The sequence below is a fragment of the Polypterus senegalus genome, chromosome 3 (genome assembly GCF_016835505.1).
Source record: "Polypterus senegalus isolate Bchr_013 chromosome 3, ASM1683550v1, whole genome shotgun sequence".
NCBI lineage: Eukaryota > Metazoa > Chordata > Cladistia > Polypteriformes > Polypteridae > Polypterus > Polypterus senegalus.
The window spans coordinates 92111397-92355189 of NC_053156.1; the positions used below are offsets into that span (position 1 = coordinate 92111397).

The 243793-nt window shown below is 37.2% G+C and overlaps 2 protein-coding genes and 1 pseudogene across 2 annotated transcripts in view; 1 reads left to right on the plus strand and 2 right to left on the minus strand.

The window, feature by feature from the left end:
• Window positions 1-41243, minus strand: part of LOC120526580 (neuroendocrine convertase 1-like) — a 672113-nt gene extending 630870 nt beyond the window's left edge. Inside the window, exon 1 of the mRNA XM_039749744.1 lies at window positions 41160-41243. The gene's annotated coding sequence lies outside the window, so the exon portion shown is untranslated. The remainder of the gene's footprint in view (window positions 1-41159) is intronic.
• A 16561-nt stretch (window positions 41244-57804) lies between these two features.
• Window positions 57805-63956, minus strand: LOC120526581 (annotated as a pseudogene).
• A 30594-nt stretch (window positions 63957-94550) lies between these two features.
• Window positions 94551-242956, plus strand: mms22l (MMS22-like, DNA repair protein). The gene is made up of 25 exons (XM_039747602.1): window positions 94551-94610; window positions 96145-96330; window positions 102535-102660; window positions 107379-107431; window positions 110605-110692; window positions 114801-114978; window positions 119260-119353; window positions 125339-125469; window positions 127611-127724; window positions 128234-128410; window positions 130432-130491; window positions 134531-134650; window positions 137943-138163; window positions 145949-146458; window positions 198234-198427; window positions 201884-202034; window positions 203372-203502; window positions 208639-208781; window positions 212082-212241; window positions 218961-219130; window positions 230005-230216; window positions 233682-233848; window positions 235273-235369; window positions 242138-242305; window positions 242855-242956. Exons 2-25 carry the CDS (start codon window positions 96155-96157, stop codon window positions 242928-242930), a joined length of 3717 nt encoding a protein of 1238 aa, XP_039603536.1. The 5' UTR covers window positions 94551-94610; window positions 96145-96154; the 3' UTR covers window positions 242931-242956.
• The last annotated feature ends 837 nt before the right edge of the window (window positions 242957-243793 follow it).

Here is a 243793-nt window from a genome sequence, read left to right on the forward strand (position 1 = left end):
TAGCCACAATATGTATCAAAGGGGCATGGATGAGCATTTGAAATAATAACATATATACTACCAAAGTAGTATCCCCTGAGATGGAGGATTAAACTTTGACTGCAAAAGGCAAGGGATGGGGAATGGGGAAGGAAAAAAAAAACAGTACTTTTGAAACAAGTTGATTTTTTATATTTTCATTACAGATATTGTTATATTTTATGTTCATAGAGTTTTAGAAAATAAATAAATGCATAATGTTACTGACATAATATGTAGTTTTTTATTGTTTATACAGTATTGTTTAAAACTTTTAAGCCCTTCCATAAATGTGATAAAACATAAAAGGTCTACTTAGGTGAGACCAACAAACATAATACCCCAAAAACTATAAAGTATAGGCCCACTCTAGCCACCAACATAAGGTTCTACTGGTGGCCATCACTTCATATAAATGTCTGCTGTTAGCAGGCCAAGGTGGGCCACATTTTCAGCCCAAACTCGCCACACTATGGCACAGTGTGGACATGTTTGCTGTGACACTGCACTCCTGGGAATAATGGCACAAAAAAGCTTATTAGAAGCTGACTATGTAAAATACAAATCATTCCACAGCATCAATGCACAGATAATGAAAGTATTTTAAAATTACACTGTACATTTACAACCAAACTGGGAAATTCACATTTTTTATTTCAATAATTCCATTAACATTTAATTATGCAATGCACTAATTCAGAACTGTAATATACCAAGGCATTTAATCAGTCGGCTATGGATTGCCACACAGACTCTCTCACTTTCTTAACACATTTTCTTCTTGTGTTATTTTAAATCAAGTATTACTTCTTGTTCAGACTGCTGATGTATCTGTTATATATCACATAATACACAATTCACCAGCTTCTCACTTAAAATCACAGGTACCTAATCTATTGATGTTGCTCTCTCTTCTGTGATTTTTTTTTTTCTGAGCCATGATGGTTGTTCGACAATTTCTCAGAGCTGTTTACATATCCTGAATGCATGCATAACCACGGATTGCCTGATCTGATCTCTGATTTTCACATAGCTAACCTGAAAAAGTAGGCCTCATCCTTCCCAAGCAATCTAGCCCCAAACTCCAGCAGCAGGCCTTTGGTCAACACCAAAATTGGGGCAAAAGCATTAAAAGTTAAAAACAAACACAAAAGGGGGACCTCTGACTCAAGAACACTAAACAAATCTGTGAGTATTTCAAAATGTATTTTGATTTCAAAAAGGATTCCAACAATGTCAAGAACAAGAGAATGAGAACCAACTAAATAGCTTTGAGAGGAAAATAAAACTAAAATGCAAATAAATCAAATACAAAATGCAGAAACAGGACTTTAATTTATAAATAGGGGTCAAAATAAGGAAATCCAAAATGAAAAATTAAAAAGTTCCAAGCACAAGAAAGAAAACAAAAACCATCAGTGCTAAAGCAGCCATATTAATACTGCTGGGGACAATGCTCCAGCACCCCACTAGGTGGCCCCACATAAAGAGGAAAGGGCAGGGAACAAATACATACATTAACATAATTAATAAACATTATAATATCAAATACATAAAATGCAGAATGAATGAAATCAAAAACATAATACATTATGCAAATAATATTCAAAATATAACAAGTTTTTTTTGCAGATGGTAAGAATAGTTCCTATTGGAGGGCTGTGTCACACATGTGAGCCTTAAGGACAGCTTAAAGGCTCCAGTAGAGGTAATTTTTTCCCAATCTACACAGTGGCACTGTATATCAACACATCTTCTCTTCCTCCCTCTGCAGACCAGATGTCACTTCCGGTGTTGTGATGTGAAATTTTGCATACATGTTGTATGTCTTTATTTGTAACTTAGACAAATAATGTAATACTAGCAAAATACCCGCGCTTCGCAGTGGAGAAGTAGTGTGTTAAAGAAGTTATGAAAAAGAAAAGGAAACATTTTAAAAATAACCTGATTGTCAATGTAATTGTTTTGTGACTGTTATGAGTGTTACTTTCATCAAGGATTTGATTATCATTACAGTGGAACTGAAGCAATTTCTCCCATAGGATTGTATGTAAATACAATTAATCCGTTCCAGACCGTATGAACTGTATGTAAATATATATGTAAATATGTAAATATATGTAAAGATTAAGCACAAATATAGTTAATTACTCCATAGAATGCACAGTGTAATAATAAACTAATGTAAAAACATTGAATAACACTGACACAAAACACCCAGGCTCCCTGCTCAGCTACACGAGCAGGCTCTCTCTCTCTCTCAGCAGCATGTGCTCACTCGCTCTCTCTCTGTCTTTCTCAGAACAGAGAGGAACATTTGAACAAATCCGAACTTTAATTTAAAAACCAACCACAAGCAACCAAAAAAGTAACAGTGCAGGAGATCACGCTATTAGCCTTACAGCCCGATCGCTGTAAACACTTTTTTTAAAATGAGTTTTAAGCACAGCGGAAAAAAAGGAACATTTGAAAAAAGAGAAAAGTAATATTGCAACAATTCACGCTACTGAACTGAAAAATTAACTTTTGAAAAATTCGTAATACAAAAACCACCCCAAGAAAACTAAGCTTGCACGAGTCGAGTTCTGGCATGAAGTGAGGAGGAACTGGGTGGAGAGGAGGGAGAGTCTGGCTCGCAATGGAGGGATGTTTTTCTTCAGGTGTTTCTCTCTTGTGATTTCTTGTGTTTCTGGTGTTTTTAGCTCTTTAGCTGGTGGGAGCGGAAGCCTCATGCAGCCATTCCAAAAACAAAGTCCTTGTGACCCAACCCTTCGTGTTTGCCCTCCACATTACTGGCAGTCTGGCTTTGTTTACATTGTGCTCCTTGAAAGTACGAGGGTTCTCAAATTGGTAAATGAGTAAACTGGTAAACAGTTTTTCCACGTCTTCCAGCACTTGAAGCCTCTGCCTGGTAAACGCTGTAACTTCTTTTGCAATATCAGCTGCTTTAATAGATTCTTTCTGTTTTAGAATGGTCGAAATCGTAGATTTTGATTTCTTGTGCTTGGCGGCAAGATCAGTAACACGAATGCCACATTCAAACTTTTCAATAATTTCTTTCTTTACTTGATTTCAATTTTCTTCAAAACTTTCTTCTCACCACTCTTCACTTGCTTAGAAGCCATAGTTAATTGCAAAAGCACACAAAATACTGTAGAGCACAGGTAAAGCACGCATGTCTGACTGAGAATGATGAACAGGGAGCGGCTTTGCTTAAATGAACCAGCCAGGCAGGCACGCGCCACTCTCTCTCTCTCTCTCTCTCTGCTGTCCCCCTCTCAGCAGCAGGCAGGCAGGCACGTACGTGCACGCACCCCCCACCCAAGTAGCAGGCAGGCAAGCACGTGCAGCAACCTCCCCCTTCCACTCAGCAGGCAGGCATGTGGCTCTCTCTCTTCTCTTAGCAGCAGGCAGGCAGGTCTGACTGAGAACAATGCAACAAGTGCGGAAATCATCGGTGCACACAAACTGAAAGGGAAACTGGCTTGTTCGTATACCACGTGTGTGGTCATGAACTGAGGCAAAAGTTTGGCGAACTTTTTGGTCGTGAACCGAGTTGTACATGAACCAAGACGTCAGAGACCCAAGTTCCACTGTATTTCTTTCAATCAGGTTCGTATTTGGAGGACGTGTTTTTATGAAGTTACATTCCGTGTTTGTGAACCGATATAAAGATAACAGGTTTCATTCATCGAAGTGTTCACTATGCAAATCGCTACTCGTGAATGTAAGATGTTTAACAGGCATTCCCAGTATTAACTTGTGCTAAACGTACCATGGTGTGACGTAAGGGAGCTGACTGAAAAAAGGCAAGGAGGCGCGTATTTTGAACGAAAAGGGAGAAGACATCAAAGGAGCTGAAAAGTGAGAAAGAAAAGTTTTAACTAAAGAGCTAGGAAGGTGAATAGAAAGAAGCAGCCAGCGGTAAAGAAAGGAAGACTTCGTAATAAGGACAGTTCGGTGCACGTAGAAGGTGTAACAATAAGATTGTTAAGCCTTATGATAATGTTCTCGCATGGAGGATTTAGAGAGACGCACTGGGAGAAGTTTAATGTGAACCTCTCTACAGTTTTGTGCATTTTCGGGTTGTAATGTTCATCAAATTTACGTATCATCTGGTCCATTGGCGGACCATGCTTCTCACACCTAGGCCTTCAGTAGTGCTCCGCCTGAATCAACCTGCCCCTCAAAAACTAATTTATGGTTATAAAAACCATCTTAATATCCAGAAATATAGTATAAAGAGCGCTGCATCGCAGATAGAGAACTCCTGTAGCCACAATAAGTGCCTTTATTGAATAGACAAACCAGGGGTGAACAAGTTCCTTTCTACTGCAGCCACAGCCGTGACACACATAAAAACATCAATAATAACTCATAAACTTGCAATATTATTTAGGAAAATCGCAACATTTTACTCACCAAAAATTCGGATTATTTGTAAACAAAATCCATCCTCCTCTCTTTCCTCAAAAACAGTTCAATTACTCTGTCCTACGGATTATCCATGCGCTTTAGTTCCATCAAAAAGTCCCTTTCTATTGCCATCGAAGCTAATGCTGAAAGTCGAACCTGCCCTGTCGTATTTCTGGCATTAGTTTTAATTCGCTTTAGGGCTGAAAATGTCCGCTCAACAGAAGCATTGTACACGGGAATGGTCACCGCCAAATATACCAATGTGAACAGCTGTCCCATGCTCTCATTCAGATTTTTCTGATGAAGGAAGTCAAGGAGATCAGTGGGAGATTTTCCTGCAAAATCATCCATGGTATACATTACAGTCAGTTCTGTTTTTAGTCGAGACAGATCAAAAACCGCTCCGTGGTTCTTGTGTTAAACTGGAGAAGGCTGCATGCGGGAAATTTGTCTTGTATTCCCGACACTTCTGGGGCTAGAGTAGCGTGACAAACATCAGGTTTTCATGGTCTTGAAATCTGGTCTGTGTCTGGCAAATAATATTGTCTAGAATCCTGCCATGGAGTTGGCTGTAGTGCGCTCCGAGTGATTGCGGTGAGTTCAGTGGCCTTGTAGAGTTCCTCATATCGGTTTCTATCCAATCAATGGGTCTGAATACAGTGACGTTGCGTACACCTGATAGAGGGCCCTAGTGACACCAATTCAAAATCTGATTGGTTGAAGCAACAGGTTAATCGACATTTATTCTGTATTAGAGTGCCTGCACAATGGATTGTGAAGGCCTCTCTGCCTGGCAAAAAATGATGGCTGAAATGTGATTGGTTAAATGCATTAATACGAAAATACATGCCTGGAAGCAGCACAACCATTGGAAAAGCTATGAAAGGAAGCGGACAGACTATTTGGAATTAGTCATTCACCCGCGAATATTTACCTTATATGGGCAGGCACTCAATTACGTGGGAGGCGTGATGATGCGAGATGCAACTCTGCCTCCCACGGCGATCGAGCTGCAGTCTATTACAATATATGGACGAAAATAGGTTCCAGTTATGACCATTACGCATAGAATTTCGAAATGAAACCTGCTCAACTTTTGTAAGTAAGCTGTAAGAAATGAGCCTGCCAAATTTTAGCTTTCTACCTTCACGGGAAGTTGGAGAATTAGTGATGAGTCAGTCAATCAGTGAGTGAGTGAGTCAGTCAGTCAGTGAGGGCTTTGCCTTTTATTAGTATAGATTAGTGTTACATTATTGATAATAACAGCAATGGTTTAAGAACCCCTTTCCCCCCTTTAGGAATGAGTCTCTTTGTAATTTTTTTACGACAGGGTTGGGGGAAGTGCCTCAAATAAGTTTGGCCAATATTGCTCTGCTTAAGTCTCTCAGTCAACCCCCTCAGGAAAGCCAGGCTGCCTAACTGCCAAGCTTTACCTTAACATATGGTTTGGAGGGCAGGTGTGAAGGTATTCTGTCCCCCACATTGGTCTGAATTATGGCTGTTTGGAACTGGCTTGTATCAGAAGCCTTTAAGTACTACAATGTCCTATTGGCTCTAGGAGTTGGACAGAAAACCTATAAATTTGCTTGCTTTACCTCACTCTCTCTCTCACTTACCAAACTGATGAAAGACCATCTCTCACACCATGAACTGAAAAGGACAACACAATGAAGAGCACAGCTCTGCAGCCATATTGAAACAGGCATGTGGCCTGATCTGAAGAAAGCTGACCATAAAATGATGCCTTAACTACCGACATTTTAATTTTAACAAGCCTGTATGCCGCCTGAAACTACACATCACCATTTATCAGGTTGTATGGTTGCCAATATTCAAATGTACTTTGAATATTGTCATTATTTATGAATATTATCAATAATACATTGTTTAAATTGTAACTTAACTCCTGCTTGTCTTTTACTACACCTAATTACCTGAAGTTATAGATGTAGAAGGGAAGGTGGGGAGAAGTTATATGGTCCAATACCTTATAAACAGTGGTAAGTCTGTGAAATTTGAGGCATTCATTTGAGGCTACATATGGATAATACAAAAGGAGAAAGTAGAGTAATATATATAATACTATAATATTAAATATATAATAATATTATTATATATATAATATATTACTCTACCAAGACAAAACAAGTGCCCATCCACCTGGACCCACCTCTTCCTGACTGGCCTGTATTAACCAGAAGCGTTTCCAAATTGGAGAAGTCACTCTTGAGTCTCCTGTCTTTCAAGGCCTTTCCCTTCTTTTACAACAAGTTTACAATTTTGTGTTTTGTTTCAATTATACAGGATTTGCCTGTGGGTGCCCCAACTCTTTATGACTATTTGTGGTTTATCTTACAACTGATATATATTGTACAAACAAACAAAGAGTTGATTTTCAGCCCTGTCGTTAGCACCACAATTCCACCTTATGACTACTGTGAAGACATTTTTGGTGGAGGACTTATCCCAAAATTAGGTTTAACACAATAATATGATTATGTGCCATTATGTTTAGTTGTAAAGTTTTGTTTTTATAGTCCAAAATACACTTGCACAGGTTTTTTTATCTTGCACTACATTAACATGCTTCCATTTACTAAATCATCTAAACTGAAGTAGTAATTTGATCGTATAATTTAAATGCAAATCACTCAGACCAACTAACAAAAAAACTCCAGATGCACTTACATGATTTTTTTAATTCATTTAGATTTAACCATGTGCTACTGCCAAATATCTATTTATGGGGACCAAAAATATCATTGCCTTCAGAAAGATTTCCTATCATCTCATGCAATTGAAGTTAAAGGAATAATTTCAAAGGTAGTGGGCACATACCTTAAAAGCAGAACCCTTAGTTAAACAATGGACCAAATTGTTTTATTAGACTGAGAAACTGTTCCCCATATGGGATCATGTAAATGACCTGCCTAATAATGACATGCATTATACTTTAATGATAAAAGATCTCCAGATGTAAAAGAATATTTCAAAAGGTTCAATTTTGCATAAAGTTTTGCATATAATATTAGATAACTTTATCATACTTCTCTTAACTGCTAGTAAAGGCCAAATCCACATCATGTTAAACAGATGATAGTGATAGATATAAGAATTCGCTCACCAGAATTTTGTAACTTAATAGTATGTGCAAGAAATGAATGACAATTTGTGTGCCCACAATACTATATTGGAATAGCAGTTTAAATTTCTTTTAAATGTCATATATTTAAAAAGGAAATCTTTTCACCGACTCAATATTCTACAAACAACTCTCTTTATCGCAATGATTCTGAGATATTTTAAAGTATGTACATACTGAAGATGACTATATTAATATCCATTGCAGCTACAGCAATATGTTTACCTTTTAAACACTTTACCAAAGATGTGAGATGCCATCTGCTGCACAGTTTTAACTAAGACATGAAAAATGGGCAGGATATAAAAGTTAAGCTGCAGCAAATATTTGCATTCATGGAGGATATCTTCAGAAAGGTGGGACTTCATGTATTTATTGATTTCTAATAGTTTTAAAGATATCCTAGATTGTTTCAGCCATTATCAAAAATGAGATGGATAGGAGTAGTAGACTGTGATGTCTGGCAAATCACACGCTCTGGCTGGAGTCTAATAGGTGAACGTGAGTCTCTAATAATGGAGTGTGCACTATACAGTAATTAGACTATTATTAGAATAATGTTTATAATAAAAAGGTGCTACCACTGAGCTGTGGTGAACATAGTATTCATTTCCCATTTCTGCTTTCTCATAAGTGGGCTCTCTTCGATTTCCATAAAATCCCTTATACAGTATCTTACCACTAATGGAGGGGTGTTTTCTGTATGTACCTCTTACAAATATATATTCAATATACAATATTAGTTTTTACGACTCTGCTCCACTTATATTTTTCAATATAAACTTGACACAATATAAAGTTCATAAATACTATAGGGAAGACCTGGGCTACGTTCATATTACAAAGCTCATTGCTCTATTCAGATTATTTGCTCAGACTAGATTTGCCTATCTTAATGGTTAACATTCATAAGTACAAGAGATGCATAACTGTAATGTGAACACAACTGACCTCCGAAACAACATGCAGGTGCACACTGAAACATTAGTGCAAGTCATCTGCATCAGCAAGAATAAAATTGTGAGATAGCCTGTTATATTAAAACCGACAAAATTAACATGATAGTAGGTGGTATTTATTTAATATTTATTTTACTCTGGAGAACAGCAAACAGTTCGTCAGCTGTACATGATTAGGTGGAGAAGGTAAAAAAAAGTAAGACAGCTTTTGCTGTTTTCTCACTATTGCAGGCACTGCTGCACCAAGAGATTTGTGAATATGAGAATGAAGCCAGCAATGGTGAGACCATAACTGTTGCCACAGCTGTAGCTCTCCTCCATTGCTGATTAGTGGCAATGCTGGTACTGGCTGATGACAGCAGTGCTCAGCCTACGCACATAGGCAGAAAACAACATGAATACATATACGTTGGTTACGTATCCAATCCAGGACCACATATGAAAGTGACTCAAATCTGATTTGAAAGATCAGATTTGTATCACATCAAGGCAAAAATACAGATTTGAGTTACGCCAGCCTGGTAAAGTGAATTTAGCCTTAGTGACTTCTTTCATTTACATCAATCCCTCACTTTGACATTTTGTTCATTAGAAATATAACATTATTTAATGGGATCTTCAATTTGGTAGTGTGTAGGGCCAGAACCTATCCTAGCAGCATCAAACACAAGGAAGTAATCAACCCTGGATGGGCCCTGGGGTCTTTTACAGTGCCCCTCACACACACACACCCTTAACAGGGCCAATTAACCTATCTTGTAGCTGTGGGAGGAAATCTATGGAAAAGGGAAGAAAAGCCATGTAGACATAACAGAGTACAAACTCTGCATAGATGGTGACCAGCTGTGAATTCAAACATAAGAAGTGGCATCTGTATGGCATCAGCGATGACCACTGCGCCAGCCACCCTCAGTCAAAACATTTTATCATATTTGTGTAATATGTGTTATACAGTATAGTGTAATATAGCCCCCTGATCGCTTTGCTCTCCAACCCCCGGCGCTAGCCACTTCACAGATCTGCTGCTCGTAAATGGGGAAGTGGATGTACAATTTAAACCGACTGATATTTTCATGGGAATTGTTACATATGCATAATAGCACTAACTATTTTACATTACAGTGAGTAATTAATCATAGTAAAACGTAATAAATTGAAATGAAATTGTTTCATGTTGCATTAAAGGTATTCATTACATTATACATTTTCATTCTGTTTGGCTTTGAAATTAAAATACTTTTTAAAATTATACTTTTACTGGTGTTAAATTCTGGTCTGGTATGGTCAGTATAATATACAAACTCCAAGTAAATAGTGACTATATTTTTGCTTTTCTCTGGGTATTCTGGTTTTACTTCTACTTGCCAGAATTGGAATTTAGGTAAACTGTTGACCTTAAACTGTTGTGGTATGCATATGTGTGAATGTGCCCTGTAATGGACGGACACTCTGTCAAAGCCTGAATCCTGCCTTGTATTAGTGCTGCCTAGTAATGTGAATTACATTAATTGCTCTACACTGGCCAAGTGAGAGGGAGGCTATGCCCACACTACTATGTTTTCATTTACAAATGCAACACACCACTCTAAAACAACCATAAACACATACGACCTAGATTTTCACTTATACTGGTTCCTGTAAGCATCAAAGGTAGCTGAGTGTTGTTAAGAATGTTTGTATTCTTAATGCTGAGGTTGCCAAAGCAACATTTAAAAGCAAATGTAACAACAGATTCAATAAAAGATAATAAAAAGTGTCATCACGGTTTTACCCACTTTAAAACAATTGAATTTCCAAAGAAAGAATAGTGGCCTCTAACTCTTCTTATGAATTTGTTCAGTGCTGAGATCAAAGATGAATCATTTATTAATGACTAGCAAAATACCCACGCTTCGCAGTTGAGAAGTAGTGTGTTAAAGAAGTAATGAAAAAGAAAAGGAAATATTTTGAAAATAACATAACATGATTGTCAATGTAATTGTTTTGTCACTGTTATGAGTGTTGCTGTGATATATTTAATTATTTAGCACAAATATAGTTAATTACTCCATAGAATGCACAGTGTAATAATAAACTAATGTAAAAACATTGAATAACACTGACACAAAACACCCAGGCTCCCTGCTCAGCTACACGAGCAGGCTCTCTCTCTCTCTCAGCAGCATGTGCTCACTCGCTCTCTCTCTGTCTTTCTCAGAACAGAGAGGAACATTTGAACAAATCCGAACTTTAATTTAAAAACCAACCACAAGCAACCAAAAAAGTAACAGTGCAGGAGATCACGCTATTAGCCTTACAGCCCGATCGCTGTAAACACTTTTTTTAAAATGAGTTTTAAGCACAGCGGAAAAAAAGGAACATTTGAAAAAAGAGAAAAGTAATATTGCAACAATTCACGCTACTGAACTGAAAAATTAACTTTTGAAAAATTCGTAATACAAAAACCACCCCAAGAAAACTAAGCTTGCACGAGTCGAGTTCTGGCATGAAGTGAGGAGGAACTGGGTGGAGAGGAGGGAGAGTCTGGCTCCGCAATGGAGGGATGTTTTTCTTCAGGTGTTTTCTCTCTTGTGATTTCTTGTGTTTCTGGTGTTTTTAGCTCTTTAGCTGGTGGGAGCGGAAGCCTCATGCAGCCATTCCAAAAACAAAGTCCTTGTGACCCAACCCTTCGTGTTTGCCCTCCACATTACTGGCAGTCTGGCTTTGTTTACATTGTGCTCCTTGAAAGTACGAGGGTTCTCAAATTGGTAAATGAGTAAACTGGTAAACAGTTTTTCCACGTCTTCCAGCACTTGAAGCCTCTGCCTGGTAAACGCTGTAACTTCTTTTGCAATATCAGCTGCTTTAATAGATTCTTTCTGTTTTAGAATGGTCGAAATCGTAGATTTTGATTTCTTGTGCTTGGCGGCAAGATCAGTAACACGAATGCCACATTCAAACTTTTCAATAATTTCTTTCTTTACTTCGATTTCAATTTTCTTCAAAACTTTCTTCTCACCACTCTTCACTTGCTTAGAAGCCATAGTTAATTGCAAAAGCACACAAAATACTGTAGAGCACAGGTAAAGCACGCATGTCTGACTGAGAATGATGAACAGGGAGCGGCTTTGCTTAAATGAACCAGCCAGGCAGGCACGCCGCTCACTTTCTCTCTCTCTCTCTCTCTCTCTGCTGTCCCCCTCTCAGCAGCAGGCAGGCAGGCACGCACGCGCACGCACCCCCACCCAAGTAGCAGGCAGGCAAGCACGTGCAGCAACCTCCCCCTTCCACTCAGCAGGCAGGCATGTGGCTCTCTCTCCTCTTAGCAGCAGGCAGGCAGGTCTGACTGAGAACAATGCAACAAGTGCGGAAATCATCGGTGCACACAAACTGAAAGGGAAACTGGCTTGTTCGTATACCACGTGTGTGGTCATGAACTGAGGCAAAAGTTTGGCGAACTTTTTGGTCGTGAACCGAGTTGTACATGAACCAAGACGTTCGTAGACCCAAGTTCCACTGTATTTCTTTCAATCAGGTTCGTATTTGGAGGACGTGTTTTTATGAAGTTACATTCCGTGTTTGTGAACCGATATAAAGATAACAGGTTTCATTCATCGAAGTGTTCACTATGCAAATCGCTACTCGTGAATGTAAGATGTTTAACAGGCATTCCCAGTATTAACTTGTGCTAAACGTACCATGGTGTGACGTAAGGGAGCTGACTGAAAAAAGGCAAGGAGGCGTATTTTGAACGAAAAGGAGAAGACATCAAAGGAGCTGAAAAGTGAGAAAGAAAAGTTTTAACTAAAGAGCTAGGAAGGTGAATAGAAAGAAGCAGCCAGCGGTAAAGAAAGGAAGACTTCGTAATAAGGACAGTTCGGTGCACGTAGAAGGTGTAACAATAAGATTGTTAAGCCTTATGATAATGTTCTCGCATGGAGGATTTAGAGAGACGCACTGGGAGAAGTTTAATGTGAACCTCTCTACAGTTTTGTGCATTTTCGGGTTGTAATGTTCATCAAATTTACGTATCATCTGGTCCATTGGCGGACCATGCTTCTCACACCTAGGCCTTCAGTAGTGCTCCGCCTGAATCAACCTGCCCTCAAAACTAATTTATGGTTATAAAACCATCTTAATATCCAGAAATATAGTATAAAGAGCCGCTGCATCGCAGATAGAGAACTCCTGTAGCCACAATAAGTGCCTTTATTGAATAGACAAACCAGGGGTGAACAAGTTCCTTTCTACTGCAGCCACAGCCGTGACACACATAAAAACATCAATAATAACTCATAAACTTGCAATATTATTTAGGAAAATCGCAACATTTTACTCACCAAAAATTCGGATTATTTGTAAACAAAATCCATCCTCCTCTCTTTCCTCAAAAACAGTTCAATTACTCTGTCCTACGGATTATCCATGCGCTTTAGTTCCATCAAAAAGTCCCTTTCTATTGCCATCGAAGCTAATGCTGAAAGTCGAACCTGCCCTGTCGTATTTCTGGCATTAGTTTTAATTCGCTTTAGGGCTGAAAATGTCCGCTCAACAGAAGCATTGTACACGGGAATGGTCACCGCCAAATATACCAATGTGAACAGCTGTCCCATGCTCTCATTCAGATTTTTCTGATGAAGGAAGTCAAGGAGATCAGTGGGAGATTTTCCTGCAAAATCATCCATGGTATACATTACAGTCAGTTCTGTTTTTAGTCGAGACAGATCAAAAACCGCTCCGTGGTTCTTGTGTTAAACTGGAGAAGGCTGCATGCGGGAAATTTGTCTTGTATTCCCGACACTTCTGGGGCTAGAGTAGCGTGACAAACATCAGGTTTTCATGGTCTTGAAATCTGGTCTGTGTCTGGCAAATAATATTGTCTAGAATCCTGCCATGGAGTTGGCTGTAGTGCGCTCCGAGTGATTGCGGTGAGTTCAGTGGCCTTGTAGAGTTCCTCATATCGGTTTCTATCCAATCAATGGGTCTGAATACAGTGACGTTGCCGTACACCTGATAGAGGGCCCTAGTGACACCAATTCAAAATCTGATTGGTTGAAGCAACAGGTTAATCGACATTTATTCTGTATTAGAGTGCCTGCACAATGGATTGTGAAGGCCTCTCTGCCTGGCAAAAAATGATGGCTGAAATGTGATTGGTTAAATGCATTAATACGAAAATACATGCCTGGAAGCAGCACAACCATTGGAAAAGCTATGAAAGGAAGCGGACAGACTATTTGGAATTAGTCATTCACCCGAATATTTACCTTATATGGGCAGGCACTCAATTACGTGGGAGGCGTGATGATGCGAGATGCAACTCTGCCTCCCACGGCGATCGAGCTGCAGTCTATTACAATATATGGACGAAAATAGGTTCCAGTTATGACCATTACGCATAGAATTTCGAAATGAAACCTGCTCAACTTTTGTAAGTAAGCTGTAAGAAATGAGCCTGCCAAATTTTAGCTTTCTACCTTCACGGGAAGTTGGAGAATTAGTGATGAGTCAGTCAATCAGTGAGTGAGTGAGTCAGTCAGTCAGTGAGGGCTTTGCCTTTTATTAGTATAGATTAGTGTTACATTATTGATAATAACAGCAATGGTTTAAGAACCCCTTTCCCCCCTTTAGGAATGAGTCTCTTTGTAATTTTTTTACGACAGGGTTGGGGGAAGTGCCTCAAATAAGTTTGGCCAATATTGCTCTGCTTAAGTCTCTCAGTCAACCCCCTCAGGAAAGCCAGGCTGCCTAACTGCCAAGCTTTACCTTAACATATGGTTTGGAGGGCAGGTGTGAAGGTATTCTGTCCCCCACATTGGTCTGAATTATGGCTGTTTGGAACTGGCTTGTATCAGAAGCCTTTAAGTACTACAATGTCCTATTGGCTCTAGGAGTTGGACAGAAAACCTATAAATTTGCTTGCTTTACCTCACTCTCTCTCACTTACCAAACTGATGAAAGACCATCTCTCACACCATGAACTGAAAAGGACAACACAATGAAGAGCACAGCTCTGCAGCCATATTGAAACAGGCATGTGGCCTGATCTGAAGAAAGCTGACCATAAAATGATGCCTTAACTACCGACATTTTAATTTTAACAAGCCTGTATGCCGCCTGAAACTACACATCACCATTTATCAGGTTGTATGGTTGCCAATATTCAAATGTACTTTGAATATTGTCATTATTTATGAATATTATCAATAATACATTGTTTAAATTGTAACTTAACTCCTGCTTGTCTTTTACTACACCTAATTACCTGAAGTTATAGATGTAGAAGGGAAGGTGGGGAGAAGTTATATGGTCCAATACCTTATAAACAGTGGTAAGTCTGTGAAATTTGAGGCATTCATTTGAGGCTACATATGGATAATACAAAAGGAGAAAGTAGAGTAATATATATAATACTATAATATTAAATATATAATAATATTATTATATATATAATATATTACTCTACCAAGACAAAACAAGTGCCCATCCACCTGGACCCACCTCTTCCTGACTGGCCTGTATTAACCAGAAGCGTTTCCAAATTGGAGAAGTCACTCTTGAGTCTCCTGTCTTTCAAGGCCTTTCCTTCTTTTACAACAAGTTTACAATTTTGTGTTTTGTTTCAATTATACAGGATTTGCCTGTGGGTGCCCCAACTCTTTATGACTATTTGTGGTTTATCTTACAACTGATATATATTGTACAAACAAACAAAGAGTTGATTTTCAGCCCTGTCGTTAGCACCACAATTCCACCTTATGACTACTGTGAAGACATTTTTGGTGGAGGACTTATCCCAAAATTAGGTTTAACACAATAATATGATTATGTGCCATTATGTTTAGTTGTAAAGTTTTGTTTTATAGTCCAAAATACACTTGCACAGGTTTTTATCTTGCACTACATTAACATGCTTCCATTTACTAAATCATCTAAACTGAAGTAGTAATTTGATCGTATAATTTAAATGCAAATCACTCAGACCAACTAACAAAAAAACTCCAGATGCACTTACATGATTTTTTTAATTCATTTAGATTTAACCATGTGCTACTGCCAAATATCTATTTATGGGGACCAAAAATATCATTGCCTTCAGAAAGATTTCCTATCATCTCATGCAATTGAAGTTAAAGGAATAATTTCAAAGGTAGTGGGCACATACCTTAAAAGCAGAACCCTTAGTTAAACAATGGACCAAATTGTTTTATTAGACTGAGAAACTGTTCCCCATATGGGATCATGTAAATGACCTGCCTAATAATGACATGCATTATACTTTAATGATAAAAGATCTCCAGATGTAAAAGAATATTTCAAAAGGTTCAATTTTGCATAAAGTTTTGCATATAATATTAGATAACTTTATCATACTTCTCTTAACTGCTAGTAAAGGCCAAATCCACATCATGTTAAACAGATGATAGTGATAGATATAAGAATTCGCTCACCAGAATTTTGTAACTTAATAGTATGTGCAAGAAATGAATGACAATTTGTGTGCCCACAATACTATATTGGAATAGCAGTTTAAATTTCTTTTAAATGTCATATATTTAAAAAGGAAATCTTTTCACCGACTCAATATTCTACAAACAACTCTCTTTATCAATGATTCTGAGATATTTTAAAGTATGTACATACTGAAGATGACTATATTAATATCCATTGCAGCTACAGCAATATGTTTACCTTTTAAACACTTTACCAAAGATGTGAGATGCCATCTGCTGCACAGTTTTAACTAAGACATGAAAAATGGGCAGGATATAAAAGTTAAGCTGCAGCAAATATTTGCATTCATGGAGGATATCTTCAGAAAGGTGGGACTTCATGTATTTATTGATTTCTAATAGTTTTAAAGATATCCTAGATTGTTTCAGCCATTATCAAAAATGAGATGGATAGGAGTAGTAGACTGTGATGTCTGGCAAATCACACGCTCTGGCTGGAGTCTAATAGGTGAACGTGAGTCTCTAATAATGGAGTGTGCACTATACAGTAATTAGACTATTATTAGAATAATGTTTATAATAAAAAGGTGCTACCACTGAGCTGTGGTGAACATAGTATTCATTTCCCATTTCTGCTTTCTCATAAGTGGGCTCTCTTCGATTTCCATAAAATCCCTTATACAGTATCTTACCACTAATGGAGGGTGTTTTCTGTATGTACCTCTTACAAATATATATTCAATATACAATATTAGTTTTACGACTCTGCTCCACTTATATTTTCAATATAAACTTGACACAATATAAAGTTCATAAATACTATAGGGAAGACCTGGGCTACGTTCATATTACAAAGCTCATTGCTCTATTCAGATTATTTGCTCAGACTAGATTTGCCTATCTTAATGGTTAACATTCATAAGTACAAGAGATGCATAACTGTAATGTGAACACAACTGACCTCCGAAACAACATGCAGGTGCACACTGAAACATTAGTGCAAGTCATCTGCATCAGCAAGAATAAAATTGTGAGATAGCCTGTTATATTAAAACCGACAAAATTAACATGATAGTAGGTGGTATTTATTTAATATTTATTTTACTCTGGAGAACAGCAAACAGTTCGTCAGCTGTACATGATTAGGTGGAGAAGGTAAAAAAAAGTAAGACAGCTTTTGCTGTTTTCTCACTATTGCAGGCACTGCTGCACCAAGAGATTTGTGAATATGAGAATGAAGCCAGCAATGGTGAGACCATAACTGTTGCCACAGCTGTAGCTCTCCTCCATTGCTGATTAGTGGCAATGCTGGTACTGGCTGATGACAGCAGTGCTCAGCCTACGCACATAGGCAGAAAAACAACATGAATACGTATACGTTGGTTACGTATCCAATCCAGGACCACATATGAAAGTGACTCAAATCTGATTTGAAAGATCAGATTTGTATCACATCAAGGCAAAAATACAGATTTGAGTTACGTCAGCCTGGTAAAGTGAATTTAGCCTTAGTGACTTCTTTCATTTACATCAATCCCTCACTTTGACATTTTGTTCATTAGAAATATAACATTATTTAATGGGATCTTCAATTTGGTAGTGTGTAGGGCCAGAACCTATCCTAGCAGCATCAAACACAAGGAAGTAATCAACCCTGGATGGGCCCTGGGGTCTTTTACAGTGCCCCTCACACACACACACCCTTAACAGGGCCAATTAACCTATCTTGTAGCTGTGGGAGGAAATCTATGGAAAAGGGAAGAAAAGCCATGTAGACATAACAGAGTACAAACTCTGCATAGATGGTGACCAGCTGTGAATTCAAACATAAGAAGTGGCATCTGTATGGCATCAGCGATGACCACTGCGCCAGCCACCCTCAGTCAAAACATTTTATCATATTTGTGTAATATGTGTTATACAGTATAGTGTAATATAGCCCCCTGATCGCTTTGCTCTCCAACCCCCGGCGCTAGCCACTTCACAGATCTGCTGCTCGTAAATGGGGAAGTGGATGTACAATTTAAACCGACTGATATTTTCATGGGAATTGTTACATATGCATAATAGCACTAACTATTTTACATTACAGTGAGTAATTAATCATAGTAAAACGTAATAAATTGAAATGAAATTGTTTCATGTTGCATTAAAGGTATTCATTACATTATACATTTTCATTCTGTTTGGCTTTGAAATTAAAATACTTTTTAAAATTATACTTTTACTGGTGTTAAATTCTGGTCTGGTATGGTCAGTATAATATACAAACTCCAAGTAAATAGTGACTATATTTTTGCTTTTCTCTGGGTATTCTGGTTTTACTTCTACTTGCCAGAATTGGAATTTAGGTAAACTGTTGACCTTAAACTGTTGTGGTATGCATATGTGTGAATGTGCCCTGTAATGGACGGACACTCTGTCAAAGCCTGAATCCTGCCTTGTATTAGTGCTGCCTAGTAATGTGAATTACATTAATTGCTCTACACTGGCCAAGTGAGAGGGAGGCTATGCCCACACTACTATGTTTTCATTTACAAATGCAACACACCACTCTAAAACAACCATAAACACATACGACCTAGATTTTCACTTATACTGGTTCCTGTAAGCATCAAAGGTAGCTGAGTGTTGTTAAGAATGTTTGTATTCTTAATGCTGAGGTTGCCAAAGCAACATTTAAAAGCAAATGTAACAACAGATTCAATAAAAGATAATAAAAAGTGTCATCACGGTTTTACCCACTTTAAAACAATTGAATTTCCAAAGAAAGAATAGTGGCCTCTAACTCTTCTTATGAATTTGTTCAGTGCTGAGATCAAAGATGAATCATTTATTAATGACTAGCAAAATACCCACGCTTCGCAGTTGAGAAGTAGTGTGTTAAAGAAGTAATGAAAAAGAAAAGGAAATATTTTGAAAATAACATAACATGATTGTCAATGTAATTGTTTTGTCACTGTTATGAGTGTTGCTGTGATATATTTAATTATTTAGCACAAATATAGTTAATTACTCCATAGAATGCACAGTGTAATAATAAACTAATGTAAAAACATTGAATAACACTGACACAAAACACCCAGGCTCCCTGCTCAGCTACACGAGCAGGCTCTCTCTCTCTCTCAGCAGCATGTGCTCACTCGCTCTCTCTCTGTCTTTCTCAGAACAGAGAGGAACATTTGAACAAATCCGAACTTTAATTTAAAAACCAACCACAAGCAACCAAAAAAGTAACAGTGCAGGAGATCACGCTATTAGCCTTACAGCCCGATCGCTGTAAACACTTTTTTTAAAATGAGTTTTAAGCACAGCGGAAAAAAAGGAACATTAGAACAAATGCGAAATTTATTTAAAAACCAACCACAAGCAACCAAAAATGCAACAGTGCAGGAGATCACGCTATTAGCCTTACAGCCCGATCGCTGTAAACACTTTTTTTAATATGAGTTTTAAGCACAGCGGAAAAAAAGGAACATTTGAAAAAAGAGAAAAGTAATATTGCAACAATTCACGCTACGAACTGAAAAATTAACTTTTGAAAAATTCGTAATACAAAAACCACCCCAAGAAAACTAAGCTTGCACGAGTCGAGTTCTGGCATGAAGTGAGGAGGAACTGGGTGGAGAGGAGGGAGAGTCTGGCTCCGCAATGGAGGGATGTTTTTCTTCAGGTGTTTTCTCTCTTGTGATTTCTTGTGTTTCTGGTGTTTTAGCTCTTTAGCTGGTGGGAGCGGAAGCCTCATGCAGCCATTCCAAAAACAAAGTCCTTGTGACCCAACCCTTCGTGTTTGCCCTCCACATTACTGGCAGTCTGGCTTTGTTTACATTGTGCTCCTTGAAAGTACGAGGGTTCTCAAATTGGTAAATGAGTAAACTGGTAAACAGTTTTTCCACGTCTTCCAGCACTTGAAGCCTCTGCCTGGTAAACGCTGTAACTTCTTTTGCAATATCAGCTGCTTTAATAGATTCTTTCTGTTTTAGAATGGTCGAAATCGTAGATTTTGATTTCTTGTGCTTGGCGGCAAGATCAGTAACACGAATGCCACATTCAAACTTTTCAATAATTTCTTTCTTTACTTCGATTTCAATTTTCTTCAAAACTTTCTTCTCACCACTCTTCACTTGCTTAGAAGCCATAGTTAATTGCAAAAGCACACAAAATACTGTAGAGCACAGGTAAAGCACGCATGTCTGACTGAGAATGATGAACAGGGAGCGGCTTTGCTTAAATGAACCAGCCAGGCAGGCACGCCGCTCACTTTCTCTCTCTCTCTCTCTCTCTGCTGTCCCCCTCTCAGCAGCAGGCAGGCAGGCACGCGCACGCACCCCCACCCAAGTAGCAGGCAGGCAAGCACGTGCAGCAACCTCCCCCTTCCACTCAGCAGGCAGGCATGTGGCTCTCTCTCTTTCTCTTAGCAGCAGGCAGGCAGGTCTGACTGAGAACAATGCAACAAGTGCGGAAATCATCGGTGCACACAAACTGAAAGGGAAACTGGCTTGTTCGTATACCACGTGTGTGGTCATGAACTGAGGCAAAAGTTTGGCGAACTTTTTGGTCGTGAACCGAGTTGTACATGAACCAAGACGTTCGTAGACCCAAGTTCCACTGTATTTCTTTCAATCAGGTTCGTATTTGGAGGACGTGTTTTATGAAGTTACATTCCGTGTTTGTGAACCGATATAAAGATAACAGGTTTCATTCATCGAAGTGTTCACTATGCAAATCGCTACTCGTGAATGTAAGATGTTTAACAGGCATTCCCAGTATTAACTTGTGCTAAACGTACCATGGTGTGACGTAAGGGAGCTGACTGAAAAAAGGCAAGGAGGCGCGTATTTTGAACGAAAAGGGAGAAGACATCAAAGGAGCTGAAAAGTGAGAAAGAAAAGTTTTTAACTAAAGAGCTAGGAAGGTGAATAGAAAGAAGCAGCCAGCGGTAAAGAAAGGAAGACTTCGTAATAAGGACAGTTCGGTGCACGTAGAAGGTGTAACAATAAGATTGTTAAGCCTTATGATAATGTTCTCGCATGGAGGATTTAGAGAGACGCACTGGGAGAAGTTTAATGTGAACCTCTCTACAGTTTTGTGCATTTTCGGGTTGTAATGTTCATCAAATTTACGTATCATCTGGTCCATTGGCGGACCATGCTTCTCACACCTAGGCCTTCAGTAGTGCTCCGCCTGAATCAACCTGCCCCTCAAAAACTAATTTATGGTTATAAAAACCATCTTAATATCCAGAAATATAGTATAAAGAGCCGCTGCATCGCAGATAGAGAACTCCTGTAGCCACAATAAGTGCCTTTATTGAATAGACAAACCAGGGGTGAACAAGTTCCTTTCTACTGCAGCCACAGCCGTGACACACATAAAAACATCAATAATAACTCATAAACTTGCAATATTATTTAGGAAAATCGCAACATTTTACTCACCAAAAATTCGGATTATTTGTAAACAAAATCCATCCTCCTCTCTTTCCTCAAAAACAGTTCAATTACTCTGTCCTACGGATTATCCATGCGCTTTAGTTCCATCAAAAAGTCCCTTTCTATTGCCATCGAAGCTAATGCTGAAAGTCGAACCTGCCCTGTCGTATTTCTGGCATTAGTTTTAATTCGCTTTAGGGCTGAAAATGTCCGCTCAACAGAAGCATTGTACACGGGAATGGTCACCGCCAAATATACCAATGTGAACAGCTGTCCCATGCTCTCATTCAGATTTTTCTGATGAAGGAAGTCAAGGAGATCAGTGGGAGATTTTCCTGCAAAATCATCCATGGTATACATTACAGTCAGTTCTGTTTTCAGTCGAGACAGATCAAAAACCGCTCCGTGGTTCTTGTGTTAAACTGGAGAAGGCTGCATGCGGGAAATTTGTCTTGTATTCCCGACACTTCTGGGGCTAGAGTAGCGTGACAAACATCAGGTTTTCATGGTCTTGAAATCTGGTCTGTGTCTGGCAAATAATATTGTCTAGAATCCTGCCATGGAGTTGGCTGTAGTGCGCTCCGAGTGATTGCGGTGAGTTCAGTGGCCTTGTAGAGTTCCTCATATCGGTTTCTATCCAATCAATGGGTCTGAATACAGTGACGTTGCCGTACACCTGATAGAGGGCCCTAGTGACACCAATTCAAAATCTGATTGGTTGAAGCAACAGGTTAATCGACATTTATTCTGTATTAGAGTGCCTGCACAATGGATTGTGAAGGCCTCTCTGCCTGGCAAAAAATGATGGCTGAAATGTGATTGGTTAAATGCATTAATACGAAAATACATGCCTGGAAGCAGCACAACCATTGGAAAAGCTATGAAAGGAAGCGGACAGACTATTTGGAATTAGTCATTCACCCGAATATTTACCTTATATGGGCAGGCACTCAATTACGTGGGAGGCGTGATGATGCGAGATGCAACTCTGCCTCCCACGGCGATCGAGCTGCAGTCTATTACAATATATGGACGAAAATAGGTTCCAGTTATGACCATTACGCATAGAATTTCGAAATGAAACCTGCTCAACTTTTGTAAGTAAGCTGTAAGAAATGAGCCTGCCAAATTTTAGCTTTCTACCTTCACGGGAAGTTGGAGAATTAGTGATGAGTCAGTCAATCAGTGAGTGAGTGAGTCAGTCAGTCAGTGAGGGCTTTGCCTTTTATTAGTATAGATTAGTGTTACATTATTGATAATAACAGCAATGGTTTAAGAACCCCTTTCCCCCCTTTAGGAATGAGTCTCTTTGTAATTTTTACGACAGGGTTGGGGGAAGTGCCTCAAATAAGTTTGGCCAATATTGCTCTGCTTAAGTCTCTCAGTCAACCCCCTCAGGAAAGCCAGGCTGCCTAACTGCCAAGCTTTACCTTAACATATGGTTTGGAGGGCAGGTGTGAAGGTATTCTGTCCCCCACATTGGTCTGAATTATGGCTGTTTGGAACTGGCTTGTATCAGAAGCCTTTAAGTACTACAATGTCCTATTGGCTCTAGGAGTTGGACAGAAAACCTATAAATTTGCTTGCTTTACCTCACTCTCTCTCTCACTTACCAAACTGATGAAAGACCATCTCTCACACCATGAACTGAAAAGGACAACACAATGAAGAGCACAGCTCTGCAGCCATATTGAAACAGGCATGTGGCCTGATCTGAAGAAAGCTGACCATAAAATGATGCCTTAACTACCGACATTTTAATTTTAACAAGCCTGTATGCCGCCTGAAACTACACATCACCATTTATCAGGTTGTATGGTTGCCAATATTCAAATGTACTTTGAATATTGTCATTATTTATGAATATTATCAATAATACATTGTTTAAATTGTAACTTAACTCCTGCTTGTCTTTTACTACACCTAATTACCTGAAGTTATAGATGTAGAAGGGAAGGTGGGGAGAAGTTATATGGTCCAATACCTTATAAACAGTGGTAAGTCTGTGAAATTTGAGGCATTCATTTGAGGCTACATATGGATAATACAAAAGGAGAAAGTAGAGTAATATATATAATACTATAATATTAAATATATAATAATATTATTATATATATAATATATTACTCTACCAAGACAAAACAAGTGCCCATCCACCTGGACCCACCTCTTCCTGACTGGCCTGTATTAACCAGAAGCGTTTCCAAATTGGAGAAGTCACTCTTGAGTCTCCTGTCTTTCAAGGCCTTTCCCTTCTTTTACAACAAGTTTACAATTTTGTGTTTTGTTTCAATTATACAGGATTTGCCTGTGGGTGCCCCAACTCTTTATGACTATTTGTGGTTTATCTTACAACTGATATATATTGTACAAACAAACAAAGAGTTGATTTTCAGCCCTGTCGTTAGCACCACAATTCCACCTTATGACTACTGTGAAGACATTTTTGGTGGAGGACTTATCCCAAAATTAGGTTTAACACAATAATATGATTATGTGCCATTATGTTTAGTTGTAAAGTTTTGTTTTATAGTCCAAAATACACTTGCACAGGTTTTTTTATCTTGCACTACATTAACATGCTTCCATTTACTAAATCATCTAAACTGAAGTAGTAATTTGATCGTATAATTTAAATGCAAATCACTCAGACCAACTAACAAAAAAACTCCAGATGCACTTACATGATTTTTTTAATTCATTTAGATTTAACCATGTGCTACTGCCAAATATCTATTTATGGGGACCAAAAATATCATTGCCTTCAGAAAGATTTCCTATCATCTCATGCAATTGAAGTTAAAGGAATAATTTCAAAGGTAGTGGGCACATACCTTAAAAGCAGAACCCTTAGTTAAACAATGGACCAAATTGTTTTATTAGACTGAGAAACTGTTCCCCATATGGGATCATGTAAATGACCTGCCTAATAATGACATGCATTATACTTTAATGATAAAAGATCTCCAGATGTAAAAGAATATTTCAAAAGGTTCAATTTTGCATAAAGTTTTGCATATAATATTAGATAACTTTATCATACTTCTCTTAACTGCTAGTAAAGGCCAAATCCACATCATGTTAAACAGATGATAGTGATAGATATAAGAATTCGCTCACCAGAATTTTGTAACTTAATAGTATGTGCAAGAAATGAATGACAATTTGTGTGCCCACAATACTATATTGGAATAGCAGTTTAAATTTCTTTTAAATGTCATATATTTAAAAAGGAAATCTTTTCACCGACTCAATATTCTACAAACAACTCTCTTTATCGCAATGATTCTGAGATATTTTAAAGTATGTACATACTGAAGATGACTATATTAATATCCATTGCAGCTACAGCAATATGTTTACCTTTTAAACACTTTACCAAAGATGTGAGATGCCATCTGCTGCACAGTTTTAACTAAGACATGAAAAATGGGCAGGATATAAAAGTTAAGCTGCAGCAAATATTTGCATTCATGGAGGATATCTTCAGAAAGGTGGGACTTCATGTATTTATTGATTTCTAATAGTTTTAAAGATATCCTAGATTGTTTCAGCCATTATCAAAAATGAGATGGATAGGAGTAGTAGACTGTGATGTCTGGCAAATCACACGCTCTGGCTGGAGTCTAATAGGTGAACGTGAGTCTCTAATAATGGAGTGTGCACTATACAGTAATTAGACTATTATTAGAATAATGTTTATAATAAAAAGGTGCTACCACTGAGCTGTGGTGAACATAGTATTCATTTCCCATTTCTGCTTTCTCATAAGTGGGCTCTCTTCGATTTCCATAAAATCCCTTATACAGTATCTTACCACTAATGGAGGGGTGTTTTCTGTATGTACCTCTTACAAATATATATTCAATATACAATATTAGTTTTTACGACTCTGCTCCACTTATATTTTTCAATATAAACTTGACACAATATAAAGTTCATAAATACTATAGGGAAGACCTGGGCTACGTTCATATTACAAAGCTCATTGCTCTATTCAGATTATTTGCTCAGACTAGATTTGCCTATCTTAATGGTTAACATTCATAAGTACAAGAGATGCATAACTGTAATGTGAACACAACTGACCTCCGAAACAACATGCAGGTGCACACTGAAACATTAGTGCAAGTCATCTGCATCAGCAAGAATAAAATTGTGAGATAGCCTGTTATATTAAAACCGACAAAATTAACATGATAGTAGGTGGTATTTATTTAATATTTATTTTACTCTGGAGAACAGCAAACAGTTCGTCAGCTGTACATGATTAGGTGGAGAAGGTAAAAAAAAGTAAGACAGCTTTTGCTGTTTTCTCACTATTGCAGGCACTGCTGCACCAAGAGATTTGTGAATATGAGAATGAAGCCAGCAATGGTGAGACCATAACTGTTGCCACAGCTGTAGCTCTCCTCCATTGCTGATTAGTGGCAATGCTGGTACTGGCTGATGACAGCAGTGCTCAGCCTACGCACATAGGCAGAAAAACAACATGAATACGTATACGTTGGTTACGTATCCAATCCAGGACCACATATGAAAGTGACTCAAATCTGATTTGAAAGATCAGATTTGTATCACATCAAGGCAAAAATACAGATTTGAGTTACGTCAGCCTGGTAAAGTGAATTTAGCCTTAGTGACTTCTTTCATTTACATCAATCCCTCACTTTGACATTTTGTTCATTAGAAATATAACATTATTTAATGGGATCTTCAATTTGGTAGTGTGTAGGGCCAGAACCTATCCTAGCAGCATCAAACACAAGGAAGTAATCAACCCTGGATGGGCCCTGGGGTCTTTACAGTGCCCCTCACACACACACACCCTTAACAGGGCCAATTAACCTATCTTGTAGCTGTGGGAGGAAATCTATGGAAAAGGGAAGAAAAGCCATGTAGACATAACAGAGTACAAACTCTGCATAGATGGTGACCAGCTGTGAATTCAAACATAAGAAGTGGCATCTGTATGGCATCAGCGATGACCACTGCGCCAGCCACCCTCAGTCAAAACATTTTATCATATTTGTGTAATATGTGTTATACAGTATAGTGTAATATAGCCCCCTGATCGCTTTGCTCTCCAACCCCCGGCGCTAGCCACTTCACAGATCTGCTGCTCGTAAATGGGGAAGTGGATGTACAATTTAAACCGACTGATATTTTCATGGGAATTGTTACATATGCATAATAGCACTAACTATTTTACATTACAGTGAGTAATTAATCATAGTAAAACGTAATAAATTGAAATGAAATTGTTTCATGTTGCATTAAAGGTATTCATTACATTATACATTTTCATTCTGTTTGGCTTTGAAATTAAAATACTTTTTAAAATTATACTTTTACTGGTGTTAAATTCTGGTCTGGTATGGTCAGTATAATATACAAACTCCAAGTAAATAGTGACTATATTTTTGCTTTTCTCTGGGTATTCTGGTTTTACTTCTACTTGCCAGAATTGGAATTTAGGTAAACTGTTGACCTTAAACTGTTGTGGTATGCATATGTGTGAATGTGCCCTGTAATGGACGGACACTCTGTCAAAGCCTGAATCCTGCCTTGTATTAGTGCTGCCTAGTAATGTGAATTACATTAATTGCTCTACACTGGCCAAGTGAGAGGGAGGCTATGCCCACACTACTATGTTTTCATTTACAAATGCAACACACCACTCTAAAACAACCATAAACACATACGACCTAGATTTTCACTTATACTGGTTCCTGTAAGCATCAAAGGTAGCTGAGTGTTGTTAAGAATGTTTGTATTCTTAATGCTGAGGTTGCCAAAGCAACATTTAAAAGCAAATGTAACAACAGATTCAATAAAAGATAATAAAAAGTGTCATCACGGTTTTACCCACTTTAAAACAATTGAATTTCCAAAGAAAGAATAGTGGCCTCTAACTCTTCTTATGAATTTGTTCAGTGCTGAGATCAAAGATGAATCATTTATTAATGACTAGCAAAATACCCACGCTTCGCAGTTGAGAAGTAGTGTGTTAAAGAAGTAATGAAAAAGAAAAGGAAATATTTTGAAAATAACATAACATGATTGTCAATGTAATTGTTTTGTCACTGTTATGAGTGTTGCTGTGATATATTTAATTATTTATATATATATATTGTGATGGATGGCCGGACGTTTATCCCGGCCAATACCCCCAAGCTGCCAGATGGAGACCTCCTTGCAGTATGGAGGTCCCCAGAAAACCAGCAGGGCATCATGGACATTGTAGTTTTTATACACAGCCCTGCTGGATGCCATGGGGTCCACTAGGAGATGCTGCAGGGAGGAATAATGGGTATTTTCCCTACGCCCCGGAAGCACACGTGGACAAAGGGAATGACATGCTTCCGGGGTGAAAAAAAGGACTTGTACTTGACCCGGAAGTGATTGAGAGTCACATGGACTGGGGATTGAGAACACGTCCGGGTCAGGATATATAAAATGACTATGAGAGCTCCCAGACGGAGAGCTGAGCTGGGTGGAAGGGTGGCAACGCGTCTGGGAGTGGAGGATTGTTTATTTATATTATTGTGATTATTTATGAGTATAGTGGAGTAGAGGGTGCTTTGTGCACTGTGGCGATTTAATAAAGTCAACTATTGGACTTTTACCTGGTGTTTGGAGTCGTGGACAGGGGTTCAAGGGAGCGAGAGCACCCCCTATCTGTCACAATATATATACAGTAATCCCTCGCTATATCGCTTCGACTTTCGCGGCTTCACTCCATCGCGGATTTTAAATGTAAGCACATCTAAATATATATCATGGATTTTTGCTGGTTGCGCTTTCTGCGGACAATGGGTCTTTTAATTTAGGTTACATGCTTCCTCAGTTTGATTGCCCAGTTGATTTCATACAAGGGACGCTATTGGCGGATGGCTTAGAAGCTGCCCAATCAGAGCACGTATTACATATTAACTAAAACTCCTCAATGATATAAGATATGCTTCCCGCGCGGTGCTTGTTTGCTTCTCTCTATCTTTCTCACTCTCTCTGCCTGACGGAGGGGTTGTGAGCAGAGGGGCTGTTTGCACAGATGACACGGAGGCTCCTCTACAAAATACCGCTTTATCGCGGTGCTTCTGTATACTTAAAGCACGTATTGATTTTTTGATTGTTTGCTTTTCTTAGCGAGCGCTCTCTCTGACATTATCTGATCCTGACGGCGCTCTTTTGAAGATAAGATATGTTTGCATTCTTTTAATTGTGAGAAAGAACTGTCATCTCTGTCTTGTTATGGAGCACAGTTTAAACGTTTGACTAAAGGGTGTTATTTCATGTCTAGAGGGCTCTAATAATGTTAACAGGGTGGGAGAGTTTATAAGGGCTTAAAATATATAAAAATAACCATACAAACATATGGTTTCTACTTTGTGGATTTTCACCTATCGCGGGGGGGTTTGGAACGCAACCCCCCTGATCGAGGAGGGATTACTGTATATATATATATATCTCCATCCATCCATCCATTTTCCAACCCGCTGAATCCAAACACAGGGTTACGGGGGTCTGCTGGAGCCAATACCAGCTAACACAGGGCACAGGGCAGGAACCAATCCCGGGCAGGGTGCCAACCCACCGCAGGACACACACAAACACACCAACACACCAAGCACACACTAGGGACAATTTATAATCGCCAATCCACCTAGCCTGTATGTCTTTGGACTGTGGGAGGAAACCGTAGTGCCCAGAGGAAACCCACGCAGACACGGGAAGAACATGCAAACTCCACGCAGGGAGGACCTGGGAAGCGAACCCGGGTCTCCTAACTGTGAGGCAGCAGTGCTACCACTGCACCACTGTATATACAAAGTATCTATATATATATATATATATATATACATACATATACACACACACATATACACATATACACATATCTACATATATACGCACACACACACACACACACATATATATATATATATATATATATATATATATATATATATATATATATATATATATATATATACTCAGCAAAAAGAAACATCCCTTTTTCAGGACTGTGTATTTCAACAATAATGTTTTAAAAATCCAAATAACTTTACAGATCTTCATTGTAAAGGGTTTAAACAATGTTTTCCATGCATGTTCAATTAACCATAATCAATTAATTAACATGCACCTGTGGAATGGTCGTTAAGACCTTAACAGCTTACAGAAAGTAGGAATTTAAGGTTACAGTTCTAAAAACGCAGGACACTAAAGAGACTTGTCTACCGACTGTGAAAAACACCCAAAGAAAGATGCCCAGGGTCCCTGCTCATCTGCGTGAACGTGCATTAGGCATGCTGCAGGGAGGCATGAGGACTGCTGATGTGGCTAGGGCAATAAATTGCCATGTCCGCATTGTGAGACGCCTAAGACAGCGCTACAGGGAGACAGGAAGGACAGCTGATCATCCTCGCAGTGCAAGACCACGTGTAACAACACCTGCACAGGATCGGTACATCCGAATATCACACCTGCGTGACAGGTACAGGATGGCCACAACAACTGCCCGAGTCACACCAGGAACACACAATCCCTCCATCAGTGCTCAGACTGTCCGCAATAGGCTGAGAGAGGCTGGACTAAGGGCTTGTAGGCCTGTTGTAAGGCAGGTCCTTACCAGACATCACCAGCAACAACGCCGCCTATGGGCACAAACCCACCTTCGCTGGACCAGACAGGAGTGGCAAAAAGTGCTGTTCACTGATGAGTCACAGTTTTGTCTCACCAGGGGTGATGGACGGATTCGTGTTTATCGTCGAAGGAATTGAGCACGTCTGGGACCTGTTGGATCGCAGGGTGAGGGCATTCCCCCTAGAAATGTCCAGGAACTTGCAGGTGCCTTGGTGGAAGAGTGGGGTAACATCTCACAGCAAGAACTGACAAATCTGGTCCAGTTTTGATTTTGAGCCTCCCTTCATTCAGGGACACATTGTGAAACATTTTTAGTTTATGTCTTATGGTGTTGACTTTTTTTTAGCGTTCATACAAATATTTACACATTAAGTTTACTGAAAGTAAAAACAGTTGAAAGTCAGAGGACGTTTCTTTTTTGCTGAGTATATATATATATATATATACAGTATATATATATATATATATATATATATATATATATATATATATATATATATACCCTTTGGGGTGCGAGCAGCTGTTGCTGAGGGTGCCAGAATGAAAGGAAGAAAAATGAAAAACATTTGTTCAAAATCTTAATTTATCTATCCATTCCTGAATAATTAAATGGGCAGGCTATTTCGTATCAGTGCAATACGCTGCTTGTTAAAACGGATGACTTCTGCTCTTACGTGCACTTAGTGCTGCGTGGTTATTATGAAATATCGTATCTGTTCAAGTTCTATTTAAATTTTAAATATAAGTAACTAGCCAACCCGTGGCGTACCATACGCCGCATAATCAGGCCGGTTTTTTAATGATTTTTAGGCACAGGGAGAAAATTAACATTTGAAAAATTGGTAATGTAATAAATCAGCAAGAAAAGCAACATTGTAACAATGCATGGAACGAACCAACACACAATCGTCCGTAACTGAAAACTGGCGGACTGCCATCGCTCATGTGCCCACCTCCAACTCGTCACTTGAGTTGTTGTCGTCTTTGCACAGTCCAGATGCACCTGTGACTCACGTAGACTTTCCATGTTCCTGCAGGAGCATCTAAGAAGACGCATGTTTGTCGCGGATGGGAATTGCTGTATGTAGCATGTAAAACAGTTTGCTATGGTGCACGCGGTCGTGCGTCGTAACCGAAAACTCCGTTTTTAAAGACTGCTTACTTCATTGTGTTTTAACTTCAGTTGTAAAGGACTGTTTTAAGGATCCCATGGGATACCCCTTGCAAACCGTTTTACACGCTGCATACGGCGATTCACCTCCGGCGTGGCTTCTTCCTGCGTGCGCCATAGGTGTCACTTGTCGGCGGCGTTGTGAATTCACGCCCCTTCCGGCGTGATTTCCATGGATGTATTGCCTTAGTGAATTATATATGTAGATTTTTATTTAGTCGACAGAAATATGTTTGGTAGGAATGTAAGTTAAATTTAGTCATCACTGCATACATTTTTCTTCACCATAGAAATTTAAAGACTAAATTCAACTCACATTACTACCAAAAATATTTCTGTCGACTAAATAGAACCTACTTATATCCAAATAGAACTTGAAAAGATATATTTTTTCAAATCTGATTGTGTATTTTTGATCGACTTGACGCGCACTACATTGAGCTTGCGAGCTATTGAGCTGTCGCCTGCCTGCCTCAATAAGTGACCCTTGGTTCGCTCTTATTTTTTTACCGTTCATTTAATCATGGCTAGTCGTGAAAAAATTAGAAAATGGAAGGAGGATTACACTGAGTATGGCTTTACCAAAACAATTATTAATGGCGAATAAAGTATCCATTATTCATAAAGCTTCAATTGGTGATCTGTTTTTCTGCTTTAACATCATATTTTTTCATACTTCTTCTCAAACCAAGGGGGTGCGAGGGTAAAATGAATCGGGAAGCGCTGATATATATATATTGAAATAGTTTTACTGTCAAATAATGCAAACAGTACACAGCACATGTTTCGCCCTAATTCTGGGCTCATCAGGCGTACACACTCACTGCACCCCCTCTCGGGAATCGAACCTCGGACGTCAGTGCTAGAGGCGAAGCCTCTCGTGTTGCGCCACAGCGTGTGGTTCTTTTTTTTGACAGTATGTAGATCAGGGTATATATACAGTATATATATAAGATAAGATAAGATAACTCCTGCAGCCACAGCTGTGACACACATAAAAAACATCAATAATAACTTATAACCTTGCAATATTATTTAGGAAAATCGGAACATTTTACTCACCAGAAATTCGGATTATTTGTAAACAATATCCATCCTCCTCTCTTTCCTCAAAAACAGTTCAATTACTCTGACGTATGGATTATCCGTGTGCTTCAGTTCCATCAAAATGTCCCTTTCTATCGCCATCGAAGTTAATGCTGAAAAGCGAACCTGCCCTATGGTATTTCTGGCATAAGTTTGAATTTGCTTTAGGCCTGAAAATACTGTTCGACAGAAGCAGTGTACACGGGAATGCTCACTGCCAAATATACCAATGTGAACAGCTGCCCCATACTCTCATTCAGATTTTTGTGATGAAGGAAGTCAAGGAGATCAGTGGGAGATTTTCCTGCAAAATCATCCATGGCATACATTACAGTCAGTTCTGTTTTTAGCCGAGACAGATCAAAAACCGCTCCATGGCTCTTGTGTTAAACTGGAGTAGGCTGCATACGTGAAATTTTTCGAGTAGCGTGACAAACATCAGGTTTACATGGTCTTGAAATCTGGTCTGTGTCTGGCAAATAATATTGTCTAGAATCCTGCCATGGAGTTGGCTGTAGTGCGCTCCGAGCGATTGCGGTGCGCTCAGTGGCCTCGTAGAGTTCCTCATATCGGCTTCTATCCAATCAATGGGTCTGAATACAGTGACGTTGCCGTACGCCTGCTAGAGGGCCCTACTGACACCAACTCAAAATCTGATTGGTTGAAGCAACAGGTTAATCGACATTTATTCTGTGTTAGAGTGCCTTTTGTGATTGTGAAAGCCTCTCTGCCTGGCAACAAATGATGGCTGAAATGTGATTGGTTAAATGCTTTAATACAAAACTCCGCCTCCCATGGCTATCGAGCTGCAGTCTATTACAGTTAATGGACGAAAATCCGTTCCTGTTATAACCATTATGCACAGAATTTCGAAATGAAACCTGCCCAACTTTTGTAAGTAAGCTGTAAGGAATGAGCCTGCCAAATTTCAGCCTTCTACCTACACGGGAAGTTGGAGAATTAGAGATGAGTGAGTGAGTGAGTGAGTGAGTGAGTGAGTGAGTGAGTCAGTCAGTCAGTGAGGGCTTTGCCTTTTATTAGTATAGATTATCCCTAGATATCTGCATTTCTCCAAAACATCCACCACAGTCTCACCTTTTATTATAGTTAAGAGATTGGGAGGAGGGAGCATCTAAAATTTACAGCCATTTCTTTGGTATTAAGAGATATTTAGCAGTAAAAAGGAATGACTACACAATTGAACAAAAACATCAACAAAAAGTCCAAGGCTGTCTTCCATACATTGTAGAAAGCTCACAATGACAGAGTTGTTTGCCAATTTCAGAATATATCTGTCCTTATGTGAACTCCTTCAGTCACTTGTGTATAAATAAACAGATGAGGGGACAGATAGTAACCTTGGGAAGATCTGAGGACAAGTTAAAAATATCAGAAAAACAGCCATTAACACTCATGCTTTGTGTCATGTTACTTAAAAAGTCCAATGGAAAGTCTACATCCCATGATCAACACTAAATTCACATCCAAATGGTTCAGATGAAAGTGTTCTGAACCAAATTCAGGTGCATCTAACCAAAAATGATCAGGAAGACTGAGCCAAGATTCCTTTAGCCAATAAGAAGCAATAGAGGAGTAAAAAGCCTCTGCAACAAGGTAAGCTCTTGCTCAACTGTCAGGCAACCACATAGTGCAACCCAGTGTCGCCTTTTTTGTTTTAGCACCAAAAATCAGCAAGAGTTTCTTTCTATTTTCTCTGGAAAGGTACTGTATCTGATATGAATACAAAGTACTACTGTACAGTATATCTTGCTGATCTGTAATGTATGCAGTTGTGAGCAGAGAGGTGCATGCTGCATGGCTGAGAGAAAAACCACTGTTGCACAAGAATCAACAGTATTGATAGACAGATAGAACTTTATTTGTCCCCAGGGGAAATCTGGCTTTTTACACAAGCTCTTCAAATAAATACATACATAAATAGCTCATTTGCCTCATCTTGCTGAGAAGGACAGCTTGTAATCCCAATGTCTCAAGTTTATGATTCACCTCTGCCATCTCAAATGGGTTAGAAAGAGAAATATTGAGCAAATCTTTCAGCAGACACAGCAGTTTTATAAAACTTTGGAATGATTATAAACAACATGGACATAATCTGTTACTTCAGATATGCTCCACTGCAAAAATCAAATGTTGAAGAGAGCATATGGCATTCAGGTAGTCACTGCCATAATACAAAACACCTATATAACCTTTGTCATAGACTGAATATTTCAAACACTCATAAATTGGACATCTGCAAGTCATAATTACCGCACAAGACATGATGGGGAAACAAGCTTCTCATGTCCTTAGATATTAGACACGGAACTACATGAATATAAACCATGACTTGCACTGCAACTGTTTTCTACCCAAGAACACCAAAGACAAATAAATCTCCATCTGGTAGACGAAATTGTGAAGCTCAGGGTCCACAGTGTAATAACATGACATGCAAATGATAAATTAAAAACAGAATTAAAATTTTAAAATTTTAAATTGAAAATTAAAACACAAACAAAACAAGACATTGTGCAAAGATAGGACAAAGAAGTAGCAGCAATATTGATGTGTAAGATATGTAATATAATAAATAAATAATAAATAATAGATATAGATAATGCAGAAATTATCAGTGTATTATAATAGTTGTTTAAGATGTGTGTGAACAATGACAGGTCAGAATGTTTCACAGCGGAAGGATAAAGAGTGACAAAATCCTTAAAGGTCAGTATGAGGTTTTCAGTTCTTTTCTACAAGCACTGTCATCTTTGCAGGATAGTGGTTTTCATGTATAAAGGTTCTGTTTTTAGAGGTGGTTGAGGCTGTGTGGAAAGTCCCAGGGGGCAGCCTGGTGTTAAGGAGTCTAACAGCTTGGGGATAAAAACTCTCCTGCAGCCTAGCAGATCTGGCTTTGATGCTGCAATATCTTCTCTTGGATGGCAGATGTGTGAAAAGTCCATGTGAGGGGTGTAAGGAGTCCTGCACAATGCTGCAGGCCTTGCGGACACTGCGTTTGTAAAATATGTCCTGTAGTGAAGGGAGAGGCACCCCAGTAATGTTCTCTGCTGTCTTCACTATCCTTTACAGGCACTTGCGATCGGATATGTTGCAGTTGCCATACCAGACAGTAATGCAGCTGGTCAGAACACTCTCAATGGTGCGTCTGTGTAGAACATGGTGAGGATGGAAGGGGGAAGACGTGCTTGCTTCAGCCGCCTCAGGAAGTGTAGTCTCTGCTGGGCTTTCTTGATTAGTGATGAGGTGTTATGTGTCCGTTTATGCTGGGTGGGATGTGGGCAGGACGTGATTTTCTGAAGTCCACGATTATCTCTTTTGTCTTGTCAATTAATAGATTAGCTCTGCTTATTAATCCTGCTCCCTTCTCTCTCTCTATGCACTATCTGTGTGTCACTGTGAGGTTTGCTTTTAATGGAAGACTAAGAAGCTTTATAAAGGAGAGCAAAATGAAGCAGTACACCGGGGACAAGACACTGTCCTGAGCATTTATGCTGATTTATATAATTTTGCCAGAAATGCCTATTTGCATATGCTTCTTTATCCTAAAGATCTGTTAAGCTGACTGGTGACTCTAAATTGGTTGAACATAACTGAGTGTAGCTATGTATGAGCATGCCCTGTAATAGAAAACTTTAATTAATATCACTTCTCTTTAAAGACTTGCTGGTTTGATTCAAAGATTATCTCTTCATTTGAGCAAAGCTCAGAGCACATATAGTATTAATGGGGCTTACATTCTTTTATGCATAAAATCTTCAATCTTTATTTTTAGTCATATCGTTTACAGTAATTCCAGAGTCCAATACTTTTGTGGATAATGAAGACCTGCTCCCTGGTGAGCATTACTACCATTTAGTGAAAAGTGGATTACTGTTTCTCTGGTAAATCGTTTTTAAGAAATGATGCTATGTGGCACATAATCTTCTGTCAGTGATCTTTATGTATGGTAATGGCTAAGAGCTTATAGATAGCTCAGATCTATACAGCCCTTGAGATTGTTTGGGGTTTCTACCTAAAAATAGGTGGTAGGAAAGGCCAAGTAAAAGTATTATTGTCTTCTTTTATCTTTAAACAACCTTATTATCTAATCAGGTCTATATCGCAGGATCTATATTTACTCTACAATGCCATACATGATAATTTAAGTTATGTTATTAAGTCTCAGATATTTTGCTATTACCTGATAGTTCATTTTACAACTTTTTCATATTTGTGAAGTCTTCTCTTTACACTGAAATGACTTCAAGCTGCATTCTCATTTGATTTTCAATTTAGTGTTAGAACATTGGTTGCAGGAAGGACACTTGCAAGCAGAAGCTTGAAGGAAAAAAAAATGTGAATCTTCTTTCAAGATGTAAAAGGTCTATTTGTCTTTGTGCTGCATTGTGTTCTAGGAGTGGTCTTTAATGCCTGTGCCACTGCACACATAAATTAGACACTGAACCTTCAGCCTTGTGTATAATGCATCATATACAAAGCAGATGAAATATCAAGGTTTACTAGAGAACACTTGTTATATTACACTGTATAAAATGCATTAAACGGCTTTGCTCTGTGGTATATTAAGTGCACCTTTTATGTATTTTGCTTCAAAGTTATGGATAGCATACATAACTAACAAGGTGAACAATATTAATGTATCTCACATCTTTTCAATGCAGTAGAAACTACATACTTTTATTTAAAAGCTTTTCATACAGTGAGAGGAAAAGAGGTACATAGGTTTTTAAATGTGACCATCCACCTAATGACACAGCTCTAAACTATTTGGCCTGGCTAGGACTAATGCATTGTGTGATCAAATTGACCTAGAAAATAAGAACTGCATTAAATGGGTTAATCTGTAATGTTTTTGGAATTGCTTATTCAACCATTTTAATGATCTGGTTAATCCAATTTTGGGTCATGCTGACACACTTTACAATCTTCTTCTCCAGTTTTAATAAAATGTACTGAACACTGGCATTGTGGATAGTGCTACAGCTTCACAGCTCACTGCTCCAGGAGACTGAGCTTATCCACCCATGGTCACCATCTGAAGAACATTTGTTCTCTCTGTGTTTCCTTGTACACAAGTGTTCCACACACATGTTATTTATAAAACATTATAAAATGTTATTTTATGTTACATTCAGTATGTTTTACATAGCAGACTTTAATACCTAAGTTCAACACTGGTTTTATTTGCCTGACAACTTTTAAAATATTAATGCTGTCATATAATTCACATCCATTTCCATGCAGTCTATACATGGGTCATTTGAGTTAATCAGCGAAACTGGTCAAAGTAAAATATTTCTCATAGCGATAATGTTGTGCCCTTGGTGACTTTATTCACTAAAAACTAGCCCAGGAAATGTGCTGTGGGGCCAGCTTAGACAAACATAGCCCAAAACACCCCAAGAGACATTGGGAGGTCTGCGTGACATCAGAGCTGCAGCAGCCAATGAATACTTACGACTGATCGTTGCGATGGACAAAAAACAAAAAAAGGAAAAATGTACAGCACTTCCAAATACATTAAAACACAACAGAAACTGGAAATGTGTCAGTGTATTGGTGTCTTAAAGGACATGTCTTTTTTTGTAAGGACTTGTATGTGACCCAGGTGTAATAGGAGAGCCTACCCCTTTAATAGTACTGTATTTCTCATGATGCTGTGCAGTTTGATGCAAACAGAGTTGCACTTATTTGGTAGCAACAGCATTAAAAGAGCAAAATCATCAGAGAATATTACAAAACCAAAAACTTGGTTAAAGGGAGGTGAGAACCTGTAATCGAATGCATGGGCCCCAATCTATAGTGCATTCATGCTTTGTGTCTGTAAGAAGTATCAGAACAGAAATGTAATTTTATCTTAAGGAGACAGGGCAGTTAGCACTGCTGCCTCACAGCTTGGATCACAATTTTGGCCACAATCAAAGCAGCATAATTGGGATAAATTGCCCTAGCCATCAGGGCCACTTAGCAGACCATTACATTCCCCATTGACTTCAATGCATTTCATAGAGTTGGGGAAGTTCCCAAACATCTCTGCAATGTCACCACACTTGAGGAAAGCGAATTCAGCTGGGTTTACTAATTGCTAGTTATTAATAACACAATGAATAACCACTATGTAGGGAGATGGCCAAAAACACAGTAAAAATAATCAATACCGATCTGCTATTTGGTCTCCTGTTTCGGCATATTCATGACTTCTGCTCACCAAATTGAAAGGTTGTGGCTATTTTCAGTAATGTTATTTTGGATTCACCTCAAAGTCTTAAAGCACCTTGAAAAGTTCTAGCCATATAAAATTCATACCTAACAAATCTGACACTGATTTCTACATTAAACATGTATACTAAAATTATCTATGTAAACTTTTTCAGAAAAAAAAAACTGCTTTAAACAGAATTTCGGGGGGCACGGTGGCACAGTGGGTAGCGCTGCTGCCTCGCAGTTAGGAGACCGGGGTCCTCCCTGCGCGGAGTTTGCATGTTCTCCCCGTGTCTGTGTGGGTTTCCTCCGGTTACTCTGGTCTCCTCCCACAGTCCAAAGACATGCAGGTTAGGTGTATTGGCGATTCTAAATTGTCCCTAGTGTGTGCTTGGTGTGTGGCTAGCACCCTGTCCGGGGTTTGTTTCCTGCCCAGCAGCCTGTGCTGGCTGGGATTGGCTCCAGCAGACCCCCGTGACACCTGTAGTTAGGATATAGCGGATTGGATAATGGATTGATGGATGAACAGCATTTCATTTAAAAAAAAAAACTCAAAATGAAGCAAAGTCCTGGACTTTAATAAATCACACAATTTTAATAAGCATGATAAACAATTGTAGTAGAATTAGGTGTAATTCCCCAGTTCACACAACACAGATCATTTTTGTGTGTTTATTATTGAGAAATTGTCAGGGATGGCAGGGGCAACGACCCAGCCGGGACGCCGTGTGGGACCGGAAGAGGGTCAAGGCCCACCCTGGATCACGTGGGGGCCACCTTCCTGGTTGTTCTGGGGGCGACGGGTTCAGGGCATGGAAGCTCCACCCTGTAGGGGCCCGTGGTCACTGTCAGGAGGCGCCCCAATGCCTTGGGGAAGATTTAGGACGATACCCAGAGAGCTGCCGGGAGGACAGCCGGCACTTCCGCCATGCTGGGGCGCGGCCAAGGGAGGAATGCTGGGAACACCTGGTGCTTAACTGGATAATAGGGGCCGTCTCCATTCATTCAGGGCTGGAGTCGGGTGGAAGCAGGACAAGGCACGAGAGAGGTGTGGAGGCGGCCCGAAGAAAGGCATTGTGAGGCCAGGACTGTGGATTAGGGCTTGTTGTGCACTTTATACTGAGTCTGAGTGACTTTAAATTGCGCATATTGTATATAATAAACGTGTGGTGGTGACAAACAACATGTCCGCCTGTCTTTGTCTGGGTTGGCTCCACAATATGAATGGTAACATTGAGTTAAGTGCTTAAAAAAATTCTATACATTTTAGGTTCCTGAACTCAATTTGACCTCATTTGAAGGGTGTAATGATGTGGGTCAGCTGTACGCTCCTACTTCGGCTTTGGGGACCTCTTGAACCCCGCACCGCTGATAGTCATGACTGGATGAGCCAGCGGATGTGAATAAACACACAATGTATTGCAAGTGGTAGGTGCAAAAGTGAACTGTGCTTTTATTTACAGTCAAACAGCGTCCCTAAGTGCAGTGCATCAAATGTTCAATAAATCCAAGAAATAAAAGGTGCTGGTGGAAGTTAAAAACAGATCAATAAATAATCCATTGAAAACGGTGAGGTTAAAATCCAGAAGTAGTCCGTAAAAACAGTGAGCCCCAGTGCTTTCCTTTAAATCTGGCGTCTCCTCCCCTTCCTCCTCCCCTTTTGCTGTTTGGACCTTGCAGATGGAGACGCCCGCCGACAGGTGCAGCCATCCTTCATATCGGGGCTCCGTTCCCTGCCATCCTTCTATCGGTATATGCAGGGCAACCTGTCGAGCACCACACGTCTCTCTTACCACTCACCTTCAGCCCTCGCAGGGAAACAGTGTCAATCCTACTCCCAAGAAAGAGCACATTCGGAGCACCCCCTTCACAGCCTTCGACTCCCATGGCCCCAAGGCCAACTCCTGACCATCTGCCTCACTCCATTAAGGTTGGGCACTCACCGTCTCTGCCTTCCATTTCCTTTTAACCTCCTTCACGTCTCCTGTGGTTATTCACTGGTACCCTGTCTGTTTTCCTCTCAATCTTTTTCGACCTTCTCCAACCCTCATAGCTGCGGCAATCAACACCTCCCGGCACAAATTATGGCTGCTCTTTCCAGGCTACCATGCCCCACACAAAGACGCAGGAATAACAATTATTTAATTAAAATACGCCCACCAGCCGCGGACCTCACTTTGTCACTGAGGAATGTCCATCTATGTCAGGTTGTGAATCCCTTCTAAGTTGGTAGAGATGGTTTATGTCCAGTGACACAGAAAAGCATTGGAGCCAAAAGAGTTCAATTTCTTTTTGCTTGTTAATGACAAATATGATCTGAGATTTTTTTAGGTAAAGACAGAGGTTTTGAAATAAGGTTGCTAGACTCACTAGTAATGGTGATGTGTTGCACGGTGATTAGCACATGCAAGTATGAATTTCAAAGTACATGTGACAATTAACACAAATTTGCTCCGTTTCTGTGGGTGGATGGGTGCCTGAGTAGTATGCCCTGGTACCCCATCCATTGTGGGTTCCTGACTTTCAAATACTGTACAGTACTCTTGAGAACAATAACATATATATTAATATTTAATATAAAACACTTTACTAATAATTTTATAATAAGCACCATAGTATTTATACACTTACCACTAAAGGAGTTGTTTCTTCAGTTGTGTCCTCAGTGGATCTACTTCAGTTTATCAAAGAAACTGAAAACATGACTCACTTGCACCAAAGCTTTCACTAATGAAAGTACAATGGACAATCTTTTGTATGCTACAGTTATAAAAGAATTTGTCTCATTATCTATGGTTATTATGCAAATCATTCAGTTTAACTGGACATATTTGCATAGATCATTATATGAAATCTTTTACCTAATGTAGAAGAGTAATGTGGTGTAGTGGTTAAGGCTTTGGACTGCAGTCCCTCAGGCTGTGGGTTCGCTTCATCTGCCTTTGGTCCAGTTTGAAAAAGAAAAGAAATGTGACCAATTGTATCTCAAATGTTATAAGTTGCTGTGGATAAAGGAGTCAACCAAATAAGTAAATGTAATGTTTTAAATGTCTATTTTTTGATTATTTACAAATATAACAGTAACAATATTATTGATTGAATTAATTTTTGTAAACAATATGTGAATTAGATTGGGTATGGGAAGATGTTATGTTTTCAGTTTGATGAAATGTTTTTTGGAACATGATGACTATATTACTGTAACTTTTGTACAACCTAACTATATGTTATTACATGTGTTTTGTTTTTGAATAAGGTGACAAGAATTGCAGCAACTACACTCATGTGGTCACAAGTTTTTATATCTGACTGTCAGCATTGCCATCCAGCCTTTGGAGCTTTTCTTTGAATTAAGTCAGATGGATATAACAATCCGTGAAAGTCACTCCTGTTTCCAATGTTGGACCAGAGATTCTTGTTCTGCTTATAAGCTGCTTTCATTTGTCTCTAATAAATGTTTTTTTTTTTTTCGAAATTAAACCAGCATTCAAAGACAAGACAAGTACTATTTTTGTTTAATGTTCTTTTTTTCTGCTCATCACTGGTTTTGTGAAAGCATAAAAATGTTAGCAGAGGTTATGCAAAAAAGAACCATTATTTAGGTGTATGTGACCCATGGAAAATAAAATACATAAGTGAGGCAGCAATGTTATCTGTTTAACACAATACTGATCACCGTTTCATATTAATCAAAAACTTTTTTGAATTCATCATGCTTTTCTGGAGTTAGAGATGCAAAATAAAAGTTTTTCTTCAAACACGGTCTTGAGGGACCACTGTTGTTTAGAATCTGTGTTTAATTAGCTATTCCATTTTCAGTATTAAGAAAGATATAGTGTCATATGTGATTATACATTTAGAAATCCCAAAAAGTGAAAAGGTTCGTAAGAGAGGAGCTTCTGTGTCTTATCCAATTGTGTGAACTTCAGTATTCAAAACACTCCTAAACAAATACAAGAGCAAAATCTTGGTGAGTAGGATAAGAAAGGCAAATTCATCTCAATTAAAAAATGTTTATACATATTTCAAACCCAGTTCTTTCATTATGGGATTGTTGGGGTCTAAAACACACAAACACATTCCAAAGACCTATAAAACAGAAGAAGAAATAAACACACAAAAAGGCAGAAACAGGTGAATGCCTGTATATTTAATTCAGGTAGCAGACCAGTGAAAAGAAGGAATTGGTTGGAATAACAACTAGTAGCCTGATAAAGCTCCCAGGTTAAATTTCTAATCTACTTGTGTAGAAAATATCTATCCATTCATTTTCCACATCAGCTTAGTCCAACTCAGGGTGACAGTACACACAGAGAGCAAGACTACAACACAGAATTGTTGCAGATTGTTGCAGGTGCTCAGCTTTTAAAGTGTTTTACAATAGGTAGCGCATAATAACATTAGGCTGCTGGCTAAACAAGTCATGGATGCTGGTGAGGCTGTAATGAGACAGTTTTTTATTATCATGTACAAGCTAACATATACCAAGTATACACTGTTTTTTTCAGTAAAGGAAGTGTTTTTGGTGAAAAGCCTTCCAATAGATGATGAAGATAAAGCCTTTTTGATCACACTGTATCTTCATACATGCATTATGACTGAATATTAAGTTCTGCTTGCATATTATTTTCATGGTACTAAAAAGATTTAAGAAAAAAATAACTGATTTGTTCCCTGAATTTCTTCTGCAAGGAAGTAATGCTTCAGCAAGGACTACAACCAGGGGGTCTGTACTTCCCCACACCAACAGCTGGTTTATTCTTTGGTAGATGTAGTAAAATCTTGCTCCTGATAAGCAGCACACTCTTGCTGACTCTCAGTCTCTGCTGCACATTGAGGTAGTGGAACTTCAGAGAATGGAATGACCAATAACTACAACTTGAATGACGTAGATGTTTACTGCAAACATGAGAGGAACTCAGCACAAGAAGTGGTTAACGATATGCCCTGAGGACCAAGTATCAAAAATTGTCATGAAACATAGAGGAAAAGAAGTGCATTTGAACCTTCCCATTGAGTTCCCCTAGAAAATTGATCTGAATGACACTGATGAGAGATGATTGAATCTTGGTGCTGGCAGCTATAATTTCTCTCAGTGTTCATTTTTTTATACAAAGTTCCATGTTTAGCTCTTGGACTGCAGATTATTATTTTAGTTAGTTATGAAAGCCTTGTTCATGCATGCAATAACAATGATTTTATCATTTTCCCCATAAGCTTGAAGAATTTGTTTGCTAATGACAAATTTCAGCAATAATTTACAGATAGCAGGAATTTTTGCAACAAGAAACAGAAGAGCATCTGGGAATCCTGCAAAAACTAAGAGTGCCCAAGATTAATGAAAGCTCCATTGTATTCATTCAAATGAAAGAGTAGACATTTTATAAATGGCTTGATTTTTTGAAAAGCATTTAACTTCCTTTGTATAGTTTTTGTAGCTAGTGTTAATACTGTAGGTCTGCTTTAACAAGAGTCCTTGAAAGCCTTGTTACTTGAGTTCTGCTTCACCACCAAACTGATTAAAGGCAGGCATTTTCATTGTTTATAACTAGGAATGCACATATACTTTTGGGAGTAATTGTTAAGTTCTGATTTAAAAAATAAATAAATAAAAAGTAAGTTCCTGATATTAGAATAGATGCTGTGCCCGCTCTTCTGCATATATATCTTATTTTCCTTATATAACACATTTAAACAGGTCCTCCAACATGCAGGGGAAACTTGGGGGTTGGTGGCAGGATTGGCACTCCAGCCACTGTAAAAAAAACCTCCACACTGTTCCAATCCATTTGAACTAGTGTCGTGCTGAGTTGTCACCCATTGTACAGGTGTGCTTGGGTCCTAATTTGGGATCCTGAAGTGGTTTGTTGCGTGGTGGGTTCAGCATCATGCTGTATCAGTGCATGCTCCCAACCCCACTCTTTCTCATAAAGTACCTAGTTGGGATCAAACATTGAGGAAGCAACTAGAACTGATCATCCAGTACCATAGATGAACATGATTTTTGTACATTATTCTTTCAGCAAGAAATCAGTCTTGAACCCTGAAGTACAATGCAAAATTTTTTTATATATATATATGATGCAATATGTAAGATCTTTCAGTAACAAAAATAAAAGAAAATTGATAATATACTTTTGGTTTCAAGGTGTAGTCAGATTTGAGATTTTATAGCAAAACCAATTATTTTAGTCCTGATTCCTGCCTCCTACCTAATTGTACTGGAACAAAGGAGTGAAGAAGAAAGAACCAAACATAAAAATAATAACAACATGTTTATTCATGTTCATTCTTTTAAATTGGACCCTTAGTATACAAAGCAAATAAAGTGATCCAGACGTGTATCACTCAAAAACAGGTGTCTCCCTAAATCATTTTCTAGGCAAGCTGATATGGTTTTGGATTCAACAGATTAATGCTGACTTGTCACCTGTGAGCTATTCACCACAGAGACTAAAGTGTAAGATGCCAAATATCCAGATACATAAAATGTGTTATAAAATATACAAGTCTCATCATATATTGCCAGTCATGGGTCTACAATGATGACATTTTTATTTAGTTCACTTGGCTGCCAAGACTTGATTTTTGGCTTTTCATAAGAAGGACAAAGCAACTTTTACAGGCAATTCTTGCACCCTAGTGAGGTGCTGCTGCATAACAATAACAAAAGAAGCTATAAAAATATTATACAGCAAAAATGAAAAATAGTTCAATTATAATCTACAAATCTGTTAGTTAACTTATATTATACTTTAAAATAAAAACACTTAATTTTGCTTCATGATCCCTTGATTGAACAGCTCTTACTTTACCAACGGTTGAGTCTCGAGGGGCCAGATGTGATACTCAAGCGATAACACACATCTGGGGATAACTTGTTAAAAAGTGTGCAGTGAATAGCAGTGAAATCCTGCACTGCAAATGCAACACCCACAGGGATTCTTCCTAAAACACCCACTCCCAATTTCTCAATTCCATGAGTTTTAAACTGCCATAATGGAAGTTTCAAGGAGATAGTAAAACATACTGAACAAAAGACTTGATGATGATATTAAATAAAAAGCTAAGATTGGTGTTATGCATTGTGAAGGATGGCCGGCCATTTATCCCGGCCAATACCCCCAAGCCGCCAGGTGGAGCCCTCCTTGCAGCGTGGAGGTCCCCAGAAGACCAGCAGGGCATCATGGACATTGGAGTTTTTTTGTAAAGCCCTGCTGGATGCCGTGGGGGCCACAGGAGGGAGCTGCAGGGAGGACCGAGGGCTTCTTCGTGCCCTGTGACCCGGAGGTTCGTCACAGGAAGAGCGACGGACTTCCGGGTTGAAGAAAAGGACTATTTGCCCTGACCCGGAAGGAATAAGGACTTGTGGACTATTGGGCAGAAACACTTCCGGGTCAGGAGATATAAAAGGACTGTGGGAGCTCCCAGACGGCGAGCTGAGCTGGGTGGAAGGGTGGCAACGCGTCTGGGAGCTGGAGGATTGGTTTATTGTTATTATTGTAATTATATGAGTATTGTGGAGAAGAGTGTGCTTTGTGCACTGTGGCAAGAAAATAAAGTCAACATTTGGACTTTTACCTGGTGTCTGGAGTCGTGGACAGGGGTTCAAGGGAGCGAGAGCGCCCCCTATCGTTCACAGCATTTAGGAGCTCAGTAGCACAGGGTAAGTGATGCTTAATAATTAACTTGCACATTGTAATTAATGAGCGCTGCAACGGCGGTGACAGACACACACACGTTAATCACTGCAGGTACTGGACTCCACATGTTTGAGAAGTGACTCTGTCTGCTAAGATATCTTTCTGTCATTTTAACTATTGCATCATTACCTAAATAAAGCTTAGATAAGCATTGTGGTCTAAGGATATACGTGTTAAAACACTTTGGCTATTATGTCACAGCATGTTCCATTTCCATTTTAAAAATTATATTACATTTGTTTAGTTATTTGTGACCCTGTAGTTAGGATATAGCGGGTTAGATAATGGATGGATGGATGGAGTACTGAGATCTACATTTGTTGTGTCTCTTCATTATAAGTCTTAACAACAGTCCTTTTGACAGAGTATGAGACACTGTTTACTTCAAAAGCATATTTTTCTGTGCCAATTCTTTCAAATTCACATTGACTCCTACACTAACTGTAATGCTGAAGAACAGTGAGCACACACAGCATCTGTGGAAACATAATGTTCATGTTTAGCATTCGTCCATTGATGTAGTTAAATTCCAGTTGTCACACACGTGCGAGTAGGAAGCAGCTAAAGGGCCTGAGTAAGTGTAATGAAACATCTGACCATCTGAGTGCGCTGACTGTCTTTCTCAGTTCCCTACAGACCTTTCCCGGGAAATCCTGCAAGGTTCCAGCGCCTCAGAAGACGTCACTTCCGAAGTCGGCCCTTTTGCTGACTTCACCTCCAGAGCTGGCCCCTTTGCTGACATCGCTTCCGAGGCCAGCCCCTTTCCTGACGTCACTTCTGAAGCCGGCCCCTTTGCTGACAGCGCTTCCAAAGCCGGCCCCTTGGCTGACGTCACTTCCGGTTCTGGCCATTTTGATGACATCAGTTCCTCTCTCGGCCTTTAAAGCCTCCATCTTGGGCTACTATAGCCAGTTCTAGTTTGGACTCTGTGAAATGCACTTGAGATTTATGATACAAAAAACCCTTTTGCAGCTGGGAAAAACAATATATGGGTGGCTGCCCCAAACCTTTATGATGTCTTTGGCGTATAATTATTACACAGTATATATCTGATGCTACAGAAAGGGTTTTTTCTTGCATCAGGTTATGTTTAGTTTTAATTGTGCAATGTTCTCTCTGCACACGTGGCATTTACCGTATATGTCTAATACAGTTTTTTAGCAGAATTTTTGACATTAGATGGTTCATCGTAAACTGAAGCTTACTCTTTGTCAGACCAGGTTAACAACAGCACCTCTGATCTTTACAGTTCAAAATCACCGCCCTGACCTTGAGCGCCACATTCATGAGGTGTTGGGTTGGTTTAGAAATGTGACCTTCAGTTAGATGTCTAATTGTTCCCACCCAGTTATAAGCAAAATTCCAGATGTATGTATTTTACGGTAGAGCATAGGGAAATGTAAGCAGCAACAAATGTTTTATGTTGATTTATGTGAGAAACCACTGCTTTGTGTGCTTTTTAGAAAACTGAGTTTTTTTTTGGAAAAATATTAATCCCTGGAAAAAAAAGAATAAAATCTGCCCTAAATGAGTTAAAGACAGAAAATTTAAAATGGCATGTCATGGAAGCTGCCGCTGCAAACTGTCTGTGCGTTGCACTTTATATCCTATCAAAAAGATAAACATGTCTCATAAATAATAATAAATCTTTCATTATTTTTATTATTTCATAGCGTCTCATGTGTTTGGAGGAGTGTTTGAGGAGTGTTAGGCTCTTTCAAGGTTTGCTTTCATTTTCCACATTGCTGTTACGCATGCATAGGGCATGTACCTTCTTCTCTTACATTGATGTGGAACACATCGACCTACACATTTGGCAACAAGCAGAGATAACTCATTATTTATGCTGTAATATGTTTCATAAAAATAAAATTTGAGATCCTACATTATTTACTTACCTGTTAACTCCTTAAATTGAATTCACCTACTATACATAGTATTAATGTGCCTTTATGGTACTGAGTACTGATGCTATAGTAGTTCACCAGCTGCCTTAGCACCTTTGTTTTCCAAGAAGTCTACATGTTCTGTTTATATTTGCATGAGTTTCCTCTGCTAACCCCGAGTTTCTCACAGAGATCAAATCTGCTGTGTGTCAACCATATAGACTAGCAGTTTTAACAGTGAGTGCGATCGTTTGCTCTTCACGGTGCCAATGCAACTGTGCCTCCATGAGATCAAAGAAGAAAGGACTTGGGGAGAGATGTGCAAGCTTATTAACCAGTCTGTAATGCAGATGATCAGCATTATATACCTGAGAGGTGGTCCCATCCAATGTTGGCTTTTACAGCTCCGGGGGATGTCGCACTGGTCTCACAAAGCATTATGGGACGCTGAAAAAAAAGCTCTACTAAATAGACCAAATTATCAGTAAATAATTCGACTAACAAGGGTGAATATGAACGCAGCAAATTTGCTGCGAATATTACTTTGGTGTAATTCACTGATCAATATTACTGGCAATCCAACATTTGATTCCTTCCATCTGACTTTAAAACATTGTCAAACTGAGAACACTTAGCCAGTTAAAGCATTGTCAAGTGTAACACAAATAAAATAGTTACACACCTCATTAGTTGTTTCACTCTGGTTTCTGTCAAATGGCAGCAGATACTTTTCACATTTACCTGCTTCTGGACACCATAATTCAAAGTAAAAGTATCACTAAGCCATAGTGAGGCCGACCTGTAAACCGTGCCTCTCACAGACTCACAAGAACGTGAAATATGCATTTTAAACAGGTAATTAGCTAAGGTAGTTATTAGAATGTTTTCTTTTAAAAATGCATAAACAGTATACTTTAAACCAGGAGGTAAGGTTATACTTTTACCCACACCAACGGCCATCTTGTTGAGCCCTCACTGGTGGAAAACACTTTTAGCATTAAAGTTGAAATGAGAGGCAGAAACTATAGTGCCCTGTGAAAAAAAGTTATTTGATAATCTCTGATAGTGGGAACTAAATGTAAATATGCATGGCTTGTGCAAAAAGACATTACAGCTACCTTTCACGTCATAACATTAACATAAAATAACACAACCAGCACACCAATATTTATTAATAGATTTTTTATGACATTAACAGCAATAATTATCATAGACCATATTTTATTTCCATATGGGATAGTAAACAGTAGTCTATCTAGCTTAAACAAGGTGCACTGCTTATCATTGCTTTTTCTCCTTTTCATGCTAAACCTGATTTGCATTAAACAAATTCAGGAATATTCTAAGCAAAGCAACATCCAAAAATAAAAGAGTCTTAGAAAAAAAAACTGTAGACTGGCCAAAAAGTATTCTTTAGAAGTAGAATGATAGTTACGTGAGTCAAAATGTCTCACACAGGGTAAATAAGGGCAATTGCTTGATCGCTAACAGCTCCTTTCCCCAAAAAGTACACATGTAGCAAGGCACACTAATGCACATGACAGCATGTCTTTGAACTGGGGAAGAAGTCATATTTGGCCAGCGGCATACTATACGACTTCTAGTAAGAAAGGATGCCAATCTAAGGATCTTGCCACCAAAAGGATATTAGATTACATGACAAGGAATTACAGGGAATGACTCTGCAACAACCTTTCAGTACAGTTTACTATTTTCAAATTATCACAAGCTCACTGCATGCTGATAGCATATTAAAATACTGCCCTCCAGTGTTGGTGGCTGCAGAAAAGATGTAGAGAGTTCAGTTGCAATCTTGGCCCTTTTTTATGACACACACGGGACATCAGAAAGATGAGCCTCTCTTTTGTTTGTGTGGTCCAAAACACAAGCACCCCTGCTTTCCTTGGACTGAGTTGAATGCATTGTACTTCTGTGTGAGTGGTCCTGGCTTATACACCCAAGCCCTCTTCTACAACTTAAGACAAAAACAAACCTGTTTGATTTGGTCAGAGTGAGTTGCTACAGATCATCTGTCAGATGGTAATTATAAGTTTCTGAGTCAGAAATTCCACATGAATGCCCTAGGAACTCCAAGCTACGAGTCGGATAATTGTGAGTTCAGAAGAAGCAAAGCAAACCAGGCTGACTTCTCTGAGCTGGGATGTAATGCTGATCTTTCACCTTAGTCAATTGTATAAAATAAACAGTACGACCTGGTGAGCCAGAAATATAATTTTTGTGGGCGAATTGCATTTGGAGTGAAATAATACATATTTAATATCTTTATTTTCCTCTTTATATTGAATAAAAACAGTTGATCTTTAATTGATTTTTGCAGACTCAGTAACAAATCATAACTTCTGTAGAAATTCAGTCCAGAAATCCACATGAATGCACTTAAGTGAGTAGGTGAAGCATCACAAGTTGGAGCTCTGTAAACTCTGTGAACACAGCATAATGTGATGTCCTTTTCCATTTCTTAGTATTGATCTATAAAACTACAAAATGCCGATGGACAGAATGCACTATAAGACAAACAAGAACTTTTATAATACTAAACAATCTAGTTCAATGTAGTGCACAGACTCTTCTTTTGAATATTACTCTTTCACATTTTACTATTATTTTCACAACTGTATTGTAATGATCTGTGGAGTGTGTAAGACAAAGGAAAGAAATTAGCCACTTTACATCCATTTATGGTGAGAGGCCCCAAAAAGAACCTTGGGTTCCTTCAGTGGCCACTTTAATCATAACACCCAGACCCGAGCTCACAACTTCTTTGTCCCATTTTCCCGCACATACACAACACCCAGGTCTGCCTCACTCTGCTCATATGAGGTCAGAGGCAACCTGTATGATGCACTATCCCTTGGCTCCATGAGCCAACATGTTTTGTTGAGATTGGCCTTATTGCCTTGTTGTATGTGCAAAATATAAATAATTTCAAAACAAACCTTGTTATTTTTCATTAATTTTTTCTTTCTTATGACTACATTAAAAACTCATCCTTTTACTTGGCCACAGAATAGACATATTTGAGGAAGAAGATCAAACCTTCAAGTGAACATGGGAAATTAATATTTCATCAAGTAATAGTATTTCAGTTATTAGTTTGTTATATGGCTTATAATATCTAGAGCTTAAATGGAATGAACTTGCTAGTAAGAGATACGTTCACAATCAGAGCCTGATTTGTCACATAAAGGGGTTACTTTTCGTGCAGTAAGGTCCTGGTTTTGGTTCCAGTATATTTCATTTTTTGCTGAATTATCACATTTTGCTACTGTAAGTGTCAAAACAAGAGGAGCAAAATGTGGCCGGTGCAAATCACAAATCATGTTTCCTATCAGATTTGCTGTCTTCACACACAGAAATGGAAAAACATGTAGGGACAGAGTAGATAATAGAATAATAAAGAAAATGGTCATATTAAATGTAAGATTGGAATTAATACTGATGAAAACATTATAAAATAGTATTTGAGAACTGCAACAGTGCCAGATTAAACATGTGTCACATTTGCTTACCTATTTTTTTCCAGTCTAGAATAAAAAAGTCTGTTCATTGCCCCCTGTGTACAACCACATCAAATCATCTGAAATAACTGTGTTTGTTAATGCAGTTAGTTGATGGGGTATAGTTTGACATCTTTTATATTTCCCCATTACATACAGTACTTCTAACTTGGTTTCATGTGAAGTTAAAAGTTGACTGCATAGTGTGTATGCAAATGACTGAAATTCACGTTCATGTGAAACAGTTGTTAATTGTTTCCACTTTCTACAGTTGTAAAAAAGGTGGTTTATTTCATTACATATCACATTTTCTATCTGGTTAAAATGTTTAAAGTCATTGTTTAAAGTCAAGCCTGAGGTAGCATGTTTAAAATGCTATGTTTAGGATTATTTCTTAAAAAAATAATACTATTTAAATATTAATTAAGTTAATTTGTTTAACCCACTTACTTCTTAAACACATAAATGTGGTATTTTTAATGTTATAAGTGTATGATGCATAATGAGTTTTTCAAAAATACTGAATAAAGAAATACTTTTTATGTAAAACTTTCCCCATTACATAGAGGAACAGGCTTTATATAAAAGATATCTCATTTCAGCAGCTTGTAGTTGACTGTGTTATAGATGTTAAAGACCAAGATTTACATTCATATATAAAGGTACTATTAATATTCTAAAAAACATCCTTTTTACATATGAACATCTTATGTATTGTATAATACAGCTTTCCTGCAGTCAAATTCCTGTTATTAATTATGTCATCCACCCTTCCATTAAAACATCTGGTTTACCTTGTGTTTCCTGCAGAGGCATTAGCTCTCTTGGAAATGTGTTCTTTTAATATTGTGGCTTATTAAATAATTAAACAATATCATAATATACCAGAAAAGGCGATATCCCTCCCATAGTGATTACAGCGGTACAAGAATCACATGAGACAAAATATCTTTTAGCTTACATTTACTGACGTTTTACGCAGTTACAGACGGGGAGGCATATGGACAGACTTTTTCCAGGTGGGAATCTGGATCAACACAGTCAGCCATTTTCTCCGTCCCTACGCTGGGAGGTTTTCCAACACCTCGTGTGTCGGCACAGCCTCGAAGGGTCTGGCCACTGTCCAGACCTTTTATATGGTTCTTGCTTCATTTGCTGGTCTTCTCCATCTCCAAACAAGGGCTGAATTCCTCTCCCACAAAATACAGAAATATCATAGTGCTTACATGTCGATTCTCATTCTCCCAGGAAGGAAAGAAGGTTTGTGCTGATAGAGGACAGAAATACCCTAACCTGTGTTTAAGCTGACTATACAAGCATCAAGTTGTCTTTGGCTATCTAATCCAATGCTTGGTCAGCAATTCTAACTGCTGAGCCCGTGTGTGCCACAGTTAACATGCACATGTGAATAAAACTCATAACAGTACTGTCCAGATACAGTGACATAAAGAAAAATGTAGTATTACACCTTGTCCCACCCACTTCCTGCTACCCATTCAATACCCCTGATAATTTTCTTAAAATTAAGTCCCTCTTATGTCAATATTCAACCTTCTATCCATCCATCCACCCATCCATCTTATGCCAATTACCTGGTTCTGGGTGAAGTGGGCAGCGGTCTAAGCAATGACTTCCATCACTTTTCCCAGTCAACTCTTCCAACTCCCCTGGGGAACACCAAGGCATTCCCAGGCAATCCAATATATATAATGTCTCCAGCATTTACTGGGTCTTCCCTGAGGTTTTCCCCTTAGATGGACATGCCCAAAACACCTCCCCAAAATTGCTGTCCAGGAGGCATCCTAATTAGATGCTTGGACCACCTCAACTTGCTCCTTTTGTGTTGGAGGAGCACAAGCTCTACTTGAGCTCCTCCCAAACGTCTGCTCCTCACCCTATCTCTAAGGGTTATTATTGTATAAATATGACCCCCCCTCCCCCCCAAATTTTCATTACCTTTAAGACTTAATGCCATGTTCTGGGGCATCTCGACTTATGCCCAGGTTAGCACTCACATACCTTTATAATTGTTGGTGACAGTATATCTTTTCTGCCATGGACACATGTCTAAAAACATTTTTTGAATACTCAATGCACTTCAAGTTCAATTCAATATGTTCAACATTTGCTATTCTTTCTACATTTTTCTTTTTCAACCTCCAACTTAGATCAGTTCTTACAACTGTTGTGTTCCCCAGTCCATCTTCACTCCTGCCAAGAAACCAGTCACCACACTTTATGCTATTCTAACTAATCCTTACTGCTAACCAATCTACCCTCCTAATTGGCCCATCGAACTTCCCTCTTTTCCTTCATTATCCTGGAATACAATCTTTAAGAATATCTCTTTCGTCTCAAAAATCATCTCTGTCAATACATTCAGGTTCCATCTATATATATCCCAACAAATGTCATTTGCTTTGGGACTTGCTTTCAGTGCTTTTAGTAACCTATGTTCTCTTAATGTCTCCGGCACTTTAACCCAGATGTGCTGGGTCTGTCCTCCTGTTGTGTTCTTCTATAGAAAAATCTAAATCTGCAGGGATTTCTTGAGAGTTGTCACAGCAATCTATGCCTGAAGAGCAGGTTAAAGCTGGAGTTAACAGTAACGGTATAAACAATAATGTTCAAACTTTTTTTTTTTTTACTGTTATCTGCAGTTATAGTTGTGCATGGGTGTATGAGCGTTGTTCATGTGTGTTGTGTGTGTGTTGTAGCAGCACTGGTCCAAACTGGTTTGGTTTATTTTTGGTATTATACCATTGCTAACCTGGCTGCTTCTTTTTCCATATGTACCAAAGAAGAGCAGCATGCTGATATCCATTTTATGTGCTTTGAAGCTGTATCATGGGCACATATACAGCATCGATTTTCTGCAAAGTATTGAATATTAGAACATTAGAGCAATCTAGACGAGAAATGGCCATTCAGACCAACAAATCTTGCCAGTCCTATCCACTCAATTCTTCTAAAATAACATCAAGTCTAGTTTTGAAAGTCACTAAAATCCTACTGTTACCACACTATTGGCAGCTTATTTCATGTGTCTACGGATCTGTGTAAAGAAAAATTTACTCTTAACAAGTTTCCAACTGTGTCTGCATGTTCTTGATAACCTCATTTTAAAATAACAGTCTCAATCTACTGTACTAATTCCCTGCACAATTTTAAGCACATTAATCATGTCTCCTCCTTCTTCTTTTACTTCTTTTACTTAAACTGAAAAGGCTCAGCTCATTTAATCTTTCTCCATAATTCATCCCTTGTAGCCCTGGAATCAGCCTAGTTGCTCTTCTCTGGACTTTTCCCCATTCTGCTATGTTCTTTTGATAGCCTGGAGATCAAAACTGCACACACTACTCCAGACGAGGACTCACCAGTGTGTTATAAAGCTTGAACACAACCTCCTTGGACTTGTAATCTACACATTGTGCAAAATAACCTAACATTTTGTTTGCCTTCTTAATGGTCTCTGACCACTGTCTTGAAGTTGACAGTGCAGAGTCCACACATGACTCCTAAAACCTTCTCATGAGGTGTACTTTGATTTTCAGACCTCCCATTGTGTTTTCAAACATTACATTGTTACTTCCTATGTATAATACTTTACATTTACTAACATTCAATTTAATCTGCCACAAATCTGCCCAAGCCTGTATGTTGTCCAAATCCCTCTGTCATAATTAAAAGGATTCTAGATTATCTGTCAATCCATCTACCTTGGTATCATCTGAAAACTTAACCAGTTTCTTACTTATATTCCCATCCAAATCATATGTATAGGGATCACTGTTGACTTCAGGAGACAGCACATGCAACACCGGCCATGGAAACAGTGTGGAGTCAGTGAGAAGCACCAAGTTTCTGGGAGTGCACATTACAGATGACCTGAAATGGACCACAAATTCCACTTCTCTTGTCAACAGGACACAACAACGACTTCATTTTCTCCGAAGGCTGAAAAGAGCAAACCTTCCCTCTCCTGTCCTCACAACTTTCTACAAAGGCACTATAGAAAGTATATTGACCAGCAGCATCTCATTTTGGTATGGTAGCTGCACTGTCGCTGAACAGCAGATACTTCAAAGAGTGGTGAGGACAGTGGAGAAAATCATTGGGTCCTCACTCCTATCTGTTCAAGAATTACACTACTCACGTTGCCAGAGCAGATCCGTCAAGATCATAAAAGATCCCACACACCCGGCACATGGGCTGTTTGAATTTCTGCCCTCTGGAAAACGTTATCGCAGTATGCACTGAAGAACGACCAGATTTAACAGGAGCTTCTTCCCCCAGGCCATCAGAATACTAAACTCTGTTAAATAATATTTGACCTTTTGCTCTCTTACTTACTGTGTACTTTATTACCACAAATAGGTCTTAAGTTTACATTATATTGTATTGTAATATTGTACAATATTATATTGTATATATTATGTATCAGTATTGTATCCATACAATGCAATAACACAATCACTATGAAACAATGTGCAATATTTTCTTTCATATTATATTTCACCCACTGCCTGGCTTACATTTATATATATCTTTTGTATTTATTGTTTGTACTGTGCTGCCTTGTGCTATCTTATCTGTCTTACCTACTTTCTGTGTAAGAAGTGAAATGTTTGTAATGTCTATATATTGTCTTGCGCGCAGTTGTCTTTTATACACTTGTCTTTTATGTCTGCACATTAAGCCTGGAGAAACGCAATTTTGTTCAGCTATGCATCCGTTGTTGTACTGTTGCATGGTATGAATGACAATAAAGTTCACTTACTTACTTATACTGTATATATATATATACAGTATTATATATATATATATATTAAAAATAGCAGCGGCCCTAGCACTGACCCCTGTGGAACACCACTTTTAACATCACCCTGAACTCCCACTTGTTTTGGTTTGAAACCCAACTTTTCATGTGGCACCTTATCAAATGCTTTCTGAAAGTCCAGGTAAATAGTCTTGTGATGTGTGGGTCAGGCACAAGAGAAAAGGAGGTGAGTCCAGGCTCCAAGAAAAAAAAAAAATTTATTGATGTTGAGATAGGGATATTCTCAAAGCATTTATTCAAGCAGGGGCTGTCACACGAACACACGCTGCATGCAAACAGGGACAATGATGTTGTCCTGCATTCACTCCCTTCTCATTTCAAAAACAACAGATATCCTTCTTGCACAAGTGAGGAGACAAAAAGTGTGCACATGGCCACATAAGCAGCCCATTTTAAATGTTCCCTGCATCAAACATCGACCGGCAGACGTGTTACTCAGCTAGCTTGTGATGTTGCAGTTGCACTGGTGTCGGACAAGCAATCCCTGCCTGCGTTAACAGCACATTTGGAAGATTGTTGGGTTTTCAAAAATCTCACAATATCATATGCTCCACTTTCATCATACTCCTTTGTTGCTTCCTCATAGAATTCCAGCATGTTAGTTAAACATGAGGGCGGCACGGTGGCGCAGTGGTAGCGCTGCTGCCTCGCAGTTAGGAGACCCGGGTTCGCTTCCCGGGTCCTCCCTGCGTGGAGTTTGCATGTTCTCCCTGTGTCTGCGTGGGTTTCCTCCGGCGCTCCGGTTTCCTCCCACAATCCATAGACATGCAGGTTAGGTGGATTGGCGATTCTAAATTGGCCCTAGTGTGTGCTTGGTGTGTGGGTGTGTTTGTGTGTGTCCTGCGGTGGGTTGGCACCCTGCCCAGGATTGGTTCCTGCCTTGTGCCCTGTGTTGGCTGGGATTGGCTCCAGCAGACCCCCGTGACCCTGTATTCGGTTTCAACGGGTTAGGAAATGGATGGATGGATAGTTAAACATGACCTCTCTGTTCTAAACCCATGTTGACTTTTTTTTTAGTGAAGAAAATCACAATGAATGTTTATTAAATTTCAATTGTGAAACATAACAGCCTGATAAAACAGTCAAAATGCCATACAACATAAGGTTGAGAAAGTATACATTTTCAGAAGATAAATAGAGAACACATTTATCAACAAGTCTCTTTTTCATTTTTATTCTTTGAAATTCCAAACTTTAGAGTTAGAAAATAAAACCTCTGTTGCATTAGATTCAACAGTAAACATGGTGCTTCATAATCCCAAGGGGGTATATACCAAATTATTCTTTTTTAATGTGATGCTCAATATAATACACTCCCAGGACAGTCCATCACAGTTCATTCTGCTGACAATCTCTGATAGAGGACACTGTTGTCTTTGTTAACGTCACTAATACAAGGTAACTGGCCATACACAGATTATTTCCATAAAGTTACCATATTGTCTCCTCTGGGCACAGCAAGGATGTTACCAGTGATGGACCAAAAGGCAAACAAAATCATTGAATTTTTGAAGAAGCATTACCTGCTGGATCGTCACAGGTCCAGATAAGTACTTTGCCATCTTGTGAACAGGTGGCAATTGTGCTTGTAGGAAGACCTATTGAAGGAGACCAAGCTACATCTCTAAGCCAATCAGTGTGCATCTGGTTTCTGATCTTCTTTCCTCTGACCATCTTCATCTTTCCATAATTTGACCAGGCTGTCAAACCTCTAGAGACAAACCTTTTGATGTAGTTTGGTTTCTGTCTAGATTACTGGTCAATAAAACTACTAGGCACAATAGCAGGAGCCCAGCTAACTGCATTGCAGCCAATTGTATGTGCATTGGCAATCTTTCTGGTTTCCTATTGCCCATCTCCAGTAAAAGTAAGCAAAGAGATTGTGCAGATCCACCACATGCAAGAATCAGTCCAAACTCATATGGTCCCCCAAAAACCTGAATTTACTTAAGAATCAAAGAATCATGCCCAGAGTATTCAAACATCTTGTCCCAGGTTCCATTTCCTTTCTTCCAAATCATAACTTTTCTGTCATAGGAACAAAAGGCAAATAAATTGTGTCACATATTTGCGCATGGGAGGCAGCTAAAGGGCCTGAATGAAAATAATTCCATGCCAGACCAAGGGGTGGCGGTGTGCACTAACTCTTTCTCTGACTTCTCTGCAGACCAGTTATGGGAAATCTAACCTGCCCCCACTGATGACGTCACCTGCTGTTCTGGGACCAATGACATCATTTCCAGCCCCAGCTCCAATGACACCACTTCCGGTTCCGGACCCACTATTGATGTCACTTCCTCCGGTCTCCCTTAAAATCGCCATCTTGGTGCCAGCAAATTAGTTCATTTGTGGACTCCAACCTGTACAAATCTGTACCTTGATTCTATCCATTTGCAGCCAGGAACAATATACGGGTGGCTGCCCCAAACCTTTTTTTTTGTGTGTGACTCTTTGTCGTACTTTTGAAAACTAAGGTAGTTGCCAGGATGGTGAACTCCCAGAAGAACCAGGAGCAGGACCTGACATATAACCAGGTGGGAAAGTACCATTGACAAGTTTCTGAGTGGGGAGTTCATTCCATGGTTCAGAAAGACCTCCTCTACCAGGTACACATAACCGGACAAACTAAAAAACACAGGGATTGTGTGCAGGAGGGGCTCACAGGAAGCAAAGGGGGCTTATTATGCTCTCTTGGAGGGGAGTGCCCTCCTCCCCGACCAAGTCAGAGACCTTGGCTAAATGTGGGGGTGCACCAGACAAGCAGCTGAAAAAAGGAAAACAGTGGAGTTTTGACCCAGAGCAGCCAACACACAAGCAGGACTTCTCCTAGTGGGTGAAAATAGGACACTGACTAAGGTCAGATAAAAACACTGCCCTGCAAATAGTGGATCAGGTTGCCTGCTACATACTATTAAATAGCCAACCTTAATACTTCACCCAGCCAGTCTGGGGACAACAATTTCAAAATAGGAGCTTCATGGAGCTGATTGAAACAACTAGGACGGCCTCTCAATCTGGGAGGGTAGAACAGCCCTTTAGCCAAACCCTGATGGAATATATCCCAAAAATTCTGCCTCCCCACTACAAACCAGAGCCTGCGCCAAAGTCCCCAAATCCGTGGATGCGTAACCTAGTTGGGAATGAGGAGGAATGCAGATGGAGGGGGAAGGAAAGATGGTGTGCAGTAACAAATCCCCTGGCAATTTTGCATACAGGAGTGGTGGTCAAAAATGGTTTTAAAACCAAGGCCTTATTCGATTCCGGCAGCAATATTTCCATTCTTGTCCATTGTTGTCCGCCGATATGTACTACAAATAAAAGACTAGTTTAACCTGCATCCACGAAGAATCCCGCTGGTACAGGTCCACCTCATTTTGTTTTAGAAAACTACTTTTTGTATCAGGTAGCAGAGCATGAGGGGGAGTTGCAGAATTTGCTGCTGATACCATGGATCTTCCGGTGGCAGGTTTATGAATTAGCACACGCCCACTTCCTAGGATGCCATTTGGGAAAGAAAAAACTTTGGAGCAGATTAAACTTCAATTTTGTTGGGAGGGAATTAATGAGGAGGTACGTCGCTTTTGCATGTCTTAACCCAGAGTGTCAATTGCCAAGCTCCTCTCGTTCCCATTCCCCTAACTGAAGTCCCATTTGAAAGGATTGGAGTGGACTTAGTGGGACACCTGGAACCCTCTTCTAAAGTACATAAATATATTTTAGTTCTCGTGGAATATGCTACCCAACATCCAGAAGCTGTTCCATTGCGCTCAGGCACATCTAAAGCCATCGCATGGGAATTGGTAGGGGTCTCTGAGCGAGCCAGCATCCCTAAGGAAGTCCTGACATACCAAGGGACGTCTTTCACCTCGGAGACGTTCAGGGAAACAGCCATGTTACTTAAGATAAAACACCTGAAGACTGTGGTGTACCAACCTCAAACCAATGGTCTAGTGGAGAGGTTTTATCAGACTCTCAAGCAAATGCTTCAGAAGGTGGTCAACAAGGATGGAAGGAACTGGGATCAGCTCCTCTCCCTAATCCTTTTTGCATATTGGGAAGTCCCACAATCCTCTGTGGGGTTCTCACCTTTTGAATTATTGTACGGATGACAACTTTGGGGCATATTGAATATTTTAAAAGAAGGATGGGAAGAAGAGGCTCTTCCCTCTACAAACATATTAGAATATATCGCGCAATTACGCAATAGATTTGGGAAAATTCATCCCCTACTTAAAAGTCACATGGAGGAGTTGTAAGCATATTACGACAAAGGCACGTCTCTTTGGGAATTCCACCTGGGAGACTGGGTCATGGTCATTGTTCCTACCTCCCATTCTAAGTTACTAGACCACTGGTCCATATGAAGTATAGTAATCCCTCGCTATATCGCGCTTCGACTTTCGCGGCTTCACTCTATCGCAGATTTTAAATGTAAGCACATCTAAATATATATCATGGATTTTTCGCTGGTTCGCGGATTTCTGCGGACAATGGGTCTTTTAATTTATGCTACACGCTTCCTCAGTTTGTTTGCCCTGTTGATTTCATACAAGGGACGCTATTGGCGGATGGCTTAGAAGCTACCCAATCAGAGCATGTATTACATATTAACTAAAACTTCTCAATGCTATAAGATATGCTTCCTGCGCTGTGCTCGATTATTTGCTTGTCTCTGCCTCTATCTGACCCTCTCTGACATTCTCTGCGCCTGACGGAGGGGTGTGAGGAGAGGTGCTGTTTGCACAGAAGCTGTTTGCCTAGTGGATATGGGCGCACCTCTAAGAAATGCTGCTTTATCGTGGTGCTTCCAAAAGCACACATATTGATTTTTTGATGGTTTGCTTTAATCTCTCTCTCTCTCTCTGACGTTCTCTGTGCCTGACGGAGGAGATGTGAGCAGAGGGGCTGTTGGCACAGAGGCTTTTTGCTTAGAAGATACTGACGCGCCTCTAAAAAATACCGCTTTATTGCGGTGCTTTGGAATACTTAAAAGCACACGTATTGATTTTGTGATTGTTTGCTTTTCTTTGCGAGCGCTCTCTCTCTCTCTCTCTCTGAAATTCTCTGCTCCTGAAGAGAAGATCTATTTGCATTCTTTTAATTGTGAGAAAGAACTGTCATCTCTGTCTTTTCATGGAGCACAGTTTAAACTTTTGACTAATGGGTGTTATTTCATGTCTAGAGGGCTCTAATAATGTTAACAGTGTGGGAGAGTTTATAAGGGCTTAAAATATATAAAAATAACTACACAAACATATGGTTTCTACTTCGCGGATTTTCATCTATCGCGGGGGGTTCTGGAACGCAACCCCCGCGATCGAGGAGGGATTACTGTAAAGGAAAGAAAAGGATTTGTCAACTAATTGTTGAAACAATCCAATCGTTGGCCAAGCAAGTGGGTATATCATGTGAATCTGCTGAAGCCATGGAAGGATAGGGATCCCAATCTCTCCTCCGGCCAGCCCCGCTTACTCTTTGCTCACAAGAACAATCTTAACTCTGGTGTGAATTTAAATCCGAAAAAGAGACAGGAGCTGCCCTAGAGGTAGTGAGCGAAACACCCGAAAGGACCTTTCTGATTGCGCATGATATTGTGACAGAACCCGGGGTTATAGTTCTAGAACACCCTTATCGCCTCCCTGAGGCAAAAAGAGCTGAAGTGGAACCTGAGATCAAGCACATGCTGGAACTAGAAGGAACTAGTGGAAAGTCATAGTCCCTGGTCCAGTCCCATCATCTTGGCGAGTAAGCCTGATGGAAGTTGGAGGTTTTGCAATGACTTCCATCAACATAATCAGGTCTCACAGTTTGATGCCTATTCAATGCCACAAGTGGACGACCTCCTCAAGAGACTAGTGCAGGCTTAATATATGACCAGTCTTGACAAGACTAAGGGGAAATGTCAGGTTCCTTTAATGGACTCCACAAAGATTAAGACTGTGTTCAGCACCCCTCGTGGGCACTGGCAGTATTGTGTCTTTCCATTTGGGTTACATGGGTTCCTGCATCTTTCTAGAGCCTGGTAGATAAAGTGTTCTGGCCTCATAACCTGTATAGTGCTGCCTACCTGTATGACATGGTCATCTATTCCAGCATGCGGGAGGAACACCTACAGCAGGTCCAAGCAGTATTACGGACAGTTTGTGAGGCCAAACTTCGGATTAATGCCAAGAAATGCTTCTTTGGATTCAACAAAGCCATGTATTTAGGCTACCTGGTGGGTCGGGGTACCGTGAAGCCACAGTGTTCCAAAGTAGATGCCATATTGAAATTGCCCCATCCACAAACTAAGTGGCAGGTTCAAGCCTTTCTTGGCTTAGCAGGATACTACCGCCAGTTTGTACCCTGATGCTCTGAGAGAGCGGCACCTTTGACTGATTTGACAAAAAAGAAGGCCCCAAACAATGTGGTATGGACTGATAAGACAGACACTGCATTTAGTGACTTGAAGCAGGCCCTTAGATCAGCACCAGTCTTGAAAGCGCCTAACCTTTCTTTACCTTTCATACTCCAGACGGACCCTTAGGACACAGGCCTGGGTACAGTGCTGAAGCACAGCATCGATGATGTTGAACACCCCATTATTTTCCTAAGGTGGAAACTGCTGGAACGAGAGACCATGCATGCAGCGGTGGAAAGGGAGGCCTTGAATTCAAATAGGTGATTACACAGCTGAGATACTACCTCTTGGGCTGCAAGTTTGCCCTTGTTATGTATCACGCACCTTTACAGTGTATGGCCCTACACAAGGAATCAAATACATGGGTCACCAGGTGGTTTCTTGACCTACTGCCATACAAGTTTACGCTTGTTCATCGATGAGGCTCTCTCCATGCCAACGACAATGCACTTTCTCGGGTTCCTGAGGTCTTGGTCAGGAACGTCTGCCCTGACAGGTTTTAGCTGAGGGGGTGGCCTTGTCACACACATGCGCATAGGAGGCAGCTAAAGGGTATAAATGAAAAATTCCGCCTGGCCCCACTGATGACATCACTTTGCTTCCAGCCCCAATGACACCACTTCCGGTTCCGGCACCCCCTATTGATGTCACTCTCTCTGGTCTCCCTTAAAATCACCATCTTGGTGCAAGCAGATCAGTTCAGTTGTGGACTCCAACCTGTACAAATCTGTACCTTGATTCTATCAACTTGTAGACAGGAACAATATACAGGTGGCTGCCCCAGACCTCTTTTTTTGTGTGTGACTGTCGTACTTCTGACAACTGGCGTAGTCACCAGGATGGTGAATTCCCAGAAGAACCAGAAGTAATTGTCGTACTTCTGACAATTGCCATACATTGGGTAAGCCAATGCTACTTATGATACTGGTCCTTCATGAACTCTTAAGTCTGCTATGAGGATCAAATATTTTAACTGATTGTTCAGAAGAACATATGGCAAGTCGAGTACCATAATAATTCACATAAGCATCATAATCATGTCCTTATGGGATGTGTCAACTGTGTTAATCACAGACACCATGGCTGTATTGAGCTTGGAAACAGATCCTGATGTACAATGAATCAGTCCTGTGTATATCAGAAATAAGTGAGTATACTGTGTGTGAGTGTGTAAACTGTGTATACTTTCTAGCCACTTTTCCCAGCAGCAAAGACCTAATTGCCTCAGATCTGGCAACTCCTAGCTCTCATTTTTCCTTCTTATTTCCATCAGAGTTACGGCTCCATGAGCCTGACTAAAACTGTCAATGCAACAGACTGAGTTCCCAACCTGAGCATGACTCTCTGCCTGTGAGTTTGAGAAAAGCTTGTATTAAGTATTTTAAGAAACTAGGAGACTATATCAAAAAATGATGTTCAGGTAAACTCTACGTTATTTCTGTAGTCATTTTTATAAACATATTTTGGATACTTTTTGACTTGCCCTCTTATTTATTTATTTACATTTTTTTTGTTATTTTTAAAGATTAACTTTATGATGGCCCTACAATACACTGTCATACCATCCAGGATTGGTGCTGAGAAATGAAACAGCCTAATGCAGCTTAAAAAGGATTAACTGAGTCTGAAAATGGGTGGATGAAGGGAACAATATGTTGAGCAGGTTAGAACAAACATGTAATAGATTTTTTAGACTTATAAACAATAAAAAGTAAATGCAATCTTTATTTATTTTAAAAATTGAGAAGCTCATAGATCAATGTAGGATGAAGTGAAACATATATAAACAACAGAATTAATATATGCTGAATACAAACATGGAATATTGAATTAACTATTCTGTAGTTATGGTTAATTATTTATGTTTTGAATATGTACCTGTACACTTTATCTTGTTTTTTTTCTGTTCAATAAATTAATATCTCCCTTTCCTGATCAAGCATGTAGTATACTGAAGCTTGTCCTATCTAAAATGAGCAAAATTTCGAGCTTACCATTGCAAAGTCGCCAATGACCTTAACAAAGACTTTTAATTATGACAGCCAACCAGTAACCATCAAGAAATCCTACACAAACACAGGCACAAACTGATTTCAAACTCATCACAGAAAACAGTCCAGCCCTGAAACTGACTATAGCCACTGTGTTTTGGGATGGTAACATTGACCCCCATAATGATTCACTTATCCACTGATTCACTTATAAAACCACTTAATTCAATTTCGGAGTTGTGGCCTGACTTGGTAAATTAAAAGATGTTTTTTTCAAGTTGGTGTATTATTTTTAGCCTACTATTATTTGAACACCACAATCTTACATTGGAGTAAAAACAATTGTGTGTAAGCATTTTTAAAAGCGCATTGTTAAATATACAGTACTTGTACATAATTTATGCTAAATAGAAACAAGAACATAGTTATCTTGAAATACTAAAAAATACACCTATTGCCTAAAAGCTTTCAACAATGCTACACACCACAGGGAGCAATATTTACCGATGGTACTCGGAAAATGCTAAGTTGCTGCACTTAAATAAATTAAATAACTTTAAAATATACCTTAAATAGGAAGAAGTAATAAAATCACAGTAAACACATTATCTAAATTTTTAGCTGAATATACTATGCACTTTAGAAATAATGAGTGTAGAACTGTGATCTCATTTAAAAGATTTGAAAAATACATTTTGAGGCAAATGATATTCTAATGCTAGTGACTGTAAATTGAATTTAACCTGGAACCTGAATCTGCCCTCCAGATAATGAAGTATACAAAAAGGATTCAGCCTCCATCCATCCATTTATTTCAGAACAACATGGAACCAAAACCCCTCACTGTCATAAATAGTCAGTCAGTCATTTTCCAACCTGCTATATCCTAACACAGGGCCAATCCCAGCCAGCACAGGGTGTAAGGCAGGAACAAATCCCGGGCAGAGCGCCAGCCCACCGCAGGGCACACACACACACCAAGCACACACTAGGGGCAATTTAGGATAGCCAATGCACCTAACCTGCATGTCTTTGGACTGTGGGAGGAAACCGGAGCACCTGGAGGAAACTCAGGTCTCCTTACTGTGAGGCAGCAGCGCTACCACTGTGCCACCATGCTGCCCTGTCAGAAATAGGTAGAGGGCAAAAGTCAAGACCCAATTGAGATGACAGGCCATCAAACTGCACACAGAAACACAAATCAGAGTCACAAAATTAATGAAGTGTAGTATGTGAGCTTGCAATTTGAGAGGATTGCTATTTCACAATGAATAATCTTCACATTTAAGGAGACCACACAAACTACACAAAACAGCCAAAATTGGACTTAGTTTCAATTGTTGTACATTTGCATCCTCTGTGTCACAGTGCTGTTTAATAATGCAAAAGCCCTTAACAGAAGGTATACTGTTCTCTGGTGGCACCCAAGAACCCCAATATGCCTGTTTCATTGAACAACAACTGTCAGCCTGACCACGGGTATCCATATGAGAATATCTCCAGTGGGATGCTGCCATCGTGTGCCCAGGGGAAAGAAATAACTCCAGGAAGCATGCATCCAGTGCCCTTCTAAGCAAGCCTCCCATCCTGGCAATGAACTGGCAACCATCCTGGTAGGGTCACCAAACCAGCCTTGTCCTCCCAATATGGCCTCCTGCCCTGGCAAGGAACCCACTTCTATCCTGATTAGGTCTATCCTTCTAGCCTGATTAGGATTTCTCTTTAGAATCTACTGAATTCTTGGCATACACATAAAAATAATGTTAGGTATAAATTTTTATAATTCCATTTTATCCTGAAAATGTGCATGAATGACTGTAGGTCTAAATGCGAGCATATCAGGTGATGCACTGACAACACATTCAGAGATGTTTACTGCCTTGCATCCAATGATGCTGGGTTAACTTCCAGGTCTCTGTGACTAAGTAATTCAATAAATGAGTGGATTAATACAAGCACAACTATGAAACAAAGAAATTTGTAAAAAGTCAAATTAAACATAATATACAGTATAGTAAAAAATGATAGCAAATCACAATTACATGAATGTGATGCTCCAGTAGTAGTTTTATTGCAGAGTAAATGTGTCTTAGTTTTATTAAGCAGATTTCAATAAACTGTAATGGAAACAATACTTTATTGTTTAGACAAAAGGCAAATTAGAGATAACAAAAATAATTTTACTATCAAATTATATATATGTATAATTTGATATGGGCGGCACGGTGGCGCAGTGGTAGCGCTGTTGCCTCGCAGTTGGGAGACCCGGGTTCGCTTCCCGGGTCCTCCCTGCGTGGAGTTTGCATGTTCTCCCTGTGTCTGCGTTGGTTTTTCCCCACAATCCAAAGACATGCAGGTTAGGTGGATTGGCGATTCTAAATTGGTGTTTGTGTGTGTCCTGCAGTGGGTTGGTTCCTGCCCTGTGTTGGCTGGGATTGGCTCCAGCAGACCCCTGTATTCGGATTCAGCGGGTTAGAAGATGGATGGATAATTTGATATATACTGTATATATATAATTTAATAATTTAAACATATATATTTAAATTATTAAATATTGCTAAAAAGTCTATATTCAACCATTACTAAAAAAAAAACTCTGCACAGGACAATTGTTTATGTGTGCAGAAAAATCAGCAACATTGTTCCTGAGCATGTTATTTTGTCCTGGGTGTGATGTTAAATTGTGTCCGCCCTGCAAATGGTCCTCCAACTTGCGGGGAAAACTTGGGGGTGGTGGCAGGATTGGCACTACAACAACCATAAAAAAAAATGATATGGCTCAGAGACAACAGACAGGACTCCTTTCTGCTCTATGTGGGAATGGCTCTGCTGCAAACACCCATAGTAAGCCTGCTCGCATTATGAAGGGGATGGGGGGAAACCCTCGGGAGCCTCATCCCCAGAAGAGTCAAAACCACTGGAGACCAATGGGGTCAGGCCTGTTGGGGATCGGAATAGGTGTGCTGCTGAGGCGTCACCCATTGCACAACAGCAGTCAGGTTCCAATTTGATACAGCCCATCTGGGTAGGTGCATGAAACATCTTGTCTTTCCTGTATGATGATCACCTTCCTCTGCTGTCAGAGGAGCTTCGTAAACTCCGCATTTCAGTTGCAACACTCCCTGAAGTATGCAGACCTAGGACTGGCCAGATATCTGTAGTTGGGAACATCTTTTATTGGTCTGGTCGCTCTGATGGCTGTTATACTTGGGAACTAGCTGTTGCTGTGGTGGATCAGTTCCTTCTGATGGTGTCTGATGTCGCTTCTTTCATGAGACTCTGATTAAGGCACTCTCTGTGTTCCTTGTCTGTTGTCCCAGTGTATACTCGGTGAGGGAGTCATTTTATTCACAACTTTGCTCGTTGGTTGATGGGTGCCAACGAGATGACACTCCTCTGGTCATAAGTGTTTTCAATGCAACCACAGGATTATGTCGGTCCCCATGCATTTGGTGACCATGGTGTAAGTGGCTCCATGCTCCTTGATCTTGCAAAAGGTCAGGGGCTGCAGATCGCTGGATCCTGGTTCCAGTGCCCTGAGCCACATCATTGGAATTGGTATTCCAATACTGGTGGTGCGGTGAAGGAGAATGATTACATACTTGTGGGAAGATGCTTGATGCTCTTAAAAAACTGCAAGGTCTACAGAAGTGTCCAATGTGTGAATTCTGACCACAGACTTCTTGTTGCTACTATGAAGATCCAGCTTAGGTCCAGTAGACTACCATCTACTAGGAGAATGATGCTGGACCTGGTCAGACTCCAAGATCAGGCTGTTTCTAAAGTTTGTATGTATTTTGTGTGAGGAACTTACAGAAATGGGAGCAACTGCTGATCCTAATGTGATGTGGGAGATCTTCTGTGTTTCATTTCGCAAGGCACCCTGGATATTATTGAGAGGAGTTACTGCACACGGCTTGATGGCAACTCCTGTCTGTACCGGGAACTGAGAAGGATAGCTGTGAGGTCCCTTAGGGTAAATAAGGAGGCATTTGTTAGAGAAATCTGTATGCAACTGACACACCATCTATGATCTAGTGACCCACGCCCTGCTTACAGAGGAATCAAAGCATTGTACGCATCCAAATACAGTATGTTCCTCAGAGAGTAACAGTCATGGCAGGGGATGGAACGGTCCTTACAGAAGCCGCTGCAATTATAACCTTCTGGGCTGGCTATTTTGAGCAGCTGTTTAAAGCTGATCACCTAAGAAGTCTACCATCAACCGCATCTTGGCAATAAGAGTTCTCAAGGGATCCACCATAATAACTCCTTTCATAATTTTAAAAGCTTTAATCATGTAACCTCTTAATCTTTGCTGGCTTATATTGAATTTTTTTCAAAACCTATCCAACCAGCAAAGGGCACAAGATATAAACCAATACTGAATAGGGCAAATTTACTTATATAGTGCAAATTTGGAGTAATCCAAGTCAATCCCGTTTTTTTAGATATGCAGAGTTTTACTGTTTATAAAAACTGTGGTTGAAGCGAAAACATCTATTATAATAATTACATCCCCACATTATAAACAAAAACAAATATTCTGTGGGTGAACCCAGCACCTAGGAGGGCCTTCACATTGTTTCTCAGTATTAATATATCATTGACAAAGACTGAGCAAATTTTACTTACTGAAGATAAAAGGCATGTTAATTCATACTAACTCTTAGTTGGAGGAAGGTGGTGTAAACACCTACCTTTCCAGTGTCCTCCATTCATACTGTATGTTTTTTGTATGCAAGTTTCATATTTATCTTTTTTAAATGCAAAAGAAAATGCTTACAAACATGTACATCAGTGTGTACTCATCCTTTAAAGGCCGATAATCAGTCTACTGTACATCAATGTATACTTTAGTCCAGAAAAGCTTTGGAAGTCTTTTTGCATCTCTGTCTCATTCAGTAAGGAACAAATTTTGTCTCAATTAATTTGACTTTAATGTACATATTATGTATGTACTAATTAATACTTTATTAAACACTAATGTGGAAGGAGCTAAGAATGATTATAGTGAATGACATGAATCTTGTAAAAATAATGTGACCAAAACTAAAGGGACTAGATTGGTTCCTGCCTTGTATCCAGTTCTATGAGGATAGGCTCCTGCCACTTATATTAAGTGGATACATTAATAGTATGTTATAAATCTGCACAAATATTATTGAAAAAAACAACATTGCCTAGTTCTTTTAAATAAAGAAACAGATAAACACTGAGCATAAGTAAGTGAGAGATGCATTTACAGGAATAAAACTGTAATTGATTTTAAGACTGGATGCAATAAAAACCTGCAGCCACCACATACAGTACCTACTGCTGTGTAGAAATTATAATTATGTAGTAAAACAGTGAACGCCTACCCCAGTAAACAACATCTACTTGGGAAAAGAAAACATGCCTGTAAAGTTACGTTTGTATGAAAATAAAATACACGTGCCACAATATCATTTTTCAGTAGTAAAAGGCTAACATTCTCTCACATTGGGATAGCTTAATTAAAGGTTTAAAATTATTTTTTATCCAGTGCAAAGTATGGATACATTTAAAGTAAATTAACTTATGTTAAAGGATCCCTATTGTGTAGGAAAATTCAAAGTCAAAGAAAAAAAATGATGTCCACTAAATCAAAGCACAGCTGGATTCATGCATTCAGGCGTGCTCTTCCCATATTAATTTATGTTAGAATACAGTCAGCTCAAGCCATTAACTCCCCAGGATCTTTCAGTTCTGATGATATCTTGAAATGAAACTTATCTGTGGAACTACAAAATTTGTAATATACTCTTGTTATAGCAGTGAAAAGATTAGAATTTAGATTATAATGTGTATTATACTTTTAAATTTTGTATCCTATTTGAAGTTTGCATAATTAGGTAAACATCAAACATGAAACAACTGCATACTTAATGAAATTTGTTAGTGAAAAATATTACTACATTTCTTCATAAATCAGTAGCACAAAACCAAGTGCTACTGTTCTAAAAACAACAGGGAATTAATATGCATTTGTTAAGTTTAAAATTAATTTCTTGGAAACTTTTGTCTTCAAGAGAGATTTAAAAAATGGAGAAAATTTTTGGTCTTAAAATGGAACTAAGGTATCAAGCCGTATTAAGTTTGTGCTTCTGAGCTTTAAGTCACTCATTTTTACAAACATTGTCTGTTTGTCTGAATGAGTTTTCTTTCATGTCCTAAAAGACGAGCTTGCTAAGTGAAATGTTGACTCTAAAATGATATGGGCAGCAAGAGCTGGTGTGTATATGAGTGTGCCCTGCAGTGACCTGGCACTCCACCCAATGCTGATTCCTACCTTACACCTGGTGCTTCAGAGATAGGACTCTGGCTCCCTGCTACACAAATTTATTGATGAATATTTGTAGTAACGAAAAGAATGTGAGCTAAACAGCTAATAAGGCTGATACTCCTAATTAGCATCCATTTAACCTAAACCCCTGGCTCTGTTTGTTTTAGCATTTATATTTTAGTTTTGGAACAAAGCAACTTTCTGTACTTGCCTTATTAGCATACTGGAATGTTCAGTGCTGTTTCTGATCTTTATGCCTAAATCTAAAGTTATCAAGCCAATTGTTTTGTAAGAAGTGAAGCAAATCTAGTTTATTCATTCAAGACTTCAGGCATATTTTTCTAACTGGACCTCATATTACAGAAAAAAATCCAGACTGATGTGAGTCAGTTTTGATGTGAATCAAACTGTTCACCTTTTCCTAATTATGACATTTATACAAAGATTTTTTTTCTCCTACCCTAATGGCTTGGGTAAGCTACAAGCTGTAGATTCATACATTCTACACATAGTGTTTCTGTAAGCCCATAACAGACCACAGATGCCTCCACTTCTGGATCTGATCTCATAGTCTGTGGGAGTTTTAGGAAATGTTTTTTCAGTTTCCTTAGTGCAGTGACAGGGAACGCAATATATGTGGGTTACAAGGTTTTATAATCAGAGATTGTTTCCTAGCTGTAACCAAATTCTCATTAGAATGTACTATATTGTTCTCCTGTTAATGCACAATCTGTAAACTCAGAATTTAGTCTGTGGTATAAAACACAGTAAAGTTCTCTATTAAGCTAGCACACTGACCCAATATTCTAACTTTCTGCCTGGCTCATTAGTTATTTTATGTTATTTGCATTTCTGAATTGCAGGTAATTTGCACTGAATAGACAAGAGTAAACAAGAGTAATAATTAATATATTTCTATTGCACTATGAACTCCTTTTAAAAATTGTTCACACTGAGATATCATATCTGGCACACAGAATATGGTAAGTAGTTCATTAATTAAATTACTCTGAACCCCCACACTATGCGACTCTTCAATTCCACTCTTGAGTAAACGTTAACATAATACAAAGTTATTGTCTGTTATACCTGCATTTTTATCAATCTTTAATTTAATATTGTTTTTTATCAGTATGCTACTGCTGGAGTATTTGAATTTCCCCTTGGGATTAATTAAGTATCTATCTATCTATCTATCTATCTATCTATCTATCTATCTATCTATCTATCTATCTATCTATCTATCTATCTATCTATCTATCTATCTATCTTATTTATATAATGTCAATTTGTTTTGATTTGAAGTCACTAATGTAGTGAATAGGGGTTGAATAAGCCAGAAAAGCAGGCCAGGAACTTTATTGGCCTGCCTGGGACAGGCTCACCCATTGACAATCAGACCTCCCAATCCCACAGGTAGACTTAAGCCTAAATATGCCCAAAATGGAAAAACTTGGTTTTGAATTTCAAAATGACTTCAGTGTGCCAAAATACACAATAACACGCCCTTTGATAGAGAGGTACTGTTAAAAAAACACTGGCTTGGAAAGGTATTTATTTGAAAATCTTAAAAGAACAAAAATGGCAAAAGTCAAAAATGGTTTTCCTAAAAATGCAACCCAGAACAAAAAAATTCCAATACACAATTCTAAAATCAAAATTCAAGAACAGAAGCAAAATAATTTAAAACCAGAAAAAACAGTACTTACAATAATAAGCTCCAGAACAAAAATCAATAAACTGCTACAGGACCTGCTTACCAGCTCCAAAAATAATAGGCTGAGGCTAGTTCTTCAGCTGTGACTTCAGTATGGCCTTGCCTCTTGGTGTTCCACCCATAAAACAGTGTACTGAGTCAAGGCAAGACAATGAAAAATTTTAAAAAGGGATAGGGAGAAAAGCTGGCATAAAAAAAAGGAAGAGGTCAGTACCAAAAGGACTGCAGAGCAATCATTAAAAAATAAGAATGCAATTCAAGTAAGTCAGTCAGAGACAATAGCTGTGGAATCAAATAGAGAATGCTAATATCTGATGCTTAGGAAACATTTGAGCTGACCTTCATGTCAGCGCTCTAAATGGTGTCACACACTACACTCTCAAGGGGGATGTTGGGAGGGATAATTATTGCAACAGCCAACACTTACTCAACAAAACCTTGATGCTCAATAAATAAACACAATTTTAACTTTATAAAACTTCAATTTTAACTATTGCAAATCCTACAAAATCAATGAGAAATTCATACTCCTCAGGGTTAAAAAATTCCAGAATCTATGTTAAATATATGTGTCCAATGACCACAGAGGAAAAAACAAAAGAAAATAACAACAATGAACAAAGGAGAACACATAATATATACATACACTGTGTGCACAACTATTAGGCAAGTGAGTATTTTGACCATATCATCATTTTTAATGCGTATATTCCAACTCCAAGCTGTATTAACTTGAATGCTTATTGGATTTAAGCACGTCAGGTGATGTGTATTTGTGTAATGAGGGAGGGTGTGGCCTAAAGGAGATCAACACCCTATATCAAGGTGTGCAGAATTATTAGGCAGCTAGTTTTCCTCAGGCAAAATGGGCCAAAAAAGAGATTTAACTGACTCTGAAAAGTCAAAAATTGTAAAAAGTCTTTCAGAGGGATGCAGCACTTTTGGAATTGCTAAGATATTGGTGTTTGATCACAGAACCATCAAACATTTTGTTGCAAATAGTCAACAGGGTCGCAAGAAACGTGTTGAGAACAAAAGACGCAAATTAGCTGCCAAAGATTTGAGAAGAATCAAACGTGAAGCTACCAGGAACCCATTATCCTCCAGTACTTTCATATTCCAGAGCTGCAACCTACCTGGAGTGCCCAGAAGTACAAGGTGTTCAGTGCTCAAAGACATGGCCAAGGTAAGGAGGGCTGAAACCCAACCACCACTGAACAAGAAACATAAGTTGAAACGTCAAAACTGATCCAAGAAATATCTGAAGACAGATTTTTTTCAAAGGTTTTATGGACCGATGAGATGAGAGTGACTCTTGATGGACCAGATGGATGGACCTGTGGATCAGTAATGGGCACAGAGCTCCACTCCAACGTGGAGGTGGGGTACTGGCATGAGCTGGTATTTTTAAAGATGAGCTAGTTGGACCTTTTGCATTGAAGATGAACTCAAAATCAACTCCCAAACCTACTGCCAGTTTTTCAAGACACTTTCTTCAAACAGTGATACAGGAAAAAGACCATGATTTTTATGCAGGCCAATGCTCCATCACTTGCATCAAAGTTCTCCACTGCGTGGCCAGCCAGTAAAGGCCTTAAAGATGAAGGAATAATGACATGGCCCCCCTTCCTCATCTGACCTAAACCCTATCGAGAACTTGTGGGCACTTCTTAAACGCTAGATTTACGGGGGAGAAAAACAATACACCTCTCTGAAGAGTGTCTGGGAGGCTGTAGTCACTGCTCCACAAAAAGCTGATCGTCAACAGATCAAGAAACTGACAGACTCCATGAATGGAAAGGCTTATGACTTATTGGAAAGAAGGGTGGCTATATTGGTCATTGATTGATTGATTTATTTTTTTTGAAATGTCAGAGATGTTTATTTGTAAATTTTGAGGTGTTTGTTTATTATTCTCACTATAACAGATGAAAATAAACAAGTGAGATGGGAAAATTTTCATTTTTCCTTTAGTTGCATAATAAATCTGCACACTAATAGTTGCCTAATAATTGTGCGCACATATGTATTCCCCTGATGATGTTCACACTCACATTTCCGTTGTGAAATATTCAGGTTTATTAACATTTTGGATTGACTGATAGCACTGTGTTTGTTCCATATTAAAATTAATCCTCAAAAATACAACTTGCCTAATAATTCTGCACTCCCTGTAGTAAATAAAACACAGAATAATACTGACAAAATATATACAATAAAAAATATAATAAATATCAGAAAAATAATTCTTTACAATAATCAAAGAAAATACAAGAAAGGAAAATAAACAAAACCTAGTGAACACACCTGGGTTGAAACATTACACAATTACCACTTATTAATAATACTGGGAATCTATTGCATTTGTACCTGAATCATTCATAGCCAGATAATCATGATGCAGTTTTCTATTAGATATATTGTTGCACTTTTAGCTGCACTTTAACTTTTTGTTTGCTGTCTTCTTTCCTGCCTACTGGCATATAAAGCTGGCGACATTGTGATTTGTGTATACAACATGGGGTCTGGCATTTAGAACATAAGAAAAACTTTGAGAAGAACAGGCCATTAACTAATAAACCTTGCCAATCCCATTTACCTCATTTTTCAAAATAGCATTGAGTTTTGAAAGACTCAAAAATGCAACTCTCTACCACACAATTTGCCAATTTATTCCAAAGGTTTATGGTTCTCTGCATGAAGAAAAACCTTTCCAATGTTAGCTTGAAATTAATCTTGAAAAAGTTTCCACTATACTAATTGTTAATTGCTAATTTGAAAGACTTCAATCATATATTTTAATCTCTCTTCAATTAAAGTAAAGAGGTTGATCACCTTTAATCTTCAATCATAACTTATACCATACAGCCCTGGAATCAGCCTAGTTTCTTTTATCTAAATGTTCTCTAGTGCTGCTATGTCTTTTGTATAATATGGAAATCAAAACCGTGCACAATATTCCTTGTGAGGCCACATTAGTGTCATACACAGCTTAAGCACAATTTTCCTTAACTTATACTCTACACATTGTGGTATATGATCTTACATCCTATGAACCTTCTTAATGGCTTTAGTACATTGCATCAATATACACTGTTAGGAGCTGTTGTAGGTAGCATTCAGGGGTATTAGTTCATATAGTTAACCTGCTGTTTTTCCTTCAGCTAAGTGATGTCTAATCCGGATCTTAAAACAATATTTGACCCTCAAAAAAGTGTTAAACATTAAGTTTAACTGATTTAGTAATACACATAAATTAATCTTACCTTGCTGTGGTTCTTTATGGCAGTGTCACAATTTGCAAGACACTAAATGATGAAAATGGATGCAGGCCTCAAAATATCCATCCATCGTCTAACCCGCTGAATCCGAATAGGGTCACGGGGGTCTGCTGGAGCCAATCCCAGCCAACACAGGGCAGGAACCAATCCTGGGCAGGGTGCCAACCCACCGCAGGACACACTAGGGTCAATTTAGAATCACCAATCCACCTAACCTGCATGTCTTTGGATTGTGGGAGGAAACCGGAGCGCCCGGAGGAAACCCACGCAGACACGGGGAGAACATGCAAACTCCATGCAGGGAGGACCCAGGAAGCGAACCCGGGTCTCCTAACTGCGAGGCAGCAGCGCTACCACTGCGCCACCGTGCCGCCCGGCCTCAAAATATCCTAAACCAAAACAATCTACACCCTGGAATCTCATTTATAAAACTTTGTGTGGATTAGAGGGTAAAAATATGTTTATGCCAAGACATAAATACATCAAAAAAATGTGATTTATAAAATCTGGCATATGCACATTTGTATGAAATTTTTTGTAAATAAAAATCATCCTATAAGTGTGTGTACGGAAATGTGCCTCAAACCCTGTCTGGTTGCAACCCTGAAACAACAATATATAGACTATGTCAGTCAGCCTTGTGCATATACAATAACAATTCTGAAGAATGTCATTGGCTGGTAGAGTAGTCTCCCATCTGATTGATCCAAGCCTATAGTGCTAAGGACATTTGCTAATCATAGTCCTAAGTTTTAATATGTTTGACACGTTACAATAATAGCACTTGGTTATATAAATTACTAGGGGGCTCTGCCCCCTGCTCGCTTCACTTGCCAACCCCCGGGTTTGGTCCAGTGGATATATAATTTATTTATTTTGTTTTCACAGGAATTGTTACATATGCATTATGTTCACTTTTTATTTTAAAACTTCCTTAAAAATTTATTTAAACACTTTTGTTCTTTTGAGTTCCAACATTCTGAATCTTTTAAATGTGGTCCGTGAGACATGTGCTTAATGACTTTGTACTATAATTCTGGACAGGTTTCTCTGTTTGGAATCTCAGCACAGACAAACCGATCTACATCATCAGCATTTAATAATTTAGTTTGCAAAGTAACCAATAAATGCATGCGAGGCAAACTCTGTTTTTGAAATTCGATGGTGTAAATATATGCTCTTATTTGCCTGATTTTCTGATAAAACAATCTACTTGTTGTAGCCGGTGGCATTGTTCTCAACATGCGGATTTCTGGCCATTGTGGATTGCACGTCATTGTAACTAATAAATCTGGCCACCCGACAGTTCTGGACATTGCCATTGTATCCTTCTATATAAAAGCGGTCGGGATTGTCCTTCCGTCCCGTGAGTGCTACGCAGGCGCGGAGTTTCACACGCCCCGCCCATTTTGCAATGCACGATGGGATTTGTAGTTTCGTTTTTCCAGGTAAAAAATGATTTTCTATTCCAGACTGTGCAATATCTTCTTCTTCTTTCTTACTATAAAAAAGCGGTCGGGATTGTCCTTCCGTCCCATGAGTGTAAAGCGTAGCGGTATTCCGCTTATCACAGACTTACTACTTGCAGCTTGCGGTACGAAGCGACATGATGTGAGCAGAGTTCTGGTGCTCCCATCGTTCCCTTGCTTTTGTGCGCGATGCGGTGGAAAAATAGACATAATTATGTCTCTGGAAATAATTAATGTTGATGGAGTACAAATGCCTCACCGCGTAGTAAATATCAGGGGGGTTCAAAAGGGCGACCTCAATATAGACAAAAAGTTTAAATTTCATCACAAAAATAACAGAAACTACGAGTATTAAAGTAATACCGCTCAAATGCAATATAACCAAATTAATGAGTTTGTATAAAATATCAAATTGATCAACATATTGAATTGCCTTAAGAAGTGGTCAACTTAAAAGTCGGTCGCCTTAAAAGGCGGGTGAGCCTAGTCATGATATAATTGTTGCAATTCTCTTGGACTACCTTGATATGATGATGGTAATATTACTGCTTTACCCATTTTGAATTTGTCTGAACTATTGATATTTGAATTTTGAACAAGATCAATGAGCCCTTGCACAGCCCCACCGCCAGAAATATTTGGGCCACAGACAACTGGGTACGTGTGGGCCCCCCTGCCTTCCCCCGGGTCCCCACATGCCAAAACCTTCAAATACGTATACAAAATGATTGAAATGTAGTTTATCCGACAGCGACAATGCTGCATTTATGAATACCATACTTGATGAGTTAAGCCTTCTCGCATATCAAAGTTTGACTGTGAGAAGGAAAGCCAGTGCTAACGGAAGCTCGTAGCGGAATTGAAACAATACATTAATGAGATAGGCCTATGTATTATCTAACGTGTAACGGTACAATTATACCAATGCAATGAATAGGAGTAACATCTGAACATTTTAATATATACTAACGGTTAGGGTTTTCTACATGGTGTACAATCAGTATGGTAACTTGCTGTATCAAACTTCAAAGTTTTCAAAAAATCCGGGTGAATCAGAATCTTTAGTGATACACACAAAACCAACGCACACTAGTCACTGCTTTAAAAGCAACAATAAACACCGAGGCAAATGAATTATCAAACTATGGAGACGGACTTCTGCTACACCATACACGTCAACATCCACAATAGTGCACAACAATATCGCTGTTGTCTGAGACAGAACAGCGCCTGTGTGTGTGAAGGTATTCAATTACAGCGGCGCAGTCAATCCATTATCCACGTACCCTGTACAACAAACATACTACTCAACGTCAAGCTCAAGGACGTCGGCGTCAGCTCTCCTTAGTCTTTGAGAAGCGTGCCGCTGTCAGCCCCCTTTGACAAGCGTGCTTCACATGACACGAGCACGATATCTACTTGCGTGGAGCTTGCAGCTAATAAAACACTCACTTGTATTGTAAGCTAAATGATTTAACTTCTCTATTACATGTAACTTGAATAATTGTCCGAATATATATCTACGCACACAACATCAGCATAAAAAAAATCAAGCATGAAGGGGCCCCCTTCTGTTAGGGCCCCAGACCAGAGTCTCGTTTGCCCCCCCTGGCAGCGGGCCTGCCTTGCATTCCGTTCTAAGTTTAGCTTGATTCAATTTAATAAAGAAGAGACGATTAGCTGTGACTTTTACATACGCATTAATAATGTAATATGTAATGTTGCGATAGACGATGAGATGATAGACGTTGGTTAAATACAACGTATCGTTACTGTGGACCTGAAATATTGCATGGGTGTTATTCGTTTTTCTGAATGCGTTTGTTTCATATTGTATGACCATCCTGTTTCGCCATCTGGGAAAAGCAAAGGAAAGAGTAAAGGATCTGAATGTGGCGATGTATTTGACAGAAATGACGAATTGTGCTTTGCCTTTGGATATACACGAATATCTGCTCTGGCTTTATTATTGGCTATATAATATCTATTACGTCGGATCGTTTAACTCTTTCAACTCTATGTTGCAGCGCTTCTCCGTGATCACAAATATACACCTGACCAAATTGTGCTTTTTTCTAAATTAAACTTGTCGTAGCTTTAATTGTTGCGGAACCACAGATTCTCATAGCTTATGGTCCATTATTGTGTAAATTAATGTTTTGTGCATTGAATAATGCTAACGTGAAAAGATTATTGTAGACGCGTATATTTTGCCTGTAATGTTTGTGGATTGCACTTTCACCAAACAACAAATCTTTTAATTCTCGCGGAGACGCCTCTTCATTGCGAAGTAGCAGTACTTTGCCCTGATGGCAACACAAATTCGCCGATCTACAAGTGTCCGACTTAAACTTTAAAGCCTTACAATATCTACATATTTCCGACATATCACATGTCCATGTATTCGATCAGTGTTTGCTGTTCTGTTATTTCACTGAGTAATACTTTCCGTTTGTTAGTGCAAATGCGATCTGTACTCTATTTTTTTTGACACTTTTGAATTTTAGTAGTGTCATATTTTTGAGCTTGATCTGTGTGTGTATGGCGCCAACGTTTTTTGAGTCTTTAGAATTCCACTGCTTTCATAATCTGTAACCTGCTCTGCATGTGTATGGCGCCAACGTTTTTGAACGTCTTAATGAAGTTCTACTGTGTCTTGTACTCTCTTTTATTCCTGACCTCGATTGGACCTGCAAGGTTTTCAATTCCACTTATTCATGGCTGATTATTACTGTCCTTAGTTTGCGAAGCTGCTCTTTCTTCTTCGCATTTTAGATTACCGTGATCTTGTTTGAAAATGGCTGTAAGTAGGGTAAATAGTTGTAAGTAGGGCGCGGCAACAACTGAGAGGTTACATGACCGTGATCTTGTTTGACAAGTCACCGTCTCACAGGAACATGCTTCCAATGGATGTCAGTATGCCGTGCCTTGACTGTGTCGCGGGAAGTTAAAGTGTCTCTGCCTCTCTGAAGTGTCTCTCTGTCTCTCTTCAAGATCACATCTTGTTGCAGGATTTTTTATAATAGAGAGATTATTAGCTTGAGACATCACTTTTGCTGGCTTGCTTGGATTTTCCTACTTGATGAAGATACTGCAGGTTCTCCAAAATGTGGTGTAAGAAAGTGTCAGAGATTCTGTAAATATACACAAGCTGTCATTTTCTTTTATAAACCCTTTCTTTTTGCTTGGAAAGTTGCTTACTCAGATTGTTACTCTCTTATTTTGTGCATGCAAGTTTTATAAATCTAACCCTTGGTATGTAACTCAAAAGCAGACTGCACATTAGGCAGCCCTATCTCAAACTTAAAAGGCAGGCTTCAAGACCTCAAAAAGAAAAGCAACTTGAAAGGCCAAATGCACAATACATAATAATTAGACAATCCTCTTTAATAAAACCCCTGTGTGCGTTCAGGTGTCCGTGTGTGTGTCTTCTGGTGAAGTGCGCATGCGCGGGCTGCACGTGTTCACTCTATCCCTGTGCATTCCCTGTGCAGAGAGAGAGAGAGAGACACACAGGCGCGTGCACGAGAGAGACACACACACACAGGCGTGCAAGACACACACAGACACACACACACACAGGCGCACGACAGAGACACACACACACACAGGCGCGCGAGAGAGAGACACACGCACACAGACACGCGAGAGAGACACACAGACACAAGCGCGCGAGAGACACACACACAGGCACGTGCGTGCATTGTTGCAATGTTACTTTTCTTGGTTGTTTATTAAATTACGGATTTTTCAAATGTTCATTTTTTTCCCTGTGCTTCAAACTCATTAAAAAAAGTGTTTTTAGCAAGCAGTTCGTATCGCTATAGCGCGAACTCTTGCAGTATTAGTTTTCTTTGTTGTTCTAGGTTTTCTCAGTGTTATTCAATGTTTTTACATTTAGTTTACTATTACGCTGTGCATTCTATGGTATAATTAACTATATTTGGGCTTAAAAATATATATTTACGTACAGTTTGTACGGTCTGGAACGGATTAATTGTATTTACATACAATCCTATTACTTCAGTTCACAACCAAATTGGGTTTCGCCCAGAGTTTTTGAACGAATTATGGTAGTGAACCGAGGTTCAACTGTATTACTGTCAGAGAAAATTACAGGCATTTTATGGAAATACAAACCAGTATTACCGCGAGAGAAAATTAAAGGCACACAATACAGTGACGCATATTACAGCCACATAGAAAGGTCCCTTGACATTTAATATAGATTCTTCCTACTAATGTTTATGCACTCCTGTTCTAGCGCATAAACAAATATTACATGAAAACAAAAAACACATCAAATTTAATAATTCAGAAACAACAAAAATAATAATAATAAACTTGACACAATATAAATTTCACAAATACTGTAGGAAAGACCTGGGCTACATTCACATTACAAACCTCATTGCTCTATTTCAGATTATTTCCTCAGACTGGATTTGCCTGTCTTGACGATTCACATTCATTAGTTCAAGAGACGCATATCTAACTGTAAAACACATCTGCCCTCTGAAGCGGCATGTATGTGCACACTGATACATCTGTGCAAGACATCTGTATCAGCAAGAACAAAAAACTTCATATTTATGAGATAGCCTTTGGCATTAAAACTGGCAAAATGAACATGATAGTAGCTAGCATTTACTTAGTATTTATTTTACTCTGGAGGACAGCAAACAGTTTGTCAGCTGTACATGACTAGGTTGAGAAGGCGAAAAAAAGCCAGACAGTTTTTGCTGTTTTCGCACTATTGTGGCCACTGCTGCACCAAGAGATTTGTGAGTGTGAGAATGGAGCCAGCAATGGTGAGACCATAACTGTTGCCACAGCTGTAGCTCTCCTCCATTGCTGATTTGTGGCACTGCCGGTGCTGGCTGATAACAGCAGTGCTCAGCCCACACACACAGACAGAAAAACAACATGAATTCCGATTTGACCATTCTCATTCATATTGGATACGTATCCAATCCAGGACCACATATGAAAGTGACTCAAATCTGATTTTAAAAGATCAGATTTCTGTGTCCACACAGCCCTGAAAACATCAGATTTGTGTCACATCAAGGCAAAAATTCAGATTTGAGTTACATCAGCCTGGTAATGTGAATTTAGCCATAGTGACTTCTTCCATTTAGACCAATCCCTCAGTTTGACATTTTTTTCATTAGAAATATAACATTCTCTAACTGGATCTTCAATTTGGTAGTGTGCAGGGCCAGAACCTATCCCAGCACCATCAAACACAACACAGTAATCAATCATGGATGGGCCTGGAGTCTTTTACAGTGCCCCTCACACATACACCCTTAACTGGACCAATTAACCGATCTTGTAACTGTGGGAAGAAATCTATGGAACAGGAAGGAAAAGCCATGTAGACATAGGAGAGTACAAACTCTGCACAGATGGTGCCCAGTTGTGAATTCAAACACAAGAAGTTGCATCTGTAAGGCATCAGCAATAACTACTGCGCCAGCCACCCTCAGTCAAAACATTTTATCACAGTTGTGTAATATAGCAAATGTATAATCCACTGATGTATCACATATAGCATTCTTCTTTATTGCTTTGCAGTGGAGCTTTCTTAACAGGAACTTCCCCTTTCAGGCAAAAAGCACTATAACAACCAAATAAGCAGAAGTCCACTTTTAAATGTTATTTTGGAAAATCAGTCAGAAGTGAATAGAGATTATAAAATGAACAATTGTCATGCTGCTAAACAAGAGTTTTAAATAAATTTTATTAATTAAAAAATGCATGTCTTGAAGATTATTAAATATACAAGTTTTTAAAGTTAAGGATATGAAAATCAATATATAAGCAATAAAAAAATATTTTTTTATCTTGAATGTTTTAAGGACCACACTACTCAGTATAAAAAGCAGAAGAACTTGCAGTACAATGTGTCACTGTGTCAACAGAATGCAGAAATCAGAGTCAATTCTAACTCCACTCAGAAGAAATAGGTATTGTAAAGAAGAAATTTTTTGTCTTTCCAACCCTTGAATTCTACTGATCAGTGTCACATGGATCCTGGCATGACAACAGAGGGTATAAACTGGCAACTATAGCACTGATAAAAGCACACTTCTTTGTAATCCTTAACACAATGCCAGTTCACCAGTGACCCCAGCAAGTTGTCATTGACTGAGGTAAGTAAGAAATCTCCAAGACATTAATATAAAGAACCTTGCCATTTTGTAAGCTCTCCATTCAACTTTACTACAAAATATTTTGGCCAGTATAATATGAGGTGACTGTATGTGCAAACTGGCAAGCACTCTTCTGAAGAACAGTATCCATTGTTTTTTAAATGATAAACAACTACCCAAATCAAATTACAATCACATAGATTTCTTCTACTCATAGCCACGAAAGCTGAATCCATCCAGCATCACTTATAAAGATAACACATATTCTTTTACTTTGTTTTTTCATTCACACTAGCTCAACGTGAGGAACTTTGCATTAATGTAGTCATTTATTCTATGTCAAAACGTTCTTTATTAAACTGTTCATCTCATGCTTCCTCTGAGGTAGCAGAATATATAGTAGACTCTGAAACCCACATAATCAATATTTGAACTTCACTGACAGGTGTAATCATTTTAAGTGTAGGTATGGATAAACAGCATGACTGTTGCATAAACTATTCCAAGAAGTTTCCCAAAAATATTGCAGGCTCATTGTATAAACCTTGAATGAGCAATAATTAAAGTTACAAACAACTTTAATGTGTAACTGTGCTCAAATTGCATTTCCTTTTAATGGGCATTGCTGAACAAAGAATAGAAGTGAATACAGCTCTGAATAGCACACTGTAAGACATGCACCATATGACCACAAGTTCAACGATGGTTGCTCACTTAGCACAACATCCTACAGCAGCTGCTGTGAAACTGGACTATTAGAGTGAAAAGCAGAGTGGTGCTCTGACACACTCAGTAGGTAGATAAGAAATGAAAATGGAAGCAAACAGGCAGGAAATTATTATGGAATATAAAAAATGTTGTAGCAATGTCAAAATCTTGCAGATGTATCAAAGATGCTAAACAAAAGACAAAATCCTAAACAGGCAACAGGCCAAAAATACAAGAAGCAAACAAGCAAGAAGACACTAAACAGTGTTTGAAAACTTGCTTCTCCAATCACATGACTGTAGCCAGATTAATGTTGCCAAACAACAGATTCATATGAGTAGGGCCAGGGTCAATTAATTTGTACTATGCAAACACACATGTAGAAACGCAGTGATTTAATATAGACATGTAAAGAAAACAATTGGAAAAAAACTGCTGTATATTTAAACATTATATAACGTTGGCAGAATATTCTTGGGAGACATCTATCCATTTTCATAGCAGTGTATGAGCTGAAGAAGAAACCAATGCAAAGTAAGAAAAAGGTCCAAATGGGACATTAGCTTCTAACAGGGCACCTATTTCTACACACTGTCATATATACATGCGGACAGAGCAAGCTGGTAGCCCTGAGACTGACATTATAAGGCAGGGACAGATTATGTGGTTGCACACATACTAACCTCTCCCTCTATTACAGTCTCTGAGTGGAGAAGGAGACCAGCGATGTACCTGATGCTACATCCAGCATGGCAGAGAAGCTCCACCCCTTCCAGATTCTTTGGCACATAAACTGTGCATGGACTGGAAGATGGTGATCAACTTCCATCCCATAACTGCTGGTGCCGTTACAGCCACAGCAAGCATTATTGGAGAAGAGTCCCAATTATTAAAGGGCTCAGCAATTTGTTTTCTTTGGATTGAATTGGGATTGCACTGGGCAGAACCCAAACCTTTATTTTGTTCTGTACTTCTCAATTATCCATTACTGAGATGACTCTGCCTGCCTATACAAAGATGGGTTTATTGTGCAAAACTCTATAAAGTGTGTTACCTGGCAGGGATTTAAACTCAAATAACTACAGCTGTAAGGCATAAGTGATAATCACTGACATATACGGTTTCCATGTAATGGCAGAATATGCAATGGACGTTAGCATTGTTAACATAATCTGTAGCATTCAACAGCCACAGAAGCAGTACATGCTGGAGAAAAAACATCTCTTGGATCGCCTTAATACACCTGGGAATTTCTAAAGAGAAGCTGTAGACATTTGCTGAATGCAGGTTGGTCTGCAGCCCTGACCAGAAAAAGCAAACTGCAAAGTAAAGTGAGTTAAAAAAGAAATAACAAATAGCATGCTTAATAGAAAGCCTCATCATAGCACTTACAATACTGTTACAAGAAACTTTTTACATTAGTTTCCTTCCATTTCAGGGTTTAATGACTTTCTAACCCCTGCTGTAACAAGGCCATGTGTAATTTTACAAATGTCTTGCTGTAAATTAAAGCACAAGTGCACATAAAATAGCCTAAGACCATTTAATGTGAGATTAAATGCAATAAAATAAGAGACTCTTAAATAGTATTGATGGCCCTAAGAAAGGGAGTGATTGATGAAAGATGCTATACTGCATTACAAAATCAATACTTACGTTTTTCATCTGTTTGCATCCTTTGAGGTTCGAAAGCACATTGAATGTTAAGGGGCATGAAGAAAACATAGTCACCTGCAGCAATAACTTCATCAAATGCTATTTAGTATGCACGGTAGTTAAAACAGTGTAGCTTTCAAAGAGGTGTGTAAAAAATATACAGATGGAAAAGAGAGTCACAATATTTTCTGAAATTAGTAAACTATAGTTATAGATTATGTACTTTCACAAAAGGTTATCAATGTGTTTAGCCTCATGATCACAGATATACTGTAGTTTGTGCAATTATGTTCTCCAACTTGGCAAACGCACAAAAGCTCTTAAGGTACACTTTTACCCCTTGAGATCCAGGTGCTTGATTGGGTCACCTGTATAATGGCCTTAGTTCAAAACATAAGCCATAAATAGCTTCCTGGGCATTTTATAATGCCTTAAATATCTCCACATGCAAAGTAGAGGGGTCATTGACATTATGCAAGCAGACATGACATATAGCAGCTTTAACACACTATAACCCTAGCACACAATAATTTAAGCCCCTCCAATGTGTTCCTACTGTTGATGTTTCAGTAGACCACAAGGAAAGATGACCATACAAGATCTGGTTGTCCTCAAGTGACCTTGCATGAGCAAAACCCACATATTAGATTGAAAAATTAACTTTCTTACACTAAGCGAAACGTGGCTCAGCTCTGACGGTGCAGCTATTTTAAATGAAGCAGCCAAATTATAGCTTTACTCATTCGGTTCGCCAGGCAAAAAAGGTGGCAGTTTAAAGAGTATATACTTGAGCTGATTAAACTGTAAAGATGCCAGTTTTGATACTTTCGTGTCTTTTGAGTATCTTGCTGTGTCTTTTGTATTGACCATTTAAAGACCTCCAAAATTTAATGCATCATTTATTGTGGAATTCTCAGACTTGATATTTATAAGAATAACTGACTATGACAGCTTCCTAATTGTAGGTGTTTTCAGTTTTCACGTTCATAACCCATGTGATGCGAAAGTAAGAGAATTCATGAACTTACTGCACAATTTTGATGTCAGTTACCATGTCAGCCATCTCACAAAAATGGAAGGAAATATGCTGGATTTAATGATTTCAAAAGGATTAAATGTGAGGCAGGTCGTAAATTTCAGTATATCAGACCATTTTTGCATACTATTTAATGCATAAATACCAGTAACTACAAGTAATAAGTGTATTGTTAAAAAACATTATTTTGATAATCTGCTGCTTCATTTTTTGCTAATATAAGAAAGTCAGTCAGATTGTAGTGCTTACTTTAATAATGTTAATAGTGTAAACAGTAAGGTAGAAAACTTTAATGCTAAGGTTAGAGCTACAGAGGACATAGGACCCTGATAGACGGCAAATCCTCCAGCACTATTAAACCTTGGAAAACCCAAAGAGTATCTCATTTAAAGAGCGTGAATAGAGAAAAACTAAACTGATAGACCACTATGAAATATTGAAGGCAACAATAACTAAATATAACAATGCAGTCAGTCTTGAGAGGCATTATTGATCATCTATTTATCAGCTATTGATCATCTTCTAAACCCAGCTCGTTCAGTGGAATGCCTCTTAAAAACTCGTAGTGAAACTTGTAAGGTATTTGCTATATTTTTTAAACATAAAATAGAACATCTTAAAAAATAATATAGTACATCCCCACAAAGTTAATCCAAATAAATCCCAGCATGCCCTATTAAGCGAGTTACATTTTTTCACTGGAGTAGATCCAACGAAACTACGCAGAATAATTTCTCAGCTGAAACCCTCCACCTGCGTCCTTGACCCAGTTCCAAAAGGCTTTTTCAAAGACGTCCCTGATGTTCTTATTGATGGTGTACTTGACATAGTGAACTCATCATTAGATACTGTGATCTTCCCTGACTATCTAAAGACTGCAATTTTTAAACCCCTCTTACTCTGAGAACTTTAGACCAATTTCTAAACTGCCTTTCTTAAGTAAAATGCTAGAAAAGACAGTTTTAAGCAAATACATGGTTACTTGAATAAACATTCTTGATAAATTTCAGTCAGATTTTAGAACAAATCATAGTACAGAAACACAACTGGTTAAAACAGTAAATGATTTGTGGGTTAATGTGGACAGACAATGTATATCTGTTCTTGTTCTCTTAGACTTGAGTTTAACACCACAGATGACAGTATTCTTATAAATCACCTTAGACAATGGGTGGGCCTCTTGCTCAGTGTCTTAAATTGTCTTCAATCTTATTTAACGTGTAGAAAATTCTTTGTCAGTTGCGGTGCTTGTACTTTGGAGACCCATGATATTTTATATGGTGTACCACAAGGATCTATTTTGGGTCTGCTGCTTTTTTCAGTCAACATGCTTGTATTAGATCTTATTAAAGTACAAAGTGAGCTACCACAGCTATGCACACGATGCAGAGCTTCATTTATCAATAATAACCCTGATTCTCCTGGCTCTGTGATCCTGTGTCTTACTTGTATTTTCGATTGGATGAGTAGACACTTTCACAAACTAAATAAGGAAAAAACAGAAATCTTAGTGATTGGCAAACACAGAAATAGCAAGGGCATTAGAAATAAACTTGATCTCTTAGGTTTAAAAGTCAAGGCGGAGGTAAAGAATTTAGGGGTGTTCATTGACTCTGACGTAAACTTCAAATCACATATTAACCAGATTACTAGGACTGCATTTTTTCATGTAATGAATATAATAAAGTTAGACCTCTCATAACTTTACAAGACGCTGAATAATTGGTTCATGTTTTTGTTTTTAGTCGACTAGCATTCCTAACTGGACTACCTAAGAAACACATCAATCAGTTGCAATTAGTGCAGAATGCAGCAGCCAGAATCTTAATTAGAAAAGTAAAATTGATGACATTTCACCAGTTTTAGAATTGTTATATTGGTTAACCATGTCATTCAGAATTGACATTTAAAATATTACTGATGGTTTATAAAGTCTTAAATAATCTTGCTTTATCAAATGTTTAGGCATACCTGTCTCCCTACACTACAAGTAGTAACCTTAGATCTTCAAATGGAGGTCTGCTTATAATTACTTGAGCCAAACTTAAAAAAAGTGGTGATGCAGCATATTGCTGTTATGCACTTAAAATATGGAATACTTTACCACTAGAAATTTAGCAGGACAATACTGTGAAAAATTTTTAAAACTGCTAAAAACCCACTATTTTAGTTTTGCTTTTTGTAGCTACATTTAAGTTGCATTCCTAATAGACTATATGGACACAGAATTATCATATTCTTCAGGGATTCGCAATCTTTACTAATCTTTACTGTTCTCTGCAGTCTGTTCTTCTGTGTTCGCTATATTGTTTGTATGAAAATGTGCTACATAAATAAATGTTGTTGTTATCAGACTGATCCATCTGGGAGATAATTCAGATCTGCTTTCCAAAGTGCCACTGAAAATGCTGGTAGACGCAGTGAACACAGTGAGGGGCAGTCTCCATGCTGCTGGCCTTAGAGCAGAGCAACCTTTAGCAAGGCCCTTTGCTCTAACCTCCTATATGATCTATCCCTACAAAATGGACAATGCCAGGCTAACCATAGCTGCTGATGAATGGAGGCTGGTGTGCAGGTGCTGCCTTAATCTGTCTTGTCTTCTGATTTTAACCACATAGAGGACCTTTGAGATGTCCTGGATCCCACTATTCAAAGAACTGATTTTCTGCTTGCCATAGGCCAGAAACTTGGGCAGGAACTTCAGCAGGATGAGACAGCATCCCACAACTGTGGCTAACTGGCTGCTTGCACCAGTGGTGTCAAGCATTGGTGGCTGTAAGACACAGTTACACAAAGTATGGAAAGATTGCAAAACACTGGGTGCTAATGTTCATGGTTGTTTCTGTTTTTTTTTTACTGCAATACAGTTTTGCTCTACTATTATATTAATTTATTGTTATTTCAACAATGAATGTTGAAATTTCAGTCCAACAACGAGCATTGTGTTTCTTTTTTCATTCATATATATTTTGCTTTTGTAAAATGCAGTATATGTCCTGGCACAAAAAATCTTAAAAAACATTGACTATACTTAAAGTGAGGCAAACTCATGGCATGGTGAAAAAGGAATGCATTTGAAACTGACTGAGCCAAAAAGAAAACACATAAGAAACAAAACTTAAATGAATCTTACCGAGTTTTAGTTATACTGTGAAAGCATCTTCCCATTTGATTGGATGGCAATATGCAGTAAATTGCCTGTTGGGCATAAATAGTTAGACGTGGACATAAAATGTTTTTAGATTGCATTTTCCAGTTAGTTACAGTTTCAGGTTGCAGGCTGTACAGATGTTATGCTGATATGGTCATTAAGTGGCATGACTTCATAATAAACTTTACTAATTAATACCTGTTTCTGGAGAAAGTTCATGTTAAAAATTTTTGGTTTGTGTACGGCATTCAGTCTTTATAACATTTGATTTTTATCCCACTAATCCACTTTATCATCACAAGAAACTCACTGCCTGTGCCATTTTCAAAAACGAACAAGACAACAAAAAGTACACAAAGAGAAACCAATGCATCACAGAACATTACAAATGTAGTCACTTGCTTTCACATGATGTCAGTTTAAATTTGCTAAGTAACCTGTCACCATTTCTCTAGACTGTGAATGCAAGGTAAAATCCCGGGGAAAAACCCAGAAGGGCAAGAGAAGAAAAGTACATTTTCAAAATACATTGTTATTTTTCCACTGTATTTTAATGGTAAAGGAATTTATAGTATTTTACTGTAACATTACCAATTTTTAATTCAGAATCAATGAAGACTGAGAGTAGTCTGGTGATCATAAACTCCATGATACTTCCATAATAGAAGAGGGATCACAAATGTCTTGCTCTAGTTACTTGTTTTACATCTTGTAAACTTCAACTCGTGCATTTACAGCATGACAAGCAAATAAACCCTAGTGCTTACACTACACTTAAGTAGAACATGCAATAACTTTGAAAATATGACTTGGTTTTTCAGAGTTTAAGCTTGTTATGTGCACATCACACATTGCTACTGTAGTTTACAAATAGTGGACTATTATACTGTACATTAGTTAGCATATTTAAAACAATGGAAATGCAACCGAAAGTTAAAAAGTAAAGGATTATATTCTGTAAGGGTGTGAATACTGTACTAACACTATTCACAGTTAATGGATAGGTACAGTGCAGGCACTATGTGCATTACTAGCAATCACAGAGTACTGTATGTAAAAATCAGGAGGATAGCTTACGCATGCTGCATCACCTTACTGTATTTGGTAAAGTAAGTAAAACATACAAAATAATACATTCATTTTATTACATTTCTGTAGAAGAAATGGGAATATGATACATGTGCTAACTTTAAACAGTCTCTTTTCCTGTATTGGGGAAGTATAAATAAACGTAGCTTTTTAATGTTAATTAAAAACATGCTATTCCAACATAAAGATACTGGAAACTAAACATCGTAAATAAGATTTTTTTTTGTATGTTATTACTTTTCTATTCATTTTTCAAATTTGCTTTTGCTTTGAATTTTACTTAAAGTTTGAAGACAAACCAACAAAATTAAAACACTGTCCTGACAACTACAGAAGCCTTGTTGTTATTCTGTACAAACACGTCTAGTGTTCTTTTCTCTGATATTGTTTTAATACCTATTTAAAAAAAAACAAAAAACTAAACAAATTTAAGCTTGAAAGCCCAGTCCTGTTTATGTCATCTTTGTGAAGATTTATTTCACCATACAGACCTAGCAGAGCAGATTAGATTAACAAGGCTGTTGGTTCAATCTCCAACTCTGTTTTTCTGGGTAATCCTGTAAGGCAATTTAACCGGCCTGTGTCTTAGTAGTATAAATATATGTAAATACCGTATTTGAAATGTATAACACCTTGTAAAGTACCCAAACGCAATTTTTACTAGAAAAAGACACTATCCAAAATAACGTTTCTGCTTATCTAATTATATTTCCTAAACATCACATGCACTATTTCAGATAATATTGTTTAAATAAGTTTTAGGATGTGGGGAAATGTATTTTTATTGTTTTGAAAGGGTTAAGGCAAGAACGGCATGGCGGTACACTGAAGAGCGCTATCACTTTAAAGAGTTTAGACTCTATTTGAATTTCTGCTATTGTGTATTTAATGTAGATTGTGCATAATATCCCAGTGTTTGCATGCACACATGCAGTTTTAATTAACTGGAACTAAAATAGTGCTGTGTGAGAATATGTCTAAGTATAGTTTGTGATAGAATGGAGCTCCATTCAGGATTTACTTTCGCCTTACCTATGATGCTGCTGGGATAGGCACTGGCTCCCTGCAACCTATTACTGAACAAAGTGAATTAAGAAAAGGGTTGATGGGAAACTTAAAAAAAAAACTTACTCTTTATAAAGTGACTCATGTTTACAATCACCTACATACATCAGACCAGTACAGGTTTTTCTTTTCCTTTCCAGTGATAAGAAAATTTGGGTAATTTCATTCAAGAGTATTGTTGCTAACAGGTTAGTGATTATATACAGTTTCCCCAGGATGGCTGATTAAAATGTGACATAAAACACAACTGTCTTTCTGTGCCTTTAAAGGCTATCATGGGGATAAAATTTCATTAGCAAAACCATATAGTTTGTGTGAAATATGTGTTCCAGTAGTTTAACATCTAACTACTGCGCAGAAAACTAATTACCGAGCAATTCTGTGAGCTCCATAATGTCCTGCATTTAAGTCTTGAACATCATACATAATGCATGGAAAGCAGCCTGCACTCTGATTAGAGAACACTGTCATTAAATGGGCAAATTAAAGATGTGAATAATTCACAGACCGGGCGTATTGGCAGTACTGCATTGTGAAATTAGAATTTCTAATAAGCGCTGCAATTTTTAACCTAATTAACACAAGAAACAGCAAAAATCATATGGTTGCATGTTTCAGCAATTAACGTGTTTATTTCACTGTCAAATATCAATTTTTATATGTATACAAATACAAAATCACTTCTTTTACTCACATACTGTACTTCCAGTTGTGAATTTCAGAACCACAATACGATCTATAAAAATCTAAAAATACATTTTCTTCGACCAGTTCTCATCTTCTACATCATATCGTGTGACACATTTCACTCCCACACAGTATCATTTCACGTGTGACCGCTTCGGCATCTTTACAGAAGGAGAAAGGCAAGCGGCTAACGATTACATCTTTCAAGTAATATTAACTACTGTAAAGAGATTTTTGCTTATTATTATAATTTTATGCAAAGCAAAGCTATTACGCTACAGAATAGTACATGTGCCGTGTTATTCTATTCTGTAAAAACAAAGGCTTCTATATTATGAACGTCGTTGCTGCATTTAAATATCTTACCTTATTCCATTTTAATATCTTGTCCTTCTTCTCGGTTGATCATATATCAAGGCACGCCAAAGCCTGTAAAGCGCCTTATACAATGCCATATTTCTGCACGTTTCGTTGACTTCTTGCGTTGTTCTACTTAAGCATCCGAACGGGAAAAAAGAAGCCTTAGTGCACATGGCTAATAATTACACCCTTATTCGCGGTATGAAATGCACATAACAGGCATCAATGCAGACAAACAGACGAGTCCATACGACAAAGGAGTCCGATCGTTTTCTCTTTTCAGTATCTGTTCAGATTTTAAGTGAAAATCACCAAGGTAGTACTGAATGCAGACACAATGCAACGGAGAGAGGAGCTGTCAGTGCAGATAAATCTGCATATGGAAATCAGGGTTATCCTGGGTCCAATTTTATTTAACTGTGATGTACTGTTTTTTAATTAGACAGGAACTCGGAGACCGACTCCACTGAAGAGCGCAGAGGGCGACGTCATTTTTACATATTGTACGCTAGAAACGACACTTGGGGAAATGTTTCTGCAGACCCACGTCTATTATTTAGTTATGTTTATAATTAAAATATGAAACGCAGCAAACGCTCCCAATTTATCACTACACTATACAAGGAGAAAGGGAAACCCGGTGCGTAAATAATAAGACAGAGAAGCAACGCTTACGCAAAATATACATTTTAATGTTTATTTTGTCATAACTTGTCAAGCAAGATAACGAAAAGTTTACTCTCGGTCTTTATTGGTGTGACACTAATTTACTGACAGCTACAAAAACAAAACCAATGCATTTTTCACTGACATCCAGCCACCGATCCTCTTCTCCACTTTCACCCACGGAGCACGTGCACGCACACGAAAACGAGAATGCGTGAATCCTGTCCCAGAAGCTCGACAGTTCCTGTGACCGCCAGTAATACCCGCCTCTCGGTAGAAACTTCGGGCCAATAGAAAGAGCGCGGGCAACCGGCCTGTGACACAGCGCATGCGCCGCTGTTCTCCGTTCTGGCGCGGGAGAGACCAAAACAACAAGGCTGGCAGCCGTGTAGAGGTAAGATTATGAATAAAATGTTGGAATATTATTGCAGATTGACGTAAAACGAGTATCGTAAATTTAAGTCGTATCGTTTGTGTTCTCGATGAGACAGTTTTTATGTGTAGAGCGGATTTTTGTTTAGAATAAGGGAATGTGTATTTCTGAAGAAAAATGGATAGGATGAGAGACATTTAATATTGCAAGTTTGTTAGTCGCGCTAAGGCAACACTTTTGTGTTTTTGACTAATTATGTGATTCATTTAGTTTTTCGTCTCTAAGAGTGTTTACAGGTGTGACATTTGTGCTGTAGATCTCTTGTAACCACGTTGAACAATGGCGATTTGTTCTGAACTGCAGATAACATATGTCTTTGTAAATACTGTTGTGATCAGAATTTTGTCCTGGTAAATATGTCGGATCGGAAACCACAGTGCAACATATGATAAATATTCTAAATAGTAAACCTATGTAGTTGAAACCGATTTTTCTAGAGTTTGCCATTTAGGTCTCCTTAAGCTAGCAAACTTTACTAGTCTGGTCCGTAGGTGGTCTGAACCTATATTGCAAGTTACTGCAAGGCAGTTATCAGCACCGGATCTGGGTTCCTGTTCATTAGACTCGTACATACAGTGCATTCACAGTTACTTACAAAGGTCAAATTAGGGGCCGTCAGTTAACTTTTTTATGTCATTTTTGTTTTAGTAAAAGGGAAACTAAAATCCCCAAAAACTGGTTAAATCTGGGATTATACGGTTTAAACATCCCTTCTGGAATTGGTGAAAGGCAGGAAAGTTACGTGACTGGAACTACTGACGTTAACAAGACATTTTGTCGTATTTTTTAAAGTCGGATACTCTTTTGAATACCTCATATGAAGAGTTGCCTAGAATGGTCTTATTTTTATTATGTGTAGAATTTTTATTGAGACTGCCAGTTCACAGAAATGTTTACTCAATGTACTGTACATCACGTGTTTCTCTTTTGTGATTAGATTTTTATTGGAGTTCAAAATGGAAGAAACAGCTGCCATGAGGGAGGAATTTAAATAGATACCAACATTAAAAGAACACTTATTTCTTACCTAGATGCATGGTAATATAATACTCCTGAAGTTGTTCATGAAATATATGAGGCTAGAGTTTTACTAAGGAAGGTTGAAAGCTAGTTACTTTTTTTATAAACTGAAGGTCAAGATAGATACACACACCCAGGGAAAATTTAAAGTATTATGTATGTGTGTGTGTGTGTGCATGCATGCCCTGCGGTGGGCTGGCGCCCTGCGCGGGGTTTGTTTTCTGCCTTGTGCCCTGTGTTGGCTGGGATTGACTCCAGCAGACCCCTGTGACCCTGTAGTTAGGATATAGCTGGTTGGATAATGGATGGATGGATGGATGTATTTATGCAAACTGAATTTGTTGCTGTTTGTTTAATCAAGTATTTAGTTTTCTTCCAGGTCCCTTAAACTTTGGTCAGGAGAAAATATGTTAAAAAGATAGATTTATAAATATGTTTAACTTACACTGATATTTTTATTCTTTTATTCCAACAGGTTAGTTAACATGGAAGATGACTTTGATCTGTCTGTTTCTCCCCCTGCTTCTCCCTGTAACTTGGAATGTGAAGGGGAAGTGAACATCTCAAAGCCACCTTGCTTTTCATGTTTGCCTGAGTCTGGCACAGAGGGCAAATATTTCATTTCTTCAGATGGCTACATCAAAAGGGGGTATCTTAAGCGGTATGTAGTTATTACTATTACGTTTAAGTAGTAACCTTTTAAAAGTATCTAATGGTTTTCTTTTTCTAGTTTCTATGAGTTCACATATACTGCTTTAAAAAATAGTAATGCATAATACATCTTAGTTTGATGTAATAGGCTATCCAAAGTATTTTGTTTAGAGTATGAATTCCAACATTATCATAACATTTTGAGATAGAAATTATTTGAGACTGAAAAATGACAATGATACATTGTAGGAAATTGTAAAGCCTCATACATCAACTGAAACTGAAATGCATGTCTTATAATGCATAAGGTGTCATATTTGGTGATGGCAGCAATGCCCGATGGGTAAGATATTGGACTATAAACCCCAAAGTTGTCACCAACTTAGACTCAGTGATGCAGAGCCAAACAAAATTAATTCAAGCTGCATTTGCCAGTACATAAAGTTCTGTAGGCAACAGTTGGAATTTCCCTAAACCTATGTTTAAACTTACCATTAACAAAACCAACAATCTATTACTGAAATAATAGTTTCATATCTTGTCAATCATGAAAGCTAATTGTAGGTATATTTGGCAATTTAAGACAAATTGAGTCTCATTACATTCATGGCTGAATATTTATGAAAAAAGTCAAAAGTTGGATTCAACTCTGGAGAGCTGTTTTTATTGATGGCCACTGTTTTTCTGAGGTTGATAAAGGTATTTTTATTTTGAGTTTTTCCTTTTATTGATGTACTGATTCATGAGTTTAGTAGGTAGACATTTTAGTGATGTTCTTACTGTTTTCTTTCCATACTTAAAATAACTTGTATCATTTAAAAGTGAATGGTTATGGTGGCTTCAGACAAGTGTTCCTTTTAGTGATGTGAGGAATACACTGATTTTCTGGTGGTGCTGGTAATGCAGGAAGACAATGTTGTGTACAAGTATTGTGTACAGAGCTTTTAGGGTTTTATTTAGAAAACTAGCATAATCTGTCAGGAAAGTATTTAAGGAATAATAGTTCCAAGGTTTGTAATGAAAAGTATTGAATTATATTGACTTTAGTTACTGAGCCTGATTAGATTATATAAGGAATTGTACATTTGTAAGTACTTTTGAATGCAAATACTTTTAAAAAGTATATTTATTTAGTAACAATTCTACTTTGTTACATTTGATTGCTTATGTTCATAATACAGAGTTTACAATAAACCTCTCATGTTCAGTGACTTTGTGTTCTGCATGTGGCGATCATCTGTGCTATGGACAATGTGGTGGAAAGCACTCCATATAGCGGCAGTGCTCACTAAAAATTAAAGAATCTAAATTCCTGGTCAAACTTAGTTGAGCAATTTAGTCTCAAGGACATAAAAAAACAGCCTTATTATGTGTTGTAAACTCTGCTTCCCAAGCTCTGTAGATTTATATTTATACATGAACTCTTTCTCAAATTTACAAAAACACATGGAAATAAGTTGATTATTTTTAAACTAATAGGGTTTTTTAAATAATACTACAGTGCATCTGGGAAGTATTCACAGCGCATCACTTTTTCCACATTTTGTTATGTTCCAGCCTTATTCCAAAATGGATTAAATTAATTTTTTTTCCTCAGAATTCTACACACAACACCCCATAATGACAACGTGAAAAAGTTTACTTGAGGTTTTTGCAAATTTACTAAAAATAAAAAAAACTGAGAAATCCCATGTACATAAGTATTCACAGCCTTTGCTCAATACTTTGTCGATGCACCTTTGGCAGCAATTCCAGCCTCAAGTCTTTTTGAATATGATGCCACAAGCTTGGCACACCTATCTTTGGCCAGTTTCGCCCATTTTTCTTTGAACCCCCATCTCAAGCTCCATCAGGTTGGATGGGAGCCGTCGGTGCACAGCCATTTTAAGATCTGTCCAGAGATGTTCAATCGGATTCAAGTCTGGTCTCTGGCTGGGCCACTTAAGGACTGTGGTCCCCGGCCGGGACGCCCAGGAGGACCGGAGGAGGGCTTTATGCCTGGTTATGTTGAGGGCCTTGGGTAAAGGGCTTGGAAGCCCAGCCCTGTAGGGACCCGTGGCCACCGCCAGGCGGCGCCCCGGTGGGTGGACCGGAGGAGGGCTTGTGCCTCCTCCAGACTGCGAGGGGGCGTCCACCCTAGTTATGTTGGGGGCCTCGGGTAAAGGGCTTGGAAGCCCAGCCTTGTAGGGACCCGTGGCCACCGCCAGTGCGGCGCCCCAGTGCCTGAATATCCCGGGAGCCCAGCACTTCCGCCACACCAGGAAGTGCTGGGGGGAAGACGACAGGGGAAACCTGGACGACTTCCGGGTGCACAGCCAGCACTTCCGCCACACTATTTAAAGGGCCGCCTCCCTCCAGTCATCGGCGAGAGTCGGGTGGAAGAGGATGGAGCTATAGGGAGGACTGGAGATGGCCAGGAGAAAGGCTTAAAGTACTGTGAGGCCTGGACTTTGGGGGAACGGTGCAAGAGGCACTGGGACGTGCACTGAACTGCAATTTGTAAATATTGTAAATAAATGGGTGTGTTGGGTGAGAAACCGTTGTCCGTCTGTCTGTGTCCGGGCCAGCGTCCACAGGACATTCACAGAGTTGTCCTGAAGCCACTCCTTTGATATCTTGGCTGTGTGCTTAGGGTCATTGTCTTGCTGAAAGATGAACCGTCGCCCCAATCTGAGGTCAAGAGCGCTCTGGAGCAGGTTTTCATCCAGGATGTCTCTGTACATTGCTGCAGTCATCTTTCCCTTTATCCTGACTAGTCTCCCAGTTCCTGCCGCTGAAAAAATCCCCACAGCATGATGCTGCCACCACCAGGCTTCACTGTAGGGATGGTATTGGCCTGGTGATGAGCGGTGCCTGGCATTCACACCAAAGAGTTCAATCTTTGTCTCATCAGTCCAAGACAATTTTGTTTCTCATGGTCTGAGAGTCCTTCAGGTGCCTTTTGGCAAACTCCAGGCGGGCTGCCATGTGCCTTTTACTAAGGAGTGGCTTCCGTCTGGCCACTCTACCATACAGGCCTGATTGGTGGATTGCTGCAGAGATGGTTATCTTTCTGGAAGGTTCTCCTCTCTCCACAGATCTCCACCTCTGGAGCTCTGACAGAGTGACCATCAGGTTCTTGGTCACCTCCCTGACTAAGGCCCTTCTCCCCCGATCACTCAGTTTAGATGGCCGGCCAGCTTTAGGAAGAGTCCTGGTAGTTTCGAACTTGTTCCACCAATTCCTTTGACTTCATGCTTGGTTTGTGCTCTGACGTGAACTGTCAACTGTGGGACCTTCTATAGACAGGTGTGTGCCTTTCCAAATCATGTCCAATCAACTGAATTTACCACAGGTGGACTCCAATTAAGCTGCAGAAACATCTCAAGGATGATAAGGGGAAACAGGATGCACCTGAGCTAAATTTGGAGCTTCATGGAAAAGGCTGTGAATACTTAATGTACATGTGCTTTCTCAATTTTTTTATTTTTAATAAATTTGCAAAAATCTCAAGTAAACTTTTTTTCACATTGTCATTATGGGGTGTTGTGTGTAGAATTCTGAGGAAAAAAATGAATATAATCCATTTTGGAATAAGGCTATAACTTAACAAAATGTGGAAAAAGTGATGTGCTTTGAATACTTTCCGGATGCACTGTATATACATGATAAAAATCATATTTGTTTGTATCTGAAAGGTACTGCAGTAAAATTCTGATGTCGAAACAGATGTGTATTTATAGGTACAGATACAAAAGGTGCATCTTTTAGTTGTGGGAGTGACGGAGAAAAAAAGAGGCAGCCCATTACAGTTACTAAAGATAAGGTGATTCAAAGCACTTAACAGTAATGAAGTTGAAAACTACTTACATTCCTCTGTAATTCGCCAGTGCTTATCAAGTTCATTCTAGCTATTTGGTGTTCTACACTGCAAAAATAATTTTTGACAAAGTAGTTGACAGTTTAAATACAAATACATAGTTTTGTACTGTTGTGTGTTATTGAGTTTAGGATAGGTAAGATATAATCACTACATACTGATAATTGTAATTCATTTTTATAATTACACCTCGGGTATTGGAAGTGACTAGTTAGTACACTGTAAAAACTCCCATAAAATTATAAAAAATAATTGCATATTTTAACACTAAAAAATTTTGTACAGTGAATGATACAAATGTTTTAAAACGGATAAATATGTATGTATTCAATGTTTAAGCAGTATTTTAGGTGATGGTATCAATTAATAATTTCAAAGTGCAAAAATATTTTATTGGTAAATTTTTGTATTGCCATTGACTCACAATGCAATGTACAAAGGTCATAGTGCTCATTTTTTGTAAAAATTCTGATCTGTCTTATTTATTTTTCCTCATGTATTTAAAAATTAACTACTAAATATTTTTCTATATTTTAATTAAAGGGTCTATAAATAAATTTTACAAAATATTTATTGGTGTTTTATATTTAGTTAAATGAAATAGCTGTTTAGCCAATATATTGATCTCTAATGGAAATAGTTTAATTTATTTATAGTGATGGTAGAATTTTGTTTGCTGCATTTATACATTAACACTTATAGGCGTCACTGCTTCTGACAGTTTTTTGAAAGTTTAATGACTGACAAAATCTAACTGTTAAATTATGGTCTTTTTTTATTTAAACTATATTAACGTGAATTGTACATTTTATTTGAAACAGACTGTAACATATTAGTTTAGGGTACTTAATTGAGTCTGGTAAAATAAATAAAAAAAAAAATGATTTTGGTAAACGAAAAGGGCTCCAACAAGGTCCGAGCTTTGGCCACCATGACCATATTTCTGTCATTGTATCCAAGTATTGCTGCAATCGAATTAGCGCCTAGTTGTCTTGAAGAATAGGCTACAATTAATGGAAGCACCATATAATAATGTATAAGTGAGATGCACTTGGTACATACAACAGTTAATTGGGTTAAAAATATAAGTGCATATTAGAAATTCTGCAGTTGTGTTTTCTTACAGACAATTTTATTTTGATGCTGATGCCCAGTGTTGTATTTCTCTAAGCACATGTTTCATACTGTACTTCAGATCAGCAATAATTAACATCCCATCTGTTTAAGAATCTTTCTCCTAAATATGGCCCCATATCTTATTCATTGCTTTCATGTATTTGAGGGTGTGCAGCACAACCACATGAATTTGAGTTTTTAAAATTTACCTCCATATGCTAAGTTCTATTGTATTGCTATGTATATCTTGCTAATACTTTCCAAAGCACTCTGTGTATTGCATATTTGAGGATATTTATTTAGCATGTCAGTTACTTTAAATTTTACGTCAGTAAATTTTTTCTAAGTAACAATTTTTTTACTTGAGTTGATTTTTAGTACTCTTTTTTTTACCTCTGTGCTGCTCTTGGTGCATCTTATTATTTTAAAGCATGTGCATTTATTTACTTTAAAGAATTTTTGCTTTGTATTGAAACAACATATTAATAAATATCTAAGTTGAATTGGTTTATTGTTTAGGATCACATAATGAGTCTATTGTGAATGAAGTGACATCTGCCCAAAGCCTGAGGTGCTAGTCTATAGTGCCATTTAATGAATTTTTAACAAATATTTATCTTGGGGAGAAAACAGTAGAAGCATTGAAAACAATGAAAGAATTATTTCTATAAAAAGGTGTCAGACTATGTATAATTCCGTGATTACTTGTTCAAAGGAATGCTGCTTTTTTTTTGGGCAACTGGAAGAGATTTGTAACAATAAAATAAATTGCTTTTGAGTGTTTTGCTTGCAACACATTGAAGTAAATTGGATTTAATATAAAATGCATTGAAGGAGTCCTGCACAGATAAAATGTATTTATCTAAGAGTTTGTCTTTTAGGCCGCCACTGCTTTGGGCAGTGAGACACATGTTAGTACTAATTAACTGATTTATTTATTTTTTGTAATCATTATTATGTTACTGTGGTAAATTTTTATGCCAAATTAAATATGTCAAAATTAAAATAATTTTTCAGTAGGGAATAATTTTAATACTAATAGATTGTATGTAATCCTCATTATTTTTGCTTTATGCTATTATTTCTGGATTTAGTTAATGCCACCAACCAAAATCCCTTAGTACTGTGCAAGCAATTGCACTCATCTTAAAATACATGTACCAAATAGTCTGCCTCTCAGTTTGTGTTCTTAAAATAGTATGTATACATAATTTCTAATATGAATATTAAATATTTTAGTCTCCTTTTGAGATTAGATCCTTCCCCAACTGATTTTGAGACTGATTTAGTTGAGCTGTTTGGTTTTTCCTGGGTGACTGAAATGGCACTTGTTGAATCAACAAAAGTCCTGTTTGGCTTCTTCAGGTAAGGAATTACTATTATTATAATTATCAAAATGATTTTATAGTTACCGGTGCCCACATTCTACTCTTCATTAAGTGTTATTTCATAACTAGGAATGTATGTTTCTGTATTTTTTAATATTGTTATATACACACGTGGACAAAATTGTTGGTACCCTTCAGTCAATGAAAGAAAAACTCACAAGGTCACAGAAATAACTTTAATCTGACAAAAGTAATAATAAATAAAAATTCTATGAAATTTAACTAATAAAAGTCAGACATTGATTTTCAACCATGCTTCAACAGAATTATTTAAAAAAATAAACTCATGAAACAGGCCTGGACAAAAATGATGGTACCCCTAACTTAATATTTTGTTGCACAACCTTTTGAGGCAATCACTGCAATCAAACAATTCCTGTAACTGTCAATGAGACTTCTGCACTTCTCAGCAGGTATTTTGGCCCACTCCTCATGAGCAAACTGCTCCAGTTGTCTCAGGTTTGAAGGGTGCCTTTTCCAGATGGCATGTTTCAGCTCTTTCCAAAGATGCTCAATAGGATTGAGGTCAGGGCTCATAGAAGGCCACTTTAGAATAGTCCAATGTTTTCCTCTTAGCCATTCTTGGGTGTTTTTAGCTGTGTATTTTGGGTCATTGCCCTGTTGCAAGACCCATGACCTGCGACTGAGACCGAGCTTTCTGACACTGGCCAGCACATTTCTCTCTAGAATCCCTTGATAGTCTTGAGATTTCATTGTACCCTGCACAGATTCAAGCCACCCTGTGCCAGATGCAGCAAAGCAGCCCCAGAACATAACAGAGCCTCCTCCATGTTTCACAGAAGGGACAGTGTTCTTTTCTTGATATGCATCATTTTTCTGTCTGTAAACATAGAGCTGATGTGCCTTGGCAAAAAGTTCAATTTTTGTCTCATCTGTCCATAGGACATTCTCCCAGAATCTTTGTGGCTTGTCCACATGTAGTTTGGCAAATTCCAGTCTGGCTTTTTTATGATTTGTTTTCAACAATGGTGTCCTCCTTGGTCGTCTCTCATGAAGTCCACTTTGGCTCAAACAACGACGGATGGTGCGATCTGACACTGATGTTCCTTGAGCTTGAAGTTCACCTTGGATCTCTTTAGAAGTTTTTCTGGGCTCTTTTGTTACCATTCGTATTATCCGTCTCTTTGATTTGTCATCAATTTTCCTCCTGCGCCACGTCCAGGGAGGTTGGCTACAGTCCCATGGATCTTAAATTTCTGAATAATATGTGCAACTGTAGTCACAGGAACATCAAGCTGCTTCGAGACGGTCTTATAGCCTTTACCTTTGACATGCTTGTCTATAATTTTCTTTCTAATCTCCTGAGACAACTCTTTCCTTCGCTTCCTCTGGTCCATGTTGAGTGTGGTACACACCATGTCACCAAACAACACAGTGACTACCTGGAGCCCTATATATAGGTCCACTGACTGATTACAAGATTGGAGAAACCTGTGATGCTAATTAGTGGACACACCTTGGATTAACATGTCCCTTTGGTCACATTATTTTCAGTCTTTTCTAGGGTACCATCATTTTTGTCCAGGCCTGTTTCATGAGTTTATTTTTTAAATAATTCTGTTGAAGCATGGTTGAAAATCAATGTCTGACTTTTATTAGTTAAATTTCATAGAATTTTTATTTATTATTACTTTTGTCAGATTAAAGTTATTTCTGTGACCATTGTGAGTTTTTCTTTCATTGACTGAAGGGTACCAACAATTTTGTCCACGTGTGTAGGTGTGAAGTCTATGCATTGTTCGATTTTCTCTTTCTATTTCCTCTGTCTCTCTGTCTCAGCCTCTCTCTCTCTCTCACTACCAGTTGAATGTCTATATTTTGAGTGCCCACAGGTTAGAAAGTTGTCAGATTAGCCAAAAATTCAGAATTGAATATTCACAATAACAATAGGTATACTGTACATGTAAATGTAGCTGCTTAAACATGTGAATGCTACATGTGCAATTTTTATTTGCTTATGCCTCATGCACTTTTGCTTAGACAGTACAGTGTATGTGAAAACTGCAATGTTCAAAGGAATGATACATTTGAAAACACACTCCTTCACGAAATAATTTTTCTTTTTTTATCAGCTATGCTTTTTTTCCTAGAAGTCAGAAGACATACTGTCTCTACCTGTCTTCTTTTAAGTTAACATTTATTATTATATATTTGTTGCCCTTTAAAGTAAAAAATGTAATAATGTAACAATGTATTTTTATTATTCCTCATTGTTTTACAATGTGCATGACAAGTCAGTCAATTAAGACTGAAACTGTGTGTGAAATTGGCAGTTTCCCAAAGTGCTTTGTGAAATGGGATGTTTCAGGGGCACACAATTGTCTGTTTTATAAATGAAGATACAATACAAGGTAATCATTCGAAAACACAAAAAAGTTAATCCTGGAAATAATGAGTAAAACAGATCTGTAGAATACCCCAGTATTATATGGCCTATTAAGATTAACACAAAGCTAAAACTAGTATATGGTAAAACAAGCAACTATTCTTTTAAATTTGACTGTCAGCTTCTTTTTTCTTTTCAAGTAACATTGTTATAAAACAAATTTGAATTACTGTATAATCAAGTAATACATTAAAACTGACATCCATATCACAGGATATACAGTGCATCCGGAAAGTATACACAGTGTATCACTTTTTCCACATTTTGTTATGTTAGAGCCTTATTCCAAAATGGATTAAATTAATTTTTTCCTCAGAATTCTACACACAACACCCCATAATGACAATGTGAAAAAAGTTTGAGATTTTTGCAAATTTATTAAAAATAAAAAAATTGAGAAAGCACATGTATGAAAGTATTCTCAGCCTTTGCCATGAAGCTCCAAATTGAGCTCAGGTGCATCCTGTTTCCCCTGATCATCCTTGAGATGTTTCTGCAGCTTAATTGGAGTCCACCTGTGGTAAATTCAGTTGATTGGACATGATTTGGAAAGGCACACACCTGTCTATATAAGGTCCCACAGTTGACAGTTCATGTCAGAGCACAAACCAAGCATGAAGTCAAAGGAATTGTCTGTAGACCTCCGAGACAAGATTGCCTCAAGGCACAAATCTGGGGAAGGTTACAGAAAAATTTCTGCTGCTTTGAAGGTCCCAATGAGCACAGTGGACTCCATCATCCTTTAGTGGAAGAAGTTCGAAACCACCAGGACTCCTCCTAGAGCTGGCTGGCCATCTAAACTGAGCGATCAGGGTAGAAGGGCCTTAGTCAGGGAGGTGACCAAGAACCCGATGGTCAATCTGTCAGAGCTCCAGAGGTCCCCTGTGGAGAGAGGAGAACCTTCCAGAAGGACAACCATCTCTGCAGCAATCCACCAATCAGGCCTGTATGGTAGAGTGGCCAGACGGAAGCCACTCCTTAGTGGCAGCCTGCATGGAGTTTGCCAAAAGGCGCCTGAAGGACTCTCGGTCCATGAGAAACAAAATTCTCTGGTCTGATGAGGCAAAGATTAAACTCTTTGGTGTTAATGCCAGGCGTCACATTCGGAGGAAACCAGGCACCGCTCATCACCAGGCCAATACCACCCCTACAGTGAAGCATGGTGATGGTGGTCGCAGCATCATGCTGTGGGGATGTTTTTCAGTGGCAGGAACTGGGAGACTAGTCAGGATAAAGGGAAAGATGACTGCAGCAATGTACAGAGACATCCTGGATGAAAACCTGCTCCAGAGTGCTCTTGACCTCAGACTGGGTCGACGGTTCATCTTTCGGCAGGACAAAAACCTAAGCACACAGCCAAGATATCAAAGGAGTGGCTTCAGGACAACTCTGTGAATGTCCTTGAGTGGCCCAGACTTGAATCCGATTGAACATCTCTAGAGAGATCTTAAAATGGCTGTGCACCGATGCTTTCCATCCAACCTGATGGAGCTTGAGAGGTGCTGCAAAGAGGAATGGGCGAAACTGGCCAAGGATAGGTGTGCCAAGCTTGTGGCATCATATTTAAAAAGACTTCAGGCTGTAATTGCTGCCAAAAGTGCATCGACGGAGTATTGAGCAAAGGCTGTGAATACTTAATGTACATGGGATTTGTCAGTTTTTTTATTTTTAATAAATTTGCAAAAACCTCAAACTTTTTTCACATTGTCATTATGGGGTGTTGTGTGTAGAATTCTGAGGAAAAAAATGAATTTAATCAATTTTGGAATAAGGCTGTAACATAACAAAATGTGGAAAAAGTGATGCACTGTGAATACTTTCCAGATGCACTGTATAACCAAATCATAACACAATAAAATATTAAAACAATTACAAATTTAAATTTGTGTTTTTATCATACACTTTTAAGAAGTACATTTCATAGAAAAGCTAAATAATTTATATTTGCTTCCTTGTTTAAAGTAAAAATTGAAACTCGCAGCATTTCCACTCAGTGAGCAAGGATTTAGGTTTTAATCGGGATAGGCATATTATTTTCTAGTTTAGAATTTGGGTTAAAAATATGCAGCCACATTAGAATCAAGGTGTTTGGGAATCTCAACTCTGCTCATACAATGTTCCAGTATTTTGCTTGTTAAGTTTGGTAAGTTGATTCATATTTTTAACACTTTTTAGAGGTTTTTGTTTGGAAAATGATTAGCTACATAATTTACTTAAAAGGCTGATCTCAGATGAGCTACAAAACAGTATTTTTTTTCTTTTGTATTTTTCTGCTAAATATTTTACAGGCAGCAGTTACTGAAATTGGAAAATCTGGTTGAATCAAGCTCCCATGACTTTGGTAAATATCTATGTTGTCTATTCTAAAATTATTTGTATTGTATGAAAAAAAATTAATGCCCAAATGATAAATCGGAACATGGATTTTATCATTTAAAGTTAATCACCCTTAATTTACTTCATTCTTTTTAAATTCTTAGCCATGGCTTCAAAAGAGACTACATACTTATAGTTGCCAAGCTGTCCCAGCTAAGTAGGTTTTCAACTTTCATGGTAAATACTGTCCCACGGTGTTTCAGATGTACAGTGTTGCACAGTCTGTTTATTTTTGTATGAAAATTGATGCACTGTAGGAGTAGACAGCTAAGGGGTCTTAATGTGTTTGCTCTGTAATGCTGTTGTTTAGTTGTGAAACGGGCAAAACCAAATCAGCTGAACTGCCAATGCAAGTTTCTTAACGTTGGATATGGATAACCCATTAATCTGGGATGAAGAAAGGTCAAACATTGTTAGGTTGTTAAAAATAAAAGGGTCCTTTTGAAATTTCACAGATAACGGGAGAGGATGGTTCCAAGGGAAAAGGCATGGCAACGAAAAAATTTAAACCCAGCCAGTGTGATAGCCAAATGAAAATGTCAAGATAGTGGAAGAGGTGACCAAGAAGAAAGACTAGTTTTATTCTGGTGGTAGCTATAGAGAATAATATCCTGCACTAATTTTTGAAGTGTCTATACCAAGATATCTAAATGAATTTGCTAATGCATTAGATGGTTGAAGAGAGTACTGTTGACAAAGACTTTTTAAAAGCAGAACAGTAGTTTGGACAATATTGTAATCAGATATGGCCATATAGTTACCTAAGCTTGGTATTTTTAGGTCAGTTATTTCATGAGATATATATTAGTTTGCCACATGAAATTGATTCAAAAGTGAAGCATATTTTATAAATTAAAAACTAATAACTAGCTTGCTGTAGCATTTTATAATAGAGCTAATGGGTTCCAGGATCCCATTGTTAAGAAAAGCCTTAAAGCATACCGAATATGTCAATTTTTTAAGCCAAAATATTATTGAGTATTGATCAATGTTTTTAGATTACACATGTACTGCCAAACAGATTATTCTTGTTTTTTTAAGAAGAAAAATAAAAGAAAAGCAAACTATTGTTTTGACATTGAGCTATTTTAAAATGAGACTGGATTTAAGGCCCAGGGGCATGGCTTCACCTCACCAAGCAACATTGAATATTGATGCCTAGATGACACATAGACAATAAGAACTGAAAAAAGTCACACATACGGTTGCTTAATTCTTTCTATGCTAATATCATTTCACTATACAGAAATTTATTTAGTTATTTCTCAAAAGATATTGCCTTCTGCTGCTAGATTGTTAACGCATATGTGTGGTTCAGTGGGAGACAATATCGAGCCCATGCACAGCATGCAATCATGTTGCAGGAGCTGAATAGATATAATAGGCATCCATCCATTAATCAGTCTTCCTTACCCACTTATCCAGCGAAGGGTTGTGGGGCAGCTGGAGGGTGTCTTAGTGCCAGTCCATCGCATGGCACACACACTGAGCCCACTTTAATACTGGCTCAAATCGGTTGTCCTCAGTTCTTTCATTACCATATCCTCAGCAAGAGTGACATATCATGCTTTATAAAATGTAATACTTGGTTTGCAGTACCTCAAATTTACTCCATTTTTCACACTTCCTTTTTATTTTCTGAATATTATTTTTTTTGTTTAGTTTTATTGGGAAATAGATGCCTTGGCTCTTTTAAACATTTTGACTCTGTTTCTTCCCTTCTCTTATTGTCAAGCCTTTAAACCCATTTAGTGATTAAAGTTGTATTTATATCTTATGGGGTAATAATTCCCAGAAAGTGTTGGTCATAAACTTAAATTAACAAAGATTCTGACCTAAGAACACTCCGCCATTTGACATTGCTAAGTGGATTTTATAGTACTGTAGCATAACCGTATTGATGCCTGAAACCTAGTCTGAAAATGTCTTACTGGCAGAGTAGACAAAAATAATAGTATTTGTTTAACCATAGCCAGAGAAGCATTGATATTATTGCAAAAATTATGTACATTAAAACAAAAATTACATACATTTCCCATTACTCATTGCAGTTAGACATTTAATTCTTTAATGACACATAAAATCTTTACATGATCCTTATCTGTAGAGAGCAAATAAATATAGATGTTCACTGAGCATTTCTAAGAAAGTAGTGCATGGTGTAATAAATAAGCATTTATGCTTCTAAAAACATTTCTGTATGGTGTACTTTATTTTGCCATACTCTGTAGAGCTTACAAGTGAAACTACCTTTATTTGGGTTTTTCTTCTCAACATTCCTGTCCACCACTTACCAGAGTCTTGATTATCTTTTGTTGTATCATTCACTCCATTACCTGAATACAGGCCTGTCAGTGTGTTCTGTGTTTACGAGTTGTTCCATCTTCATCGACCATGTCTAACTATAGCTCTTCACAATTCTTTCTTAAACATATTGCTTGAGTGCCAAGGATGCTGTTTTAGAAGTCAAAACAGGCATACGTTCCTCAAAATTTTCTATGTGCATTTCGCACTTGCTTCCAAAACTAAGTTTTTATATGCTTTCAGCATGTCTCCCAAATAGAGAAAACATGCTTTCCTGAGATTAAATTTGAACTTTTCTGTTTCATTCAGTACATCATTTGAGAAAACGCTAAATTCACAAAAAATGTTTTTTTTTCCTTTTATCAAAAACTCAGTGTTAAAATAATAATAATAATATAATAATAAATAAAACACCTGTACTGTCACTGTGAATGTTTCTGGGTGTGCATGTTTCAGATACCTATAGAATTGTGCTTTTTAGCGAAAGCTGTATCTGTTAGTAGAATCCACAAATCTGTGTTTTGACAATGGATCATTTTGAAACCAAGAAGAAAACAGTATGTAAATAAACATTTCCCAGTTAGATGCAGTATATATTAGTATGTTTTGTTAGACCCTTTGTTAGCATTTTTTCATGTTTTTGTTACACTTTAAATTTTTGCTCAGTGCATTATTTATTCTTAATTATTTTTACCATCACAACTTGATGTTAGTTGATTTTTATTCTTTTGTCCTCTATGTGAAACTTGAACAGATTTTGTTCATTTTTAATTTTTACAATATCACAGAAACTAAAAGAAAACAAAAAATAACAGCGTATATGGACTTTTTCAGGGCATGCTAGTAGTATGCATTATGAAGCTGAAGAAATAAGAAAGCACTGTGTGAAATTTCTACAGTATGTAAAAGTGTTTATTTCAAGGTAAGCAAATAAAATATGTTACTATTTATTGCAAACATAAATGGAAAATGAATAACTCCACTATATGTTTTGTGTTTTTAAATTTTGTTCCTGGTTAATATCAAATAGCAATGCATTTTGTATACATGGATTACAGTGAAGTAGCTTTAAAGTATTTTGACATGTAATGCCAGTGAATGCCTATGTTATTCTTGCACTGGCTTCTGAATAGCCATAAATAAAACTATTTTTTTGTGTTATAAAGTTGAAAACTCCTGAAAATTTTCATATTCCCTTAGATGAATCCAAATTATATGAATGCAGCAGACTTTTATTATCTCAGTAACTCACACTACCTTTTCTCAGTGCATAGCAACACACTTGAAAGACTTTAGCTTTTGATTAGGTTTTAAATATTTACAAAATTTTAATAAACCAGTATTCTTATATTGTTTGTCAGTAAAGAGACAAATAATCATAATAATAATAACAACATAAAAACAACAATAAGATTTCAGCATTATGATTACATAACATTGTGAAGTGCACAGAATCCAATTCAGTGTACAGGCAACATTAAGGTGATTGTAGAAACCAGTCCTGGTTAGGATGGTAGTTCATGATGAAGGCAATTTATGGTCGCCCACTAACCTAACAGATAGATATATATATAGATACTTTATTACTCCCAGGGGAAAATTCACATACTCCAGCAGCAGCATACTGATAAAAAAAACAATATTAAATTAAAGAGTGATAAAAATGCAGGTATAATAGGCAATAACTTTGTATAATTTTAACATTTACCCCCCACCCCCCGGGTGAAACTGAAGAGTCCGCATAGTGTGGGGGAAGAACGATCTCCTCAGTCTGTCAGTGGAGCAGGACAGTGAATGAAGTCTGTTGCTGAAGCTGCTCCTCTGTCTGGAGATGACACTGTTCAGTGGATGCAGTGGATTCTCCATGATTGACCGGAGCCTGCTTAGTGCCCGTCACTCTGCCACGGATGTCAAACTGTCCAGCTAGACAGCTAGATAGAGCCTGCCATCCTCACCAGTTTGTCCAGGTGTGAGGCGTCCCTCTTCTTTATGCTGCCTCCCCAGCACACCACCGTGTAGAAGAGGGTGCTCGGCACAACCGTCTGATACAACATCTGCAGCATCTTATTGCAGATGTTGAAAGACGCCAGCCTTCAAAGGAAGTATAGTCAGCTCCGTCCTCTCTTGCACAGAGCATCAGTATTGGCAGTCCAGTCCAATTTATCATCCAGCTGCACTCCCAGATATTTATAGGTCTGCACCCTCAGCGCACAGTCACCTCTTGTGATCACAGGGTCTATGAGGGGCCTGGTCCTCCTAAGATCCACCACCAGCTCCTTGGTTTTGCTGGTGTTCAGTTGTAGGTGGTTTGAATCGCACCATTTAACAAAGTCCTTGTTTAGGTTCCTATACTTGTCCTCCTGCCCAGTCCTGATGCAGCCTACGATAGTAGTGTCATCAGCGAACGGGACCGGAGAAAATGCAGTCTCCTGCGGCACTCCTGTGTTGCTGACCACATTGTCAGACCTGCAGTTCCCAAGATGCACATATTGAGGTCTGTCTGTAAGACAGTCCACAATACATCCCACCAGGTATGAATCTACTCCCATCTCTGTCAGCTTGTTCTTAAGGAGCTGAGGTTGAATGGTGTTGAAGGCGCTAGAGAAGTCCAGAAACATAATTCTTACAGCACCACTGCCTCTGTCCAAGTGGGAGAGGGATCGGTGTAGCATATAGATGATGGCTTCCTCCACTCCCACCTTCTCCTGGTATGCGAACTGCAGAGGGTCGAGGGCGTGGCGGAACCTGTGGCCTCATGTGGTGAAGCAGCAGCCACTCCATGGTCTTCATTATATGTGACGTCAGAGCGACAGGCCAGATGTTGTTCACCTCACCAGGACGTGATACCTTTGGGACTGGGGTGATGCAAGATGTTTTCCAAAGCCTCGGGACTCTCCCCTGTTCCAGGCTCAGGTTGAAGATGCACTGTAGAAGACTCCCCAGCTCCAACTCACAGTCCTATCGCAGTCATGGCGATACTCAATCTGGACCCACTTCTTTGCTGGCTCAAAGTCTCCTCAGCTGTCTGCTTACCTGGGCTGTTGTAATTGTGGGTGGGGATGTCTCTTCTATGCTGGTATCAGCAGAAGGATGGGTGGAGGGTACAGTACTCCAGGGTGAGAGTGGGTTAGGGTGGTCAAACCTGTTGAAGAAGTTGTTCTTGTTTGCTCTCTCCACGTCTCTCTCGATGGTGGCACCTCGCTTTGAGCTGCAGCCAGTGATGATCTTCATCCCATCCCACACTTCCTTCATGCTGTTATTCTGCAACTTCTGCTCCAGCTTTTTCCTGTACTGCTCCTTTGCCACCCTGAGCTGGACTTGGAGTTTCTTCTGCACGCGCTTGAGCTCATGCTGATCACCGCCTTTAAAAGCCATTTTCTTCTGGTTCAAAAGGCCCTTGATGTCACTTGTAATCCATGACTTGTTAGCATAGCATCGTACTGTTCTTACTGGAGCTACAATGTCCATACAGAAGTTGATGTAGTCAGTAGTGCAGTCAACAAGCTGTGCAGTCTATAGTTCCAAAGCAGTCTCTCGGAGCCTGCTGTGCCTCAGGGGACCACTTTCTGAATGAACGTGTTGTTGTAGGTAGCTCCCTTACTTTTGGTTTGTAGTGGAGCTGAAGCAGAACCAGGTTATAATCTGCTTTCCCAAGCACAGGTAGCGGGGTGGCGCTGTATGCATCTTTAACGTTTGCATACAGTAGGTCAATAGTCCTATTTCCCCTGGTGTTACAATCCACATACTGGGAGAAGACGGCGTCACATGATTAAAGTCTCCAGCGATTAGCGCAAGCGCCTTGGGGTGCTGCATTTGTAGTTTAGCAACAGCGGAATGGATGATGTCACCCGCTATCTCCATGTCCGCCCGAGGAGGGATGTAAACAGTAACAACAATGACGTGTCCAAACTCTCTGGGAATGTAATAGGGATGCAGACTTACCACCAACAGTTCGATGTCCCTGCAGCAAGTGGAGATTTTGACATTTATATGTCCAGAGTTGCACCACCTTGTATTCGCATAGAGAGCGAGTCCTCCACCTTTCCGTGTCTCTGTCCGCTCTAACTGTGCTCAACCCAGAGTAGCTCCACGTTCACATCTGGGATGATAGTTGTTAGCCACATTTCACAAAAACACAACAAACTTCATTCTCTGTAGGTCCTGACATTTTTCACCAGCGCAGCCATTTTGTCAATCTTATTTGGTAGTGAGTTCACATTTCCCAGGATCACAGAAGGCACTGAAGACTTATATCGCCACTTCCTCACTGGCCTCTTAGTTTTTAGCTTAGCGCCGGTTCTGCTGCCATGCCTTCTTACCTGTTCGAGTAAATAGGGAACCACACCAGTACGGGCCTTTGTTCTCAGTGCTTGAAGTTGACTACATGATGATGAGTCTCGGCGTGTAAAAATCAATGTTCAAGTAGTAAAAAGTAGTAAAAAAATGTCCAGGGAACGAGTCCACATAAAAGAAAGTGGTAAGAGTGATCAGTGAAATAGACAAAAATAGAGAAAAAGGTAGAAAGATAGTCATACACGGAGCTGCTGGAAAGGCTGCCACTTGTGGCGGCACCTGAGTCATATATCGAGTCATATACTAAATCATAACCTGCCCATCTTTGGGAATGGGAGAGGAGTGCCCAGAGGAAAAATCAGGATACTGGATTTGTTGAGGAATCGATTCCAACCACTGTTTCACTGTACTGTTCATTATTTGTATTAATTTATTCAACCTGCTTATGTAGTGGCTTAAGTATATTTTACTATAGTTGTGACAATTTAAATGTGGCATCAATAAAGTATTAATTTTCTTTTGATATATCTATGCCTTGTAAAATTATTTTACCTTCAGAATATTGTGATTATTTAGTAATTAGCATAATCTCTATTACCATGGCGTTATCATCTTTTGCACACTAGTAATGAAATAAAACTGTTGTGGAAAGTAAGACCTATGTTTCAAAATATGTTATGGATTTATTGGAATATCATGAAACTGGAAAAAAAAAAAATGTCTTTAAAAATTTTCAGGTTTTTTGACATCTCAAGGATAACTGATAATCAGCCACAGCACCCATATGAGGAATTAGAAGTCCAGCTCCCTTCTGTTCTTCTGGAGGAACTCCATTCCATTGTCATTTACATAGGGTGTATTCGTGATTTGCCCAATAATATCCAGGTGGCTTTTTCCATACAAAACTACGGAAAGGTAATATGTATGTAATTATTATTAGATTTTATTTTTATTGTGTATATAGAAAAAAAATCTATGCAAAATTTTATAAAACCTCATTAATTTTGGATTTGCATACTTTTGGGAATAAAGTTTGATATACAGTTCATCTCACTTTCTAATTAGTTTTATACTTAAGACCTTGCTGTATTTTTTATTTCCTATTAGAGGAATGTGAGATTAATTCTGTGAAAACATCCAGGTTTATATAGTTTAAGTATAGTTATATATAGTTAAGTATTATAATAATGTAACTAATGATTACATTTTCTAGAGAGATCGGACAGTTGTATTATTTTTCTGAATATCAAAGAGATTTTCAGTTCATTTTCATTGCAAATAAAGTGGCATTTTAATGAACATATTGTGAACGGGACCTGGACACAGACAGGCAGACATGTTGTAATTCCACCACCACACGTTGTTTTACAATATTTACACAGTCCACAGTGCACACAAACCCCGCAAGTCCCCAAAGTCCAGGCCTCTCACACACACTGCCTTTCTTCGGGCCGCCTCCACTCTCGCTTCTCCTGCTTTGTTCTCTCCTCACCCAACTCCAGCCTCGAATGAAGGGAGGCGGCCCCTTTTATTCACACCCGGATATGCTCCAGGTGCTTCCCGGCAATCTCCTGCCGACACGCCCCAGTGTGGCGGAAGTGCTGGCTGTACTCCCGGAAACACTCCGGGTTCCCTGTTTCTCTTCACCCCCAGCACTTCCTGGTGTGGCAGAAGTGCTGAGGTCCAGGGCTTCCAAGACATTGGGGCGCACCCTGGCGGTGACCACGGGCCCCTACACGGTTGGGCTTCCAAGCCCTCTACCTGTGGCCCCCAAAGCAACCAGGGTGGTGGTCCCCTCGTGGTCTGAGGTGGGCGCATGCCCTCTTCCGGTCCTCCAAGGCGTCCGGACCGGGTCGTCGCCCCTGGCATCCCTGACAATATCTAAACTCATTTACATCGGGTCAATTTAGAGTTACTTGTTGAACTAACATACTGTATGTGGCTTTTAAATACGCTAGTAAAATATGGGAGCAGGTATAAACCATACACAGTCGGTGCAATGGCCGCACTGTGAAGCAGCAGCACTAACCACTTTTATCCTGTGCTGCCCTACTCTTGTGACTTAAAAGTGTAGAAAATACTATTTTTATGTACTGTAGATAACTGGTTGTATTGTACATAGTCTTTTAAATATTGCTAGTGGTCAAAGGTTTCACATAAAGTAAACCATGGATGCACACGTGGGGCACATTCATGAACATTTAGACCATGGTGCACCCACAAACTTAGATTGTATTAATAAAATCCATCCAGCACTGCATGTGATAAAAAACATGGATGCTAATTATTAATAAAAATATGTAAGTGAAATTGTTAGACTGAATGTCCTTTAATATGGATTTGTTCATATTTTACTAGTACATTTCTATGCAGCTATGCAGCCCTACAACCCAGACACTAGGGCAAGAAGAATTATTGAGCTAATCCGGGAGATGGAAACAGGTTCTAACACTGTACTGGGAAGTACTATGCTTTCCTTTAAGTTTAAGTCCTCGGCTGTAAAAAGTTTTTTTCTGAATCTAAAGGACATAAAGACCGAATCAGCCCTCTCCAAGACCTTAGCAAAGTTTTCAGCTGCTAGGAGCAATGGGCAGAATGTGGTTAGTGTCTGTTAGAATGTCAGCTCTAGCACCCCTTGTAAACGAAACATAAGTTAAAAAAGGTGAAATTCAGCGTAGTCTTATTGGAGGATCTTGACATGCAGTCATATGACAAAGTTTGGGAACCCTCTCTCAACCTTGCATAATAATTTACTTTCAATAAAAAAAATAACAGTGGTATGTCTTTCATTTCCTAGGAACATCTGAGTACTGGGGTGTTTTCAAAACAAAGATTTTTAGTTAAGCAATATTTAGTTGTATGAAATTAAATCAAATGTGAAAAACTGGCTGTGCAAAAATTTGGGTACCCTTGTAATTTTGCTGATTTAAATGCATGTAACTGCTCAATACAGATTACTTGCAACACCAAATTGGTTGGATTAGCTCATTAAGCCTTGAACTTCATTGAAAGGTATGTCCAATCATGAGAAAAGGTATTTAAGGTGGTCAATTGCAAGTTGTGCTTCCCTTTGACACTCCTCTGAAGAGTGACAGCATGAGATCCTCAAAGCAACTCTCAAAAGATCTGAAAACCAAGATTAAGTATCATGGTCTAGGGGAAGGACACAAAAAGCTATCTCAGAGGTTTAAACAGAGTTTAAATCCAGGTTTCAACTGTAAGGAATGTAATCAGGAAATGGAAGGCCACAGGCACAGTTGCTGTTAAATCCAGGTCTGGCAGGCCAAGAAAATACAGGAGTGACATTTGCGCAGGATTGTGAGAATGGTTACAGACAACCCACAGATCACCTCCAACTGCAAGAACATCTTGCTGCAGATGGTGTATCTGTACATCGTTCTTAATTCAGTGCAATTTGCACAAAGAACATCTGTATGGCAGGGTGATGAGAAAAAAGCCCTTTCTGCGCTCAAGCCACAAACAGAGTCACTTGTTGTATGCAAATATTCATTTAGACAAGCCAGATTCATTTTGGAACAAAGTGCTTTGGACTGATTAGACAAAAATTGAGTTATTTGGTCATAACAAAAAGCGCTTTGCATGGTGGAAGAAGAACACAGCATTCCAAGAAAAATGCCTACCTACTGTCAAATTTGGTGGAGGTTCCATCATGCTGTGGCTAGTTCAGGGACTGGGGCCCTTGTTAAAGTCGAGGGTCGGATGAATTCAACCCAATATCAACAAATTCTTCAGGATAATGTTCAGGCAGCAGTCACAAAGTTGAAGTTACGCAGGGGTTGAATATTTCAACAAGACAATGACCCAAAACACAGTTCGAAATCTACATTTCTGCATTTATGCAGAGGGAGAAGTACAATGTTTTGGAATGGCCTTCACAGTCCCCTGACTTGAATATCATCGAACATCTATGGGATGATTTGATGCAGGCTGTCCGTGCTCGGCAGCCAACAAATTGAACTGAACTGGGGAGATTTTTTATGGAAGAATGGTCAAAAATACCTCCATCCAGAATCCAGACACTCATCAAAGGCTATGGGAGGCGTCTAGAGGCTGTTATATTTGCAAAAGGAGGCTCAACTAAGTATTGATGTAATATCTCTGTTGGGGTGCCCAAATTTATGCACCTGTCTAATTTTGTTATGATGCATATTGCATATTTTCTGTTAATCCAATAAACAGCTGAAATACTACTGTTTCCATAAGGCATGTCATATATTAAAATGAAGTTGCTACTTTGAAAGCTCAGTCAATGATAAACAAAAATCCAAAGAATTATGAGGGGTTCCCAAACTTTTTCATATGACTGTATGAGTAAGGTAATAATAGACCAAGAAGCTGCTTTGCAATATGTCATTCCACATGATGGTAGTAAAGTGGAATGAAGCTTTCAATTTACTCGTGAACCTCAATTATAGTCCCTGGTTTCCAGTATTGACTGAAAGAATGAGAACACAAATTCAATAGGTAAAAATGAACTTCCTTTATAGAGCTGCTAGGCTGTCTTTTCATGAAAGGGTAAAGAGCTGAAAATACAGTAGGAACTCAGAGTAGATGCAACTAGGTGAAACTAGTTGTGGCAATTCAGGCATGTAGTATTGATTTTTTCAGGACACCCCCAGAGTAATGTTTCATTTTAGAGACAGACAAGCACACTGGACAGATTATCTCTTTGTTTCTTGGCCTGCAAGACTTTGAGAATTCTCCCAAGAGAAGATAAAGACAGTTGCTGAGAATAGGATAGCCTGGTTTGGCCAAATGAGCATTTTGTCATTGTTACTGTACTGGGCCAGGTTTATGTAGAATGAAATTCAGTAAACATTTGCAGATTCTGACAAATCTAAACAAAACCAAGCTATGTATGGTAACAAAGATGGGTTTTTAATTTGTTATAATAGTCTCTATCGCTTTTTTTATTCTTTGTTCATTTGAAAATACTACTGCTGGGTAGACTCTTGTATTAGCATAATGATTGTAGATGTGATTTGGTCTTTGTATCTTGTCATCCTTTTCTTTAGTTAAAGGCATTGATTATGTTTGTACTATGAATGACCATTAAGGGCATTCCTGAAACATTTTGTGTGGTGTTGTTCCAGAATTTTTAAATATATAAAGGAAGTGGTATAATGGTGCATAATCAAATTGGGCTTAACGGTTCATAATTTTTCATATTTAAAGCTTCTCCCACCCTCCTGGCATTTTTTACATCTTCAGCTGGATATTCATTGGTCAATACTAGAAATTCTTCATGTGCTGGGAGAAAAAATGTTGGGTAAGTACTCTTTCTTATAAATTCACTGACTTTATAGTAATTTTTTTAATAGATTTGTTGACTTTGTAAAAAGCCAAACTGTTTAGTTTTAACCTTATTTTATATTAAAATATACTTTTTTTAAATGAATTTTAATTTCATTTAGTTCCCTCCTTCACATGTATTTTGTTTTAATGTGAACATATTATATAATTGCTATTTAAATTTCCATAGCATTTAAGAATCAAATTAAGCCTTGTATTGGCCTTTCTATGTAGAAAACATATTAAATACTGTATATATTTACTTTGTGCATCAGCAGAGTAACTACTGATACACATAAATCTAACTAATGCAGTTCCATCCATCCATCCATCCTCTTCCGCTTATCCGAGGTCGGGTCGCGGGGGCAGCAGCTTAAGCAGAGAGGCCCAGACTTCCCTCTCCCCGGCCACTTCTTCCAGCTCTTCGGGAGAATCCCCAAAGCCGTCCCCAGGCCAGCCGGGAGACATAGTCCCTCCAGCGTGTCCTGGGTCTTCCCCGGGGCCTCCTCCCGGTTGGACGTGCCGGAACACCTCACCAGGGAGGCGTCCAGGAGGCATCCTGATCAGATGCCCGAGCCACCTCATCTGACTCCTCTCGATGCGGAGGAGCAGTGGCTCTACTCTGAGCCCCTCCCGGATGACTGAGCTTCTCACCCTATCTTTAAGGGAAAGCCCAGACACCCTGCGGAGGAAACTCATTTCAGCCGCTTGTATTCGCAATCTCGTTCTTTCGGTCACTACCCATAGCTCATGACCATAGGTGAGGGTAGGAGCGTAGATCGACTGGTAAATTGAGAGCTTTGCCTTACGGCTCAGCTCCTTTTCACCACGACAGACCGATGCAGAGCCGCATCACTGCGGACGCCGCACCGATCCGCCTGTCGATCTCACGCTCCATTCTTCCCTCACTCGTGAACAAGACCCGAGATACTTGAACTCCTCCACTTGGGGCAGGATCTCTCCCCAACCCTGAGAGGGCACTCCACCCTTTTCCGGCTGAGGACCATGTCTCGGATTTGGAGGTGCTGATTCTCATCCCAGCCGCTTCACACTCAGCTGCAACCGATCCAGAGAGAGCTGAAGATCACGGCCTGATGAAGCAAACAGGACAACATCATCTGCAAAAGCAGTGACCCAATCCTGAATCCACCAAACCGGACCCCTTCAACACCCTGGCTGCGCCTAGAAATTCTGTCCATAAAAGTTATGAACAGAATCGGTGACAAAGGGCAGCCCTGGCGAGTCCAACTCTCACTGGAAGCGGGCTCGACTTACTGCGGCAATGCGGACCAAGCTCTGACACGGTTGTACAGAGACCGAACAGCTCTTATCAGGGGTCCGGTACCCCATACTCCCGAGCACCCCCACAGGATTCCCGAGGGACACGGTCGAATGCCTTTTCCAAGTCCACAAAACACATGTAGACCGGTCGGGCAAACTCCCATGCACCCTCCAGGACTCTGCTAAGGGTGAAGAGCTGGTCCACTGTTCGCGACCAGGACTAAAACCACACTGTTCCTCCTGAATCCGAGGTTGACTATCCGACGGACCCTCCTCTCCAGAACCCCGAATAGACTTTTCCAGGGAGGCTGAGGAGTGTGATCCCTCTATAGTTGGAACACACCCTCCGGTCCCCTTTTAAAGAGGGGACCACCACCCCGGTCTGCCAATCCAGAGGCACTGTCCCGATGTCCATGCGATGTTGCAGAGGCGTGTCAACCAAGACAGTCCTACAACATCCAGAGCCTTAAGGAACTCGGCGTATCTCATCCACCCCGGGCCCTGCCACCAAGGAGTTTTTGACCACCTCGGTGACTTCAGTCCCAGAGATGGGAGAGCCCACCTCAGAGTCCCCAGGCTCTGCTTCCTCGTGGAAGGCATGTTAGTGGGATTGAGGAGGTCTTGAAGTACTCCTCCCACCGACCCTAACGTCGAAGTGAGGTCAGCAGCGCACCATCCCCACCATATACGGTGTTGACACTGCACTGCTTCCCCTCCTGAGACGCGGACGGTGGACCAGAATCTCCTCGAAGCCGTCCAAAGTCGTTCTCCATGGCCTCTCCAAACTCCTCCCATGCCCGAAGTTTTGCCTCAGCAACAACGAAGCAGCGTTCGCTTGGCCTGCGGTACCTATCAGCTGCCTCCAGAGACCCACAGGACAAAAAGTCCTATAGGACTCCTTCTTCAGCTTGACGGCATCCCTCACCGGTGTCCACCAACGGGTTGGGGATTGCCGCCACGACAGGCACCGACCACCTTGCGGCCACAGCTCCGTCAGCCGCCTCAACAATAGAGGCACGGAACATGGCCCATTGGACTCAATGTCCCCACCTCCCTCGGGGCGTGGTTGAAGTTCTGCGGAGGTGGGAGTTGAAGCTACTTCTGACAGGGGACTCTGCCAGCCGTTCCCAGCAGACCCTCACAACACGTTTGGGCCTACCAGGTCTGACCGGCATCTTCCCCACCATGAAGCCAACTCACCACCAGGTGGTGATCAGTTGACAGCTCCGCCCCTCTCTTCACCCGAGTGTCCAAGACATATGGCGCAAGTCCGGCGACACGACCACAAAGTCGATCATCGACCTGAGGCCTAGGGTGTCCTGGTGCCAAGTGCACATATGAACACCCTTATGCTTGAACATGGTGTTCGTTATGGACAATCCATGGCGAGCACAGAAGTCCAATAACAAAACACCGCTCGGGTTCAGATCGGGGGGGCCATTCCTCCCAATCACGCCCTTCCAGGTCTCACTGTCATTGCCCACGTGAGCATTGAAGTCTCCCAGCAAAACGAGGGAATCCCAGAAGGTATGCCCTCTAGCAACCCCTCCAGAGACTCCAAAAGGGTGGATACTCCAAACTGCTGTTGGCATATGCACAAACAACAGTCAGGACCCTTCCCCACCCGGCGGAGGGAGGCCACCCTCTCGTCCACGGGGTAAACCCCAATGCACAGGCTCCAAGTGGGGGCAATAAGTATGCCCACACCTGCTCGGCCTCTCACGGGGCAACTCCAGAGTGGTAGAGAGTCCAGCCCCTCTCAAGGAGATTGGTTCCAGAGTCCAAGCTGTGTGTCGAGGTGAGTCCCACTATATCTAGCCGGAGACCTCTCGACCTCGCGCACTAGCTCAGGCTCCTTCCCTTCAGAGGTGACATTCCACGTCCCAAGAGCCAGTTTCTGTAGCCGAGGATCAGACCGCCAAGGTCCCGCCGGCCACCACCCAACTCACACTGCACCCAACCTCCTTGGCCCCTCCCATAGGTGGTGAGCCCATGGGGAGGAGGACCCACGTTACCTCTTGGGCTGTGCCCGGCAGCCCCATGGGTGCAGGCCCGGCCACCAGGCGCCGCCATCGAGCCCCACCTCCAGGCCTGGCTCCAGAGGGGGCCCGGTGACCAGCGTCGGGCAAGGGAAAGCGTTGTCCAAAGTTTTTTCTTCATTGGAGGTTTGTTGAACCGCTCTTTGTCTCATCCCTCACCTAGGACCAGTTTGCCTTGGGTGGCCCTACCAGGGGCATAAAGCCCCGGACAACATAGCTCCTAGGATCATTGGGACACGCAAACCCTCCACCACGATAAGGTGGACGGTTCAAGGAGGAGAACTAACTAACATTTTACACAAATTAAATTAAAATTGTTAAATTGTGTAGATAGACATTAAAGAATACCAAAAGTTGATCAAAGATTGAGAATTCTCTCATCTATACTCCTTTACCACCTTGCAGTTAAATCAGACATTTTATTATAAAACTGTCTTCTTCCAGAATTAATCATTTCCCACTAAACTATATTGCAGTTTATTTATCTAAAACCTTTCACCGTTGGTTTGGATTTTGACTATGTCAAAGTAAATAAGCACCTGTTTTACCTTATTATTGTAGTGATATGCACAAAGTGTGGGTGTGTGTTTTTTTTCTTTCTTTTTCTTAACAGCATATAACACATTTTGCCTTGACTGCATAATTTACTAAGATTTTCAATATAGTTTAGTGGGAAATGATTGAATTCTGGAAGAAGACAGTTTTATAATAAAATGTCTGATTTAACTGCAAGGTGGTAAAGGAGTATAGAGAGAATTCTCAATCTTTGATCAACTTTTGGTATTCTTTAATGTCTATCTACACAATTTAACAATTTTAATTTAATTTGTGTAAAATGTGCAAATTCTTAATATTGGCATATACGTAAAATGATCTTTGCAAGCTTAAGACTGTCGAGTTATTTGAAAATGTGTCTAAGTGTTACTTGAATCAAACAGCTGATGGTTAGACAGAGTATCTAAGAAATTTCTTAAATAATAATGAAAATTTGTTTTTCTTTTCTTAAGTATGAATCGGTAATGCACATGTTTTAAAATGTTTTTTTTTTCTGTTGAAAAAGGCCACAGCATATCGAGGATATCTTCATACTTAGGCTAATTTCATCTATGTTTAAAACTTCCACAACATCTTAATAGCAAGTGAAATTATCTGTGCATTTCACTTTAATCATTATTATTTGTGCATTTATTTATTTATTTGTATTATTTTCTGTTAAAAAATCCAGAAAACATCGAAGCCCCCTGGTATTTTTAAAGGTTTAAACAGGTTTAAAGATTTTATTGAAATTAACATTTGAAATTAAATGTAACGTTTCAAATCAGTAAACAGTACAGCTGTGAGAATAGCATTGTATCCTATCCAATTCTGTACAATCAGAGATTGTATCCTTTCATTAGGATTAGTAAAAAGGTGAAGAAGGGAGAACACTGAATCGGTACTTATGTTAATAAATAAATAAAATCCTTTAATTGAAAGTGAAGGAATTGACAAGTCTTTATGTATGAAAGTTCTGCAGTTATTCTGTAGTGACTTTTGCACTTGTCATATACTTATACTTCAACCTCAAACCTCTGCCATAGATTTTGCTTGTGCTGTCTTTATATTACTACTAGTTGCACTTCATATAATGCCAAATCTTTAGGCAAAGTTATTTCTGCTGTTAGGAGGATTTCAGATAAAAACAAGGGAATCAGCTTTGCAAAAAATGTGAAAACTTTTCAGTTTTGAATGTAATCTGTATTTTTTAATAGTTTGCTGGTATCTTTACTGGTAAAGTGGGCATGCTTCTGTTTCCTCTTTCCATTTCATATTGCAATTTGAGACAGATTTTTTTCTTGCAACAGTTGCTGTGCTTTTACATCTACAGTTACACTAAGAACAGATTTTCAGATGCTTCTCTGCTCACTGAAAGCATTATTCTGTTTGTGATCCCATTCTGGTTCATCTTGAATTGAAGATCCATTGCTTACTGCTTCTGTATGCTAAACTTTTAAGAGTTCATTACAATAAGCAAAAGCTAGTTTCTTGTCTAAATAATGACACTAAAAAATAATTGCCATATTTCTTATTTTTTCCATCTTTAACAACTTTAAACTTCCAACTTTATAAAGTCACTTTTAATGTCAGCATTCCAACTGGATGCTAATTTGACAAACTGTATATTGCCTTAAATTATATGGCCGATAAACAAAAACTTATTGAGGTCACCCATATTACACTTATTTGCTGCAACTGTAAGGGGAGAAAGCAGAAAAACGGGAGAAAGCAGAAAAACCTATTTAGTTTAGTCCAGTTTATTGTTCCTTGCTTGACCCCCTGTTATCCACCACCAAGCATAAGAAACTAGCTCTAGTCCATATGCTTTATGCTTTACTTTACAATTTTATTCTGCATTGTTTATAAAATTTCTGATAAACTCTCAACCTTTATTTTTTTCCTTTTTAAGCTGCTTTGAATAAAGATGTCTACCAAGTAAATAAATAATTATAACAAGGAGAAAATTAATATATATTTAAAAGACAGTTAAAAATTCAGACAGACAAAATTCTTCAACCTGTTTTGATGTTATAATGTGCTGTATTTTTAATCAATATACTATATCTGTTTGTTTGCACTAATGATTATTTTTTCCTTCATTATAGGTCAAGTAGTGTATGCCCATCAGTTTATGAATTTAACTGGGGAGACTCTCACAAACATCAGTCTTTTTGATTGTGTTTGCACCAATCTTTTGTGTGATTTTATTGCATTAGCAATAAACAGATATGGCAAGGTAAATCTCAATATGTTAATATAACTTAGTGTAGGGTATTTTTAGTGTAGATTAAACTACTTAACTGCAGTATATCCAGTTGCTCAATAGAGTATATACAGCTCACATTGTATGAGCACAATTTTTATTTCACATGTAATTTTTATACTTGTTGATGATCTTTGTGCACTACTGAAGGAATATGGCAGAACAACCCTTTTTAAAATGAAATTTATGATTTTCTTCAGGTCAGTAACCAGTTTGAATAGTAAAAATGTGTTTTAGTTGCTAAAAGAGTTAACAGTTCAAGAAAAATTGAATACATATATTAAACATTGTATATACAGTAACGTTTGATTAGTACTAAAAATGTTACTTTCGTATCAATCCCAGGTTTCGAACCCCAGTACTAGTACCAAAATGGATCCAAAGCAAATATCTCCAAAATGCCACATCTCTCTAACCTCCCTGGTGTGCTGTGACATTCCCTCTTGATAGATGTAAAGTACTGTTCGTGTTAAAGCAAAAATGAGTGGGAGGGTCCCCCATGAAGTCTCGATCACATTGAATCCTATGGTTTCTTTTCATGAAGTCAACAAAATTGATGTATTTCCACATCTACACTAGCAAGTGATGCGAGAAAGGGGGCTAAGGCTTGAGAGAAAGGCTGATGTTTACTTTTTGTACCTAAAGTTACAAAATGTTGATACCATAGTGTTTTGAAATTTTAGTTTTTTGGCACCTTTCCAGTATTGGTATATTGTACATTGCTAACATACTGTGCCACACATTCACTTTTTTAGTGGTTGGTTTTTATACAGCATAATGAATATTTGTTGTACAGTATCTTTTCAAATGAAACAATAAATAGAAGTCACTGATCATTTATTTTGAGTATAATTTACGTAGCACCTACCACACAAACATTCTTGACCTCAAATTGTTTGTGTACTTTAGTTTCACACTAGCATGCCTTGGGCCACGTTAAAAGAGATCACCTTTAATTTTATTATACTAGTTCTCAAATTATTGCTATGATGGACAGAATTGTTTTCACTTTAAATAATAAATAAGTTGGAAAGTAGTTAATAACAATTAAACAAGAATATTTTCTTACCTTAAAAAGACAAAAAGTTTTGCTTACCGTGGCAGCAGGCTTTGCGGTAGGCTGTTATTTTAATTGGAGTAGGAGGAGTGAGGAGAAATTTCACACTCTACTTGCAGGGCTTTGTGAATAGCTGATTGAAGCATTTATGAACTGACATGGGAAGTTGCACATAAAGCCACACATAAGCTTTGCCTGTTATGTTTGATTTGTTCAGTTTGTTTCTGTTAACTTTGTTTTACTGTACACTACTGTATATTTCTATTCATATTGTTCATTTTTATCAATATCTGATATTTTTGTATAAACACTGTGTAGTACTGTAATAATTATTAATTATACTGTACATTTAATTGTCTTGTTGTCACAGTTTAGTGCAGAGAATTGAGCAAAGAAAGAATATCTTCTGTTGGGTAGTTAAGTATGAACAAAAATATGTGTCCATAGTGGATTGGGCTCAGAAACAAATCTCTATGGGGAAAAACTTGTATAGTTGGACAATTTTTCAAATAATCAGAATTGTGTAGTCAAAACAATCATTTTGGTAATAACTGTACTCTAATTATGACCCCCCCACTTGTCCAGTTGTTTAATATGTCTTTGCTGTCAATGATGGGATTTTTAAAACGAAGATGGTAATTTTAATTCTTAAATAGTGAGCTTATTTAATTGTTCTGTTCACACTGAAATTTGAGGTGCACATATTAAAAGTGCTAAATTTAATTTCTGGTCAGGCTGCAATCTTTATAGATTTGCAAATTCTTCTTCTTTTCTCTGAGTGCTCAGTCTAACTTTAAATAATGGCACTAAAGTCTAAATTTACCCTTCATGCATGTGTCATATGACTGGGTAATATGATTCCTGCAGTGCACCTGGACCAAATGAGTTAGTTTCTGTCTCTTTGTGGCCTTGTAATGGATTAAATGTTTTGAGAAAAATTGTTAATGGATGTACAGTGAAATAAAATTACATATATATAAGAAGGTTTGTATGTTTTTTGTAATAATTAAAAATTAAGTTATGCATGTATTTACTCTGTCTACTTGTTTTTTTAAAGGTTAGACCAACTGATGCTATTACATGCTTTCCTTTTCCATGTAACTGTATAAGAGAACTCTTGATAATGATGATCAGTCTTCTAGATCAAAAAAGTAAAGTGTCTCACACAGAGGTATGTTGTATTTTCTTAAAATATAGATTTCATGTGCTTATAATGGGAAGCTCAGACACACAAACAGATAACTGTGGTTATTACATAGATCGTAGTGATTTGTACTTTATCAAAAATGTATTTGTAATAGACATGGTATCATGTTAGAATTAACTTTTTAATAATTTTAGATTGCATCTTTTTTCTTTTACTATACTTTTTGTGTTTGTATTGCTTGTAGTGAAATCAAATACCAAAACTATTGTTTTCTTTATCAGAGACATAAGTATGGTATATATTTCTGAAAAAGTATTCAAAAATGGCTATGTTTAACTTATATTTGTAACCATTCACTTTGCATTATTTATAAAATTCAGCAACCATAAGATTCTTCATTCACTGCTTTATTAAATCAGATCTTAAATAAATTTTAATAAATTGAAGTTATTAACAGAAATTTTCTTTGTTTGCATTTATAATGTTTTTTTTGTTTGTTTGTTTGTTTGTTTGTTTTTTTATTTTTTTGACAGTCTTTCTGGAATCACATTAGCAAATTGTTAAGGATAAATCTTCTCAATGACAACCGTGGGGATGAACATACACATTTCAGCTTGAATAGCAAGGACCCACTTGGTTTTAGTTGGTGGTTACTTGTACATTTAGCAGAACTGTACCAATATACTTGGGATGGCACTGTTGATGATAAGGTAAAAGAAATCTCATAATTCAGTCAGTTGGGCTTTGTGGATTTTTGGTAAATTTGATGACATTAATAATGGGGTTTCTACTGGTTGTACTTGTTAAAGTTATATAAAGGATCTAAATAAAATTTTAAAAGTATTAGGTAGATAAGCAGATACAAGATAATTATCAAAACCCTTAAGTATGTATATGCTCAATTAAAATTTGACCAACTATGTAGCAAATAAAGGATATTGTAAATAAATGTTACATATATAAAGAATGTTCAGTGTAATTAAACAGTGCAGTTTCCAGAGCTAGATGAAAAGGATTTTGAGGTCTACTGATGGACTGAAGAAAGTAAAAAGGTTTCTAAAATGCAAAATCACATAACCAAAGATTGAAACTGTTTAAGGGTAAATGTTGCAAAATACTTAAAAAGTTTATACACAGAAAGAACTGTAGCTACATTGAACAAGTACAACAGTAAAGAGTATCACTTCCTGAACTTTCAGATCTTTATTTATCATTATTTTGGAAACATTAGAGAAAACTGGAATCCATTGCATATTTTTGAATTAGCTGTTTTTGTTGACAGTTTTTTTTCATGTTAGTCTTATTTTATTGCTCAGAATACTAATAAATTAGTATTTAAGCATTTGTTTTCAGTTATTTACGTCTATCTCTTCAGTGCTGCTATAATTGTAAAGGGAAATGTTTGTCAGTTTATTTTGCCTATTAAAACAGTGCATTACGTTATACTTTACAGACATGTAATTCGTCAAAACGGTCTTTAGCATGCCAAGAAACCAGTTTACTAAAGTGGCCAGTGCCATGCTCTACAAATCATTCATTGACTACGGTACTTATCCCCTGTGGAAGACAGCATTGTCATCCTGGGATGTTCCTTTACCATCTGGTTTATAGATGCTTTATCACAAAATAAATGTGATCACATAGAATTGCATTTTATTTATTTGCATTTACATTGTATCTAAGGGAATCAGGGAATATAATCTATTTCCATTGCTGAAAAAAAAACTCCTCACTGTAACATTGCTTTTAGAACTCTTTCTCAATAGGGAATAACCATTCTGTGCTGTTAATTCTTTTTATGTGCGCCATGTACGTACTGTACTTATGAACAAAGTGAGTGATGACTCCGCTGACCATATGACTTTTCTCCACTCATCAAGAGATCACTACTTCTGTACTTTGCACCACCTAAATTGTGAAGATGCATTTTTTGTTTTAATACGTTTAGTCATAACATAATGATACCCTTCCCTTCTATTTTCATGGTAAAATCTCTTTACCTCGTGTTCTGTTAAAAATTAGTAAATTGAGCACTCTTCATTGTAAAAGCACTACAAAATGTCCCCAACAATTAATTGTTTTCACAGTGATTGTTCTGTAATTTGCACCACCTAAATAGTGAAGATGTGTTTTTAGTTTTAATAAGGAGTTTCTACACCATAATATGACGATACCTTTCCCTTCTATTTTCATGGTACAATCTCTTTACCTCTTGTTCTGTTAAACATTAGTAAATTGAGCACTCTTCATCATAAAAGCGCCTACAAAATGTCCCCAATAATCAATTGTTTTCAGTCATTGATATCCCGTTAGTAAGCCAAGATGGTGACTGTAATGAGCTAAGTCTACTTAATATTTTGTACATGAACTGCTGCAAAATGAGATGTTTATTGTTGGTTATACCAGTTTATAAGCATTTCCCTTTTGCCAGTTTTCTGTATTTAATTAAACTGATGTTCTCAATTTTGTTCATGTAAAAATACACTCTATATAACTTTTGTAAATAAGTCAGTTTTTGCCTCCCGTTTGTGGAGTATGCTTGCCAGTTGTTGCCAATTTATGAGCTGTTGAAATATCCAAAGAAATTTCTCAAAAGGTTTTCAGTTATTAACTTGCACGTGGATTCTGCTAGATGACATGAAAATTTTAAAGGTTTTAAACACTTTCTTTTTATTTTACTTTTGAATTAGCAATTAAAATGTTTAGTCTTTTATTTTATTTTTTTATACAGAAAATGAAGGCTAATTGGAATTTTGCTGAAAATCTTCTAAAGTTATCCTGTGATGCCAAGGTATTTAACTTTTGTTAATGGAATTAAAGGTGTTTTTTTTTTTTTTCAATTTTTATTGGATGTGCAAGTGTTTTAGTTCTGCAACTGAGATTTTGTTTTAGTTTTTAGTTTTAAAACTTATAATAATTAACATCTGCTGTAGCCTTTCTGAATCTGATTCCTGACCAGTTATAAGAAGTACTTTTCCATGAACTTAATGAACATTCTTTATCACGTGAGCTTTTCATTGTCTTCTACTGTTTCTGTGCCAAAAATGTATTCCTATGTTTAGTAAGCAGATTTTGCAGCTTCACTACCAACTTTTCTTAAGCCATTACAACTCCACTCCTTAATCATGCCTGTGATTGAAGAAGTCATAAGAATCTAAATTATGTCATTCTGTACCAATATAAATGTTCCTGTGTAACCACTAATGATCAGCACTGACTGGTATATCTGGCTGATATGTCTGTTCACAGATAGAGTGTCTCATCAGTTTGCCATTGTTTGATGGCATCTCTCCCACTCCACACTCATGTGTCTAGAACAGTAATACTTTTTGTCTGAAACAAACGCGTATTAGTCAATGACCTAGATGTCTGGTGTTTTGCATAAAGTTTATTTAGGCAATTATTCATCTATTATGAATCTATCCATCCATTATCCAACCTGCTGTATCCTAACTACAGGGTCATGGAGGTCTGCTGAAGCCAATCCCAGCCAACACAAGGTGCAAGGCAGGAAAGAAACCCAGGGCAGGGCGCCAGCTGACCGCAGGGTACGCGCGCACACACACACACACAAAGCACACACTAGGGACAATTTAGAATCGCCAATTCACCTAACCTGCATCTCTTTGGACGGTGGGAGGACATTGGAGTAACCGTGCTGCCCCTATTATGAATCTATTAATCTAATTCCAGTGATGCAGGAAGTGGAGGCCTACTTTTACTGGATCAGGATTAGTGATGAATGAATGCCATGGAGTTGGCTTTGCAATGAGATTGGCAAAATCACGGAAATGTTCAGGATCTTTGATGAATTCTACAAAATGCATTGAAGTCATTAGACTAAGAACTGAACTAGTTTTGAATGATTATAATTAGGAAATGGTCTTTCAAGTGTCCCTTAGGACTAGGAAAGTTTCTGCCGACTATGCTGAATTTATTGTTGTGTCCAAAAATGTTTTCTGAGTTAACTGCTGCACCAATGTGCCTGAAACAACAAAAGGCACACATTAGTCTGCTTCTTTTTATTCTTATTACTAGCGACTGGAAGCCCGTGAAATCCATACTTTCTCTGCAAAGAATTATTTGTTTTTTTAAGTCCTTGAAATGATTTTGTTATCATGGCACTGATTTGTGCTTAAAATAGAGCTTTTCAGCCGATGTAATGAAGAGCTTCCTGTTTAAACGGGGCTGCGAGACGTGAACTCAGGTCTTCGGCGCACCTTATTTGATTGTTTCCGGCAAACAAATTTTCAAAACAAACTATTTTATGACTCTAATCAGAGTCGGAGTAATAATTATGTTGGCGTGGTCATTTTAGATCTCAGACTTGGGCTAAAATTTAAACAGTGACCATTGTTAATACCCAGCTACCATTACTCAGTTTGCCAATAGATGTCAGAAGGATGGATGCCAAAACTGAACTGCCCAAAGATAGATTTCAACATACCAAGCAAATGGTGATATGTTCTAAATTACTTACGGTTCCGGAGCTGTCAAAGGGTTTAAGTCAGTCGACGATGTTAGTTCTGGAAAGTACACCCCACCAAACCAATGTTCCAAAATGTGTTCACATTTGCCACGTTATGTTCTAACTACAGAGGCAGAGTCCCATTGCATGGTTCTAACTTGTATTGAGTCAAGGTATTGAGTCGAGGTATTGACGCGAGCACCATACATACGGGGTATTGACGCAAGCACCATACATACAGATAGTATCAAATTATACAGTATATAAGGATTAAATTAGGAACTCTTTCTGACATGAGAATTTGGGGGAATTGTTTTGCTTGTTTTGAGAGCCTAGCTAGGGACATGGCTGATTATACATACAAATTAGTCATGTGGTTCTGTGCTGCACAGTGATTAGTGTTTTTTTTATCTGGGGGCAGAACTAATGTATTGTTTCACAATCTTTATGATCCTATGACCCAGTTATGGTGAAACAGGCATGAACAGTAGGGTTGGTTTTCCTCTTGGTGAAATGAGCATGATTGAAAGAGTGGAAGGAAAGGTCCCCCTTCGTGAAACAAGCTCACTTAGAAATGGGAAAGCATCCTTCACTGCACTGTCACTTAAGCAACTCAATGCAGTCCACTTATGAATGAATGACTGCAGCCCGCGACCTATGATCCAGTAGTTGAGAAACAAGGAGGTAATGTACCTCTCAAATGAAAGTACACGTGGGATGGAAATTTGGCTGCAGTACTGATTGGGTTGTGATGGCAATGGTATTACAAAAAAATGTTTTCCTAAGCTAGTACTAAGCAAATTTCCATCAAGATATTTGAAATATGTGAGCGTGGTCACCAGCAAACACAAACCTGTGCTGAATGATTGTTTGTGAAGAGAGGGTTCCTTAAATGTGCTCATTCCAGTTTATATTGTATTGTGACTGATAATAAGCTATTAAGATTCTGAAGTGTGTAATGCAGGTGTTTAAGAGATTAGTGTTTGGGGAAGAAAATGAGGTATGAGTTGAAAATTAGCAAAATGCATTTTGGTTTCATGTCTGGGAAGGGATCAACAGATTTGATCTTTGTTGTCAGGCGAATGCAGGTAAAGGATCTGAGAAAATGAAATAAGCTGTAGGGTGTCACAAGAGGTGGTGTGGTGACCATTGAGAAAATTAGATGTGAATGGATGGTTAGTATCTGCAGTGATGTTAATATATGAGGAATTGAGGAAAGACCAAAGTACTCTTGCACATCTCAAATGCAACCTTTGTTTCTTGAATTTGTGTGAGAGAGTATAGAATGCTATTGTAGTAGATGTGTGTTTAGATGTCAGCAGTGGAGTTGTTTTGGTCAAAGAAGAGAAGTTCCGATACTTTGATGACTTGATGAGTTCAGCCAGAGGTGCAGGTACAGCAGTGGTAGCAACAATGAGTGGTACATGGAAAACATTCTGATAACTCTGCCTCATTGTGACTTCTAAAATAGTCTCTTGGTGCCGTTAAGAGGTAAAGTTTATGAAAGCAGTGTGAGGCCAATGAAAGCTGGTGTAAGTGGATCACGAAGCAAAAAAAATAGAAGAGCGGTAAGAATGATCCCATAGATGATGAATGCTGACTTAACAGAAGAGATTTGGTGTGAATTTAGTAGGTGTTGTTCTGGAGAAAAACAGACAGGTAATGTGGGAATGGAGTGAATGGCAGAGGGGAATTGAGTGAAGAAGTGTTCCATGATGAAGGTGGAGGAGATAAGGCTAAATAAAACCCTATTCAGATGGAATTAGATTTACACCAGGAGGTGGGGTAAATTAATAATTACCGAAGGACCTCTGTCATTTTTAAGCTGTATTTTGAAAGGATTTGTGAAAAGTTGCAGTTTTTTCCTTGTTAATATTTAAACTAGAAAACAGAGTACAAAACCGTTATTTTCTATAGAAATTTATTGATGTGTAAAGGGAGCGCTTGCTTTTTGCATTTCAGCCACCATGCTGCCTATACTGTACAATGTGTAAAAAAATTTAAATAAAAAAAAAATTGAGACACATATAGACAGCATTAAGTTCATTGTTTAGCACGTGAACATTCTGAGTGTAGTCCTAGTTTGTTACTTGACACTTTATAGAAAGAGTCCCAGCGGAACAGTGTATTGAACAGAAGGCATCTCTTCATTGTGTAGTCTAGAGTTTTTTTTCTTTTTTTGCAAGGTAAGTAAACCATTAAGGTTATTTAAGATTATGGTGTGCTTGGCTAAAGAAGCCATCCTTTAAAAGACGTGCCTGTGAAAAGGATAAGACACATCGCTTGTAGTATAGGTTTTTCTTGTATAACCTTTTCTTCCACATTCGAATAAGTCTTATTTTTTTTTTTTTTTTCCTTTCAGGCAGGTGTTTTAGAGGAACAACTCAGAATGTACTTGCAGTGCTGTTTAACTTTATGCCGGGTATGGGATTCAAACCTTAATACTGTCACTATTCTTTGGGAATATTATTGCAAAAATCTGGTAAGTAAGAAATAAAACAATAATCTCAAATTGAGAAACAAACTTTTTCATTTATTACACATGCATTGTATACAAAAATTCAAAAGTTTCATGTTTTTGATAGAAATTGATTTTTTTTAATCAAGGTACCATTTAATCGATTTAAAAGGCAAAGCATTCAAGCACGAATTTTGTGTTAAATGAGTTGCTTTTGAAGTGCTACACCATTTAAAGGTTGCAATGCCTTTATTTTGAAACATTCTTTTATACGTGAAAAAGCAGTACAGCTGTCAAATTAAAATCTAAATTAAAATATATCAAGCCTCAACTTAGTGTAACAATGGTGGACACCTGAGTATGTCGTTATTTTGTCTCAAATCAAACACTAACTATAAAATGTACTTTTAATTTTCCAAATGATATTTTATGATTCTTCAGGTATATATTTTTTAGTGTTTCAGTTTAATATCAAGTTGTTTATTTATTTTTAAAATTTTATTTCAGTGCCATTTTGATTTTCACAGATGTTACCATTTAGCATGTTTTAAATATGGGTGCAGCCATGGTGTTTACTGTAGCTGCTGCCGATGCTAGTCATGTGACCTGCTTAGCTCAATGTGTGACGTCATCACACCATGATCATTAAACGTGGTGGTGTGGTGCAGTCAACTTCCTAATTTTGGGATAAATGCAAAAAAGTTTCAAAATGTGGATGCCTTGTCTAGACATGTTGAAACAGAAAGTCTTTGGTCTGAGTGAGAGTTAATTTTTCCTCTTAGGAAAGCTCATTACCTGTGTGGATTCGAAATAAGTACAAGATTCATTAAACAAGATAAAAGTCTACTTTTATATGCCTCTACCTCCATACATTTCTGACTTTTGTCTGCAGTGAGGTTTTTGGAATTGGCTTATAATTTCCTTTCTGCCTGTAGGATTGTTGCCACCTTTGCCTCTCTTGTTAAGCCATGGCAAGAGGTGTTTTTTTTTTATTTCCAAAAGAAGAGGATTTCACCTCAGCCAAATAATTCAAAAGCATTTTAGTAAAATAATTTGTCCAGCTTAATAAATTCCCAGATATTAAAGTCCAAGAAATTTACTAAAATCTTTGTGTAAAGAATAAAAAAACTTGCAAATGTTTACACAGAAATGTGAACCTAATGTCAAATTTCAGCACCTCAAAACTTGCAAATGTAAATTTCATCTTATCTTTGTCATAATTAGCCGAGCTCTGAAATGTCACATATAGCACACTGTGCCTCTGTAATGTCTACTGGTGTGATAGAAAGGCTCAGCACTTTACTCCATCTCTTGTGCGTGCCTATTTAAGTGATTAGTGCTTTGATGTTGTGAGATGGTGTTTCAAATGTGCAACATGTGTTCTCCTATTTGTTATTGGCGTGCTTTCCTATTCTCACACTCTTGCAGTATGCACTCTCTCTCTAGCTCATTTTGTGCTACGGCTGTCAGACACAAAATGAGTTATAAGGCAGCTGATTTTGCTTGTTTTTTGTTTCTGTTTGTTTTTTTAGCCATTTGAAAAAACTACATTTTACATAAGACCTATAATAAATTATTATTTTTATTATTTCGTATTATATTATAATAAAATCCTATTTACACAATACACAGTAAAACAGTTTTTGGTTAACTTAAACATGTGTTCATCTCCCATGTAACAAACCCTGAGAAGTAAATAACCTATACACTTACAAATGTTGGTTATTCCTTTGCTAAGGAATTCTACATACTCTGAAATTGAAGGACACTGAAATACATTTAAAATGGCAATGAATGCGGTTACAATAATTCGTTAGAATATAAAAGTGTAGATTCAAATTACTCAAAAAAAATTACTAAACTGATATTTTTGAAGATGAATAAGGGTCTCACATTTTTGTATTGATTTCAGCCTTTGTCATTTAGTCTTTTTTGTGAAACATGTAATATTAAGTAAAAGGAAACATATACAGTTTTAAAGGAGTTCTAAATATAAAAACAAATCAATACTCATCCTTGCGCTCGTGAAGTTAAAAGTAACAAAAGACAGGAGGAGATGGCCCAAAACCCCTAGAAAAAAGAGATTCATCACCCACAGAGCAGTTCAAATGGTGATGTGTATATTGTTTAAAGAAATAAAAAAAAATCCTATCTGTTATTATGACGTTTTTCATTTGACAGATTTGGTCTGTGGCTGATAACCAGTTTTTAATTTTAGTACCGGAAGCTTCATTCATTTTCATTGCAGTGAGCTCATGCAGCAATAGGGAGAGAGCGAGTTGATCAATTTCCAGTGGGAGGCAAAAGCTAATTTAGCTGCAGTTGTTCCCAAAGAAAAAAAATTCTCAACTGGAGAGTAAGAAGAATAAGAATAGCTCCAAAGCATACAAATACTGTTTTCAGAATGTTAGAGAAGAACGGCTGGCATAAATAGTCAGAGGATAGTGGTAGATCAAATTACTTGCAGGGTTAATATATACCGTCAAATTTGGAACTGATTATGGTGGTTAGGATTTTTGTGAAATGATAATGTTTTTGAAAAAACAGTTCTCTAAGAAAACATGAGTTTTTACGTTTGTAGGAGGCTTTAGTCAAGCATATAGAGTGGCAACTATTATTTTAAGAAGAGTTCAAATAAAACTGGTTTATTTAAACAAATACCTTCTACAGAGGTTCTAGGAGTGAAATAAACAAACAAAATTTTCTTCACTTTTCTCCTTATTTTCTTCTCCTGTAGACTTCCCAGGTGAGCATTGTCCACTTTCACCCAACTGTGAATTGCCTGCATGAGGCAGAATGGTTTCTTTTGTTTAGGATCTGGGAGTACTTTCAGTGCTAGGGCATGGGCCCGATGGAAGCACTTCCAGGTAACAAAGAAGTCCCACAAAGCAAGGATAAAGAATCCCTGTAGCTCCCCCTGGCAGCCCCCAAGGAACCAGACAAAGCTGTCCTAGGCATCTACAATATCCAGAGTGTAACACAGAGGTAATGTTACCCTAGGAAGTTGTCTCCCATTGTGTCGGGGAAGCCCGTAGTCCTGCCTGGTTTTCTCCTCCTGTCCTTCCATTATGGTATTATCCCAGGGTCCAATTCAGCCTGGATGCCAGTGTACCCACTATGGCATTGGCATCTTTGCCCTACTCCTTTTGGTGACATAGGGCCGGCTTCCCATCCACTTCAGGAATCATGCTCCATCCTGGCTGAGACACCCATCCATACATGTCATCCATCACACAGTAAATTATTTTTTTTTAACTTCCAGTAGTAATCAATCACATCAATTCTTAAACTACTCATCTGTGTTTTTCTATTTTAGAACTCCTCTTTTGCCATTCCTTGGCTTGGCATAAAAAGTTTAGCAACTGTAAGCAAAACACCGTTTTCTCTACTAGAGCTTGTGAGGAGCTGTTGCATAGATGAGCAGAGTCCAGACCTTTATAAGACAACAAATAGCTATCACTTCTTTCTTCGAATAATTGCCTTGCAAATGAGGAAGGAAACAAATGGGACACACCCTTGGAAGCAAATTAAAGGAAGGTAAAATTTTCATTTTTTTTTTTTATTTTAGTAACTTGATAATTCCAGTGCATGTTATGCATATTAAGTTCTAACAGCTTAACATAGAGATTGATGTTAATCAGTAACATAATTATTTTAATCTTGGCCAATTAAAAAAAAATCACCTGTAAATCCAAACAAGACTTATTTTTTTTAACATAATCCCTATGACTTTTATTGCACTTTTTATAAACATTTATATAACTTTCAAATGCTTCTGAAAGAGACGTTTAGTCCTGTTTGCAACCACCTCTTTGCACCTGGCATGTTCTCTTAATTTGACACAGTTTATCCCTTGGAGGAATACGTTTAGCTTTGGGAACAGGTGTTATTCACATGGGAAAATATCTGGAAAAGTAGATGAATGTGGCATGTTTTCAATTCCACAGTTTCACAGAGTAGCCTTTGCAACTTGTGCTGTGTGATCTGGGACGTTGTTTTGAAGCTGAAGGGAAATGGTTGTAAGCTTTGCTCAACAGACTACCACATATGCTAAAGCCCATAAGAGCAATATTGACCAGTAAGGCTGTAATTGCTAACAATTCAGTTCAGTTCATAATACTGGGTTCACTTTTCGATGTCTCATGATTATTAAACAAAATCTGAATAAAGAAATCCAGTCAGACAGTCATTTTCCAACCCGCTATATCCTAACATAAGGATCTGTTTTCTGGATCTACAACTAACAGAGGTTACATGGCAAGTTTTTAAAATATAAAAATTACTAGTTGCAATTCAATTTTTAATATCTATAGGTAACCTCCAACTAGTGAGAAACGGTTTGGTAAGGTTATAAGTCATGATGTATCAACTTTTAATTTGTGACTAGCATCAGTTCCATTATGTATAAGTATTTGAACTGTTAGTAGTCTGCTTTCTATCTTGGATACTATTGTAAGTAGTACTGCCAGCACTTTACGAAGTGTAATTTGTACTACTGAGCACAGATACAAACACACATGCAAAGAGTAAATAAGTACATGGATGTGTTGTAACAACTTTGCTTTCTCCTTTAGCTTGATGAACACATCATTTCACTGACTGGGTTCTAGATGTGGCAGAGTTCTAAGTCTTGCACCCATCACAGTGCTACTCCATTAGAAAATCATAGTCCCCACTGTATCTGCCTGTGAAATTATTCAGAATTGCACTCTTTCTGCTTTCCACAGTCATTGAATCTTTCTCGCTTAAAGAAACAGATTACATGTCATTGCAATACACATCTGTATATCCACGATGCATATTGTCATATTTTTGAATCGCCAAATTCAATCTCACTAAACATTGGATTATTTCTATTTAACGGTTATGTGTTAACCACACCCTTAACATCATGTACAAATTCTACTTATGATTGATCAGGTACTCCATTTCTTTGTTGTTAAAGTATAACCAGTGTTCCGGTGTTTTGATTGTTGCTTGGATTGTAGGTTGTAATGTGCCTATCTTTAATTATTAGTTATGAAGCAAATGGTTCTTAAATTTCCCAATTCAAACTAATTAGCTCAAGATTTTTCTTAGAACATTATATGCAGCGCTGCTTCATTTTTGCAGTTAGCTTTCTGAATACCAACCATCACAGATATTGCTCATGTTTAACTTCTCATAAATTCTCATAAAAAATGGATTCAGCTGACAAATTACTAAACCATGTGGATGTCTGGTGTCTCATGCAGTGTTACTCTTCAGTGCTCCTTTACAATTAACTCCATGGTGGCAACATTTTCTTCAGCCCCAAGAGTCAAAATAAAGACAGTCCTTGAGTCATCTTCAAGAGGCTTCTGTCACAAAGGAACTGTACATTCCATCTATTCACTGTGAAATATGAAGGTGACTGTGTGCCTGCTGACTAGACAAGACTGAGTCCCCAAAAGATATTTTTTTAGTTTTTCAGAACTTCAGAGATCAAATAATGCTGAATTTATGTTGACTTAGTTGTGAGATAAGAAAATCACACTTTAGACCATAAATGGTATACACTTGTAATACCCTTATTTTAGTACACAGGAGCTATTCTTTGGGCACTTTAAAATAAGCAAATGCAGAATACCATTTTCAGGATATGTATCCATTACATCTATTAGTGAAGTTTACAGTCATGGTTCCATAGCTTGTATTTTAATATATTGAATTTATTTTTATACTAATATACTAAATTATTTTTATATTCTTTAGCATTTGCAAAATAATATTATGCTGCATGGTGTTTATGACAAGCAATTGTTAAAGTAATAACTAATAGATATCTCTTGAAAGAGAGATATGTGCCTTTAATACAAGAAATCCAAAGTTAAAAGTAAGTTGCAAACATTTTTATTAGTAAAATTTCCATTCCTGTACAGAAACCTCCATTTTCAGTGGATAATCAAATAAGTGTTATCCATAAGCTCTCCTCCAATCTTGGCTCTTTTATAATCTCAGAGTCAGTCAATCAGTCATTGTTCAACCTGTTATATCCTAACACAGGGTCATGGGGTCTTCTGGAGCTAATCCCAGCCAGCACAGGGTGCAAGGCAGGAACAAATCCCGGGCAGGGCACACACACCCACAAACCAAGCACACACTAGGGAAAATTCAGGATCACCAATGCGCCTAACCTGAGTGTCTTTGGACTGTGGGAGGAAACCGGAGCACCCGGAGGAAACCCTCGCAGACACGGGGAGAACATGCAACTCCACGCAGGAAGCGAACCCAGGTCTCCTTAATGCGAGGCAGCTGTGCTACCATTGCGCCACAGTGTCACCCTAAACTCGGAGTATGTCTTTTAAATAATAAAAGCTGCAATATGAGTTACTGTTTTGTGATGTGCTAATAAAAGTACTCTTTTTCACTTCAATATGATGTTAATTCAGAAAAAGTGTAAATCTAAATGCTTCAGTTAGACATTCTCACACCTGGATTTCATAGTGGTTTGTAGGTTGTATTATTTTCAAAAATAATTGATTGCTTAATAAGATTCAGTGTATAGAATATGTATAAATGCATTAATTTCTGTGGTACATTTTAAATTTCTTTATTTTTTTATTTCTTGGAATATCTTTAAATGTTTCCTTTTTAAAACCAGTTAGACCAGTTGTCTTCAGTTTTGTTTGGTATGTCTTATTAGATTGCCAATTTTAGTTACACAGTGAACCCTTAATGTGTTTATTTCTCCCTTTTGTAAAATGTACTGTATGCATTGAGGAGGCTGTCACAAGAAACAACACTTTGTTGCTAAGTGGATTCCAAAGTTCTGAAAATGTAGCAGCGGTATCTGTTTTTACAGTATTGGTATTACCAAGTGAAAGGTAGAACTGCACTCATTAGTAACTGCGAGTAGAGAATTTACCAATATATGAGAGAAATATATCTGTAATATATGTAATTAAGACTAGGCTTATGCCTTGATTATCTGGGAGTGAAGTGCTGAAGTTTTAGAGTGTGAAGCCTGAAGTTCAAAGATCAAATAAACACTTTCACAAAAGGTTCAAGGATAATGCAACAACTTCCGTGACATAGCGGTAAGATTTGCTGACTTGTAATCAAGAGTCCCCGTTTCGATCCCGACTGTCTCCTGTATTTGTCGTTTTCAGTAGAGAGATGCTCTTATTGTTGATATTATACAGTACACACATACATTTGGTTTGTGTCTGTAACAGCCGCTGAACATTTATAGTACTTGTAAAAGTTAGCGGGTTTTTTTCACTTTTATTCTCTCAGTCACGATCATGATACATACTACCGCCCCCAACCACACCAGATCCTAACGCTGGTAGTTTTTATTTGAAACTGGGAATAACTGTAGATACGAGTGGTGTTTTGAGGCAATGGAACTGGACATTCTTTGGTCTGGAGGAATAAAAACTGACACACAAACGCTGGTGAATCTTCTTTATTCATATCTCACTGTCACTTGATTTTTTTTTTTAATTCAGTATTATTGAATGTTCCTGCTCACGCTGAATTAGTATGCACCTTATGGTCAAAAAAAACAGAGACATAGGTATATATGATATTTGGAATTATTAATTTTATGACATGTATAGTACAATTCAGTAAACATTGTGGCACGGATGCAAAATTATTAATATTATTCATATTCATTCGCATAACATCTTGGGCTTGTAATCGTTGACCGCGTGTTTTTTTTTTTTGTTTTTTTTCCCGATCTTGCCAGTCCCCACATTTTGCTTTTGTTCTCCAGGAGCTGCAGAGTAAAAAATAGTGCAGAGTTCAGTTCAGTTGCTATTTGCAATCCTCAAATTCAAATGTTAACAATTCACACTTATGCAAGGACCGTCCTTCCTACATTTACGACGTGTACCTGTTGCAATGCGCACACTTCTCCCTGTGCTTTGGTACCTATTACATTGAAAGGGCACCTGACACTGACTCAGTTTACTTTCCTGGGGAAATGGCTGTCTTGGAACAGAAGCTTGTCAATGTTGCATCCTCCTTTTCTTTTTCCATCGCCTTATCTAGTAAGATACGATGAAGAAGTTCCTCTGCTAGTTGAGCCATGAACACTCTTCTTTTTTCAGTGGCCCCCGTGTATGCCTTGCACAGTACATGTGTGTTGATCGCCACCAGGTCAAGCATGTAATAGCACACAGCAACTAGCCACCTGTGTGCTTCTGCTCGCACTGAATAAGCTCACGCCTTGTGGTGCACAATGTCAACACAGCACAGAGAAAAAAAGAAAGAGACAAATATATGGGACATTGGGTATAAATTTATTGTACTTGTAAAAGTTAGCTTTTTTCAGTTTTATTCTCTCAATCACCATCACGCTGAACCCAGTACACCCCTACTAATATGACTCTAATTAACAGCACCAACATAAATTCACACCCGATCTGCTGCTGTTCGTTTTCAAATAATATTGCATTAGTGCGATGATGTTTTCTGATTGGTACTATTCAGGTCATAAAATGATTTCTTCAAAATGTCACATATATTGTCTCTTTCAGGTGTGTAATAGAAACCACAGCATACAGAGAAGTGTGCACATTGCAAAAGGTCATGTCGTAAATGTAGGAAGGACGGTCCTTGTGTGTGTGTGAACTGTTAACATTTGAATTTGATGATTGCATATAGCACTGAACTGACCTCTCTGTACTATTCTTTCCTCTGCATGTCCTGGAATACAAAAGAAATGGCACCAATACAGCAAAATGTGGGGAGTGGCAAGATCGGGGGAAAAAAAAAAACACGCGGTCAACGATTGTAGCTGCAAGATGTTATGCAAATGAATATAAATAATACGAATAATATTGCATCCGTGCCACAATGTTTTCCAAAATGTACTATAAAGGTCAGTGCAACTTTGACATCATAGACCATAAGGTGCATACTAATTCAGAGTGAGGAGGAACACTCAATACAACTGAATAAAAAAAATCAAGTGACGGTGAGATAGGAATAAGGCAGATCCACCAGCGTTTGTGTGTCAGCTTTTATCCCTCCAGATCAGAGAATGTCCAGTTCAGTATACTTTCAGCTTAAGACCCAGCTGAAAGTATACTTCTACAAAGTCTCTCAATTTCCATTTTTCCTAAGTGCAAATATAAAAAAGAACTAATATGCATCAGAAATTATGCATAGGTATGGAGCCCTTTTTCAGTTACTGTGTGGTTAAAAACTGTCTGGTGAGCACTTGAAACTATCTATTGCGCACTTGAAACTATCTGGTGCTCACTTGTTACTATTGGTGCACACCAGAAAAATCCCCAGAAAAAAAAAATTACACAATATCCCCTCAGGGACTCAGTAGAGAACAGAACTTTTGAGTGAGTAAAAAGTAATTAGTAACATTAAATGAATAAACATGTTTTTCAGTGCATTAATTTGTGTTGATTTAAAATTTTTTCATTGGATATCTGCTGCTTACTTGCTGCTGAAAATGTCTGGCCCAGCTACATTTCTTGGTTTGAAAATCTGGTCCAACTGAATTTGTAATTGAATAGCCCTGATGCACACCTTTGGAATATAGGAGGAAATAGTGGTGCCCAGATGAAGTAATTCACATGTACAAAGGTAGAACATTGAAACTGATGCAAAAATAAAACTTTTAAGTAGAATTTATGACTTGGTTTGCACAGTATATTGGTACAAAAAAAGTACAGAAAAGTTTTTTTTTTAATGGTATGGTACCACCATTTTGTTAATTTCATTACCAGAAGTTAACGTCACTTTTCTAGCACGTCATGCTCAGTTGTTTATTAGTTTGATCGGAACTTCACAGGGGAAGGTCTTCGATTTAATACAAGTATTTTTTCTAGTTTGAACCACCAAGGGGAAACCCACCCTTACCCTCTCTTCAAATGTATATATTTATATAAATGTGGTTGGAAGTCACCAAGGGGGAAGCTGGCAGTGAGACAGTGAATGGGTGGGACCGGAAAGCTGGAATTGACGTTGAAGTCAAACTTTTAGGACTGATCCTATACTTATCCTGACCCTGCTGTCATTGTATTTTTTAACATCTGATTGAGCATTTTTTCATTATAAATTGAGATTTACCATGGGATTTTTTAAGATAATGATTACATCTGATCTACATTGCATTGTAATATAAAACAAACAGGCACCAACTTTTTATGGTAAAGGTCTTTTACCAGTACACAACTGTATTAAAACTGTATTGCAATTATTTACTCATAGTTTGTCTATTAACTTAATGACTTTTCAGGAACTCACCTTCTGTATTACATCTGTTTTGCATAAAAAGAAAGTTTATATATTTATATTAATTTCATATATAAAATACTGGACAGCATATGAAAAACAGTAATTCCATTTGCTCAGTATTATTTTATTACTTTCATTCACAGATATCTCAGTATGCAGAGATTTTGGCACTAGTATATGTTATGTGAATTCCTGTTGCAGTTAGCGCTGTGTCATGCAATTGTAGAACGTTGTTTCTTTCCAGTTTTAAGCATTGGCATCTTAATATATAACATAATAAATAAAGTCCTGTTTTCAAGTAGGATGTCATGAAACATTTTCACTGTGGACGTTGCAAAGTAGAATTTTATTTAGATTCTGAGCAGTGTCACTAAAAAGCTATTCTTGCTTCACTTTATACACACACAGGCACATAAACACTCCAGGGAGGGGGAATAACATGGCAGTTTGGCTCATTGAACAACATATGTTTGATTCCAAAAGGACTCTGAATTCTGCCAGTTGAGTCGGATTGCAAAGCATGGAATGTATAACAATACGGGGGAGCAAATTAGGCTAGATGAATGGTTTTTCCTAACAGTGAAAGCAAATCGTGAAGGAAAGCATAGTGTGTACAAACATAAAGGCTAATTAACTAACAAGCATGACAGCTAATTCACCTTCACAATGTTTGGTCCTTCCAACTGCAGGATCCAACCTGTTTGGCACAGCTTTGCAGAGGAGCCTACACTAATATGCCTCCAATATTTTCGTTCTTTTACACATTGCACTTGGAATAGAAACCATTACATTTTCAAAGCATGTTTATGCTTACCAGAATAAAAAATCAAAACTTCTTGTCTAGCTATTTTAATCTGATCAACATAAAACCTTGTATTCACTATAATAAACTAAAATTTATACTGCATTATGCTGCTGACATTTTACACATATATAAATGCAAGTTAGTATCATGCATTTTTGGAAAGAGAAATATATATCTCTAAATCTTGGAATCCATTTGTGGCGTATTAGTTTCTTAGCAGCTTAATATTCCTTTAATAGCATAGTGGATTGTTACTGTTTTAACTCTTTTTTTTCATCTTTATTTCTTAGGATTTACTCTAAATTTCATCAGAGGAAAATGCAAGAGTTAAGTGAGACAGGACTCATGCACTTCCTTTGCCTCTTTCTTCTTTTGGCAAGAACGGCTGAGGTGGAGGATGTGGTGAGCAGAGCAACAGACCTTTTGGGTACATTGACAAAAAGCTCCATTGCTATTGCAAATCAGGGGCTCATATGGAAAGGACTTTTTGCTTTTCTCCTTATCTATGAGGAAAAGGGTCTTGACATCGGTGCACTGGCAGATCACTTGTCTTCCAGTTTCCATCAGGTAGCCAAAGAGTTCTATCTAAAAACCACAGATCACTCACGGAAACAAACTTTGTGGATACTGCTGTCAACATACATTGATGGGGTGCAGGAAGTGATTGAGAACAGTTCACACCTACACTTGTCAGAGGAAAAACTTTTGAATGAAGGCTTTAGTATGCTTTTACCTGCATGCCAAATGTCTGAGCTAAACTTCACCTTGAGCTTCCTGCAAACTGTTATTGCTCAATTAAGGTAAGTGAATTTGCTTCTTGTTGATTATTATTACTTGCAAATCATTCAAATATTTTTTATATTAGTGTTGCTTTTTGATTGTATCTAGTGTATCATGAAGTTTTTAAAAATGCTAGTAGAGAAATTAATTCAAAATGCTTAATGTAAATGAATTTTTTCTTCAAGCAACAAAGTTTTAAACTGAAAGTTAGTTATACTGTACAATTTACAAATCCCAATTAGGTTCTGGGTTTGTGGTTCCTTGTCAACAGTTTGTATAGAATACAAGTATTTTAGTTAGAGGAAATAACGTACAGATTAGTGTTTAAAAGGGCTATGTCTTTCCAAAAGGACTACTGTGTGTGCCATCCCACATTTTACAGCAAACAGAAACATGGTTATAGATAAGAATATACAAACTGTAACCTTTAGTTAAATGGTGGATATCAGTGATTGGTGTATTACTAAGTCACACTTGTGTGATATGTAAACTAAATTATCTTAACTCTATATGTTCTTTACACGTGCCCTAATAAGGTAAATATACAGTTTTATGAATTGCTGTACTGTGACATAGCGCATTCTTTTAAATTGACATACTGGAAATGTGCTGGTGATTCAGAAACTTCACTATTATTCTTATGCTTACTCTCTGTGGATGCTGACCATATTTACTGTATAGCACAATAAAGAATACTGGAATTGTAATTGCCAGATCATGTTTCAAATATATGCATATATTAATATTTTGCTTATTCTTTGGAGAAACAAAGCATGCATTTTTTTCTGTTGACATCCCAGTGTTTGGAAGGTACACTGTGTTAATGAAAAAGTATAGCAAAAATTTTCAGGTCTGTACAAATCAGTTCATCATTAGAGAGTTTAAGGTGAGGAGGACATTATTATTAAGATACAGAAAAAGCATATTTTGATCAGGATTTATTCTTTAGAGGAAAATGTAACTGCAAGTGGCATGTTGCCATTTTTTTCATTATTATTTTTGCTCTTTTTGATGTATGTAGCTTTTTCAAAATAAGCAAACATTGCACATAATATAAATTAGTAAAAAAAGTAAAAAAAAAAAAGTTTTGTAGATTTTCAGGGATTTGGTTGCATGTATGATAAACAAAGAATTCAAAGCCTCTCTTGCATTTGATGCAATACCTGATTAGATGTTAGTATTTGTCATTTTTAAATTAGAGTATTTATTTATTTCACTGCCACATTATTGCAAACAAACAGTCTGGGCTACAAATTAAATTTCCATTTGAAATTTTAGGACTATAACTGAGCAAGGCTAATTTCTTATAATTCCTGATAGTATCATTTGCAACTCCACCTTAAACAATAATATTATTTTTATTGTACTTTATTAAATGGGTGTGTTCTTTACCTGTAAAGCAAACAAGAAACACATGTTCAGCAATGTAGTTTAAACATTTGCAGAAGGCACATAATTTAGAATTATTCTTTTAGGTTTTGAGTAATGTGTACACAGTGTTCATTCACTTAATTTCTTATGTTTGTTCCTGATAAATGCACCATGTCAAGGGAATATTTAAACAACATGAAGTTAAGTTGCTATTCTGAATCAACAGGTTACGTGAAACATGTGAAAAATGCTTTTACTTCTGTTCCAAACCAAGTCTTGAAGATACATTTCATTGAGCTATTTTAGATTGCAAACTTTAACTGAAATCCTTGTGATGCCCTGGTTGCCTGCACCTGGCACCTTTAACCAAGATGAACTGGACAATTAAGATATACACACATAGCAAGAGTTGGTACATAATTCCTTTATTTTCAAACAAAAAAGTATAGTGCTTTTTAAAAACAAGTAAATAAATAATCCTGCATAAAAACAGTGTACTGCTAGAGGTTTAAATGGCATAAATAAATGAAACCATCAAACAGGTCCTTTTAATACAAGTCGCTGTTCACCCATGCTCAACAGCTGGAGACACTTTCTGACAGGTGCAGTATGATTTTTACCTGGCTTGTGTCCCCACGACCATCCCTGTGCATTCAGTGGTGACTCCAAAAGCCTTGCTCCTTTTTCTCACCTCCATCCCTTGTCATCTGCTGGACTTTCTAGGTTGACCCTTCCCCACAAGAACCATCTACTCGCTCCATTCGGGGCCATCACCAAACGCTCGCCTCCACTCCGCAGCACCTGCTCTGCCCCAGTCCTGGTGCTACTCTGTTTGTTTGTGTTTTTCTGTCTCTCCTTGTAACCACCAGAATATTCCTATCTTTTTCATTTCTTTCTCCTTATTCTCTCCAGGCACCTGTGGGTGAAGCATCCTAAGTACTATCCACCATGCTTCAGTTTTGGTTTCACAGAATAGTACTGTAAGAGTTTCAACCGTTTATTGTTTTTGACAATAAGCATTGCTAAAAGTTGGATTCATTTTTATTCTACAGTAATTTGGAAATGAAAATTTTTCACTCAGCCTTATCAGCATATATTTCAAAGAAATTGCAATGATGTCGTAAGCCCAGCACAAACCCCCAGATGTCACCTGCAGACCTAGATTTTTCAAAATGAATTCAAGACCATATTAGGGGTTACAGCTTTATTAAAAATGACCTACAGCTCAGTTGCACCCATGTTTGCAAACTTTGGTAGCACTTACACCCTTGTCAAAAATAAAATTATTCCAATCTCAAAGCTTTATGTTTATGACCTGTCAGATATGTATTTTACTATATAATCATGTTTTTTTTTTTTGTTCTTTTTCTATTTCACTCCAATGGAACAGCCTAAAGTCTATTTACTTGTTCAGCAAAGCATGTCACTGCATCTTAAAGGTGTTAGGTGTTGAACATCTGAAGGATAATTTCCATTTCTTCATTCCTCTCTGCCTGATTTTTCATCCCATTACTACTCTGTCTGATCAATTCTCTATTCCTCTCAATGAAAGTAACCAAGATTACAGGGATGAAGCTGATTATTTTTGTAATGTTTTTAAAATGTACCAGATGTCTTCTTCCATAAATAGAAACTACACCTGCGTTATGTCTAGCTTAATGACTATACTATCTTTATCTTTATTTATCTGTTTATGAGGCTTCCTAGACCTGTACCGTGTTATTATATTAATTATATGCAAACATGTCAAAAGTCAGTGGATTAGTAATTTGTGCACTAAGTACTAAAGAGCCACATAGTTCATTATAAACCTCCTAGGGTACTCATCCCACACCAATTTAGTGATTTTTTTGTTATCTAGAAAGTGAATTTTATCTAAAGCAAGTTTTGTGGTGTATTCTCACTTTTTGGCAAGTAATGTCTTATCTGGAATACTTCTGCGGCCATCTGCCTACTTAGGGTAGTATTGCTGTCTTTTAAGTCAAACGAACCATTCACACTACAGTACATGCTGCACCTGTGTGCCCCCAAACTACCAATTGCTATTGTTCTCTTTGTTTGTGTGCGTTTCATTTGGAATGTTGTCACCGTGTTTCACTGCTGCATTGCAGCTGCAGGATACTGGGATTGAATAAGGAATCTGTCAAATTTTGTGATGCTAGTTGCATGTTCTCCCTGTGTCTTATTCTCCCAATTAGCTTTTTATCCATCTTCACATCTTAAAGACCTGCAGTGCAGATTATTTGGCAATGCTAAGCTGTCTCAGTTTAAGTAACTGATTTTGTCTGGGAATGTCCCATGTGTTGGACTGATGGCCAATATAAGAATGATTCACTATTTTCATAGACTGCTGAGATAGATCCAGAACCTGACAACACTGTAACTGAATATATATATATATATATATATGTATATATATATATATATATATATATATATATATATATATATATATATATATATATATATATGCATATATGCATATATATATATGCATATATATATGCATATATGCATATATATATATGCATATATATATATATATATATATATATATATATATATGCATATATATATATATATTTATGCATATATGCATTTATATATATATATATATATGCATATATATATATATATATATATATATATATATATATATATATATATATATGCATATATATATATATGCATTGGATTCCTGTAAGTCTAATAATTTTCCTCTGATGATGATTCCTGGTAGGAGTTGAAAGCTTAGGAACTAAACTATTTTAAGATACATGATTCATTATCTCCCTTTGTGGATTGTACTGATGTACTGTATAAAGGGATGAATTAAATTTATATCCTTATGTATATCCTTATGTATATACATGTATGCATGTATAAAAATAATATTCTTAATTTATATATGTATTAGGTGGGTATTGTAAATTTAAGTTCTGTAGTCTGTTATATTTATAGTGATTGAGAACATTAGTATTATTTCTGTCTAGTGGCTGAGAAGATGAATGATTTTGTCATACTTTTACTCCTTGGTGAGTAGTTTCCTTAGGGTCAGGCTTAAGCCTGTGTTACCGTGCTACTCATTACTCTTGAGCTAAATAAGGGCTGATTGGATCTAAATTGCCTGCTGTATGAGCTGCAGATGAGTGCAGTGAGCTGGGACGACCTGCTATTCAGGCTGGGAGTAACCCTGGTGTGTGTTAGCTGCATTAGCTCAGCACAGGTGAATGAGAGGCTACCTATGCCGCCAGCAAAAGGAATCTAAATGTAAAAATCCTTTGATGCCAGGCATATTAGAATTTGAAATGTAGGAAGTGACAGGGTGATGGTACTTATCAATGATGGCTGGATTAGAGAACATTGTCATCTGGTTGAATTATGACTAAAGAATAAAGATTGCTGCTAAGTGCTTGGCAGCTTGAATTTGGCAGAGCCGACACTGCCGCCTTCTGCTGCTTCTACACTATTTTCCATAATAAAGCCTTAACTACAGAAAGCACCAATTAGACATCAGTTGTATAAGCTTGCAAGATGTAAATGTAAGAGATGTTTAGGTATGTGTGTTTATTATTATTATTATTGTTATAAATCGTTATTGTTGGGGGGAAAATGTATTAACAGCCACCAATTAAATATATCCACATTTTTATTAGTATTTATTAAAATTTTCAAATGCAAAAAAGTGGTTGTTATCATCTTACAGTAATAATGTGTTCCTTTGCTCAAAATTAATGTAAAGAAGAACGCACACCTATTTTATTCATTGCCAGTTTTTTGTTATTAAAATGTCCCAAAGTTAACTTCCCATTACATTTCTTTTAGTTATTGTTTGATTAGTTTGCTAATAAGATCCTAATTAAGACACAACCTAAGATGTAAAAATGAACATTTAATCTGTATTAAATAAAGCTCAAATTCTGTTTAAGTTGTATGTTCTTTTATTAACACTATTAAAATCATCAAAATATATACATTTTTCCAGATTTTCTGGTGTAAAAGATGTATAGATTTGAAAACAGAGAAAACTAAACTGATATGAAGCCTTCAGTTGCTTTTTAATAATTCCAGACTTCCCTACAGTGCAGAATTGCTTCACTGAAGTGGCCTTGTCGAAGATACAGCAGATAAGCACTGAAGTGCAAAGGGGGAGAGCTATTTAATCACATTTCTGCATCTTTACCCCGCAATTTATGCCATAGGTCCTCTTTTGTTACCCACTCCAGGCCCTGTCAACATTCACTCCTTTCCTTTTCCTGCCAGCAGTTCTAGTTAATCGCTAATCAGGGTTAATTAATGCCTTGGGGTAAGTCTGAGACCAGAGTATCAGCTCAATGGTGCAGCTGTAATAGCCAATTTAGCAACCAAGTGAATGAAACTAGTGATTGCTTTGAGCTGAACAAAAACAACAGAAGGTTTGAGGGCTGAATGTAATTCAGAGACGTGAGGAGTGGGCAGGTGGGATAAAGGGATAGCTTTGAAATGGCTAGTGGACTGTTTTGTATTGCTTAAAATAAATATTTCTTTATGTAACTCATTTTTGTTGAGAAGTTCCGGTTTTTATTAAAATGTTCCCTTGGTAGTGCATAACTAAAATTTGGACATTGTGACAATAAGACAGGTGCCTTTAAGACTTGTTTAATATGCCGTTCATTGCATTTATATATGTCTTGTATTTGTTTTTAAAAATGAAAAAATGTAGAGGCCTGGATAATTCTTACAGGTAGCACTTTCTGAGCTATGATCATCTTTGCATAATCTTAAAGAATAGCAGCTTTGGAGACTGTTTGTACTGGTCCAACTGATTTCCCCTAAATTTAAAGTTAATCCAAATATATTTCCATATACATTAATGTAAGGGAAATAGTATTTCTTCTGGTTTTCTTTCCAACTCTCATGTGTATGTGTGACAATAATAACCCAATAAACCTATGGTCAACAGAGAATTTAACAGGAAATGCTGTGAAAGTCCTTCCCATTTGGGGGCGGCAAGAAAAGACAGCTAATGAAAGTGATTATGTGTGATCACTCCTGCTGAATGGGAGCAGAGTGACAAAGGAACAAATGGCTAGGGGTAGCTGCAAAGTTAAAAAAAGAAAAAGGGGACTAAGATTGTCTGAACTTTAACGCACCTGTAAACCATACTCCATCAGGCATCATGTTATTGGTTGTCAGAAAAGGGGGCATGCTTATGATACTTTAAAAATGTTAACTGTGCTGAAAGTCATCACAGAGTCATTAAAGTGATATGCCTAGTGATTTCTAGTCATGCAGTCGGACATAGTCCGTTGACAAGATAAGGAACTGTCAAGTCTGACACCCCCTCTGACTAGAAGTAATGTAATGTGACATTGGCTGAGTGTGGCAATGAAAGAAATCCACTATGTCTCCATTTCTCTATAATACAGAAATAAAACCCATTATCATGAACAGTTGCCAAAACCAATCATCATTTCTGGAAGACCATCAGAGAATGTAAAGCAAAATTGTGGCATCATAGTAAAAGTCCTAACGCTGGTTTGTCCTTCTTTTCAGAGTTAGAGAGGTGACAGCTTTTTCTAGAATTGATTTTCATAATCCCCAAATTATCCTTCATCTTTCTTTGTAATCTTTTTATGTGTGTCACTGATTTTATTTTTAAGTTTCAGGTTTAAAGGCAGTCAGTCCAGTATTAACATTTTTAAAAACTGCTGATTGTCTATTTCTTAAATTTCTCAACACTGACACCAATTGGCAGATCTTGGTTTGTCAAATAAACAATGAACCTAAGTACAAATTCGCTAAAAAATCCAAGTCAGTTTCCTGAATTTCTATATTACTGGCTCGTAAAAATATACTTCATACTGTTTTTACCCTTCAACTTAACAAAGTTTAGTTTAGAAGTGTAAAAAAAAGAACTTTTCTCCTAATCCTTTTTGTGTACACTAAAAAGTTGGGGTTGCAGGGAGAAAGTGTTATGTTCCCATGGAAGTCCGAAGGCATGCTGATATATACAACTTATATAGAAAAGTGGGTGTTTGTGGGGCTGTCCCTGCTGGAGGTGTGAATTGATATAGTTACATTATAAATAAGAAATATTAATGTGGTCTGAACCAAAATAACCATAGATTAACTACAAAAAATAGGAAAATGCCGGTACAGAGTATCACTGTGTCGCTTTCCCATTTCAAACACAGACTTTCCTGGTGTAAAAGCTAATCCTGTCCAAATAGAGCTTATTAATTGTAGAAAACCTCCAGTAATTATTACTTTACTGATGTATAACTAATCACTTCAGATCGGGGTGTCCAATGCGTCGATCGCAAAGGTAGATCGCATTGCATTCAAAAAACATTTTTTTTTAATGTTAGTCTATTATATATCCTCCCTATGGCATTTGCCACTTGATTGACATACAGGGCAGCCAGTCTGAGATTTCTTTTCTTCTAACACACTGGTCATCCTGCACGCACGATCAAACACGCGAGCTACTGCAAAACTCCAGCTATGATCTAGTTAGCCTTCCAATTTATATCGACTAAAGAAGGGATTTAAAAAAAATTGTTGGGGGAGGGTATGGGCTGGATGTGGTATTGGAAGAGGATTTTTTTTCTCACAATGTCACAATCGAAGTGTGTTTGTCTGATCTGTCAATCTATCATTGCTATTCCAAAGAAGGAAAATGTGAAAAGGCACTTTCGAACAGTTCATAAAAACTACGAAACTGACTTCCTTCTGAAAAGCGATCTGAGAAAGAGAAAGGAGAGGGAACTAAAATTGCAGTTAATCAGACAACCATCATTTTTCACTCGGCTGAATTCAAAAGCTCTTTGACTGCATTATTCAGCTCTACTTATTTATGCAAGTCAGCCTTTTCCCACATGAAGATTATTAAATCCAGATACTGTAGTGACCATAAATGTATTGAATTGTTATTGTGCCAAAAAGGTTATTCGGTTATGCAAGGTACGACAACATATATTTTATGTATAAAGTACACTGAGAATATATATATATATATATATATATATATATATATATATATATATATATATATATATATATATATATATATATATATATATATATATATCTGTATATATATATATATCTGTATATCTCATTTTTAATGTAGGTAAATCATTTCGACCTGGTCATTTTAAAAGTAGCTTGCAAGCCGAAAAACTGCACCCCTGCTTCATATGGTCCAAATTTTAAAAGGAACATTTAAAAAAGGCACCAAAAGCATTGTGTTCTCGACTCGACCTTTCTACCCATCCATAAACTTTTCGTTGAGTCATGCTGTTTTCATGTCTGTATTGAGCCAACATCCTTTGGTGAATTTCAGCAGGTGTCACTCCCTCTGCCCAAAGAAATCTGCATGTTCAAACTATCTAAAAGACATCGCAAACATGTTGTATTGTGTCAGTTTCTATCCATTATTGTTACCATGCAATTTTCAGATTGCCTTTATGTTTTGTTGATTTACCTTCGTATATAAAGAATGGATGTAAAAATCTGTTGTAAGAAAGCAAACAGAAACCAAATTTGCTTAGCAGTAAAATGTTACAGTGTTTATAAACCAAACTCATATCACATTAGCCTTAGTGCATGGTTCAGTTATGTCTAAGCTCTGTGTTTAAACCGATCACTTGAGCAGTGATATTGTGCTGTCAACTAGTTTTCAATTTGCTAATAATTGGCTGGTAGGGCGCTGTGCCTTGTGACTGCATTGACAGAAAGCGACAGTCCACTTCCTTCACCCGACTTAATTTAGTTCGGGGTCTTCATGGAGTTGGAGAATGTCCTAGCTGCAAGGCATAGAACAGCCACAGGACAAAATGACAGTTAATTACACAGTACACTCATACACGCAGAAAGGCTATTGGAATTCCCACTTAATCTAGCCAACACATGTTTTGGGGACTCAGGAAAAAAAAACAACACAGACATAGAAAGAATGTACAGATTCCAAATAAAAACTGCATGGAATTTGAAAGTAGGATCCTGGATTCATGAAACCACAACAATAACCATTGCTTGATCATGCAACCTGTGAATTATCATGTCGGGGTAAACATTTTATTTTAACTGGGAGAAGCAATACAGTACCTTGTTAGTCAGTAATATGATATTTAATAATGTAAATATGACCACATATCTTTCCCTTATATGTAAAATAGTAAGCAGTCAACATACTTACCTAGCTAGTAAACAGCATTTGTCTGTTACTATATATACTCACTATATGTAAGCAATGTCCTTTTAAAAGTATTGGTGTTGTCTCATTATGTCACAGTCTTGCATCTTATCATGACTGTAAGAGATGTTTGATACATTTCAACTTTTTTCCTTTCTCTATTATTACTTTGATTGGTCTGTTGTCTGAAAGTTTGTAATGCAGAAGGTCAAGTTTTGGATGGGTGTTTATAATATGTTTCCACTTTCCTTCTCTGTTTTTGTTTGTTTTGTTATGAAGGTGAAAGTCCTCTTTACATTGAAGGTCAAAAGTGTATGAACAGTACACACGTTGAACCTGTAAGGGCTCGTTTATACTTCACGCTCAGAACGAATACGTGCATGCATCATGGCTGCCACACATTCCCAACGTTCATTTGCGCGTCCTCTGTGCAAGTCCTCAGAACTTAACATGATGCATGCACGAGTTGCAGTACCAGCAAAAAGTCGTGGGGCACAGTGTGATAAAAGTTGGAATGTGACGTCAGAGTCTTTGTTTACCATCTACATGTGACAGAAAGCCTCTGTGCAGATCCTATGGGATCAATGTGTGCGCTTCTATGTTTGATGAATGGTTCGATGTGGTGAAGCAAAATGCCGACATACAGATGCATTTGTGGTGCTTTTATATTCAAGCATCGCATATTCCTGATTGTCATGACACAATACATTTTAAAAGTCTTTTGTGCCGTCTTTTTTTTCTGGGGCTTCCTCCTGACCTGACAGCAACAACAAACAGCAATAGATGACCACACAGAACACATTAAATGTATGATATTCCAACTCTCTGCACATTTAGATTCCTTAGATTTATACTTGATATCATTTTCATGATGAAATGCATTAAAGTATGTATGTTACATTTTATAGATAAGTTTTTAATTTTGTTTAAATAATAAATACTATTAATAATTACACACATGGGGGTGACACAGTGGCAGAGCAATAGAATTGCTGCCTTGCAGGAAGTCACGTCGCTGGTGTTCCCTGCCTGGAGTTTACATGTTTTCCTGCTGGGTTTCAACAGTGTGCTCCGGGTTCCTTCCAAGGTTATTATAGTTAACGAAAACTAAAATCAAAACTGAAACTATTATTAAAAAAACATTTTCGTAAACTGAAATAAAATAATTAACAAAACTGAAATGAAAAACTAAAACTAAACGAAACTATTAAAGTAGCTGGAAAAACTAACTGAAAAAAAATAATAATTTACTTAAATATTTTTAGTTTTCATTTTTGAATGAATATTCTTGCCGTTAGTCTTTAACCCTTGTAAGTTTTAACTCTAAAACAAAGTCATTCACCACGAGCCGCCCGCATATATTCATCCAGTGAACGGCAGCTGGTGAAGGAGGGCGGCAGTTCACACAACGGTGACAGAGCAAGCTGAATGCAGGTGCGTAAAGCATGAGAAATAGAAAGCGCTTTGCCTGCCGCCTTTCTTTGTGCTTTTTGTATATCAAGATGTAATTCAAATGGCTGAAATCAGAATGTGCTGGTCAATAAAACGTTTACCATAGAAAAATCACGAGTGAGTAACGTTTCAGTTTATTTCTCAGGTGTCTGCTTTTTGTTGACAGCAATCCACTTTGCACAGGAAAAATCGTTTTTACTTTCTCATATATGAAGTATACAGAAAGTATAGTAATCATGAAAAATTCGACGCGATATTTTGATGAATCTTGGCGTTATAGACTAACCAGTGTTCAACAATACTGTTTTTTGGAATTGCGTGTGTGTGTGTGCGTCTCTGTGCAACGATAACTCAAAAACGTAACTAGATACAGTGGGATGCAAAAGTTTGGGCAACCTTGTTAATAGTCATTATTTTCCTGTATAAATCGTTGGTTGTTACGATAAAAAATGTCAGTTAAATATATATCATATAGGAGACACACACAGTGATATTTGAGAAGTGAAATGAAGTTTATTGGATTTACAGAAAGTGTGCAATAATTGTTCAAACAAAATCAGGCAGGTGCATAAATTTGGGCACCACAAAACAGAAATGAAATCAATATTTAGTAGATCCACCTTTTGCAGAAATTACAGCCTCTAAATGCTTCCTGTAGGTTCCAATGAGAGTCTGGATTGTGGTTGAAGGTATTTTGGACCATTCCTCTTTACAAAACATCTCTAGTTCATTCAGGTTTGATGGCTTCCGAGCATGGACAGCTCTCTTTAACTCACACCACAGATTTTCAATTATATTCAGGTCTGGGGACTGAGATGGCCATTCCAGAACGTTGTACTTGTTCCTCTGCATGAATTCCTTAGTGGATTTTGAGCAGTGTTTCGGGTCGTTTTCTTGTTGAAAGATCCAGCCCCGGCGCAGCTTCAGCTTTGTCACTGATTCCTGGACATTGGTCTCCAGAATCTGCTGATACTGAGTGGAATCCATGCGTCCCTCAACTTTGACAAGATTCCCAGTCCCTGCACTGGCCACACAGCCCCACAGCATGATGGAACCACCACCATATTTTACTGTAGGTAGCAGGTGTTTTTCTTGGAATGCTGTGTTCTTTTTCCTCCATGCATAACGCCCCTTGTTATGCCCAAATAACTCAATTTTAGTTTCATCAGTCCACAGCACCTTATTCCAAAATGAAGCTGGCTTGTCCAAATGTGCTTGAGCATACCTCAAGCGGCTCTGTTTGTGCTGTGGGCGGAGAAAAGGCTTCCTCTGCATCACTCTCGCATACAGCATCTCCTTGTGTAAAGTGCGCCGAATGGTTGAACGATGCACAGTGACTCCATCTGCTGCAAGATGATGTTGTAGGTCTTTGGTGCTGATCTGTGAGTTGACTCTGACTGTTCTCACCATTCGTCGCTTCTGTCTATCCAAATCTTTCTTGGTCTGCCACTTGAGCCTTAACTTGAACTGAGCCTGTGGTCTTCCATTTCCTCAATATGTTCCCAACTGTGGTAACAGACAGCTTAAATCTCTGGGACAGCTTTCTGTATCCTTCCCCTAAACCATGATGGTGAACAATCTTTGTCTTCAGGTCATTTGAGAGTTGTTTTGTGACCCCCATGTTGCTACTCTTCAGAGAAAATTAAAGGAGGAGGGAAACTTACAATTGACCCCCTTAAATACTCTTTCTCATTATAGGATTCACCTGTGTATGTAGATCAGGGGTCACTGAGCTTACCAATCCAATTTGAGTTCCAATAATTAGTTCTAAAAGTTTTGGAATCAATAAAATGACAACAGTGCCCAAATTTATGCACCTGCCTGATTTTGTTTGAACAATTATTGCACACTTTCTGTAAATCCAATAAACTTCATTTCATTTCTCAAATATCACTGTGTGTGCCTCCTATATGATATATTTAACTGACATTTTTTATCGTAACGACTATTAACAAGGTTGCCCAAACTTTTGCATCCCACTGTAGATGGATGAAATTCAGCATGTGGTTGTTACACCACAGTTGTATATCTGTATTAACTTTTGGACCAAATCCATTACCCAGAAGTGGTACTTTACCTGAACACATACTCGATTTTTTTTTTATTTATACAGCTGCAGAGTCCGGTTTATTCAACTTTACTTTTTTTAATAATTGTTTAATGTATTATTAATTTGATTTGTTGTTGATGGTTCCTTAATGTATATAATATAAAAATATAATCATTATCTTGCAGTTTACTCCTCAAATATCCATCCCCATATCTGAGTATACAAGAAAGTCGAGGGGAGACCACTCCCGGTTTTAATAAAACGGCGCTGATCGAGAGACTGACTTGGTCATCATACAAGATCAGCATATTGTTACTGACCATTCACTTTTGCTTGAAAAACATTGTTTAACAACGAATACAAACAAAGGTAGAAAGTCTGACAAGTGATGAAAAACTACTAATGGATTTTTGTATTTATTCCATATTTATTAATTTATCTTTTTTAGTTCATATTCACAACTCAAAATACCTGATATTGTGAAACTAATTCATTAGCAGAATATTTTAAAATATATGTCTCCTTTTTTTCAATGTTTTTCTCTCTTTCCCAAAATAGACAGTTGAAATATCATATTCTTTTTGTTAACATCAGCCTTATCATATATATTGCATACCAGGGATTTTTCCTGCCTTGCATCCAAACCTGCCGCGGTAGGCTCCAGGTTTTCTGAAATCCTACTCTGGATAAACAAGTTTAGATAATGTATATGTTGTTCTTAATCTCAGACGCTGTCTCTGTTGTTTTGTGCCTGTCCGTACTCCTATTACCTGCTCTTGCCCTGCTCAGTATGGGTTTACTGTTCTTATGGTGGGCTATTCAAGACTCACCACCCCTAACCTTCACACTGCATGCTTGTTGTTCTTTGTTTCCCTCAATACAGCCAGGTGAGGTCTGCACACCGATTCAAGTCTAAGAGACCTGTTCTTCCTAAGCCCCTGTGATTTTCATGAGAAAATATTTTAAAAATTGTAAAATTGCGTAAAATTGTTCATATTCAGTGTCTAGTTTTGATTATGCTTGTTTTTATCAGAAAAAAATTAAAACCAAATAATAAACCAGGCAGTATAGTAAGCTTCCATTAACATTAAACTCATATCCAAATCTGTTAAGTGTACAGTTCTGTCTGATTGTGACAGAAAACTAACTCCGTAGGCGCTCCATGCCATAATTACTAAAACTGAAACTAATATATATATAAAAATAAAATAGAAATGTCTTTGTGAAATAAAAACTAAACTAAAACTAAAAATACATGATGAAGGAAAACTAAAACTAAACTGAATTTCCAAGTAAGGTCAGAAAAAATATAGAAATAAAAACTAATATAAAGGCAAAACTATAATAACTTTGGTTCCTTCCAAAGATACGCAGACACTATTGTGTCTGTGGATTGATGGATTTAATCATGAATCATCCTTTTCAGAGATATTGCGGTAAGATGTAATTGGAATTTAATGGGTGTTCCAGGCAATTCACAACGCAGCGAAGCCTAATGTTTTCTCACTGCAGTTATATCTTGCACTGCCACCTGGTGGATTCTTCCAGATTTATCTAAAATATGCGTGCAAGTATAAACAGTAAAACGCTTGCGTAGCAGTAGCATCCACTGGAGCATGCGTCGCATCACGTGAAGTATAAACCTGGCCTAACACTGAACCTATATAACAGGAAAATTCCTGTAAGATCATAAGAACATTCAAACTCATACCTTTAAGATTGTTTTTGTACATTTTTTTAAGATTGCTTTTGTACATTTGTTTTTACTATTTTCTCCAAAGAATCAAAACTATAATGCTGGCACTGTAAAATGACTGTATTACTTGATGCATTCATTTTTGGGCTCAGTCTTATGCCATAAGTTCTAAGTTAATGTTTCAGTACCATTTTGCTAGCTTGCATTTTTTGAATTAGAAGGTGCTCATTTGCACATAAATAGCTGTTAACTCGTAGATTCCCAAAGGTGTCTTGTTGCATCTGAGTTATAGTGACCTACTTAGGTAGCTTAAATTTGCTTTACCAAATTATTATAATTCATTCTGCAGTACTCATATTTTATGATTAATGTATTTTTCAAAATACAATTAAAGTCTAATTACACACTTTGACAATTCAGTATAGAGCCATAGCATTATTAGAAGACCTGATTTTGCAAGTATTATAAGAGTTAGGCTCCTGATATTTACCAGTTTTACTATTAAGTAATTTAGACTTGAGAACCAGTTATGTGAATGATAAATCTTAAAATGTCAAATCTCTGTGAGCAACAGTGCATTTTAAAATCAATATGTCTCTGTTTCAGACCTATAGCTGAGCTTGTCCTCCTGAGCTATGTTGTTTGTTTTTTAATATTTATAAAAAGTAGAATTGTGATGTAATTATTTCTTTAATTCAGTAGCTAAATTGTTTTGAGTGTGTTTTAACTATGAACGAGCTTTGCCATTTTTCTTAAATCACATAAAGCATTGTTAAAGAATTACCAAAAAGTTCAATTTCTTTCTCCTTTTGTTTGTTGTTTGTATGCTCGCTTTGATCTTTCTTCTCTATAGAATTAATGAAGTTAATAATCAAGCAGATATGTACTATGCGTAATTCACTTCTGTCTTCTGCATTAGTGTGTCATTAGAAAAGAGCCAAATTCAGATTAACAAACATTACTTTTTCAAAAAATTAAACATTACAAATAAATGTATATATTTTCTTGTAAAAGACCTTTTTCAGATTAGAAATGCTTGTTTACTTTGTAGATCATATACAGTAGCCTAGTGTCATGTTAAGTCATGTCAGATTAGGTTTACTGTTATGTATACATAATACAATAACATTTGTACTTTTATTTGCTCACAGAACAGCTGACAAAAATAAAATACCAAGATAAACAAAGTAAGCATAGTTAGCATGCAAACTATGATGTGTATGCAATAATTACAAATTTATATGTGTGAGTGTGTATATTTTATATATGTTTATGTAATTCACACACAGTGTTTATTACATAGCAGTATTTGTTCTCATGATTGACTGTTCAGCAGCCTTACAACTTGTGGGTGGACACTATCCCTGAATCTACTGGTGTGAGTGCCAGTTGTCCTGTGCCATTTACCCAAAGGTAGGAGTGTGAAAAGCAGCTATATAGGAAGGCTGTAGTCTTTAATTATACTGTTTGACTTTCTAAGGTAGTGATTGTTAGAAAAGGCAGCTCTAGTGCTGATAATATCCTGTGCTTGATTAAACAAAAAAAATAAATAGGTGCTTATCAGTGACATCATGGGTTTATTAATTGTAATAGAAATAGGAATAGAAAGAGTCAACCTTGGTGAAAGACAACCAAACCAAAAAGTGTGCCAGTGTGAAAATTAAACCATTATAGTGAGCATACGAAAAAGACCCAGGATAGTCAACCTGCATTAGCAAGATCTCTCTCTAGAAGAAATTTTAAGTAAAACAAGTATTTCAAAATGTATTGTCCAAGCGCTGCTGAAGTAACATAAGTAAATGGACAAGGCCGTGGGCCAGAACTGAAGTAGTCCATCTGAGAAACTGACAGCAGAAGATAAGGTATAAAACTGATATTCCCTCAGAAAAGGAAGAAGTTCAGCACTACTAGTACAGTCTGGAGACGCCTTGTCAGAAATGATCTTCATGGAAGGATCATGGAAAAATCATTGATTGGTCCTAAACATTTCCAAAAATGTCCTCAAAGTGCTAAACTACAGGCATCTTTTTTTTTTTTTTTAAATCTTGTGCACCTAACAAGAACGGTGTTAGGCAGTCATATTTGCATTAGGAGACGCATGAGATTCTTGTGCTAAGCTGATTTAATAGGAGTACACTGTAGTTGAAGGAAGTGTGATCAGTGCATCACTCACAAAATTTGAGTGGGAAGAGTACAGGTGCTTATATGCAGTGAGATTTGGCCACTGGACAAGGAAAGTGGTTGTGTGGTAGTGCTTATTTGGTCTTGTGGACAAAACATCATTCGATATTATATAGTAATATACACTTGCTGTACAGCCATCATGCAAATGTAATTAAGAAATAGAAGGAGGAACAAGATGCTCATTAAGTAGAGCACCAGTAATTTGGTTCCTCTTCAAGCACTGCTTATGGGCAAATAATAATGTGATTATACTGTGTACACAAGATAACACATCCAAAATAAACTAATTACACTACAGTATATGCCAAACCAGTACCTTACATTTTATTTAACAAGCCATTTCCATCGTTCTCCACCATGCACATTGCATTGTGCACTAATCAACACAGATTTATGCGTTTTTTGCTGCATGTCATTTGCATGCATGATAAATAGCAAAATATGCAGTATAGCCAAGCTATGATCTAATGCAACAAAGAACAAATACTGAGTCACTGGTAAAAACAGAACAACTGTTTTAACTCGGGATGCCATACATAAAATATTTTTACATAAACATGTGGCTGAAGCGAGCAGAGGGCAAACTCCCTAGTGTATATGTGTGTGTGTGTGTGTATATTTATTTATTTATTTATTGAAAAAAGAACAACCATCTTTGAACCAAGGAGGGGGGCCCAAGGGTACATCTTTCACTATCTTACGATGCGGTGATTACAGCCATTCCCCAAATCTCTGTAAATAGTACTCATGGCCATTGATCAATGGACAATTTGCATATCATTGATCACACGGCCCATTGTTAGTCAATGGTACTAGTTTGGTCATTAGGCCAACGGTACTGTTTATAATGTCCAGATGAACAGAATCAACTTTCTAGAATTTCCTTACCTGTATTATTGAGCATGCATGGAGACGTTACTTGTACTTGACCTTGTATTTTGTATTCAGACTGGTGTCGGCAAGGCAGGGTAGTAATCAGCAATAGCTGACACCAGCATCTCTGTGAGTAAATAACCATTGTTGTAACAATAAATAGTTATAAGTATCAGAAAAAAATTATTCCGTAGTGGGGAAAATAAGGCAGCAGTTGACTTTAAAGTGGTAAAGATAAGGGCTGTAGTTAAGGCACCGATCAGGCACAAGCGGTTATAGGAGCAGAAAAGACTATAAGAAATTAACTAGCAGTGAATATTCAGTAAGCAAGGTTTTCTAGATTAAGTAGTTTTTAGTGGTCAGGAAAGTAGAGCAATTAAGGGGCCAGTAGGTAAGGGTTCATTAAATTGAAGAAATGCAAATGGTGTGAGTGGAGAACTGTTAAGTAAGGAACAAGAAGGGTGCAAAGTTAGCAGAATAGACTGAGAAATGTAAAGTTAACCTTACAGAAAGAAAAACAGCAGGCCTTCTGTGTTTTGGGGGAATAATACAGTATAAGAGCTTTAGGAATAAGAAGGAATAAAATACTGTAACTGTAGCAGTTCTTTAATCTATTTTTTGGCTTAATTTATTTTTGTCCTACCATTTAACTTAAATTATTTAATTTTAATAAAAACAAAAAAAGTTAGGCAATTTTAGAAATCTAAAGTCAAGTTTTAATACTGATGCTATTGCAATGCAAGCCCTTATGGATGTTAGACTTTTTTACAGGATGGTTTGGAGGAGCCAGTCCTCTTTGAGGACTACATGTGCAGGAAATGCCAGCTGATCCAGTACCTCAAGCTCAGGATCATTGAACTGCAGGAGGAGTTGGCTGACTTGTATTGTAGTAGAGAAATGGCACATCCCGCCCAGGTATCTGTTAGAGAGATACTCTGTAGCCATAAGGTGGTGCAGGAGTAGACTACAGACCAGTCCAGGCAAAAATAGATGGGTCACAATCAAATGGCACAAATTAAAGGGAGCACATTGTCTGGGGGCATCAACCCCAGAATAGAAAGTGTCAAACTTTTCAGGTCCTTGAGCAGCAGAACAATGTCTCTGAAGATTCTGAGGTTGTAGGCATGCATGAAAAGCCCCAAAGTCTTAATGGCAGAGTCATCTCAGTTGGGTGGTGTCTGAAGTTCACTGTTAGTATGGTTGGACCAGTATTTGTTAGAACAAGACAGTTTACTAAAAATTTGGATAGAGCATCAATTGATGAAGTAATTGACAGATGTAAAATTCCCTGCTGATGTTAGCCTGAAATTCTGTAGGTGAATTAATGCAGTTGATGGTTTCAGAGACAGAATCAGTTCCTTACAATACTGGTGTCTCCTGCAATGGTTGTTATAAGGTGAATCATGTGGTTAAACCAGTTAAGGTCAATGTGGTCTTGGTGATAGTCCATGTTTTTGGGACTAGAACAGAAGAGTGTCTTGGTGAATAGTGAGTGTTCTTCCTGTGAAAGAGGAAAGTTGGAATGTGGAGTTACTACAAGATTACTTCTAGAAATAAATGGAGGGAGCTTTTTTTCTGACTTGTTTTTCAATAAAGTGTTGAGCTTGCATTCTTTGTTTGTTTAGGAAGTCTTTAAGCCTGAAATTCAAAGTTCTAATGAGGTTATTAATGAAGGAAAAGAACTGCAGAGTAATGCAATACAGGTAACTGTTGGTTTCATTGATGGCACCATCTTTAAGTGTAAGTTGTTTTTTAAGGTATTAAATGATGGAGAGCATGATATTATTGCAATTAATGTTTCTGAGGACAGTGTGGGTGCACATAGCCTTAATGAGTTAATAAATTGTTTCCTAGACTTATCTATAAATCCACCCAGAATGTATTCTCCATGGATTTACTGCATTCTTCCCTTATCTGGTCATTGGTTTCAGTCACTGCTTCATATTTTTGCTTTCATGGCCTGAGGTACTTGTTAGTCAACTGGAGACCTACTAGTAACATTACACTATAGAGGATTATATAAACCCCTTGGTTATTTAAAGAGAGTATTATAAGTGGACGTTATTTTTTCACATAATTATCATTTGCATTTTTTCATTAACATAGTATTACACTTCCTTTTATTTTGTTTTAGATTGTAATCTGTTATTTATTATTTTTTTTATAGAGATTTAGAAGTAAATAGTTAACTGTGTGTTTCACCTTCTCCTTCCTTGTTGAAAATCAGTTTATTTTAAATAATGGCCAAAACTCAGCTTGATAGGCACAAAAGTCTCATTCCTCAATAACAAGGCTAATAAATTCAGACTGTAATCGATTGTCCCAGCTCAAACTAGATTATGTGCAACCTTGCTTAGAGGAGTTGAATGTATGAAAATTTGCACTGTGCCCAACAAGTAAGGGTTGCATGAGCACTGGCAGCCTCCTTAGTGATTTGCTTTCATCCTGTGGAATGAAAGGACAGGAGGATCAGCTCAAGCCTAAATAAGATTACAGCTCGTTCAGCAGCTTATCTGGGCTAATGCCAACTAGTGTGGCTTTGCGCATCCTAAGGGGTTTACAGCTGAGACTGTTTACTAAGTATCATCAGCCAGCTCTGTGCTCACAGGCTAATCCTTTTCAGTGGTGTAATGTTATAGGATTCCAAGCAAGCTACTTTGACAGCAGAGCCTGCCTACTGCAGCTTGCAGTCATCTATTGATTTATACCCTGAAGAAAATTCATTTAAAGCAGTTATATTTGCATGTTTCTTTACTTAGTATTGCTGATGGATCTGTATGTGTTTCTGTTTTTATGGATAGGTAGATTAATAGACTGATACACAGAATTTTTATGCATATGTATTGTAGACACAAGTTTAGAAAAGATTAGGTATAACATGTCAAAGGTTTCAAGAATTATTATTACAAGGTATGTCAGTCAGAATAAATTTATTTTGCTATTAAAACAGAAGATAAAATAGAGGATATTTGTATTACATATTTGTGTATTACTTTATTTTAATTTATTTTTTTCAGTTATAGATAAAAAAAAAAATATATATCCGACGATCCATCCTTTACTATTCAGCATTCTAACCTGAAATGCAACAAGGACCAGATCTCTAAGTGTATTTGCTTTAAACCATATCATCACCCAAATAGGAGAATATTTTAGATTTTGTATTTGTGTTAAAAAAAAAAATAACCCAAAGGAATCCGTCCTTATCATGACATCAGTCAAATGCAGGACACACTGTCACCACACTTACTCATGCTAAACTGGTTTGAGGTCACGAGGTAACCTAACTTGCTCCGTGATGTAATGTATGAGGCAACTTGGGAGACCCAGAGAAAAATACATGTAAACACAGGGAGAAAGTGCATATTTCACACAGGCAATGTCTGGACAAGATGCTGGAGCTGTGAGGTTGTAGCACTTAATACTACAGCATTGCTCTACCTAAAAAATAAAGTTTTAAAACTGAACCAAGCAATAGGTGGAGAAATTTGACAATAGTAGTGTACTTATCTTTTAAATATAAAATTAATACCGATGACACATGTTAAAATGGTGGTGCAGCATGTAAACACAAGTGAAATTATGTCAATTCAAATACAATACTATTTTCATTAATCTAAATCTAAAATTCAAGTCTGAGTTGCAAAATAAATCCAAGCATGCTTCTCACTTGTTAGCATCTTGACAAGAGAGCATATTGTGTATCAAAATAATGTGATGTCAACTACACAAAAGAAACCCTCTGTACTCCGTGATTTTACTTAAAACAGGCATATTTTGCCTAAAGCAGAAACAGGAGTCAAAACTGAATTTTGCTGTTCATGGTTGAACATAAAGTAGTATCATTATTATACAAAGGAAGGTCTTACAGAATACATTGAAATTAATACACGAATGTGTGTTTAAATAATTTAAAAATGTTACTTTGGAAAGATTTGGTTTTGCTTTAAGGAAATCTGCGAACTTTGTAATTTAGATCTTGACAAAGAAAAATGAGAACTAGTGGGAGTATAATGTTTAATAAATAACATGATTAATTGTGTGATTGGACCCATAGGACTACAAAGCAAAGGAGATGAGAGGAAAACAAGATAAAACAATGTTTGTTGTGCGAAACAGAAAAAGATATATGTAGTCTTAGGTTCTGCAGAAATGTAGTTAGGAATATACTGTATTTATAATTAAGAAGAGAGTCGTAACCTGGAGTAATGAGAAGTTTTAAAGACAACTGTAAGTTGCTGTTTAATAGCAGGAAGCATGCAGCTTAGTTTTACTATAAGTATAGGGCTCCCATGGTCATCGAAATTCTTGAAAAGTTATGGAAAATGAAAATTATTTTTCCAGGCCTTGAAAAGGTTTCATAAATTATGAAATGACCATTAAGGTTTGAAAAAGTCATGGATCATTTTAATATACAGGATAAAGTCCTGTGTTATATAATTTTGTAAATTAATAAAATCTTGAAAAGAGGATTGCGTTTATTAATGCAATGATATCTCAAGACAAATGTGCTGGTAAGCTGCCCATTATGTAAATACCAAAATGCTGGGTAAATGTCTGTTCAATAATCTCTGTTTAACAAATGAAAAATACAAACTATGACTCCATAAAGATGATGACATGGGACGTGCAAAATGTAAATTTTTGACATGAAGAATATGGGTGAAGCTGCGCTAGCAAGTCTCTCAAAAGGTAAAAAACATACTGAAAATGAGAAGGCAGCAAGAAAAATGATTAGAATTGACACCTTGGTAAACTCCTGTTAACTAGCACAGTAAAGGTTAGTACAGTTCCTTTAGGTAAATAAACAAGTCTGGCAAACAAGGAAAGCCAACACTGATGTACTGTCTGCTGAAGATTTGTGTACGATGAAAGCAATTAATTCATGCTGTTATTATAAATTGTGCACCAGTCTTGGACAGCTGTTTAAAAAAATATTCACCAACAGTAAAATACCAGCTAAATTTTCATGTGGTGAAACAAAATGTACATATTTTATTACATTCAGTATTGCTGCTTATTGTAAATCATTGTTTGTCGGAGAAGTGTCTCAAGAAGCTGGGTATGCCCTACATTTTAACGAGACCCTTATTCACTCAGCTCAAACAAATTAATAAACACTTCAGTATTTGTAATTGGCAGAGAAGTGAAAACAAGGTTGTAGGTGCTGAGTTTATGGGGGCAGGCAACTACTTGGGACATTATGAAGAAATAAAAATTGCACAACACCTAAACAGAGGTTGGACTAAAAAATACTGTCCACTTATGCATTGATGTGCCCAGCATTAACTGGTAAGTGCTTGACTTGTTACAGCTCAAGCTTTTGTGTGATATGAACAAGACATTGATCAACCTAGGACCATGTGGACTAAATATTCCCCACAATACATAAACGAAGATTGAGCAGAGGGAAATTACACATTACCGCTTCCAGCCTCTACAGACCATTCAAAGACAGTCCTGTATGCAGAGAGGACTTTGTTAAAATCATAGGTTGCGACTCATTTATGCTGAAATTCTGTCAGCACCACTGGATAGAATCTGTTTTAGTTATTGAACAGAAAATGGCATTATTACTACATGCACATGGTGAGATAAATTGGGTAGTCCATAAAGATCATAGTATTCTTTATACGCCCTATGCTGAAATCCCCCCATCTGGCATAAATAAAATTCATGACCTAGATTTAATGAGATTATGTGACGAGCAATTAAAGTATGAATAAAGTGTTACCAACAAATTATTTTTTAAATAAATGTATTTATATGAGATGAATTTCATTGTTAAATACATTTAAAAGAAAAAAAAGTAATTGGAGTCAGTTATTTGTGAGTAATTTGTATGTGTGCCCTATCTCTAGGGCCCAATGAACACACTCAGGGAAGAAGCTTCAACATTGAAGCTCCTCCAGGTCCCTTTTCAGGACACTGTTAAGAAGAAGGATACCTAAATGGTAGACACTGGATTTGTGGCAGAGAAGGTCCGCAGTAAACTTAAGGCTAATAAAGAAATCTCAGAGAGGCTGCTGTTTATAATAAAAATGGAATGTAAACATTTTGTGATTGCTCTGTTGTCCATGCTTCTTAAGAAGACTCTAGTAAACTGTCTGATTGTCAGGAATATGAAGTGGTTTGAACCAAGACAGATTGTCTCAAATAAGGAGCAGTGTGAGGAGTGACCTGCACACTCTTTGTCACAGCAAATCAAAAGAATGAGTCAGTTGTGATGATATGCTTAGGGAGATCAAGGAATTTTGTGATTTTGCTGTGAGCACAGCAGACTTCTTTGAAATCGACCCCAAGTCAGCAAGGTTAGATACTATGATGAATGGAACTATGGGTTCCAAAGCAGAGTTCAGAAGGTTGAGGGGATATTCTTGGACAGGGAAGAGTGGAGAAGGGGATTCTGTGCGAATAAGTAGATTATAATTGAAAATCTAAAGAAGCATTCAGTGGTCACACAGAGAATCATCATTGACCACATCAGGGCTGTTGGGGTCATATGTAATGTTCAGATTACAAAAAAGCTTATGTCAGCAACAGGAGCCAGGCAGAAGTACCATGTGCACTGTGATGAACAGAAAAAACTGATGGGAGGACAGCAGATTAACTTGGAGGAAGAGCCTCATGGATGAGCTTGACAAGTGGAAACAAAAGAGCGCTCAAGTTAAAGCAGATGTACAAACACTTGAGCATGTAGCAAATGATTATGCTGTCTAAGCAGAAACTACAGGCAGACTAACTTAAATTGTAAAATCAAACTGTCCCCATCACACTGTAAAAAAAGGCAATTTTAATGAACATAAACATGCAAATTGTGGAGAAACTGAACAAAATAAAGAACTAATCATTGAGACTGATCTGATTCTCAAAAGACACCTGTCAGTATTAATATTCCTCTTATGACATTCTGTTTTTCAGGATGTTATTCATAAAGAAAATAATTTTTTTTTATGAAGAGAAGCATTTCAAGAATGGGAAAAGTCATATAACAGTTGACATACCTGTTCTGGCTAACTATTAAGAAATTTTCTAGGAATAAGCATGTTGTTGAGATTAAGGAGTAATGCCATGTAAAAGTGAATTTTCTAATAAAAGTTGTAACTCTTTAAATCTTTGGGAACTATACATCATTTTATTTGTTTTTGACATTCGTTGTTTTGGTTTTTTTTTTTGTCCAATGTTTAATAAATCACATTTGACCTGAACACTTTTCAAGTCTTTCTTCAAGTTGTAGTTCACAGTTGATGCCAGTACTTACAGTACAAATCATTAATCTCTTAATGGAATCAGGTGTACAAGAGTTGAGCTAACACTGTTTTAATCCCACAGACCTGTTACATCTGTGTTATTTATGCAGCAGTTGTAAGAACAAATCTATTTAAAAAAGTGCAAAAATTAAGTCCTACATACTTGGTTAGAAGCTATGGAAAAGTTTCGGGATTTTGTTGGTAAAAAAACCATGTGAACCCTGTAGGCAGGACTACCCAAGATTGGAAATAAAGCGTAATCAATCAGGTGTACTAATAAAACAATGGTCTATTTTTATGCCAGTCAGATTAAGCAGGTACCTCTTTGAAGCTGGCAAACATAATAATTGAGACAGAGTGAATATGGTCACCAGCAAACACAGTATATCAGCCGTGAAAAGCCTTTGGCAAATTTTGTTGAACGACACAATTTGAGGATACTGTATAGATGATGAAAAGTGAAGTGAAATTGAAGGTTCTCTAATTTAAAACTGGAAATCAAAAAATGCCCTTAATGGGAATATAGAAAATAATAAGATAATGGTTAAAAGTGAATGAGTAGGAGAGCTGGAGGAGGTAATTAGTTACCCGAGTAGGTGGCACATTTAGACAAATATAAACGGAATGAGTATTGTAGAACAGAGTAAAAGGATTGGAAATGAAAACTCATGTGGTTAGCAGAATGAGATACATGCGGAGCAAAAGATAGGAAATGAATGAACAGAATTTCACACTCATATTAAATTTTGTTGAAAGACAAAGATTGAAAGCAATCCTAAGCATTTTGTATGAAATTGGACTACAGTTTTACCTTCAGCTTTTTCTCTGTGTTTGAGATTTTAATTAAAGAAAACTTTGAGCAGTAATGTGAAGTTCATTGAAATAATGTACAAAGTGTAAAAGTGTTGCACGTTACACTTATTGAACCAAATTTGTGTAAACCATAGTAATAAAAAATTATGTCTCTGTTCAGTAGTGGAGTTATTTTATTACATTTTTTCTGCCTTCCCCAATGACATAGATTAAGCATTCTTATTCCTATTATGCCAGTGTAAAATAATTAAAAATTGTCTGCCATGTCACATTTAAATTAAATTATTTTCTCTACTGGTCAAAAGTTTTAGAACATTTTAGTTTTTCCAGTTTTTCTTCAAATGTAATCAGTTAAAATACAATGAAATGACCTAAATGGTGAAAAGGTACGCACTAAACAACTAGAGGTTTAAATTTTAAAGTTTAGGTTATCAAAAAGTGGAAAATAAAAGAAATTTCAGAATTTTACAAATGGGCCTTCTTCAGCGAACAACTAATAAGTTACAACCTACAGATGTTCTGCAGCAATTTTAAGTAATTTTAAGGTAAAAATTTGCACAGGTGTCCTAACTTCTGTTGATTCCTTAAATATCCAGACGGATTACTACTTACCTTTTTATCATTACAAGTTCTGTCAAACCCACCTTAATTATAGAAGCATTAAATTGTTATTTTTATTACACATTTCCCTCACAAATGAAATTGACAGCAAAATATAAATGTTCAATTCACATTAAAATCTGTATACTTGGAATATGTTTTGTTTTTTGAACTGTGTCTACAGTATGTTATTTTACTTTGTCATGTACTGATACTTTGCACCCTTAAAAGACATGGAATTGTGTAGTTCTAATGTGACGTTTCCCTTAATTGCAGTATATTGAGTCATCTTCTCATGCACTTTGTTCATGTAAATAATGTTTTTTACAATCAGCACACATGCACTCCTCAAGTCCCCAAATTTAAGTTTCTAAAAGAGTCAACTGCCTATTCATACTCGGATAATGAAAACTATAAGCAGGAGAAGAGACAAGTCTAAATCTTCATGGCATCTTCATGGATGCCTGCTTCCAATTTGCTGTAAATCAATACAAGGCCAAACTCGATCCACTAACTACATAACTATTCAACTAATTTGATAATAATTTTGATATAATTGGCACCATACATTTTGTTTCATCACACTGTGCAGTAATTTCATTAGGATATTTTATCAATATGCAATAATATATATTGTAACCCTTAAAAGTGTATCTGGTAGTCAACCGCCCGTGTGATAGGCGACTTATAGGACAGTGGTTGAAATAAGCAAATATCTCCTTCAACTATGAAGAAGAGACTTTGACCTCTAGGTTTGAGAGGTTTACTAGCAATAAGAAAGCTGTTGCTAAAATTGAAAAATAGAACAAAAACGCCTGTGAGGGCAAGGAGCCAGAGTCATTCTCATTGTATACTGCACATTTGTTAAACTGTGCCTGAAGCTGTTGTCCTATTAGACACCTATGATGCAAGTTGTAGAGTCTCAGAAACTTGACTTCTGGATGTGTTGTGGCTTTGGACTTACCAGACCTATTCATATCAGAGTTTCTTCCAGTTTCAGGTTACTTTTGATACTGTAGGAAACTGCTCTCACTGACACCTTGGCTTTCTTGGCAATATCTCTAAAGGAAAGATGTATACTTTCTATAGTTTTAGAGGTTATAATGATCTGTCTGTCTTCGTTGTCTTTTTCTCATCTTGATAGCTGCTTGTTGCCTTTCTGCAATAATCGTTTGTACAGCACACCCTACAGGGAATTTATTTTTAGACTTTAATACAGGGTTAATGCTGTGCAGAATGTCCTCCTGTCTCTTAAGCAAGTAAACTTTAAATACTCTTAATCAGTAGCATTTGGTTTTTTTAGCTTAAATTGTGTTTGTTGCCTTCAGGTTGCCCATCTTCCACAAACTGCTTCATGACACCTTAAACACTACATTTTGAAAATAAGGTTTGGTGCTCTGTTGTTCACTGGGAATAGCTGAATGACGTCTTAGCCATTACTTCCCTGTGGCACCTTATTATCTGAGGTTACTATCAAGTTTGTTTGTTTTTAATGCATTAATAGCACACAAAGTCTAGCTCCTCTTAACTCATAGAGTTTAATCAGGTGTGGTGAACAACAATAACTACAGATCAGTGGTACTTATGTCTCAAATCATGAAGATTTTTGAGAGGCTGGTTTTGGACTATATGAATTCTCTTGTGGTACACCGCCTGGACCTACTGCAGTTTGTCTATTGGATACAGATTGGAAGGGAAATGCATTTATCTATCTACTCCACAAGGCTTATTCTCTCCTGGGCAAAGCTGGCAGCACTATGTGGATTATGTATTCGTGCCTTCAATACCATCAAACCATCACTGTTAAGGAGTATTCTCAGAGATATGCAGGTAGATGAGCCTATGGTGACCTGGATATTGGACTGTCTGTCAGGCATTTTGTGAGACTTAATGACTGTTGGGTCTGCTTTTCTTTATAGCTCCGACTCTCTCTCTCTCTCTCTCTCTCTCTCTCTCTCTCTCTCTCTCTACATATATATATATATATATATATATATATATATATATAAAAGAGGTTTATTGATGAGCAATATAAGACAGAGTGTACAAGTCAGGTAGAGAACTTTATTTGGTGAAGAAAGACTAAATATTACTAAAAACTAAGTAACTCGTTATTGACATTCACCACACCAAAGAGCCTGTATGTCCGATCACTATTCAGGAAGTTAATATAGAGATGGTGCATTCCTACATATACTTGGGGGCACATCAGTGACAGGTTGGACTGGTCTCATAACCCAGAGGAGCATGTTTTTTTTTTTCCTTAATGTGGGTAACTGACTTCCTTCACATTTTATGCAACTCTATGATGGCCATTGCAATCTTCTACACTGTGGTGCTCTGGGCTGGTAACATAACTTCAAGAGAGGCCCATTGAATCAAAAAACTAATTAAAAGGTCAGGTTCAGTTATGGGGTATACTTTGTAATGCCTGAAGGTAGTAATTTAGAACAGAATTAAAACTGAGTGCCACTATGAACAATGCTGCATATCTTCTGTCTGACACACTAACAATTTAGTAATTTCAATCAACAAATTATTCAGCTGAATTGTGTCAAGAAATGTTACTGGGGCTTCTTTAAACCAACAACAATACTTCTGCATAATGCCTCACTGTGACTGCCATGTCAGAAATTTTTCTTTTTTAATTTTCATCCTTTTTAGTCATTCTGGATTGTGTTCAGATTATCATGTGTGTGTATATATATTTATTTGTTAATGTGTTTTTGTATTTATTTAAAGAGATTTAGAGACAAATCTCTCTCTCTCTCTCTCTCTCTCTCTCTCTCTCTCTCTCTCCCTCTCTAAATGTATATAAATATATATACAGTAAATGGAGTGGAAGAGGAACCGTGAGGCATCTGTGTTGTCTTACCCATCTCGGTACACTGACATTGAAGCACTGACTTTCTTGTTACTTTTTATTGTATTAACTAGCAAAATACCCACGCTTCGCAGCGGAGAAGTAGTGTGTTAAAGAAGTTATGAAAAAGAAAAGGAAACATTTTAAAAATAACGTAACATGATTGTCAGTGTAATTGTTTTGTGACTGTTATGAGTGTTGATGTCATCAAGGATTTGATTATCATTATTTCTTTCAATTAGGTTCGTATTTGGAGGATGTGTTGTGTTCAAGTTGCATTCCGTGTTTGTCAACCATTGTAAAGATAAGAGGTTTCATTCATTGAAGTGTTCACTACCCAAATTGGTACTCGTGAATCTAAGATTTTTAACAGGCATTCCCGGTATTAAGTTGTGGATTTGCCTGCGAATATTTAGCAGCAGCGTGTCTGTGAACTTAATTTAAACTTAAGCTTTACACCTTGCTCTCCTATTGATATGTCTACAAAGGCTTGTTCAGATTCAGAGGGTTGTTCCTTTCTTACTGCATAAATAAACAGCTCGTCTTCCTCTTTATCTGAGACATCATACACTGCATGCACAGGTTTACCTTTCCCAGTCCTGCAAACTTTAGCGAAGTGGTTCAATTTACCACATTTTTTACTCTGTCTTCCTTTAGCTGGACATTGACTTTTTCCACCGTGTGCTTTGTTTTCACAGTAGCTGCACTTATGAATATGCTTGTATGCGTCACACGCTTCATATTCTTTTGCTGCCTTCTCAATTGTGTAATGCGTTTTTTGTTCAGTGCTCTTTGGAGCTCTTGCTTTTTGTCTGCGTACTGTGTTCACAGTCAGTTCACGTGAGCTGTTCGGAGTACATGCATCGAAGGTTCTCAGCTGTGGTTGTGCTATCTCGTGCAATCTTGCGATGTCCACGGCTTTATTTAATGTTAGCTCAGACCCGACACTTCAAAGTTTCTCTCGCACTTTTGCTGAGTTTGTGCCAAACACTATTCTATCCCTGAGCATCTTATCTTCGTTTGCATAAGCACAGTCCTTCACCAGCAATTTTAACTCCGTTACAAAGTAAACTTGTATCACGAAAATCGTACTCGTCTTAGGCATGACAAACGCCTCATAGCGGCAGCATGTCTATTGGATTGCTGCTGACGGACAGCCTTATATGGACAGGCACTCAATTACGTGGGAGGCGTGGGTATGGGGGACGCAATATAGGCAGGCAGCCAACTATGTGGGAGGCGTGGTGATGGGTGACGCAACTCCACCTCACATGGCGACCGAGCTGCAGGCTATGGCTGTATATATGTACGTAAGTAGGATTCAGTTATGACCATTACGAGTACAATTTCGAAAGGATACCTGCTTAACTTTTGTAAATAAGCTGTAAGGAATGTGCCTACCAAATTTCAGCCTTCTACCTACACGTGAAGTTGGAGAATTAGTGATGAGTCAGTCAGCGAGGGCTTTGCCTTTTATTAGTATACTAGCAAAATACCCGCGCTTCGCAGTGGCGAAGTACTGCCTTAAAATTTTTAATAAGAAGAAAATTAAACCTTTTTAAACTGAGGGAAAATATACCAATAATTATTTGTTAAGGATCTCTTTGTATGCCACATTGTCAGGTCAGCCCTCTGGTTGTAATATGACCAAGTTGTGCGCTGAGCTTACTCTTGAGCATGCAATGTACAGTTGGCTATGTGAAAAGCAATATTGTCACAAATCTCACAGCTTGGATTGCTGCTGTCATAATCGGTTTGAGTTTCATGGTTTGTTTCGATGACGTTAGTATTTGCAGGACTTGTGTTGAAGTGACATTCGGCATCTGTCAAGCGTTGTAAGCATACAACCGGTTTCATCGATAACTTCATATCCAGCTTTTGAGAGTTTAAATATTCATAAACATCAAAGTGTCCACTACTCAAATCGTCATCTGTGAATCTAAGATGTTTAAGAGGCAGTGGCGGTTCTCCAAAGGTGTAAAATATTTGGCCATTTCGGTACATTTGAAAGCAACAACCGAACAATTCAGCGGCAGCCATCAACTCACATGCAGAACCATAGGTGAAGGGCTTAAGCATTTCACTCTTATAGTGCTCCTGTGTAGTATAATTATCTCCTGTACCGTCATCAGTCCACACCTTGAACCTGTCCCAGTCATTCAATACATAAGACACAATGTTCCTCTGGATATCAAGAGTGAGCCTGATATGGCCGTGCAATATGTAACAAAGAGAATGGAAAAGGCAGGTGGCATCTCCGGGCATGGAAACTACTCGGTAAGTAACAGTTTTTTGATCGATGGTGATCACCTCAATAGACATGTTAATGGGGGTACGGTTGGAACGGTAAAGGAAATGGGTACCTGAACAATGTAAAGTAAGTCTAAAATACCAACACAATAACTATAATCATAATAAAAGAACAATAAAACAGCGGAGAACCCGTAGATTAAATAAAAAGGCTGCAGTTATCAGCAGGGAGATGTGAATACTATAGCGAAGTAAGGAAGGGAATGTAGAGACCGGAGCAATGGACAGCCTTATATAGACACAACGTGGGAGGTATGGTGATGGAAGACCAAACGTCGCCTCACATGGTGACTGAGCTGCAGGCTATGGACGTATATATGTACGTAAGTAGGATTCAGTTAGCGTTGGGAACTCGCATACCAAATTTCTTGAAGATGGACCCATAAGTAACAAAGACCGTTGGAAAGTTCAATATGGCGGCCGACAGTGGCGTCATACCACCGAAATAAGTACTTACATTGGTTTCGGTTAGCGCAGGGAAGCCACCTACCAAATATCGTGAAGATGGGGCCATAAATAAGAAAGTTCAACATGGTGGACGTTGTTGACCGGTATGCGTAGAATTTCAAAATGAAACCTGCTTAACTTTTGTAAGTTGTAAGGACTGAGCCTGCCAAATTTCAGCCTTCTACCTACACGGGAAGTTGGAGAATTAGTGATGAGTGAGTGAGGGCTTTGCATATATATATATACATCTTGCGTCTTGCATCATCACGCCTCCCACGTAATTGAGTGCCTGCCCATATAAGGTAAATATTCGCGGGTGAAGGACTGTGCTTAGCATATTCATAAGTAAGGCTGCTGCGCTACTCAGCACGCCTCCCATGTAATTGACTGCCTGCCCATATAAGGCCATTCTTCGCTACAGTGTGTTCATTCCTTTCCTTGCTTCTCCAAGGAAGCAGCCTTCTCACAGCTTCTGCACTGTTTTATAAACGAACGACATATAAGAAAGTCCTTTTTCCTTGCTTCACCAATGAATCAGCCTTTTTATTTAATCCCAGGTTCTCCACTGTTTTATTGTTCATTTATTACGATTGTTATAGTTATTGTGTAGGTATTTTACACTTAGTTTACTGTTCAGGTGCCCATTTCCTTTATTTAATCCGCGGATTTTCTGCTGTTGTTTTGTTCGTTTATTACGATTATAGTTATTTGATTCCCTTTCTTTGCCTGACTACCTGCCCATATAAGGCGCTCCGCAGTTTTTTTGTGAAGCAGCCTTTACACAGCTTTTTCGCTGTGTTATAAACGAACGCCATATAAGTCTGTCCTTTCTCTTTGCTTTGCGGTTCTCTACTGTTTTATTGTTCGTTTATTACGATTGTTATAGTTATTGTGTAGCTATTTTGACTTAGTTTACTGTTCAGATACCCATTTCCTTTATTTAATCCACGTGCTCTCCGCTATTTTTTTGTTCCTTTATTTCGATTATAGTTATTTATTGATTCCCTTCTTTGGCTGACTGCCTGCCCATATAAGGCGCTCCGCTGTTTTTTTGTGAAGCAGCCTTTACACAGCTTCTCCACTGTTTTATAAACAAACGGCATATAAGGCCGTCGTTTTTCCTTGCTTCGCCAACTAAGCAGCCTTTTTATTTAATCCACGGGTTCTCCGCTGTTTTATTGTATGCAGGGTTCCCACGCGTCCTGGAAAACCTGAAAATTTTGAGGGTTATTTTCGACTTGGAAACTGATCGAAATGGCCAAATGTCCTGGAAATAATCTTTCTTGTCCTGGAATTTTATTTCTATTTTCGCTTTTTAATTTTTCTGTTTGAAACAGCTTGCTGTTCGTAAGTCTAGATATGATGACAGCTGAACTAGGTCGTGGCCTCTACTGCGCAATGTCTCCACCTACTGAGACATGTATAGGCAGTTATATTTGAGTTTTGACCCTCGTTGCTCTAGCTTGTCAGTAGCTGACAGGAGAACAACAGAACATCAGTTCATCACTTGAAATTTCTGCTGAGTGCATGACTGTAAGTATGACCACAGTGCATATGGTGAAACTGACAGTTTTGTTACTTCATATCGTCTGATGTGGACCCAGGTCGCATATTAAACATGTCAAGTAAATTGGCGATGCTAATTTCTGTTAGCCTGTTAATGGCAATTCCCATTAGGTGTTAGCATAGTGCTAATTGTCTAATGACAGTAATCAGAATCAGAATACTTTATTGATCCCGGCAGAAATTGCTTAATCAATCTAAAATCATTTTGTAGGCCTACGTGGTCCCACTGTTAAGCAAATAAATTCAGTGAACCAAACCTAAAACAGCACGAACACGATAACAGTCTTAAAAAGATTTAGACTAAGAGCTACTGCTTTCATTTAAAACAAATAGGGCTTAGGCTACTTGAAGCCTACATCTAAATGCCTGTTCTTGTGTGTTTTTGTAGGTTCGTGTGATATCCTTGCAGCCGAGCAACCGCCACATAATAAATATTACTTGGCTTGTGCCGTTTATTTGCACAACTGAACACGCTTAACAGCTCCTGGCACAACTTCTTATTCTAGCTTGCTTCCATTATTCCACAGAACGTTAGCTCCCTCTAGAGGAATTATATGGGTATGCTTTCACATTAAGTTTACCACAGTTATTGCCTACAGAAAATCTGTACTGGATCAGTATTTCTATTTAGCCTACATTTTTGTACATTACTGTATTTAATGCTTTTGACACTAATAGGCAGTGTTGCAGGAAAAATAGTAGCATATAATGGTTAATTTAGAGAATGTATTTCTAATTACAGAAGTGAGGGAAAGCAGAATCATGTCAAGGAGGTGTACGTTTAAGGAGGAATGGAAGATAAATCCTGAATTCAGGGACTGGATAGGACATGTGACAGATAATGTACATCGGGCATACTGCAAAATATGCAAGAAAGCTTTTGATGTAGGCAACATGGGCATTTCTGCTGTTAAAAGCCATGCCAAAGGACAGGGACACAAGAGGCTCATGTCAAGTCAAGGCACAGGACCACGCATGACTGATTTCATCAATCAATCTCCCACCCCCCAAAATTCTGAAGCTAGCAGACAGGCAGCAGAATCAGAGAGTCAAGGAAGCAGCGAGGTCCAGCCATCAACTTCTGTAACTCCACCTCAAGCTACACCCACAATCGGAGCTCATTTTTCAAGTGAAGCTGTTTTAGAAGCAGAGATCCGCTGGGTGATTAAAGTGGCCCTGTCCAAACATTCTTTCAATTCCTGTTCAGATATGGGTTCATTGTTTCACCTGATGTTTCCAGATAGTGAAATTGCCCAAAAATTGTCATGTGGTGCAACAAAAGCAACGTATCTGATGTGTTTTGGCCTTGCACCATATTTCAGAGACAAGCTAGTGAAAGACAGTAGACAGTCCAACTGCTATACCATTTCATTTGATGAATGCCTCAACAAAATAACAGAGACCGAGCAGATGGATGTGCTTGTGCGGTACTGGAGTGATAATAAAGAAAAGGTAGTTGCGCATTATCTGCATTCCCAGTTTCTAGGGCGCACACAATCAGAGAAGCTTGTTGAGAGCATTAAAGTTTCCCTCTCTCCACTTGATCCAAACAAGCTCCTGCAAATCTTGATGGATGGACCAAGTGTCAACAAAACATTTTTGAGATTATTTGAAGAAGACAGGTCTAAGGAGGCCCCAGATATTAGAAGCTTGATAAACCTAGGAACCTGTGGTCTTCATACAGTTCATGGAAGCTTCCAACAAGGCGAAAAGGAAAGTGGATGGAAGATAGGGAATTATGATAGAGAATAGAGATAGAGATAGAGAATATGTAGCCTTCCTGTCTGCAACAGCAAAAAAACTGCTGGACAAATGCCCTTTGAATTATGCAGCAGTAAGGCACATGGAATGCCTAGATCCAGTAACTATGATCAGCAATGAAAGGCGTGCCATCTCCATGTTTGAGAAGCTCTTAAAGCTGCTTCTTAACGCCAAATGGCATACAGCAGAGGACTGTGACCAAATCCTGAGTGAGTACAAGATGTTCCTCACTGAAATGGTGCAGCACCATAAGGAAGAATTTCAAGGGTATAGAAGTAGCTCCTGTCGGCTGGACACATTCATGGGAAGATTTGCTGGTGACAAAGCAGAGTACGCAATTCTGTGGAAATCAATGAAAGACCTGTTCACATTGTCACATGGGCAAGCAGCGGTCAAAAGAGAGGGTACTCTGTGAATAAGGACATGCTGGTTACAAATCTGAAGGGAAGGACTCTGATGTCTCTTCGCCTAATCCAAGATTCTTTGACTGGTGGCTCATTTGATGGAGTATTGCCAAAGCCCCTCTTGCAGCATTGCAGAAATGCCAGGATGCGATATGTCCAATACCTTGATGATGAAAAAAAGAAGAAAAAGGAAACTGAAAATCACAAGCAAAGAGAAGAGCTCCGCTCTGAAATCACAAAAGTGGCAGCAAAGAGACAGAAAATAATCACTAGCATTGAGGCAATGCAAGAAGAAGCAGATGCAATGGCAGAGAAGGCTGAGAGAAAACAGGACTTTACACTGCTCACAAAATCTAATGCCTATCGTAAAAGTGTTGCTGAAAAAAAGAAAGAGGTCATCGGTCTGGATGCAGTTTTATCAGACCTCAAGGAGCAACACCAGCATTGTTTCAAAACCTAGGCCTACACCAGATGCCTTTTTCATAGGTTACACTACAGTGACTTATAGATTGTTTTTTTTCCAATATACTGGAGTTCAGGCTCTTATCCTTTGTTCCTAGTATTCTTTCTAGTTTAACCAAGTTTTCAACTCAGGAATTGATGGCAAGGCTATCATGATTTAAAATGGATGTATTTTGCTTCTTTTCCCACAAAGATAAGTTCTTTATTATAGTCTTTGTTGTTGACTTATGCAAATTCTACAGCTGCTGTATTCCCAGTAAAGCTACCAGTTGAAAGTTAACTCTGACTTTGTTTTGTCATGTGCCAATTGTTGCATATATTAGTGTTATAGGCATCATACACATGATATAGGCAATAAATTGCTTTATGCAGTTTTGTTTAATACAAACATTGTACATAAATTTATTTGATACAATGACATAATATGTAATATGCAAGTAACTTTTACTGAAATTAGGTCACTATGGTAGCCTATTTCATGGTGTGATCAACAGCTCTATACTGAACATTATGGAATTGCTCAGTATATGTCAGTGTTTCGATAGTTTTCCACAATCCAAGAGGCATTTATTTCTTTAAAAGAGTTTTGCAGTTTAAAACAGTGTGTAACAAAAAGAGGTCAAACAACTCCATTATACATCAGTGCATTAATTGGTGTTGCCATTATGTAATTTAGAATATCGGTGACACTAAGTTCCTGCATAATCAAAGAGAAATTAAAGTGGCGTTAAGCCTGCGACTAAAGTACTGTATGACCAGATCCTGTCATGAATTTCCGGAAAAAGCTCCTGGAAATGTCCTAGAAAATGGTTCCTTAAAAAGAGTGGGAACCCTGTGTATGGAGCTCTTCCTTCTTTTCTACGTACTGTCGTCACAGTCAGTTCATGTGATTACGTGGAAGGCGTGATGATGTCACACGCAGCTCCGCCCCCATGGCCGTCGAGGTAACGTCCATTACAGTATATGGAGAAAAATAGGTTCCAGTTATGACCATTACGCGTAGAATTTTGAAATGAAACATGCCCGACATTTGTAAGTAAGCTGTAAGGAATGTGCCTGCCAAATTTCAGCCTTCTACCTACACGGGAAGTTGGAGAATTAGTGATGAGTGAGTGAGTGAGTCAGTGAGTGAGGGCTTTGCCTTTTATTAGTATAGATATGTCTATTTGTATTTATTCTAATGCTGTCGGTAATTAAAAAAAAAAACACAGAAAAATGCTTGTTGTCCAGATACCTTTTAAAGTAATTTAATTGGATGGAATAACAAAGGCAGCCAGGATCTGATTACTAAGGAATTTCGTGAGTTTCTGATTATAATAGGGTACATTCATCCCTAGCTTTTATAAGATGTTTCGGAATAAATGCACATTTGTTTCTGAATATTCTAGTTTCATCCCACATCTAAAGACAATTGCATTAGTTTAATTGGTAACTCTGAATTGGCCTATCATTGGTGTATGTGCGTAATTGATCCTCTGTAAAAGTTTGGGGCCTGCATGGTTTTTAGTCCCACTGGCATAGGTTCCACTCTTTTTTAATCCTATATTGGAATTATTAAGTTTGGAAAAATGAATGGGAAGATTATAGAATTATAATGGTATACCTTGAAAGGGGAAAATAATTCACAAAGGTATGCATTGCAAATACAAAATAGTTTATTTGCCTTGATTAATAACACATAAATTACTAATAACTGTAGTAACATAATTTTGAAATTGGTAAAGTCTATATTTGCTTATAAAGTCTAACTATAGTTATATTAATTTTCCTGTTTCCCCTTCCACACTCAAGTATTTTTGGGCTCTTACATGTCTAAGAATGAGTAGTTTTCTGATTTCTTTTTCTTTAAAACAGCTAAGAGATAGCACTAGTTCTTATAAAATTTAATAACAGAAATGCAATAATAATATTGCCTGTGCATTAATGGAGATTCTCAATTGAGTTGACCAGAAGATAAATGGAAGCCAGAATGATTGTACGTTCATGCGGATTGTTTTTAATAAGCGTGTTATTTAGTTTATCAGCCTGATGCTGTAATACCTCCCAACCTTCTCTGCTACACAAATTTGTTAATGTCTTTTTTTTCTTTCTCCAGGAACATTGATTCCCCCCAGACATATCTTTATTAAACCTCTAGAAACTCACAAGTTCCAAATTAGATTAAGAAGCAGAAATGGAACTAGTGGAATGAAAGAAAATTGAGTGAGTTATTGAATTCATGCCACATTGTCTCAAGATGAGATATCCGGAATTATGGAAAGGCGATATGTGGCCCATCTTCACTTAGTAATATAACATTGTTGCTAGATTGGATTGACTGCCCTCTTGGCTTTATGGAAACTTAAAATGTGACTTTTTTTTCCCACATTCCTTTCACTGCTTTCTTGCACATCTTATTGCAGCATGTTATAAACCATTTACATGTTGTTCTTATAGAACTTTTTATAACATACTGATTTATTTTACTTTCCAGACTGTGAGTATATGATGAGGAATATAGTTAGTGATGTAAATGCTTCTGTCTTGTAAAGAGACATAACATATATGTATAGGATTGACATAATTAATTTCTTTAGTTCCAATTATATTATTATAGTCAAGAAGAATAATGTGTATATTGAAAACACCTGAAAAGTATGTTTATTCTTATTGTTTGGGTAAGGATGCTGACACATTGGGCTGCTGTGTTATTGTGTGATTTGTAAAACTTCCCAAGTCCGTTTACTAGATTGGTCTACTCCTGCTCCATAAGATTAACATACACACAAATACACACACGTAATGAAATCCTAGCCAGACAATGACTCGAGTCGTGCCCAGTTCCCAGTCACTCCACAATTTTCCACAATATTCCCTTCACATAACTACATATAATAGTGATACTCAGTTGCCTGTCATTCTTTAGCATGCATAATATTAATGCCTAAATGCCAGTCGCTTTTAGTACTTGTATTCTACATAGGGACTTGCTTTATGCAGCATTAACAATGTACAGGTGTCAACGGGACGCATGAAGACTTAACATCCTTTGGTTATATGCCACTTATAAACCAAGCAATGTTTTACCTCTGCCACAGTTCTTCCTATTGAGGTGTGACCTCTCAGCCTTGATAACCTTGCAACAATGAGCACATGGCAACTCCTCTTGCACATGGTGCCTTAATATTTTCAGTCACTAGATAAAAAGACAAAGTGTAGAAATGTAAAAGCAATGTTGTATTTATTAAAGTATAAGAAATACAAAAAGAAGAAAAGTATAATAGAAAATAAAATGGCAAAAGTCTGTATATAGTCTTTGTAAAGCTTACAGAAAATCAGTGTTGTCGATTATTGTTGATTTAACAGTTGCCTTTCTGTATAGGTTTTGTTCTCTGACATCCTGATCAAGTTGTCTTGTGTCTCAGTCTCTGACATTGCTCCTTAAGGAGTTCCTCTTTCATTGCCTCTCTGTCATTCAAACAGGTTCCTATTATGTTGATATTTCACATGGTTTTCTGGGACATACAAAATTACACACATTTGATTGTCTAGCTGTTCTTGTGTTAAAAGTCTTTTGAACCTTGATCACATTTTCACACTATTTCCGCTTTCCAAGTTATAAAGTGACTGAAGCACTTTTTAATCCTGTGACATCTGAAATTGTGTTCTATTCATTCCAACGTTAAATTGTAAACAGATGCACTAAAGTTCCAAATTACTAGTATAATACATGAAGAATGTATGAGAGAGAAATACTTTCAATGTGAATTGCCTCTGTAGTTTAATTGCTTTTAAGAGTCCTGTAAAGTTAGGTCATCCAGGTTTGTTTCAGTAAAATTAAAACTTAATACATGTAGTCTGTAACTTCAAAAATTGAAGATTTTACACTCTAGGCCAGCTGCATTGTTACAAACTTTGGTTGGAAAACATTTTTCCAAGTGGCCAAGCTGGAAAACTAAATAAAGGGGTGAAAAAAGTCAGCTTTCAATGACATAAAACTGATAAGGATAATCTATTGTACTTGTACGCTACTACTGGGTTTTTTTATTGTTATTGTTACTGTCGCCACTTTAGCCCTTAATAAGATGAGCAGAAATAGAACAATTGAGAGACAGATAAATGTGTTACTTTTAAGTTGTGTTTAGTTACCCCCTGACAATGGCTAGATAATTTGTTTAGTGTAAATGAATAAGTAATAAAGCAAACAAATTTGGTGAACTTTTTACTAAAAGAATCAAACATATAGATGTTTACATATAGTTCAGTATGTAGTGTCAATAGTAACTCAAACTTGGCAGATTTAATTTTCAGCATATTGTGGTCTATTCTGCTTAGTACTAGAAGGTCACATGGACCACACTGTGCATTTACAATGTCTGGTAGCACAACAAGGAAACTCCGCTATTTATTCCATGTTTTGTGCTTACAAATATTGATCTTTCCAGACCTAATCCTTGGAAAGAAAGTGTGCATATTTCCCCAATGAAATACTTGCTTATTTTATTTGGGAAGAAAAGCATAAAATCTCATAAAAAGTAAATGCACAAAAGTTGGGGAACTATAAGGAAGGGAAACCATTAGCAAGAATGGAAAATGTGAAGCCAGACTGGTTGAATAAAGCATATTACTTAATATACTTTTCTTAAATTCCGCATTCTTCCCCAGTCCACGTGTAACAGGAGAGCTTTTACTTTAGTAATTTAATTCCTTTCTTCTCGGTACTGCTCCAATGCACCCTTCGAAAAAAAAATGTCGAAATAGATTCCTGTTTTGGCTTCCTGATGAATATTGGGAAAGTACAGAAACAACTCCTTTGACAAAAGCTCTTGACGGTGTACTCTGTTAAGGATTCTACATACTCTGAAATGCATTTCAAGCAGCAGTGACTTTAGGACCAGAAAAGTGCAGAGGCCTTGACTGCCATCACATTAAGTCTTCAGAATATTAACCTCTTATTCACTGAGGGGTTTTTGACATTATTGAGACTTAATTATATACCCAAAAATGAACAGCTGTTGTTGTTCTTATGTAATAAAGAAGCTGCAAATGGCTGAAGAGTAGTTAATATATATAATATACACTCACCTAAAGGATTATTAGGAACACCTGTTCAATTTCTCATTAATGCAATTATCTAATCAACCAATCCCATGGCAGTTGCTTCAATGCATTTAGGGGTGTGGTCCTGGTCAAGACAATCTCCTGAACTCCAAACTGAATGCCAGAATGGGAAAGAAAGGTGATTTAAGCAATTTTGAGCGTGGCATGGTTGTTGGTGCCAGACGGGCCGGTCTGAGTATTTCACAATCTGCTCAGTTACTGGGATTTTCACGCACAACCATTTCTAGGGTTTACAAAGAATGGTGTGAAAAGGGAAAAACATCCAGTATGCGGCAGTCCTGTGGGCGAAAATGCCTTGTTGATGCTAGAGGTCAGAGGAGAATGGGCCGACTGATTCAAGCTGATAGAAAAGCAAATTTGACTGAAATAACCCCTCGTTACAACCGAGGTATGCAGCAAAGCATTTGTGAAGCCACAACACGCACAACCTTGAGGCAGATGGGCTACAACGGCAGGAGACCCCACCGGGTACCACTCATCTCCACTACAAATAGGAAAAAGAGGCTACAATTTGCACGAGCTCACCAAAATTGGGCAGTTGAAGACTGGAAAAATGTTGCCTGGTCTGATGAGTCTCAATTTCTGTTGAGACATTCAAATGGTAGAGTCAGAATTTGGCGTAACCAGAATGAGAACATGGATCCATCATGCCTTGTTACCACTGTGCAGGCTGGTGGTGGTGGTGTAATGGTGTGGGGGATGTTTTCTTGGCACACTTTAGGCCCCTTAGTGCCAGTTGGGCATCGTTTAAATGCCACGGGCTACCTGAGCATTGTTTCTGACCATGTCCATCCCTTCATGACCACCATGTACCCATCCTCTGATGGCTACTTCCAGCAGGATAATGCACCATGTCACAAAGCTCGAATCATTTCAAATTGGTTTCTTGAACATGGCAATGAGTTCACTGTACTAAAATGGCCCCCACAGTCACTAGATCTGAACCCAATAGAGCATCTTTGGGATGTGGTGGAACAGGAGCTTCGTGCCCTGGATGTGCATCCCACAAATCTCCATCAACTGCAAGATGCTATCCTATCAATATGGGCCAACATTTCTAAAGAATACTTTCAGCACCTTGTTGAATCAATGCCACGTAGAATTAAGGCAGTTCTGAAGGCGAAAGGGGGTCAAACACTGTATTAGTATGGTGTTCCTAATAATCCTTTAGGTGAGTGTATAAAACAAAGTATTTATATGAATAAAAATATTTCTTTATGCCAATGTCAACTAAATAAACCACACAATAAATAGGTGCTTCAGGGATTTCTCTCCAAAAAACTGGATTTTGCAGTAAATAACCAAGATGTTTTATGATGCACACAACCCTGGTATCAAGTTTCTTTTATGCCCAAAGCTGTCCGCTGTCTAGATTTCATATTGTCTTTGTTAACTTAGAGAAAGCGTATGACAGAGTACCTAATGAGGAGTTGTGGTATATTGTTTGAGGAAGGTGGGAGTGCCAGAGAAGCATGTACGATAGTACAGGATATGTATGAGGGAAGTGTGTCAGTGGTGAGATCTATGATAGGAGTAATGGGTGCAAGGTGGAAGTGGGATTAGATCAGGGATCAGCTCTGAGCCCTTTCTTAATTGCAGTGGTAATGGACAGGTTGACAAACAAGATTAGACAGAAGTCCAAATACAGTGGACCATTGACTTACGAACTCAATTCGTTCGCATGGGCTGGTTGTAACTCAAGTTGGTTGTAAGTCAAGACTGTTTTTCCCATAAGAAATAATGGAAATACATAAATGACGTGATCTGTAGCAAGAGCAAGGAGCAGGTCGACAAGGCCCTGGAGAGGTGGAGATATGCTCTAGAGAGTAGGAAAATGAATGTCAGCAAGATCAAGACAATATATGTGTGTGAATGAGAGGGAGGTCAGTGGAATGGTGATGATGCAGTGAGTAAAGCTGGCAAAGGTGAAGAAGTTTTAAATACTTGGGATCAACAATACAGAGTAAAAGGGAGTGTGGAAGAGAGGTGAAGTGGGTAAAGAGTGTCAGGAGTGGTTTGTGATAGACTGGTACCAGCAAGAATGAAAGGGAAGGTCTATAAGACAGTAGTGAGACCAGAAATATTATATGGGTTGGGGACAGTGGCACTGACCAAAAAACAGGAGACAGAGCTGGAGCTGGCAGAGTTAACAACAGAATCCCCGAAGCCTACGAAAAAAGTCATAATGCTGGGCCACCTTATATTCATTTGCACCTCTTCATCAGCATCTTTTTTTTGCAAATATGTCAATCAGCACTGGGAGCAGGCAGCCTGACGCAGCTGAAGTCGGACAGAAAATTCTTCCAGTTCATGTCTGTTTATCTGGGTGTGAGGTGTTCGTAATTGTACAGGGTAAATAATATATCGTTATTTAGAATACATACATTTCAAGTGTGTTCCATGTATACAATGATCTATATGAATGTAGAATGACAGGAAATGTGAGGCAAGAAATGTTGAACACATAAACAAAACAGAAACTTTTTTTCATGTTATAGTAATAATGACAAAATGTTGACGTAAAGTGTATAATGTGTGAAGACTAAAGTCCAAATATCAAATAAATACTTTCACAAAAGGTATAACGAAACAAGTGGGCTTTTATTCATTAATACACCTGAAGAAAAAGAAATTGGTTTAGGGTACAAAGCATGTATGTCTGATTGTCTACTTTTCACCATCAGCAAAACCATTGAATTGGTCAATGACTTACATTGCACCAATGAACCTGTACAATTGGTCACTATTCAGGGTGCAGATGTAGAGGTGGTGCACCGCTACAAATACTTAGGGCTTCACTTCATTTACAGGGTGGACTGGTCTAGTAACAATGAGGAGCCATATAAGAAACCTTTAGATTTTAAAAAGTCAATTCTTTCTTTATGTGTCAGTTCTTTGATTTTATTACATTCAGCAAAAGTATGCTGGCCATAGCAGAATACACAAGGCTTTTTAAATGCACAGGAATCATTAACAGTTTTTTTGACCAAGGTTGCTCAAGTCCCCTTTTTCATCAGCATCAGAAATACTTGTGGTAAAATACCTCCCGATCTCTGTCTGTACTTTTGAGGAGACCTGCTTTTGTCAGTCTTTTACTTTTTCTCTGTGTTACCTTGTGAAACATCTCCATAAAAGGGATCCATCATCATCCTTACCTGACGAAGTAGAAAAGTGATTAGGTGATTAATACCTGCCCTTTTTGCTTCCTTTTCTCTAAATTCAAAGGCCCAGCTTCGCCACTTGTCTCGTAAAGAATATGGGATCTTAGAGATTATTATGCGAATATTTGGATTGTTGTTAAATACATCACGACTCCCTGCACTTTTCATTGCATCCATATAGCTCCCAAGAAAGGATGCATATTCTCTCAGGGCTGCACTATCATTTTGTTTTATTTGAGGCCACTTCAGTGCCCTTTCTATGTATTCATTGGCTATGAATACTTCATCACCAAAGTAAGTTTCAAGTTGCTTTCTGGCCTTTTGATAACCTTGACTTGATGGCAGTCACACACAGCCTTTAACTAAATCCTGAGCAGGACCTCTTGTGAATTGGATCAAATAATCTAATTTATCTTGAGGGTTTTCTAACACATCCCCAACAGCATTATCAAAAGCCCAAATAAAGTCTGCATAAGCCAATGGGTCACCTGAAAATGAAGGGACCTGCTTGTGTGGTAATTCACCACGTGGTGCAGGATTTATCCTTTGTTTGGTTCGCATTTTAGCCATTTCGCTGATTGCATTATGACATTCAGCTTGATTTTTTTGGCATTCAGCTTGATTCTTCTTATATTTGACTAGATTCCGCGCTAGCACGTCCAGTATATACAGGTAATTTCTGGAGCTCTGAGTGTCATTTTTTGCGCTAGTTGTGGATAGTTCCTGCCTTTCCACTTTAAGTTCACGTAGCATTTGTAGGATACTATCGAGTTCCGTCCGCTCAAGTGTGACTGTCGAAGAAGGTGATGATGCAGCAGCGTTTTTCTGGGCTAAAGAGTCACATTTAATATCAAGAGCGCGCTTTAACTGAGAAGAAGCCTTTCGTACTTTTGACCTTGTGTGATCCCATTCTTGCAATTGCATCTCTTCGAATTGATTAACTGTTCATCAGATGTTTGTGTTAAAAGGCTATTTGTATCTTTCAGCCATGTCGGTGTAGCGTCAATAAATTTATTCCAGATCTTAGAGCTTTCTGCGAATGTTGTTTTCTGTTTCTTAATCATGCTTTCTTTAGTTAGCGCTGGTAATAGTCTTTTATTCAGCTCCTCAATCTGACTGTGCGTCTCACGAAAGATTTCAAGCTTTTGCGCTACTTCTAAGTGATTTTCTGAAGTGTCTTTAAGGCTTTCGATTTCAGCCATAAGCTCAGAAAGCTGATCTTTCCTTCTACTTATCTGATCTTTAAGATCTCCAATTACATTCTCTGGCTTTGAGTCCGTACTGAAATCACTCCCGACTTCACTTGAGTTATGCTTAGACATTGCCATGACAGCATCTCGAGTAACTGACAGTGTGTTTCCTGACAGAAACAAACGTCATAGTCGTACACTGACAACAAACGAATTCCTTACAGCAAGGCTTCCATGACTCCGGAAAAAGCACAACCGATCATCCACAATGTCTTTTATAATATCACAGTCTCTTAAACCTTCTCAAGTTCAGGTACGGCGACCTTGCTTTCATTTACGATCATGAAGAGATAGAAGATAAGAGCACAGTACCTCGAAATGACTCGGTTCTTTTTCTTTTGTTGACGAGTTCTGGAGCAGAAGCGTCCTCTGTCCTCAGATGGTAGATTCCAGTTCAAGTTCAAGGCCTTCAGGTGGCAAGTTTTCTGATGAAAATGTAGCTGCGTTTTTCCAAAATGACCAAAGTTCAGCAGCTCTAACTCAAGTTTCAAAGTAAAACAGTTAACACAAAAAAGAAAATTAAAATAGCAAAAAAGGAAAAAAATTCATGTTAAGAAAAGTTCAGTTCTAAGCTTAATCTTGTTACATTTCAAATTGTTACTATTTACTTAACATTTCTGAACCATTTCAAAATGGTCAGAACACTGTATGCTAATCCCATTGCTGAGCTGAAAATGGGTCTTTCAAGTCCCTCTTTACCTGGGACCTTTTCTAAACACAACAGAATCTATTATCACACTGTTTCTCAGTTATAGTAAGAAGGTTCTGTCTCTTACTAATTTATAGGGAGATATAAAAGACTATACTATTGTCTATGACTATGGAAGAAATTTATATTCTATTCAAATTAAGCAAACATTAATATGAGTTTAACTTAAGCTTAATTTAAACTTTAACTTTCTAAAATTGGCTCTTAAACTGTTATTTTTTCTGTTTTTTAAACAGTTTTCTTTCTTTCAAGAGGTGAATGCATTAAGAGTACGAACATACAGAATGAGGTGGAGACACATAAAATTTGAGAATCAACAGCATTAGGTAATGGGGCTGACTAAATATGAGGAATAGTAGTATTCATTGGTGTCATATATAACATATGACCAATGTTCATAAGTAGAATTGTAATGAAATGGTAGGTGTAGTCCTTGAATGGTGGCCTGCCTTACTTGTTGAAAGGTTTCAGTTCCTACAGTGCCTATACAAAGCGTTCATCCTGTTTTAAGGTTTCTCATTTTATTGTTATACATTATATTTTTATTTGAATCACATTGGATATAATTTGACTTGTTTAGCACTGATCAATAAAAAGGAGAATTGTATTTAGGATTAGGCAAGTGAAAACAGCAGGCTAAATGAATTACAAATATAAAATGCAAACTAATTGATTGCATATGTATTGTTGTATGATAAGAAAAGGTGAAAACCTCCAAGGGGGTGAATACTTTTTGTAAGCACTGTATATAATATCTCTACATGTGTGTAACATCTCTGAATGCATGTTACATTTGTGTTTATTTGAGTTCACTGTGATGACCACACATTTCTCACACTGCCTTAAATTAGCTTGATATTTGTGAGCATGACAATGTGCATGTTGTTGACACATTAGGTATTGGCATCTGCTTTGTATCTGTTGGTGACAGTATAGTCTTCAAGTTAAATTCATGTGTATCTATTATGTGAATCCTTTTAACCTATTAATGTCTATTAACCAGCCTGAAATCCAATTTTATAAATAATCACTTATTCCAGCAGTTTATAACTTGAGGTCTAATTTTTGGTGTGAAATAATATCACGTGTTTTGAAAACCTAATTCAAGCATGTCATATACTGTGTCTTACTGTATTACACTGATATTCAGCAGGTGCCCTGTATGATAAATCACATCTTTGAGTACTGTTTAAATGGTCCATTGCATGATCTTAACTCTTTATTAAATACAGATCTATAAAACTTTTCCTACATACTTTCAATTTATCAGTACCTAGAAGCACAACATTGCCATCTGTTGGCAAGAGAAAAGCATCTTTTATGTTTCTGAATGTATCCCATCAGCCACTTAATTAGTATGACAGAGAATTAACAGAACGCATACTGCAGACAAGAGTTAATTTTTTGGCATCAAGTTTCCAAGGTTTGATTAATCTATTCAAAATGGACACATAACTTTTCCTTCATTTTGGCTATAGAAGCAAATGCAAAACCAGTATCTTTACTAACTCATTCATTTATTAGATTATGTAAGTCATTAATCTGGATCTTGATGCTAAATTGATTGAAATGAGTTGAATTGCTTTGGTGAACGAGAATTGTTATCTGTATTTCGCATGAGAAGCCACATGAGTGCTTCTTGTACTTTTGAAATTGATTTTAGGTTGGCGATGTCACAGTTCATGTTTCTAATGCTAGATTTAGAGTCTTTAGACTTGATATTTCTTGCAGTCCTAAAACTTATGAGTATAAAAATACCCAAAGGCTTTCTTTTTTATGATGATCACATTCTGATTATCCTGTGTTTCTTTTTTTCCATAATTGATTTGATAAAGGGCAGTCCTCATAACCATCTCCTAGATGCGCACTTCAAATACAGACCTCTTCAGCAAGTTGATTGTGACTTTTCATAATCGTGCAAAATACAAAATGAAAATTCAATGTAAATCATGTTTTTGATCTTTGACGACGTATAATAAGCATACAGTGGCCTATTAAAAAAAACAGTGATTTTGTTTTATTCAGTTAAAATATATAACCCTTAAAGCAAATACAAAATGTTACGAATGTACTTTAAAATAGGCACCTGTCAAAGTTGTTGTTTCTCATATGATAATATTCATTTTAAGTCACCTGTCAGTTAAACAGCACTCATTATATTGAAAATGTGGTGTTGGTCAAAGTGTTTTGTTTTGTTTTGTTTTTTTTTTGCAGCTTGCAGCCTTTTAAATGAAAGTTACATTAGCACCTTAGTGTGTCCATTTGACCTGAAATAAAATATTGTCACCAAAAATATGCAATTTCGTTAGATTTATGGTAAAAATGGTAAATGGCCTGTATTTGATATAGCGCCTAACTAGAGTTCAAGAACCCCCCTGGGCGCTTTACAACACAACAGTCATTCACCCATTCACACACACATTCATACACTGGTGATGATAAGCTACTATGTAGCCACAGCTGCCCTGGGGCCCACTGACAGAAGTGAGGCTGCCGAACACTGGCGCCACCAATCCTTCCAACCACCACCAGCAGGCAAGGTAGGTTAAGTGTCTTGCCCAAGGACACAACAGCTGCATTCTCATGCCGGAAGCCAGGATCGAACCTGCGACCCTCCGATTGCTGGACAACCCGCTCTACCGACTGAGCTACTGCTGCCCTGTTATCATTAAAACAGTATGATAATGGTCACAGAAAAGGAAACAAAGTAGTAGACAATTTTTGTGCTTGCGAGTCCTCACCTGCCTGTTTAATTTTCCATCTTTTTCCCTTATGCTTTAATGCTGCCTTTTCCTCCAGGTAACGTTTTGTAAATCTGAACCTATTTCATCCTCAATGAGTCGTCTGGTTTAGTTTTGACTTGAAGGATTTTGTTACTCTGTCAGCAAGTCAATCATATTTTTAGAGAGTTTCACACACTTCTTCCAGCGCACCATACACTCTTAACTTCTAATGCACCACAAATAATGATTAGGCACTATGACCTCAGTCTTTATCCCAAATATATCAGTTATTATGGACTGTCTGTCTCTAGACTACATGATATCATACTGGAGTGTACCTCCTTGTCAACAACAATTACACCTCTGATCTTCTAACTCTGTTTGTTTTTTTTGGTTTGTCCTTTCTCAAACTGAAAATCCATACATGATCATATAAGTGAATGGCAAATGATAAAAATGTTGTGCCTTGGGGTCTGTCAATGATCTGCTTTGAGATGACATTCCAGAGTTGGGAGGACTATCTTGATCAAAGTTGTTACAATGTTATAATAATAATAATACTAATAATAATACATTTTATTTGCAGTATATAACACCTTTCTCATGCTCAAGGCACTTCATCGAGTTTAAGAAAGATCGGCAGGGTATACAGTATATAGCATTGTACTAAACCAGATAAATAGCCTAACAGACAACATTATTGATGGTTTAGCACATACGCATACAGGTTACATGAGCATCTTGACATAGAGGTAAACTGAGAGAAGGGTAATAAAGTAAGTTAGAGCTAAAAGCCTTCCTGAACAGATGAGTTTTGAATTGTTTTTTAAAAGAATTCATGGAGTCAGCTGACCTGATTAATTTCGGTAGGTCATTCCAGAGTCTGGACAAATATACAGCTGAAGGCCCTGTCACCCATGGAGTGTAGATTAGTGTGGGGCACAATAAGATTGCCAGAATCCACACCACATACACTACAGAAAGACACTCAGTGAATAAAATGAGAATAAAAATGGCTTATTCACAGATGTTTACAAAGATTGTCATAGTTTAAAAAAAAAAAAAAAACTCACTATCTCTAACAGTAGTACTCAGTGCTAAAAGAATCATTTCTTTAGTCTTGTCTTAAGTGGAGGGAATTGTGTGCATCTCTTATAATGGCATTTAAATCTTTGCTGAAAATGAGTTGGTGGCAACTCCTCAAGACTGGCCCAAAATCAGTAATTGTTTCAGTTGCAAGGCCAAAAATGGTGAAAACATTGATTTGTCTGGTTTCTATTTAAATGTCTGCTAATAGTGAAATACAATGCAAACCATGCTAACCATATACCATATTCTGTTCTCTTTTTAAAACTAACTTTCTTTATAGTGAATGTTAGCAATTTCATTTAGCCAAACATTTTAACCAAACCACCTCTTTTAATTCTGAAAAAATCTTATTCTGTGGCATTATTGATTTTTTACGAAACTGATGTTTGTTTTAAGCATTTTGTTATATTTTACAAAAAAAGTAACTTTTAATGAAATAACTTCAGTCATTAGCATGCATCTTTGAATATTTAATTGTTGAATTGTATCTGAAATATATTTTTCTTTTCCTTATAAATTCATTTGCACATAGAGATATTGCATTCTTTTTATATAGACATTTGTATCTTGGTGTATTCATCTGTACTATACATTATCATTGCTGTATACCATGAGTAATAAGTTTGTGTTTACGGATTGATAATGATTTGCTAAACTAAGCGATTTTTACTGAACTAACAGCTTTTGAAATATCATTCAGTCTATAAATAATCATTGATCTTTCAGCTTGTTTTTTATAGTAACTGTAATTGGTTAGCTTGAGATACTTTAAAAATATTATAGTAGGTTAAAAATTATTGAATATAATAATGCAATGTATTTCATAACATGGCATTTATCCTCTAAGGACAGGTATCAGGTTTTAATAAAATATGAAGTAATTTTAAGAGAAGTCTTTTAAAATTCAACATGGCAAATTCAGAACAGGTCAATATATAAATCTACCTTTACTTGTTTAATTTCATTTTTCACCATTGACAAATATTCATTAAACATTTTTTTAAATACTAATAAAACCTTGTGTCAATTTAGCTTACCTGTTTAATTTAAAATTTGTAGTACGTAGAGTATTTGTTTTTAAATGCTTTTCTAATACTAGTCTCTATGTCTTTGGCACTAAAAGCTACAGTGTCAATTGCCTTTGCTGATTGTGCTACAAAACAAAGTAAGAAGAAAGCGCTATTTCAAAGTGTCACTTAATTGAAAGCCTTAAGTTATAAAATGTTAACTGGAAGCAGACTGGCATTTTCAAATGTTTACACCATCCATATAATTTCCAACTGACCAGAATTGACTTGGTTGCATTATATTGCTTTTTTCCTGTCCAGCAAGCTACTGCACATTTTATATAAGGGCATGTATGTTACTGCGTCAGCACCTGTACAGTTAATGCTGAGTTATCCTTTAAGATAAAAGAAAATATATTTACTACTGATGTTTTATGTGCCCAAAACTTATATCCTGTTGTTCTGTTTTATACAGGTGTGTTTACAAACGCTCAGCTCAGTCACTTCAACAAATCTGTACAGCTGCAGTTCAGAATGTTCCCCTGTTATCTGTGGCTAAAGAGCGTCACCTAGCAATTGCAACAGTATTGTGGAAGAATTTCTTTCCATACCTCAAGAGCCTAAGGCTGTCACAAACACCACCTCCACAGCTTGCTGACACTGCTGCAGGTCAGTATGAACCACAGGGAGCAATCACACCTTCCTTTCATTTTTGAGAATGTCTAGCACCACAGGCAGTCATTGCAGAGCATGTGGCTGTGTCAGAGGGAAAACTCATAAACTGAATTATGCTTATATGCTTAACAGTGTTTCCTGTGAAATAAAAAAATAATATGCAGGTCTTCTGTTTGTTTTTCTATTTTTTTATGTGAACATGTTTATAGTTAAACAGTTTTAAAATAATGGCTTTAAGGATTAACATAACTCCTTAAATTCATTACTGGAATGCATTTTTTTTTTATATATATATATATTGTCAAACTGATGATGGTTGAATAAAATATTGAGGAAATCATCCTTAAAAATGAAATAAGTAAAATAGATATTGAGCTCTTTTGTTACTGTAAGATCAGTAAGGTGTTTATCTTAGCTAAACTAATATTCTACCTAGTAACTGAAATATTAGATCAGTACATTGATTCTCATTCCTTGAAAATATTTTCTATATTCTGGTTCTTACTGATGATTTGCTTTTAGCAATGAAATTATTGTTGTAAATAAGGCAAATATTATGTTTTTGTTCTTCAGTTATTTATATCAGAGTAATGCAGTACTCCATAACATTAATAATAAGAGTTGATAATTTAGGATTAGTGTCTACTAGTGAGTACAAAATATAAACCCATTATAATTTTAAATAATAGAATTGGATACATTTTGATATTTTTTTATTGATATAGTATTATGAGCTTATTACAATTTAATAGAATATTATTTTTTATTCTGAATATTTTTTGTATGCTAACTCTCACAGTTTGAACAAAACTACACATCTGTACTTACAGCAGACCAAAACGAAATGCTGCCTAGACAAAAATTCAGTCTAATTGTGGACCAGATATGTTTGTCTTGTTAAAATAGACACATTTATTTTTAAATAAATAAATAAAGAAGTAATAAAAGGTATATTTTCTTTCTGGAAATTGTCAAGATCATTTTAGTTTAGTTTGCTCATTATAGAGTATTCAAATCATTAAGTGGCATACACAACTTGTCAAAAGTTTACGTATGTTGTAAATATATATAGATAAATAGATATAGATATTTAACATATCAATAGATATAGATATGTACTATATAGATATATATAGATCTATATATATATATATATATATATATATATATATATATATATCTAGATATATATATATATATATCTAGATATATATATCTAGATATATATATATATATAGATATATATATATATATATATAGATATAGATATAGATATATCTTTCTAGAGATTATAAGGATGTAGGGGACCAGAGTATATCCTCATAGTAAGGAAAGCAAATCCAAAACCAGACCTGGACAGAGAGAATGATAATGATCCTAACCATAACAGTAATAATAAACAATAAATATACAGCTAATACCACAGACAGATCTATTGGTGGATAACCCTCTTGTGTCAATTGGAGAGAATGTTCACATGACAAACAAATGAAACCAATACTGCTACTCTTTAACTTCCAATAGTACTTCTCAAAATTATAATTTTAAGCTACACACCCAATTCTTTTCCAGTTCAATAACCTGATAGTACAGATGGGATAACTTTCCACTGCTAAAGGTTATAATTCTACTAATAGGCCTACTGTAATTTCTTAGAATTGTGAAGGGCAGTAATTGTTTCTCAGGTTGGCTGAGTTTTGCTTTGAAAGAAGACAACAGCATATCTCTTGAAAATAAACAATTATGGCAAAATTAAATAAAGTTTATTTATTATTTTATGGTCATGGAGACATGCAATATTTGTGTACAGTGAATTACTCACATTTCTAGAATAGCAGTGAGGTCCTCCCCATACCTTTTTAGTATGCTTTTTATTCTGAATGATTTTATTGATCTGAATTAAAAGCACAAGCCATAGTGAAATGAATCTCAGACCTTCATTGCTTTAAATTATAAAGTATAGCTTATTTTTTTTTACCAAAATTGATGCCTTTTTTGGTAATAACTTGGCTAAGTACAATTACTATTGCTGAAAGATAAACATAGATATACTGTCAACCCATATCTGTGGAAATATGATTTCAGAGGGATTTACTTATGTTTATTAAAGTGGAAGATTATTGTATACTTCATATTGGAGTATTGTTTTGTCTGGTGCTTGGCTATAAAGACAGGTATTCTATCTTAAGCTCTAATATGGAGTTTTTTTAATATCATTTATGTTTCTTTGTACCCCTGTTGGATTGAGGTCTTTAATAACTAGTATATAATAATGTCAGTAGTGAATATAAACCCACTTACAGAATGCTTTTCCTTGGGCTGAACATTTGATAGAAAATATGTATAGACCACAATGAAACAGTTACTTTCCCAGTGAAATACTGCAAAACTGCTCAGTCTTGGGAACTTAACAAGAGAGACTTTTCAGTATAAAGTGACTTAATTGTATTGGCCAAGTTGATATTTTAACTGTCAGCTAACTCTTGGCTTGTAAAATTTTTAATTCACACCTATTCTAAAAAATCCTAAGAAGGCTTTATAATAGAGCCTTTTGGAAACCGTAACTATCAATCATTGTCTGTGTGCTGTTAGATTGAATCAGGACCCTGGAAATTTTTTGAACTGTTTAAGTAAAAAAAAAAATGTAGCTCGGTGAAACAGGTGCTTGATGACATCTCTCACAATTATGGTCTTGGAGTTGGGTATGTTTTAGATAATGTAAGCTAAAGTAAATTCATATGGTGTAAGTGTGTATGTGTTCAATTGGATTTTTTTTTGTTTTGTTTTTTGAAAGATTGTGAAAGAATGTAGAAATGTTGTTTTTCTGTTTACTGTTGTCATCCATGGGTAGCTTGACCTCAAAGAAAATGTCTCTTTAAAAATATCCTTAATTATATATTGAATATGGGTATCACTGTTTGTGTAGTGTTGTTTAACTTATGTATTATACATGGAGTTTTCATAATCTTCTTATTTCCATATGAAAGGGGTAGCTCCTTAACACTGCCTGTGACTTTTTCTGAGCTTAAAAAGAAATAATTTAATAATGAGCATGTAGAATATAGTGTTATTAATGACACAATGTATAACAATCTAACTAGGCCCTTTCCAAAAACGTAGGGATTGATTGATTGATCAGCATATGAAAAAAGAAGATTATAAAAACAATTGAAACCATCAACTTTTACATTAATTTATCTTAATGAAGACGGTTTTAATAGTGTAGTTATAATAAGGAAATAATATTATTTTATACTGTAATATAAACTACATTTGAAGAGGAGCAGTTTTCACAAAAAATTATGATGTGATACGTTTTCAATGTAAGTGACACAAAATTCTATTCTTTTTTCAAATAATAATGTTTCAAATAAAATGTTTGTTTGAACTTCTGCTAAATGTATTTTTTCTGTTTAATCAAATTTATAATACTAAACATTTTTTCTTTAGGTTTTGCCTTGCTGGCAATGGACATGCCCAGCACAGCTCCACCTGACCTTCAACCTCAGCCATTTCAGTCAATTATGCAGAACTTTGGATGGGATGATATGATAAATCCTCATCTTGTTTCCAGATTCCTCAGTCACCTTATTCAGAACAAGTATTCCCATTTTTATTAAATAAATGCATGATTTCTCTGGCTTATAAATAACTAGGGTCCTTAGTTCAGTGATTTATAAGTTTACTTCATTATTTTAAGGTATTTTATTCACTATTTTCATTATTGAGATATTTCCAGTTGACTGCTGAGGATCAGAAAAGAAAAATTCCTGTTAACTACATTCTTCATATGTGTCCATGGTGGATTATAAAAGCCAAAGCCACAGTTCTGATAACCTGAACCATGTGACCGCTGTCCTCCTTCAGGATATCCTACTATATAATAAGTATATGTTGTGCAGTATAATAAGATGCAGATTGAATATGTGAATCCCAAGGCTCCCCATATCTGTGCCATTACTTTCCATGGACAACTTTGTCAGTGGCTGCAAGTGACATAACAGGATACCAAGAACAGAAATAGAACAGATGAGGGTCAAAATATATCACTTAACGGACCTGATGCTATACAAATAGCCTTATCAACAAGTCTTATAGTTTATTAGTGATTCTTTAGCTCAGAATTAAAAATGAAGGGTAATGGGGCATCCCTTAAACAAACAGGCAGATCATTTTGTAATTTTCAGGTTCTATGGATAAAGGCTTGACCTCTCACTGTGATTTTACTTCTTCTAGGAAGCATCAGTCCAGCATCTTGAGATTGTTATGTTCACTCTGTATGTATGCCTAGATAGACAGAACCCAAGCCAAAGTGTCCAGTAGGACCATTTTTTATGTTAAACAGTTGACATTTAAAGGCAGTTTTAAACTTTTCTGAAAGCCAGTTAAAATAAAATCACAAAACAATTTCAGGTAATAATATAATAATAATATACATGTTTTGCCATCTGACCCAATTTTCATTATTAATATAACTTTATCAAACGGTACCTCAGAAAAGTCCTACCAATACCACTGAGATATGCCATAATAAACATCACCTTTGTTCTTTTCTTCAACTTGAACTTCTGCTTGAGCATTTCTTGAAAATCATCGTTCTCTAAAGTTAACTCCTTAGAAGAGTTTTCCTTTTTGCCACTTAAATTAAAGGAGTCATTTTAAACAACCCCGTGTAAACTCTAGTCTTCAAAAGCTGTAGCTATAATGAGAAAAAAATACAGAGCAAGCAGTAAAATCAAATGGTACATATGAAAAGTCACTATAGATAGAGGAAACTTCATAATCACAATACTCTTGACTTTATGATATTTTGTTGTCTGTGTTTTCAGTGGTTTGAGCCTTTATTTTCTTAACTCAGGTGAATTCTGAATATATATTTGTTACATAATCCAACCTAGCTCTTTTGTAAAATATGGTATTTAATTTATTTTTTCACAGTGATGTTTTATCACATCTGGCTGGGAATGGATTTGCGTCATTCCAGACTTTCACAATTCGCTCCTGGTTTCGCTGTGTTCTTCAGATGCATGTCAGCAAAACACTTGGAAGTAAAGAAAAAGCAGACACAGGTTGTATAATTTATGAGGTCTTCTGTTTCTAGTGACAATGAGAACATGGTGAATATTTTTTAGATCTGCCAACGTTCAGTTTTCATTTGCAGAATTTGTACAATTTATAACAGTCACAATTAGTATATGCATGCATAAAGCAACACCATTTTACAGTTTAATAAATTCCACATTTTAATATAATACCTGCTTTTTGGTCAAGGTATATAAGGTACACTACTGGTCAAAAGAACACCTTACTTTTCCCAGTTTTATTTCAAATTTAATCATCTGAAATGCAATGAATAACCCAAATGGTGAACAGGTAAACAGTAAACTGCTAGAGGTTTAAATTTAAAGTTTACCGTGGGTTAGCAAAAACTGAAAAAAAGGAAATACCAGGGGCCTCATGCATAACAGCGTGCGAAGAATTCACACTGTAACATGACGTAACCACAAAAGCGGAAGTGTTTGTACGCACAAAAAAATCCAGATGCATAAATCTGTGCTAACGCCAACTTCCACGGTCTTCCATTATATAAATCCCGGCCAGCATGAAAAGTAACGCACATTCATGCGCCTGCTGTCGCTCCCCAACTCCTCCCAGAATTACACCTCTTTGAATATGCAAATCAATATAAATAGCCCTTAAGCTCAGCCTTCTGTGAAAAGACAATGGCAAAAGCACGGGGGAAAATAGAAGAATTTCAGCGAATACCAAGTGGAGGCAAGGAAAGACATACTATTTATTGGTTTAAAAAGTGGTATAAATAACAAAAGGAAGTTGATCGAGTGACAGAGTGTCGGAGAAACTGGAAAGCTCAAGTTCACAAAGTTGCACTGTGCCCGAAATAAAAAAGAAGTTGTCACATATCAAAGTCGATGTGAAAAGGCAAGTCGTAGCCCACCATCTGAGTATCATATGAAAGCTTATTAGGGTACAGAGGAAAAAAAAAATAGGCACACAGTGGGCAAAAAAGCACGAAATGTCAACTATAATTTTGAAATTTCCACCTTAATCACATAGTTTATTTTGTTATTAAAGTAGAACATCATAAACTTCATCTTAAAATTGTTTAATTTACTAGTTTCTCAAATCCCATCGTAACTAAAGTAGCACGTTAAATGCTTTGTTTTGTATTTGATCTTCTATGTGCTCTATGTGTGTACCACTACGTGCTTCAGGGCTTTCTCGTCCTCCGACAGGACACAGAATCCATTACATTCGTAATATTGCAGCTCTCTGAATAATTAAAATACTGAGATGTATATGTGATATCATTGTCATGATGATAGGAGTTAAAGCATGTTATTAAACATGGGAACACAGTGGCGCAGTGATTGCTCCTGCCTCATGCAAGATGCTTGCTTTGCTGTGCGCGACCTTCGATGAAATTATTTATTCTAGCAGTATTGTCTCTTTCAAACGTACTACCCTCCAATTCCTGTCCTTCCTTTTCTTTCTCCAAATACCCAATCGCCACGCAATCATTTCTGTAATAGACGTTAAGCCATCTGTAAGCTTAGGACAAAACTTTTAAGGAACATTGAAATATCTTCGTAGTACATGTTTAATTATTCTATCCATTTATTCTTCCAGTGTCGCGCCAGTCCCAGCAAGAATACAGCATGAGGCAGGAACAATCCGTGAACATAGCACCAGCTCCTCACTAGTGCTGCGGTACCGTGTCCTCACATGTTTAATAATTAACAATACAGTGATCCCTCACTATATCGCGCTTCGACTTTCGCGGCTTCACTCTATCGCGGATTTTAAATGTAAGCATATCTAAATATATTTTTCGCTGGTTCGCGGATTTCTGCGGACAATGGGTCTTTTAATTTATGGTACATTCTTCCTTAGTTTGTTTGCCCAGTTGATTTCATACAAGGGACACTATTGGTGGATGGCTTAGAAGCTACCCAATCAGAGCATTATACGTATTAAATAAAACTCCTCGATGATATGCGATGTGCTTCCCGAGCGGTGCTTGACTGTTTGCTTTTCTCGGTCTTTCTCACCCTCTCTGACATTCTCTGCTCCTGACGGGGGGGGTGTGAGCAGAGAGGCTGTTTGCACAGAAGATACAGACGCTACTCTAAAAATGCTGAAAGACAACCTTCACATTGCTCCCTTCTGTTGCGGCTGCTTTATCGCGGTGCACATACTTAAAAACCCAACAGCACGTATTGATTTTTTGATTGTTTGCTTTTCTGTCACGCTCTCTCTCTCTCTCACTGACATTCTCTGCTCCTGACGGCGCTCCTTTGAAGAGAAGATATGCTTGCATTCTTTTAATTGTGAGAAAGAACTGTCATCTCTGTCTTGTCATGGAGCACAGTTTAAACTTTTGACTAAAGGGTGTTATTTCATGTCTAGAGGGCTCTAATAATGTTAACAGTGTGGGAAAGTTTATAAGGGCTTAGAAATATATAAAAATAACCATACAAAGATATGGTTTCTACTTCGCGGATTTTCACCTATTGCGGGGGGTTCTGGAACGCAACCCCCACGATCAAGAAGGGATTACTGTATAGATTATTTAAATGAAGTTAAAGTTTTATCTGTGTAATATAATGAACATATTTTGCCTCATTTCATCTTAAAAATGATATTGTCATCATATGTCAATACGCGCATTATAAAGTGGATCAGGTTGTGAAATATTATAACTGTATCGCAAGTTTGCAGTGAGTTGATTATACTTATAAGTACAAAGCGTTCTACAAGGAGCACTTGACGGACTGATTGAGTGTGTTTATAGTTCTTGGGATGAAACTGTTTCTGAACCGCAAGGAAAGGCTCTGAAGCATTTGTCGTTTGAGAGCAGTTCAATAGGCAGCATGGCTGATGCATGTTTCCCGATAATTCTCTTTCCAATCAGCTGCTGAGCTGTGATTCCCCTCTCAGATACAGTGATATAAATACTCTGAGTGGTGCAGTGAGAGTAATATGTATAAAGATGATCCACTGTGGCAACCCCTACCAGAAGTAGCTGAAAGAAGAAAAAGAAGGTGCAGTGAGAGTAACAACGCTAAAGCAGCTATGGTATTTAGAATACTTTGGCTATTCCCTGGACCATTATATTGTTACAGGTTAATTACAATCGGATGCCTTAAACTAATAAACAATATGCAGTTAGTTTCAGTGTAGTTCAGCAGAGAACTTGTGTACGCCAGGGTTGGAGCTACTGTGAAAATGTGCATGGCTTTACACCAGATTTAGGTTTAATACATCGCGATTTGAGCGTGGAAACATTCGTACACAACATTTTTGTACGTACGCACCGTTTATACAAGAGGCCCCAGGATATTACAAATGGGCCTTCAGGGAACAACTAATAGGTTACAACCTACAGATGCTCTGCAGCAATTAAAGTAAATTAAGCCTTTCAAGCTGAAGCAAATGATTTGCACAGGTGTCCCCAACTTCTTTTGATTACTTTAAAACCTTCTGTCTGTCTTAAAGTAGAGTGAAACAGACTTTTACTACACCCTCTCACCCTCTAAAATGTATGTCACATGAATAATAAACTACAAAGCACACTAAGCAATTGCTTTAATTGTTGTAAATCAACTTTACAATTATGGAAAAAATGCATTAGTTATATGCTTTTTTTTTGTTGTTGTTGCCATAGCCGTTCAGTATTATGTAGCCTGTTTGGCTGTTACATGGAACAAAATAAATGGAATCTATCAGTCTTTTCTGATTAAATAAAGTAACAATAATAGTCAAGTTAAACATATTTTAAATTTGAATTCTGTTATTTATAATTGAATATTTCTGAAAAATAATGCAAGCTAGTAGGGGCTCTTTGTAACACAGGGGATGGCAAAAAGTAGTAAACTATGTATTCTGAGCATTAAGAAGATCTGAAGGAAAAAAGGTTGAGTGGTGAGGAGGTACAGGACTGAGCTGTTTAGAGAATGCTAATAAACAACATCAACCCCACATAGAAGTAGGAAAAGATGAAGAGGAAGAAGTTGATATTTAAATATTTGAATTTAAATAGATATAAGAGGCACAGACCAGTGAGAGTGATCAGAACTAATAAAAGAATAGGGATGAGAACTTATTTTAGTGTAATTTAAAATACCTCTCTGTATCCTCTTTAATAAAACCCCTGTGTGCGTCCAGGTGTCCGTCTGTATGTGTCTTCTGGTGAAGTACGCATGAGCGGGGCCGCACATGTTCCTTGTGCAGAGAGAGAGAGAGAGAGAGAGAGACACACACACAGGCGCACAAGAGAGAGAGACACACACACACATGCACGCGTGTGCATTGTTGCAATGTTACTTTTCTTGGTTGTTTATTAAATTATGGATTTTTCAAATGTTAATTTTTTTCCCTGTGCTTAAAACTCATTAAAAAAAGTGTTTTTGGTGAGCAGTTCGTAGCGCTATACCGCGAACTCTTGCAGTGTTACTTTTCTCTGTTGTTCAAGGTTGTCTCAGTGTTATTCAATGTTTTTACATTTAGTTTACTATTATGTTGTGCATTCTATGGTATAATTAACTATATTTGTGCTTAAAAACTTAAAAAAATATATTTACATACAGTTTGTACGGTCTGGAACAGATTAATTGTATTTACATGCAATCCTATGGGGGAAATTACTTCGGTTCAACTGTATTACTGCGAGAGAAAATTAAAGGCACACAATACAGGGACGCATATTACAGCCACATACAAGGTCCCTTGCCATTTAATATAGACTGTTCCTACTAATGTTTATGCACTAATGTTCTAGCGCCTGTTATTGTAACGGTCTTAATGTCTAGTAACTGTAATAAACTGTAAGGGCCCACTTTCTATTGGTTTTAGCATGTGTGAAAGCTGTAAGACTAGGGAGAAAAAAATGTATGCCCCTGTCTTGGTACTTTTTTGCTAATTATGTAAAAACATCCGTTTCTCGGTTAACAGTGTCTTTTGGCATCAAAATATGGAAGTTGACTCAACATGTTAAAGGATAATCTTGAAGCATTAAAAAATCTGCATCGGTAAAGTGAGAAACAATTTAAGAACAAAAGAGAAAGTGAACAAATACTGTATGTTTGGATCACAGTGCTTTAAGAAATATTGTGAAATGTTTTCGTTTATTCAGGACTTCTTATAAATTCTGTGACGAGTATTTTGCATTATGATTAATTTTGTAGGAAAGAAGTATGAAGATCAGTTAATGGAATTTACTAGACTCGTATTTAAGCTTCCTGAGATGGAAACTCTTCTTATGAAAGCAAAGGTTGAACTATTTTCATTAAAACTGGAAATCAAGCCTGCACTTTCTCTTTTTATAAAGGTGGGTAGAGAAGGTTTTTTTCTATATGAATGTTAATGTTTTTATGATTCATAAAAAACTCTTTGTTCTCTTAAAGCTGAACATGAAACAAGGTATTACTGGCTACTGTACATGATATTTTTAAGTGACCAATTGTTTATGTGTATATTAAGATAAAAAGTTTCCTTCTGAATCTGAAAATATGCAAAATTTTAATTCTTTCTCAAAATTACCTCCAATATTTATAACTACAATTAAAGCTTAAAAATACTGACATAATTTTACAGTTATTTCAGTTTTTTATTTTCTAATCTGAATTACATGTTTCTCATTCTGGAATGTTTATGGTATAGGAGTAACAAATAAAAAATATGTTTCTCTTGGTGAGAACTGAAGGAATGTATATGTTCTATTTTTGTAAAACAGGTATGGAAAAATCTGTTTAGACCAAAAATGATACATTTTGCCTCACAGTTCAAAATGGTAGAAATATTTTAGCAGGATAACCACAAACTTGTTTATTGTTAATTGCTGTCTTCATATCTTAATTTTATAATAAATTTAATTTTATAATTATCTTGTTTCATTTTCAAATATTTGTATGAATATTAATGTACAGTAATTAATAATCTGTAAATGTTAATATTTAACATATCAAATATTAAGGTATATCTATTAAGTCTAATTTTTAATTTTCATGAAAAAATATTGAGATTTGCCAGTGGTTTCTAACATGTCTTCAAAGATAACAGCTATTTTTTGGAGTTGGTTTTTGTTTGTGTAATTGTATAATTAAAATAGAGTCTCCCAGACTTTTTTAAAAAACAAAAAACAGTAATTTGTTATGGTTGCAAAAACAGCCTTGAATCTTATCCTGCCCATAGTGACCACAGATGCATTTTGTACTTTATTGTCTTGTGTAACATCATATACTGTATAAGATTTATCAGACACTAGAAAACCCACTGAGAGAAAGAGTAAGCTTTCTGAGCAATCATTGAAATAAACTTTCATCCTGAGAATTTACTTATTTGCATGTATGGTTTACTTCTGGGGTTTTCATTTCTTTTCCAATATCGTTTATCAGTGAGACAACTGGAAGTACAAAAGAATCCTGTTTTGTAACATATTTTTTGTTTTTATCCAGAAGCATTCATGGGTAGCACTATGCTTTTCTATGAGGTTTTTTAATGTTTAATATTTTGATACTTTATAAACATTGGCTTGAAACCTGTTTATTAGATGTTCATGATTTATATGTTTAATATTGTTTAAACACAGTTAAAAATCTTACTCAGAATTTTCAAAGTTAAGTTACTTTGTAGTTTAAATACATGAAAGGTTTTGCAAATTGATAAAAGAAAAATGTCATCTTATGTTAACTAATACATTTTAAATCTCACTAACATTTTTCCTTTGTGACCTGTCAAATTCTGTTCAGAGTGGAGAAAATTTTGTCATCTAAGTTTTAAAAAGTTATAGTTGTGTGAAGTATTGTAGTAAGTAATGCAAAAATATTAGCTTTTTAAGTTACATAAAATTAATTTCCTGCTTTTTTTTTTTACCTTACTCTCCTTCTCCCTCTCTTTTGATAAAACACAACTAGAAAATGCCTCTAAATTGTCCAAGTTTTGGGTTTATTTGTGGAGGTGTTTTGTGCTACAATAGAGTGACACTCCAACCAGAGTTGATTTTTGCCTTGTGTGTACTGTAATGTTGCCAGAATAGGTTTTCCCCACCAATGACACTGAATAGCAATAAGCAGCTTTAAAGACACATGAGTATTCCTTAGTAAAAGGAGTATATTCATTTAAGTTTTGACAGTAGTGGAAAATGCCATATATTTTGCACTGTGTCTGTGGAGTCTGAATGTTCCTTTGCTGTGACAGAAATATTGCTGTGAACACTGGCCCGGACACACACAGACGGACAACATAGTTCCACCCAACACACGTTTATTGTACACAATATTTACAGTTCAGTGCACTCACAAACCCCAGTGCCTCCAGCACCGATTCCCCCAATGTCCAGGCCACACAGTCTTGTACCTCTCTTTCTCCTGGCCGCCTCCAGTCCTCACTCCAGCTCCGTCCTCTTCCACCCAACTTCCGCTCATGACTGGAGGGAGGTGGCCCCTTTTAAATGAACCCGGATGGGCTCCAGCTGCTTCCCGGCAATCTCCCGCGGACACATCCCCGTGTGGCGGAAGTGCCGGGCTCCCGGGATAATCAGGCACTGGGGCGCCGCCTGGCGGTGGCCACGGGTCCCTACAGGGCTGGGCCTCCAAGCCCTTTACCCGAGGCCCCCAACACAACCAGGACGGACGCCCCCTCTCGGTCTGGAGGAGGCATAAGCCCTCCTCTGGTCCTCCTGGGCGTCCCGGCCGGGCTCCAGCCCTGGCTGGGGACCACATTGCTTAAAAATAAATGACAAATGTATTCAATCTTGTATAGGCTGTTTTCATAAGGCAAGTTTCTGTTTTTACCAATTGCATCAATATTTGATACAGTGTTTCGAGTATCATTTCCATACTGTTACATCCAGGTTATTCCAACTACTGGATGTAAATATTTTTATTTATTTATTTAATGTTTTTTTTTCCCTTGAGTATTGTTTTGCTGCCTTTGAACCTTTAGTGAAATAAGTAGATTTGGGAAACAGATAGATAGATACTTACTTACTTACTTACTTACTTACTTACTTACTTACTTACTTACTTACTTACTTACTTTCTTTCTTTCTTTCTTTCTTTCTTTCTTTCTTTCTTTCTTTCTTAATCCCAAGGGGAAATTCATAATTGATACTATCTTCTTGCTTATAGTGCACACTTCAAGCTACAGTTGTAATAAAATTAGCAGTGCTGTTCCTCAACTGCCTAATCCAGTGTAGTATCACACATCTCAGGGGTCTATATCACCAATATCATGCATAAGGCCGTAAGAACCATAGATAGGTGTAATCAGTCACAGAGTATTCTCTATTTATCCATTTTCTAAGTTAATGAGCTGGTGCCTATTTTTTTAGGATTGGGCTCAAGGTGGCAACAGACTTTGGACTGGACACCAGTACATAGTTGTGCATTCTCACAAACACACTGTTATGTCAAATTCCACAAAGGCATAAGCATTGTCCTTTGGTTAGTAGTTCAATAAAAGATAAAATGTAGTTTTGCTTTTTCACTTTAACTATAGTATATGTTATAATGTATAGTACACCGGGTTTATAAATAGATAAGTATTAAATGTATTGATCTATTAATACATAAAGTTTGACTAAACTGCCTTTATTTTCAATAATGCTTACTTTTATTTTTATATGCAGGTTATTGGAAAAGCTTACAATGAACTTCAAAATCTGTCAGAAAAGTCTGCAATGGTCTCTAAGGCTTTAGAATATGTCGGAGATATATTTAAATACATGAAGCCTTATTTGGTCAACAGTGATCCACCTGACAGCATCTTGTTGTTATACTGGACAGTTGGTATGTCTATAGAGCTTAGTGCCCACCAATATTGCACGAATAAAATGTGTCCATCTTAGGCAATAGTGGTAGATCTAGATCTAACCCTGTTTTCACCAGTTTCCAGAACTAGAGAAAATCTACAGTGTAGGTTGTAATTCCTGATTTTTTTTTTTTCGCTTTTGAAAGCAGACTTTTTGTTGAAAAGGGCAATTGTAGAGATTGAATAGGTTAAAACTTGTTAAGCATGCTTGTGCAGTGTATTTTAGTAATTTATAATATGTCTGTGGCTTTTGTTAAAAATCTGTGTTATCAGAAAAGGCTAAAATTGGATATTTAGGAGACGATGATGTTGAAAACTTGAAATAAAGTAATGTCTAAGATTTTAATGTTTCTATTAGTGCTGGTTTTAGTCTTTGTTGCAATATGCATTAGCTCTTAAAAGTACAGAGAATAACATGAGAACAATTAAAATCAAACGAGTTATACAAGCAGAATATACACTGCGTGTTGAGTGAGAGTGTGCCTCAGCATCCTTGTTGCCATTATGCTGCTTTCACATTTTGTTGGTTTAAAAAAAATATGTCACTCACATCTCATTTTATATCAGATCATCCAAAATAAGACCCTGCACACAATGATATCTTCTAATGCAAGTCCACCCTTGAAATATAAGGGGCCGTCGAAGTACAGTATAGGTTTGAGTGCAAGACAGAATGTCAGTCGGTCAGCACTGTCCCTGGTGATGAATAAATTTGGCATCAAGCTTTTTCAGTCACCCATGTAAAGATATCTGACCTGAAATGGCTCAGTGCTAGTGCTATTCATGTTCAAGTAGCTAAAGAGCAGATGACACAGAGCGGAATCACTTATTTCCTTATACCTCACTCAGACTTCCTCCAAAGCATCTAGTATCATTAATTGTGTGTTACCTACTCTAGCCTGCATTATAATCTGCATTGACCTATTAGTGTCTGGGCTTGCAAGTGTCCTGGATAAACCAAGATCCAGGTATTTAATGACCTCATGGGCACAGCCATCAGCAGTGTGTCTGTTTGTGGAGCGAGTGTCGACCTTGTCGAGAGGTTTACTTACCTTGGCAGTGACATTCATGTCTCTGGTGACTCTTCCTCTGAAGTCAGTAGACAGATTGAGAGAGCATGGGGGGTCGCTGGAAAGGGGTGTGTGACCATGTCCCGTTATCTATGCAAAAGGACAAAGGTCCAAGTCTTTAGAGTCCTGGTGCTTCCTGTCTTGCTATATGGTTGCGAGACATGAACTCTATCCAGTGACCTGAGATGAAGACTGGACTCCTTTGGTACTGTGTCTCTCTGGAAAATCCTTGGGTATCGTTGGTTTGACTTTGTGTCAAATGAGCGGTTGCTCATGGAGTCCCGAATGAGGCACATTACCTGCATTGTGAGGGAGTGTCAGTTACGGCACTACGGCCATGTAGCGCGTTTCCCCAAGGGTGATCAGGCTCATAAGATCCTCATTACTGAGGACCCGAGTGGCTGGACCAGGCCAAGTGGTCACCCACATAACACCTGGCTGCGGTAGATAGAGCGTCTTTTTCTGAGGGTGGGACTGGACTGCATGTCTGCTTGGGGGGGTTGCAAACTGGGATCCCGAGTTGTTTCATCATATAGTGGGTGCGGCAACACACTGTACCAGTGCATGCACCCCAACTTGAATTGACCTGACCTATTATATTGTAACCAATAAAACTAGCCAATAATCAATGCAAACTGATCGTGCTAATAATATTTCTATCTATTTGGACTGAAGGTTAAGATGTGTAGACTTCTTTTATAATTCATAATTGATACATTATATTAAAATGAGCAGTTTAAAACATCTAAATAAATTATCCTATTAGATACATATTTAGAGGTTTTTTAGTCTGCCATTTGCTATTTAAAAGCCTAACCTTTATACATTTTCTTTCTGATTAATGACTTGTGTGTATCACACAGTTAAGCACAACCTGAGCTATAATAGAGTAGAATCATCATTTTATGTCTCTGTTTTTTAATGTTTAATTGCTTGTGTAATTGTTTAGTGGTTTTGGTATGTTGTCTTGCAACACAGCAGTCCAAATCATATGCATTAGTTGTCCTAAATATCATAGCAAAATGTGGTTAGGTGGTCATTAGGCATTGTTTCTGTTAAACAAAACTGTTCAACAAACTAAATATGCAAATATATTATTTAAAGACAATTATTTTTTATTAGAAATTAATTACTGAATCATTTCTGCTTTATAGAAAAATATGAATTTTCTTGAAGGAAATAAAATAAATTGTGATTAATGTGCAATTAATTTTGTTTCAATTGTGATTAAATTTGTTTAATCAATCACCAGCCCTATTATTGATGTATATATGCATGTGTACATGTCAGTGTTTCAAAACAGACTTGATCAAAGTAAGGGTAAATAGCATCCTACATAGTAAAAATACCTGTAGAAAATTCAAATTTAAGCTAGTTATGTACCAGTACAGTGCCTATAAAAAGTATTTAACCCCATGGAAGTGTTCACATTTTGTTGTTCTAATATAACATTGAATCTCAGTGTATTTAATTTGGCTTTTTTGATACTGATTAACAGAAAAAAATGTGCTAAATGGTCTAAATTAATTACAAATTTAAAACATAAGTATTCACTTCCTTTAAGTCAGTATTTAGTAGGGGCATCTTTGACAGCAATTCCAGGCCTGTGTCAGGACTTTTACATTGTTTTAGGCCATTCCCATGTAGTTTTGGCTTTGTGCTTGGGGTCGTTGTCTTGCAAGAAAAAAAGTCTATTAAGGAACCTGGTTTCTTACAGATTACATCAGGTATTACTTAATGATTTTCCTATATTCTGCTGCATTCATTATACCCTCTGCCCACACAGGCCTTACAGTGTCATTTTAACAGTGTCTTTTTCTTTTCCATTTCATTGACTGGAGAAGCTCTTGGGCAACTGTTGCTGTCTGTCTAATCTAGCTTGTAACTTCTTGAGAGTTATCAGAGGTTTCTTGTTAGCCTCCCTCACTAGTCTTCTCTTTGTGGGGCACCTGCTCTAGATAAAACTCACAGCAGATGTGGCAAGGCATCTGGTTAATTACAGATTATAAAAAGAAGAATAACGTACAATACACGTTGGCCAATAACAATGCAAACCTAGCATTGGAACTGAACAGTTTCCTTGCACGGTTTGAAAAGGTCCATAACCAGCCTCCATTCAGTTTCAAGCTCATTGGAGACTCGCATCCTTTGGTGCATGAGGTGTGACGGGCACTAAACAACATCAACATAAGGAAGGCAGCAGGTCCTGAATGTTCAGGGACATGTGCTTCAGGCATGCGTTGACCAACTAGAGGAGGTATTTACACACATATTCAACCTCCTCTCCTCATGTACATTCCCCGTGTACCTAAAATCCACGACCGTTGTGCCAGTTCCAAAAAAACCTAGGTGTGGCTCTCCATACTGCCCTATCGCACCTGGGAAAGCTCAACACCTATGCTAGGATGCTCATTGTTGAGTACAATTTAGCATTTCACACCATTTTACCTTGCCAGCTGATCTAAAAACTATGCATTAGGACTTGCTTCCTCCATATGCAACTGGTTGCTGGATTTTCTCACCAACAGCCCGAGTCTGTCAGGTTGAACAAACACACATCCTCCAACCTTACCCTGCGCACTGGTGTGCCACAAAGCTATGTACCAAGTCCCCATCCTCTATGCATTCTTCACCCATGATTGTCAATCCATCCACGAATCAAACATTATTGTTACATTTAAGGATGATACGACCGTCATTGGGCTTGATTCAGACAATAATCAAGCTGTATATAGGATATATGTATAAGCCCTGCAGCAGGTCATAAAAACAGCAGAGGTCATCATCGGCACTGAACTACCATCATTTAAACTCTTTTATAACACTTGGAGTGTAAGAAGGGTCAAAAACATTATCAAAGATAATACTCGACCTGAAATTTTTTAGTTTTTTGTAATTTTGACCACTTTGCAGTGTTCAGATTTCTCTTTGACATTAAAGAGTATTTTTCTGTTAATTAGCATTAAAAAAATGAAATTAAATCCATTGTGATTCAATGTTATTTAATAAAAAATGTGAAGACGTCCATGCATCTAAATAAATAAATAAATACTTTTCATAGGCATTATATTTTTCTTTATTACATTAATGAATTATTTTTATTTATTGTATTACCCATATATATACGTATATAATGACAGTTGACTAACTCACTCACTCATTTAATTACCCACTCACTTTAACAAATACAGCTGAAATTTGACAGCATTGTACATCTAGGGCAGTAGGTGTCCACTAACAAAGGACGTTTCAATATATCAATATTTAAGTGTAAAAACAACTCGCAATATAAAAACTAAATATCTCAAAATCTCAATTTTCACATGTGACAATAAATCTGAGATAAATGTATTATATTACATTTCTTTTTATCAGTCCATAGCCTTGCATTTTTGAAAAAGCCAACACTACTGTATTGACCACATGCATATTATCATTAAGTTTATGATACCAATGAACAATAAGCATTAAGTGTTTTTTAAAGTTATAAATAAATAAATGCGAAATTAAAAAAGAAAAAAAATGCCAAATGAAACCAGGCCTCGACAGAAGAGAATTAAGCTTGATTTTTTTGCTATAGCTGATGGAGATGATGTTTTTCAGAATGTGAGAAAAAGAGAAAAGAATGATGCTTTTAAAAAAGAGTAAAAGCAATTAGCAACTTTTGTTTTTTCTTTTGGTATACATTAATTCAAACCCATTGTATGGTGAGGCAGTACTAATTTTAGTTTTTGATGCTAATTGAGACTTGGGGTTTTTTGTTGTATATAATATGTTCAAAAGTAAAGAGCTCAAGTGAATAAATAATGAAAGTCCTTGGTAAAAAAATAATAATATTGCATACAGGAAAGTACTTAGTTACGTAGTACTGCATCCAATTAAACAATGGCACTATAACTAAGGCCAATTAAAAATTTCCTGAGCCAAGCCAGGTAAACTCAGCTAGTATTAAAATATATTTCATAGTGCTATATAGAACGACACACCAGAATTTAATTCATGAAATTCTGTGCGCTATCTGCACACTGACTAGTGTAAATTTACATTCTGGGTGAGCTTTAAGTAAATTTTTTACAAATGTATGATGGCTATGTTTGAATATTATTCTTAAGTGTCTTGTTTGATTACTGAGGAACTGAAGTCTATCAAAACAGAAAAAAATGATTAAGAAAATGAATGGATTGCAGACACCATACTGAAACTCAGTGTGAATAAAGTATAAACAGAGACATTCATGTAAAGGATTGTATACATTTGTACATTACGTAAATGATAATACTCATCTGCTCTCAGTTCAGTCAGAAATTCTACATTCTCATTATTAATTTTACTTCACCAATTCTAATCCAAATTCAAGCATTTATAACTGTCATGCAATGAGGCAATTAGAAGTGTTTCATTTGTTTAACTCAGCTTATAAAGAGCATGTCTGTTTTGTGATCTTTTTGTAAACTACAGGGCTTCGCCCCCATATCTGGCCCGTGCTATGCACCAGCCACTTCACGTCTCTGCCGCTCGCATATGTGGATTTCACTTTCACCAAAAACAAAACTTTTAAATCTCGCAGATATGCTTCTTCATTGGGAAGAAACACTACTTTTCTCTGATGGCAACATGAATTAGACGATCTACAATTCTCTAACTTAAAGTTTAAATCCGAACAATATATTCAATCTCTTTTCGCTGTTCCGTTATTTCACAGAGTAATAATTTCTGTTTGTTTGTGCTAATGCGATCTTTACTATAATTTTTTTGAGACTTTCGAATTTTCATACTTATATTCTCTCTAACCTGCTCTGCATGTGTATTGCGCCAATATTTTTTAATTCTTTACGATGTTCTACTTTGTCATCTACTCTTTGTATTTTATTTCCGGCCCCGGTGGTTAAATCTCTTGCCACAAAGTCTCATGGGATGTGAAAGTATATCTCTGAAAATGTCACGTCTTTTCCCCGGATTTTCTTTATTATAATAGAGAGATAAGACTATTTTTCAGAGATTTTCATTATTCATTCTTATTTGTGTTACGCAAAATATTTTTTAATAAAAATGTGTTATTCTAAACATCCATCATTTTGTTTTCAGAACTCAATTATTCCATTACACTTTCACTGTCAGACTTTCATGACAGTATTAGGAGAAAAATAGAACCTACTGTAGTTAACGTGGAAATAGCCCATTTTGTGTTAATGTTTATGCTAGTTTTTTATACCAATATTTATTCTGTAGTGCTTTTTATTGTGATGTCTAGCAAGTTCAAGTATCATATTTTAATCATTCACCTTAAAATTTAAGGAGCTTCTACTATATAATATTGAATTGTAAGTACCTTTGATATTCATATTTTCTGAACAAATTAGTGGTCAAAATAAAAATGTGTGAGGCATCATTATGCCCATAGGCATAATGCACCAGTCACCGATAACTAAAAAAAGAATGTTACAAACATGTAGTGGGGTCTTTCTTTCTTTCTTTCTTTCTTTCTTTCTTTCTTTCTTTCTTGTTTTGGAAGAATGTGTGTAATTTTGTGAGACCAATCCTTTGTAGTATCTTCATTACCTACCTTTAATAATGAACATAATCTTTTTTTTCTCTTTTAACATTCAGTTTTTGTGCAAAATTTTCAGGTTGTCTATTGAAGTCTTGGGCTCCAATACTAGCCACTTCCAAAGCACAACAGCTGCTGTGTTCCATTATTGATCGCCTGTTGCTACCAGGTGCCCTTTTGCAGAAAGACAAAGACCTTCCAACTGCTAAATTAGCAGCAATAAAAGAAAATCTTCCCCAGTGCCTTCAGGTGAGCTTCTTGGGTTATCTAATTTTACAGTTTTTAAGTAATGCGAGACAGATGCACTGATTTAATACTGCTTTTTGTTGCATAAAATATAGCTTACTATAATGTAAATATCTTGCAATTTGCTTTTACATTGTTTGCATCATTATAAGGAATATAGTGTTGTTTATTTATTTTTTCAAGTAATAAATGCACTTTTAGTAATCTTTTTAAATCTATTTAAAAGTAATTCAGCATGCTTATTAAGAAGAGCATAAAACGAACATTCAGCTGTGCTGTTACACTGAACATGATTAGGACTGTCCTGGCCAATTTAAACTTGAATACTGTCAGTAGAAAGATCAAGAGCCTCAGTGTGCCAGGATAGAAAGAAACTGTATAAAAAGTTTATTTTTATCAGTCTAGAAAAGGTTTGATTTTTAAGAACTGTGATTCCACTGAATCAATTAATAATAATAATAATAATAATAATAATAATAAATTTTATTTATATAGCTCCTTTCTCATGTTCAAAGAATTATTCAAATTCTTTCAAATATAAAGGCTTAGAAATTTCCGTGAAGAATCTTTTGACAAAATTAGTGGACCTGCAGGCCTCTATTGCCTCATTTTTTGTAATCATTAACAAAGGCATGGTAAAAGACAGCTGGGGATAAATAGAAAAGTCAAGAAACTGGTTCCATTGCTCACTTATATTTTTGTAAGTGTTTGCCCCAGATTTGCTAATGTTGGCTCTCAGTGATACTATAAGTGTTCTGAAACAAATTTGAATGAAAAGTGGAATCTTTTGACTAATATAAGCTTCAATGTATATGTAGAAGAAAGAATCTCATATTAATAATGTTCCAGCATAATGGCAGTAGTTGTTGTTTTGGGGATTCAATGTGAAATCATGGCAAGGGTAATTTAAGGAATTATATTTTTTTTGTGTGGCCCTAAATTAAGTGGGTTCAGTTAGTGAAGGGATGGAACATAGAATTTTATGGTAGAACCTCAACCACCCAATCATAAACTAAATCTGAATTGTAGTAGGGCCATGCCTTAAAATGATACAGATGCAAGTCTACATTACTGTAGTTAAACAAAAATACATTTAAACTTATAAAGTGAAAAAGTCAAAGTCTAGATCTAAACCCTATTAAGACTATGTAACTCCGGAAATCATGTAACTGTTCTGCATGTATTCTCTGAATGTCTCCCTTTACTGTATTTTTCTTTTTTTAAAGTCTAAGTGACTCCACTTACAGTCAAGCAAGCTAGTGTAAACATTGTCAATTTTTTCCATGGATAGGCATTTTGCAAGTTAAGATATTAGCCTGAAGGTTAAGGAACATATGTGGAATTTCTCCAATGCAATACAAATTAAAGAAGAACCTAGAAAAACTTTCCATACATTCCTAAAAGATGCAGTGTGAGAATAAAATAAGTGGAGTGAAAAGTAATAAGACATTGCTTTCTCCCCTGTCCCATAACATTAATGGGTTAATTTAAATGATTTTAAATCTATAAAATTCTGTTTGGTAGGCATCTGGTCATCCTGCTTTCCTATTGTGTAGAAATCTAATAGTATTACAAATTTTTGTGAGTATTAACCGTTTATACAGCTTATTGGTACATGATGACTAATATCAGTGTAATAATATTTCTTAAATATGTTGCTGATCTCTCCATGTTCAGTAACTTTGATTTTGGTTGAATTGTTCATTTTTGTAACAGTATTCCAAGCATCTTTCTTATGTATTTGATGAGTTAGTATCTTTATTGCCTTTTCTTCATATTCATAATAAGACGTATGGCATGTTTTAGGTAACAGTAGCTCAACTTCTCTTGTCATCACTATATTGAATTCTATTTGTATAGCCAGTTTCTTTTGTAAACTTTAGCAGTGGCCAATCTTGTATATTCATCATTGATGTCAATAACTGAATTTTTCCTCTTCTTGTTTTCAGTATTTTTGTGAAACATAGATAATTGTCTGCCCCATCAAATATTGTTTGTTTTTCAATAAAAATAATGGAAGATATTTTCAGTTCAGTTTAATTTAGTTTATTTTTGTGTAGCACTCTTCAGTGACTGCAGGCTCAGAATGCTGTTACATAATCACAGTAAAAATTCAGCTTTACAGATATCTACCTGCATAGCGCACATACATAAAAATAAAGATTTGTTAAAACATACAGCAGAACAAAGCAGTTGTAAATTGATTAACATAAATGGAATTCAACTGTGTATGTCCAGTAAAATCATTGTTGAGCTATGACCAGTTAGCAATAGAAAATAGGAAAGCAAAAACTCCAGATAGCAGCATTCGTGGAGAAAATTAACCTCTGGGTGGGGTGGGAATCCAGGGTCAGCTATAACAGTCAATGTCAAAGAACAAAGTCAGACACAGTTACAGTACTGGAAACATGCACCAATTTTCTGTCCAATCATCTCCATCCCCGCTGAGTATTTTACGGCATAAGCCTACTGGGTCATCTAATTTAACAACTTAATATTTGCATCCTTTAATTCTAAGGCTTCCAGTGTCTTCGGTGTATCAGGTGCCTTTCCTATGAGCATTTAAAGAGTTTGAAAGTAGGCCATGGTAGTATACTGAGAAGAGAAAGAAAATAGAAGAGGTATAATAATGGTTAATTATTGTAGTACTTACAGTTTTATACAAATGACTAAAAAAACAGAGAAGCAATATGCACAGCTAATCAGCAGCTCTAATCAGAGTATGTTAGACTAAGTAGTAAGTCTTCTGCCTGATTTAAAAGCTCATACTGAAGGGGCATCTGTTATATAAACAGGCAGATTACTCTGTCAGCTTTAGTGCCCTGTAGCTAAAAGCGTGAAATCTCACTGTTATTTTCTTAATGTACGGAATTTTTAGTAGGTCAGCATCTTGAAATCCTAATGCTTATTTTTGTTTGTTTATAATGACACAGCATAGTATAACCGTGGCCATTTAAAGCTGTATATGTAAGAAGGAGAAGTTTTGAAATCAGCCCAAAGCTTCACTAAAAACCAGTGTAATAATTTTGGAACCATAGTTAAGTGGTCATACTTTGTAGTTCTTGTAATGATTCTTGCAACAGCATTTTGAATTTAGCAAAAAGGTGCATTCAAACAGTCTGAGTGTGGTGTTATGGGTCCACAGCTCGTGGAGTAAAGGCCATTTTTAAATAAATAATCAATGTGCTCGCGGCTTAGTGAGGGGACGTTGGGCCATAGTGGGCTGTGGGACGATCCGTAGGGTGTGGGCGTTTCTCACCTAGTGCACAGGTGAGGAACTGCCCACATTCATGATTGTCCCGCGGCTAATGCTGCAGCTGCTGTGGCCCTCGTTTTTTTAAAAAGAAGCGCGAGTCGGTTTTAGGGGAAGAAAAAGAAAGAAACCGAGAGAGAAAGGAAAGGAGAGGACGGAGGTTACAGGGAGCGTGGAAGCAAGCGGTGCAGGAGAGAGGCGGACACGCGGAGCGTGTGGTGCGCGCGATCGGCGCCGTGGGCAGCTGCGAGGAAGCTGGGTGTTAGGCCGACACCCAGGTGTTTGTGTAGATGTCGCTCCCGCTGAGCGAGCAGGTAGCGGGAGTGACCAAGGTGAAAGCGACGAGCCGCAGAAGGCCGCAGAAAGGCAGCGGAAGTCGGGAGGCTTGGAGTGGCAGTCCTTGGTGTGAGCGTCCTGGAGACCAAGGAGTCCAAGTCTCGAAGCTGGGATGAGAGCCAAACCGAAACCAGGGATCGGGAGGTCTCCAGTCTTGAGTGTGTTTGAGGAGGGCAGCTGTAGAGAGCGTCTTGCCTGCTGCTTGGCCCATACGGGATAAGCAGGTGAGACGCATACAGAAAAGCACCGGATTTGTTTGTTGTTTTAAAGACTGCTTCCAAGAGAAGATTTTAACCTTCGTTTTTAAAGGATTGTTGTGTTTATTTATTGGTTTTACCCCACGTTCTTTTTATGGATTATTTATTTAATGAACATGGAAGAACTGCACTATTTATGAACTTTTGTTTTGTTGATTTTTAATAAAAGCACTTTTGTACTTTCAACCATCCCCTTGCTCAGATGCTCAATTTGCCTCCATTGACTGGCTCACTCGGTTTCATTATCGACGGTGTTGGGTTCAAGGGTTCCCAAACAGCCATGGGAGCGTGGAGCCAGAACCCACATCGTCACACTGAGCTGTCTATGAAAAACACTTTGTACTAGGCAGTCCTACTAGAAATCAATGCATTATTTTCTCAGCATCCTCAGTGTTTAGAAATTGTCTTCTGTTCCAGTATTTTTAGCTTGAAATAACAAGTTTGAGAAAGTGTAGTAATTTGTGTTTTAAAAAACATACTTACTGTATGTCAAAGAGAACACCTTTAACACAAAGGTTGAAATAAATCTGTATCATAGCTATTTTTTGACATTATCATTTATGTAAATAAAGTAGATACCCTAATTGACTTAACACAGGGAATATACAGTGGTGTGAAAAACTATTTGCCCCCTTCCTGATTTCTTATTCTTTTGCATGTTTGTCACACAAAATGTTTCTGATCATCAAACACATTTAACCATTAGTCAAATATAACACAAGTAAACACAAAATGCAGTTTTTAATTGATGGTTTTTATTATTTAGGGAGAAAAAAAAATCCAAACCTACATGGCCCTGTGTGAAAAAGTAATTGCCCCCTGAACCTAATAACTGGTTAGGCCACCCTTAGCAGCAATAACTGCAATCAAGCGTTTGAGATAACTTGCAATGAGTCTTTTACAGCGCTCTGGAGGAATTTTGGCCCACTCATCTTTGCAGAATTGTTGTAATTCAGCTTTATTTGAGGGTTTTCTAGCATGAACCGTCCTTTTAAGGTCATGCCATAGCATCTCAATTGGATTCAGGTCAGGACTTTGACTAGGCCACTCCAAAGTCTTCATTTTGTTTTTCTTCATCCATTCAGAGGTGTATTTGCTGGTGTGTTTTGGGTCATTGTCCTGTTGCAGCACCCAAGATCGCTTCAGCTTGAGTTGACGAACAGATGGCCGACATTCTCCTTCAGGATTTTTGGTAGACAGTAGAATTCATGGTTCCATCTATCACAGCAAGCCTTCCAGGTCCTGAAGCAGCAAAACAACCACAGACCATCACACTATCACCACCATATTTTACTGTTGGTATGATGTTCTTTTTCTGAAATGCTGTGTTCCTTTTACGCCAGATGTAACGGGACATTTGCCTTCCAAAAAGGTCAACTTTTGTCTCATCAGTTCACAAGGTATTTTCCCAAAAGTCTTGGCAATCATTGAGATGTTTCTTAGCAAAATTGAGATGAGCCCTAATTTTATTTTTGCTTAACAGTGGTTTGCGTGTTGGAAATCTGCCATGCAGGCCATTTTTGCCCAGCCTCTTTCTTATGGTGGAGTCGTGAACACTGACCTTAATTGAGGCAAGTGAGGCCTGCAGTTCTTTAGACGTTGTCCTGGGGTCTTTTGTGACCTCTCGGATGAGTCATCTCTGCGCCCTTGGGGTAATTTTGGTCGGCTGGCCACTCCTGGGAAGGTTCACCACTGTTCCATGTTTTTGCCATTTGTGGATAATGGCTCACACTGTGGTTCGCTGGAGTCCCAAAGCTTTAGAAATGGCTTTATAACCTTTACCAGACTGATAGATCTCAATTACTTCTGTTCTCATTTGTTCCTGAATTTCTTTGGATCTTGGCGTGATGTCTAGCTTTTGAGGTGCTTTTGGTCTACTTCTCTGTGTCGGGCAGCTCCTATTTAAGCGATTTCTTGATTGAAACAGGTGTGGCAGTAATCAGGCCTGGGGGTGGCTATGGAAATTGAACACAGGTGTGATACACCACAGTTAGGTTATTTTTTAACAAGGGGGCAATTCCTTTTTCACACAGGGCCATGTAGGTTTGGATTTTTTCTCCCTAAATAATAAAAACCATCATTTAAAAACTGCATTTTGTGTTTACTTGTGTTATATTTGACTAATGGTTAAATGTGTTTGATGATCAGAAACATTTTGTGTGACAAACATGCAAAAGAATAAGAAATCAGGAAGGGGGCAAATAATTTTTCACACCACTGTATTGTAACATGCAATTTGTGGGATTGTGAAACAGTCAGTTTGAAGGTCTTTAACCTAGGTGCATGTGAACTGTTGGCCTCAACTGTAGTTAGTTTCAACAAAAACATCAGTTTGTTTAAAGAAAAATATAATTAAATGTTCTTCTGTAATGGAATTAATCACCACTTAACTAGTAGAGCTTTATATTCTAAGATCCAAGATCGTTTTAGCAAATGGAAACCCTTATCTATTTCACACACACAAGGACTCACACATTTCTAAAAGCTTGTGTTCAAATCAAGTCAAATAAGCAAATATACTGTAGTTTATACTGCATGGAGGAAAACCAAGAAGAAAACAATGGGACTCAATAATATTGTCAGGGTTTCCACGGTTATGGAAATCCTGGAACAATTCTGGAAAATTAAATCTCTTTTTGCAGACCTGGAAAAGCTTTGAAAAAATGATCAAATGACCATTAAGTTTTGGAAACTCCTGGATTATTTTAATATATAGGAAAAAAGGTCTATGTTATATAATTTTGTAATTTAGCAAAATCTTAAAAAGAGGATAGCATTTAGTAATGCTATGAGATCTTTTGACACGGTTGTGTCATGAGCTTCCCCGTAACGTGTATGCAAAAATGCTGGGTAAACGTGTGTTCAGTAATCTGTGATTAACAACCAAAAATTACAAACTATGGATCCATAAAGATGCGGACACGGGACTTAAGAAGTGTAAATTATGTGGGAAAATGTGAATAATATGAGTAAAGCTGCACAAGCAAGTCTCTTGAATGGTAAAAAAAACATATTGACAATGAGAAGAGGATTGAGGTTAACATTTTGTTCAACTCCTCTTTAGCTAGCACAGCAAAGGTTAGTACAGTTCCCTTATACAATAAACGAACCAGGCAAACAAAGAAAGCCAACACTGATGTACTGTCTGCTGAAGATTTGTGGGCGTAATTTTGTATTTTTATCTGTGCTATATTATTTATCTTTTCGTTCAAGTCACTTCAGCAATTATTTTCTGCAGGTGAATAGTTATATAGCTGTGTATTAACTAAAAATATGCAAATAGTATTTGTCTTATAAAATTGTTCAGTGGATGGCATAGGTTTACATACTATATTCAATATAGTAAAGCCTGCATTTTCAAGGGAACCTCTTTAAAAGTTGTTAATATTGGTGGATTGGTTGAAAAATTTTAAATTTTGTATTTAGTAATGTCTTTTTTTACTTTTTGCAATAAAAATACTGCATGCTTGTTATAAAATTTGTGTTACTGTTTTTTAATACAGTAAATTACTGATTTTCAAATATTTGTTAAAAAATATGAGAATACCACAAAGAGTCCACTTTTTTCCAAAATAAATGTTAAATTTGAAAAGCCAGCCATCACCGCCACTCACCATTTAAAAAGGTAAATATTTTGGAAAATGTTAAATATGGAAATGTTAAATTGGGGTCCTGGTGCATTAAGAAAACTAATGTTGCATATGTATGCAAAAACAAAGCAGCTAATAAAATATTAAAATACAGTAATGTATAATTAACAAATTTATGAAAATGCAACCTGATAGTTTTGTGGTACATGTATGTAAACATATTAAATGTAACAATGTGAAATGTAGCTGAAGAAGTATTTAGATACTAACATATTATTACAGGCTGCTTCCAGACTTGGTCTTTGAGCAGTGGCGTCTCCATTCTCGAGGAATCTATTATAATGAAGGACATACTCATTTAAACAACTGGCACTACCAGATCTGTATTTCAGCATATATTCTCATCAGTATAATAAACTGTTATATTCAGACACGATTCCATAGTTCTACTCAAACTCAATCTGGCCATGGTTGCATAAAGTGCCACTTGCTTCAAACCCTTTGAAAATTTTTGTATGATATTTTGAGTAATATAAAGGCAACATAACATCAGTAGAATAATTGCAGGAGGGGAAGACTTGTCTTACCCTGAGTGTTGATTATTTATTAAATCTATTGTTGCGTACAGTTTTAATTGGAGCAAGTACTTTTATTGTATAAAAGGCTATGACTACTGTTATCTGATTTTGCTTTCAACAGCCTACTGTATACATGTGTTAGCATAAACATGCAATAGTGATCTGTGTCTCGGATTTAAAGTTAATGGGACTTGGTGCTGCTTGCTTAGCTTTCATGCATTAAACATAATCTGGTTTGAATACAAAATATTTCTAAATTATGAAAGGTCTCTTTATTTTTGTTTTTAAACTTGTAAAAATTATCAGGTGATCTAGGTTCAACATTAATTAATAAATATCTATTTTTCTGAAAGCTGTTGCAAATAAAAGAGAATTACATTTACACATTTTAAAAGATACCGTATTTGATCAGAATCCCAAAAGTACATTTTCAATATATGTGTGCTTCATTTCAACACACCTTTGTTGTCTGAGAAGTTTGTAACTGGGAACTCTCGATTACTGACAGAGCAGGAGTACTGATGCAGAATACAGTAATTGTTGCTTTTCCATGATTAGCATATTGAGGCAGTTGTAATCGTAATTGTGATTAAAATATGATTACCCCCCACCCCACCCCACTGGGGATTCGATCATGCAGGGCCTCTTAGAGAAGTGCCACATGATAAATAATTAAATAACTGAAGAAATAAAGTGTCTTTTTACTACAAAAAAGTCTACATTTTATAATGTATAATAATAAAAGCATAATCACAAAAAGGCATGGAAATTTTAATTTGAATCTTATTTTCTAAGTTAAAATAAAATGGAAGTCAGAACACTATTGTTTGGTTTACATTATAAATTAAATTATTGAAAGAGGAAGTGAGTGCATTTGTTTTAAAAATTAATAGGGACATCATGTTATTATCTCAAAACAACTCTTTATATGAAAGGCACAACATATTTAAGCATTTGAAAACTCTAAAATCTTTATAAAGCTGTAACTACAACTGAATCACAATGTGTGATAACTTACAAGATGGTTTGAGTTTTTACACTGATTTCCAAAATGTACAATGTGCTGTGCATTGTAAGGGTGATTTTGGCAGAAAGTAACCAAACACCATAGACAACTTGGTTGCAGCATACTCGTTTATAAAATTAACAGCAATTTTTATAATTAACTCTGTTCACTTCAAGATTGGATGCTGCAATGTATTTATCATTTATCTATTTATGTATTTATTTGCTCAGTGGTGCGGTGGGTAGTACTGCTGCCTCACAGTTAGGAGACCCAGGTTCGCTTCCTGGGTCCTCCCTGCACGGAGTTTGCATGTTCTCCCTGTGTCTGCGTGGGTTTCCTCCGGGTACTCCAGTTTTCTCCCACAGTCCAAAGACATGTAGGTTAGGTGCATTGGCGATTCTAAAAAGTGTCTAGTGTGTGCTTGATGTGTGTGTGCGCCCTCCAGTGCGCTGATGCCCTGCCCGGGGTTTGTTTCCTGCCTTGCACCCTGTGTTAGCTGGGATTGGCTCCAACAGACCCCCGTGACCCTGTAGTTAGGATATAGCGGGTTGGATGATGGATGGATGGATGTACTTATTTATTCTGTGCACAGACAAAGCATAAACAGTTGTGGGTTTCACCCCATATATTTGAATGAAGATGAAAAATAAAGCAGTATTTACAGACGAGAGTTCCAACTGAACTAAATACGGAAAAAAAAGATGGTAGTTATTTATGTAGTAGGCAGGAAGAGGTGGGTCCAGGGAAGCTGGGACCGGAACCGGACATGATGTTATCACGACGTGGGTTCTTCTGATGGTCTGTAGAGGGAAAAGAGGAGAAAGCATTAGGGGACAATGCCAGCCCCGGCCCAGCTGATAAACACATTTATTCGAGCCTGTAAACTGTCTCCCATGTGCACTTGTGTGACAATTTAAATACCTTTAACTTCAAAATTTCTCCCTGGAGACAAATAAAGTTCTATCTCCCTCTCTCTGTGAAGAAGAGGAAGGAAAATGTCAGTCCCACAACAATGAACAATGATTATTGTCCATGGCAAAATTTTATTATATTTTGACATTGAGTCAATTATGACATATTCACACTAAGGACACATTCCATTGCTGAGAGGGATAAGAATTGTAAAAACTCCACAAAGACTGCCTCAGATTGCCAAAAAAAAAACACACAATGTCAGCTACCAGATTACCAGATTTCCATTTTTATTATCACACAGCCTTTATGGGCAAATCTATATTGCAGATTGATTGATTAATTTGCTTGTTTATTTAATGGAAGTACAGGCTATTTATTTATTTACGTATTCAAACGATCAATCTCCCAAATATATGTCCTGAAGTGAAAATAGCAAGTGGTAGTTTAAGAGGACCCCAGTAAATACTGGATTTACTTTGTACAGAATGCATGGAAATCAAAGATGGAATAATCTGTAAACTAAACAGTAATTATTTTGTTCTAACCATCACCCGATCTTATTATGTAAGGCCTTTGAGAGTAATATTAAATGGCCCAAATGGTCTCCTCTTTATTGTTAATTTTGTTGTTTTTTGCAACTAGATACAAAGACAAAATAAATTAGGACAACTCTTATACAACAGTTTGTGTTTTAAGTAATGTCATTGTATTTACTAAAAAGACTTTGTATTAACAACCACAGTGTATAGTATACCACATCATAGATAGTTTATGATATAGTAGTATAAATGATTTTTAGAGCTCTTGTATTGTGCAAAGAAATTAATGATGCATTAGTATAGGTATTATATAAAATTGTTATTCATTAAAGTAATTATTGCTGAATTTACTTTGTAGTTGTTATTTGTTTTCTGGATTATAATGTTTTTTTTTTTTAAATAGGGTCTCTCAGTTATTTCATCTGTCGCACAGTCGCAGGGTAACTATATACGGCAACGACTGCACAGCATCGTTCATCAGTATTTAAGTAGATTTCTTCCAGCAGCACCTTCTCCATCTGGTATTGTAAATCACCCTGTGCTATTAGCAGTGTGTGAACCTGCCTCCATTCCTAGTAATGTCGTACTTCAGAAAGTAATTCTTCAGGTTGTACTGTAAGTTTGATTTTTTTTTTTTTTAATTTTTTAATTTACAATAGGTTTTCAAGTATATTTCTCGATTTGGAAAATGGATAGGTAGATGGACATTTGTATATTTGTTAATAGTGCTGTTAAAGTGCCTAATTATTATTAAATAAATTGAAAAGTAACTGCAAGCAAACAACAGAATATCAAAATTCTGCAAAAGTGGTCTTCTAATGGCCAACTAGTCTTCCACATCAGTCCTAGCAATTCCACAGCATTCAGTGGAGCAGAAATATGTTAATAATATTGGCAAAATATGTTTATTGTATTATGTTGGATCTGTAATTGATGCTGATGTATCCATTCTAAGCTTTGGTTTCAAGAAAAGGCGGAATAACTAGATTAAAGTGGTAGTAGCACTAAGTGCAATTGCAGAACCTCAGGAAGGAACCTGAGAAAACAAAAAAACTTGGTACCAGGTATTTACAATATTTGTCACAATTTTAAGAAAACGAAATTTGAATGTTCTTACCAATAAGGATATTCTGTGCTAAATGAATGGTAGTATGCTACACAACAGTTTTTAGCCTGGATTTACAGTATTTATTTTTTTATTTAGCTGCCTTGTAACTAAAGATTCAACCTTTCACAATAATTTAATTTATATCTGAAACTTATGGAACACCAGCAACATCTTTCAATTCTATTGTAATTAGATAATCCACTGATAGTACCACCACTGACAGCTGGTAAAGAAAAAAAAAAACTAACAACTAATTGGAATAAATACTTCAGTTACTTTGCAAGTAATATGAAAAAGCAATTAAAACTGCTTCAGCAGCTGTAATAAGAATATGCTATGCTAAACTAATGTGTCTTGGTCCTTGATTTAATTTCTAAAACTGCTTTAAATACTTCTTTAGTATTGATGTATAGATCATGCTAGATTTTGGTTAAGTGTCCAGTAGCCAAAGATTAGCTTTACTTATTCTCTGATCTTACACAAAGTATAGTACATTAAGACTGCAATGTATACCAAGGAAAACAGACATTAAGATTTGTTGGGCAAGGAGGTAAATGGCTAAACCATTCACCCTTCTTCCTTCATTCTAGCTTCTGTTTAAATTTTTGTAAGATTAACTGGAGGTCAGTGTAGTGCTTTTATGACCTGAAGCTATATGTTATGTATTTTTTACATATTAAGATCCTCGCTGTCATGTTTTTAATTAAATGTAGATGCAAGTGTAATTCTTTTTAACATAATGAAGTCAGTAAAGCTTGAAACAAACCACCTTAATTTTGTAGTAGTTCATAATGATCAAAAGTAGGTTTTAGAAAGCATAGAAATGTGACAACTGAAAGTTAAGTCTTTGTCATGAGAAAGACAACTGCAAACTAAACTAAATTCAAGCCTTTGAGTTAAAATGTTTTCAGTATGGCCTTAATTTTCACAGTTACTACACATAGAACACAGAACATAGCAATAGAACAAACAGTTTTCTGATTCACATTTTATTGTAAGTTCCTCCACTCTGGATTCTGTCTTCTGTGGCATTTCAGACGTCCTTGAAATAGACTTTCTTGTGGCATCTGAAGTGGACTTCCCAATTCTACATCTTTTTTTCGGTGGCATGGGTATATTAGCGAAAAGCAGGGCAATTATAATATGTTACATGGTATTACATACAGAAAGAGTAGCACTGAAACCATACTGGGAAAAATGGCAGGGAGGGATGCTCTGTTTCTCGGGAGCGTCTGTGTTGAACCGTGATGCCATCTAACGGACGTTGGCTATGGTAACTACAGAGAGAAGTGACATACAACCGGTACTGCGTTTGGGGAAAATGGTGGGGGAAGGATGCTGTCTTTTTAAGGCGAGTCTCTTTTCAAATGTGCTTGCATATTACAGAAGTTGGCGAATGAAAGACAGCAATATCAGTGCGTGTGGCAGTGTGAAGTGGGGAAACGCAGGTATGTCAGCCGGTCATGCGCACTGGGTCGTTCACATTTTACATCCATACAGCAGTTCCCCTTCACCCGATCAAAGCAGTTGGTCTTCTCATACTTGGACACTTCCGCCATCTTTTGGCAATTTAAAGAAACATGGGTAAAGAGTGACACACAGAGACCAAAGCTGCCACTAAATGGCGTCGGGGTGAACATCTGTTGCAACGTGCGGCCATCTTGTTGATGATAAGTACGGGGACGTGTGCTTAATGTTGTGTCGGTGAAAAGGTGCCCTGTGGTTCACCACAAACATTTTTCCCAACCAAACATACCCTACGATCTTCTCCTGGTCACAATGGAGCCCCATCCCCTAGTTTGGTGCCGATCGGACGCCCGGTGCAGATTTGTATGGCAGACAAACAAACATACATATACACATACATACATCGACTCTACTTTATATATTAGATTTATCTCCATATATGATTTCTGTAATAGTGATCCAATAATGACTATTTTGACAAAATCTGTGACAAAGCCATTTCATTAATTTATTAATTATATACACTTTTTATAGTACAACCTTTGCAAGTGAGTTTGCAAAAAATTGTTTAGATAAAATAACAAGTAATCTGTATCATTTAGAAAATCAAAATGTAAAAACTAATTCTAATAGTGATTTTTGAAGCAGCAGATTGATAGCAATTATTCAGATGGATAAATTCTAGCATATTTTGTTGGAATCAATTTTGTTGCATTAGTTTACATCTTATTTTGTAAGAGAATGCTTTAATTTGAATTTAAAGCTGCATGTGTGTTTGTGTGTATGTGCTTGTCTTGTATGCAAATCCAAAACATTGAACCTATTTCCCTTGAAATTTTGTACATTTGCTCAGGGGAGGTATATAGGCTATGTTTTGTTCCAAATTTAGTTGGTGCCCTCACCCTGGGCAGTGCCAGTAATGATGATTGTGTCTGACCAGTGTGCAAGTCTACATCTCTAAGCCTACCTCCACCAAATTTTGCACAGATTCCCCTTTTATATTGGGGAACACCATGGTCTGTTTTATTCCAAAATTTAGTTGGTACACCAAACCTGAGCGATGCTGTATACCCCTGCTAGTTTTATTTTATTTTTATGTTAAAAATGGCTTTAAGTTAGTGCAGTAGTTTTTTAAGATGGACTGGTGTCACAGATGAAGCTTCAGTTATATGTTGATTCAGCAGAATTAATGCACAGGCCTTTTTGGTTAAAACGTTATGATAACCTGTTACGGTCTGGCACATGTCCATCCATTAGTACAACTTCTATTTCCTCCAGACTTAAAGTCAAAAAAGTAGTTTAAATTTACTCTGTATTATCCTTAAATACTATAAAAAGAAAATGTGAACCACAACCAGACAGCTAGGCCTTTTTCTTTTTTATATACTGTACTGTATGTGTTATTCCATATTAATATTTTAATAATGTGAACATGAATTGTCCTACAGTGCATTTTGTTTTTATTTTATATGTACTTTCTCTATCATCTTTTTTTTTTTTTTTAGTGACAATTTTATGCACTTCAAAGGCTGTGCTCCTCCACCACGATTAGCTTCTGTTTTAGCATTTCTTCATGAACTGTTAAGAAGAACAAAACAAACTGATCAAAACACCATCATTGAAATACTTCCGGCAGTCCTCAAGTGCCTTCTTTTTGTTAATGAGCTGCAAGGTGAGCAATTTTGAATACTCCCCGGCAATTGATTGGTTAATAGATTGATTTGATTTACCTAGTATTTCTCTTCCGTATATCTGACTTACTTTAATACTAGAATTACCAGAGCCTACGAAAAAACTGGTAAATCCGTCTCACCTTAAATCGCTTCTTAAAATCGTTCACAGCTCTCCACCAGCGTCTTTTGTCATCTAAATGTGCTGATAAAAATCAGGCTGCAAAGCAGCCGGCTATTCCATCCCCCCACCGACTTAGAACGTGCACAAACTTCTCCCAGATCATGCCTTGATTGATTTTGTGGGAGTGAAGTGGAGTTTTAGAGTGGAAATAATAGATCGTTGTTTGGAACACGCGCATTTCATGTCTGTTCCGTTTCTACGGTAATCTGTGTAAACACATTGTTAAAACAGAAACATTTTTTATATTCTACTAGTAGATGATAAAATGTAGGCATAAACTATATAACGTATGAAGCCTGAAGTATCACACAAATACTTTCATAAAAGGTACAATTTTAACACAGCAATTGCACTTTTATTCAAAAATATAACTGCAGAAACAGAAAGCCGCCTTAACATGCAACATTGACACCCGTTTATTATGACTGCCTCCGTGGCACAATAGAATCAGCTGCCTGGGAATCAAAAGGTCGCGAGTTCGATCCTGCACCACTCCGTTTTGAGAAGTAAACTGCTCTTAGTCTTACTATTTTAGAATAAAAACATACATTTAATTTCAGTCTGTAACAGCCGGTGTAATTTATGACACTTGTAAAGGTTAGCTTTGGTTTGTTTTGTTTTTTTTGTGTCAGTTTTATTATTTCAGCCGCGTTCACAAGCCCAAACACACCCCACCCCCCGCATCTGATACTGCTGTTTTCACATAGATGCGCTGTAACACAGGTAAACTCAGCTTGAGATCTGATGTGTTTTCAAAATGTTCCTTTAATTTTTTTAAGCAGTTTATATATATATATATATATATATATATATATATATATATATGTATGTATATATATATGTATGTATATATATGTATATATATATATATATATGTATGTATATATATATATATATATATATATATATATATATATGTATATGTATGTATATTATATATATATATATATATATATATATATATATATATATATGTATATGTGTATATATATAAAAAATACATAATAAGATAAGTTAACAATGCCACATTATTATATTGGTCACCTTACTTTAAAAGATTTTCTTATTTTTTTAACTTCAGACTATAGGAGTTATAAATATAAATTGTAAATAATGACTTACTATTGTGTAAAATGGAACTGCTTCCTACTAAAACCTGCAATTTAATGTATATTTGCAATGATGCTTACTTTGCCTGAGTTATTTGTAAAACACTAATCACTGTTGCTTTCTCTAACATAGTGAAGAAGTTAAGTTCAGAGATTGTACAGTTGGTAATAGAAGACTGCAGATTATCAGTGTCAGAAGAAACAAGGATAAAACTGGCCTCAGTTTTTAGGTAAACATTCAATCTGAAACTTTTAAATTCTGAGTGTGCAGATTTTGCCTGTACCATGTGATATTAGCAGACAATGGTGTCCTGCTATTAAAGAATGTTGCTTACAACTCAAAAATAATTGTTTAAATGAGTAATGGTACTTTTTTTTTTTTTTTTTTAAAGCTAAGGCCTTTTTAAACCTTACTGTGTGATATTTTTTAATAAAGAGATTACCCATTCAACTGAAACATATACTTCACAATTAAAAACTGTTTGATTGACATGTTTGGTAATATTCAGTACTCTTTACATAGTTCTTTGTGATAAAATGCCAAATGTGAAGAATTTTCTTCTTCTGTTGTCTTCTTAAACTTTATAGTATGTTATATATTTATGTATTGTTTATTTTTACTATGCCATAAATAACAAAAATAGAGACATGTGTTTTCATATAACATTTAACAGCAGTTAATCCTATTTTGACACAAGTTAACACTAGTTACAGTGCAGAATTAAAAGATGAGATTGATATTTTTCAAGTTGAAGTTATTTCTTCTCAAAAGTGGTATACAGTAATCCCTCCTCGATCGTGGGGGTTGCGTTCCAGAACCCCCCACGATAGGTGAAAATCCGCGAAGTAGAAACCATATGTTTGTATGGTTATTTTTATATATTTTAAGCCCTTATAAACTCTCCCACACTGTTAACATTATTAGAGCCCTCTAGACATGAAGTAACACCCTTTAGTCAAAAGTTTAAACTGTGCTCCATGACAAGACCAAGATTGCAGTTCTTTCTCACAATTAAAAGAATGCAAACATATCTTCTCTTCAAAGGAGCGCCGTCAGGAGCAGAGAATGTCAGTGAGAGAGAGAGAGAGTGTGACAGAAAATCAAACAATGAAAAAATCAATACGTGCTGTTGGGCTTTTAAGTATGCGCATCGCGATTAGGGATGCACCGAAATGAAATTCTTGGCCGAAGCCGAATAATAATGAAATGCTTGGCGAAGGCCGAATACCGAACGTGGTGTTTCGCATTTTTTTCCATTTATTTTGCCAATTTTTTCACCATTACAATAATTAAATAGTAAAAATTTGCTTTTTACTATTTTGTGTTGCTTTTCAGAGAAATAAATCAAATAACAAAAATACAATTTCAAAATATTTATTTAACACTGAACATTTTTTTTTAACATTCCAGCAGATATTATACAAACAAAGCACAATATAACTTAAAATAAATAAATTAGTAAAATAAAAAAATATTTTTATTTGGCCATGTTTGAAGCCCCCCTTCTTGAATAGCCTATGTTAGGCCTATAACTGACTGCTGAAAGAATGTAACTCTGTATGTCTACAACAACAAATGTGCATTGAATAGTGCAAAAATGTGGATGAACCCACAACAAATGAATAACTGTCCTAGACATAAGCCTACTTAGCCTACTTCTTCAGGAAAAGTGGCAGGTTCTTCTTTATGAAAAGTAGCTTCTCTGCTTTCTCACATGAAAGTCGGTTCCTCTTCTCATCGATGACATGAGATGCAGCACTAAACAGTCTCTGCTGTCGGTGCTTGTGCATGGAGCAGACAAGTACCTGCAGAATAGTTGAAATTTTTATTGCAGTTTTCTGACAGTTGCTCATTTCAAAATGAACAATGTCTTCAAGATAATGAAATGGTTGAAACCCAGTGTAGGCCTACTATTTTACTACACTGAAAATAGTTACATTTTCACAAAATACATAATATAAAATATAGGTAGTAACACTTTACAATGTTTCCTTTTGTTAACATTATTGCATTAACTAACAATGAGCAATACATTTGTTATGGTATTTATTAATCTTCGTTAATGTAAGATAATAAAAAATATTTAGTTCATGTTAGTATAAGTGCATTAACAATTTTAACAAATAGGCCTACCACTTTTGATACTTTTTAATTCAAAATTAAAAATGTGATACTTAGTTTTAATACTGTATTAGTAAATGTTAACATTAAGATTAATAAATGCTTTCAATAAGGGTTTTTCATTGTTAGTTAATGTTAAAAATAGAAACTACTTATAAAGTGTTATAATCCAAAATATAAATAAAATCTTAAATTAATTTCCCATAGAAGTAGCCTACCTGCGTGCCATCTGCGCCAGGTCGGGAAAGCGCCTTGATTGGTCCTCCAAAATTCGAGAGGGTTATTGCTACTGGGGATGGGGACTTCTGAGAGATAACCATCTAACTGTTGAGCGGTTGAGCTTGTCCTCTGTCTTGCAAATGGGTTATTCTCTTGGAGGATCTCATCGAACATGTCAGACAGCGAGACTGTGCGCGGCTCATCTGTAGTACAAGCCCGTTTACTCTCTGCGCTGTTTTCATCTCCTGCGCTGTGCATCACCTGACCGTCTCCATCACCTAGCAGCTTTCCCAAATCCAACTCGGCCTGGATCATTTCTCGTGTGCGCAGCTTTTTCCCCACATCCAAGTAATGATCTTTATATCGTGGATCAAGCACAGTCGCGATGCAGTACAGGGGTTCTGAGTCCGCCTGACTAAATCGTGTGCTGACAGCTTCCAAGAGCGCACTTTCAGTTGTTTTAACTCCGTGGTCTTTTTCAGCCTCTTTGTTTAAAAGACGCTTTAGTGCTGCAAGTAAAGGTATGACGTCTGCCACAGATGCATCAGATGAGCTTATCTCTTTTGTTATCTGCTCAAAGGGGCGAGAGAGAGAACGTTCTCGATTAACACCCACTGGTATGCGGTGAATGTCGCGGCAGGTCATGATCTGCTATGTATGTAGCCAAGACTCGCTTTTGCGCAAAAAGGCTTTCCAGCATATAATATGTACTGTTCCACCTTGTGCTCACATCTTGTTGGAAAGCGTTTTGTGGCGTTCCGAACTGTTCTTGGATAGATTGTAGGCGCGCATAGGCAAGCGGTGAAAGTTTAAAATGGCCAACAATTTTCCTGCCTATCACTATCACATCTGCTATACTGCGCTGACTCAACAATCCCTCGTTGACCACCAGTTGAATATTGTGTGCCATACAACGTATGCCTTTCAGATCACTATCTTCCATGGCTTTAGCCATATTTCTTGCGTTGTCACTGACTACCGCATGCACTTTAGATCGGTCGATACGCCAAGTGTCAAACATTTTGGCGAATGCCTCGGATATGGCTACAGCTGTATGGGACCCTCTAAACTCTTGTGAGTGAAGCACAATATTTTGTAGCTTGAAATCTGTGTCGATCCACTGCACAGTTAAACTCAGCATACTGGTGGGGCTCACATCCAAGCTCCAAATATCAGTCGTGAAGCCGAGGGCTGCAATATCTGTAGCCAAGAGCTCATGGACGTGAGTTGAAACGATGTTATACATCTCAGGTAAGCACACGTCTGAGAAATGGCGTCTACTAGGCATGGTGTAACGGCGCTCAATATGGTCTATAAGCCTGCGAAATCCAAAATCCTCTACAACTGAGAATGGTTGATCATCCAATGCGATGAATTCCATTATCCTTTTAGTAATACCTTTAGCTTTGGCACTGTCATTGGCAAACTTTTTTACCTTTTCTAAGAAGTCAGCCACAGATGGAGTGGGTGTCCTAGGACTGGGAGGAGCTACTTTCCTTTTCGCTGTTGCTGTTGCCGTAGCCGCCGCCATGTCTTTCTCGTACTCTGCATGATGTTCGGGATGTCTTGATTTTAAGTGATAAATTAAACTTGAAGTGCTGTACGTTTTTGCAGATGCACCCCCTCTGGACAATTCATCAGAACAGTGTCTGCAAACGGCCGTTTTTGCCTCTTTCTCTGACGCTTTAAAGTGCTTCCACACTACTGACATTTTTGCTGCATAAAGCGCGCCTCTCACTCTACACGGGTTACTATTTGATCGCGTCATTAAAAACGTCATTGTTCGCAAAATTTATTCGGCCTTTTTACTTATTCGGCCGAACACCAAAAGTGCTTTTTTTGGCTATTTTCGGCCGAATAATTTCGGTTGCCGAACATTCGGTGCATCCCTAACCGCGATAAAGCAGCCGCAAAGAAGGGAGCATTGTGAAGGTAGTCCTTCAGTATTTTTTAAAGTAGCATCCGTATCTTCTAGGCAAACAGCCTCTGTGCAAACAACCCCTCTGCTCACACCCCCTCCGTCAGGCGCAGAGCATGTCAGAGAGAGTGAGAGAGACCGAGAAAAGTAAACAATCAAGCACCACTCAGGAAGCACATCGTATTTCATTGAGAAAGACAGAGAAAAGCAAACAATCCGCTCGGGAAGCACATCGTATATCATTGAGGAGTTTTACTTAATAAGTAATACATGCTCTGATTGGGTAGCTTCTAAGCCATCCGCCAATAGCGTCACTTGTATGAAATCAACTGGTCAAACAAATTGAGGAAGCATGTACCATAAATTAAAAGACCCATTGTCCGCAAAAATCCGCAAAGCAGCGAAAAATCCGTGATATATATTTAGATATGCTTACATTTAAAATCCGCGATGAAGTGAAACCGCGAAAGTCGAACCGCAATATAGCGAGGGATCACTGTATATACATTTGCCATGCAAAGTTACGTTCTAAAAGTTAAGCACACTCTTTAAATTAAAAAGAATTATCTTACCCACATTGGTTCTTCACATTGGAGGTTGTGGGTCATGGAGGAAAATTATGAAGTTACACACACACGTAAAATAGTTTATACGTGGGATTTTTGAACAAAAAATATTATGAGATTCAGACACTTTAACACTAGAATCCCTGAAGCCTGAGAAAAAAATAATGTGTGAAGACTTTAGTTCAAATATCAAATAAACATGTGCGCTTTTATTTAAGAACATAACCAAAGAAAAAAATAATTTGATGTTCATGTTGCGGCCAATGAGGTAAGAACTGCTGCCTTATAACCCAGAAGTTCCTGGTTCCAGGCCATTTGCTCTGTGTTTTGAGCTTTTGTGAACTGCTATTATTATTACTATCCATAATAAAAACATACATTTGATTTCAGTCTGTAACACCCAGTGTAAGTTTTGGTTACTTGTAAAAGTTTTTTTTTTTTTTTATTAATCAGTTTTATTCTGTCAGTGATGTTCACGTAGTACAACAAACTTGCATCTTTCTCTCTGAGTTAATGATATTTATCTCCATTCTTTTCACAAGAGCAGCAATGACCACAGTTGGTGCTGTGATTGATGCCTGCTCAGAACTATTTGTTGTACTGGCAATCAAAGATACAGTGTCCTGTGACCGCTATCAGACTACCATATGGCATTTGCACTTTGACAACAAAAACATGTGTGAAAACGACAGATTTGCTGCGATCTCGCACATCTGGCAACGTTTTGTTGAAAACTTTGTTTTGAGTTACAACTCAGGGCAAACACTTTCTGAGTCTGTGGTCATAAAGCTTATGGAGCCATTTCTGGACAGGCAGAACCATAACAATAGACACCTTCTTCACAGCGATTTCGCAAGCTAATAGATTGTTGTACCACAACACATTTCTGCTTGGCACCATAAGTAAAATGGGATTTCCACCTGCTGCTAAAGTCCTTTCAGTACGCAAGCAATTCGCCACACTAGAGTTTAAATCTGCCAGTGCCGTGCTGACGGTGTATGCGCCCAAAAAGAAGAAGCCTTTTATTTCAGTCTTTAACAGTCGGTGTAAAGTTTTGCTGCCTGTAAAAGATATTTTTGAAGGGATATAAGCAGACACACAAACGCTGGTGAATCATGTCTTCTTGGTATCTTGTTACTTGAATTTTTTGTTATTCAGTTTTATTCTTGAATAAAAGCACACTTGTTTCATTATATCTTTGCGAAAGTGTTTATTTTATATTCCAGTAAACACTTGAATGAGATTGAATCTTTTTCTGCCTCTATTGCGCACTCATACACACATACATTCATACATGAAATCGCCACTATTTGAAAACAATATGCCATTTGAACATTAGATGGCATTTGAACATGTTTTTTCAATCTTGCCTGTACTCCACGTTATGGTGTATGATACTAAAAATGCAGTACAGATTCCTGTGGAGAACTCCACCTGCTCCTCTTAGAATAATCAGTGGCAACAATCCACTTCTTTCGTTCCCCCATGGGACTAATGACCACTCTGCCTCATACTCACCTGCTCCAGCACCTGATACTTGGATTTGCTTTCCATTGATCATCTGTTCCCCTCTCTCTGCCATATAGTCTCCTTTTTTACTGGCTGAATGAGTGCAGGTGTGGTACTCTGCCTACTCCGAGGTGTGAATGAGGCACCTGACTGATCCACTTGTATTTGCACATGCGCACACATCAGCCAAGAACAATGCATGCTTGTGGACACCCACACCTGATTGGAGCATGCATACTTTGGGACCCAATTATTTATTTATCAAACTGCAATTCAGCATGGATCTCTTATTTCATCTCCATATACCACAACTCACAGTTTTTTTAATATTTAGTTGTAATTATTTTCGCATCATTTTTTCCCCAATAAAAAATAATTTTTTCAAACTATTATTTTTTCTTACATTTTAAAGCTAACATTTCACTGTTTTCCTTCTTAAACATGTATTTTGGTTTTAGACACTAAATTTTATCAGAATTCTGACATTTTTACAAAGTAAAGTTTAGTTCAATTTGTAAATAGGTGTTTTGGTTTACTTATGCACTTTATAAACATATGTTTTCTTTTATTATTCTAATTTGTCAACCTGAATTATAGCCACCTTAAAGGCTAAAGGTGGTATAAAAATCAATTGTGTTTATTCTTCCTTGTTTTTGGATTTCAGAAAATTTATTGAAGAACATGTGGCAGTTTATGACCAACAGGTTTACAGTGTTTTGGAGATGATTTCTATTTTGGATAGGAGTATAATTATCAGTCAAATCCCTATTCTCACACAGTCCTTGATGAACTCTGAACATAAAAGAGGTGTGGGGAAAAACAATGCACAAAGGTATTTCTTTTTAATTATTATTGTTATATTTATATTGGAATTGAATTTCTGACATTTATATGATGTTCTCCAGTTGTAAGTTTTTTTTTTTACAGAGTTTATTTGAAATTTATTTGTTTTAGTTTTTTGTTTGGTTATTGCAATAGAGATGGGTGGACAATTAGACTGTACAGTACACATATACATATATATATATATATATATATATATATATATATATATATATATATATATATAGTGGAGATCATGATTGAAGTTCCTTTTAAAATTAATTCTGTAAGCCATAAAGTTTCTTTATCTTGAAGTAAGTAGCATCACATATTATTGAAGTCAAAAAGGCATACCTATACTGAGATGAAATTGCCAATGTAAGGTTCACCCCACCTTTCCAGACAAAAGTCAAAGTGCTGGCACAAAAGAAATAAAAAAGAAACAGTCTTTAAAACCATTGATAAAAAAGATTGTGAAAATTCAGATTATATTTTCTGGTATAAATGCTGAGATACAATAGATGAGTTTGCATTGCTAATTTATTAATTTACCTTTCAGGAGTGCATACAAGAAACTTCTGTCCTGCCTTGGGGAGGAAGGAGAAGCTGAGATTGCACACCTTGATGCTGAGTAATTAATTAATATGAATGTGTGTTTGCATTTGCCTATATAAATAAGTTATATATATATATATATATATATATATATATATATATATATATATATATATATATATATATATATATATATATATATATATATATATATATATATATATATATATATATATATATATATATATATAATGTTAATAGGCGTGTGTGTGTAAATAAAGAGAGATTCTTTATATATAATTGTGTAATATATGTATGTAAATGTACCTCTTTTTATTAATAATGTAGAGCAACTTGTTCTTCCTCTGCCTAGTTTTTGATCATGAATTCAAATTATGGTGTTTATGAGTTATAAAATGTAAATATGTATATGCATATAAATGCTAATAAAAACATTTCTAACAACAGCTTACAATTTTTTTTCCCCACTCAGTAATATTTTATTAATTTTGAAAATATATTAAAAGCCCCATAATTATTTATCTGTGTCATCTGAGAATTCCTGCAAAATCTAAAAAGATGAATTAGATTTGTTCACCAGGGGCCTCATTCATAACGCCGTGCATAAAATTCACACTAAAACATGGCATACTGACAAAATTAGTCAGCATGAGAAGTAACACACATGCACGCGCTTGCCATCCCACCCAGTCTCCTCCCAGAATTACGCCTCTTTGAATATGCAAATCAATATAAATAGCCCTTAAGCTCAGCGTTCTGTGAAAAGACAATGGCAAAAGCACGGGGGAAAATAGAAGAATTTCAGCGAATACCAAGTGGGGGCAAGGAAAACATACTATTTGTTGGTTTAAACAGTGGTATAAATAACAAAAGGAAGTTGATCGAGTGACATAGAGTGTCGGAGAAACTCGGAAAGTTCAAG

Coding starts and splice junctions, on each gene's coding strand:
- mms22l (XM_039747602.1), top strand. CDS start 96,155: ATGGAAGATGACTTTGATCTGTCTGTTTCTCCCCCTGCTTCTCCCTGT. Junction 134,651..137,942: donor AATATTATTGCAAAAATCTG/GTAAGTAAGAAA, acceptor TTTCTATTTTAG/AACTCCTCTTTTGCCATTCC. Junction 208,782..212,081: donor CACTTTCTCTTTTTATAAAG/GTGGGTAGAGAA, acceptor TTTTATATGCAG/GTTATTGGAAAAGCTTACAA.